The sequence below is a fragment of the Oncorhynchus nerka genome, linkage group LG18, assembly GCF_034236695.1.
Source record: "Oncorhynchus nerka isolate Pitt River linkage group LG18, Oner_Uvic_2.0, whole genome shotgun sequence".
Lineage (NCBI taxonomy): Eukaryota > Metazoa > Chordata > Actinopteri > Salmoniformes > Salmonidae > Oncorhynchus > Oncorhynchus nerka.
In genome coordinates, this window is record NC_088413.1 from 41,782,184 (window position 1) to 42,057,653 (window position 275,470).

The window sequence follows — 275,470 nt, forward strand, 5'->3', positions numbered from 1 at the left end:
GCATCCAATGGGTATGGATACAGCTTTATAACGAAGTTCTACAGTATTAGTAAAAATGTGATCAATGCATGTGGATGATCTTGTTCCTGTAGTGTTTGTAAACACCCTGGTAGGTTGATTAATAACCTGAACCAGATTACAGGAACTGGTTACAGTGAGAAGCCTCCTCTTGAGTGGACAGCTTGATGAAAACCAGTCAATATTCAGGTCCCCAAGAAAGAAGGCCTCTCTGTTTAGATCATATCCACTATCAAGCATTTCACACATACTATTTACATACTGACTGTTAGCACTTGGTGGCCTATAGCAACACCACAAAGGAAAATGCTTTAGATGAGCCAAGTGAACCTGCAAGTGCAACACTTCAATAACATTTGACATAAGATCTTCTCTAAGCATTACAGGGATATGGCTCTGAATATATACAGCAACACCTCCCCAATAAGCATCTATGTATCTTCTATAGATGTTATGTCCTTGTATTGCTACTGTTGTATCATCAAATTAATTATCTAAGTGTCACGATCGTCGTCCTCCTCGTCTGAGGACGAGTAGTTGGAAGGATCGGAGTACCAAAATGCAGCGTGGTATGTGCTCATCGTGAATTTAATGAACAGAGAACAAACTATACAAAACAATAAACGAATAATGACTGTGAAGTTATAATAAGAACTGTGCTGACACAAGCAACTAACATAGACAATCACCCACAACCCAGCAGTCCGTTCATTAATTGGTGTGTGTGTGTGCTGCATTGTTGAAGCTACGAACCCATAGGCTTGGATCTCCCATCCCTTCTTACCCCTGAACTTATTTAGGCTTGACATGAAAAAGGGGTTGAAAACTTATTGACTCAAGACATTTCATATTTTCATTTTTAAATGTAATTTGTAAGAATTTCTAAACATAATTCCACTTTGACATTATGGGGTGATTATTTAGGCCAGTGACAAAAAAATCTCAATTGAATCCATTTTAAATTCAGGTTGTAACACAACAAAATGTGGAAATATGTGAATACTTTCTAAGTATGTGAATACTTTCTTAAAGTACTGTATTTAGTCCTGTGAGTTTACATATAGTCAGTGCAAGATAGGGTCCATGCAGATACTCCGGGTAAGCATTTAATTAACTATTTAGTATTCTTATGGCTATTTAGCAGTATTTTGACTTGGGGGTAGAAGCTGTCTTGGAGCCTGTTGGTCCGAGAGCCAATGCTCCGGCAGCGGTTGCCGGATGGTATCAGAGTGAACAGTCTATGGCTTGTGTGGCTGGAGTTTTTGGCAATTTCTCAGGTCTTGATCTGACACGATAGAGGTCCTCTGGATGGCAGGGAGCTCGGCCCCAGTGATGCGCTGGGCTGTCCGCACCACCCTCTATAGTGCTTTGCGGTCGAGGGCGTTGCATTTGCCATACTAAATGTTGACGCAGCCAGTCAAGATGCTCTTGATGGTGCAGCTGTAGAACTTTTTGAGGATTCGAGGGCCCGTGCCAAATCTTCTCAGCCTCCTGAGGGGGAAGAGACGCTGTCATGCCCTCTTCACGACTGCGCGGGTGTGTGTGGACTATGTTAAGTTCTTAGTGATGTGGACGCTACTGGTGCAGGGGTCAGCTGTTTGTTCACCTGCCCGCCATTGCTAATAACCTATACACAACTGCCAGACTACAGTGAGGGTAAAACGTATTTGATCCCCTGCTGATTTTGTATGTTTGTCCACTGACAATGAAATGATCAGTCTATAATTTTAATGGTAGGTTTATTTGAACAGTGAGAGACAGAATAACAACAAAAAAATCCAGAAAAAAAGCATGTCAAAAATGTTATAAATTGATTTGCATTTTAATGAGGGAAAATAAGCAAAGACAAAAAAAAACCTTGCTCACCAGAATAATCGATAGTATGAATGCTGCAACCTAGTTGATATTGGTAAAGTTTGTTTTCTCTTTCCTCTCTGCTTCTCTCATGCAGCAAATACATTTAGGGACTGAGGAGAAAATGCAATAACATTTTGTTTTAACTGAAACTAACAGCTGTTAAAACGACCCAACATGCTTTTGATAAGATTTTAGTTGACTTGGATGGATATTTGATGTGGTTGAAATACTATCAGCTTTAATGTTGCTGATTACCTCAATTACCTCGACACCGGTGCCCCCGCACATTGACTCTGTACCCCCTGTATATAGCCTCACTATTGTTATTTTACTGTTGCTCTTTAGTTATTTACTTTTATTTCTTATTTTTTGTAGGTAGTTTTCGTAAAACTGCATTGTTGGTTAAGGGCTTTTAGGTAAGCAATTTCACTGTAAGCTGTTGTATTTGGCGCATGTAACAAATAAAATTGGATTTGATTTAATTTTATAAATATAGCAGCTTTATGTCTCAGAGGATAACATGTCTCACTAGAGGATAACATGTCTCACTAGAGGATACCATGTCTCAACAGAGGATAACATGTCTCACTAGAAGATAACATGTCTCAACAGAGGATAACATGTCTCAACAGAGGATAACATGTCTCACTAGAAGATAACATGTCTCAACAGAGGATAACATGTCTCAACAGAGGATAACATGTCTCACTAGAAGATAACATGTCTCAACAGAGGATAACATGTCTGAACAGAGGATAACATGTCTCAGAGGACAACATGTCTCAGCAGAGGATAACATGTCTCAACAGAGGATAACATGTCTCAACAGAGGATAACATATTTCACCAAAGGATAACATGTCTCAACAGAGGATAACATATCTCAACAGAGGATAACATGTATCAACAGAAGATAACATGTCTCACCAGTGGACTTTGATTTATAATGTTATATAGGGAATCTGTGTATGTGCAGATATGAAAGGAGAGTACTATTAATGAATGTGCTGTATGAATAGAACACTAGTGTAAATATTTAAGTTTGTTGGAACCTCTCCAGCTTATTCATTTAATATTGACTTCAGGCGTCTCTGGTGGTCATTTCCACGACATGTCTGTCAAATTTGTATAGCATCTCACAATCATCACACAACACTGCTATAATCCTTCTTTTACCACTCTTTCCAAAACGTTAATATACTGTTCTGGCCCTCCTTTCTATTTATTTTCAACTCTCCATTTCGCATATATTCTCCTATTGAATTAAACTCTGACATTGTCCTTTTTGCCTTAGTGGATCGACGTTAACTTTTTCTTCCGAAGTTCTCAAAACCGTTTGTCAATTTTAGGTCTGCTTGGTGCACTACAGTTAGGCCCTAAAGCTTAGGCTATGTACTACCAGCACATAAAGTACATTCCCGAAGTATTCAGAACCCCTGACTATTTCCACATTTTGTCACTTTACATCCTTATTCTAAAATTGATTAAATCATTTTCCCCCCTCAACAATCTTCACACTATACCCCCAAAATGGAGCTGCAGTCCAAACCGTTCAGACGCTACAGATGTTTTCCCGAGAAGACCGATTTTCAGGATGTCTCACAGTCTGACAAACACCGTTCTAGCTCTGCCACCTTTTACCGCAGATGTGGAAGGGCGATATCGGCGGGTGCGGTGGATTGAGACACAGCCCATGCAACAAAAAAAACATCTCTCTTGCTTAAACAGATGGATTTCACCTGGTCAGTCTGTCATGAAAAGAGAAGGTGTTCTTAATGTTTTGTACACAGTGTAGATATGATACATTAATGGATTTGTAATGCATTGTTTTCTCTTTATTCCCCTGCTCTCTCTCTCTTAAGGTTCAAGAGCACCGTTGATTTTCAAGGGCTGGTTCTACGCCTGGGGATCACAGGATACAATTTCTTCCTGAATGTATTTATCTCTGCAGCTGTGGAGCTGCTCACTGGTCTCATCTTCAACTGCTGGTGGACAGGGTGGGATGGAGACCCCTCATGGCTGTCTCTAACTTCATATGAGTCGCCGCCTGCCTCATAGTCCCCTTTGTTTCAGTAGGTGCATAGGTGCAAGTCTTTTTATTTGTTTAGTTGGAGAATCCTTTTCCCGTTTGATTTAGAACAGCTCCTAATGTAGATGTATGGGTACAGTAGCAGAATGGAGAACGTGGCTGGGGTTCCACTTTGCTCTCGGTGGTGGAAATTCAAACTGAATAGTGAGGTTAACCAATTTAAATCAGTTACCCATTTCCGACGATAACTGACATGGGAAAGCTGATAAGAATAGATTCATGTTGAAATGAGAGATGCTTTTTCCCCTTTTATGGATGATAATTTTTCACTCTTTCTTTTTGATCTTTTACTGTAATTCTGAGATTGTCTGTTGTAATCCCATCATAAAAATGCTGGGATGACCATTCTGCTTCATTTGACCATGAAAAATATATTATGTAGTTTACCACTCTGCATCCCATTGCTGGCTTGCTTCTGAAGCTAAGTAGGGTTGGGCCTGGTCAGTCCTTGGATGGGAGGCCAGATGCTGCTGGAAGTGGTGTTGGAGGGCCAGTAGGAGGCACTCTTTCTTCTAGTCTAAAGAAATGCCCCAGTGTAGTGATTGGGGACACTGCCCTGTGTAGAGTGTTGTCTTTTGGGTGGGATGTTAAATGGGTGTTCTGAGGTCATTAAATATCCCATAGCATTTATTGTAAGAGTAGGGGTGTTAACCCTGGTGTCCTGGCTAAATTTCCAAGCTATCCCTCATACCATCACGGTCACCTAATCATCCCCAGCTTACAATTGTCTCATTTCTCCCCTGTAACTATTCCCCAGGTTGTTGCTGTAAATGAGAATGTGTTCTCAGTCAACTTACATGGTTAAATAAAAATCTATTCAACCGTTTCCTTTCATCTTCCTACAGACTGTGTGGCTGATGAAAACCATAGCGATCATTGGTCAGGCTGTTGCCATTGGAATCGAGACTGAACTTTGCCAACTCTAAGCTGTATCCAACACCTCTCAGCAAATAATAAAATGAAACTCATTAATGCTGCTTAATTCTGTTTTCACAACCTGGATTATATACTGGTAGTAATACATGCAGTAACATACAATAATAAGGTATTATACTACATATATTGTGTAAACATATGATATGACGTAGTGTACTCTATATTGAGACTCATATTCAGTAATGTTTTTTTTTACACTGAGTATACCAGACATTAGGAACGCCTTCCTAATTTTGAGTTGCATGAACACTAAAAGTTGTCGAAACTGCATTCACCTGGTCAGTCTATGTCATGCAAAGAGCAGGTGTTCTTAATGTTTTGTATACTCAGTGTATATTCAGCTCATATTTCTGCATTTCAGAACTGTCGGCTACACTGCTTGATAATACTGTACCATGTGTATCTGTAGGTGTCATGTCTGTGCTGTATAATGGATTGACAATTTGCCTGAGACCATAGAAGACGTGGAGAACTTAAATGGTTGTGTTAGTTTGTCTTAGTCGCTTAATATGCCCATTCTGCATTACCAGGAGACACAAACAAAACACAAAAAGGAAAATACTTGAAAGGAAAAGACTCCAACAGAAAGGACTACATCATGTAAACTATTTCATGTATTTGTGTAAATTTCACACAGTATTACACCATTTTTTCTGTTACTCGGTGAGGCTTGGGAGGAAGAAAAGCAACATGTAGAGTAGGAGGAAGAGAATAACAAAAAATAAACACTTGTCTTTCAAACACTGTTTATAACATCATGAAATATTTGTTTCAAACCATAAGAATTGTGTTTAATGCACACTATTTTATGATGACAATAAACATTGAAAGTCATTTTTTACAGTAAAACTTTCTGAAAAATACTACTGATGGGATACAAAAGCATTTTCAACATCCAGACGACAATAGCATTTTTTTTAAAGAACATTTAATTGGTTGTTCATGTATATTAGGATCTTTGTTCCATTGTGAGTTGTCCTGTTAAGCTTCAAGAGCAGTAACAAAAGCTGCCCTACATTAATGATCTGGTTGAATGGGCTGGATTGATGACCTGTAAACATACATTCTAGTGGAAATCACAGACATGCATGAGAAGTGGAATCCACTCAAGCGTGATCACTTCCTGGACCCCACTAAAGGAGGGTGGAATGCACTCATACGTACTGTAGCAAGCTGGGGCAGAGTTCTAGGGTTCAGGGAATACCCATAGCCTATAAATCATGCAACTATCTTCATGATCAATCTCAATGATTTAACTCTGTACACTCCACCAGATGTCAGCCGTTTGAGTACAGTATGTGCACCACACCCACACACCTTGATGATAAGCCTTGTACAAGGGCATACCAGAAACCACAGGGCTGTAGGGGTGTTCCCACTTTTTATAGGCCGACACCCGATTACCCAGGACACCTTTACAGTAAAAACAACAGTTATGGGCCCCTAGACTTGATGTTGCTTTACACAGGAAATGCAATATGTATTATTATGGAATCAAGTCATCTGGGTTGCAGATACACTAGGATCATTTGATTAAGAGGCCAGTCTATTGCGGTCACTGCCACACATAAGGGTGTGATGACCTGTCACTAACAGGGGTGGGATCCCAGGGACCGCTGAAGACATTAACATTACCATGTATAGGCGTTCAGAGCACTCCTGTCATCGCTATAGGTTATGCAGAATAGTGCACTGGCTGAAGATTGTGGCCAAAAACAACGATCATTGTGAAGATATAAGACTGTTACTTTAGTATTTACTCGGTTGACTGGACATGGCAGGGAAGGAAGAGTGGCAGAGATTAGCTGACATCATCCAACATTGGAACAACACCCGACTGGACCTGTTTGAGATCAGTCTGCCATGCAAGGTGAGTGGACTTCAGAAATGTAATCAATCAAATCTACAGTGGAGTAGGAAATTATTGACTCCCTTGATAAAGATAGAGAAAAAAAACGACTAAATAATTCAAATACTGAGCTATATTATACGCTCCAAGAAAATTGGGAAATTATATTATTTTATACTAATACAATTGATCAGATAAAGATATTTAGTTTAATAAGTATATATTTTTTTCTCTCAAAAAGGTAGAGATTAAAATGATTGACACCCATGTTTTCAATATGTTTCAAAACCTCACCCTGAGAGGTTAACGGCACTGAGACTTTTTCTAAAATGTTTTATGAGTTGGAGAACACATTGGGAGGGATCTTTCTATTTCCATCACATACGATCATAGCACCTGGTTTCAATCCAAATGCCAATGCCGTTTAGCAAACTCCAGATTTTTACATTGGTTGCTCTCAATAAAGGCTTTTTTTCTGGCAACCCTATTGGCATGCGTCTATAGAGCCTGACTGCCAATATGTCCAACCTGAGACTCCCACCTCACTATTGTTACAACCCCCCTCAGTTAATTGTAAGTCTCAACTTTTCAAAACAGTACTGCATTTAAAATTGTATGTATTGGTTCACATGTAATAAACTAACCTGTCTCTGGCATGCCACCTTAGCTTTTTGAGAAGATAAACTGAGTGTGGTGTATAAGAAATAAAAGTCAACTGGTTTTAATAAAATCACAACTTAAACCATTTACATTTCATATACTTCCTACTGCCAGCCTATTGCTTATGTGTTGCATGTGAGTACCAATTACTTCAATAGTTAATATTTATTTTGAGAACTGTGACACATTAAAACGGTGATAATGTACAGTACCAGTCAAGTTTGGACACACCTACCCATTCAAGGAGTTTGTTATTTGAGCAATTTTCTACATTGTAGAATAATAGTGAAGACATCAAAACTATGAAATAACACATATGGATTCATGTAGTAACAAAAAAAAGTGTTAAACAAATCAAAATATATTTTAGATTTGAGATACTTCAAAGTAGCCATGCTTTGCCTTGATGACAGCTTTGCACACTCTTCACCTGGAAAGCATTTCAATTAACAGGTGGGCCATGTTAAAAGTTCATTTGTGGAATTTCTTTCCTTCTTAATATGTTTGAGCCAATCAGTTGTGTTGTGACTATGAGTGGTATACAGAAGATAGCCTTATTTGGTAAAACACCATGTCCATATTATGTCAAAAACAGCTCAAATAAGAAAATATAAACGACAGTCCATCATTACTTTAAGACATGAAGGTCAATCAATCTGGAAAATTAAAGGCGCAAATACCATCAAGCGCTATGATGAAACTGATTCTCATGAGGACCACCACAGAAAAGGAAGACCCAGAGTTACCTCTGCTGCAGAGGATAAGTTAATTAGAGTTAACTGCACCTCAGATAGCAGCCCAAATAAATCTTGGTCAAATTTTTGAAAATAAACCACTATTAAAAGGACACCAATAATAAGAAGAGACTTGCTTGGGCCAAGAAATACGAACAATGGACATTAGACCAGTGGAAATCTGTCCTTTGGTCTGATGAGTCCAAATTTGAGAGTATTGGTTCTAACTGCCGTGTCTTTATCAGACGCAGATTAGGTGAACGGATGATCTCCGCATGTGTGGTTCCCACCATGAAGTATGGAGGAGGAGGTGTGATGGTGTGGGGGTGCTTTGCTGATGACACTGTCTGATTTATTTAGAATTCAAGGCACACTTAAGGATTAGCCCCCTTTTTTTTCTTCACTTTTCGCCAAAAATGACATTCTCAAATCTAACTGCCTGTAGCTCAGGCCCTGAAGCAAGGATATGCATATTATTGGTACCATTTGAAAGGAAACTCTTTGAATTTGATGGAAATGTAAAAGGAATATAGTAGATCTGGTAAAAGATAATACAAAGAAAAAAACAACCGTTCTTTTGTATTTTTTCTTTGTACCATCATCTTTGAAATGCAAGAGAAAGGCCAAAATGTATTATTCCAGCCCAGGTGCAATTTAGATTTTGGCCAATAGATGGCATCAGTGTATATGCAGAGGTTTAGACTGATCCAATGAACCATTGCATTTATGTTCAAAATGTTGTATCAAGACTCCCCAAATGTGCCTAATTTGTTTATTAATAACTTTTCATTTTCAAAATTGTGCACTCTCCTCAATCAATAGCATGATATTCTTTCACTATAATAATAGCTACTGTAAATTGGACAGTGCAGTTAGATTATCAAAAATGTACGCTTTCTGCCAATATCAGATATGTCTATGTTCTGGGAAATATTCTTGTTACTTACAACCTCATGCTAATCGCATTAGCCTACGTTAGCTCATCCATCCCGTGGAAGGGACACTGATCCCGAAAAAGTTTTAAGCACGGCTACCACGGCATTCTGCAGCGATACGCCATCCCATCTGGTTTGAGATTAGTGGGACTATCATTTCTTTTTAAACAGTACCCAAAATACACCTTTGGGATGAGTTGGACCGCAGAGTGAAGGAAAAGTTGCCAACAAGTGCTCAGCATATGTGGGAACTCATTCAAGACTGTTGTAAAAGCATTCCTCATGAAGCTGGTTGAGAGAATACCAAGAGTGTGCAAAGCTGTCATCAAGGCATGTGGCTACTTTGAAGAATCTAAAACAGAAAATATATTTTGATTTATTCAACACTTTTTTGGTTACTACATGATTCCATATGTGTTATTTCATAATTCCGATGTCTTGACTAATATTTTACAATGTAGAAAACAGTAAAAATAAAGAAAAACCCTTGAGTTGAGTAGGTGTGTCCAAATGTAGGTGTGTCCAAACTTTTGACTGGTACTGTATGTGAGAAATGGCTTGACAGAAATTATATGCATAGAAATCTAGTCTGAATACTTTCCGAATGCATTGAATGTTGCATACAAAGAAGTTGTTGACTCCCAAGAGATGTGAAAGTTACAATAAACCCCCCCACACACACACACTATAATGCATGCTCCCGCTCATCCCCCCTGGAGCTCAAGGGCACCAGGCTGCCCTGTGTTGCGCACTCCTGCCACCATCATTTATGCAAACCCGCCTTCCTTCGTCACACGCTTTGCGATACCTGGACTCACTCAATCACCTGTTTATTACCTCCTCTATGTTTGTCAGTTCCCCAGCTCTGTTCCCCGCTGCTGTATTGATTGTAATATGTCCGTGTTACCCGTGTGCTGATGCTGTTTCTGCCTTGTTCTATATCTGTTCCCTATTAAATTTTTGACTCCCCATACCCGCTTCTCAACTCCTGTCCGGCGTCGGTCCTTACAGAATGCAGCAGCCATCACACGAAGCATTGGGGAGTTCTGGCGTTCCGGTTGGTGGTAACGTTTGTCCTGGGTCGCTGCTGATGGAACCGGGGGGTGCCTAGCCAGCTCGTTGGGCTTCCACGCCCTAGCTGGCTCGAGAGGTTTCCTTTCCCGGTTGGCTTGGAAGGCACCCATCCCACTTCGGGCCTCAGCCGGATCGTCAGGTCTTGTTCGCCCAGCCGGCCCATGGGTTTTGTCGGTGACGTCAGGCTTGTATTCCGCCAACGATGGAACCAGGGATGCCTAAGCCAGCTCGTCGGGTTTCCATGTTCTAGCTGGCTCGAGAGGTTTCCTTGCCTCGGTTGGCTCGGCAGGTTCCCATCCCACGTCATGCTCCGCCGGATCATCAGGCTTCCACGCCGCAGCGGGATCGACAGGCGTTCATGCCTCAGCCGGCTCGTCAGGCTCCTATGCCTCAGTCGGCTCTCCAGACTCCCACGCCCCTGCTTGTTCATGGGGAGTTTACCTCCAGCCGGCTTGCCCAGCGCCCATGTCTCGGCCGGCTCTCCCAGGTGGGATGCCGGGTGGCGCCCCTAGAGGGGGGCTGTCATGCCTACTCCCGCTCTTCCCCCCTGGCACTTGAGGGCGCCAGGCTGCCCTGCATTGCGCAGTCCTACCACCATAAGTTACGCACACCTGCCTTCCCTCGTCACGCGCTTCAGCAATATTGGACTCACTCAATCACCTGTTTATTACCTCCCCTATATTTGTCAGTTCCCCAGCTCTGTATTGATTGTAATATGTCCGTTACTTGTGTGCCGATGCTGTTTCTGTCTTGTTCCATGTCTGTTCCCTATCAAATGTTTGACTCCCCGTACCTGCTTCTCATCTCCTGCGTCGGTCCTTACATATATATAATGTAGAGATTTAAGGGGGTATTCCTGACGGGGACTCAAATCCAGGCCCAGCAACTGTCAAGTCAATACCTTAACCCTTACGCCAAGATGTCCAAGCCTCTTGACGAGGTTTCTAGGTATTGGGTTTAGGTCACTACATTACCCCCTTCCTTACATTTACATTTAAGTCATTTAGCAGACGCTCTTATCCAGAGCGACTTACAAATTGGTGCTTTCACCTTATGACATCCAGTGGAACAGCCACTTTACAATAGTGCATCTAGGTCTTTTAAGGGGGGAGGGGAGAAGGATTACTTTATCCTATCCTAGGTATTCCTTAAAGAGGTGGGGTTTCAGGTGTCTCCGGAAGGTGGTGATTGACTCCGCTGTCTTGGCGTCGTGAGGGAGTTTGTTCCACCATTGGGGGGCCAGAGCAGCGAACAGTTTTGACTGGGCTGAGCGGGAACTGTACTTCCTCAGTGGTAGGGAGGCGAGCAGGCCAGAGGTGGATGAACGCAGTGCCCTTGTTTGGGTGTAGGGCCTGATCAGAGCCTGGAGGTACTGAGGTGCCGTTCCCCTCACAGCTCCGTAGGCAAGCACCATGGTCTTGTAGCGGATGCGAGCTTCAACTGGAAGCCAGTGGAGAGAGCGGAGGAGCGGGGTGACGTGAGAGAACTTGGGAAGGTTGAACACCAGACGGGCTGCGGCGTTCTGGATGAGTTGTAGGGGTTTAATGGCACAGGCAGGGAGCCCAGCCAACAGCGAGTTGCAGTAATCCAGACGGGAGATGACAAGTGCCTGGATTAGGACCTGCGCCGCTTCCTGTGTGAGGCAGGGTCGTACTCTGCGGATGTTGTAGAGCATGAACCTACAGGAACGGGCCACCGCCTTGATGTTATTTGAGAACGACAGGGTGTTGTCCAGGATCACGCCAAGGTTCTTAGCGCTCTGGGACGAGGACACAATGGAGTTGTCAACCGTGATGGCGAGATCATGGAACGGGCAGTCCTTCCCGGGAGGAAGAGCAGCTCCGTCTTGCCGAGGTTCAGCTTGAGGTGATGATCCGTCATCCACACTGATATGTCTGCCAGACATGCAGAGATGCGATTCGCCACCTGGTCGTCAGAAGGGGAAAGGAGAAGATTAATTGTGTGTCGTCTGCATAGCAATGATAGGAGAGACCATGTGAGGTTATGACAGAGCCAAGTGACTTGGTGTATAGCGAGAATAGGAGAGGGCCTAGAACAGAGCCCTGGGGACACCAGTGGTGAGAGCACGTGGTGAGGAGACGGATTCTCGCCACGCCACCTGGTAGGAGCGACCTGTCAGGTAGGACGCAATCCAGCGTGGGCCGCGCCGGAGATGCCCAACTCGGAGAGGGTGGAGAGGAGGATCTGATGGTTCACAGTATCGAAGGCAGCCGATAGGTCTAGAAGGATGAGAGCAGAGGAGAGAGAGTTAGCTTTAGCAGTGCGGAGCGCCTCCGTGATACAGAGAAGAGCAGTCTCAGTTGAATGACTAGTCTTGAAACCTGACTGATTTGGATCAAGAAGGTCATTCTGAGAGAGATAGCGGGAGAGCTGGCCAAGGACGGCACGTTCAAGAGTTTTGGAGAGAAAAGAAAGAAGGGATACTGGTCTGTAGTTGTTGACATCGGAGGAATCGAGTGTAGGTTTTTTCAGAAGGGGTGCAACTCTCGCTCTCTTGAAGACGGGAGGGACGTAGCCAGCGGTCAGGGATGAGTTGATGAGCGAGGTGAGGTAAGGGAGAAGGTCACGGAGATGGTCTGGAGAAGAGAGGAGGGGATAGGGTCAAGCGGGCAGGTTGTTGGGCGGCCGGTCGTCACAAGACGCGAGATGTCATCTGGAGAGAGAGGGAGAAAGAGGTCAGAGCACAGGGTAGGGCAGTGTGAGCAGAACCAGCAGTGTCGTTTGACTTAGCAAACGAGGATCGGATGTCGTCGACCTTCTTTTCAAAATGGTTGACGAAGTCATCTGCAGAGAGGGAGGAGGGGGGAGGGGGAGGAGGATTCAAGAGGGAGGAGAAGGTGGCAAAGAGCTTCCTAGGGTTAGAGGCAGATGCTTGGAATTTAGAGTGGTAGAAAGTGGCTTTAGCAGCAGAGACAGAGGAGGAAAATGTAGAGAGGAGGGAGTGAAAGGATGCCAGGTCCGCAGGGAGGCGAGTTTTCCTCCATTTCCGCTCGGCTGCCCGGAGCCCTGTTCTGTGAGCTCGCAATGAGTCGTCGAGCCACGGAGCGGGAGGGGAGGACCGAGCCGGCCTGGAGGATAGGGGACATAGAGAGTCAAAGGATGCAGAAAGGGAGGAGAGGAGGGTTGAGGAGGCAGAATCAGGAGATAGGTTGGAGAAGGTTTGAGCAGAGGGAAGAGATGATAGGATGGAAGAGGAGAGAGTAGCGGGGAGAGAGAGCGAAGGTTGGGACGGCGCGATACCATCCGAGTAGGGGCAGTGTGGGAAGTGTTGGATGAGAGCGAGAGGGAAAAGGATACAAGGTAGTGGTCGGAGACTTGGAGGAGTTGCAATGAGGTTAGTGGAGGAACAGCATCTAGTAAAGATGAGGTCGAGCGTATTGCCTGCCTTGTGAGTAGGGGGAGGTGAGAGGGTGAGGTCAAAACAGGAGAGGAGTGGAAAGAAGGAGGCAGAGAGGAATGAGTCAAAGGTAGACGTGGGGAGGTTAAAGTCGCCCAGAACTGTGAGAGGTGAGCCGTCCTCAGGAAAGGAGCTTATCAAGGCATCAAGCTCATTGATGAACTCTCCGAGGGAACCTGGAGGGCGATAAATGATAAGGATGTTAAGCTTGAAAGGGTTGGTAACTGTGACAGCATGGAATTCAAAGGAGGCGATAGACAGATGGGTAAGGGAGAAAGAGAGAACGACCACTTGGGAGAGATGAGGATCCCGGTGCCACCACCCCGCTGACCATCTCTCGGGGTGTGCGAGAGCACGTGGGCGGACGAAGAGAGAGCAGTAGGAGTAGCGGTGTTGTCTGTGGTGATCCATGTTTCCGTCAGAGCCAAGAAGTCGAGGGACTGGAGGGAGGCATAGGCTGAGATGAACTCTGCCTTGTTGGCCGCAGATCGGCAGTTCCAGAGGCTACCGGAGACCTGGAACTCCACGTGGGTCGTGCGCGCTGGGACCACCAGATTAGGGTGGCTGCGGCCATGCGGTGTGGAGCGTTTGTATGGTCTGTGCAGAGAGGAGAGAACAGGGATAGACAGACACATAGTTGACAGGCTAGAGAAGAGGCTACGCTAATGCAGAGGAGATTGGAATGACAAGTGGACTACACGTCTCGAATGTTCAGAAAGTTAAGCTTACGTAGCAAGAATCTAATTGACTAAAATGATTAAAATGATAGAGTACTGCTGGGGTAGGCTAGCTGCGTTGTTGACCCTAATCAAGTTCCGTTGAGTGTGAAGTTTCTACAATGCTGCTTTTCGGGAGCTAGCTGGCTAGCTAGCAGTGTTGGTTACGTTACGTTGCGTTAGGAGAACGACAATAGCTGGCTAGCTAACCTAGAAAATCGCTCTAGACTACACAATTATCTTTGAAACAAAGACGGCTATGTAGCTAGCTATGTAGCTAGCTACGATCAAACAAATCACACCGTTGGGACTGTAATGAAATGAAATGAAAAAGTGATACTACCTGTGGAGCGACGCGGAATCGACCGGAATGCGAAAGTTCTATTCAGTAGACGTTGGCTGGCTATTGGCTAGCTAGGAGTGTCTCCTACGTTAAGGACGACAAAATAGCTGGCTAGCTAACCTCGGTGAATTAAGATAATCACTCTAAGACTACACACTCTAAACTACACAATTATCTTGGATACGAAGACAGCAAAGACAACTATGTAGCTATCTAATACTACACTAATCAAGTCGTTCGGTTGAGTGTGATAGTTACTACAGTGCTACGGTAGCTGGTGAACGTATGCTAGCTGGCTAGCTGCTAGGCAGATAGGAGGGCGACGAAATACGATAATAACGCAATTATCACTCTAAGACTCCACACTCTAAGCTACACAATTATCTTGGATACGAAGACTCTCCTTAAGAGTGAGTCCCCACGCCTTTCTATAGCAAGTACTTAATGGACACACACCTCCCCGATGGCCGCCCTTGCTCCATCCAGCAACTTTCAAGCCAACACTTTAACCAGTGTAGGACATCATTGTAAATAAGAATTTGTTCTTAACCGACTTGCCTAAAAAAGAACTTTTACCGGTACGCCAAGAGATCTCAACCTTTTGATGAGGTCGCTAGGTGTTGGGTTAAAGTACTGTTTGTACTGCAAGTCTCCTGGAAATACACAAAGACTGATCATGAGGATGTGTAAGACTTCACTGTATGCCTGAGATTGCCAGCTGTCATAATGAGCCATGTACGGAAGAGATTCAGTTTTTACCACAGTCAAGGAGTTTAACCATACAAGAACCACGTCCATCTGTAAATAGAAAAGGGTACAGTAGACTGGTATGCGTTTTGTTACACTCAGAGTAAATCATGGGGCATTGAGTTCGACTGTCAGCAAAGGTGTGAAAAATGTGTAAACAGTCTAGTCGTGTGTTGTTGTATATGAGCACCTACAGTTGTGCTGTTGAGAAGACAAGCACTGCCAACTACACTATGAATAGGCTCAAAGAGTGTACTAACAGCCCCTATATCCCCCATGACAAAGAACTGACTGCAAGGGTGTGAAAAGTATGAGGAGCTTGTGGATTGGTGATGTTGTTTTCTCAAGATGGGGTTATGCTTTCATAAATACCTTTGGCTGTCCTGGCTTTTTTGCATCCCACATTCTCATTATGCTCCGGGATAGCATGATGTGTCACGTTCGTCGTATGAATGAGACCAAGGCGCAGCGTGGTATGCATACATTCTTATTTATTTAAAAAATTAACACTGAACAAAATGAACCGTGACGCTATACAAACAAGTGCTGCCAGGCAACTACACATAGACAAGATCCCACAAACACCAAAGGGAAATGGCTACCTAAATATGATCCCCAATCAGAGACAACGATAAACAGCTGCCTCTGATTGGGAACCATATCAGGCCACCATAGACATACAAATCACCTAGACCTACAAAAACCCTAGACATACAAAAAAAAACTAGACAATACAAAAACTAGCATACCCACCCTAGTCACACCCTGACCTAACCAAAATATAAAGAAAACAGATATCTCAGGTCAGGGCGTGACATGATGTGTCAGCAGCAGGATTAGTCTGTAGGACACCCACTAGACAGTGATTAGCTAACATTTTACTACTTTGTCCCAAACAGGGTACTATATCCCCCCATGTCAATAGATCATGCATACTAACAACCTTCGCACACAATACCCACCACCAACAGACACCAATTAGTCACCCACATTATCCCTTCCTCTGCTTTTCTCCAATTTACATTTCAAGTTACAAATCTCATCACCAGATAGCAGCTGGCTAATTACATTGATTTGCTTTGGAATTTCTAGCCAGCAAATTATGGAAGCTATGTAGATTTTGGTTTAGATAAACAAATGAAGATTGCTAGCTAGTTAGATAAGTTAGCTATGTTACCTCTGCTCGACTTCGTTCATCCACTCTTTCCCCTCTAGAACTTAGAGTTCCATGGAGTAATGCGGTTCTACTTTGAGGACCACATTGCAGGGAACGTTGCCACCAAGTGCCTGCGTATCACCAGCACCACCACCACTGGAGAGGTTATTGAAACACTGTCAGAGAAGTTCAGACCGGACATGAAGATGTTGAATACTCCCTATTTCCTGTTTGAGGTCCATGCTAACAAGGGTAAGATGGATGGATGGATAGACAGACAGATGGCTGGATGGATTGATACATTAATTAAAGAGTACACTTAGGGGCAGGGCATTTGTGAACAATTCTATATTTTGAATAGATTGAGTGTATTATCCGGTAAATTTGTTCATGTTACTCTCCCACTCTTCTCCCCGTTAACCATGGCAGAAGAACGGCAGCTGGACCTGAGTGAAAAGCCTCTGGTTGTGCAGCTGAACTGGAACACACACAACAGGGAGGGCCGCTTCGTACTCAAGAAGGATAAGGACATTATTGTACATGTGACTGACTGCTTACTGTATTTATAATTGAGCAGAATTTGCTCAGTTAGAAATTACTTTTCATGCCCGACCTAGCTTGAATGTCAAGGCAAGGAAAGCAATTTAGCTGGCAAGAGTTAATGCTTTGATTTCCCACTGTAGTGTTGTGTCTCTCTGTGTGATTATGTGGCCTTTATCCATACAGGACAACAGCCCAGAGAAAAAGAAGGGAGGCATGATCCAGAACTTCAAGAGGACACTGTCGAGGAAAGAGAAGAAGAAGGAGAAGAAGAAGACGGGAGATGATGCTGTTAACCACTCGGCAAAGCCTAATGGGTCCACTATGAGGAAAGAGAATGGGTAGGTCTACGCCAATGAATTCATTAGCAAACAGAGAAGCATGACAATTTGAACTCCAAGCACCCCCACTCTGGTTCACAAAAGTTCATGTTCAATGTTAAGTCTGTCTCCTGTAAAAGTTCACTGCCTGTAGCGGATTCTCAAGTTATAGGTATAGTCTTCTCTCCACTGCAGGCAGATATCAACCTCTGTACCTGTGGAGAAGTCCTGGACCAACAAGGATATTGTTTCTAACCCTGACACAACAGAATGCAAGAAAAGTTCCACGTGGCGAGGCATGGTCCGGAAGCATAACCAGCAACAAGACTATGGAACAAGGAATGAAAGGTAAACATGACCCCAAGTAATGTAAACATTTACATTTATTGACATGACCTTGTCTTCTGTGTGTGACAAAAATTCACACGTTTCTGGCATCTCTTGAAGCTTAATAAAATGGCTACTGTGGCTTTTGTTTTTTCATGATTCCGGTTTTGAGATATTGTTGAAGTGACTACAGGCTGGACAACTAAAATTATTACATCTTGTCTTAACAGAGATCAGGACAACATGGACCAACTTGCACTTCCAGTTGGTATTAAATTCAGGGAAAATTGTAAGTAATTCAATTTGACCATTGTAGTAGCACTGTAGTAGCACATTGTAATAACACATAGTAATAACATAGCAATAGAACAATCAGTTTGTTGTCAGTATCACTATCATCCTGTATTAATCTGCTGTCCTCTACTGCTGTCCCTCATAACAGCTGAGGACCCCTTCCTCTCTGCAGTCATCAACTACACCAACAGTTCCACTGTCCACTTCAAGCTCTCCCCTGCCTACGTCCTGTACATGGCCGGACGCTTCGTCCTCCACCGCCATTATAGTCACAGTCAGGAGACATCACAGAGTCATCGCCCCTCAGAGCACGCACACAGAGTCACCGCTACTGTCAACAAGATGGTAGCCATGACTGAGATGGTCATCCAGGCAAGTGAGACCATGCATGCACCATCACACGTTTGACTGTGAATTATACATCTCAACTGGAAAGAGCATGCCTCTACTACTTCATGGGTTCATTATGGTTTTGGTAACACTTTAGCCTGAAGGTATACTTAAGCAATACGGTTCGAGTGGGTGTGGTGTATGCCAATATACTGTACCATGGCTATTGGCTGTTCTTATGCACAACGAAATGTGGAGTGCCTGGACACAGCCCTTAGCCGTGGTATATTTGCCATATATCACAAACCCCATACACAGTCAAATAGTATCTCACAAGCTACAATAATGAACTAAATGGGTTCATAAGCATAAGTCATCACCTCCCAGTCTTAAAAACAACATAACAAATAAAACGCGTCCAGCTTCTAGAATTGTCGTTTCTACCAGAGATTCTAGCAAGCATTTGTTCATAAGATGCTACTTCTAAAATTGATTCTATCCATTGTTTCATAGTAGGAGTGGCATGACCCTTCCAAATTCTAAGGATTACTCTAGCTGCTGTAACCATACAGTGATCAGTGCAAATTCCTCATTTGACACCCAAAAGTACTCATTACATTTTCAATTCTTAGCAGTACAGGAAAATGGTCAAATTCACACACTTATCAAGGGAACATCCCGGTCATCCCTACTGCCTCTGATCTAGTGGACTCACTAAGCACAATGCTTTGTTTGTAAATTATGTCTGGGTGTTGGAGTGTACCCCTGGCTATCCGTAAGTTTTAAAAACATGAAAATGATGCCATCTGGCTTGCTTGATATACGGAAGTTGAAATGATTTTTGATATTGATATTTTAGCAATTACATTTACTTTTGACACTTAAGTATATTTCAAACAAAATACTAATAGACTTTTACTCAAGTAGTATTTTACTAGGTGACTTTCACTTTTACTTTAGTCATTTTCTACTAAGGTATCTTTACTTTTACTAAAGTATGACAATTGGGTACTTTTTCCACCACTGGATATTTCAAAACATCCTTCCAGAAATGTAGTACTAATGTACACTCCCTTATGGACTACCGAAGTGCGCAGCGGTCTAAGGCACTACATTTCAGTGCAAGAGGTGTCCCTGGTTTGAATCCAGGTTGCATCCCATCCTGCCGTGATTGGGAGTCCCATAGGGCGGTGCACAGTTGTCTGGGTTTGGCTGGCGTAGGCTGTCATTGTAAATAAGAATTTGTTCTTAACTGACTTGCCTAGTTAAATAAAGGTATAATTAAAATTGTGTGAAAGAATTTCCCAGTGTCTTTTTGGCATTTCCAACACAGAGAATTGTTGGTCAGCCCCATCTCATAAAGCCTTGTTGGGGTCCAATACAATCTATGTAGTATCTTATACTGAGTAAGTTTCCCCCTGACTTCTCTTATGTTCCTCCTTGGACAAGATCTTCAACCAGGTATCATCCTCAATTTCACACTTAAGGTCAATTTGACAAATTGTTCTGAGGTTTTTACAGTCTTTACTCTGCAGATGACTAAATATATAAAAAATGGCTGCTTTATGTTTGGGTAATTCCAGTTACTCAGCTATTGGTTTCTTTCTAAATCTACCCTTTATATAAACATCTACCCTTTATATAAACATGTAACTTTAGTATAGCATGATCTGTGAGGGCAATGGGCCCAATCTTGCAATCAATCCCATTATTAACCATGAAATTAGATATCAAGAAGAAATCTATTCTGGAGTGTGTTATGACAGTGGGAGAAAAAAGTATATTCTCTATCATTAGGATGGACTAATCTCCATACGTCTGTAAGGCCCATATCTTCTGCTAATATGTACTAGCGGTCAAAAGTTTTAGAATACCTAACAGTACTGTCAGGGTTTACCAGAATTGGACCCAGAAGCAGACCAGGACAAGGTGAGTATAAAGATGGTGAATATTTATTAATCAATGAGAACGTGGAGGTAGATAGTTCCGGGTGGAGGAGCGGGCAGCGGAGGTGGGTTGATGGGAGTGGATAGGCAGATCCAATGGATAACAACACACTGGCGACGAGCAGACAGGGATGGGGTATGGGTTCCGGGTGAATGGCTGTAGACAAAACAAACGGCGGTAAGTTAAAGGCAAGCAAGACGTACAAAACAATAAAACAAAACAAACTCTATAAACTGGAGGCTGGTTCGTGGGCACAACATACTGTTCATGGCTAACGATCCGGCAGGGAATGGATGTCAGGCCAGAGCTTTTGAAGGGGAGAGGTGAGGATCAGGACAGGTGTGCAGATTACTGATGGGATACAGGTGCGGGTGAACATCGATCTCCCAACAAGCTAATTCGCCCGGCAACCAGACAGGGTGCGTTCCAGGACACCGGAAACACACTCCAGGACAGAAACACAGGCAAACACAGACTCAGGAAGCGGGATTCATGACAGTACCCCCCCTCCGACTAACGCCACCGGGCGGACTACCTGGAGCGCCAGGGTGGAGGCGGTAGAAGTCACGAAGCAGGTCGTCATCAAGGATCTGACGCCGAGGAATCCAACTCCTCTCCATATCCTTCCCAATCCACGAGATATTGGAAACCTCGACCCCGCCGTCTGGAATCCATTATGCGGCGCACCGTGTAGGCAGGACCACCTCCGATCATCCGAGGAGGAGGAGGATGAGGAGGAGGGGGCAACAGAGGACTGAGGAGAACCGGCTTGAGGCAGGAGACATGAAAGGTGGGGTGTACTCGAAGCGTTGCCGGGCTATTTGAGTCGGACCACAACAGGGTTAGTGATTCTCTCCACCACAAACGGACCAATGAACTTTGGTGACAGTTTCCTCGACTCAGTCCGTAGAGGAAGATCCCGTGTAGCCAACCAAACCTTATCTCCGATGGTATAAGCGGGAGCAGGAATACGGCGACGATTCGCCTGGATCTGATACCGGTCAGAAACTCTAAGGAGGACCTTCCTGGCCCGATGCCAGGTCCGGTGGCAACGACGAATGTGGGCCTGGACAGAAGGAACCGAAAGATCCCTCTCCTGAGAAGGAAACAAGGGAGGTTGGTATCCGTACAGGCATTGGAAGGGGGACATCCCAGTGGCAGATGAAGGAAGGGTATTATGGGCATACTCGACCCAGGGTAATTGAGATGACCAAGAGGTGGGATCAGAGGAGACAAGACAACGCAGCGTGGACTCCATCTTCTGGTTGGCTCTCTCCGCCTGACCATTAGATTGTGGGTGAAATCCAGAAGTGAGACTGACTGTAGCTCCAATGGCCAAACAGAAGGATCTCCAGACAGCAGAGGTAAACTGAGGACCACGGTCAGAAACAATGTCACTGGGCAATCCGTGGACCCTGAAAACCTCCCTAACCAGGATCTCGGACGTCTCCGTGGCAGATGGAAGCTTGGAGAGAGGGACAAAATTAGCAAACTTGCTGAATCTGTCCACAATGGTCAGAATGACTGTGTTCCCAACAGAAGGGGGCAATCCCGTGACAAAATCCAGGGCCAGATGCGACCAAGGTCGCCGAGGAATAGGTAGGGGGTGAAGAAGCCCAGAGCTGGGCCGATTGGTACTTTTGTTCTGAGCACAAACAGGACATGCGGCAACAAACCTCCGGGTATCTTCTCCCATGGCAGGCCACCAAAATCGTCTGCGCAGTAGCGCCATAGTCCGAGCAACGCCAGGGTGACAAGCTATCTTGCTGGCGTGGGACCACTGAAGAACAGCAGAACGGACCGACTCAGGCACGAACAACCGACCGGGTGGACCGTTAACGGTGCTGGGCTGCGTCTGAAGGGCCGCCATCACATCCTCCTCAATCCTCCATGTAACGGCTCCCACGACAAGGTTCTGGGGAAGAATCGTCTCAAGTCTTGGCCCCACTCTCATCCGTCTTGGAGAACATCCGGGACAAGGCACCCGCTTTGCCGTTCTTCGACCCAGGTCGGAACGTCAGGGAAAAATTGAAGCGTCCAAAAAATAAAGCCCACCTGGCCTGATGGGAGTTGAGACGTTTAGCCGATTGCACGTAAGCCAGATTCTTGTGGTCAGTCCAGACCCGGCAGGGAATGGATGTCAGGTCAGAGCTTTTGAAGGGGAGAGGTGATGATCAGGACAGGTGTGCAGATTACTGATGGGATACAGGTGCGGGTGAACATCGATCTCCCAACAAGCTAATTCGCCCGGCAACCAGACAGGGTGCGTTCCAGGACACCGGAAACACACTCCAGGACAGAAACACAGGCAAACACAGACTCAGGAAGCGGGATTCGTGACAAGTACTCATTCAAGGGTTTTCTTTATTTTTACCATTTTCTACATTGTAGAATAATAGGGAAGACATCAAAACTATGAAATAACACATGGAATCATGTAGTCAAATCAAATCAAATTTATTTATATAGCCCTTTTTACATCAGCTGATATTTCAAAGTGCTGTACAGAAACCCAGCCTTAAAACCCCAATCAGCAAGCAATGCAGGTGTAGAAGCACAGTGGCTAGGAAAAGCTCCCTAGAAAGGCCAAAACCTAGGAAGAAACCTAGAAAGGAACCAAGCTATGTGGGGTGGCCAGTCCTCTTCTGGCTGTGCCGGGTGGAGATTATAACAGAACATGGCCAAGATGTTCAAATGTTCATAAATGACCAGTATGGTCAAATAATAATAATCACAGGCAAAACAGTTGAAACTGGAGCAGCAGCACGGCCAAGTGGACTGGGGACAGCAAGGAGTCATCATGCCAGGTAGTCCTGAGGCATGGTCCTAGGGCTCAGGTCCTCCGAGAGAGAGAAAGAAAGAGAGAAAGAGAGAATTAGAGAGAGCATATTTAATTCACACAGGACACCGGATAGGACAGGAGAAGTACTCCAGATATAACAAACTGACCCTAGCCCCCCGACACATGAACTACTGCAGCATAAATAGTGGAGGCTGAGACAGGAGGGGTCAGGAGACACTGTGGCCCCATCCGATGACACCCCCGGACAGGGCCAAACAGGAAGGATATAACCCCACCCACTTTGCCAAAGCACAGCCCCCACACCACTAGAGCGATATCTTCAACCACCAACTTACCATCCTGAGACAAGGCCGAGTATAGCCTACAAAGATCTCCTCCACGGCACAACCCAAGGGGGGCGCCAACCCAGACAGGAAGATCACATCAGTGACTCAACCCACTCAAGTGACGCACACCTCCTAGGGACGGTATGAAAGAGCCCTAGTAAGCCAATGACTCAGCCCCTGTAATAGGGTTAGAGGCAGAGAATCCCAGTGGAAAGAGGGGAACCGGCCAGGCAGAGACAGCAAGGGCGGTTCGTTGCTCCAGAGCCTTTCCGGTCACCTTCACACTCCTGGGCCAGACTACACTCAATCATATGACCCACTGAAGAGATGATTCTTCAGTATAGACTTAAAGGTATAGATAGGAGAAAGCCCTGCCTCCATCTGTTTGCTTAGAAATTCTTGGGACAATTAGGAGGCCTGCATCTTGTGACCGCAGCGTACGTGTAGGTATGTACGGCAGGACCAAATCAGAGAGATAGGTAAAGCGAGCACATGTAATGCTTTGTAGGTTAGCAGTAAAAACCTTGAAATCAGCCCTTGCCTTGACAGGAAGCCAGCTAGCACTGGAGTAAGGCTAGCACTGGAGTAATACGATCACATTTTTTGGTTCTAGTCAGGATTCTAGCAGCCGTATTTAGCACTAACTGAAGTTTATTTAGTGGTTTATCCGGGTAGCCGGAAAGTAGAGCATTGCAGTAGTCTAACCTAGAAGTGACAAAAGCATGGATTAATTTTTCTGCATCATTTTTGGACAGAAAGTTTCTGATTTTTTCAATGTTACGTAGATGGAAAAAAGCTGTAACCAACAAAGTGTTAAACAAATCAAAATATATTTTATATTTGTGATTCTTCAAAGTAGCCACCCTTTGCCTTGATGACAGCTTTGCACACTCTTGGCATTCTCTCAATCAGCTTCATGAGGTCGCCACCTTGAATGCATTCAATTAACAGGTGTGCCTTGTTAAAAGTGAATTTGTGGATTTGTTTCCTTCTTAATGCGTTTAAGCCAATCAGTTGTGTTGTGACAAGGTAGGGGTGGTATACAGAAGATAGCCGCATTTGGTAAGACCAAGTCCATATTATGGCAAGGACAGCTCAAATAAGCAGAGAAATGACAGTCCATCATTCCTTTAAGACATTAAGGTCAGTCAGTCCGGAAAATCTCAAGAACTTTAAAAGTTTCTTCAAGCGCAGTCGCAAAACCATCAAGCGCTATGATGAAACTGGCTCTCATGAGGACCACCATTGGAAACGAAGACCCAGAGTTACCTCTGCTGCAGAGGATAAGTTTATTAGAGTTACCAGCCTCAGACATTTCAGTCAAAATAAATGCTTCACGGAGTTCAAGTAACAGACACATCTCAACATGAACTGTTCAGCAGAGACTGCATGAATCAGGCCTTCATGGTTGAATTGGTGCAAAGAAACCACTACTAAAGGACACCAGTAATAAGAAGAGACTTGCTTTGGCCAAGAAACACGAGCATTATACATTAGACCGGTGGAAATCTGTCCTTTGGTCTGATGAATCCAAATGTGAGTTTTTTGGTTCCAACCGCTGTGAGACGCAGAATAGGATGATCTCTGCATGTGTGGTTCCCACCGTGAACCACACATGCGTAAACCACACGTGAACCACACTGGTGACACTGTCTGCTATTTATTTAGAATTCAAGGCACACTTAAAAAGCATGGCTACCACAGCAATATGCAGCGATACTATGCATGCCAGTCTCTCTTAGCTAAGAGTTGCGTCACATCTTGTTTTTCTAAGAAACATTATTGTATTGGAAATTCCAAATTGTTTGCTAGTCAACTTACACACAGCACTGACACACACAACTACCCCACCAGATATGCAACCAGGAGTCTTTTCACAATCCCCAGGTCCAGAACAAATTCAAGGAAACATACAGTATTATACAGAGCCATGAGTGCATGGAACTCCCTTCCATCTTTTATAGGGCAAGTGAACAACAAAAAAACAAATAAATCAACACCTCGCAGGACAATGTCTCCCCATGTGACCTACTTGTTGTGTGTATGTACTAACATGTATGTGTAAGTGATAGATTCAAACACACACACACACACACACACACACACACTACATGTTCTTTTTTTTTAAATGTATGTAAATTGTAAAGTCTTTTGTCTGTAATTATTTTTCATTATGTGTCAGACCCCAGTAAGATTAGCTGTCGCCATTGTCATCGGCTAATGGGGATCCTAATAAATAAAATAAATATACCACGGCTGTTAGCTAATCAGCATTCAGGGCTCGAACCACCCAGTTTATAATGCTTGATAACTTGTTACAAGCATGCATGACACTTTATAATGTCTCATAATAAGGCTTATAAAATGTCCATATTTATTCCATCTTGGTCTTTCTCTCTCTCCCTTCCAGAAGCAGAAGTCCATAGGTGGTGCTGTAGCCTTCTGGATAGCCAATACCTCAGAGCTCCTGAACTTCCTAAAGCAGGACAGAGATCTAAGCCCCATCACTCTGCAGGCTCAGGAGAACCTGGCACACCTGGTGTACAAAGCTTTCAAGTAAGACATTACATATAGCACTTCTTATCTCTTCTAATCTATGTAATTTACTCTGACTTCAGTAAATAAGGAATTCAGTAAATAAGGATTGTAGCTGCTGTTCTACTGTGAACTGAGCACATAAGTGATCTTCCCTCATCAGTCCTGATGTTGTACAGTATTGATAAAGCCCCCTGCCCCCCTGTCTGTCTGTCTTTCTGTCTTTTGTTCCTCAAGGTGTTTGACTCAGTGTCTGCTGGCTGATCTGAGCAGACACTTGCCAGAGTTCCTTATTTATCCTGAGGGGAGTCAATCACCTGCAGGAATAGGTACACCATGAATGTTAACCACAACACAATCTAGTTATAACCTCTAACTTTTTTTGTTTTAACCCGCAGCTTCCATATGTTAGTTTTGATCCAGTAGATATAGAACCATCATATTAGCATGGAAATCAACACCAGTGTGCTTATTTTCAATGTTTTGTTTTGTTTCAAAACTTTTTGTCACTCGATCCTCCCTCCACCAGAGGGCGTACTGCAAACCTTGATGGGTGCCATGTCTCTGCTGCGTCGCTGTCGAGTCAACGCTGCCCTCACCATCCAGCTGTTCTCCCAACTCTTCCACTTCATCAGTGCCTGGCTCCTCAACAGGTGAGAGAGGCAGACATACAGTAGTTGAGGCTTTTAAATCACGTTTTGAAAACCCACCCTTTTAGCCTGGCCTTTAATCACCAATATTTTACTCATCTTTTTTGTTTCATGTTCTTTTATTAATCTCTTTTATTTCTTTGTCTTGTTTTAATCTCCTTGTTTTTCATGATTTTATTGTAAAGTGTGTCATTTTAAATGCACTTTAAATCATGTTTGATTTGATTCAACAGGCTGCTGAGCCCCAGCCCCCAGGGAGAGGCCTGCTCCCTGGGCCTTAGGTCCCACTACTGGGGGGCCACCCTCCGCCAGAGGCTTAGCCTGGTGGAGGACTGGGCAGAGAGGCAAGGTCTGGAGCTGGCCGCAGACTGCCACCTCAGCCGCATCATACAGGTGGGTGACTTTATTTTAGTTTATTTGACCAGGTTAGTCAAATGTGTCTAAATTCCTCAAGGTGGGCGTTTTTAAGCTAGTTCCTATGTCACAGTAGGGCTGTTTAAAGGTCCAATGCAGCTGTTTTTATCTCAATATGAAATAATTTCTGGGTAACAATTAAGTACTGTTTGTTTTAAATTCAAATGATCAAAAAGAAACAAAAATAGCAATTTCTCAAGCAAAAATGTAACTAAGACAAAGTTATTTGACAGAAAACAGACTTTCAGCATGCTTATAGGGAAGGGCACTCAACATGCTTGGCACTGACACAAATGACTGATGATTGGCTGAAAGAAGATTGTGGCAGCTGTTTTGTTAGACTTTAGTACAGCTTTTGATGTCATTGATCATAACCTATTGCTGAAAAACTTAAGTGTTATGGATTTGCATCCTCTGCCTTATTATGGATTGCGAGTTACCTACTGTATCTAATAGAACACAGAGGGTTTTCATTAATGGAATTATCTCTCATGCAAATTCAGTTGAATATGGTGTACCGCAGGGCAGCTGGCTAGGGCCATTATCGTTTTCTGTTTGTACAAATGACCTTTCACTGACCTTGAATAAAGTCTGTGTGTCTTTGTACACTGTCGGCTGCAACAGTAAAATAATTTAATAATAATTTAAATAATTTAATAATTTAACATAGAGATCCAGTCAGTTTTAGAATGGGTGACTAGCATTAGGCTGGTGCTAAATATCAAAAAAACTAAAAGCATAATTTTTCAGACAAATCACTCGCTCGATGCTAAACCTTGTTTAGATCTATTATTGAATAATATGGCTAATGAGCAAGTTGAAGGGACAAAACTGCTGGGTGTAACCCTAGATAGCGAGCTTTCATGGTCAAAACATATAGAATCAATGGTTGCTAAAATGGGAAGAGGTCTGTCCATGATAGGGTGTTGCTCTGCCTTCTTGACATCTTAGTTGAACAGACAGGTCCTACAGGCCCTAGTTTTGTCGCACCTGGACTACTGCCCAGCTGTGTGGTCATGTGTGGCAAAGAGGGACAGTTGGTCCAGAACAAAGCAGCACGTATCACACTTAGATGTACACAGAGGGAACGTTGAGGAAAGTTGAGGAGAGGTATTGATGTGTTGAAGTTACCGAACCCCGAACTCTGATGAGGGCAGCTTGTCTGTTGAAACGTTGGTTATTAAATTATTGCATCTGAGCTCCTAGAGTGTGCAGAAGCTGCAGCAGTGTTCAAGCAGTTGGCAAGCAGTTTGGACACACATCAGTACAACACAAGACATGCAACCAGAGGTCTCTTCACAGTCCCCAGGTCCTGAACAGATAATGGGAAACGCACAGTATGAAATAAAGCCATGACTACATGGAACTCTCTGCTACCCCAGGTAACTCAAACTAGCATTAAAACCAGTGTAAAATAACAGATAACACAAAGGGGACTGTGAAGAGACAGACATTTTATATACAGTTGAAGGCGGAAGTTTGATGTCTGAAAATGATGTCGTGTCTTTAGAAGCTTCTGATAGGCTAATTGACATAATTTGAGTGTCAAATGCTTGACATCATGGGAAAATCAAAGGAAATCAGCCAAGACTTCAGATTTTTTAAATATTTTTAGACCTCCACAAGTCTGGTTCATCCTTGGTAGCAATGTCCAAATGCCTGAAGGTATCATGTTCATCAGTACAAACAATAGCACGCAAGTACAGTATAAACACCATGGGACCACACAGCCGTCATACCGCTCAGGAAAGAAAGCATTCTGTGTCCTAGAGATGTACGTACTTTGGTGCGAAAAGTGCAAATCAATCCCAGAACAACAGCAAAAGACCCTGTGAAGATGCTGGAGGAAACAGGTACAAAAGTATCTATATCCACAGTAAAACGAGTCCTATATCAACATAACCTGAAAGGCCGTTGAGCAAGGAAGAAGCCACTGCTCCAAAACTGCCATAAAAAAACAGACTACGGTTTGCAACTGCACATGGGGACAAAGATCGTACTTTTTGGAGAAATGTCCTCTGGTCTGATGAAACAAAAATAGAACTGTTTGGCCATAATGACCATCGTTATGTTTGGAGGAAAAAAGGGGATGCTTGCAAGCCGAAGAACACCATCCCAACCGTGAAGCCCGGGGTAGCAGCATCATGTTGTGGGGGTGCTTTGCTGCAGGAGGGACTGGTGCACTTCACAAAATAGATGGCATCATGAGGATGGAAAATTATGTGGATATATTGAAGCAACATCTCAAGCCATCAGTCAGGAAGTTAAAGCTTGGTCGCAAATGGGTTTTCCAAATGGACAATGACCCCAAGCATACTTCCAAAGTTTTGGCAAAATGGCTTAAGGATAACAAAGTCAAGGTATTGGAGTGGCCATCACAAAGCCTTGACCTCAATCTGAAAATGAGTGGGCAGAACTGAAAAAGTGTGTGCGAGCAAGTGTGTGCGAGCCTGCAAACCTGACTCAGTTACACGAGCTCTGTCAGGGGGAATGGGCCAGAATTCACCCAACTTATTGTGGGAAATTTGTGGAAGGCTACCCAAAATGTTTGACCCAAGTTAAGCAATTTAAAGGCAATGCTACCAAATACTAATTGTGTGTATGTTAACTTCTGACCCACTGGGAATGTGATGAAAGGAAATACAAGCTGAAATAAATCCTTCTTTCTACTATCATTCTGACATTTCATATTCTTAAAATAAAGTGGTGATCCTAACTGACCTTAGACAGGGGAATTTTTACTATAATTAAATGTCAGGAATTGTGAAAAACTGAGTTTAGTTTTAAAATGTTTAGTTCACCTTTATTTAACCAGGTAGGCAAGTTGAGAACAAGTTCTCATTTACAATTGCGACCTGGCCAAGATAAAGCAAAGCAGTTCGACACATACAACAACACACAGTTACACATGGAGTAAAACAAACAAACAGTCAATAATACAGTAGAAAAATAAGTATATATACAATGTGAGCAAATTAGGTGAGATAAGGGAGGTAACGTAAAAAAAAAGGTCATGGTGGCGAAGTAAATACAATATAGCAAGTAAAACACTGGAATGGTAGATTTGCAGTGGAAGAATGTGCAAAGTAGAAATAGAAATAATGGGGTGCAAAGGAGCAAAATAAATAAATACAGTAGGGGGAGAGGTAGTTGTTTGGGCTAAATTATAGATGGGCTATGTACAGGTGCAGTAATCTGTGAGCTGCTCTAACAGTTGGTGCTTAAAGCTAGTGAGGGAGATAAGTATTTCCAGTTTTTTGCCAAAGTGTATTTAAAGTGTATTTTCCAAAGTGTATGTGAATTTACAACTTCAACTGTATCTTGTCTTGTTTTTTGCACTGTACTAGATATTGTGTGTATGTACTAATGTGTATATATTTTTTATTTAACCTTTATTTAACTAGGCAAGTCAGTTTTAAGAACAATTTTTTATTTACAATGGCAACCAGAGAACAGTGGGTTAACTGCCTTGTTCATGGGTAGAACGACAGATTTTTACCTTGTCACCTCAGGGATTTAATCCAGCAACATTTCAGTTACTGGTCCAACGCTCTAACCACTAGGCTACCTGCCGCCCCTGTATGCTATGTGTGACCTTTTAAATGTACTGTATGTATTTCAGTCCTTGACTAATAATGTTCTGTACTATGTATTATGTCATGCTTCATGTGGACCCCAGGAAAAGTATCTTCTACTTTTGCAGCGGATAATGGGAATCCTAATAAATACCAAATATCAAGATGAGTCCTAATTGGTCTGTCATGTCACAGGCTTCTGTCTATAACAGAATGGGGGCCTCCCTGGTCAGTACATTGTACACCATTTTTAAACCGCAGATTTTTTGGAAAGACATAGCTATGGAAAATGGCTACAGTGTTGCTACAACTCTCAACAACATTGCTGCCCCGAATTCAGCTGGTGCTATCGACAAAGCTCAGTGGGAGAAGACTCATTTCTGGAGGACAATGCCAAGCTGACTCACATGCGCTTACTTGTGAATTGTTAAAGAGATGTGAACAATGCTGAATGGGTGTAAACAAAGAAGAGCTCTCTAGCAAGTGTGAAAATCTCCTTATAAATCTTTCAAGGGCATTTTCTCCTACTTGTGTGTTTACAAGTTTATCAACTTTCAAAGCAGCATAACTTTCCCATGTTTCCCTGGTCAACTACAGTGTATGATTTACCATAAAGCCAACATTAGAGATGTGCAGGAAATGTACCTTTTCTAGTTGGCATTTAGAATCTTCTTTTCAAGACCTGTGTTTGCCCAACCACTTAACCCATGTCATTTATAAACATGTGTATCTTATCAGGTTCAAGGTAGTCAAGAGGTGATTTGATTGATGGATATTTTCTAGGTAACAATGCTGTTGACCATGAACAAGTATTCCATGCAAGATTCGGAGAACATCCAGAATACCTGCTTCAAGTTAAACTCCTTGCAGCTTCGAACACTGATGACAAGCTACCTCTACGATACCAACGAGCCCCGCATTGCCCCTGTGAGTACTAGCCAAGTCCTTAAATTTGTAATTAATTGTTCGTAAACATTTTTTTAAACATTTATGGGCATTTATAAACATTATATCCATTGTAATTCATACGGTGGGTATATGTATTGTTATATGTAGATGTATTTTATATGTATTTTTCTTAAATAAAATCAATCAACATCAAATAAATAAATTATAATGGCTTATAAAGTCGCCACCAAAAACACAATGTTTTTCAAATATCCTTCATGTCTTCTTCCTCTGCCCTTTCAGGGTGTAATTGACAGGGTGGTGGCGGCTGCAGAAGCCAGTACTGATGAGTTGTTGCGTAGTGAAGGGCAGGACCTCCAGCTGGAGGAGGGGCCAGACCTCCACCTGCCCTTCCTGCTCCCTGAGGAAGGCTACTCCTGTGACACGGTCAATGGCATCCCGCAGGGCTTCAGAGAGTTCCTGGAACCTATCTGCCGCAAAGGTACTGTAGCTACATGCTTTTTAAAAAGAGGTTTGCTGAACTGACTAATTACTTTCAATATAAAACAGAGAATGACTTTTGTCTAAACTGGTATACAACGTCTGCCTTGTAGAGGCATTATCCGGGATGGTAAAAAAGGCTATATTGTAAGTCAAATGCATGATACAAATGACACAAAACAATGCACTCACTGTACAACATGCGTTGTGTGTTGTGTCTGTGAACAGTTATCTAAATAGGCTGCGCTCTCTCTTCCTTTAGGCCTCTGCACTCTGATGTCTCACCCCCAGTCTGGTGGCACCTGGACCATCTTCTTCAACCGAGCAAACTGTTTCTTTGCACAGGACGCAAACCCGGTGCATTTAAAAAAACACATCCATATTTTTTACCATACCCTTTTCAAATGTTAATACCTCTTTCTCATTGAGATCTATTCTCTGTTTCTTTCATTTAGCCACTGCATAGAGAACTTGAGGTTGTGACTATTACACTGACGAAACCCTTGAACAGTGGAATAGGGGTCAGCATCGTGGCGGCCAAGGTACAAATTCATCCATCCATCCATTCATTCATTCATTCTCCCAACAATCAGTGACAATAGTCAATTTTTTTTGCCCCATCTACAGGGAGCAGGACAAGACAACCTTGGGATTTACGTCAAGTCTATCGTCAAAGGAGGACCAGCAGAAATGGTTAGAAAACTATAGTACAATTCAAATAATGCCTGTTGACTGGATGCAGTATGCAATAACATTTCACATCATTTGAATGAACAGCATTGGTATCTCATTACAAATCTTATGTTCCACATGTGTTTCTATGCTGTTGTGTTGGACAGGATTGCAGGTTAACTGCTGGGGATCAGTTGCTGTGTGTGGATGGACACAGTCTCGTGGGCCTCTCACAGGAAAGGTTAGATAACATTCTAACTTTCTACGTTCAGATCAGAGTTGAGCAGTTGGAAATCCCGCACATGATTTCCTTTCCGCTAAAACTGCTTGTTGCTCATAGGAAAAAGAACTGCTGCTACAAATTCGCTCCATTCATTAAAATCACAATTTAACCAACACCCATCTATATTTGTGACTACCTGTACCTACCATTTGGTTTTGAATTATTGAAACCAAACCATATGGATTTTAATAAACTGTAACGCGGTGCGTGCTGGTGGCAGGGAAGTCAGGCGCAGGAGAATGAACTTGGTAAAAAACAGAGCTGTTTAATAAACATACAAAAAAAACAAAGTATACAAAAATAACATAATTGGGTGCAAAACCCGTCGCACACCAGAACAAATAACACACCTACATACAACAAACAATCTCTGACAAGGACATGAGGGGAAACAGAGGGTTAAATACACAACATGTAATGAATGGAATTGGAACCAGGTGTGTAGGAAGACAAGACAAAACCAATGGAAAATGACAAATGGATCGATGGCTAGAAGGTCGGTGACGTCGACCGCCGAACACCGCCGGAACAAGGAGAGGGACCGACTTCGGCGGAAGTTGTGACATAAACATGAAAATGTGAATGTAATCATTATAGTCTATAAATTGCACATGTAGGCTATTACTTATAATTAAATACAAATGACATTTTAATAAATGACTTATTAGTGCATTTGAATACATTTTTTGAACACATTTTTAGAAACATGAGTTTGGTCAGTCTGTGGTTTCAGGCTCTTGTGATGGTGCCTGGACAGCAGGCCAGCAGTGGAGAATATCCTCTCCGCGCTTGCAGAGCCAATGGGAATGCTAAACACCCTTTTGGTCACTCGTGCCAGGCTGGGTAGAGATCTAGAGTTGTTTGTTTAGATAGGCCTAAATGTTTTTAGGCAAAATAACCCAATCAAAATGGAAAGGTCCTTGAACGCGGGGAATATGCCAGGCCTATTCGGCCAAAATGGCCTATTGTATAGATAATAGAACAAAAATGAACGAAAATTTTAAGAGGTCAGATTTTTAGCTTAGAAATACTTTGCTACAATGACAAAGCATGTGCACATAGTAAGTACACCATCAAGCTTTCGGGATAGGTGTCTTTTCAGAATGATTCTTTAGTTGTGGACACTACATTACCGCACTCCCTCTCTTGCTCTTGGTCCTTCTTTTTATAATTCATCTTAATTTAGCACCTGTGCTTTATCAGTTTCTTTATGGAAATATTTAGCGAACTCCATGACAGTAACTAAAGCAAGGGGCTAAAGCAGCACAGCACACAAGTAGACTACAAATGCATGCTGGGCCAGGCATGCCCCCCTGAGCTCGTAAAGTGAGCGCTACTGGAGCGAAATTGGAGGGTGAGAAGGCCGACACACCAGCCTTTGGGAATCGAACTCCACGCTCCAGTCAAATTGGAGCGATCTTTGCCGCGCTCCGCTCCAGCAACGCTCTGCTCACGTACTCTGGGTTCAGATAGTCTGGCTAACACCAGCCTCTCCACATCCTTGATTTGAGAGTCTGAAACGGGTGCTTTGATGTGTCAGCACGAAGCAACAATACTGAAGGGGCTGTGCCCTCAGACTTCAAGGCGGCACCCTACGCTGGTTGGATATCCCCGTTTCAAATTGAACAAATCATGATTTTTGCTTAACATAGGACCGCTCAAGCCCTTCCGTTTCCAGCCAGCCCTTTCGGGATAAACAAACACACGCAGTAGCTAGCTAGTAGTGACGGGCATTCCGGCTCTTTTCAGTGAGCCGGATCGTTGGGCTCAGCTCAGCAAAAAGAGCCGGCTCTTTTGGCTCCCAAACGGCTCTTTAAAAAAACCATGTTTTGTATTTTTTAAAGTCAAACAGTTTGCGATAGTTTGACTATGATTGGTGTTAAAACAATTCTAATTAAATTATTACATGAAATGATACTCTACCTTAACCACAATGTATTTAAAAATGCATCGGTTTGTTATGAAAAATAATGCTATTAAACATTTACATTTAAAGTATAACTTTTTAATGTATATAAACAAAGTGCATATAAATGTAACAATTCAAAACGAATACAATCTGAACAACATAATAATAGAAAATTGCACCATAATCAAAGAAAAATAAATAACAATGTGCAAAACTGCAGCATCCCACTTAAAACATTAAACTGGTCCTTCTTTTCTCTCTTCTTTATTGCCATGTTATAACCAGCAGCACACAACAATGCTGACCATATTTTGCTTTTATGAGAGATTTGCATTCAGAAACGCAAGCTGCCTCACTTGAGGGGCTGATGCGGTTCCTTCTCTCAGTAATTATTTGTACCGTTTTCGAGAAGACCCTCTCTGAGGGAACGGATGTGGCCACTATGCAAAGTATCCTTGTCATGATTTTAGTAAGCCGTGGGTAGACAGAGGCCTTGTTCTTCCACCAGCTCAGAGGATCTGCAGATCCTTGGAGGGGCTCCTCCAAATAGGATCGGACCTCCATTATGTCATCTACTGAGGGATTCCTTCATGCTGCATCCCCAGTTGCTCTCTCGTCAAACAGCATCCAAACAGCGGACGTTTGTGGCACTACTGCTGGTGCTTCTGCTCCATCTGATCCCTCTTCTTCTTGTTGCCCTGGTGCCTGAGCCAGCTGACTGCTGGGGCTGTCCCTCCCTGCTGCTGAGGTTATTCTTTGAAGAGCCTCATCAATCACTCTGGCATCACTGAAGGCTAACTTCTTAAACCTGGGGTCAAGTGCAGTGGTTTCTGATAGCACGTGATTATATTCCATTCTGTGGAGCTTTCTGTCCGTTGATGAACATAGGGTGTCACATGTCCTGTGTTTACCTCCCATTCCTCATGGGTCAGAGCATCAACAGGTGCATTGACAATGGCCAGAGTAGAGATGATGGCTTCCTTTGACTCAAGAAACAGCTTCAACATATAAAATGTTGAGTTCCACCTTGTAGTGCAGTCTTGTTTCGGCCTCAGCTCAGGCATCCCCATCTGGCGTTGTGTAGACTAGTTTTTCAGCACATGCTGTGCTCTGTGGAAGTATTTTACAGCTGATTTCACTTTGTCCACAGTGGGCTTCATCACCTTCAGAGCATCTCTTACAATCAGGTTGATTGTGTGGGCAAGACATGGTTGATTGGTCCATTTTAACAGTTTCATGGCTTTGTTTATGTTAGCTGCACTGTCGCTAACACAACAGACCTCTTTTCCATCTTCTTGCCATTCTCTGGCCACTCTCAACAGCTCCTCTGCCAAGTTCTCTGGGATGTGTCTGTCGCTGAACTCAAAGCAGTCCAGATGAGAGCTAGACATCAAAAAATATTCAATTAAGTGACATGTACTCTTTCCTCTGGTCTAAAAAATATTCCAATTCCCCAGGGCAGTGATTGGCACCTTACACACTGCCCTGTGTAAGGTGCCGTCTTTCGGATGGGACGTTAAACGGGTGTCCTGACTCTTCTGAGGTCATTAAAGATCCCATGGCACTTATCGTAAGAGTAGGGGTGTTAACCCCGGTGTCCTGGCTAAATTCACAATCTGGTCCTCAAGCCATCACGGTCACCTAATAATCCCCAATTTGCAATTGGCTCATTTATCCCCCTCCTCTCCCCTGCAACTATTCCCCAGGTCGTTGCTGTAAATGAGAACGTGTTCTCAGTCAACTTACCTGGTAAAATAACGAGAAAAAAAAAATGTAACCGGCATGTAAGAAGTGGTTACCCTTGATGTCCAACAGTCAGTGGTAAGGCAAACTGCAATAGCTTTTTGGACTCTTTCCCACACTGAAGCCTGTGTGCTCTCGTACAGTTGTGGAATAAGGGATTTTGAAAGGGTTTTCCTGCTTACATTGGATTTAGACTATTGCTATAATTTCTGAAACCTCTGTCCTCCACAATGGAAAATGGCTGGAAATCAGTGGCAATCATTTTAGCCAATGCAACATCAATTTGGCCTTGTTTTGCTACAGATATAGACTTGGGCATAAACTGGTCCATAGAAGATTTGACTGAGTGGATACGCTGACTTCACCACTATGTTGAGCCAACCTCCCCTTTTAAAAGCCAGAGATACTAGACCAGTGAGTCACAGCGAGCTGTCTAGTCACGTGGGTCGCTGTCAGCAAGGCTAACTTTCAGGTCCTTTTTTAGTATAACATTTATTTAGGTCTGACAGATAACTATTCGGTCATTAAACCTGATGTGAAAACAGTTTCTGTTGGAACAATCTGCAATAGTTACATCTGTTCAATGGTCATTTCAAATACGCTGAAAAACAAATAAAGGATTATGCTTTGAAAGCATAATGAATTGACAGTGATTGATGTGGTCTTGTCTTGATTGTAGGGCAGCAGGCATAATGATGCACACTGGGTCAGTTGTGACTTTACAGGTTGCCAAGCAGGGGGCAACATGCCATGGTCTGGCTGCCTTGCTAGATGAACCACCTTCAGTATCAACTACAGGTACGAGCAGAACAAAGGCATTATTCTCTCTGCATTGTTATCATTTTCCCCTGAACAGTCACTCAACAGAGGTCTAATGATCTAAGACCAAAACCAAATTCAGATCATTTAATTTCATGGCTTCCTGTTAGTAGTTGCTTTCCAAAATGAATGGTAAGAATAGTCTTTCTCAATTAATAGTAGACCTACACCTAGATGTTCTAGATCTAACCAACTTTTCTATGATTCTCCCAGCTTTGGATGGTAGTGGCCCCACCAGCAGCAGCCATGCTAAGCCGAACGGCAAGGCCCTGATCGTGTATGATGACATGGAGCAGAGCTCTGGGCCCTCAGGACTATGGGGTAATAACTCCCATGGAGGGAACAGGAGACAGAGAGAACAGACCCTGCTGAAGAACAGACAGCTATACCGCTCCAACCCTAACATGATCAGTGAGTCTAACAATAGTGTGATTTTTGAAAAGTTGACTTAACACCCTTTTCACACTATTGCGTCGATCCAAGCCAGTCAAACTGTGCTGTCTCTGATATTTTCGTTTCACATGGTATTTCTCAGCACAGTCCCAGCAACCATGGTAGGTATAAACCAAGCCAGCTCAGTACAGCTTGATTTGGCTTGGCTCAGTTCGGCTAGTATTTTGCAACCCACATTATAGTGACTTGCAAAGTGATTGGTAATTTATATTGGAATCCAACTCAACATACTGCTGCCACTATATACATTTAACATTTACATTTAAGTCATTTAGCAGACGCTCTTATCCAGAGCGACTTACAATATTACAATATACAATACAATAATATTACAATATAAGCCGTTGTCCTGCACAGTGGCATTTACCCCTGCTATAGCACACACAGACAAATGTTGAGAACCTTGCAGTGGTCAATTGAGTTTCAGACAGCCCTCTGGTGGCTGAAATGTGTTAGGACACTTTGAACCTGGCTCTATAAGCACAGAGCCTCCATTGCGTAATTAAAAGCAGGGTTGTCAAACTCATTCCACAAAGGGCCTAGTGTCTGTGGGTTTTTGGATTTTCCTTCCAATTAAGACCTAGACAACCAGGTGAGTGGAGTTCCTTACTAAATAGTGACTTTAAATAATCCATCAAGTTCAAGGTGGAGTGAAAACTCACATTTTATTGTACCTTTATTTAACTAGGCAAGTCAGTTAAAGAACAAATTCTTATTTTCAATGACAGCCTAGGAACAGTGGGTTAATTGCCTTGTTCATCTTGCAACCTTTCGGTTACTATTCCAACGCTCTGACCACTAGGCTACCTGCCATGCTTCAGACAAATGCATCCTTCCTCCCTCGTTTCCTGGAGGTAAGCACATATCTATAGGTGGGTAGGTTCAAGCAAAGTTCACCAATCCAACCAATTCAGATCTGTGATTACTTTGAGGAAAGTAAGAAGGGAGGAAGCATTTCTGAAGAATTCAAACAGGGTCAGGGTCTTGTTTGAATACTTATCGGCTCAAGGTTAAAATACTTCTAAGATGCACTCTTCCTCCATCCCTTCCGCTCAGTCAAATTTACATTTACATTTACATTTAAGTCATTTAGCAGACGCTCTTATCCAGAGCGACTTACAAATTGGTGCTTTCACCTTATGACATCCAGTGGAACAGCCACTTTACAATAGTGCATCTAGGTCTTTTAAGGGGGGGGGGGAGAAGGATTACTTTATCCTATCCTAGGTATTCCTTAAAGAAGTGGGGTTTCAGGTGTCTCCGGAAGGTGGTGATTGACTCCGCTGTCCTGGCGTCGTGAGGGAGTTTGTTCCACCATTGGGGGGCCAGAGCAGCGAACAGTTTTGACTGGGCTGAGCGGGAACTGTACTTCCTCAGTGGTAGGGAGGCGAGCAGGCCAGAGGTGGATGAACGCAGTGCCCTTGTTTGGGTGTAGTAATAATAATAATAATCACTGATCTGGCTAGATTCGAAATGTGAAAATAAGGGTTCCACCACACCGCTTCCACCAATCCACTTCATTACTTCAAGGAATGGAGAAGGAAAGGATGCTTTTTGAAAGTATTCAAACAGGGCACTTATTTGCATCCTTTCTTCCTTCCATCCTTGAGGTAATTACTGATCTTTAAAGACTAGATAGGTGCAGGCAAGGGTTCCATCCCACAGCTTTCACCTTTCCTGTCATGTCTGATCAGTGATCCCAAAGCCACTCCTGCGTTGTCTTGGCTGTGTGCAAAGGGTGGTTGTCCTGTTGGAAGGTGAACCTTTGCCCCAGTCTTGCCCCAGTCTGAGTGCGCTGGAGCAGGTTTTCATCAAGGATCTCTCTGTACTTTGCTCCGTCCATCTTTCCCTCAATCCTAGTTTCCCAGTCCCTGCCGCTGAAAAACTTCCCCACAGCATGATGCTGCCACCACCATGCTTCACCATAGGTATGGTATGAGGTTTCCTCCAGACGTGACACTTGGCCTTCAGGTCAAAGAGGTCAATCTTGGTTTCATCAGACCAAACAATCTTGTTTAGGTACCTTTTGGCAAACTCCAAGCGGCTGTCGTGCCTTTTACTGAGGAGTGGCCTCCGTCTGGCCACTCTACCATAAAGGCCTGATTGGTGGAGTGCTGCAGAGATGGTAGTCCTTCTGGAAGGTTTTCCCATCTCCACAGAGGAATTCTAGAGCTCTGTCAGAGTGACCATTGGGTTCTTGGTCACCTCCCTGACCAAACCCTTTTCCCCCGATTTCTCTAGGAAGACTCTTGTTGGTTCCAAACTTTTAAGAACGATGGAGGCCACTGTGTTCTTGGGGACCTTCAATGCTGCAGACATTTTTTGGTACCCTTCCACAAATCTGTGCCTCAGGGGCTCTACGGACAATTCCGTCGACCTCGTGGCTTGGTTTTTGGCTCTGATATGCTGTGGACCTTTATATAGACAGGTGTGTGCATTTACAAATCATGTTCAATCAATTGAATTTACCACAGGTGGACTCTAATCAAGTTGTAGAAACATCTCAAGAATGATCAATGGAAACAGTATGCACCTGAGCTCAATTTCGAGTCTCATAGCAAAGGGTCTGAATACTTATGTAAATAAGGTATTTCTGTTGTTTATTTTTAATAATTTAGAAAACATTTCTAAAAGCCTGTTTTCACTTTGTCATTATGGGGTATTGATGAGATTTTTTTATTTATTTAATCCATTTTTGATTAAGGCTGTAATGTAACAAAATATGGAAAAAGTCAAGGGGTCTGAATTCTTTCCGAATGCACTGTACCTCCTAATTTGTGATTGTGCTTGGCTTACTTTTCACATGGATTTTTGTTTTGTTTGTATGATATGCCTTTCTGATTATATATATTTGTTCCTGTAATATAAAACAGCACGGACACAAACAACGCAAGAATTATAAAATAAAAAAACAGGTACCAATAAAATATGAAATGTATAATAATAATTTTCTAAAATGTTTTCTCTCTTGCTTCAGGGAATGTGCTTTGGTTATGTTGCCCTTGTGCTTTTAATGTGGCATTCTATTTTGAATATTCACAAATACAGTAAGTTAACTTTTTGCCCACAATGCAATGTGTTTACGATAATCTACTGTATTCAGTTTATACAGTATGTTACTGTTTGAGTAAAAAAGTAATTTACTGTGACATTTACAGGATTTTTTTTTTGTACAGTGTACTGTAGAATACTATAGTAAATACTACAGTATTATCAGCAAAAAAAACACTGTGGTAAATACTGCAGTAATGTCTACAAAAACACTACAGTCCACAAAACAGTTTTTTTAACTACAGTAAATGCTAAAGTATTTCATTTACATATACCCTGCCCATCTCCCTCCCTCATATTCCAATTTGTGCCATCCATAAGTGAGAAACCTACATGCCGAGTATAGATCATATAATTTGTTTGCTAAAGGTTATAGAAAATAGTAGAACCTCTGGACTTTCTGTTCGGAACACAGTCCTAATGGAAAATGCTATTTTAGTATTTCTCCAGTAGGTTTCCATAAGGAAAAAGATTCCACTTCTATGTCAAAGATAATAAAACAAAAACAGTATAGTAAATATTACAGCAATGTCCGCAAAAACACTACAGTAAATACTACAATATACTACAGTCTGCAAAAACACTAAATGAATTACTATAGTATATAGTTTATACTATAGTTAACTGTAAATACTACACTATACTACAGTACATACTGCGGTGTTCACTGCAGTGCTTTGTGCAGACTTTAAGAGTGTATAGTATGTATACCATAATACGCTATAGTATTTTTTCATGTGGGAGTAGTGTGAAAAGCCCTTTTTAGAAATGTTTCATGGCAGTTCTGTCATTTTCTTTCTTTCCTTGCTTGTTCTAGGCCCAGAAGGAGAACCAGTTGACCCAGCCATCCCAACAGACAGTAAAATCACTGCAGTCTCCACCAGCAACCTTCTGTGCTCTGATGTAAGTAATTTAATAATAATACATGGGTTTTATATAGCGCTTTCAAGGACCCAAAGATGCTTAAACAGTGGGTCAATACTTGTAATCCGTGGCTTAGTGGGTTTGTCTACATTGAATCTGTAATGGTATAAAAACACAATCACCTTAATGTTCTCCCATCAGATGTACCAAAGGGAATACCTGACTCTACCAGCCCCTAGGTCTCAGGACAAGAAGACAGTAGCCTTTGAACTCCCACCTCAGGAGCCCAGAGTCTCGTTTAATCTAGATGGACAGATCTCCAACAAGAGGACCTTGATGGTATGAGTAGCTACATCTTATCCTTTATAAAGCAGTACGTCCCCCAATATCTTAAACCAACTATTTCAAGTATGGACCATTTCATATATGCAATTGTTACACTTACACTTAATCAACTTAAATGCCAAATGAAAAATAATTGAATATTTCCTTCCATAGCGGCAGGCCCTTTCACAGGAGAATTTGTGCATGGAGAATGATCGCCCCCTAGTGGACAATATACATAATGCATGGAACCAGAACCAGCAGGAAAGCTACTACACCTCTTTTCCTATGAAGCCTAGCATCTCTACCCACGACATACATTACAACCATACTGTCAGCCTCTCCACTAAGACCCAACCGAGCCGCCACAACACACTGTATGGCTACTGGAGAACTCCTACGTCACACGACCCTTCGTCTGCCATCCAGCCAATACACATAGACATCCCTGCTACACGGCTTTCCAACACCCAGCCGCGCAGTCCAATGACTACCTTCCAAAAAACTCCCACTCTACTGCCCGTGAAGATGAACCAAAACCCTGAGGGTAAAGGCCAGGGACAAGCCCTCCTCAGCAATCAAAAACAGCAGTCTCATTATCAACTGCCAGCCCAGCATCGCCAAGCTACATGTCCTCCTCCATCCTCTGTGTCCATGAGGCAACCTCAGCCCTCACTCTCATCCTCACAGAAGATCCAACAACAACAAGCCTTGAGGAGGGTGCAAACAGCGACGTCCCAACTGTTCCCGACCCAGTCAAAAGACACATCCCTCCAGAGACCTCCAGCTAAACCACAACCAGGGACCACCCCAGGACATCAGGTACTGTACATTTTTTTTTGTCATCAAAATCCAACTGTCTTAATACACACGACAGTGAAAACTCAAATGCATGTATGAATAAGGAATATACAAATAAATACACAAATACACTTCCAGTATAAAATACACAATTAATGCCGAATGTCGAAATCAGGACCAATACTTCAGCATGAATAAAGAGCCACCATCAGAAGGCAACAAAAGTCTGTCTCCAGACCCATGGAAGAGGGATGCATGGGAGAAGCAGCAGAAGCAGCAGAGACTACAGGTAACATAATAATAATTAAAATCTTTATTTGAAGTGTGTCTACTATATTATACTCTACAGTATTGTGTTGTGTTGTATTGTATTGATTTTGTGTATTTTGTGTTTTTGATGTGTTGCGGACCTCACAAGATGAACTTCCATGCAAATAGAGAATAGCGTAACGTATTGTCCATCAAAATCCAAATTTGCTTGTTGCTGGCTGTTCTTACATGGAAATGTGTATTTTTTTGCTGTCTGTTCCTTGATCTAGGTGGTCGACCTGTTGGAACAGGAGATCCAGGATCTGCAGGCTAAAGCCCAGCTCACACCAGAGGAGACCGACAGGCTCCGTAGGCTCAACCTGGAGTGGCAATTTCAACAGAGACTGCAGGAGTTCCAACAGAATGGAAACGATGATGATGATGATGATGAGGATGATGATGAAGAAGAAGATAGAGACACGTCAACAGGAGAAAATGTTCAAGAGTCGAATGAACTCAACGTAAACTTTGATGAGAAGTCCTCGAAAGAGTAAGTTTCAACTTCATTTGAATGTACATTTGTATCCCACAAAAACATTTTTTTCCCCCAACAATGTCCCTGGCTAAACCAAATGTTAAATTACATAATTTGTTCTGAAAGTAATGCATCATGATGTATAACAGACCATGATATACAGTATTGTTAACCTATAGGTATTGATCTTCTCAATTACATCCATATGTGTGGGTTATTGATTGGTTTCAGAGGCCAGAAAGAGAACAACTTCAAAGGTGACGCAACACCTGAGAATCTCACATTTAAGGAGCGCCAACGTCTCTTCTCCCTCGGATCAAACGCCTCCATCAAAGTCAAAGCCTTGTAAGATGAGGATCCTGAGAAGATGGCCTCAACATTCGATCAAGGCTCATCGATCAAGGCTCAACCTTTTTATAAGCTACAGTAGAAACCAATCAGAAAATATTAGAATTGATATTATAATCTATATTCTGTAGAAAAATGTGGACTATCTTTGTGATTTTTGCATATTTACTTCTCTTTTCTCCTAATTGATCTTTACACTTAGACTTTACACTGTCGAATGCACATTTTCATGTTTTTCTGTTATATGTTTACTTAAATGAAAACTTAGGTAGGTAGATGCTTTTTTACATACATGGATTTTTAAAAATAAATTAAGATTTGATTAATCTTTTTGGAAAATGTACAACAGCAGTCACGGTATACATTACGGATGTACCGTACATCACATGAGGCTGCCGAGGGGAGGACGGCTCATAATAATTATTGTAATGGAGAGAATGGAATGGCATCAAACACATGGAAACCGTGTGTTTTATGTGTTTGATTACCGTTCCACTTATTCAGCCTCAGCCTTTACCACGAGTATGTCCTCCCAAATTGAGGTGCCACCAACCTCCTATGCCGTACTCCTCCTTTACAACTCAGGACATCCTACTTGTATGAATAGTTCACTATGTTTAGGGGTGACTCCACAAGAGTCCACGTGTACAGTAATCTGAGCCCTTCTGATCTCATCGGTGCCTGAGATTTTCCTGGTCTTTGCCAGCATGGCTCCTGTCCTGCCATGGCCATGAATACAGTAGACAGCTACCCCCTACAGCAGAGAGAAGTACATATGGTTGAGTACATAAGTAAACATACAGAAGGCTATGCGTTTATACACATCATTGTTTGAGAATAATTAGCCTGTGTTTCACTGTCCAGACCTGTCACATTGAAATCAGTGGTTAATGTTAATTTAGCTTCATGTGTCAGAAATAAGAACCTCTTTGATGTATTGACTGAATAATGGGTTACTGAATACTTTTGAACTGAATCCTTATATAGCCCTTTGCATTTATTCCTCCACAATGGACATAAACCTCAGAATCTTCTCTGGAGTTGGTGAGGTTTAGGAGCTTTTCTCACACAAGCACACCAGGTGACGTATGCAATTGTCCAGTAGGTACAGGTAATAGGAAGTAATTTGAGGGAGTGCCAATCTGGCATATTTGCAGGGTTCGACCCAGGAAAAATTGGGGGGTGGACTACAGTCAATCTGAAAATAGTATGAAATGTAGATGTTGTTAAATATTCACAGCTACAGTGCCTTCAGGAAGTTTTCACACCCCTTGACTTTTTTCAAATATTGTTGTGTTACAGCCTCAATTTAAAATTGATTAAATTGGGATTTTGTGTCACTGGCCTACCAGAATACCCTATAATGTCAAAGGAATTCATTTTTTCGAAATGTTTACAAAATCATTAAAAGCGAAACGCGGAAATGTCTTAAGTCAATAAGTATTCAACCCCTTTGTTATGGCAAACCTAAATAAGTTCAGGAGTAAACATCTGCTTAACAAGTAACATAAGTCACTCTGTGTGCAATAATTGTCACGGCTGATTTGTAGCAGGGATCGGACCAAAATGCAGCGTGGTAAGTGTCCATAGTTGTTTTTAATGAAATAAACTGAAACACAACAATAACCGAACCGTAAATAACCTAAACAGTACCGTGTGGTGAAACAAACACAGACACGGAAACAATCACCCACAAAGTACCCACAGAATAAGGCTGCCTAAATGTGGTTCCCAATCAGAGACAACGATAGACAGCTGCCTCTAATTGAGAACCAATCTAGGCAACCATAGACATACAATATACCTAGAAAGGAACCAGCCCCATAAACATACAAAACCCCTAGACAAGACTAAAACACATACATCACCCATGTCACACAGCTTGGTTTGAAGAAATCAACTGTGGGAGCAATTATTAGGAAATGGAAGACATACAAGACCACTGATAATCTCCCTCGATCTAGGGCTCCACGCAAGATCTCACCCCGTGGGGTCAAAATGATCACAAGAACGGTGAGCAAAAATCCCAGAACCACACGGGGGAACCTAGTGAATGACCTGCAGAGAGCTGGGACCAAAGTAACAAAGCCTACCATCAGTAACACACTACGCCGCCAGGGACTCAAATCCTGCAGTGCCAGATGTGTCCCCCTGCTTAAGCCAGTACATGTCCAGGCCCGTCTGAAGTTTGCTAGAGAGCATTTGGATGATCCAGAAGAAGATTGGGAGAATTTCATATGGTCAGATGAAACCAAAATAGAACTTTTTGGTAAAAACTCAACTCGTCGTGTTTGGAGGACAAAGAATGCTGAGTTGCATCCAAAGAACACCATACCTACTGTTAGGATGGGGGTGGAAACATCATGCTTTGGGGCTGTTTTTCTGCAAAGGGACCAGGACAACTGATCCACGTAAAGGAAAGAAGGAATGGGGCCATGTATCGTGAGATTTTGAGTAAAAACCTCCTTCCATCAGCAAGGGCATTGAAGATGAAACGTGGCTGGGTCTTTCAGCATGACAATGATCCCAAACACACCGCCCGGGCAATGAAGGAGTGGCTTCATAAGAAGCATTTCAAGGTCCTGGAGTGCAAATAGTCATTTGATGAATTGATGAATTAACAGCATTCTCACATAGGTGTCCCTTTTGTCCAGGAGGATATGTTGGGGCGGTATGCGAAGTGGGTCTATGGGTTTCCGGGATGATGGTGTTGATGTGAGACATGACCAGCCTTTTTAAGCACTTCATGGCTACAGACGTGAGTGCTACAGGGCGATAGTTATTTAGGCAGGTTACCTTGGCATTTTTGGGCACAGGGACTATGGTGGTCTGCTTGAAACATGTAGATATTACAGACTTGGTCATGGAGAGGTTGATAATATCAGTGAAGACACTTGCCATGTTGACCTGTTTCAAGATCTTACTCACATCGGCTATGGAGAGCGTGATTCACTCAGTCTGGTGCTCTCATACATGCTTCAGTGTTGCTTGCCTCGAAGCGAGCATAAAAGGCATTTAGCCCGTCTGGTAGGCTCGCATCACTGGGCAGTTCACAGCTGGGTTTACCTTTGTAGTTCGTAATAGTTTGCAAGCTCTGCAACAAAAATGAGTGTCAGAGCCGGTGTAGTAGTCCTTTGTTGACGCTTTGCCTGTTTGATGGTTTATCTGAAGGCATAGCGGGATTTCTTATAAGCGTCCACATTAGTGTCCCACTCTTTGAAAGCGGCAGCTCTAGCCTTTAGCTCAGGGGGAGATGTTGCCATTGGCTTCTGGTTGGGATATGTATGTAGGGTCACTTTTGGGACGACATCCTCAATGTACTTATTGATGAAGCCAGTGACTGAGGTGGTATACTCCTCAATGCCATTGGAAGAATCCCGGAACATATTCCAGTCTGCGCTAGGAAAACAGTCCTGTAGCTTGGCATCCCCGTCATTCCCTGTTATGGTGAAGGAGACCGAGGTGGCAGGAGTGAGGGCTGTCCAGCATGTCTCCTATCCAGGGACGATGAGAAGAGTGGAAGTAGGGAGTAAAGTTGAAGATAACATTGTAGGTGGATTAGAGAGACCAGTAAATGTTACTCACCAACAGGATTCTGACACGTTGCATGTTAAAAAGGTGGACTGTATCGTTTATGCATTGCACACCGCAAACAAAGAGGAAATCTGAGAAAAAAGGCATTGTTTTGAGTGCGGCTGGATGTTTTTTGGGACTTTACAGTAGAGGCATTACAAGGAATCCTGTCGACAAATGTCTTCACAGGCACCTGAGCCAGTGTCGGGATGTGATTTGGACTATGACTGAAGGTGTGGGATGGGTTTTTAAATGTATTTTATTCTTGCATTGCTTATGTTTTTCTTCTTCTCCCTTTTCCGCAACCCGTACAGTAGGTGGCAGCATGCACCTTTAACTTTTGTCTGCTGATCGCCATAATTACCAGAGAAGAAGAAGTAACCAACAACATGACTGAAAAACAGGAACCAACTGCCGCAATTATGTATACAGTGGATATGTACAAATTAATGTGATATTAGGGTCTCTTTCAGTGTTTCACTCTCTCAATTGATTGTAGGCTACAATGTACACACGTGATTTCAGTTCGTGTGTGTCTGGTATGGGAGTTGGAGACATGTTTATTTCGACATTATAAAGAAACACTTTTATAAACAATGCCAACTCAGCCACATTGGTCTGAGTCTTGCTGTTGAAAAACCAATTTTAGTGTCCGACTTTCGGCTGTTGCAGATGCGTCTCCCCCGTCCTTCCTCTAACGTTACAGTAGGTTGCTTTAGCCTTACAACTCAAACGAGCCCCTTAGCTACGCCACAGCCACGTATAGAACAACGAGCTAGGTAGTTATAAACAAACAATGTGTTAATTATAACATCTTTGCCACAGCTGCTGGAGCTTCCTCCCGTTTTCTTTTGCTCGTTGCCAAAAGTCATCGGTTTCGAATTTGTCCGTTGCGGCAGAGAGATTGGGGTAAAATGAAAAAGCGTTAGCACCTGGTGTGATAAAAATCTAGCAGTTTCGAAATCATGCAAGTTTAATGAAACAAAACCATATAATGTTCACATTGCATGAACTTTCTTGTTTTGTTTTGTTTTGTTGTTTTTTAAATCTTGAAATATGGAGATGTACAGCTCAATAGCATGTGTCAGGATGGCCGAGCGGTCTAAGGCGCTGCGTTCAGGTCGCAGTCTCCCCTGGAGGCGTGGGTTCGAATCCCACTTCTGACAGTATTTTTTTTGTGACTGAATCAGTTTCAGATAAGAAATTTAACTATGTTTATAACCTTGGCTACAAGTAAGTTATTTTAAATGTGCATTTAATGCAATACTAAATAATTTGGTATAAAATTATGTTGGAACTGTTATCCACGTGAGGGCACTAAAGTGCAACAAATGGTAACTTTTCACATTTTAGGGGTGAAACTGACCTAGGTACAGATCTAGGATCAACTTTCCCTCCCTCTAATCCTAATTTTAACCATCAATGGGGGACATGCAAAACTGATCTAGAGGCAACTTCATCCTACTACTGCTTTAAGATGCATCTATCCATTTCAATGTATTGCTATTGTTCTTCACTTATGCCTAGTCTACATAGACTACACAGTCTACATAGACTAGGCCTACTGAGTCGTTTTTATGGTTGAATAACTCAAGATAGAAAATGTACCTGACATTTGTCGAGACTCTTTTCACTGCACTTCGATAAAAAGTGATTTTCGTTGCAGGTTAGGAGAGCATTTTCACGAACCCTAACCGTTTCCCTAACCTGAACCTCAGTCTCCTGACCTGCTACGCTACTTCTCCGAACCTTATGCGTAAGTTCTCCGAACCTGTTACGAAAAAGTAACTTCGGTATCAAAGTGCTGTGAAAGAGTTTCCCTACATTTGTCTTGTCTCCTGCCATTTTAGGCTGCACAATTAGTGAAAAAAATATAATTGGTCTTCCTGTCTGAAAGCAGCCTAAACAGAGCCTTCGGGGGACTACTAGTGTAACAGGGTAGAGGTGCATTTTCCAGTCACACCTTATTAGAGTAACTACAGTAGTAAATGTGTATGATTTGCTATTGGTCAGTTTGAATTAATTGTTTGTGTGCTCTGATTTGTTGCTGGTGTGACTCTGGAGAATGCACATCCATTCTTTCACACAATTAGTTATAACATCCGCAATGACATCTGCTAAATATGTGTATGTGACCAATACATTTTGATTGGATTTGATTCATTACACTGGTTGAACCAGACAAATGTGAACGATTGTGTTAGAATTCACGGACAGCAAATCTCCACTCCACAACGATCATCATTCTCCTTTTCTACCTTTCTCAGTTTGAGTATTTCGTAACACACAACAGGTTTCTGCAACACTGCAGTGAATCAAAAAAAAAAAAAGAATCACTTCTTATGTGCAACTTCATTCATTTATTTAGGCATATGGACAATTGGCAAGATTATAAATCTGAATGTACCCGATAATATGTGTCAGCCTACCTTTTGTTTTGTGATGAAGGGAACAGTTATTCAACCAAAACTATGGTTCAGCAATATCAATCACCTATTATAGATTCTGCACAGTCTGGGATTATCTACTGGATATCTGCTGGATTCCTCCTTTCAACTCGAAAGGGTGATTGATACATTTATATGGTTTTATGAATAGCCCTCACGATCTTGGGGCATGTGAATGGAAATGGTCATCGCTGTCTAATACTTCAACTAATAGCTTCATGTTCAAAGTGCTGTACATATCCCACCACCCAAAACACTAACCCTGACCCAAACCCCCAAAATACTAAACTTAAGGGACATTTCTGACCAGCATCCCATTAACTGCCCTAGTCAAAACCTAAAACTGACCCTATTTTAAACTCAAAAATGTAATCTAACCCTAACTTTAACCCTAAGCCTAACATTAGGGGTAAACCTTAATCTAATGTTAAGCAATTGTGAAATTCATCATCTGCTTGCAGCTCAGTTACGTCACTTTAGTTTTTCCCATGACAGAGATGTCTTTATGGAGTCCATGTTGAATCATTATTATCATTTTAATACAGTTGGCACTACCAGACGGAGGCTGCCTTGTTCATACAATCTCTACATTAAAACAAAAGAAAAAATTGTTGTTTGATAATTTCATGCAATTATTAATGATATCAACACAAACATTCAGAACGCACAGCACAACACAGTTTACTAGCTAGCATTTTTATACAAATAGTAAAAAGAGAGCTTGTATCTGAAGGAAACAAATACCGTATCACATTGCCAGATATATGTTTAGATACTGAAGAAAAAACTATTCTCAGAGGTTTAAAGAAACATGTCTGTAAAGAATATCACTAAATTGAATGTTCAAACTTTCCATTAAAAAGCTTTCACCAACTCGGATGTAAAAAAAGAAAAGTTTAAACAGCCGTTTCAGTAATCACATACAGTACCAGTCAAAAGATTGGACACACATACTCATTCTAGTTTTTCTTTATTTTGACTATTTTCTACATTGTAAAATAATAGTGAAGACATCTAAACTATGAAATAACACATATGGAATCACGTGGTAACATAAAAGGGTTAAACAAATCAAAATATATTTTATATTTGAGATTCTTCATAGTAGCCACACTTTGCCTTGATGACAGTTTTGCACACTTGGCATTCTCTCAACCAACATCATGAGGTAGTCAACTGGAATGCATTTCAATTGGCAGGTGTGCCTTGTTAAAAGTTAATTTGTGGAATTTCTTTCCTTCTTAAAGAGTTTGAGCCAATCAGTTGTGTTATAACAAGGTAGGTAGCCCTATTTGGTAAATGACCAAGTCCATATTATGGCAAGAACAGCTCAAATGAGCAAAAAGAAATGACAGTCCATCATTACTTTAAGACATGAAGGTCAGTCAATCCGGGACATTTTAAGAACTTTGAACGTTTCTTCAAGTGCAGTCGCAAAAACCATCAAGCGCTATGATGAAACTGGCTCCCATGAGGACCGCCACAGGAAAGGAAGACCCAGAGTTACCTCTGCTGCAGAGGATAAGTTCATTAGAGTTACCAGCCTCAGAAATTGGAGCCCTAATATATGCTTCACAGAGTTTAAGTAACAGACACATGTCAACATCAACTGTTCAGAGGAGACTACGTGAATCAGGCCTTCATGGTCAAATTGCTGCAAAGAAATCACTACTAAAGAACACCAATAAGAAGAAGAGACTTGCTTTGGGGAAGGAAAAGCAGCTCAGCATATTTGGGAACTCCTTCAAGACTGTTTGAAAAGCATTCCAGGTGAAGCTGGTTGAGAGAATGCCAAGCGTGTGCAAAGCTGTCATCAAGGCAAAGGGTGGCTACTTTGAAGAATCTCAAATATAAAATATATTTTGATTTGTTCAACCCTTTTTTTGGTTACTACATGATTCCATTTGTGTTATTTCATAGTTTTCATGTCTTCACTATTATTCTACAATGTAGAAAATATTAAAAATAAATACAAACCCTTGAATGAGTAGGTGTGTCCAAACCTTTGACTGGTACTGTACAATAATACAAAGATATCTAAGTGATATAGCCAAACCAATGAACCTCAGAATCAAAATCAACATGAAATAAACAACAAAAATAAAAACATTCAGATACACAGGTGGTAATATCTCGTGGTAAGCAGCTCAGTTAGCCAGCACACCTACCCTACCCAGCCCACCACAAACCATTGAACATAACACTTGGATTTCAAGTTCCAAAAGAACCACACAATATTTTGTTGTTGTTTTTTCCTTCATTTTTAAAAACCCAACACAACCTGAAGACTTGGTTGATTGGTTGTCCATCATGTTTTTGGGTGGATAACCACACTTATCTTCTGTTGTAATCTGACTACACAGATGGATCCATCAAACATGCTGCACACCCCTTAACCTCTGTAAATGGTAACGTGTTACTCTGTGGTTTTTAATTGCACTCTTTAGGTGCCATTGTAGAGAAAGGGGCACTAGTACTTCACCAAGCCCTCCTGTTAGAAGATGTCTACATATTGAACGTCCTCGTTCATGTCCCAAGATGAGCAGACCAAATAAACCACATCCTGTTTACAGGATGGCACAGAAGAACTTCTTCTCCCTAAAAGGGTTTTCGGATGCGGGCACCGGCGACAGGAGCGGGTCTTCTTTGGCATGGGCTTCGCAGTATGACATTAAGTCTGCTGCTGCTTTGGACACCTGTAATGAAAGAGAGCAGGACACACACACACACACACACACACAGTTTGAGTTAGATTCCACACAACAGATTGGTCGGTACTTTTACATTAACTCACAGACTGAAGTGCTAATAAAATGGTAATTATAACCTGTTGTTACTACATTATCACAATGTTACAATGTCTTCCATGCTGTAATGTAAAGGGCAAGTGATGCCTCCAATATCGGTAAGGTTGCTATATCTTTTTGGGCAGGGATGCTACAGATTTCTGCTATATCTGTTACGTCCGTTATCCTCTTAGCCAGGGATGTAGGCCTAATTTCTCACCTTTATCCTGTCGATGTTGGCCTCCATCTTCAGCTGCTCTACCAGCTTCCTGGCCTGGGCGATGCTTGCTGTGTTGTTGGACGCCATGATAGGGCTTCTGAGCTAGGCCTTGTGTAGTCTGTCTGTCTGTCTGTGGTGGGGAGAGAGAAGAAAGTTTTGGTTCCTAATGAATCCAAATACATACAGGCACTAGAGATAAAATCCTATTCAAGGGAGAAGATCTTAGTTGGCACGCTGACAATACAAAAGAGTATACTGAAGGAGAGATTCATCCACACACACACACACCGCAGACACACACAGACATATTATTTATGGTGGCAGTTGCTAGGCAGCACATGACAGTGAGGGGGTGGGACAAAAAGATAGTGTGAAGAGAGAGAGACCGAGGGGACATTGCTTTGTCCATTGTTAGGTTTGCAGCCAGTACGAATGTTATTTGGTGTGTGCTTCAAGGAACTGCAATTATGTGCTGACCATAGGGATGGCGTGTGTGTCATAGGGTCATAAAACAGGTTTACCCTCCAGTCTGCTTGGTGGTGCATGTGAGAGAATTTAGTAACAGCCATCCCTGCTCACTGTGTTGGTCGTATCATAAATCAATGTACAGTAGTCTGTCTCTGGTGTATGGTGTGTGTGTAGGATACACAAGTTGTCCTCTCAGTCAGCATTGCTAAGCAATAAATTAGTACTACTCCCCTGCTGTAGTAGTTTCAGGTAGCAGTCTGATTCCCTCTATCAGGCTGTGTCCCAATGGCACGTTACTACCCACACAGCGCACTACTTTTGACCATAAAGAGTAATGCGCTGTATAGGGAATAGGGAGCTGAATTTATGAAACATGAACAGGCTGCATTATTGCCACCATTGAACATCAATAGGAATCTGATGACAAAGCCACAGCTTGATCATCTCTATTTACAATATTCACAGTGATGATCATCCGACTCATCAGTTGACACAGTGCTGATCCCCTGACAGTGACCTTATTACACCAAAGGTTACATCCAGGATACTTTGAAGGTCAAATTCAAAAAGTGCCCCAATTACATGTTGCTGTGTGTGTACGGTGTGTGTGTGTGTCACTGACTGGCCTTCCCCAGTGCTTAATCCCATCAGGGTCTCCTACCACTCTGCCCCATGACGCAGCAGGGTAGGGCTCACCGTGGGATCAGATGAGTCAGTGTGTTGTTAAAGACTTATCTCAGATCTCTGCGTGGTGTTGGAACATCAATATTGATGTCCCACAGTGGCACACCACAGCGCCACACCTGTCCATCTCACTGTGGCACACCTGTCCATGTGGATGCCTTAGGGACAGCCCTGTAGGGGGGCCAGTTTCCACTGCTGATGCAGCATGGCCGCACCCTGTCCCTGATCTGCCTCAACCACAGGGTCCAGCCAAAACCAGTTACCACAGACTGTAGTGTTTTTGCTGACATTGCTGTAGTATTTACTAGTGTTTTTTTGCGGATAAGACTGTAGAATTTACAAAAGTATGATCAAGTATAATATAACATTCTATAGTAAGTACTACACATGATCGAGGGATACTAAAGTGTGTAGTATTGAATTCTACAGTATACTACAGTTTACTACAGAATTACATAGTAATTACTTTTGAGTAGAAATTCCAATTTCTTCTTCTCAGTCTCTGTTGGTAGCCAGTGTCACTGCTAGCTATTGAGACTCGGTTAGCCAATGCTGCAAGGCTACTTTACCTGCAACATAGTAGCATTGCTAGCTCCCTAGTCTCGTTCACCCGTTGTGTTAGCTAGACCAACCCTCTCTGCCTTCACGGCACCGTCGGTCATGGGAGCACTCTTTCTGAAGGCTAACTCGGTCACTCGGTTTCCTTCAGCCAGCACTGAGCTAGCCACGGCACACCTTCACCATGACCCTTACAAAAACAAGATTGCCATTTGGAAACTGCAGTAAAAGTGCAGTAACTGCAATCGACTGGTATTTTGGATGTATTATTTTGGACATATTTTGGATGCAGTAATTGCAGAATAACTGTAGTTAGACTTCACTTTAACTGCATTTATACTGCATTGTACTACAGTTAAACTGTACTCTGACTGCAATCTTTTTTCGTAAGGGGAAGCAGTTGCTAGCTAGAATACGCTAGGTGGGACTAGCTGGGACTCTTATGACTAAAGAGGCTTCATGCATAGCTTTCATTTTTACCCATAAGAGTACAGGTAAAATGTCTCTATTCTCAGCACTTATGACCAATTTTCTACTCTGAGGCATTTTGTGGATACAGCTTCAGGTCAGAAGAGGAAGCTGAAACGTGCATCTATCTCGATAGCCCTTCTTGCCCCAACAGCGACAGTTGAGGCTCAGCTCTCAGTAAACGAGCCCAGTTAGGGCAACGTCATGGATAGGCTTGACTAGTGTCAGTGGAAGGCGAGCTAGGGGATGAAGAGGACGACAATGGAATTAATCTCATGGAGTTCCTCGAGATAGTTCACAACTCCTGCGCTGACGACCCCATTCTCCCGCCCTCTCAGGCCCACACACCTGATGGCCCGAGAGCAGTGGAGCTGCCCCTCCTCCAGTGGAGTTTGGGCTCCTTCATGTCTGCAAGTGGATTGCTGCCTGACTCAACATCGAGTGGTCGTCTTCTGTAGGGGATCAGGTCTTTAAGTGACCTGAACGATGGGAAGCGACTCCATACCGTAAAGGAACTGCTTCCCGCAGTACCAGCTTGCCTCAGTGAAAATAAGAGCTTGTGGAATAACCCCTCACTCGCAGGATTCTTGCTAAGCGTACCCCGGAGCTGGACATGCACAATATAAAGGAATCCGGGTTAGGCAACACTCCCATGGTGGAGCTGCCACTGGCTCGACACTTCAGCCCCTTTCGTTGTTTTACTAACAACACCAGCGCTTCACTCCCTAGGAAAGCGGAGCACTTTACTGCTTCCGTTTTTCAGAGAACGTACAAGGCCCTCAACGTGACCTCTTTATTGTTGGCTTATTTTATGAGTTACTGGAAGAGGTGGGGAAGCAACTGAACTAGGAGACCCTAGACCCAGATGCTTTGGAAGAGATCTGTATGGTTACAGACCTGAGCCTCCATTCGTCCTGTAGTGCCATCCAAGGCTGTGGTTGTACCATGAGCCTAGTGGTGGTGGGAGAAAGGGCACTTTAGCTGAGGCTATCCAGCTTAACAGACAAAGGGAGAATTGATCTCCTGGATGCCCCAGTTGTTTAGGCCCACTGTCGCTTCTATGTGGAAGAAGTGTGCCATGTGCAAAAAGGAGTTGAAGCCTTCAATTTCTGCTTGCCCCACAGACTTGGGCACCGTGGCAGCCCATTGGCCTCTGCAGCTTGCGCCAGCCTCACAGCTGGGAAGGGGCAACAAGCTGGCCTTGGGGGACTGAGGTCCCTGGCGATGCTGCAGTCTGCCAAGACTCAGGCACTGAACCAGGCCAAACCTATAGGGAAGCAGTCTTACGCTGCAGCCACAGCAAGGATCTGCCCCTCTACCCCTCCTATGGGATGTATGAAGTGCAGCAAGGCCTACAGCTCTCTGCCCTACCCCCTCTCATCGGGATTCTGAGGGGCGTTTTCTTTTCTCCACTTGGGGAAGACGACTTAGCTCTGCTATGGAGAACACTCTCCATTGAGCTAGACATCAGTCAGTATTGTTGTTCCTTACTTTAGTTTCTGGGTCTCAGGGAAAAGACGGGGGGACCGCACCCTCACAGGCGTCAGAACCCTAGACAGCTATCTTTTGGTACTCCCGAGCCCACAATGCTTTGGCTTTTCCTCGTCATGTTTTTACAGCGATTGGTTCACGCCACTGGGCCGCTGCCTGCTCTACATCCCCATCGCACGTGTGGCTGAGTAAGCGTCTTTGCCCATGACAACCCTCCTCCATGGAACGGGGCCAAGATATACCAGTTATGTAACTGTCCTTCAGATATATTGCCCGACGTCATGCATCATGGCGCTGGTTGCTCTTTCCCAAGAAAGCCTGCTTCCCGTATCTTTCCAGATTGGCCTACTGTAGCCTGGTAGAAGCCACGATCCAATAGGGGAGACCCCATCCCATAACATGTCATCGAGCCCTCGATGACAAGTGATTTCCCGGTCAGCAGTTACAACCCTGCCTACGACTAGTCCTGGTAGCTATTGTCATGCAGGGCTTATATCCTAGAGAGAAAAAGCAATTCTCCATCCTCACCCAGATGCTTTAGCTTTCGTGGGCGCAGGCAGAAGAAAAAAATGAAAGACAGACCCGAGACTCTTGGAAAAGAGTGCCAGCTGCTTATGCACACTCTGGTTTTACAGTTGGTGCATTTTTGTCGTGGAGATGTTTTGTGACTATACAGATTGTTCCTCCCCACAATCAGTTGTCCACGTCCTGTGTCCTTTTGGACGGAGAGAAGGTTAATCTTGTTAAGGTCCCTTTGCCACGTTCTCAGCCTGTAAAGGTCCCGACAGTGATACAGATTATCCATAACTGTGGTGCAGTCTCTAAGTGGGGCATGTCGCTTACGCCCAGTCTCTAAGCTTTTAGCTCGTCCTGGGGTGTGACTATTGTGCTTACAATCTTTATCACGGCATCTATTAGCCTCTGAAAAGCTTGGTAATGTCATATTCCTCCTTTTTTTGCTTTACTACTGCCATAAGCATATGCGTGGACTATGTTCTACCAGCCACTGTTCGCACAGTCTGCCCAGGGGTTTTTCAGGTTAATGTTCCTAACCCCATCTTTGGCTAGGGATGACTTTTATCCATTGCCACACTTTGGAGCCTATGGCTTTTCGCCTGTAGCCTAATCGTTGTCCAGTACGTGCGGTTCGCATCTACTTGAATTATAAGAAAGCTAGGGCAAGGGTGTCATGCTCTTTGCTCATTGGGCAACCACCCTCAGAAGAGGGCCTTTTCGACTGTATCCTGCCTGATCCTTGGGACCATTATATTGATTAATAATGGCGAGGGAAGGGCTGTCTCCTACAGAGGAGTTGACCTCTTGGACAATGTGTTTGGGACATGTCTCATTATACTGATATTTATTAGGGTTTCCCTTACTTTGTTATATGTTTTTTCCCGATGGGCTTTCTGCAGCTTCTTGGTGTGAACTCCCTCTGAGGGTTACTGATGTTGGGACTTCCTTGGCTTCAGAGAGCATGTTTCTTGTGATATGGGAGTTGGCCATATCACCACATGTGATACATCAAAACGATTATTTGAAAGAGAACTCAAGGTTACGTAACCCTGGGTTGCGTAACCCTGGCTCTCTGATTTGTAGTCAATTTTGACAGAAGAGTAAATGTTTCTGACTAATACCAAGGCCACATAGGCTGTTTGAAAAGTCGTTTTTTTTAGGGGCAGTTGCTCTTTAATGTACATTGTCCTCAATCTGAGGAGACAAACTGCAGAGCAGGGATTCACTTTTGACAGGTTAAGATAATTCAGATATCCCTCAATTCTTTTAGCTACATATACAGTTGAAGTCGGAAGTTTAAATACACCTTAGCCAAATACATTTAAGCTCAGTTTTTCACAATTCCTGGCATTTAATCCTAGTAAAAGTTCCCTATTTTAGGTCAGTTAGGATTACCACATATTTTAAGAATGTGAAATGTCAGAATAATGTCAGAATCACATTCCCAGTGGGTCAGAAGCTTACATACACTCAATTGGTATTTGGTAGCGTTGCCTTTAAATTGTTTAACTTGGGTCAAATGTTTCAGATAGCCTTCTACAAGCTTCCCATATTAAGTTGGGTGAATTTTGGCCCATTCCTCCTGACAGAGCTGGTGTAACTGAGTCAGGATTGTAGGCCTCCTTGCTTGCACATGCTTTTTCAGTTCTGCCCACAAATGTTCTATATGATTGAGGTCAGGGCTTTGTGATGGCCACTCTAATACTTTGACTTTATTGTCCTTAAGCCAATTTGCCACAACTTTGGAAGTATGCTTGGGGTCATTGTCCATTTGGAAGACCCATTTGTGACCAAGCTTTAACTTCCTGACTGATGTCTTGAGATGTTGCTTCAATATATCCACATAATTGTCCATCCCCATGATGCCTGCTATTTTTGGAAATGCACCCGTCCCTCCTGCAGCAAAGCACCCCCACAACATGATGCTGCCACCCCCGTGCTTCACGGTTGGGATGGTGTTCTTTGGCTTGCAAGCCTCCCCCTTTTTCCTCCTTCGTCATTATGGCCAAACAGTTCTATTTTTGTTTCATCAGACCAGAGGACATTTCTCCAAAAAGTACGATCTTTGTCCCCATGTGCAGTTGCAAACCATAGTCTGGCTTTTTTATGGCAGTTTTGGAGCAGTGGCTTCTTCCTTGCTGAGCGGCCTTTCAGGTTACGTCAATATAGGACTTGTTTTACTGTGGATATACTGTAGATAATTTTGTACCTGTTTCCTCCAGCATCTTCACAGGGTCCTTTGTTGTTCTCCTGGGATTGATTTGCACTTTTCACACCAAAGTGCGTTCATCTCTAGGAGACAGAACGTGTCTCCTTCCTGAGCGGTATGACGGCTGCGTGGTGTTTATTCACAATTACTGCCACATCAAGGGAAGTACTGGATGTACTGGATGTGAGGTAGTCTATAGTTTTAGCAGGGGCTGTAACATTATTTTTTTTATTGTATTTGTAACAGAGTCCATGTGCCCCAAATGGCACCACATAAGGTTCTGGTCAAAAATAGTGCACTATAAAGGGAATAAGGTGCCATTTGGGAGGCAGCGCATGCACTGAAGTATGTCTGTGACAGGGACAAGGACCGGACTTCAGTATGTCTGCTGAGTAAGCTGCAGCCACAGCATGCTGAGGTGGTGCTGTGTGGCTCAGCTGGTCAGCTACCTCCCTATCATGCTTTATTCAGTCTGGTTCTACCACCGAACACAGTCTATCATGACATTTTCTGATGACATGATGTTGGTAGGCCTGATCACCGACAACGTTGAGACAGTCTATAGGGACGAGGTCAGAGACCTGGCAGTGTGGTGCCAGGAAAACAACCTCTCCCTCAATGTGAGCTAGACAAAAGAGCTGATGGTGGACTACAGGAAAAGGCGGGCTGAGCACGCCCCCATTCACATCAACGGGGCTGTAGTGGAGCGGGTCATGACCCAAACACACCAGGACAGTTGTGAAGAGTGCATGACAACACCTATTCCCCCAGGAGACTGAAAAGATTTGGCATGGGTCCCCAGATCTTCAAAAAGCTATACAGCTGCAACAACTGCTCGCCATCCGACCACAAGGTGCTACAGAGGGTAGGGCATATGGCCCAGTACATCACTGGGGCCAAGCTTCCTGCCATCCAAGACCTCTATACCAAAAAATTGCCAAAGACTCCAGCCACCCTAGTCATAGACTGTTCTATCTGCTACCGCACGGCAAGCTGTACTGGAGCTCTAAGTGTAGGTTTAAAAGGCTCCTTAACAGCTTCTACTCCCAAGCCATTAGACTGCTAAACAGTTAATCAAATGGCTACCCGGACTATTTGCATTGTCCCCCTTTTACGCTGCTGCTACTCACGGTTTATTATCTATGCATAGTCACTTTACCCCTACCTACATGTACATATTACCTCAATTACTTCGACTAACCTGTACCCCCGCAAATTGAAACGATACAAATTGGGGGAAACACACATTCTTTCCCAATGACCCTCGTTGTAAAAGAGCCAACCTCTTCAACAAACATGCCGGAAAGCTTCTGTGTTGTTCAATTTACATGTAACAAGGTCCAAAATCCCGACCGACGGTTCGCAATGCTCCCACATAGGGAAATAGAGCTTACGAGAAGAGCCCAGTGGCTTCAGGCTAATCGGCGTGGGAGAGTGGGAAATGTGGGGAACCGGTGTCCAAGTAGGCTACATGTAGCTATGTGTGTGGAAAACATTTCATCACAGGTAAGACATTTAACTTGTTTAGTAAAATCTGTTTGTTTGTGTTGCTGGTCTTGGCTAGCTTAATGTGCTGGTCTTGGCTAGCTTAATGTCCGGTTGGTACAGTACCTAGCTAGCACTCACTCACTCACATGGCTGCTAGCACTTTCATGAAAAGGGGCATGAGGGCAGCCCGACAATATTAAGTAGTGAAAATGCTCAGGAGTATGCAATGTTGAAAAGTAATCTTTGGACATGTTGTACTTTTCTTAAATGGAGTTTTGTAATTGATGAAAACAAGCAGACAAGAAGAAAATTGCACTTGAAAAAGGTTAAGCTTTTACTGTGGCCTACTGTAGGTATCCACAGGTTGTTTTCCCCACAGGCGGGCGGGGCTGCAACGTTTTTTCTAATGCCGACTGGGACTATACTATATTAAAAACGCTAGAATTAGTGAATACTACAACGATAATTATTTCAGAGAGGTAACACAGAGTAAGGCCCATTATATGTATTCATATTTGTGAGCAGGGTGTTATAATCTGTAACCTGGCTGGAACACTATATAATAATAATCTGTTCTCATCTGGGTCCCCTCTGTGGAGGCCATATGCCTGCCCTTCTCCATGTTGGCCCCTGATGGGTGTCAGGAAGACCAGCACTGTGAGGGTGATGTCCCCAGGGGCCACGTCATATGTTGGACCAACAGAAGGTTACTGATTAAGGGCTCTGTTCGAAAGTTCTGAGTTACAGCATGATGGAAATTTAATGGCAAATGTTAGTGGAGACTGCAGTCATGGTAAACTCTGCATTTGTCGGCTCAATTGGTAATTTCCGACAAATGCTACTATCGCGTAATGCTTCAGCAATACAGATTAAATAAAGCCCTCCAAGGTTTGTTTTAGAGAAGCGAGTCATTCTTGACTTTTAAAGGTAATATACACTTCAGCCAACATTTGCGACGTTTACTATGAATGTGATCTTCGTGAACATCGGGAATAATGCCTTTAAAAGGTGCATTTAAGACAGACCAATGCGCTTCCCTACAACTCGCCTTGGATTGAATCCCGGACTTAGTCTTCAAAATGAACATGAGAATGTAATTTAAGTTACCCCACTTATTGAAATAGGGCAGAAACTACATGACAAGGGCTTCATTGACAAAACTCTGAACAACTCTCAAATAATGCTATAATGCAAATAATGCTATAATGGGGCCACAATATCATAATGTGGGAGATGTCAAAACAGGCCATACTACCATCAGCCAGTTGATAGATACCCGAGTCACTTGTTGAAGGTTTCTGCAGTGTATCAGGGAATGTAGGTCTTATGGAAACAATTCAATTAGGAATGGCTGAACATTACAATATAGTTTAGTGTACAGTGCATTCGGAAAGTATTCAGACCCCTTGACTTTTTACACATTTTGTTACGTTACAGCCTTATTCAAAAATGTATTAAATAAAAATACATCTTCATCAATCTACACATAATAACTCATAATGACAAAGAGAAAACACGTTAGAAATTTGGGCAAATTTATGAAATAAATAAAAACAGAAATACCTTATAAACATAAGTATTCAGGCCCTTTGCTATGACAATCAAAATTGAGCTCAGGTGTATCCTGTTTCCATTGATCATACTTGAGATGTTTCTACAACTTGATTGGACTCCACCTGTGGTAAAATCAATTGATTGGACATGATTTGGAAAAACACACACCTGCCTATATAAGGTCCCACAGTTGACAGTGCATGTCAGAGAAAAAACTAAGCCATGAGGTCGAAGGAATTATCCGTAGAGCTCCAAGACAGGATTGTGTTGAGGCACAGCTCAGGGGAAGGTTACTAAAGAAATTCTGCAGTTTTGAAGGTCCCCAAGAACACAGGGGCCTCCATCATTCCATCAAGTTTGGAACCACCAAGACCCTTCCAAGAGCTGGCCGCCCAGCCAAACTGAGCAAACGTGAGCTCCAGAGTTCCTCTGTGGAGATAGGAGAACCTTCCAGAAGGACAACCATCTCTGCATCACTTCACCAATCAGGCCTTTATGGTAAAGGGGCCAGACGGAAGCCACTCCTCAGTAAAAGGAACATGACAGTCTGCTTGGAGTTTGCCAAAAGGCACCTAAAGACTCTGAGACCATGAGAAACAAGATTCTCTGGTCTGATGAAACCAAGATTGAACTCTTTGGCCTGAATGCCAAGCGTCACGTCTGGAGGAAACCGGGTACCATCCCTACGGTGAAGCATGGTGTTGGCAGCATCATGCTGTGCGGATGTTTTTCAGTGGCAAGGATTGAGAGACAGGATCGAGGGAAAGATGTACGGCGCAAAGTACAGAGAGATCCTTGATGAAAACCTGTTGCTGAGCGCTCAGGACCTCAGACTGGGGCAAAGGTTTATACTTTCCAACAGGACAACGACCCTAAGCACACAGCCAAGACAATGTTGGAGTGGCTTCGGGATGAGTCTCTGAATGTCCTTGAGTGGCCCAGCCAGAGCCCGGACCTGAACCCAATCGAACATCTCTGGAGAGATTTGAAAATATCTGTGCAGCGACGCTGACAGAGCTTGAGAGGATCTGCAGAGCAGAATGGGAGAAACTCTCCATGTATACAGGTTTGCCAAGATTGTAGCATCATACCCAGGAAGACTCTAGGCTGTAATTGCTTCCAAAGGTGCTTCAACAAAGTACTGAGTAGAGGGTCTGAATACTTATGTAAATGTGTTATTTCAAATTTGTATTTTTTTTTAGAAATGTGCAAAATCTTCTAAAAACCTATTTTTGCTTTGTCATTATGGGGTATTGTGTGTAGATTAATGAGGGGGAAATAATTTAATACATTTTAGAATAAGGCTGTAGCGTAACAAAGTTTTGAAAAAGTCAAGGGGCTGAATACTTTCCGAATGCGCCGTATAGCCTACTTGGTATTGAATTGTTTGAATAGACAACTGCCAGATTCTGAAATAATCATTTGTACCAGAGGACTCATGATCTTGTGCCATATGTATCAAGAGTCTTAGAGTAGGAGTATTGAACTAGGATCAGGAGCCCCCTGTTTGTGTATTCATTGTGATCTAAAAGGCCAAACTGATCCTAAATCAGCATTCCTACTCTGAGAAACTTGATACATATGTCCCTGAACCTAATCTTTTAATAGGACTAGATAGAGGATGAATGGATGGAGTCTTGGCTATCAGTGTCTAGACTGTTAACACTCTTGAACCCTGTCCTATCTGCTGTCCAAAATACCACTCTGAAATGTTACACATGGTGTCAACATGCTGATAACGATGACATTCTATTATACAGTGATAACGTGGGACATTCTTAATGGACAAAGACCTTAAGTGTGTCCCAAATTGTGTATAGTGCACTATTTCTGACTAAACCCTCCTACACCTTGGCTGTGCCCCAAATGGCACCATATGGCAAATGGCACCCTATTCCCTATAAAGCTCCCTATAGGGCAGCACTACTGCCTTAATGGTCCTGGTCAAAAGTAGTACACAATATAGGGAATAGGGTGCCATTTGCAACGCAGACCTTATCTCTCTCCTCTGACCCCTTTGTGAACAGCTCTCAAGTACTTATCATTGGCACAACTTTTAAAAACGTTCATAGTTGAGAACACAATAAGTATAAGTACAGAACAAAGTGTTAGTACAGTACAGTATGTGTAAGATGGGATCTCCCTCAGTTTCGCACTGTAACATTACAAGACTCACAGACACATTCATTCTTCATGCACACGTTCTAATATCCCGGGCTCGCCCATTTCTCAATGTGCATTGTGGCACAGACGCTCTCAGGCAGGCAGGCTCTACAGCCTGCTCTTTTCTGTGTTCTCCGTCTTACCTTGTCTGCTCACTCCGCCGCACACTGTCCCGGTGTCCTCCTGGCCTACAGTTCTGTCAGAACTCTGGTTCAGCCCTACTCTGTAGAGAGAGAGAGAGAGAGTACGAGAGAGCAGAGTACAGTCATTCAGAACAGCACAGCATAGAGAAAGTACAGAGATAGTAAAGTACAGACACTGACTGCATGCTTCTTCCTTGCATCAGAGGCCTGCTGTATCCCAGTTAAATTATATTGAGGCCTGTGTAGCTTCTCTTGTCTGGTCACTTACACCATATACAGTACTGAATGCCCCTCCTCCCCCTCTCTCTTGGTCCCTCCCTCCCTCCCCCCAGTGGATCCATTCTTCTTCATGCATCTGTGAGTTGGTTTTCTGCTGCCTCTGTTAAATGGGGCAATTACTCTACAAGAACAGATCTGCAGTGGAAGGGAATCCCACCACCGCAAATCATCTCCTCACACAATGTTAAAGGAACTAAACCTTGTTTGTACCTTCCACTAACATGCATCCTTTGTCCTGATCTTTTCCACATACTGATTGTGCCCACATTTTCAGAAATGTTTACACATGGTATTAAAGTGTGTCTCATATTTGTCCACTGTGTCCGCATTGTGACCACTTGTAAAGATATCCAGACACAATGCGTTCCTGACTACCTCCGGATGTGCTCAGAAAATATCTGATCAGAATCAGATCACAATTTGTATTTTAATCTTTTACACCTGTCTACAAATGTGGGCACAATCAGAAGATCAGGACAAATGACACATGTTAGAACCAGGCTTATGTGGTCCTAAGTGCATCATGTGTCCATGTCACTTCCTTCCAGTGTGGTTAAACTCCACTCATAACAAATGGGCTGGAAGATGCTGTCATCCATCATCCATTTCTATCACTGTCTATTTTGTCTTTACTCTCGCAATTACTCTCTTCTTTCCTCTCATGTCTCCCAGTCTCTTCTCATAAAATTACTTCTTGAAGAGCTACTGAACACGCCAATTGGCACGTGTGTTTTTCTGTTGCTTGTTAGAAAAATGACATTTCAGTCTTGGAGGTATGTTTGCTAACCAATTCTGCGGTTAGTGATGTTAATGATGTTTGTCCCCCATGAGACACTGTAGATGTGGAAGCCTATTTAACCTCTTCAACCTATGGGGGCGCTATGTCATTATTGGATAAAAAAACGTGCCCGTTTTAAACGCAATATTTTGTCACGAAAAGATGCTCGACTATGCATATAATTGGCAGCTTTGGAAAGAAAACACTCTGACGTTTTCAAAACTGCAAAGATATTATCTGTGAGTGCCCCAGAACTGATGCTACAGGCGAAACCAAGATGAAACATCAAACAGGAAATGAGCTGAATTTTTGAAGCTCTGTTTTACTATCGTCTCCTTATATGGCTGTGAATGTGCCGTGAACGAGCTTATGCTCTCTGCCGTTCGTCCAAGATGTCTGCAGCATTGTGACGTATTTGTAGGCATATCATTGGAAGATTGGCCATAAGAGACTACATTTGCCAGGTGTCCGCCCGGTGTCCTGTGTCGAAATTATTGCGTAATCTCTAGGTCCATGTGCGTTCCATTTCTTCAGAAGAGAAAGTCACCTGCCACGAAGGATTTATCATCGATAGATATGTGAAAAACACCTTGAGGATTGATTCTAAACATCGTTTGCCATGTTTCTGTCGATATTATGGAGTTAATTTGGAAAAAAGTTTGCGTTTTAATGACTTAATATTATTATTTTTTTTGTTCTTACCCAAACGTGATGAAGAAAACGGAGCGATTAGTCAACACAAATAATCTTTTTGTAAAAACTGAACATTTGCTATCTAACTGAGAGTCTCCTCATTGAAAACATCTGAAGTTCTTCAAAGTTCTTCAAAGGTAAATTATTTTATTTGAATGTTTTTCTGGTTTTTGTGAAAATGTTGCTTGCTGAATGTCAGGCATAATACTATGTAGGCTATCAATAGTGTTACACAAATGCTTTTTTTTCAATGGTTGAGAAGCATATTTTTTTTAATCTGATATGACAGTGTTGTTAACAAAAGGCTAAGCTTGAGAGCAAATAGATTTATTTCATTTCATTTGCGATTTTCATGAATAGTTAACGTTGCGTTATGCTAATGAGCTGGCGGATAGATTTACACAATCCTGGATACAGGTTTCTTTCTTAGCTAAACGTGACACAGAAAACGGAGCGATTTGTCCTAAACAAATAATATTTTTGTAAAAACTGAACATTTGCTATCTAACTGAGAGTCTCCTCATTGAAAACATCTGTTCTTCAAAGGTAAATGATTTTATTTGAATGTTTTTCTGTTTTTTGTGAAAATGTTGCCTGCTGAATGCTAACGCTAAATGCTACGCTAAATGCTACGCTAGCTATCAATAGTGTTACACAAATGCTTGTTTTGCAATGGTTGAGAAGCATATTTTGAAAATCTGAGATGACAGTGTTGTTAACAAAAATCTAAGCTTGAGAGCTAGCATATTGATTTAATTTCATTTGCGATTTTCATGAATAGTTAACGTTGCGTTATGGTAATGAGCTTGAGGCTGTATTCACGATCCCGGATCCGGGATGGCTCGTCGCAACAGGTTAACTTCCCAGAAGTTAAAATCTCCAGAATGAGCCAGAATAAGCCAACAAAAATCTGTAATTCATTTGGAGGTTTTTGCTGAGGATGTGTTTGTTGTGCAATCTTTCATCTATAAAGGTGTTTGGTGCAGTATTTCTCAAATAAAAAAAATGTGCGAAGTGTGTTGTCTGATATAAACAAAGTCGGAGCTGCAAGGCAGGTCTGTCTCACTACGCTATTGGATAGAGAGCAATCACCGCAGCTGTTCACACCATGTTAGTGGGCAAATGGACATTGTCAAATCAAAGCCCAACGTTCGAGACGCACAGATGTTCCAAACTTCGTTTTAGATGACACTGACTTTATGACCAAAATGATCCTATTTACACTTTGTAGTCAATGATCAAATCAAACTGTCACACGCGCCGAATACAACAGGTGTAGTAGACCTTACAGTGAAATGCTTACTTTACAAGCCCTTAACCAACAATGCAGTTTTAAGAAAAATGTTGACACTAGAATGACTGTTTCTGAATTATATCGATGCCACATATGCTGTTTTCAAAGGGATTAGTTGCTTTTTTAAAAGCCGTCGCTTTTTAAATCTGTGTTTCAATGAAGCTCCCCTGCCTGATTTCACACCCTGGGCTTCGCAGCATGGGGCAGAGGTGCGTGTGTGTGTGTGTGTGTGTGTGTGTGTGTGTGTGTGTGTGTGTGTGTGTGTGTGTGTGTGTGTGTGTGTGTGTGTGTGTGTGCAGAAGGCCTGGGACATTGGAAGGGATGGGAGGGAAAGAGAGGAGGCTGGGACACAGGAGAGCAGAGGAGCAGGAGAGGGAACTGGTTCACTAGTCATGATGCCCCTTGTACATCCATCTTAGTCCAGATTCTACTACTCTGCTCTGCCCCGGAGCATAACTCAACCATGATGACGACATGCACAAACAGTAACAGGAAAAATAGTGTGCTTGCTTCAGAATAATTACTATAAGTGAGAAGTATGTGGAATATTCAGAGTGGTCTTGCGCACCAAGAACAATAATAACAACAACATGATCAATTCTACTACCTCCACTAGTGCTGTATACAGTCTGTAGTGCTTGTGCTGTTCAGTATTAGTCACAGACATCACATTTCTGATTTCTACCCGGTCTTGTACACTCATGGGACAGGGTTGTGATGATGTTGATATGGGTGTGTTCCAATGACACCCTATTCCCTATATGGCCAAAACCCTATGGGCACTGTTGAAAAGTACATAAGGAAATAAGGTTCCATTTGAGACTCCATTTTAGTCTCTATGATGCTCCAGCTGAACATTAGTGCTAAATAGATCCTGTCCTATAGTGTATCCATCAAAGTCAGACTACCACCCCCCACCACCATTAGATTACCCCAGACATCTGTGCCCTCCCCTGGCCTCAGCAGGCACTGCTATGCCCAGCCTGACTACATGGGCTCCAAGGTTTAGGGGGGAGGGGAGAGGGCAGTGACCCAGGAAATGATGCCTTCCCTGGGATCCGAGGAGACAGCAGGCAGGGCCCTGCCTCCAGGGCATGGAGATACTGTGGTTATTTTAGGTTATTATTATCAACTGGTCTGGGGCCTGCCTCACGAATAGGATTGTAAATGGTGAAGGGACAGAGAGACAGAGGACTAATTCTAGATCAGGTGCTAGAGAAAGCATGAGAGTGACCAAGGAGGGTAGAGATGCAGATAGCTTTGAGTATGTGCACATTTGGATTATAATCTTTATTATAGATTCTATACTAATAGATTGACTGAAGTATTTTTTAAATGCATTAGTGTGGTGTAGTGTGTAGATGCGTTCCTTTGTCTCTGGATGGCACTGACTGATGGACTTCACATGAAGTGCACTACTTTTTGACCAGCGTCCTATGGGGAATAGGCTGCTATGGGCGCTGGTGCTATGGGCCCTGGTCAAAAGTAGTGCACTAAGTAGGGATTAGAGTGCCATTTGGGACACAACCCTGGTGCAGGGTTCTACAGGGGCCATGTGCCTTCTATCAGGGAGCAGTGTTGGGGATGATGCACATTGCACAATTATCAGGGCTCAGAGAGTTTTGAGTGAGAATTTCACCTGTTCCCTACACAGTGCACTACATTTGACCAGGGCCCATAGGGATCATATACCTTTATCCAAATGAATCCAGCCCTGCATGTTGCTGATAGCTAGTTTCCATTAGACAGATGTGTAGTTTCTTACCATCAAAATCACCTGCAAGCCTCTTTTTCAGTAGTTTAAATCTGTCTAAAGGCTTTTTTTGGGTTTTGTGTGTTGGTTGGCCAACTGGAAGTCACCCCCCCCCTTCCCAGATAGCATATGAACAGGTCATAAGCCAACAATGTGTAGAAGTACAGGAAATTAGCTGTAAAACTGCAACATTTTCTCTCAGCCTCATGGCAAAATATGTACACTAGTGAGTGGAATGTAGTGCTATGTTACGTTGCTCCGGTTGAGGAGGAATAAACATAGTTTCCTCTGGCATCAATCAGCCAGCCAACAATAACACTGTCTGACTCACTCTGCTAGACTGTTAACAATAATGTCTGAATCCCAAATGGCACCCTATTCCCTATACAGCACACTATTTATGGGTCCGGGTCAAAAGTAGTGCACTAAATAGGGAATAGGGTTCCATTTGGGACACAAGCATTCAGGCTTGTTTAGAGTGTGCAGGACTGGAGTATGCTCTTAATGTTTCAGTACATAAACTAACCATGCTGTCCAGATAGATATGGAGGCGCTACACAGAGGGAATCATAAAACTAGTACTAAAGCTTGTTAAAACTACGAGGCCTGACAAAAAGACTGCAAGGCACATACATACCATTGGCTGTTTGATAACTTGGAGAAAAAAAGATGGAAGGGAAGCGCTGCTATACAATATAGATCTTTGTAGTGTCATAAAAAAACAGCAGGACCAAGGCACATTGTTATGGCATGTTCAAGAAAAACTGGTTTGGCATGGCCTTTCTTTTCAAACATAGCCTTTGACCAAGATACAACTATAAAAGTGCAATATACTGTACAATTTTACTTGTGCAATGGTAAGTATGAGGTCAAATGTGTCCTTTAAAGGTTATAAAAGGGCTGTCCGTATACATTCCCGGTAACAGTTTGCTCACCACTTATTTATCATTACATTTTTGTATGCTAGTTATTCACAAATGTATGTTTATTTCCTTAAATATACTGTGTTGTGTGATTATTATTAAGCAAAAATAGCGCTCACTTTAGATTAGGGGCAGCAAAAATACTTTACTAATGATTAGTATCTAACTTCCCGGACAGGGAGTCTGATTGACTGCAGACCTCCAACCCTAATCAATAGGTACAGTATGTGAGGCTACAGTTATTATTATTATTTTTCACCTTTATTTAATCAGGAAAAGCCCATTGAGAAACAGGGTCTCTTTTGCAAGGGAGACCTGGCCAAGAAGGCTGCAGTTGGCAATACATTACAAAATGAAGCAATAACGCACGAGGGGGTGTGATATATGGCCAATATACCATGGCTAAGGGCTGTTCTTATCCACGACGCATCGTGGAGTCCCTGGATACAGCCCTTAGCCGTGGTATATTGGCCATATACCACAAACCCCCGAGGTGCCTTGTTGCTATTATAAACTGGTCACCAACATAATTAGAGCAGTAAAAATACATGTTTTGTCATACCCGTGGTATAAAGTCTAATATACCATGGCTGCCAGCCAATCAGAATTCAGAGTTCGAATCACCCAGTTTATAATGTAAAACATATTATACAATCATCCACACAATCCAGCCTATCGGAAACATTTCAAATCAAATCAAATGTTATTGGACACACACACATGGCTAGCAGATGTTAATGTGAGTGTAGCGAAATGCTTGTGCTTCTAGTTCCGACTGTGCAATAATATCTAACAAGTAATCTAACAATTCCCCAACAACTACCTAATACACACAAATCTCAAGGAGTGAATGAGAATATGTACATGTAAATATATGGCTGAGCGATGGAGGAGGGGCATAACCAAGGTGCAATAGATAGTATAAAATTCAGCATATACAAAAATGAGTAGTGTAAGATATGAAAACATTATTAAAGTGGCAATATTTAAAGTGACTAGTGAACCATTTATTAAAGTGGCCAGTGATTGGGTCTCAGTGTAGGCAGCAGCCTCTCTGAGTTATTGATTGCTATTTAGCAGTCTGATGGCCTTGAGATAGAATCTGTTTTTCAGTCTCTCGGTCCCAGCTTTTATGCACCTGTACTGACCTCGCCTTCTGGATGGTAGCGGTGTGAACAGGCAGTGGCTCGGGTGGTTGTTATCCTTGATGATCTTTTTTTGGCCTTCCTGTGACATCGGGTGCTGTAGGTGTCATGGAGGGCAGGTAGTCTGCCCCGGTGATGCGTTTTCCAGACCCCACCACCCTCGGGAGAGCCTTGCGGTTGAGGGCGGTGCAGTTCCCGTACCAGGCTGTGAACCCGACAGAAAGTTCTCAATTCTGTAAAAGTTTGGCGGGTTTTGGGTGACAAGCCAAAATTCTTCAGCCTCCTGAGGTTGAAGAGGCACTGTTGCGCCTTCTTCACCACACTGTCTGTGTGGGTGGATAATTTCAGTTTGTCTGTGATGTGTAGGAACTTAAAACTTTCCACCTTCTCCACTGCTGTCCCTTCAATGTGGATAGGGGTGCTCCCTCTGCTGTTTCCTGAAGTCCACAATCATATACTTTGTTTTGTTGATGTTGAGTGAGAGGTTGGTTTCCTGACACCACACTCCGAGTGCCCTCACCTCCTCCCTGTAGACTGTCTCGTCGTTGTTGGTAATCAAGCCACCTACTTTTGTGTCGTCTGCAAACTTGACGATATAGTTGGAGGCTATCCAGTTGTGGTTGAACAGGGAGTACAGGAGGGGGCTGAGCACGCACCCTTGTGGGGCCCCAGTGTTGAGGGTCAGCGAAGTGGAGATGTTGTTTCCTACTTTCACCACCTGGGGACGGCCCGTTAGAAAGTCCAGGACACAATTGCACAGGGCAGGGTTGAGACCCAGGGCCTCCAGCTTGATGAAGAGCTTGGAGGGTACTATGGTGTTGAATGTTGAGCTGTAGACAATGAACAGCATTCTGTAGGAGATGGGAGAGGGCAGTGTGCAGTGCGATGGCAATTGCATCATCTGTGAACCTGTTGGGGCGGTATGCAAACTGAAGTGGGTCTAGGGTGGCCGGTAAGGTTGAGGTGATATGATCCTTGACTAGTCTCTCAAAGCACTTCATAATGACAGAAGCGAGTGCTACGGGGTGGTAGTCAGTTAGTTAGGTTACCTTTGCCTTCTATGGTACAGGTTCAATGGTGGCCTTCTTGAAGCATGTGGGGACAGCAGACTGTAATAGGTAGTGATTGATATGTCCGTAAACACACCAGCCAGCTGGTCTGCGCATGCTCTGAGGACGCGGCTAGGGATGCCGTCTGGGCCAGCAGCGTTAACACGTTTAAATGTTTTACTCACGTCAGCCACGGAGAAGGGGGGGGGGGGGGGGGGGCTGCGACGGTGGCACTGTATTATCCTCAAAGCGGGCAAAGATGGTGTTTAGTTTGTCTGGAAGCGTGAAGTCCGTGTCCGTGACGAGGCTGGTTTTCTTTTTGTAGTCCGTGATTTCCTGTAGACCCTGCCACATACAGTGGGGCAAAAAAGTATTTAGTCAGCCACCAATTGTGCAAGTTCTCCCACTTAAAAATATGAGAGAGGCCTGTAATTTTCATCATAGGTACACTTCAATTATGACAGACAAAATGAGAAAAAAAATCCAGAAATCACATTGTGGGATTTTTAATGAATTTATTTGCAAATTATGGTGGAAAATAAGTAGGCCTCTCTCATCTTTTTAAGTGGGAGAACTTGCACAATTGGTGGCTGACTAAATACTTTTTTGCCCCACTGTACATCTTGTGTCTGAGCCGTTGAATTGCGATTTCATTTTGTCCCTGTAACGGCATTTCGTGGTCTGATTGCCTTGCAGAGGGAATAACTATACTGTTTATATTCAGCCATATTCCCAGACCTCTTTCCATGGTTAAATGCGGTGGCTCGCGCTTTCAGTTTTGAGCGAATGCCACCATCCGCGGTTTCTGGTTATGGTAAGTTTTAGTAGTCACAGTGGGTACAACATTTCCAATGCACTTCCTAATAAACTCACTCACCGAGTCAGCATATAGATCAATGTTGTTCTCTGAGGCTGACCAGAACATATCCCAGTCCGGGTGATCAGAACAATGTTGAAGCGTGGATTCCGATTGGTCAGACCAACGTTGAATGGTTCTAGTCAGTGGTACATCCTGTTTGAGGGTCTGCCTATAAAACGGGAGGAGCAAGATGGCATCATGGTCAGATTTGCCGAAGGGAGGGCGGGGGAGGGCTTTGTATGCATCGCGGAGGTTAGAGTAGCAGTGACCGAGTGTATTACCCCCGCGAGTACTACAATCAAGATGCTGATAGAATTTAGGTAGCCTTGTTCTCAAATTTGCTTTGTTAAAATCCCCAGCTACAATAAATGCAGCCAAAGGATATATGGTTCCCAGTTTACATAGAGTACAGTGATGTTCCTTGAGGGCCTTTCGTGGTGTCTGCTTGAGGGGGAATGTACACAGCTGTGACGATAACTGACGAGAATTCTCTTGGGAGGTAATATGGCCGGCATTTGATTGTAAGGAGTTCTAGGTTAGGTGAGCAGAAGGACTTGAGTTCCTGTACGTTGTTATGAGTCATTAATAATTTACACTCTACCTGAAGAGTATTTTGCACCAGAGTTTTAACCTAGGTGAGCAATACTTAGTAGACTAGACAATTCCTCTGCTGCACAAGAACCCTATGGGACACAGACAAAACAACAAAAGTGCAGTAATATAAAGTGTGACACTCAGTCTTGGCCTCTATACTGTACCATCTCCACTTGTTACTGTAACCAGAACTAGGCCACTGACTCAGTAGTCTTTTAGAAGGAGCCACTGGGAATGGAAGGCAACAATGAGCATTTCATGAAAAGAGAGAAAAAGTAACAAACTGAGAAATGATTAGTCTTTTGTCAAAGCCAAGGCCTTTTGTCTCCCTACATTTGTATTCTTTCACTCTATCTCTCTATCATGCACACAGAGTGTGAATTACGGGGGCCCAGGTGGGTTTCAGACCCCCTGAATGAGACATGAGAACCACTACATGCAACAAAGTCCAACTTTGGGGGGTGTCTAAATAATGGTAATTTGTTGTTTATAAAAACTTAATCCAAATCAAATGAACACTCCCACTTCTGTGTCATGGTTGAAACCATTTTTCCCCCATGTGGCTGCACAGTCATTGGTCTGCACTTATCATTCTGGGAAAGCCCCATATCTTAGACCCTTTTCAAGTGTCCCAATTTTTCTTTCTACAACAACGTCCTTTTGTCAGCAAGACACATCAATTACTTCAGGCTACAAGAGTCTAGACCCAATGACAATCATCAAATGTCATTACACTTTTTGGTGTTTTGTAACAGATGTCTCTTTCCATTTATCAGGTAGCCTACTTTTTGAAGTGATTTGTTCGACAAGAAGATTAAAACATCACGACTGGTTGTATTCATGCCAAATGAAAAGCTAACACACTTTTATTACAGTTAAATGACAGGTCTTTACTATTAGGGCTATAGGCGGCCACCTGAAAGATATTGAGAGCCCCCGAACTTCACTGTATAATTTGCACTCTGTGTATACACACTTACACACACAGTCCATTGTTGCCTTTTCTCATAGTGGGTAGCTATGGAGTCTGTTGACATTTAGTGTGCCATTGTTTCAGTCTCAACATGAATGTGAATCAAACAATATGTGGCCTTGCAGCCAGTCCAGCACTGCAAAACATGCCAGCTCGGCGCTCCCTCTCCCCCTCCCCCCACACACACACGCACACGCTCGCACACACACACGTCCCTTCTCCAACATGTCGGTTCTGTTCTGGTTCTCAACAAGAGCTGAGCACCCCGGAACGGAGTGGTAGCACAATTCTGGCCCTCGACTTATAGTGTGCCTCTATAATACGAGGACTGAAAACACCAATCTATCGTAGCAGTGGCGGTGAGACCATTTTCACATGCTCACCACACAGGGCTAACTGATACTGAGATACAGATGTATTAAGTGAGAGCCTTATAATGGAAGCACACTTAACATGGCTGACTGGGGATGTGAGAGTGTGAACGTGCACTGTGTGTGTTTTGTGTGTGTGTGTGGGCGCGTGCGTGTGCATCTATACATCTGAATGTGCGTGAATGTCTGTTTGTATCTGCATCTGTAGCTCATCAGTGTGTGCTTATATTTCCCAATAGTACTGAATGGCCACTGCCTTCTGAATAGGAACGACCAGAGAACCCACGGGAGGGTTGAGGGATTCCTCTTCCATTCTCAGCTGCCCCCCATCCTCTCTCGTTCTCTCTCTCTCAGCATCTCTCGTCCAGTCCTCTCCCTTCCCCCCAACCTCAACTCTCCCCATCTCTCACCCCCCACCTCATGCTAATTTTCCCCAAACCAGATGCTCCTAATTTCTCTCCCTCATACAACAGACCTGTCCAATGTGACAGGAGAAGGAGGAATAGGAAAAGAGGAAAGAATTCCATTCTCTCATTCCCTCACTCTCTCACATACACACAGAGATTAGAAATCCAAAGAGAGCAAATTATAAACACACCCCAGAGAGAGAAAGATACAGAGGCTTTAGCCTCCCTAATCTAGAAGGAGGAAGAGGAGGGGATTCCATGATGTAGAGACCAGGGAACAGAACACAGGCATCTTTCTCTCCCCTACAGCACTGACACAACCACTGACTGTAAATCAACACACGCACACAAACAGACCAACGTCTCCTCTAAAGCACACCCTCCCCTAATAAGCCTTTGTCTTACAACCAAACAAAGGGAAAGACATCAAGAAATGGTTAGAAAATGGTGGAAATGTGTCTTACCTCTGTAATGTGTGTGCTGCTCCCCTAGTGTCGCCAGAGACATGCAGTCTGGTGGAGTAGTATCCACACGCTTACTGACTCTCCCTCTCACACACACACACACACACTCACACAGTCAGGCAGGCTAGCAGGAAGGCAGGCAGGCGCGTTCATACACACACACTCTCTCACTGTGCTGTGCTGTGGCTCCCTCTCTCCTGCTCTGCTCTGGCTGCTCTCTCTTGCTGATCCAGCTGACATACGCCCTCTCCGCTGCTGCTCAGTCTCCACCCTTCAGCCAGCACCAACCCCACACTACACACGGCCTACAAGAAGCTACCAGGAGCCCTCCTCCCTCCCCCTCCCCCTCTCTCTTTCTCTCTCTGGTCGGCTATCAGACACAGTGCTTCTCTGAGGCCACAGGAAAAGGCTTGCCTGTCTTTTGTAAACACGGACTGTAAAACAAACACATACTGTAGGTGCAGCTGACAGTGACACCCATGACTTTTTCATCTTTGCATGTAGATTGTTCATGTATTATGGAATATATTCATCTTCCTTCTTCTTCTTCCCTGCTCTGACACTGTGCTGTTACCTGTCTGTCAGAAAATTGGAACGGAAATGGCAACACACCAAACTGGAAGTCTTCCGACTAGCTTGGAAAGACAGTACCGTGCAATATCGAAGAGCCCTTACTGCTGCTCGATCATCCTATTTTTCCAACTTAATTGAGGAAAATAAGAACAATCCAAAATGTATTTTTGATACTGTCGCAAGCTAACTAAAAAGCAGCATTCCCCAAGTGAGGATGGCTTTCACTTCAGCAGTAATAAATTAATGAACTTCTTTGAGGAAAAGATCATGATTATTAGAAAGCAAATTATGGACTCCTCTTTAAATCTGCGTATTCCTTCAAAGCTCAGTTGTCTGCACAACTCTGCCAGGACCTAGGATCAAGAGAGACACTCAAGTGTTTTAGTACTATATCTCTTGACACAATGATGAAAATAATCATGGCCTCTAAACCTTCAAGCTGCATACTGGACCCTATTCCAACTAAACTACTGAAAGAGCTGCTTCCTGTGCTTGGCCCTCCTATGTTGAACATAATAAACGGCTCTCTATCCACCGGATGTGTACCAAACTCACTAAAAGTGGCAGTAATAAAGCCTCTCTTGAAAAAGCCAAACCTTGACCCAGAAAATATAAAACACTATCGGCCTATATCGAATCTTCCATTCCTCTCAAAATTATTTGACAAAGCTGTTGCGCAGCAACTCACTGCCTTCCTAAAGACAAACAATGAATACGAAATGCTTCAGTCTGGTTTTAGACCCCATCATAGCACTGAGACTGCATTTGTGAAGGTGGTAAATGACCTTTTAATGGCATCAGACCGAGGCCTGCATTTGTCCTCGTGCTTCTAGACCTTAGTGCTGCTTTTGATACCATCGATCACCACATTCTTTTGGAGACATTGGATACCCAAATTGTTCTACACAGACAAATTCTGGCCTGGTTTAGATCTTATCTGTCGGAAAGATATAAGTTTGTCTCTGTGAATGATTTGTCCTCTCGCAAATCAACAAATCAACGGTGTTCCTCAAGGTTACGTTTTAGGACCACTATTGTTTTCACTATATATTTTACCTCTTGGGGATGTCATTGGAAAACATAATGTTAACTTTCACTGCTGTGCGGATGACACACAGCTGTACATTTCAATGAAACATGGTGAAGCCCCAAAATTGCCCTCGCTAGAAGCTTGTGTTTCAGACATAAGGAAGTCGATGGCTGCAAACTTTCTACTTTTAAACTCGGACAAAACAGAGATGCTTGTTTTAGGTCCCAAGAAACAAAGATATCTTCTGTTGAATCTGACGATTAATCTTAATTGCTGTACAGTCATCTCAAATAAAACTGTGAAGGACCTTGGCGTTACTCTGGACCCTGATCTCTCTTTTGATGAACATATCAAGACTGTTTCAAGGACATTTGTTTTTCCTACTTAACATTGAAAAACTCTGAAACTTTCTGTACAAAAATGATGCAGAAAAATTAATCCATGCTTTTGTTACTTCTGGGTTAGACTACTGCAATGCTCTACTTTCCAGCTACCCGGATAAAGCACTAAATAAACTTCAACTAGTGCTAAATACCGCTGCTAGAATCCTGTCTAGAACCAAAAGAATTGATCATATTACTCTAGTGCTAGCCTCCCTACACTGGCTTCCTGTCAAGGCAAGGGCTGATTTCAAGGTTTTACTGCTAACCTACAAAGCATTACATGGGCTTGCTCCTACCTATCTCTCTGATTTGGTCTTGCCGTATATACCTACACATACGCCATGGTCACAAGACGCAGGCCTCCTAATTGTCCCTAGAATTTCTAAGCAAACAGCTGGAGGCAGGGCTTTCTCCTATAGAGCTCCATTTTTATGGAATGGTCTGCCTACCCACGTGAGAGACGCAGACTCGGTCTCAACCTTTAAGTCTTTACTGAAGACTCATCTCTTCAGTGATTGAGTGTAGCCTGGCCCAGGAGTGTGAAGGTGAAAGGAAAGGCTCTGGAGCAATGAACCGCCCTTGCTGTCTCTGCCACTGGGATTCTCTGCCTCCAACTCTATTACAGGGGCTGAGTCACTGGCTTACTGGTGCTCTTTCATGCCGTCCCTAGGAGGGGTGTGTCACTTGAGTGGGTTGAGTCACTGATGTGATCTTCCTGTCTGGGTTGGCGCCCCCCTTGGGTTGTGCCGTGGCGGAGATCTTCGTGAGCTATACTTGGCCTTGTCTCAGGATGGTAAGTTGGTGGTTGAAGATATCCCTCTAGTGGTGTGGGGGCTGTGCTTTGGCAAAGTGGGTGGGGTTATATTCTGCCTGTTTGGCCCTGTCCGGGGGTATCATCGGATGGGGCCACAGTGTCTCCTGACCCCTCCTGTCTCAGCCTCCAGTATTTATGCTGCAGTAGTTTGTGTCGGGGGGCTAGGGTCAGTTTGTTATATCTGGAGTACTTCTCCTGTCTTATCAGGTGTCCTGTGTGAATTAAGTATGCTCTCTCTAATTCTCTCTTTCTCTCTTTCTCTCTCTCTCGGAGGACCTGAGCCCTAGGACCATGCCTCAGGACTACCTGGCATGATGACTCCTTGCTGTCCCCAGTCCACCTGGCCGTGCTGCTGCTCCAGTTTCAACTGTTCTGCCTGCGGCTATGGAATCCTGACCTGTTCACCGGACGTGCTACCTGTCCCAGACCTGCTGTTTTCAACTCTCTAGAGACAGCAGGAGTGGTAGAGATACTCTTAATGATCGGCTATGAAAAGCCAACTGACATTTACTCCTGAGGTGCTGACTTGCTACATCCTCGACAACTACGGTGATTATTATTAGTTGACCATGCTGGTCATTTATGAACATTTCAACATCTTGGCCATGTTCTGTTATAATCTCCACCCGGCACAGCCAGAAGAGGACTGGCCACCCCTAATACCTGGTTCCTCTCTAGGTTTCTTCCTAGGATTTGGCCTTTCTAGGGAGTTTTTCCTAGCCACCGTGCTTCTACACCTGCATTGCTTGCTGTTTGGCGTTTTAGGCTGGGTTTCTGTACAGCACTTTGAGATATCAGCTGATGTACGAAGAGCTATATAAATACATTTGATTTGATTTGATTTGTCACACACACACACACACACACACACACACACACACACACAGACAAGTGTGGGCTGAGCTCCTGTAATCAAAAGGCTTTCATCTTTAGACAACTGGAATATTAAATCCACAGAAGATTAAAGCAAAAAGAAATTCCAGACAGAAATTCAGAACAGAATCATCCTAACAAATACATGTGGACAAACAGAAACATGCACTAACAACCAAATACACACACAGTTTATGCAAAGGCTTTGTGTGTGTGTGTGTGTGCTCAAACCCCTAGAAGTGTTATCTTACACACGGTTATCATTTTTTAAATAAAATATGTGCCGTTCTGGCTCGGACAAGGCTCACTTACTTAGTTATTCTTCATTCCCCAGACCTTTTCTGTGAATCACCATTTCCTCAGCTCCATTCATGCTGATGTTATCCTGTGTGGACAGTTGCACATAGCACACACAGAGAGAGAAAGGGAGAGTTTTTTTTATTCAAGTGTAGGCTATTATTATTATATGTTTATAGGCTTAATTTAATTTAGCCTAGATGTGTGCATTTCTATTACATATTTGTATATCTATTATTCAAATATTGTTAAATTGTTAAACATTTTTAAAGCACTGTAGGTAATTTGAGCCGTTAATTTATATTACATCATTAAGTGGACGGTGTTGTTTTCGTTCTTATTGATGCACATGTGTAGCAGGTCACTGTTCCCTAGCCGCAGGCAGAACAGTTGAAACTGGAGCAGCAGCATGACTAGGCGAACGGGGGACAGCCCGGAGTTATCAGGCCAGGTAGTTCTGAGGCATGATCCTAGGGATCAGGTCCTCCAGGAGGGAAGGAAGAGAGGGAGAGAGAAATAGAGGGAGCATGCTTAAATTCACACAGGACACCGATAAGACAGGAGAATTACACCAGAAATAACAGACTGACCCTAGCCCCTCAGACAATTGCAGTATAGATACTGGAGATTGAGACAGTCCGACGATACCCCCAGACAGGGCCGACCAGGCAGGATATAACCCCACCCACTCTTCCAAAGCACAGCCGCCACACCACTAGAGGGATATCAACAGACCACCAACTTACTACCCTGAGACAAGGCTGAGTATAGCCAACGAAGATCTACTCCACCACACGAGCATACTACTCAATAAAAAAAACAATACACAATCGGAACCCCCTATCAAAATATAGCTAAAAATGTTTTACTCCATAATCCAACCAATCCTCCTTTATTTATATTTTTATACTTTTTTCATGGTATCCAATTGGTAGTAGTTACAGTCTTGTCTCATTGCTGCAACTCCCATACAGACTCAGGAGAGGCAAAGGTCAAGAGCCATGCATCCCCTGAAACACAACCCAACCAAGCCGCACTGCTTCTTGACACAATGCCCATCCAACCTGGAAGCCAGCCGCACCAATGTGTCAGAGGAAACACCATACACCTGGCGACCTGGTCAGCATGCATTGCACCCAGACCACCACAGGAGTCGCTAGTGCACGATGAGACAAGGATCTCCCTGCCGGTCAAACCCTCCCTAACCCGGTCAACACTGGGTCAATTGTGCGCCACCCCATGGCCTCCCGGTCGCGGCCAGCTGCAACAGAGCCTGAACCCAGAATCTCTGGTGGCACCACTAGCACTGCAATGCAGTGCCTTAGACCACTGCGCCACCCGGGAAGGCACCACATTAGCTAGGATAGGGAGAAGTCTGTCTATAATAAAGTGCTGATCTGCATTCTTAACAGCACTATCAACAAGGCAGGTCCTACAGGCCCAGTAGGCCCAGGCCCAGGCTACAGTATTGTTCAGTCGTGTGGTCAGGTGCCACAAAGAGGGACTTGCAATTGGCTCAGAACAGGGCAGCACTGCGGCCCTTGGATGTACACAGAGAGCTAACATTAATCATATGCATGTCAATCTCTCATGGCTCAAACTGGAGGAGAGATTGACTACTACATCACTACTTGTATTTGTGAGAGGTGTTGAATAAACCGAGCTGTCTGTTTGGCACACATCTCAGCTACTGGCACACAGCTCAGACACCCATGCATACCCCACAAGACATGCCACCAGAGGTCTCTTCACAGTCCCCAAGTCCAGAACAGACGATGGGAGGCGCACAATACTAAATAGAGCCCTGCCTACATGGAACTCTATTCCACATCAAGTAACTCATGCCAGCAGTAAGATTAGATTTAAAAAACAGATCAAAATACAGAGGTAGATGTGGTAGTAGAGTAGAGGCATGAAGGTACACACTTAATATGTTGTGAAATCTGTTATGAATGTATTACAATGTTTTTCAAATGTATAACTGCCTTAATTTTGCCTGAACCCCAGGAAGAGTAGCTGCCTTGGCAGCAGCTAATGGGAATCCATAATAAATCAAATACAAATCTTTTGTTATGGCAAATCTAAATAAGTTCACAATTAAAATTTTGCTTAACAAGTCACATAATAAGATGCAGGGACTCTGTGTGCAATAATAGTGTTTAACATTATTTTTTAATGACTACCTCATCTCTGTACCCCACACATATAATTATCTGTAAGGTCCCTCAGTCGAGCGGCGCATTTCAAACCACAAAGTCCAAATGAGTATGACATTGTTGCTGCCCGTAGCATTGAAGGCAAGAGAAGCCAGCGAGCATCTGGCCTCCCCTGACAAAAAAAAGTGTCAAACATTTTCCAATCAGCGTTGATCTAAACTGAGCGAGCTCTACTGTGAATGGTCGTGGTTAAGGGAAGCCAGCTTGGATTTGGTGTCACTCCTATCAAATCCCATTGAGAGCATACGTCATTGACAGAAACACTTGAATTGTTTCATCTTGTAGTGTTGTTTTCCTCCACTGGCTAGCTAGCTAAAATTAGCCCTCTCCTAAATTAGCCATGGATGGAGATAGTGATTTGGACTTGTGGTTTTCCTAATTCTTCATTATGGGCAATGATTATAATGGCGATTCTGATCCATTCATTAATTTGTACATTGTTGTGCCCCTGGCCTGAGAGGATGGAAGTTCAACATGTAGCTAGATGTAGAAGGTTATTGTTAACTAGCTAACGTTGCCCATGATTGGAAGTTAAGCTAGTGAGCAAGCATTTTAGCCAGGTAGCCTAGGACAACAAAAAAATAAGAGTGTATGACAGAGTGACAGATTGTTTCATCAAGGAGGATGGCATTGGCGTTTCTCTACAAGTAGGGAGAGTCAACATGTTTTTCTACTTGCGCGCGTGTACGCGCACACACACACACACACACACACACACACACACACACACACACACACACACACACACACACACACACACACACACACACACACACACACACACACACACACACACACACACACACACACACACACACACACAGAAATCAGAACCATAGACAGCCACATCATATTTAACTTACGTTGATTGGACTAAATAGTTTTTGGTATCTTTTAGTTGTCACCGTATTAGACTAAGTATAGGTGATTTGATAATGTTGGGATGTTAAAGTTGAAATGATGCTGGGATAGTGGAGGCAGCACCTGTTTTCTTTGCCTCATGTGGCGCAGCGGTCTAAGGCACCGCATCTCAGTGCAAGAGGCGTCACTACAGTCCCTGGTACGGATGCCAGGCTGTATCACATCCGGCCGTGATTGGGAGTCCCATAGGGTGGTGCACAATTGGCTCAGCACCGTCCGGGTTTGGCTGGAGTAGGCGGTCATTGTAAATAAGAATTTGTTCTTACTGTAACTAGTTCAATAAAGGCTAAACTAAAATATATGTATTTTTTTTTACAAAGAACTCTCTGTGGTTCTAAATCAATAGTTTAGATATAGGTCTGAAAATGTCAGAAAAATGTACTTGCATGACCATCATGTAGGTCATGCAACTGTTTGTTACTATACATGCAAAAGTCTTAGTGGACTTCGCTGGACAGAGGTTGCGATCTGGTTTTGTTATAAAACAAAGGTGTGGTTGAATTTATTCTGCCACTGTGTCTTCTTATTGTCTTGGCCTTTCGGCCTATATATCAAGGTCGCAATGCATATGAAATAACAGGTTTAGAGCAAGCAATGAGGTGTGGGGGGGGTGAATGACAAGGTCAATGTTGCCAAAGTGAAGTGATACAAATAAAATGATGAAAACAACAGCGACAACATAATCTTCATAATTGTTGTGTGTATCACTTCACTTTGGCAACATTGACCTTGTCATTCATGCCATTTAGAGAGACACACAGAAAGAGAGAGAGGAGAGAGAGATTTTTATCAAAGTGTAGGCAATTCTTTTTATATATTTATCAGACACATTTTATTTAGCCTAAATGTGTGTATTCTTATTACATATTTGCATATGCATTATTAAAATATTGCTCTTCCGGCAGCAGAAAAGACAGGAGTACTAGGGGAGTACTAGGGGAGTAATAGGGGAGACCAGAGAGTATTTTTGGTAGCTAGCAGGGTTGGAGTTGATTCCATTTTGATTCAGTCAATAAACTTAATATTTTCCTCAATGCTTTTCAGTGACAGAAACTGGAATCAGAATCAGAATCAACTTAATTGAAATGGACCTGACCCCAAACCGGGCGAGGTGGTGTGTAATTCACTCAGTAGTGGAGGGATGGTTTAAAGCCAGCGTGCATCCTATGCCTATTCTATATGTAGTGCACTGCTTTTAAAAAAAAGCCAAAAGTAGTACACTACAGAGAGAAATAGGGTGTCATAAGGGACACAACCCCAGGGAGAAACATCAAAATTTTAGGCCACAACCTCCACGGAATACAACAAGATAAAGAATGAGATTTGTAATCTGATTATCATGTTTTATTATCGGCTCATGGGATCATCTCTGAACCCTGTTTCGGTGTCACTGAGGATGTTTTAGTTAATGAGCTAGTTTAATAAGCACTGGATTACTAATCCCTCGGATAGAGGACTCTCTCTCAGATATGGCTACTACAATTATACATTGGTATAGTGAGGGTAGGCTAGTGTTTGTGACAGAGGAGGGAGAGGGGAGAAGCTGAGCAGAAACGGTTTTTCCTTCCCAGATATACTACAGGCTTCTGTTTTATTTTCATAATTATTAGGATACTACAATTATAAATTGGTATGGGGTGGTAGGCTAGTGTTTATGGCAGAGGAGTGAGAGGGGAGACAAGCAGCAGAAACAGACATTCCTGAAACATAAAAAACTCAAATAAGAAGAAGCTTTGACAGAAAAAAAAGCTATCCGAATTCTAAGAGATAATAAGAGGATGTGTGATTGAATGGGTCTCCCGATGAAGAGTGTGAGTGTGTGGGCAACAGGCCATGGGGTGGGGTTGGTTTGGTTGGCATCAGGGCGGGGGTAAAGAGGGTTGGGGGATTTCAAATCTGCTTCGTGACCATCTGGCCCCAGCAGCAGCTGTTGTCCAGGGCAGGGGAGAACGGTCCTGCCCTGATGCCCCATGGGATTAATGAGAGGTCAGTCAGCATGGTTGGACTGGAGACACTACTGTCACCTAAACACACAGACACGCACACGCACACACACACACACACACACACACACACACACACACACACACACACACACACACACACACACACACACACACACACACACACACACACACACACACACACACACACACACACGTCTCTAATGATCTGCCAGCAGCATTTGTGCATAATTTCGGAATCATCCTGCTTCGCGTAATAATATAAAAATAATATGCATGTTTAGTAAGAATTACATATTATTTGGTGAGACAAAAGACTGAGAAATTAAGAGAGCGAGAAAGTAATCGAGACATGGGGAGAGAGTGAAAGAGAGAGAGAAAAGGAAAGAGGCTGATAAAAATTGATTTCCCCGTCTGTGTTGCCGTGGCGACAGTGGTGGATGGTGGATGACTGATTTCCTGTACAGCTGTGTAGCTGGGGGGAAAAGGGGGGAGCGAAGGATGAGGAGGGGTGAAGAGAGAGAGAGGGACACTATTGACGTCATAGGCAGGGGGAGGAGTTTAGATGTCCATGTTTCCTGTAGATTTGAAACCACATCTGATCTCTCTACTCCTCTGTGTTTTTACATGAAAAGATTGGCTTCTTGAATTGACAGTTATTACAATTCACGACAGAATTTGTAGGGTACAATAGTAAATATACAAACGATTGGGAGATGAGGTTGAAGATGATGTTGAATGGAAGGTTATGATGTTCCAACCATCATACTGAGAGAGGTAGAGAGAGAGGGAGAGAGAGAGAGGAGGGGTGTCCCTATTGTGTACAATGTTATTAATGTTCTCTTTAACCTATCCACCCACACACAGCATCTCTCTCCATGAGAAACACTCATCCAAAGCACAACACAACTCTCCATCCCACTCAAGTACTGTAGTGTAGAGCAAAACTCAACAATTGGGAACACTTACTCATATACTCTTACGCACAAAGCGTACTATACACAGTTCCCTCATATACACATGCTTATAGCTTTAAGAAACCACTGTAACTTTTTGTCACACTCAAGTAAATAGTATACTGTACAGAAAAGCCAATCACTCTCGTACACTCACATATGTATACACTATTCCCTCTTGGGCTATACTAAAGTCATATAAGTAACAACTATGACTTATATCCTTGGAGCCAGAGCACATAGGGAGGGGCTAGAGAGAGACAGGCATGTTGCATCTATGTGCAATGTATGTGTGTGTGTGTGTGTGTGTGTGTGATGATGATGATGTTGCCTTATGATTCCTCATCTCTATTCGACCCTTCTGCAGACCGCACGGCTCTGGCTTGGTGTTGTAGGAACACAGCCAACATTGTCACCTGGTGGCTAACTAGGGTATGACGAGGTAGAAAAACTGCTGAGGTAAGATGTTCTCCGTGGGCAGCAGAGGGCAGCATGTCTTCATGGATACAGCATCTTGGCTCTCCCCAGTGTCCTCAGAATGTCGATCAGAGGACTCAGTTTGAATCCTTTAAAATTCATGATTCAAGTAATTAATGATCTAACATTATTTGGACAGGTGACTGACTCTACTACAGAGCTTTGCTTTGATAAACTAACTGTTAGATCCGTGAATACTTCACGGAAGGGTTAAAGTATTCACTCGTCTAACAGTTGGTTTACATTTGAGTCATTTGGCAGACACTCTTATCCAGAGCAACTTACAGTCATTGTACTCAACCAAGTTAATTAAGTAGGGGAAAACAACCGGAAATCACAGTCACTGTAAGTAGATCCATCTTCGAAATAGCCGCTATCGGAATTGGTTTCAGGAAGAAAATAAGTACAATGTTTTAAAGTATTCGAACAGGGCCAGTGTGTTTGACTGTCTGATGTTTTTATTGCTCTGTCTGTTATATAATAATGGCTTCCACAAGATTGACCAAACATCAGAGAGGACAGGACAGCTCGATTTTGGCAAATAAATGTACCTTTTTATTGAATATTGTTATGGGTATTATTACCAAGGCGGCACGCCCCAGACTTCATATTAACAAAACATTTTCACTACTACAGGGTTTGACCCAAAAAAATGTTTTTCCTGAAGGGAGATCCTTTCACAGAAAGGACTATGGATACTTAGTGCAGACATACAGACACTTACTCGGTGTCAGTATGGCCGTGTATATACAGTGCATATCATAAGCATTCACCCCCACCACACCCTTGGATTTTTTTTCACATTTTGTTGAGTTAACAAAGTGGGATTGAACTGGATATAATTGTGATTTGTTGGTACATTTTTATCACTACCCCACACACACAATTATGTGTAAGGTCTCTCAGTCGAGTAGTGTATTTCAAGCACAGATTCAAACACAAAGACAAGAGGGCTTTTCCAATGACTCACAAAGAATGACACAGATTGGTAGATGAGTAAAAGGTAGACACAGAATATCCCTTTGAGCATGGTAAAGTTATTAATTAAGCTTTAGATGGTGAACCAATACACCCAAGACACAGGTGTCCTTCCTAACGGAGTTGCCAGCAGAGGAAGGAAACAGCTCAGGGATTTCACCATGAGGCCATTTAAAAAAAAGTAACAACGTTTAAAGGCTGCGATGGGAGAAAACTGAAGCTAGATCAACAACATTGCAGTAACTCCACAATACTACCCTAAATGACAGAGTGAAAAGGCTCCAAACAATTCATACTGCAACAAATGTGCCAAAGGACTTTTTGTCCTGAATAAGTTTTATATTTGGGACAAATTCAACGCAACACATCGCCAAGTACTATGCTCCATATTTTCAAGCATGGTGGTGGCTGCATCATGTTATGGGTATTCTTGTCATTGGCAAGGATTAGGGAGTTTTCCAGGATAAAAATAAACAGAATGGAGTTAGCCACAGGCAAAATCCTAGAGAGGAACCTGGTTCAGTCTTCTTTCCACCAGACACTGAGAGACAAATTAATCTTTCAGCAGGAAAATAACCTAAAACACAAGGCCAAATCTACACTGCAGTTACTTACCAAGATTTTCCTGAGTGGCCTAGTTAGTTTTGACTTAAACCTGCTTGAAAAGCTAATGGCAAGACTTGAAAATGGCTGTCTAGCAATGATCAACAACCAACTTGACAGAGCTTGAAGAAGTTTGAAAGAATAATGTGAAAATATTGCACAATCCAGGTGTGCAAAGGTCTAAGAGACTTACCCAAAAAGTCTCACAGCTGCAATCGCTGCCAAAGGTGTTTCTAACATGTATTGACTCAGGGAAGTTACATATTTATCTAATCAAGACACACTGTCCATGACATAGTTGAAAACTATGATCCCTTATTGATGTTGCCTGGTAAACCCACCTCAATCAGTGTAGATGAAGGGGAGTAGACAGGTTAAAGAACGATCTGAGACAATTGAGTCATGGATTGTGAACGTGTGCAATTCAGAGAGTGAATGGGCAAGACAAAAGAGCCTTTGAATGGGGTATGGTAGTAGGTGCCAGGCGCACTGGTTTGAGTGTGTCATCATGAACTGCAACGCTGACGAGTTTTTCACACAACAGTTTCCCATGTGTCCACCACCCACCACACTCAAGAATGGTCCACCACCCAAAGGACATCCAGCCAACTTGACAGCACTATGGAAAGCATTGGAGTCAACATGGGCCAACATCCCTGTGGAACGCTTTTGACACCTTGTAGAGTCCATGCCCAACAAATTGAGGCTGTTCTGAAGGGGAAAAAACAGGGTGAAACTCAATATTAGGAAGGTGCTCTGTTTTGTACACTCAGCGTATATGTGTGTCCTATTTTCCGTTAATTCAAATGTACATGAGTATTTTGTGTAGATCATTGACAACAATCAATTTTGAAGAAATCCATGGGGGCTGAATACTTATGATATGCACTGTAGCCTAAGTCACCAGAGTAGAGAGTTTATCCGAATGCAAAAGTTTTCAGGTTGTGGTTCTGTTTTTATGGCTATGTACCTAGACACACTCTGGGTTAATATATCACCAATAATCTACCAGAAAACGATTCATTTCAACATGTGAACAACCTTCTTTCTGTTTCTCAGATACCCAATATTAATGAGTAGAAATAATAAGTAACATCTTGTTGGAAATAAACTGTTACAGCATTAATTTTTGCTTTGAAATCACACAATGATATCAAATTCGTAAGTGTATTAATTATTACACATTTCTTTCCAACAATTGTTTCTTGCTGCCTTGGCCTGATCTGTGTTTCTAGGCCAAGATGCTTTGCTCTGTGATTCTAGGCCAAGATGCCATGCTCAGTATTCTAGGCCAACGTGTCCAGCTGATGAGACCAGCTGTGAAGAGAAGTGAGTGAAAATGTCAGGTCTCTCCACTGTACCACAGCAGAGCTGCTTCTGAAACATTCTAAAGGTTCTAGAAGTTTTTTTTAGAGGGCGCTAGAATGTTCTAGAATAAAGATCTCTGGAGCAGCAATGGAAAAGCTCAGCTAGAATGTTGATCCACACTAACAAATTATTGCTTAACTGAGGCACACAGTAGTTTTGAATTCCAAGTACATAATGAAGTAGTAATTTGTTTTGTTCATTACTCTAGCGATATTAAACCATGTGAATGAGGTTTGGAATTCAACTGTACATGCCTACTGTACTATCACTACACATAAAATGAGGAGGTCACTGAAACGGTCTTCTCAATAAGGTTTACTGACTGGGGTAGAAATGCAAAAGTACTGAATGTAAAACAAATTTGGAAGACAAACGCTAGATTCAATTTACATTGAGTAGGTACGGTTCGGAGATTTAATAGTAAGAAATCTCTATGACGATAGCGAATAAAAGAGGCAAGAGAGGGCAGTCTTGTCTGTTTCCACACCTTAACGGAAAGTAATGTATAAGAAATCTAACTTTATATTTGTGAAGAGTTGGGTTTCACACCTTGCCTCTTGGCCAATTAAACGGATTGTTATCAATGTTCTTCAGCTACTGTACGTTGAAATCCCGACTACACCTGGGTAAAAAGTGGCCCAATATTGAAAATAAGTGAATTTGGTGTCACAGGGTTGTAAACACTGTCACATACACTCCTCGGACAGTTCATTAGGTACATCACAGCGTCTAGGGTTTACATCCAGTCAGCGGAGGTCCTGTGGGCGAAAACAGCTCGGTGACGACGGAGGTCAAAGGAGAATGGCAAGAATTGTGCAAGCTAACAGGCGGGCCACAGTACAACAACAGTGGTGTGCAGACCGGCACATCGGAATGCACAACTCGTCGATCCTTGTCACGGATGAGTTGGAACGGGCTGTTTGCAGCATAAATGTACCACCATCCGATCTGCAGCAACAGCCGTGATGCCATTGCGAGGACCAACATCCCTGTGGAATGTTTCCGACACCCAAAGTATTTGGGCTCTTCTGGAGGCAAAGGGGGGTCTGACCCGGTATTAGATGGGTGTACCTAATAAACTCTCCTGTGAGTGTACTTTGCTTATAATACTGACACACACCAACTACACACAAAGAATACCTTTTCAACATATACAACGAATCTCACTGTTCTAAAACACTCCATACTAAAAATATTACACTTTCTACTTCCAATCAGCTAAAATTATAAAATGAAAGAAACAAATGTAACAAGTTCCAATTTAAAATAATTATCGAGACAAAACAAACAAAAGACAGTTTTAAGGACTAACAAAGACAGCCGAGTGAAAAAAATTATAAACTACCAACATATAGAAAGAACAAAGTGAAAATGTCAGTTTCATAGCTGGCCTAAAGCCAACCCAGCTCCATTGTGTGTGTGTGTGTGTGTGTGTGTGTGTGTGTGTGTGTGTGTGTGTGTGTGTGTGTGTGTGTGTGTGTGTGTAGATTACATCTAAGCTTTCCTCAGCTCTGTACACAGACAGACAGGTGAGGGCATGTAGAAACTCATCCTGCCCCAAGCATCAGACCTGGCACAGCCAATGATGTAGTCGGGAAGTCTTGAACCAGCCCATGACGTCATCTGGGCTACATTTCACATGACAGGAACCTAACTACCACAGATTTAAATAAGTGACACGTTTAACATAAAGCTAGGCTAGGGATGGTAGATGACATTAGGGTAATCCCCTTCATTGATTATTGGTTAATCTGCTAAAACTGTTTGAATAACGATGTTTAAACTCTGAAGTCAATGATTAAAGGTCCAATGCAGCCATTTTTATATCAATATCAAATCATTTCTGGGTAACAGTTAAGTAGTTTACTGTTTTCAGTTAAAATGGTGAAAAATAAACAAAAATAGCTTCTTAGCAAAGAACAATAATTTTGCTAGGACTGTCTGTGAGTGTTCTGAGTGGGGAGGGGACAACTAACTGTTATTGGCAGAGGTTTGGTACTCTTTCTTATTGGTCTGTTAACTAATTTACCGCCTGGTGATGTCACCAGGCAGGCTAAAACTCCATCACACCAAAACAGGCTAAAATATCAGGCATTCATTTCAAACAGCTTACACTAAAAGGGCATTTTTCACAGTATTTCATCTGTATATCATCATGTGTGGCAATGTATAGAAAAACACAGAAAAATCATGTTTTTTTGACTGCACTGGGCCTTTAAATACCAATGTACTGCTGACCAAGAATAAAGTTACAGATGAAGAGCTTAAAATTGACCTTATGACTTAAAACTGATCTCTGTGACTCATGTGGGAGTGTTGCGTTGCTTAGTGAGAAGCTGTGATTGATTGTCAAGGCATGGTTGTGGTTCAGGGCCTGCATAGGTGATGAAGGCACGTTGGGTGTGTTCATAATATCAGTCTAGTCGCTACACTAGGACACAACTCTATAGGGGAACTGTTGACACATTGCACTTCCTTGTAAAGAGAGGAGCGGAGGCGCGTCACTTCTAATCTCTTGTGACAGACTAGCGCACGCTGGATTTGGTTCTGGGCTCCCAGATTATGTCACATCATACATACTTCATACTAGAGACAGAGGGATGGAAGGGAGACACGTGAGAACAAGGACATCATTAGCGTTCCTTGTTCTAAAATACTCTGAGACCAATCCAAATTCCCTCCTCTAGATCAACCTCTAGATTCTGAAACGATACAGAACCTGCGCATGGTGATGTCATATCCTGTCATGGATTCAGGAGGCTGTATCATTTCATTGTTTGGTTGGTTGCACACTAAAATAATAATCATGTGGACATGAGGGCTTGGAGCCAAGTGGCTTTTCTTTTCGTGCTTAGTGTAACTTGTCTTTGGTTCATAGCACATCTAGCTTGACTATCAATGAGAGTTCCCTTCTTTCTGTAGGGAAAGGAGAGTGGGATCTACTCTCCATGGCAGAATATTTTGATATCTTCACTGTGTGTGTGTTTGTTTGTTTTGCACTGCATTAGTAAAGTCGAAGTAGGCACACGCAAGTGTGTTAACATCAGAACGTTTGTTTTTGTTTTCTGTGCGAATGAAGTATTTATATTCGCAAGCACAAGAATCAGATCCAGAAAACATCTGGAGCGAGTACATGCTTTGGAAACGCAGACAGTCAGAGGTTGTTTGAATAAAAAAGTGATGGTGAGATATTTCGACATTCCCTTACTTTTCCTTTTACACTCCATTCCCAACCAGCATCGGTCCAATTAAAAGGCGCAGATGGGTTTTCTTGAAACCCAGCAAAGGTTGATCCTTTTTTATTTATTGCCATTTTGGCAAAAGAAATACCTCAAAGGGCTTTCACTGTCAGTTATTTGTCTCTGTAGTGTGTTATGTATGTCGTCTCAGGTGGTTACATGGTTATGTTGACTGGTGATGTCAGTCTGGTGGATTTTACAGTCCATCTGACTCTTCCCAAGTCTGGTGCTGACAGGTTATGGCTGACAGGTTATGGCTGACAGGTTATGGCTGACAGGTTAGGGCAATAGAAAGACAACCAAGTATCACCTCTCCAAACCCCCAACCCTCTTCTCTTGTCCCATTCAGTTTCCTGAGTCACCTCCAAATCTGAGATGTGGAGGCAGGGGAGCAGGGGTCTTGAGGTCACCCTTTCTGCCTCATCCATTCCTCCTCATCCCTGTCTCCCCCTGTTTGGCCATCACACCACGAACTCTGGGACCTCTTCGCTGGTCAGGTCCAGGGAAAAGTACTTGCTGGTCCTCTTGATGGGGAAGCAGTCAAGCTGGTCACCGCGGATACCAGCGCACTGCTCGGCCAGGTTGCCCTGGTAACCGCTGCTGTCGCTCAGCTCCTGGGCGCAGCCGAAGGTGTAGCTGTGGGCGGTGTCCTGGCATAGCTCCGCCCAATGGAGACAGCCCTTCTGGTAGAGACGCACGTCATCAAGGGATTGGCTGTGGCGGTCAGTTGACGTCTGAGGCTTCCTGCACATGGAGGTCTGGGGAATGGAACAGAAGCAGAACAATCAGTAAAAGTATTGACTTAAATTACGTAAAAACTGCTGTTCTGTTCTGCTGTACCTTTTCCTTTATTCTTACTAGCAAAGATTCTGCAGAGAGCAGGTACAGTTAAAGTCAGAAGTTTACATACACCTTAGCCAAATACATTTAAACTCAAGTTTTCCACAATTCCTGACATTTAATCGGAGTCAAAATTCACTGTCTTACGTCAGTTAGGATCACCACTTTATTTGAACAATGTGAAATGTCAGAATAATAGTAGAGAAAATTATTTATTTCAGCTTTCATTTCTTTCATCACATTCCCAGTGGGTCAGAAGTTTACATACATTGGATTAGTATTTGGTAGCATTGCCATTAAATTGTTGAACTTGGGTCAAACATTTCGGGTAGCCTTCCACAAGCTTCCCACAATAAGTTGGTTGAATTTTGGCCAATTCCTCCTGACAGAGCTGGTGCAACTGAGTCAGGTTTGGAGGCCTCCTTGCTCGCACACGCTTTTTCAGTTCTGCCCACTAATTTGCTATAGGATTGAGGTCAGGGCTTTGTGATGGCCACTCCAATACCTTGACCTTGTTGTCCTTAAGCCATTTTGCCACAACTTTGGAAGTATGCTTGGTGTCATTGTCCATTTGGAAGACCCATTTGCGACCAATCTTTAACTTCCTGACTGATGTCTTGAGATGTTGCTTCAATATATCCACATAATCTATTTTGCGAAGTGCACCAGTCCCTCCTGTAGCAAAGCTCCCCCACAACATGATGCTGCCACCCCCGTGCTTGACGTTTGGGATGGTGTTCTTCGGCTTGCAAGCCTCCCCCTTTTTCCTCCAAACATAATGGTCATTATGGCCAAACAGTTCTATTTTTGTTTCATCAGACCAGAGGACATTCCTCCCAAAAGTATGATCTTTGTCCCCATGTGCAGTTGCAAACCGTAGTCTGGCTTTTTTATGGGGGTTTTGGAGCAGTGGCTTCTTCCTTGCAGAGCAGACTTTCAGGTTATGTCAATATAGGACTCGTTTTTACTGTGGATATAGATACTTTTGTACCTGTTTCGTCCAGCATCTTCACAAGCTGTTGTTCTGGGATTGATTTGCACTTTCCTACACCAAAGTACATTGATCTCTAGGAGACAGAACGCGTCTCCTTCCTGAGCGGTATGACAGCTGCGTGGTCTCAAGGATGAACCAGACTTGTGGAGGTCTACAATTTCTTTTCTGAGGTCTTGGCTGATTTCTTTTGATTTTCCCATGATGTCAAGCAAAGAGGCACTGAGTTTGAAGGTAGACCTTGGAATACATCTACAGGTACACCTCCAATTGACTCAAATTATGTCAATTAGCCTATCAGAAGCTTCTAAAGCCATGACATAATTTTCTGGAATTTTCCAAGCTGTTTAAAGGCACAGTCAGTTTAGTGTATGTAAACTTCTGACCCACTAGGATTGTGATACAGTGAATTATAAGTGAAATAATCTGTCTGTAAACAATTGTTGGGAAAATGACTTGTGTCATTCACAAAGTAGATGTCCTAACCGACTTGCCAAAACTATAGTTTGTTAACAAGAAATTTGTGGAGTGGTTGAAAAACTAGTTTTAATGACTCCAACCTAAGTGTATGTAAACTTCTGACTTCAACTGTATGTTTTATGAAGGTTTTACTTGATGAATCAATGATCATGATTGTTTTATCTACTTTAGTTGAATGCACTCATTGTAAGTCGTTCTGGATAAGAGTATCTGCTAAATAACTCAAACATAAGTGCCAAACAGGAAATGCCATCACTGTCACTGACCTGAGGGAGAGACACAATGCTCTGGCCTCTCATCTTGACCACGGTCTCAGAGGAACTGGAGGTGGATGAGCCGACGTCCTTCACTATGAGCCCTACGGTACAGACAGAGAGGATGACATTTATTACTACTACTTCTTACTACTACTACTACTACTACTTCTTACTACTACTACTACTACTTCTTACTACTACTACTACTATTTACCACTACTACTACTTCTTACTACTACTTACTACTACTACTTCTTACTGCTACTACTACTACTTACCACTACTACTACTTCTTACTACTACTTCTTACTACTACCACTACTACTACTTACCACTACTACTACTTCTTACTACTACTTCTTACTACTACTACTACTTACCACTACTACTACTACTACTTCTTACTACCACTACTACTTCTTACTACCAGCCAAATTAAAATTCAACCAGTCTCAACGCACTGAGATAGGAGGCTATCCTAAGACAGGCGGAATGAATACAGTGAGGAAGTGACTGTATACCTGAGTATCCAGTGGTCTGGTCAGGGGTCATGGTCAGCATGTCCTCAGTGATGTGGATGCACAGGTCCTGGTTCAACTCTAGGGCCAGCTCATGGAGCTCCTCATAGTCTTTAGGGTCGTCCACTAACATCTCAATCTCTGGAGAGACAGACAGACAGACACTACTATTATTCTCTGGAGGGACAGACACCTAGAGGGTCAGTGATGACCACTAGTTGAGCAGGCGAGCAGGCATGACCAACAGAAGAACAATGCCATGCCACATTGAACAAGAGCAGAATATACTTTTCTAAGAGGGGGAGGTAGATTCAGTCTTGCTATCAGTGTGTGTCTGCATGTGTGTGTGTTCCATGTGTAATTGTGAAATAGTTTGCCTTACCATCATCGTCCAACATGCGCTCCTTTCCCCCACTCTCCACCCCTGAGGTGTGTGAGCTCCCATGGCTAATCGTTGAGGAGCTGCAAGTCCTTAGGGCTCGGTGTGGGGTCCCTCCGGGGGCCCGGAAACTGTCTGTCTCGATGCCCGAGGTGTGTGAGCTACCGTGGCTGGCGGTAGAGTGGCGAGACAGGTGTTTGAGGTGAGACACAGTGCTGCCGGCACTGCTACCGCTGGCCCGGGAACGCTTGTCCAGCCCGTCCATATCCAGCTCCAACGCATCGCTGATGTACGACTCACGGTACTGCTTCTTCTCTGGAGAGGAGGGATAGACACACACAGAGGGTTAGATACAGCAGTACCAAAGCTGTTGCTGGTCAGAGAGGCCCACACATAACACATACACCATTACAATCGGCAAAGTTGAGGTAAGCTGAAAAACACAGAGAAGCAGAGAGACAGGATATAAGAGCCAGTCTGATCTAGTATGGAAGCATGGCCATGTAGGTAGCCAGAATGCTCCAGTATGAAGGATGGCCAGGTAGGTAGGTACTAGGTACAGGTTATGCCCAGGTATGACGAGGCAGGTGAGTACCAGGTGTGTCCAGGTAGTTTACCTTCGTTTTCCTCCAGCCTGCGGACCTGTTTGAGGACAGGCTGCAGGTTCATGTAGAGGCGATGGCTGTTACTGAGCAGCTGCAGGAGGTGGCGGGAACGCAGGGGACAACCGGTGTAGTAGATCAGCTTACGGGCCGACGGAAGACCATCAGGCAGGATCTCAAACTTCTTCCCCTGAAACACAGACAGACAGACAGACAGACAGACAGACAGACAGACAGACAGACAGACAGACAGACAGACAGACATTATAGGATATCTTCATGCTATATGTCATCCAGATGACGTTCATCCAGATGTTTTAACAGATTGATTGCTTTATTTATTGAAATCATTGATTGATTGATGTTTAACTTTATGATTATAGAATATTTTTGAGCCTGAGAAACAACCCTGTCTGATTCCAGTGTGAGTGTTGCATCTTTGTTAATTTTCATAGTCTTTGTTCATTTGCAGAGGGGATGCATGAGAAGATTCAGACACTTTGCTAGAGTCCAGGATTGAGGACACAAACAAAACTGCATTATGATCCTCAATTATTGATGTCACCTATTAAATCTTCTTTAATCAATGTAGATGAAGGGGAGAAGGCAGGTTAAATAAGTATTGTTTACTTATGAGACAATTGAGACATGGATTGTGTATGTGTGCCTTTCAGAGAGTGAATGGGCAAGACAAGTGCCTTTGAACAAGGTATGGTAGTAGGTGCCAGGCGCACCGCTTTGAGTGTGTCAAGAACTGCCACGCTGCTGGGTTTCTCATGCTCAACAGTTTCCCGTGTGTATCAACAATGGTCCATCACCCAAAGGACATCCAGCCAACAGCAGGCCAGTGGTCGAAAACGGGTCATTGATGAAAGAGGATAAAGGAGGCTGACACAATTTGTGCAGCGCAACAGACGGGCTACAGTTAGTCAACTGACAGTCCAGTACAACATTGGTGCCCAAAGACCAATAAAATAATGCACAACTCGTCCTACCTTGACACGAATGGGGTCGATAACCTTACAGAGTTCCACTTCTTTCAGCAAAGAAATAAGAAACTGCAGTTGCAGTGGGCTAAGGAACGAAGACACTGGACACTGGAGAATTGGACAAACATTGCCTGGTCTGATGAATCCTGGTTCCTGCTGTTTCACTCTGATAGGACGACTAGGGTATGGAGAAAACCACATGAGTACATCCATCCATCATGCCTCATCTCAACATTGCAGGCTAGTGGTGATGGTGTGGGATGTGTTTTCCTTCCATACATTGCGTCTCTTGATAAAAGCGGAGTAATGTTTGCCACAGGATATCTGAACATCATTGACAATCAGGTGCATACCTTCATGGCAGTGTACCTATCTGCAAATTGAGTTTTTCAGCAGGATAATGTCCCATGCCACAAGGCTAGGATTGTCCAGGGATGGTTCCACGGACATGACAGTGAATTCAGCTTACTGCAGTGGCCTGCCCAGCCACCAGATCTCAATCTGATTGAGCATCTGTGGGATGAGACGGAACAGCCTATTTGGGGTAGAGATCCACTACCAGCCAACTTGTCACAACTGTGGGAAGCATTGGAGTCAACATAGGCCAGCATCCCTGTTGAACGCTTTTGACACCTTGTAGAGTTCGAATCCCCGAGCTGACAAGGTACAAATCTGTCGTTCTGCCCCTGAACAGGCAGTTAACCCACTGTTCCTAGGCCATCATTGAAAATAAGAATTTGTTCTTAACTGACTTGCCTAGTAAAATAAAGGTAAAAATAAAAAAATAAAAAAATAAAGAGTCCATGCCCTGATGAATTGAGGCTGTCCTGAGGGCAACAGTGGGCGCAACTCAATATTAGGAAGGTGTTCCTAATGTTTTGTGCACTCAGTGTATGGCGGTCTAGCTACCCATAGAGAGAAAAGGAAAAGCACAGTGGTTTCATAACCAAGCATGGAAAAGCTAAATTAGGACCTTCTGGATAGTAAACGGATGATGAAGATCCCACATGAATACACTCTGGGGCTGTACAGTCGAAGCCAGTATTTTGTGAAGTGCACCAGTCCCTCCTGCAGCAAAGTACACCCACAACATGATGCTGCCACCTCCGTGCTTCACGGTTGGGATGGTGTTCTTCAGCTTGCAAGCCTCCCCCTTTTCCAACAAACATAACGGTCATTATGGCTAAACAGTTCTATTTTTGTTTCATCAGACCAGAGGACATTTCTCCAGAAAGTACGATCTTTGTCCCCATGTGCAGTTGCAAACCGTAGTCTGGCTTTTTTATGGCGGTGTTGGTGCAGTGGCTTCTTCCTCGCTGAGCGGCCTTTCAGGTTATGTCAATATAGGACTCGTTTTACTGTGGATATAGATACTTTTGTACCTGTTCCCTCCAGCATCTTCACAAGGTCCTTTGCTGTTGTTCTGGGATTGATTCACACTTTTTGCACCAAAGTACGTTCATCTCTAGAAGACAGAACACGTCTCCTTCCTGAGCGGTATGAAGGCTGCGTAGTCCCATGGTGTTTATACTTGCGTACTATTGTTTGTACAGATGAACGGGGTACCTTCAGGCGTTTGGAAATTTCTCCCAAGGCTGAACCAGACTTGTGGAGGTCAATATTTTTTTTCTGAGGTCTTGACTGATTTCTTTTCATTTTCCCAAGATGCCAAGCAAAGAGGCACTGAGTTTGAAGGTAGGCCTTGAAATACACACACAGGTACACCTCCAATTTACTCAAATTATGTCAATTAGCCTATCAAGAGCTTCTACAGCCATGACATCATTTTCTGGAATTTTCCACCAAGCTGTTTAACGGCAAAGTCAACTTTGTGTATGTAACCTTCTGACCCACTGGAATTGTGATACAGTGAATTACAAGTGTATTTAAACAATTGTTGGAAAAATGACTTGTGTCATTCACAAAGTAGATGTCCTAACCGACTTGCAAAAACTGTAAACTTCCGACTTCAACTGTAGGCAGTTGGATGGGCTATTTACAGATGGGCTATGTACAGCTGCAGCGATCGGTAAGCTGCTCAGATAGCTGATGCATAAAGTTAGTGAGGGAGATATAAGTCTCCAAATTCAGCGATTTTTGCCATTTGTTCCAGTAATTGGCAGCAGAGAACTGTAAGGAAAGGCAACCAAAGGAGGTGTTGGCTTTGGGGATGACCAGTGCGATATACCTACTGGAGCACGTTGTTATCGTGACCAGTGAGCTGAGATAAGGTGGAGCTTTACCTAGCATAGACTTATAGATGACCTGGAGCCAGTGGGTCTGGCGATGAATATGTAGCAACGGCCAGCCAACGAGAGCATACAGGTCGCAGTGGTGGGTAGTATATGGGGCTTTGGTGACAAAACGGATAGCACTGTGATAGACTGCATCCAGTTTGCTGAGTAGTGTTGGAGGCTATTTTGTAAATGACATCGCCGAAATCGAGGATCGGTAGGATGGTCAGTTTTACGAGGGTATGTTTGGCAGCGTGAGTGAAGGAGGCTTTGTTGCGAAATAGGAAGCCGAATCTAGATTTAAATTTGGATTGGAGATGCTTAATATGAGTCTGTAAGGAGAGTTTACAGTCTAGCCAGACACGTAGGTGTTTGTAGTTGTCCACATATTTTAAGTCAGAACCGTCCAGAATAGTGATGCTAGTCGGGCGGGTGCGGGCAGCGATCGGTTGAAGAGCATGCATTTCATTTTACTAGCATTTAAGAGCAATTGGAGGCCACGTAAGGAGTGTTGTATGGCATTGAAGCTTGTTTGTAGGTTTGTCAACACAGTGTCCAAAGAAGGGCCAGATGTATACAGAACGATGTCGTCTGCTTAGAGGTGGATCAAGGAATCACCCGCAGCAAGAGCGACATCATTGATATATACAGAGAAAAGAGTCGGCCCGAGAATTTAACCCTGTGGTACCCCCATTGATCTATCATTCCGACCAGCTCATTTGAGATAAATAACTATAACAGTTCCCTGGTCCAAACCAAAAGCCACACAAAGAGTGGAGCAGTGTCAGATATCAGTTTATTAAAAGGTTAGCCTGGCACTCCTTAAGTGTCTCTCTCTCATGCTGTCCATCTGCACGATCAAGACCATTTGATCTCTCAAGAGTCTGACAGTTGTCAGAAGAAATGTCTTCCTCTCCCCTTTCTGGACCTCCCAGACTGAGCCCACACACAGTGGAGCAGGACATACCCTGCTAATGACTGTAGGGCCATACCCCCGAGGCTCTGCCCTAGCCTGAGCCTGTCCCGTCCTATTCTACTCGGACACCTTGTCCATCCAACCCTGGGATCTCCAGAGACCAGACTTGGGGCCAGGCCCAGAAACCTCCTCTCTGTCCATCAGATTTATACCCCCAACATTAGTGGATGTCCAGGAGGAGCCAAACTCCCCCCTGCCAATGGAACAAGCCCTGGCCCCCCTTAACCATCAAAACTCAGACCCTGCCAATAAAACAAAGCTTATCCACCCGCTAACCATGACAACATCTGGTGGTATTTATTGACACGTCCCTCCACCCTTCCCTCCCTCCGCTCCCGCCCACTGCTGCGCTGGGCCGGCTGACGTGCTCAGGGTGGAGCAGCAGTGGAGTGAGAGAGAGAGTCTGTTATTCAGAAGAAGGGTGTGACTGACGGTCCCCGCTGTAAGAGGCCCCTCTAGTCCCTATACAAACCACATCCACCACTACTCCATGCTTTCGTAAGTCTTACTATATGAATAGAAAGGCTATACAGGGACATAGACAGAACAAAACAGGGTCTCTTATCGTAAGTGGCAAAGCATTGCGGTGGCATTGATGACTGTACCACTAGATGAAATGATAGGGTATAATTCATAATTACACAAAGCTATACTAGAGGAACCAATTCACAGAGACATCCTGACATTTACGGTGGGATAGTTGTAAGAAGGGGGCTGTTACATTTTGGACACACCGCATCAACGAACAGTTCAAATATTATTATAATAACTTGGTGGGTGCGTATATTTGTCCTATTTCACACATGTACAAGTGTGTATTGGGAATGTGTTTTTTTGCATATCCCAACTCCCCCTGAGACACCCTCAGTGGCTGCGGTCAAGGCCAGGGTCTGCCATTATCAACGGTGATCCTGGAGCAATTAGGGTTAGGTACCTTGCTCAATTGCACTTTAACAAACTTTTCACCTTATCGGCTGGGGGATTCAAACTAGCAATCTTTCGATAACAGGCCCTACACTCTAATCACTACGCTACTTGTCACCACGGTAAAAGCAGCGGCTTGGTGGCTGTTTGCGCTGATTCAACATGTAGAATATCTGAAACATGTTGGCCAATATTCTGATCAGAGGCACTCAGTTGCACTCGGCTAGTTCCTCATTGTGGTGTGTGTTCTGCTTAATACTGAAATATGGAGACATGGTAAGCTGCTCTCTCTGATAACAGAGACCCTATGGTAAGAAGACTAACTAGCTTTCGCCAAGGAAAAATACACACACATAAATCTGGTCTGTTAATAACTTCTTTGGGATAGGGGGCAGCATTTTCACTTTTGGATGAAAAGCATGCCCAGGGTAAACCGCCTCCTACTCAGTCCCAGATGCTAATATATGCAGTATATTATTAGTACTGGATAGAAAACACTCTAGTTTCTAAAACTGTTTGAATGATGTCTGTGAGTATAACAGAACTCATATGGCAGGCAAAAACCTGAGAAAAAATCCAAACAGGAAGCGGGAAATCTGAGGTTTGTAGTTTTTGAACTCAGCCCCTATCGAATACACAGTAGGATATGGATAATTTTGCACATCCTAAGGCTTCCACTAGATGTCAACTGTCTTTAGAAACTTGTTTCAGGCTTCTACTATAAAGGAGGGGGGAATGAGGGCTATTTGAGTCAGTGGTCTGGCAGCAGCCTTAATCTCAGTCATGCGCATTTCACATGAGAGGTAGATCTCGTTCCATTGCTTTTCTATGTAATTCTCCGGTTGGAATATTATTGAACATTTATGATAAAAACATCCTAAAGATTGATTCTATACTTAGTTTGACAAGTTTCTACGACCTGTAATATAACTTTTTTAACTTTTCGTCCGACGTTCGGTTGGACCTGAACACGTGTTTGGATTTGTTTACCAAACGCCCCAACAAAAGAAGCTATTTGGACATAAATTATGGACTTTATCGAACAAATCAAACAGTTATTGTCAAACTGGGATTCCTGGGAGTGCATTCTGATGAAGATCATTAAAGGTAAGTGAATATTTATAATGCTATTTCTGACTAATGTTGACTGCGCAACATGGCGGATATTTCTTTTGGCTGTTTTGGGCTCTGAGCGCCGTACTCAGATGATGCTTTTTCCGTAAAGTTTAAAAACAATCTGACACAGCGGTTGCATTAAGGAGAGGTTTATCTATATTTCCATGTATAACACATGTATTTTCATCAACATTTATAATGGGTATTTCTGTAAATTGATGTGGCTCTCTGCAAAATCACTGCATGTTTTAGAACTACTGAACATAACACACCAATGTAAAATGAGATTTTTGGATATAAATATGAACTTTACCGAACAAAACATACATGTATGGTGTAACATGAAGTCCTATGAGTGTCATCTGATGAAGATCATTAAAGGTTAGTGATTCATTTTATCTCTATTTGTGCTTTTTGTGTCTCCTCTCTTTGGCTGGAAAAATGGCTGGGTTTTTCTTAACGAGAATTTTATCTTTAAAATGGTGCCTAATACTTGTATGTTTGAGAAATTTGATTTATGAGATTTCTGTTGATTTGTATTTGGCGCCCTGCAATTTCATTGGCTGTTGGCGAGGGATTCCCCGTTCCCAGACAGGTTAAGAATTAAACGGAGAAAAGAGAGAAGACTAAACGAGACAGAAATAGGAATTGAGATAATGCTACTGATTTTGTGTGTGTGTGTTTCCTGGCCAAGGGGAGTTTTCCTAAAGCCCTGATTAGTTCCAGAGGGCCATGGTAGCATGCCGAATGGCACCCTATACCCTTTGTAGTGCACTACTTTTGACCAGGGCCCATAGGGGAAGCATTCCTAGCTGTAGCAGGGGTAAGAAGACCCAACTGTAATATGGACAAGAGGAGATCTGCGTCACTATTTCCACAATTGTAGTCTGCGTAAGAGCTGAACTAACCACTGCCATAAGCCAGAACTGGCTCCAAGCTCCAAAGACGTCACCACCTCTGGAGTCACGAGTGAAAAAACAACAGATCTTCCAGAGAGAGGGATTCCCCTGAGCCTTCTAAGTGCCAAATGACATCCAACATCTGACATTTCTGAACAAGGGACACAGGGAATGAGATGTTCTACTCATAGAAAAATTATTAAAACACTACATATCAGTGTAGTAGGACTTGAACTCGAATCTGACTCAAGTCAAACATTTTCATGACTCATATATTCAATATGTATTATCTCTATGGCTCTACTCACCACAAATACCAGTTTGCCCACGTTGCTCCAGGGAAAATCATACAAGAGCTGTCTCACTGTCCCCATGTTCTAAAAGAAACACAGAAACATACAGTACGTGATATTAATCACCATCTAAACCATATACATGAACTGTGTATTCCAAGACACAAGCCATCACAACCACTTCATTCTTACTCTCGTACCTGGAATATTTGGATTCCACGCAGGGTCAGTCCTAAGGTAAGAGAAGCCTCCACTTCCTTTTTGTCCTGTGGAAGAGATAGAAGTTTTACTGGTAAGTGTATTGTGTGTGTGTGTGTGTGTGTGTGTGTGTGTGTGTGTGTGTGTGTGTGTGTGTGTGTGTGTGTGTGTGTGTGTGTGTGTGTGTGTGTGTGTGTGTTTGTGTGTGTCCAGGTTGACTGCTGACCTTATAGAGTCTGTAGTAGTGGACTGTGACATCATCCAGAAGGGAACACTCCTTGATGTATTTGAGATAAGCCTCGGAGGCGGTGAGGGCAAACTGGTCTTTGTGCATGTTGGGGATGTGTCTCAGGATGTAGTCCCGGCCTCGCTTGGCTATCACCTGGAAGAGAGCGACAGAGATAGAGGCTGAAAATAAATTCTCTCTTAAAAGCATCTCGGTGGAGTGTGATTACTGGCTAATGGCTCTAATTTCAGCTCAATGACAGAAGACAGGAAGGAAGGCTTGCCAGTGGGGTTAATGGAGGTAGATGAAGCCCCCCGCCCAGGGGAGCACAGATGTCTCACATACTGAGATGACGTCCCAAAAGGCATCATCCAGCTGGGCACGAAAGACGTCGTCCACCCTATTCCCTATATAGTGCACCACTTTTGACCCAAGCCCTATCGTCAAAATTGTGCACTATATAGAGAATGGGGTGCAATTAGGGAGGGGCCCGCAATCCCACTGGAATCTAGAAAGCGTACAGTGTCAGGTATGGATTTGGGGTGCTTCTCCTGAACCAGTCACTCACTCAGAACCAGTTAGAGAACATCCTAAGAGGAGGTATTTATGTACCATTCGTGATCGTACAACTATTTCCGTCCCTGTGGCTTCAAAATGGAGATTGGATGGCAACAGGCTAATCACAGGACGTGGTTGGTAAACAGAGGGGTGGACCACCGTTGTGTCTGGGAGGGGGGGGGGGTCAAGTCGAGTAGGAGAGTAGCCGGATCGCATTCAGATCCTTTCTCAAAAGAGTAAATCGTGCTGCGTGCCACTTCCAGGGACCAACATAAAACTAGTGTTCTAGATCCAGCTATCCCAGCATGCTCCAATGAGGGAGCGTGTCAAAGTGTTGGAGCACAGTGATTAATAAAACAGGCTACAGACCTACATTTGGGCTGTGTGTTAGACTACACTCAGTTTGTCCTAATTCGCACCCTACTCCTTCCTCTTGGCCCTAACCCTTCCATGTTTGCAGATCTGTAGCAATATGTTGGATACTTCACCACTACTCTGATTATACCTATCCAGCCAAGGGGAAGGGGAAGGGGGGAGAGTGAATTGGGACGGTCTGAATACTGCCTGGGAAACCACGTGGTACCAGTTAGGTTAGAACAGTGGTATTCAAACTTTTTCAGCGGGGGCCCCATTATTTCCAGTATAATTTATTGCGACCCCACCGCACCCCAAATCTAATGACACAACCTTAAATTCGGCACATTTCGATTTTTACATCAACAAATAACCGTAAAATTCTTTGCATTTTCATCTCATCAAAATAAAAAGAAACCAATAAACACACTTGATCAATAAAATTGAATTGTTCTAATTATCTTTCATTTTATTTTAGCGACAACACTGCAGTTCCCTCAGGGTCGTGACCCGACTACGAATACCACTGGGTTAAAAGGTTAGATCTACTCACCCATGGGGGGAAGTAGGCCTCAGGTTCAAAGTACTTCCCAAAGTGCTTGTTGCGTTTGAAGTTGCCCATATCGGCTTGGAGGGCGAAGGCTGCCAGCAGAAAGTAAGCCTCTTCTCTCTGGATACATTGAGACAGCAACACCTGCTTCCTCAGGTGCCAGTAGTAGTAGTACCTGGCCGAGCGGTCACTATGGGGGAGAGAGGAGAATAACCTTTAGACACATATGGCTATGTAGTAGTAGATCTACATAACTAACGTAGTAGTAGTACCAGGTGCCAGTAGTAGTACCTGGTAAACCTGGGACGATAAACCCGAAAATTATCGACACCGACTATACCGATCACTTATCGCAGGCATTTTGCTGATATACTAGAGAAAGGTAAAGTTTGAAACAAGATAAATGAGCTAATATGGATGAAGGGACAATTGATGGCTACAACCATCTAACTAGTAGTAGTAGTTTAAAGGATCATAAAATACATTTTTAAAAAGTAAAGCTGTGGCGCACATTCATGTTATAAACTTATTGTTCTATTTATTGTTATTGCATCAACTCAGGCAATTTATTGCAATGTGGATTTTCATCCATATTGCCCAGCTCTAGTACCTAGCAGAGGCTCTAGTACCTAGCAAAGGCTCTAGTACCTAGCAGAGGCTCTAGCACCTAGCAGAGGCTCTAGCACCTAGCAGAGGCTCTAGTTGTCACGGTTCATGAATCCACTGCCTCCATTTCTCTTTCTCTCTCTCTCTCTCTCTCCCGTGTTTGTGTGGGCGTGGTTCCCAATCTCGGCCTGATTGTCTGCGCCAGCTGGAACCACTTATCTTCCCTTTATATGTTCTGTAACCAGTGTTTCTTGTTGTCAGATCGTTGTTACTTCCCTGAGGTTGTGTCGTGTGTCCGTACTCATCTCTCGCAGCCCTTGTGTGAATTATCTGCTGTGCTCCTTCCTACCCATCCGGACACACTCCCCTGGATTTCTCAGCACGCTATCATCGGAAGATGCGCACTAGTCCCTGGGTCGGATTCCGTCTGAGTTCAACGAGTCTGACCGAATTCATTTCCCGCAGTATCACGAGAATGGATCAACAAGAGGAGAACATCTCCAGCACAGGTCGGGCAGTACAAGCCCTTGCGACGCAGGTATCCCAGCTGACCCAACAATTACAACATCTGAGGGGTTCCGCTGCGCCACCTACACCGGCAGTTCAACCCGCCCCGCCAGAGCCGGATTCCCAGCTAGAGCCACGGCTACCGACACCAGAGGGTTATTCAGGTGATCCTGACTATTGCAGAGCATTTCTTACGAGATGTTCCATGCATTTCTCGTTGCAGCCACGGACCTTCAACCGTGAACAGTCTAAGGTAGCCTTCGTACTCACACTGCTATCAGGCAAAGCGGCTCTTTGGGGAACGGCGGTGTGGGCGAACCAGGACCCATGCTGCACCTCTTTCCAGACACTCTCCGAGGAGATGAGAAGGGTCTTCGATCGGGCCGTGGCGGGTAGAGAGGCGGCCAGACTACTCGCTGACCTTCGCCAAGGAGACCGTTCAGTATCGGAATACTCCATCCAATTCCGCACTCTGGCCGCAGAGTGTCAGTGGAACGAGGAGGCGCAGTGGGACAGGTTCCTGCATGGGCTGGAGGACCGGATCCAGAAGGAGATTTATGTTCTGGACCTTCCCAGGAGTTTAAATGGACTAGTGGAACTAGCCTTGAGGGTCGACGCTCGTCTGAGTCGTATTGGCCGCCGAGCATGCCCTAACAGACCGTATGACGACATGGAGGGCTGGCATGCCAGCGGCGGGAACACGGACAGTTCAGCCTCCGCTCACGAACCCATGCAGCTGGGGAGAGCTCGCCTCTCCCGGGAAGAGAGGGAGAGGCGGAGATCCCAAGGACTCTGTCTCTACTGTGGTAGAGCGGGCCACTTTATCCACTCCTGCCCGGTAAAAGATCAGGCCCGGTAGTAAGCATGAGGCTACTATCGGGTGGTGTCACCACAGAGAAGACCTCATCATCTACTCTCCTCCCGGTAAGACTAAGATGGGCCACCCACACGCACGACACCCAAGCCTTACTGGACTCAGGAGCAGAGGGTAATTTCATGGACTTCAAGCTCGCTCACAAACTCCAGATTCCTATCACCTCACTCACGCACAAGATATCCGTCAACGCTCTCAATGGTCAAGAACTCCCCAACATTTCTCACACCACTGAACCTATCACACTCATCACTTCTGGCAATCACACTGAGACACTATCATTTCTACTCATGGACTCACCCCTGTCACCATTAGTTCTCGGCCACCCTTGGCTCACCCAACACAACCCCAGAGTTGACTGGGTTCATAACTCTATATCCATGTGGAGTAACAAGTGTCTTGAGTCCTGTTTAGTGTTTGCTTGTTCGTCTGTGTCTGATTCTGTGTTTCTAGAGGAGGCAGTGGATTTGTCTAACGTGCCCGTTGAATACCTCGACCTGAAGGAGGTGTTCAGTAAGTCCCGTGCTGCTTCTCTTCCTCCACATCGTCCCTATGACTGTGCAATAGAATTATTGCCAGGTGAGTCTCCGCCTAAAGGCAAGTTATATTCACTCTCTGGCATCTGGATTCATTCGTCCTTCCTGTTCTCCAGCGGGGGCGGGGTTCTTCTTTGTGGGGAAGAAGGACGGATCTCTGCGTCCTTGCATTGATTACCGTGGGTTGAATAACATCACAGTGAAGAATACCTATCCCTTACCGTTGATGTCCTCAGCCTTTGAAAGATTACAGGGAGCATCCGTGTTCACTAAGTTGGATTTACGTAATGCATATCATTTGGTTCGCATAAGGGGGGGGGACGAATGGAAGACCGCGTTTAACACCCCCAGAGGGCACTTCGAATATTTGGTCATGCCTTTTGGGCTATCCAACTCCCCAGCGGTTTTCCAGGCACTCGTCAATGACGTGCTGAGAGATATGATTGATCAGTTCATATATGTTTACCTGGATGACATACTGATTTTTTCTTCTTCTCTCCAGGAACACGTTCAGCACGTCAGACGAGTGCTTCAGAGGTTGTTGGAGAATGGACTTTTTGTCAAGGCGGAGAAATGCATTTTTCATGCACAATCCGTTCCATTCCTAGGTTACATCGTCTCGACTGAAGGTATTCGCATGGATCCTGACAAGGTTAAGGCTGTGGTGGATTGGCCAAGCCCAGATTCCCGTAAAGCCCTACAGAGGTTTCTGGGATTCGCCAATTTCTACCGGCGTTTCGTTCGCAACTTTAGTCAGATAGTTGCTCCTCTTACCGCCTTAACCTCCCCCAGAGTGACGTTCAGGTGGTCCGATACAGCCGAGGCTGCATTCGCCAAACTCAAGAGCCGCTTTGTTTCGGCTCCCATCCTCATAGCTCCCGATCCCTCGCGTCAGTTCGTGGTGGAGGTGGACGCTTCAGAGGTGGGGGTAGGTGCGGTACTTTCCCAACGTTCCTCTTCTGACGACAAGATGCACCCTTGCGCGTTTCTTTCCCATCGGTTATCACCTGCGGAACGCAACTACGACATTGGCAACAGAGAGTTGTTGGCAGTGAAGTTAGCACTGGAGGAGTGGCGCCATTGGTTAGAGGGTTCGGGGTACCTTTTATAGTTTGGACCGATCACAAAAATTTGGAATATATCAGAACCGCCAAGCGACTCAACTCCAGGCAGGCGCGGTGGGCACTCTTTTTCGGACGTTTTGACTTCTCTCTCTCGTATCGCCCGGGTTCCAAGAATGTCAAACCCGATTCCCTTTCTCGCATTTTTGACCATTCCGAATGCCCATCCACTCCCGAGTGCATCCTACCCGGGACCCTAGTGGTCTCCACACTCACATGGGAGGTTGAATCGAGGGTCAAAACGGCCTTAGAAGGGGTAACGCCTCCGCCCGGTTGCCCGCCTAATCGGTTGTTTGTGCCGGAGGGGTGTCGTTCCGATGTTATTCGGTGGGGGCATTGCTCCAACGTAGCGTGTCATCCAGGAGTCAGCCGCACTAGCTTTTTGGTTAAGCAACGCTTTTGGTGGCCACTGATGGCTCGTGACATTCACAGTTTTGTCTTGGCTTGCTCGGTTTGTGCCACTGGGAGGACTTCTAATCGACCCCCAGATGGGTTACTCCAACCGCTGTCGGTCCCTTCGAGACCCTGGTCCCACATCGCGCTAGATTTTGTTACCGCCCTTCCGCCCTCCCAGGGCAAGACGGTTGTTTTGATCGTGGTGGACCGGTTCTCGAAGGCGGCTCATTTTATTCCCTTGCCTAAATTACCATCTGCCAAGGAGACAGCGGTAACTGTCGTGGATCACGTCTTTCGCTTACATGGCCTGCCGATGGACGTAGTTTCTGACAGGGGGCCCCAATTTGTGTCCAAGTTTTGGCAAGAGTTTTGTAGGTTACTGGGAGCGAGTGTCAGCCTGTCTTCAGGGTTTCATCCCCAGAGCAACGGTCAAACGGAGAGGGCCAACCAAGATTTGGAGAGAGTGTTGCGATGTTTAAATGTTTCTAAGAATCCCTCTTCCTGGAGTCAACAACTCTCTATGGTTGAGTACGCTCACAATTCGTTGCCAGTGGCAGCCACGGGTCTCTCTCCGTTTGAGTGTAGTTTAGGTTACCAGCCACCTATCTTTCCCAGTACGGAGTCCGAGGTCACTGTTCCCTCCGCTCACGCTTTCATCCAGAGGTGCCGTCACGCATGGAGCAGAGCCCGTGAGACTCTTCTCCGGGTGGGGGCGCGCACCAAGGCTAAGGCCGATCGCCACCGGTCGAAGCCTCCGGTATACGTCGTTGGCCAAAGAGTGTGGCTTTCTACTAAGAACATTCCACTCCGATCCGTTTCGAACAAGCTTGCCCCCAAATTTATCGGCCCGTTCAAAGTCACCAGGATCATTAGTCCGGTGGCGGTCCGGCTCAAGCTTCCTCCGGCGTATAGGAGAATTCATCCTACCTTTCATGTGTCTAAAATAAAACCTGTGTTTCAGGCCCGCATTAACCCGCCGGTCCCGGTTCCCCCGCCGCCACGACTTGTTGATGGGGAACTCACCTTTTCTGTCAATCGTATTTTGGACTCTAGAAGGAGGGGACGCGGATTCCAGTACCTGGTGGACTGGGAGGGTTACGGCCCGGAGGAGAGAAGTTGGGTACCTGCTAGGGACATTCTGGATCACTCCCTTATCGACGATTTCAATCGACAGGTAAATTCGCCTGGGAACGCCAAGAGGCGTTCCTATGGGGGGGGTATTGTCACGGTTCATGAATCCACTGCCTCCCTTTCTCTTTCTCTCTCTCTCTCTCTCTCTCACCCGTGTTTGTGTGGGCGTGGTTCCCAATCTCGGCCTGATTGTCTGCGCCAGCTGGAACCACTTATCTTCCCTTTATATGTTCTGTAACCAGTGTTTCTTGTTGTCAGATCGTTGTTACTTCCCTGAGGTTGTGTCGTGTGTCCGTACTCATCTCTCGCCGCCCTTGTGTGAATTATCTGCTGTGCTCCTTCCTACCCATCCGGACACACTCCCCTGGATTTCTCAGCACGCTATCATCGGAAGATGCGCACTAGTCCCTGGGTCGGATTCCGTCTGAGTACAGTCTGTCTGTCCTGTTGCTGCTGTAAACTGTATTCATTAAACCATCGTTGCTTGCATCTTGCATCCGCCTCTGTATTGTTACACTAGTACCTAGCAGAGGCTCTAGTACCTAGCAGAGGCTCTAGTACCTAGCAGAGGCTCTAGTACCTAGCAGAGGCTCTAGCACCTAGCAGAGGCTCTAGCACCTAGCAGAGGCTCTAGCACCTAGCAGAGCAGTCACTAAAGGGGAGGAGAGAGAATATTATGTTACTGATCTTTATACTGTAGTAATACCTGGCGGAACAGTCACTGTGGGGTGCAACATAATGGACATTATATTAGTACTACTATTTATATACTACAGTAGTGGAGGTACTCGGTGCCAGTAGTACCTGGCTGAATGGTCACTGATAACAACCTTTAGAGACACAGCCCAGCATACTAGGGCTGGGATTCAATCCGTAGAGAGCTGTTTAAATGAGATGGCATTCACGGTGAACGCTGCAGATGTCGGCTCAATCGGAAATTACCTTTAAATGACAAGCCCTGCTACAGCAGTCTTGGATTGAATCCCGGCCTAGGTCTTCACTCTATTCGTGCTGTAGTCTCAGCATCTATCAGAATCAAATAGTACATTTCTATTGCTAATAGTAATTTCTAGGATCTCTGTGGGATTACTTGCCTTATTAATCTCCCATTCTCAACGTAATACTGAGCCCTGAAGTGGATAATCATGGGAGGCCCAAACTGGTCGATGCCCTGAAAACATCAAGATACCTTGGTTATTTTCGAGCAAATCAAACCATCAAGACAGTGTATTCATTCTATCAATATAATATCAAAACTATCATCCTGACAGTGAAATCAAAAGCAGTTGCTGACATCAAATTTAATTGTACTCTGTCTGTTGTGTTAATCTTGGAAACCTTGAAACCCTGATGAAGACAGCTGAGCTGTCAAAATGTTGGTTAAATCAATTATTGCATCGGAGCTCTTAGTGTGCGGCTTTTCCTTTTCTTTTCTAAAGGGCTAATCTTGCAAGCCATATTCCACGTCTCTAGAGAGATATTACTGTTGTCTTGTACTGTAGACCAGTGGTTTACAACCATATTTTGGTTACTGTACCACAAACTGATTTTTGCTCTGCCCGGAGTACCCCTGAAGTGTGCATTCTCAAGTCCAAGTATCCCCAGGGGTCCTAGTATCCCTGGTTGGGAACCACTGCTGTAGATTGACTCACCTTGCTTGCCTCTCTCTTCCACTCCTTGGGACAGTACTTGGACAGCTTCTGGCCCAGCTCCATGTAGATATGCTCATTGTCTGGAGGGGGAAACAAACAAACCAGAGTTACATACAGAAAGCAGCTGTGTTAGAGAGCATTAAATATGCGATGCATTGTGCGTAAATTGCGACTGACTAATCTATAAAAAATAATGAGTAGGGAGTATGATGCAAGGTAATTTGTAGATCAGTCCGTTGACAGTCGACTGTAACGTCTAACCATGGGTGCGTTCCTCTGCCCAGGTGTTGCTGACCCATGCCAGATCTTACAACACCTGGATAGATATTGTACGTATCGGCAAACCACATGTGGATCAAGCCCATGGACGCGTTCGACATTTAATGATCTACAAAATCACTTGGCATCATGAATAACTACTCAATATTATTTGTAGATTAGTCAGTCACAATCGACCCATAATACATCATGGTTTTGATGTTTTCGATCATGGCCCAAGATTAGTCTAAGTTGCTTTTGATGACACAGAGAAGGGTTAGATGGAGATATCACAGAGATAGATAAATAAGATTTACTTTATATATACGGTGTGGCAAAAAAGTATTTAGTCAGCCACCAATTGTGCAAGTTCTCCCACTTAAAAAGATGAGAGAGGCCTGTCATTTTCATCATAGGTACACTTCAATTATGACAGACAAAATGAGTAGAAAAAAATCCAGAAAATCACATTGTAGGATTTTTTATGAATTTATTTGCAAATTAGGGTGGAAAATAAGTATTTGGTCACCTACAAACAAGCAAGAATTCTGGCTCTCACAGACCTGTAACTTCTTCTTTAAGAGGCTCCTCTGTCCTCCACTCGTTACCTGTATTAATGGCACCTGTTTGAACTTGTTATCAGTATAAAAGACACCTGTCCACAACCTCAAACAGTCACACTCCAAACTCAGTTATTAGGAAATGGAAGACATACAAGACCACTGATAATCTCCCTCGATCTGGGGCTCCACGCAAGATATCACCCCGTGGGGTCAAAATGATCACAAGAACGGTGAGCAAAAATCCCAGAACCACACGGGGGGACCTAGTGAATGACCTGCAGAGAGCTGGGACCAAAGTAACAAAGCCTACCATCAGTAACACACTACGCCGCCAGGGACTCAAATCCTGCAGTGCCAGATGTGTCCCCCTGCTTAAGCCAGTACATGTCCAGGCCCATCTGAAGTTTGCTAGAGAGCATTTGGATGATCCAGAAGAAGATTGGGAGAATGTCATATGGTCAGATGAAACCAAAATATAACTTTTTGGTAAAAACTCAACTCGTCATGTTTGGAGAACAAAGAATGCTGAGTTGCATCCAAAGAAGACCATACCTACTGTGAAACATGGGGGTGGAAACATCATGCTTTGGGGCTATTTTTCTGCAAAGGGACCAGGACGACTGATCCGTGTAAAGGAAAGAATGAATGGGGCCATGTATCGTGATATTTTGAGTGAAAACCTCCTTCCATCAGCAAGGGTATTGAAGATGAAACGTGGCTGGGTCTTTCAGCATGACAATGATCCCAAACACACTGCTCGGGCAACAAAGGAGTGGCTTCGTAAGAAGCATTTCAAGGTCCTGGAGTGGCCTAGCCAGTCTCCAGATCTCAGCCCCATAGAAAATCTTTGGAGGGAGTTGAAAGTCCGTGTTGCCCAGCAACAGCCCCAAAACATCACTGCTCTAGAGGAGATCTGCATGGAAGAATGGGCCAAAATACCAGCAACAGTGTGTGAAAACCTTGTGAAGACTTACAGAAAACGTTTGACCTCTGTCATTGCCAAAAAAGGGTATATAACAAAGTATTGAGATAAACCTTTGTTATTGACTAAATACTTATTTTCCACCATATTTTGCAAATAAATTCATTAAAAATCTTACAATGTGATTTTCTGGATTTCTTTTTCTCATTTTGTCTGTCAAAGTGTACCTATGATGAAAATTACAGGCCTCTCTTATCTTTTTAAGTGACCATTGCACTGGTGATAATAATCTAATATAACAGCTGGCATTGAATCATGTATTTATTTTCAACAAATGTAGTTTATTTTTTTCAATTAAGAAAACTTAACTTATTTACTTGTAACCCTGCAATGGTTTTAGGTTGGTCCAAAGAGTAATATTTTTATAGTGTGGAAACAACTACAAAGGAAAGCACATTGCAACAGTGCCAGTCAGACAGATGGCCACCAGATGAGATGAGCCAATGTTAAGTCTACAGGACAGGTCTCTGAGCCAATGGCAGCCTGCAGGTCTTCAGTATGAGCCAATCACGTGCCCTGCAGGACAAGTCTATTGACCAGTCTAGTGGGGCTGATTTAGGGACATTCCTGAGCTGCTTGTCTGAACAGCATGAAATCACAAGGCAAACAGTGACTATCCACCCCCACTCTAACCCATACCCCGACCCCCAGCCATACCAACCACCCCCAGCCCCAACCCCTCAGCCTCTGTGTCCCTCGCACTGACCAATCATCACTCCGTCCCCATGCCTCTGTCACCCCACTCCACCTCTCTCCAGCACAACTAGGGAGCAGACCAGTCAGTTAGCTAAGCTCTGATTTACCAGTCATCATCATTCCTTTTTCTCCCTCCCTCTCTCTCTCTAGTCAGTCTGCCTGGTGAAATGTGCAGTTAATCATCTGTCATCTGTACTGCGGGGCATAGAGTCAGTAGAGTCTCTATACTGGAAGACTCGCCTGTCAAACCTTTTCCTCCTTTCTTTTCTGATCCTTGACTTTTCCACTCCAATGGCTTTTAAAGAAGAGCCAAACCTGTTGGTTCAGCAGGGAAACGCTCAGCTCATAACACGTACAACTAACAGAGAAGATTAAGATGACAGAGAGAGAGAGAGAGAGAGAGAGAGTGATAAAGAGAAAAAGAAAGAGACAGAGAGAGGCGCGCACCAGAGGGAATGTCTGACATAATGATTGCTCAAAGGCTGCCTCAGAGAGTCTAACTCTCTGTTCTAATTATCCATCCTTCTGTCCCAAGTGTGCACTTGTTCACTTGCCTTAATTGATTTATAAGGAAATGACTGGTATGAGACAGACGGAAACCACAGGAGGCTTCTGGGGGGAGGACGGCTCATAATAATGGATGGAATGGAGAGAATGGCATCAAACCCTTGGAAACCGTGGGTTTGATGTGTTTGATACCATTCCATTTATTCTGCTCCAGCTATTACTAAGAGCCCGTCTTCCCCAATTAAGGTGCCACCGGCGCCTGTGGTGGAAACTCCCACTAGCCCATGTATACACACCAATCCAATGCTTTTAAATGTGTGGGGTGAAGTACACAAGTGCATACCTCCGGAGAATTGAGGCGTAACTCATTGGGACCTTTCTGTACAGAGGAAGGCTCATGCCTTTCATATGACACACACTAAGCTATGCGGCTACTTTAAGACAAATGGGCTGATCTGGGCGAGATATGTCACATAGCCATGGACGATGGACACATGAAAACACACACACAGACAGACATGCACACAGCGACAACGGTAAACCATTCTTACTCTGAATGACACTGAGTCCAAACAGGTGACAGTCCTTCAGTCGGAGCAGGTCACACACCTGGATGAGCAGCTCCTGGCACAAAGTCTTCACCTGAGCAGAGAGAGAGAACACATAGCAAGAGGTTTAATGTCAGGATGTGCAGGGGGAAATCGGAGGTATTTAGACTAGGTCCGACCCCAATTATTCAACTGGTCAATTGTTTGGTCGTTAGGCTGTTGGCCGACCTAAATGGTTTTAGACAACATTTCTGTCCATTAAAATAACATCAAAGTGATCAGTGAAGAGGCGACTCTGGGATGCTGGCCTTCTAGGCAGAGTTCCTCTGTCCAGTGTCTGTGTTCTTTTGCCAATCTTAATATTTTATTTTTATTGGTCAGTCTGAGATATAGCTTTTTCTTTGCAACTCTGCTTAGAAGGCCATCATCCCGGAGTCGCCTCTTCAATGTTGACGTTGAGACTGGTGTTTTGTGTGTACTATTTAATGAAGCTGCAAGTTGAGGACTTTGTCTGTTTCTCAAACTAAACATTCTATGTCCTCTTGCTCAGTTGTGCACCGGGGCCTCCCACTCCTCTTTCTATTCTGATTAGAGCCAGTTTGCGCTGTTCTGTGAAGGGAGTAGTACACAGCGTTGTACGAGATCTTCAGTTTCTTGGCAATTTTTCGTATGGAATAGCCTTCATTTCTCAGAACAAGAATAGACTGACGAGTTTCAGAAGAAAGATATTTCTTTCTGGCCATTTTGAGCCTGTAATCGAACCCACAAATGCTGATGCTCCAGATACTCAACTAGTGTAAAGAAGGACAGTTTTATTGCTTCTTTAATCAGAACAACAGTTTTCAGCTGTGCTAACATAATTGCAAAATGGTTTTCTAATGATTAATTAGCCTTTTAAAATTATAAACTTGGATTAGCTAACCCCATGTGCCATTGGAACACAAGAGTGATGGTTGCTGATAATGGGCCTCTGTACGCCTATGTAGATATTCCATTCAAAATCCGCCATTTCCAGCTACAATAGTCATTTAAAAGATTAACAATATCTACACTGTATTTCTGATCAATTTTATGTTATTTTAATGGACAAAGTTTTTAGCTTTTCTTACAAAAACAAGGACATTTCTACGTGACCACAAACTTTTGAACGGTAGTGTGTAATATATATACGCATATATATATATGTAGACAGTGTAGACATATATATATATATATATATATATATATATATATATATATATATATATATACACTGCTCAAAAAAAGAAAGGGAACACTAAAATAACACATCCTAGATCTGAATGAATGAAATATTCTTATTAAATACTTTTTTCTTTACATAGTTGAATGTGCTGACAACAAAATCACACAAAAATGATCAATGGAAATCAAATTTATCAACCCACGGAGGTCTGGATTTGGAGTCACACTCAAAATTAAAGTGGAAACCACACTGCAGGCTGATCCAACTTTGATGTAATGTCCTTAAAACAAGTCAAAATGAGTCTCAGTAGTGTGTGTGGCCTCCACGTGCCTGTATGACCTCCCTACAACGCCTGGGCATGCTCCTGATGAGGTGTCGGATGGTCTCCTGAGGGATCTCCTCCCAGACCTGGACTAAAGCATCCGCCAACTCCTGGACAGTCTGTGGTGCAACGTGGCTTTGGTGGATGGAGAGAGACATGATGTCCCAGATGTGCTCAATTGGATGCAGGTCTGGGGAACGGGCGGGCCAGTCCATAGCATCAATGCCTTCCTCTTGCAGGAACTGCTGACACACTCGAGCCAAATGAGGTCTAGCATTGTCTTGCATTAGGAGGAACCCAGGGCCAACCAGCATATGGTCTCACAAGGGGTCTGAAGATCTCATCTCGGTACCTAATGGCAGTCAGGCTACCTCTGGCGAGCACATGGAGGGCTGTGCGGCCCCCCAAAGAAATGCCACCCCACACCATGACTGTCCCACCGCCAAACCGGTCATGCTGGAGGATGTTGCAGGCAGCATAATGTTCTCCACGGCGTCTCCAGACTTTGTCGCGTCTGTCACGTGCTCAGTGTGAACCTGCTTTCATCTGTGAAGAGCACAGGGCGCCAGTGGCAAATTTGCCAATCTTGGTGTTCTCTGGCAAATGCCAAACGTCCTGCACGGTGTTGGCCTGTAAGCACAACCCCCACCTGTGGACGTTGGGCCCTCATACCACCCTCATGGAGTCTGTTTTTGACCGTTTGAGCAGACACATGCACATTTGTGGCCTGCTGGAGGTCATTTTGCAGGGCTCTGGCAGTGCTCCTCCAGCTCCTCGTTGCACAAAGGTGGAGGTAGCGGTCCTGCCGCTGGGTTGTTGCCCTCCTACGGCCTCCTCCACATCTCCTGATGTATTGGCCTGTCTCCTGGTAGCGCCTCCATGCTCTGGACACTACGCTGACAGACACTGCAAACCTTCTTGCCACAGCTCGCATTGAATTGCCATCCCGGATGAGCTGCACTACCTGAGCCACTTGTGTGGGTTGTAGACTCCGTCTCATGCAACCACTAGAGCGAAAGCACCGCCAGCATTCAAAAGTGACCAAAACATCAGCCAGGAAGCATAGGAATTGAGAAGTGGTCTGTGGTCACCACCACTCCTTTATTGGGGGTGTCTTGCCAATTGCCTATAATTTCCACCTGTTGCCTATTCCATTTGCACAACAGCATGTGAAATGTATTGTCAATCAGTGTTGCTTCCTAAGTGGACAGTTTGATTTCACAGAAGTGTGATTGACTTGGAGTTACATTGTGTTGTTTAAGTGTTCCCCTTTTTTTTAGCAGTATATATATATATATATAAATGTGGGAGAGGCTCCATATGGAGGGTGTGCCTCCAGAGGCCAAATCAAGCTCTGTACCGCATCGCCATGCGCCTCCCAAATGTTTTAACAATGCGGAGGGCTCTGTATAGCTCCTCATTGACATGATCGTTGACGGTAGTTGGGGGCAGTGCATCCTGTATAAACACAAATTCACTTCCTTGACAACAGCTCTACACTGCTCTGTGAAGCATGAATGCCCTGACTTCTGAGGGCATATCCCCGTAAATGCTGCATGGCCAATGCAGCTGTCGGATTGACCATTCACAAAGATGCACAATGCACTTTCTCCCGCCAATTCGTGCACATTCATTGTTTCTTAACTTCATTGTGTGAATTGTTTGCGTTTGATTGTTAGTATATCAATCCCAATTACATATATCACCAGTACTACATTTACCGTTCAGTCTTTCCGTTGTCATTGTCTTGTCACAACTTCCGCCGAAGTCAGCTCGTGTCCCTTGTTCGGGCGGCGCTCGGCGGTCAACGTCACCGGCTTTCTAGCCATCGCCGCTTCATTTTTCATTGTTCCATTTGTTTTGTCTTGTTCCCTGCACACCTGGTTTACATTCCCTAATCACACTGCATGTATTTATTCCTCTGTTCCCCCCATGTCTTTGTGTGGAATTGTTTTTGTTACGTGTTTCGTGTTACGCGCCAGGCTGGTTTTTCCCCTGTATTCCGTGGTATTTCACGAGGGATGTTTAATTGTTAATCGTTTGCTTATTATTGTGACTGTTTCGCGCCTTGCACTTTTACCTTTGGCTGGTTTTTACGCAGTGGCGTCTGTCTGTTTTATTTGCCTCTGCCTAAATAAAGTGTGCGCCTGTTCACAACTCTCTGCTCTCCTGCACCTGACTTCTCCACCAGTAGCGCACAACCCTGACATGTCTGAGTGGACACATTGTTTGCAGAGTGCACAACCTATGCTACACTTGTGACAAACACATTTTGGTTAATTTCATTCCTTTTACAAGTTGTAAATGTAGTCATTGTCTTTTGTTTGGAGCGCTCCAGTCAATGTTGAGTAAGGATGCACACACACAGAAGTAGGCCTATAGGCTACCTGAAAAAATCTTCCATCTCTCTCCCTTTCTATAACCACTCAGTGTGAAAGAAAAAAATGTCATGCTTTGATCCAGTGGAAACGCCAAAAAATAGGCCTACCTGATTACTGCTTATTACTGCTGACTTGGACGGAAATAGGTACTCATTTTTGGGTGGTGGTACTGTTTATATTTAGCTGCAGGAGCTCCACAATACTTTTGAGCTAATATTCTATAAGAAGAACAGGAGCTCAAGCAGTAGAATATTTGAGGAGCCAGTAGCTTTGTTGCCGGTACTTCGCTCCAGTGAGCTCCTGCCCAAGTCATACACCGGCTTCTTTCTCCTTTTTTCGCAAATAGCCCACAGCTGTGTCTGTCCCGAGCTCACTGGCTAAACTCTGAGGGCCTAGAATATTTTCGCTAGCACTAACTTTTGGGCTGGACCCAACTTAATAGTTGATACAACAATGTTTTAAATTCGTTGCAGACAGGCTATGTGTAGCCCAATGGGATTTTTTTTAAATCAGGATATTTTCGACTTCCTGGCTGCAATGTTTTTTATTTGTTAGCTTTATGTAGGATATTTGTACATAGTTGGCAATGGCAATAGAAGTTCATTTTTAGGTTTGTATCATTTTCATCTAGATTTGGATAGAATTTTTTGATTAACCACATGACAATGATTTTGAGATACGAAGACGTTATTATAAATGAAATGAAACTGTTCCACGAAAATGTGCAAATGAAACCCATGACTGGCATGCAGATCGGTAGAAATGTTAAGATAAATTGGCATTCGACATGAGAAAGGTTGCCGACTCCTTGTGTAGCCTATTACCAGCAACTTCAGGAGAGTAATGGCAGAATCTGCGAAAGCCAGCGAGAGCGGGAGGAGGATGGCCGGGTCAGGTAAAAAAAAAAAGAAGCTCTGGTTATCTTGATCTCTGGCGCTCTCGTGAGGCATTTGTCTTATTTCATCGAAGCTTTAAGCATCAGACAAGCGCAATGCATACAGTTTATTTGATTAAAACACATAGGGTGTGTCTATATATGGAAAGATACACGCTTAACATTTTCGAGCAATCGATTTGTCGAAAGAACAGATGACTTTCGGTCAGCGACAGCCCTAAATAAGATACACTGTGATACAAGGATGAATGGAATTGCCAGTTTGGAAAGTAAAATACAACAATTACTGCAATTCCTGACCTTTGCTTTTGGATAATACACTTTGTCTTAATCACAAATATAATCCCAACTTAGTGAGAACAGTTCCACTACACTCTTGATACCAGTGGTCTCACCTTATATACACCTGAATAGTACTGAGATACTATATACATGTATATTTATATTATAATCATTCATCAGATGCTCTTATCCAGAGCAACTTACAGTTAGAGCATTCATTTTAAGGTAGCTAGGTGAGACGCAGTACTCACATTGACGATGACGTTAAGCGTGTCGTCATTGGGGAGAAAGACACAGACACAGCGGCGGTCCTGCATAGCTTTGTTATTGTGGAAGCCGGTCAGTTTGTTCATCTTCGTGTGGCTGGGAGGTCGACAGGGCTCCTCCGGGCCCCCGGGTTGGGACACCCACCACCACCAGTACAAGTAGCGGTACCAGTACCAGCAGCAGTAGTACCAGCAGCGGCCCTGGTTCAGCTATTGCCCAGGCCCAGTGAGGAGACACGAGGCTTAGCAGGCCAGGACATGGGAGGCACCAGAACACAGTGCGGGGCCACACACTGTAGAGGACAGATAGAGGAAGGGACATCACATTAGCACTGTTGCATGGACACACTGTAGAGGACAGATAGACAGAGGAGGGGACATAATATTAGAGCTGCTGCATGGAAATACTGTAGACGACAGACTGGAGTGATCTTCGTTGGCTATACCCAGCCTCGTCTCAGGGTAGTAAATTGGTGGTGTGTTGATATCCCTGTAGTGGTGTGGGGGCTGTGCTTTGGCAAAGTTAGTGGGGTTATATCCTCCCTGTTTGGCCTCGTCGGACGGGGCCACAGTGTCCCCCCGTCTCAGTCTTCAGTATCTATGCTGCAATAGTCTATGTGCCTGGGGGCTAGGGTCAGTTTGTCCTATCTGGTGTAATACTTCTGTCTTCTCTGGTGTCCTGTGTGCCCCCCCCCCCCCCCCACACTGTTCTGCCTGTGGCTATGGAACCATGACCTGTTCACTGGATGTCCTACCTTTTCCCATATCTGCTGTTTGACCTGCTCTCTCTCTCACTCTCACCCGCACCTGCTGTCTCGACCTCTGAATGCTCAGCTATAAAAAGACAACTGACATTTACTCCTGAGGTCCTGAGCTGTTGCACCCTCGACAACCACTGTGATTATTTGTTGATCCTGCTGGTCATCTGTGAATGTTTGAACATCTTGAAGAACGATCTGGCCTTAATGGCCATGTACTCTCTACCCGGCACAGCCAGAAGAGGACTAGCCAGCCCTCAGAGTCTGGTTCCTCTCTAGGTTTCTTCCTAGGTTCCTGCCTTTCTAGGGACTTTTTCCTAGCCACTGTGCTTCTACACCTGAATTGCTTGCTGTTTGGGGTTTTAGGCTGAGTTTCTGTATAAGCACTTTGTGACATCTTCTGATGTAAAAAGGGCTTTATAAATACATTTGATTGATTGAACTGAAGGCAACTGAAGACAGACTTAAAAATATGCGATCTCACGTCAGGAGAATGTCATCATGTTGCCATAGTAGTCCCTGGGTGATTTCTGGGTAACATCTGAACATCTGTTTGCCTGTTTCTGTCTGGAGAGGTACTGAAGGAATGTGGTGGTGTTGATTGTGTGACTGAGAGGGAGTGAGATGGGCGTGTAACTAACTAACTGATTCCCCTTCTCAGCGCAACGATGCAGCGATAACACAACGGTGCTTGGTGATCTATTTCATGTGCATGCACGCACACCTAACACCTAACACCACACACCTAACAGCTCTCTGCTGTATCAGGCTCTCATCACAACAAGACGGGAAAGCAAGGATTAGTATCACACAAAACAAAGTTGGATGATTGATAACATTTTACAATGAGGGGGGAAACTCCTGAGAGCGAGTGAATAACAACAGTGTTAAAACACAAGATTGATTATCCATCATGTCTTTCCTCTTCTCTTCCTACTCTTATGATTAAGATTATGCCTCTCTCTTCCTACTCGTATGATTACGATTATGCCCCTCTCTTCCTACTCTTATGATTAAGATTATGCCTCTCTCTTCCTACTCGTATGATTACGATTATGCCCCTCTCTTCCTACTCTTATGATTAAGATTATGCCTCTCTCTTCCTACTCTTATGATTAAGATTATGCCTCTCTCTTCCTACTCTTATGATTACGATTATGCCTCTCTCTTCCTACTCGTATGATTACGATTATGCCCCTCTCTTCCTACTCTTATGATTAAGATTATGCCTCTCTCTTCATACTCTTATGATTAAGATTATGCCTCTCTCTTCCTACTCTTATGATTAAGATTATGCCTCTATTGCATGACATAATTAAGTTAACTAAAATCAATGGCTTATTTAATCAAATATTTTTCTTTATGCCCAACTGTGTATATAAATGTATCTGTATCATTAGAAATTATCTTAGGTCTTAAGATGTTTCTCTGTTTTGTTCTCTATTGAAATCATATCCCATTACACTTTCAGGCAGGAATATAATCCTCACTCCCAAATTAGTAATAACACTGCTCAGCACACTTGAACTAAATGGTGAAAGAGGATGCCTGTGTTGGGCGGGGTGAGGAGGGATAGGGGAGAGAGGGACAAGGTGAGCCATTTTTTGCATTCAGCATCACTGTTTCAAGGGAAATATAGTATTCTTTCTAACAAAGACATTTACATATATTTCAGGATGTTGTGTATCCCTGGAAATAATCAGAATTCATGTAAAAATGACAGTTTTGAAAATATAGCTCGTCTCCCAAAAAAGTGGCATCTTGGCACAACTTACGTATGGGGTAAGTGAAGCTGCCTACAAATGTTTGTACTGAATTAAATATCACTACCTTTTTAAAACCATATATATCTTTATTTTCCCAAACACAATTCAACACAATCACAATCATTTAGTCTTTTAAGAATTTTAAGCAGATGCTTAACACTGTAGCCTAGCAGTTAAGTGTTGGGCCAGTAACCAAAAGTTCGCTGGTTCGAATCCCCAAGCCCCATGGCCATTGGCTCAACTTACCCAAGGGAAAACATGTTGACTATAATAGCCCACACAGCTACAAGGATGCACTTTCATGCTAGGTTAAGGACTTAATTTTAAAGCTTAAAGAGACCCCAACTGATGGCAATTTGTCTAAATAATCTTAAAATGGTTTACTTTGATTTAAATACAAGCATCATGAAAACTCTAACACAAATTAATTTGACTTGGTGAAAATCTTTTTTTTTTTTACTGAACTTCCTTACCTAATTTTCCACGTGGTTTCTTCCTTCACAGACTCCATGAAATAATGACCTCTTCCTAAATATTTGGTCAAAGGATTCATTTGGTGTATGGTGGCTCAACCTACTCCTTTGGTTCACCTTACCCCACCTCTCCCCTACTGTAATTTAGCAGTCAGACTGAGTGAGAGAGTAGTCATCAGATCACTAATGGTTTAGACCCTATAGTGTCATGTCTAGTGAGACATCATGACTACTATACGAGACATCAATGTTCCATAGACTATTCTAGCTCTTGACAGATACCCCTCTCTTCTTCCATCTAGCCTGGGATCCACAGTGATATGCTCCTTTTTTCCATGGCTTCAACTTGGCTTCCAGGCTGGGGATCGTCCATCCCCGGTATGAAGGCTTTGTGTGAGGGAGAGGCCTGGATAATAACATTACTGCTGCCTTCCATCCCCTATTCATCCACAGCCCAGTAGAATAGTGATGCAACACCAAAGCTGTGTCCACAGCAGTCCAACCGCCAGACAGAGATAGACCCACTTCCTGCCTTCAGCCCGGGATAGTGGCAGGAACGGAGAAATTCTGTCAACGTGGCAAGCTAGCCTCAGAGGCAGGCAGTCTCATGACACAGAAAAACCACCCGAAATACAAACAGAAAGAAAGACAGAAAGTGAGAGAGAGAATTAGAGAATGCCTCTGAGTCTGTATGTCTCTCTGTCTCTCCCTCCCATCTAATGTAACACCACAGGGGTGGGGTGCTCCTATGTGAACCTTTCCAGAACTAAAGACAGAGGCTGCACCAGACCAAAAACTCCCCTGGAACACGTAGAGAGAGAGAGACTGGAATCAGGGGGAGGTGAGAGATGGGGGGTGGGAAAGACATTATGGGAGAGTGGGGTAAGTTGAGCCACCCCTTGTTTCGAGAAAACCATACACTATATTAACCATTTGACAAGATATTTACGCTGTCATTTCATGGAGTCTGTGAAGGACTAACCACATGGAAACAGTGGTAAACAAATTATGTCCCAAAAACTGATTTTCACCAAGTCAAAATCATTTAATGTGTTAGAGGTTTCATGATGCTTGTATCTATACCAAAGTAAATCATTTAAAGATAGTTCAATACATCAGTTGGGGTCTCTATAAGCTTCAAGATGAGGTCCTAAACCTGGCATGAAAGTGCATCCGTGTAGTTGTGTGGGCTAATATAAAATAAAATAAATAATAAAAATGTCCCTTTTTCAGGACCCTGTCTTTCAAAGATAATCCGTAAAAATCCAAATAACTTCATTTTCATTGTAAAGGGTTTTAACACTGTTTCCCATACTATAGTTCAATGAACCATAAACAATTAATGAACATGCACATGTGGAACGGTCGTTAAAACAGTAACAGCTTACAGATGGTAGGCAATTATGGTCACAGTTATGAAAGCTTAGGACACGAAAGAGACCTTTCTACTGACTCTGAAAAACACCAAAAGAAAGATGCCCAGGGTCCCTGCTCATCTGTGTGAAAGTGCCTTCGGCATAATGCAAGGAGGCATGAGGACTGCAGATGTGGCCAGGGCAATAAATTGCAATGTCCGTACCGTGAAAAGCCTAAGACAGAACAACAGGGAGACTGGACAGACAGCTGATCATCCTCGCAGTGGCAGACCACATGTAACAACACCTGCACAGGATCGGTACATCCGAACATCACACCTGTCGGACAGGTACAGGATGGCAACAACAACTGCCATCAATAATCCCTCCATCAGTGCTCAGACTGTCCTCAATAGGCTAAGAGATGCTGGACTGAGGGCTTGTAGGCCTGTTGTAAGGCAGGTCCTCACCAGACATCACAGGCAACAACGTCGCCTATGGGCACAAACCCAACGTCGCTGGACCAGACAGGAATGGCAAAAAGTGCTCTTCATTGACGAGTCATGGTTTTGTCTCACCAGAAGTGATGGTCGGATTCGCGTTTATAGTCGAAGGAATGAGCGTTACACTGAGGCCTGTACTCTGGAGTGGGATTGATTTGGGGGCGGAGGGTCCGTCATGGTCTGGGGCGGTGTGTCACAGCATCATCGGACTGAGCTTGTTGTCAGGGAAGACATCCTCCTCCCTCATGTGGTACCCTTCCTGCAGGCTCATTCTGACATGACCCTCCAGCATGACAATGCCACCAGCCATACTGCTCGTTCTGTGCGTGATTTCCTGCAAAACAGGAATGTCAGTGTTCTGCCATGACCAGCAAAGAGCCCGTATTTCAATCCCATTGAGCACGTCTGGGACCTGTTGGATCGGAGGGTGAGGGCTAGGGCCATCCGGGAACTTGCAGGTGCCTTGGTGGAAGAGTGGGGTAACATCTCACAGCAAGAACTTGCAAATCAGGTGTAGTCCATGAGGAGGAGATGCACTACAGTACTTACTGCAGCTGGTGGCCACACCAGATACTGCCTGTTACTTTTGATTTTGACCCCCCCTTAGTTCAGGAACACATTATTAAATTTCTGTTAGTCACATGTCTGTGGAACTTGTTCAGTTCATGTCTCAGTTGTTGAATCTTCATACAAATATTTACACATGTTAAGTTTGCTAAAAGGTGCTTAAATGCAAGTGATTGTGTTGAATTGTCTTTTGTGAATTAAAAATAGACATGGTTTTAAAAAGGTAGTGGTAATATTTCATTCAGTACACAAATGCGTAGGCTCCTCAACTTGTACCCTGCCCCTATGAATAACTTACCCCATCTACGGGGTAAGTTGTGCCAAAAGAGCACTTTTTTTGGACAAGCTATGATTTCAAAACTGTGATGTTTATATGAATTCTGATTATATTCAGGGATACACAACATTCTGAAATATATGTAGATATGTTTGTTAGAAATAATAATATATTTCCTTTGACGGAGTGATGCTGAATGTAAGAAATGGCCCCATTCAACCCCAATCTCCCCTAAAATATTAGAGAGAGGAAAAGAGAATGACTCACAACAGGCCAGACTGGAGAAATAGAAACATTTCAGATTAAATACATTTATAGAATGAGAATGAGATGGAGAATGAGAGAGAGAGTGAGAGAGCAAGAAAGCGAGGGAGCACTCAAAGCACAGCCGTTTAAAAAACTGCTGCAGTCAGGAGAATTCCACACTAACATCTGCTTCTCATTCCAACAATGGAGGCCTTTGATTCCTGGCTCACACACACACACACACACACACACACACACACAAACACACACACACGGTTGGAGAGAAACGTACTACCACAAAAAATTAAGTTTAATCTGTTACGTTATCAGCAAAAAATATTGTAGTCAGATTACAGATACTTTTGAAGAACTAGATTACTTCTAGGATTACTTTTAAATTCAGAAAGGATGTTCGTGAAAAAAAATCGGACACCTTTCTGTTTCTCAATGACATTCAGTAATGTCATCGAGGTCGCAAGTTTAAGTTTGTTCCGCCTGAGCGAGTCTGACCACAAGTCAGAGACCCCTATGATGACACATCAAATGTGTTTGATGGATCGCGGGAAAAGAGCAGGAATATGCTTTTGTAGGCTACAGTCCAAGCTATGTCTTCCAATGGTGCGACTGCTGTCGGCATCCAAAGATTATCTACCTTGAATAAACGCTTGTTACAATTACCGTAAAAAGATTACAGTGATATTATTGGTACTGTAAAAATGATTACAGTAACATGCTTTATAGGCTTACTGTAAATGTACAGCATTATACTGACAGCGGTTGCCAGCACATTACTGTCATTATATAACATAGCTGTATTGCTGTAATGATTACAGTAGGCTCATTTACAGTATAATGATTTATTGCATAATACTGCATTGTTTTTCTTACTGTAAACACTTACAGCATCCCTGCTGTAAAGCAAAAAAAAAATATATACTGTAGCTTGAAACTCTGCTGCCAGTATAATGCTGTAAATGTACAGCGAAAAGTTTTACAGTTCATCATATGAGCCATTGTGATGCAACACTTTGTATTAAGGGAACTAGGGTGGGAGAATAATGTCAAGCTTTGTCTTATCGTGATTACGTACCCATAAAACATTGATATACGACGGTATCAGTCCCTATTTGCCAATCCAAATAGGGGGCTATGGCGTGAAATCGAATGCTACAACTGGACTAATTATAACGAAAGATAATGTTGTTGAAAGCCTGGGCAGAAGCTACAGTAAGTGAAATTTCAGCATGGAACAAGTTACTTTTGAAAAACTTTATGATTACTTCGAGGATTACTTTTAAATGCAGAAAGGATGTTTGTGAAAAACTTTCTGTTTTCTCAACGACATTCAAATCAGCATTGAAAAAAGGCGCAAGCTGAAGTTTGTTCTGCCTGAGCGAGTCTGACCAAGTCAAAGACCACTATGATGACTCACCAAATGCGTTTGATGGATCGCGGGAAGAAAAGCAGGAATATGCTTTTGTAGGCTACAGTCCAAGCTATGTCTTCCAATGGTGCGACTGCTGATTATCCAACATGAATAAACGCTTTGAGGTAAGGAAGACAGCAGTGGTGTAGCCTACGAGCGATCCGGATATAACTTATTATTGATATCTACATAGCGCATTGATGTGAATTACACTGCTGCTCTCTCATTTAGCTGTTTGCGCCTTACGGATTGTGGTTGTTGTGGATGGCTGTTCACAAATGTATATGAGTATTTTTATCAAATAATGCTTGAATTGAAGTTTAAGCTTCCTAGCAATCATTGTTTATGTGACCAGTGGATAGCCAAAGAAAAATGCACTCTTGCAACAGCTGCATAGTAGTGTGGATCCCAGCCTATGGAATAGAAAATCTAGACTCCTCTCTGGTATTGTGCTCCACACGGTCAAAAACAAGTACATTTTTTACGAGTTTATTTCACAATCTAATTTGTACTGCTTCAAAAAAATATATCCATAGGGCTAACAGACACATGCTCAAACTCGCCCACTTTTGATAGACTTACTGTAAACAGCTGCAAATCATCGAGATATCAGTTATCAGTGACACCAACAAAAACTTTAAACAATAGGCCTATAAGAAATGCAGCATATGGCATACATTTTTCACATGCAAATAGCATTTTTCAGTAGTTCTCCAAAGCATGCCATTGCATTTATGTTTCAACCATGTTTTGAAGCAATGAGCCCAATCAGTCCCCCATGACAACTAAATCATCATTCATGAATTCATAAACAGAGTAGGCTAATAAATCCTTAGTTTTGTGGTTATGCTCGGGTTAAACAATTTGGCTAATCTATATTTCCGAGTCATATTCTTGCAGATCAAGGGGTATTAAATTAATTGGAATGACTGAATCTGACAGACGTTTTGGTTTTTAATTCAAAGATATAGCCTAATCTTGTCATTATCTGTAGTAGAAAGCAATGGGTTAGAATAAGCCTACATAACCAACCCATAAAGTAAAATGCAATATCCATTTATGGCCAGCTATGTAAACTCTAACATTGATTTATCTTGTAATAGATGTCGTTCAATTCGTAATATTCATTTTTGTCTTCTTCTAATGTCTCTTAAGGGGAAAGTACCCATAAAAGCAACTGAAAGTAATCAGATTACATTACTGAGTTTGGGTAACCCAACAATGGTGTATTGATTACAATTTTGGACAGGTAACCAACCCTACACACACACACACACACACACACACACACACACACACACACACACACACGTCCATCTCCATACCTCCAACTCCAGCACACAAAGGCTACTTGCTAGAATTCCTTACAGCTCCACGCGATAGAGAATGGTATACTAGGACTCAAACAGCAATGTTAGGGATCTAAAGGCAAACGAACACTGGGGGGGAGCTAGCTAGCGGGAAAGGCAGACCAGAATGTGGGCAATGATGGATGCACATCATGTTTCTACTATCCCTCGTCAGTGCATTCAGAAAATTTTACATATTTTGTTACATTGCAGCCTTATTCTAAAATTGATTAAATTGTTTTTTTTCCCCTCATCAATCTACACACAATACCCAATTTACTGACAAAGCAAAACAGGTTTTTAGAACATTTTGCTAATTTATTAAAAATAAAAAAACTTAAATATCACATTTACATAGGTATTCAGACCCTTTACTCAGTACTTTATTGAAGAATTTTGGCAGCGATTACAGCCTCTGCCTCTAGTCTTCTTTGGTATGACGCTGCAAGCTTGGCACATCTTAAAATTTGGGGAGTTTCTCCCATTCTTCTCTGCAAATCCTTTTATCCTCTGTCAGGTTAGATGGGGAGCCTCGCTGCACAGCTATTTTCAGGTCTCTCTAGAGATGTTTGATGGGGTTCAAGTCCGGGCTCTGGCTGGGCCACTCGAGGACATTCAGAGACTAGTCCCGAAGCCACTCCTGCGTTGTATTGGCTGTGTGCTTCGGGTCGTTGTCCTGTCGGAAGGTGAACAGTCATCCCAGTCTGAGGTCCTGACCTGTCTGGAGGTGGTTTTCATCAAGGATCTCTGTACTTTTCTCTGTTCATCTTTCCCTCGATCCTGACTAGTATCCCAGTCCCTGCCACGGAAATAAATCCCCACAGCATGATGCTGCCACCACCATGCTTCACCATAGGGATGGTGCCAGGTTTCCTCCAGAAGTGACGTCTGACATTCAAGCCAACGGGTTCAATCTTGGTTTCATCAGACCAGAGAATCTTGTTTCTAATGGTTTGAGTCTTTAGGTGCAACTCCAAGTGGGCTGTCATGTGCCTTTTACTGAGGAATGGCCTCTGTCTGGCCACTCTATCATAAAGGCCTCCACAGAGGAACTTTGGAGCTCTGTCAGAGTGACCATCGTGTTCTTGGTAACCTCCCGACGAAGGCCCTTCTCCCCCGATTGCTCAGTTTGGCCAGGCGGCCAGCTCTAGGAAGAGTCTTGGTTGTTCCAAACTTTTTCCATTTAAGACGATGGAGGCCACTGTGCTCTTGGGAACCTTCAATGCTGTAGACATTTTTTTGGTACCCTTCCCAGATCTCTGCCTCGACACAATCCAGTCTCGAGTTTCTTTACGGACAATTTCTTCAACCTCATGGCTTGGTTTTTGCTCTGACATCAAATCAAATTTTTATTGGTCACATACACATGGTTAGCAGATGTTACTGTGAGTGTAGTGAAATTCTTGTGCTTCTAGTTCAGACAGTGCAGCAACATCTAACAAGTAATCTAACAATTCCACAACAACTACCTAATATACACAAATCTAAGTAAAGGAATGGAATATATACATATAAATATATGGATGAGCAATGACAGAGTGGCATAGGTAAGATGCAATAGATGGTATAAAATATATGTAAACATGATTAAAGTGGCATTATTAAAGTGACTAGTGATCCATTTATTAAAGTGGGCTATAATTTCAAGTCTGTATGTAGGTAGCCGCCTCTCTGTGTTAGTGATGGCTGTTTAACAGTCTGATGGCCTTCAGATATAAAGTGTTTTTCAGTCTCTTGATCCCAGCTTTGATGCGGGCTGAACAGTCAGTGGCTCGGTGGTTGTTGTCCTTGATGATCTTATTGGCCTTCCTGTGACATCGGGTGCTGTAGGTGTCCTGGAGGGCAGGTAGTTTGCCCCCGGTGATGTGTTGTGCAGACCGCACCACCCTCTGGAGAGCCTTGCAGTTGTGGGCGGTGCAGTTGCGTACCAGGCAGTGATACAGCCTGACAGGATGCTCTCAATTGTGCATCTGTAAAAGTTTGTTAGGGTTTTAGGTGACAAGCCAAATTTCTTCAGCCTCCTGAGGTTGAAGAGGCGCTGTTGCACCTTCTTCACCATACTGTCTGTGTGGGTGGGCCATTTCAGTTTGTCCGTGATGTGTACGCCGAGGAACTTTAAACTTTCCACCTTCTCCATGCACTGTCAACTGTGGGACCTTATATTGATAGGTGTGTGCCTTTCCAAATCATGTCCAATAAATTGATTTTACCACAGGTGGACTCCAATCAAGTTGTAGAAACGTCTCAAGGATGATCAATGGAAACAGGATGCACCTCAGCTCAATTTCGTGTCTCATAGCAAAGGGTCGGAATACTTATGTAAATAATGTATCTGTTTTTTATTTTTAATACATTTGCAAAAAATTCTACAACCCTGTTTTCGCCTAGATTAAATTTCAACAATTTATTTTTAGAATACGGCTGTAACATACCAAAATGTGGAGTCTGAATACTTTCCAAATGCACTAAATACTGTAGGTCAATGGTAACAGAGGTTTATAGCAATACAGTTCACAGACATCTCTGACAGGAAAAGTACGTCTGGACAGAAATAGCTTCTGGACCCCCAAAACCACTTCCTACTCCTTCCTAGTTTCTATCTTAAAATATATATTTATATTTTTTTAAACAACTGGCAGAAGTGGAAATGATCTTTGTGTCCCAAATGGCACACTATTCCCTACATAGTGCCCTATGGACCCTGGTCAAAACAGTGCACTACATAGGGCAGGGTTACCCAACTGGCAGCCTGTAGACCGAGTTTGACCTGCTGGTGGTTGTATTTGGCACCCCATGTTTTCTGAGGAAAAATAATAATAATTAACACATTTGGGGGAATTTTCATTGTTAGACATAAAAAAAAGAAGCTAAAAACACCATGAAATCAGCTCCAAGTGATTTTAATTTGGGAAATCTGTTCACAAGTATTTCCATGCATAATACAGAGACCTGTGATCATATACAAATGTAAGCAAGGTTTGAAAGTGTAATGTTTTAGTCAAATATTATATCTGTTTGGGCTTCTTGCGGTCCATTTTCAGTCTACAAATGATTTGCAATTATGCCATTTGAAAAATACTTTATGACTTTGCTATTTATTTACTGCTGTCTTCTAGCCCACTCTGGTTAATCAACTGAATACAGTCTGAAGTAGGTCTGGTTGGCTGGCAGGGCTCCACTGAAACAGGGGGAGAAGGAGAGCGAGAGAGTACTTGAGAATGAGAGACAAATAGATATAACAATGAAATAGATTGTAGTATATGTGATCTGCATCTGTCTATATTAGTTACTATGCTGTTAGTTCATTTGAGTTGCTTCTTCATTAATTATCCTAAAAAAGTAGATTTTCAGCCCATGCCTAATATTCTAAGAGTTGATTTGGGTTGTGCGGCACAGGTTTATGGTTTGCACAACATTGCAACCTATGTTTGAGAACAACCCGTGGCCGTGGCTGTGTAAGAAGCGCGCCAGTATCTCACATAACTATAATGAGATTCACTTTCTAGGATCTCTCTCCCTCTCCGCTCTGATAGACATGAGCCTGCAACTCTCATCTCTCCAGTATTGCACTTCATCATTTATTTCCTTATAGAATCATAGCCGCACAAAGGGTTCTGAAGGAAATGCAGCACCCCTGATACATTTGCCAAAGTTCTAGAATTACTGCTGTCTGTTCAGAAACAAATTAAATCATTCAGAATAGCCTACTACAACACGAGAGGGCCTATAATTTAGTCACAGGGGATCAATAGCTTCTTTTAGCAGTGAATTGTTGCCCAATAACAAGAAATAGCCAACACTCGGGTGGCAAATCTGTCAGTGAAAAAAACTGCATGCAGACAAAACAGGCCTTTCGCAATATTTCAAATACAAATCGAGGAGAAACACAGCATGGAAAGCAAATGGCTCCTACTGAAAAGAGAAGACTATGCTATAGGCTACCAAAATATTTGATCAACTACCAAATATTGTTTTACAAAAGAGAGAGAGAGAGAGATAGGCTTTTGGTACGAGTGCATCGGCCATCACCAGCTGGTGAGTTGTGCATCATTGGGTGAGTCAGTGAAACTGGAGAGGATATGTAGGACCATCATTTCCTCCTCATATTGTAGCCTACAATATGTCTCCACACACCTAGGCCTAGGATATTGATGGACTCAAGACAAGGTCGTTTTTATTGATCTCTGATTCTCAGTTTGTCAGTGTCAAAGTAGCCTGACATTATTAAAAAATATTCTGCCAAAAGTAGAATTGCATGAAATGCATTTATAAAAAGGCCACATTTTCCCGGACCATAGGCTATTAAAAATGTGCAGCTACTGTAAGTGCCTCTACTCTTATGCCCTATGCCACTACTCAAATGTGATGATATGAATGAATGCAATGCTTTATTATAAAAGGGATTTTCAGAACTCTATTTTTTCTCCATTTCCGCCTGACTTACGTGCCCAAAGTAAACTGCCTGTTACTTAGGCCCAGAAGCCAGGATATACATATAATTGGTAGCATTGGATAGAAAACACTTTGATGTTTGTAGAAATGTTAAAAATAATGTATGAGACAAAAACATAATTGGTATGGCAGGCGAATATCCAAAGAAAAACCAACAGGATTTTTTGTTGTTGTTGAGCTCCCTGGTTCTTATAATGGAAAGCTATGGGTTCTATGTAATTCCAGCTCCCAGATTGCAATTCCTATAGCTTGCACTAGATGTCAATAGTCTTTGTTCATTGTTTCAGGCTTGTTTCTTCAAAAACGAGCAAGAATTTGGAGTCTGTTGTCACACGAGGAAGAGAATGCGCGCTTACTCATTTTATTTTTCTATTGAACATACTTCTTTCCATATGAAATATTATAGTTTATTTACATTTTAGGATACCTGTGTATTAAATAAAAATGTAGTTTGACTTGTTCGAACAAAGTTTAGCGGTAGCTTTTTGGACTCCTTCGTCTGCATGTTGAACAAGTGGATTATTGAAATCGATGGCGCCAACTAAACTGACTTTTTGGGATCTAAAGAAGGATTGTATTTAACAAAACGACCATTCCTGTTGTAGCTGGGACCCTTGGGATTGCAAACAGAGGAAGATCTTCAAAAGCAAGTGATTTATTTAATTGCTATTTGTGATTTTATGAAGCCTGTGCTGGTTGAAAAATATGTTGATGTGGGGCGCTGTCCTCAAACAATCGCATGGTATACTTTCGCTGTTAAGCCTGTAAATCGGGCAATGCAGTTAGATTAACAAGAATTTACGCTTTTAAACGATATAAGATACTGTATGTTCATAAATATTTAATATTACGATTATTTATTTGAATTGCGCGCCCTCCAATTTCACCAGATGTTGTCGACAGGTGTCCCGCTATCGGGACACTTAGCCGTAAGAAATAGATTTAAAAGGAATAGTGCTGAGACTGGTGCAGAAAATATGGTAGAAGGAAACTCTCTCGCCCATGTTTACATCAATACAATGCTTTTTAACTTTAGTAGTACATGTAAGATACCCCAGCAGATACTGATCACATACAGAGATGATAATCATGTCTTTCGCAAACTAAGTACCAATAACTGCAGATTACCCTATGCATGCTGTAATGAATACTAATAGAAAACCCAGCCTCATTTGAATGCTCATTGTGGTCTATCGCCCTCCTAAACCAAATTCCTGCTTTTTGAGTGACCTTGCAGAACTACTCACTCAGCTAAGCTCTGTATCTACTTCTATTCTTCTCATGGGGGATTTTAACATACGCATTGATTACTCCCGTAGCAAAATTGCAGATTACTTTTTGTCTGTACTGGACTGTTGTGCTTTTCCAACATTATCGGGTGCACATTATGGATCTAGTATGCTGTTCTGGAGTGGGAACTGGGCATCAGCAATCTGACCTCAAGGGCAAGGGCTGATCTGATCGCAAGGCCATTATCATGACTGCCTCCATCTCAATACCAGGACCTTGTAAAAACAGACAGATAATCTTCCGGAATCTGAAATCTTTCACCCCCAGAAACATTATTTGATGTGCAATTACTCAATCTCACTTGAAATGGAAGTTGAACAATATAAAACCAGGGACTATGCCCAGTTCTTAACAATATTGCCCCTTTAAAAACCTGGGAGATCTCATTCAAACACTCTGCACCATGGTTTAACACGTACAGTATGTACGTTCTATGAAAACTGCTGGGCGCAAACCGGAGAGAAGATGGAGGAAAACAAACCTAACGGTGCATGCCCAGGCCCTGGCATATCCTCAGACTGCTTACAAAAAGGCACTGAACACTGCACGTAAGGAACCCAGGATGCTATTTTCTGTTGTATCGAAATTTGTTCAACCCCCAGATAAATCCCCCTTTACCCCCTCTGTTGAGCAATTTAACAATTTTTCCAATCCAAAATCAAGGGCATCTACTGCACTATACAATCTAGACCTTGCTTTGGATCCACCCCTCTGCTTTATACAGAGCCTCCCAGCTGCAGTTTCACCAAATTTTAAATTGACAACCTCAACATCTGTCAACTACTTGCCCCTTGGACTCTATTCCCTCAGGACTCATAAAATCCAGCCTCATTCTCAGGCCAACCAACTATAACCAAGATCATAAATGACTCTCTTAATTCAGGCACTGTGCCTTATTCCCTGAAAACTGCCTCCATTACACCGACCTTAATTGCCCTAAGCAATTACAGACCCATTTCCAACCTGCCCTTTCTATCAAAGGTCCTTGAACGTGTGGGCTCAACACAGCTACAGAAATGATTTGATTTACCTCTCAAACAACAATCTGCATGAACCCTTCCACTAGGGCTGGGCGATATGACGATATATATCGTGTGACGATAGAAAAACGTCTATCGTTTCATATTATGCTCTATTGTTTATTTCGTTGTGTTGCAAATCACACTCTTTACGGAAATACCTTTTGTCATTTGGACGACACTTTGCATTCTTCATTGAATTTACAGAAAATGTGCTATATCGTGATATGTATCGTTATCGGGATATGAAATTACCTATAATTGGGATATGAAATGACCTATAAATCGGGATATGAGATTTTGGCCATATCACCCAGCCCTACCTTCCACCAGTCTGACTTCTGTGCACGCTACAGAATAGAAACAGCCCTGGGCCCGGTATCCGGAAAGCATCTTAAGGCTAAGTTCATCATTAGAACCTTCGTATGAGCATCGTTAATTCTCTGAGTCGTTTCCAAAAGCATTGTTATTAATATTGCACTTGAAAACGCTTGTATTCTAACTCCTGTCTCAGACCACTCGTAGAACAGCAAAGTGTGTTGTTAGATACTTTTTTGCCCTCCCGCGTCACTTTATACACAGATCTCTGCTAAACATAAGATCACATGGTTAATCGTCTCTCTGTGAACGCTGATAACTTCAGAACAAAGTTGAAAACAAACACAATGTTTCCAATGTCTTGCCAATTGACACTAACAAGCAACGTATAAAAATATGCTTCTAATTAAAGCAGAGATAAATTCATTAAAATATAAATACAGTAAGCTATAGGTCTATTTCAATCATATTGAAATACATGTTCAACAAACTGAGTTCTAGTTTGCTACTTGTAGGCGACGGTCTGTAATTTGTCTGATGTGTGCACAGTAATGTGCCAAATCTGTGATTTAGGCCATTTTTATTGGGTAAGCGTTAGAATAAGCCGCCTCAATATTTGCAGCCGTACGTGGCAATATCTCTCTAGGAGCTGATCCGTCGTCAGTATTGTAAAATAATTATAATGTAAAGGTAAAATTTTATTTGCGAAAGCTGACCCGAGAGCAGCGTTGCCTTTCTTTTGACCGCATCAGGAACCGGTTTAGGGAACAGAACGGAAAACTGGAAAATAACAAAATGATTTGAGGAACAGAACCCGAAACTAAAGTGATCTATACTGTTCCGGAACCGTTATTTCAAAAACATGGGAACCGGTTAATAATGTTATTTTATACAACGGGTGGGTTTAATCCTGAATGCTGATTGGTTAAGACCACATTCCAGCCAGTGTCTATTCCACAAGTTACCACTGGCTAAATCTGTTCCATCTGACTGTGCAATTCACTGTCTAATCAGCCCAGCCAGGCAATTTATAAACTTGATCTTCACTATAAAAATTATCTAGACATTATTTCACATTTAATTTAGACTAACATTTAGTTTTCAACAGCGGAGATATGTATAAACCTTCATGTCTGTCTCTCTGACATTTGCAACATTGTTTAAATTTTCAAATTCGATCTCCAGCTGTCCCATAGTAAGGAACTTGTCGGGAGTCGAGACAGACAGGCAGGCAGCGTTTCTCAGCCAGTCGAAATCATGAATCAGCTGGCATAAATTTTATGGATATATAAAAGTGCAGCGAGTTTGCAGTCTTTCTAACTTCAATTTGAAGTGATTGTGTTCACTCTATTGTTGACTAGCTCCTCTGACCAACAGTGTCCTGGCGCGTGAGCACATTCTCTATGACAGGCGAAATCACACCTCATTAGCTCATTGTTAAGGATGTATCCAAATAAATGTCACTAGAAAACAGCTTAAACAAATGAAAATGCGCCTGTTTTGCTGTTATTCTGGTTGCACTTTTTGATGTGACTAAGTCAGCCGTAGTTGGCTAGCTAGCAAGCAAGGGATAAGAACGTTGCCAGCCACTATGGCAATGGAACAATTAGAACGAACGACTGGGTCGCGTCAATAGATACAGAACAAAAAGACTGAGTGACTGGGTCACATCTCTAGCAACCGATAGCAACCCTAGATTTGTGTCCATCTTGTGGATGGATGAAATAGTATGAATAGTATGTTTGGAGGATATATTGGCACGGTTTGACGACCCTCGACTTCTTCCCGGAGCTAACAACACCTGTGCCAATATATCCTCCAAACACAGGCTTCTCTGGCATTATCACTTAATTACGTTCCAGGCATTTTTTTTCAAGTCCCACAAAAATCGCAACAAAGCGTTGCTTTGCAAAGCTCTCACTGTCATTCAGAAACGTATTCCATTGTCTGCATGCCAGCTGGAAATCTTTTCCAGTGGGTGTGCATGTGTGTAGGTTATCCGCACCTTCCCTCTGAAGTATAGGTTATTGTAGCCTACTGTGGTTCATAAATTAGGGAGAGATGTTTAATTAGAGAAGAATGGATTTGTTTTTCAATGCTTGTTAAGGATACTATAGTTAACACGTTTCACATTGGATTTATTCAACTACAAAAAACAGTAAGACGTTTTTAATTCTAGTGCTGCTCTGCACACACAAGCTTGTTAGTTTTCTTGTTTGCTCCATAGAAGCCGCTCCTCTGTCGGTATAATTTAGATAAAGCATGTCATAAGATGCCCAGAGCATCAAGGCAAGCTTCTTCTATCCTCTCTCACACTCTCCTCAACCGCAAAATTTCAGTTGCATCTCACGCCCTACACTGTGACTGGCAGCACAGCGTGTGTATTTGTCTTTCATTATGATTAAACCATGCTGTTACGGCAAAATACAACTTGCTCTTAACGACTTTCCTATGCAGATTAAATTGCTTACCCGCTCCATAGCAAGCTGCTCTACCCGCACTGATTGGTGAGGTCATTTAATGTTGAGCTAAACGTTTTTTTTTTTTAAAATGTGGTTTCAGAGGTTTAAAAACAAACAGCAAGGAACAATATAAACCGCTACTTATTTTGGGTTCGAACCGGTTCAGAACTTTATTTTGTTGATCGGAACAGTGGAACGGAACAAAAAAAAAATGGTTCTATTCAGAACAAACGATAGGAAAATAATTTTGTTTCCAACCCCTAGCTAACGCACTCGTAAGCCTAAGTTCCATGGCTACCGGGAAACCAGGTCCAGGTAAGAGTAATAAATGACATGTTGATGGCAGCAGATGAAGGTGACACCAGCATCTTTTCACTATTAGACATGTTAGCAGCGTTTGGCACAGTGGATCATGAGACTCTCATCAGCAGACTGAAGTACTTGCATGGATTCTCTGGCAAAGTATCTCCAGTGGTTTTGCTCCTTTCTGACTGACAGACAAGAATTTTTGAAACTTGGCTATTACAAATCCAACCCTGCCACAGGCACTCAAGGGTTGCCACAGGGCTGTTTTTCCCTGGGACCACTCCTGTTTTCTATATACATGCTGCCACTTGGTATACTAACCCGAAGATTTGGACTAAACTTTCATTTTGATGCTGATGACACAGAAATATATGTGAGGACAAAGGGGGACTCAGACTGTAACAACCAAACTGACAGACTGTCTAGATGCATTCAAGAGATTGATGCAGTTGATCTTCCTTAGACTTCATTGTAACAAAACAGAGCGTGTGCTTAGATGAACACTTTCTCCCTTTCTCTGGATGATGACAGCATCAAAGCTTCCCCCACAGCCAATAACCTTGGTCGCCTTTTTTACTCTAGCTTCTCATTTGAAGCACACATCCGCAACATCAAGAAAGTGTCATTTTTCCACCTGGGTAACGTCGCTCGAATCAAGTCGTTCTTGTCCCCTGGATGCAGAGAAGCTTGTGAATGCCCTGGTAACATCTCGACAAACCATCAAACAGGCAAAGCGTCAATATTGGACTGAAACAAGCATGAGAGCATCAGCTGTTCTGGATGACTGCGTGATCACGCTCTCCGTAGCCGATGTGAGTAAGATCTTTAAACAGGTCAACATTCACAAGGCCACAGGGCCACACGGATTACCAGGATGTGCACTCCGAGCTGCGCTGACCAACTGGCAAGTGTCTTCACTGACATTTTCAACCTCCCTCTGTCTGAGTCTGTAATACCAACATGTTTCAAGCAGACCACCATAGTCCCTGTGCCCAAGAACACTAAGGTAACCTGCCTAAAAGACTACCGACCCGTAGCACTCACGTCTGTAGCCATGAAGTGCTTTGAAAGGCGGGTCATGGCTCACATCAACACCATTATCCCAGAAACCCTAGACCCACTCCAATTTGCATACCACCCCAACCGATCCACAGATGATGCGATCTCTATTGCACTCCACACTGCCTTTTCACACCTGGACAAAAGGAACACCTATGTGAGAATGCTGTTAATTTGACTACAGCTCAGCGTTCAACACCATAGTGCCCTCAAAGCTCATCACTAAGCTAAGGACACTGGGACTAAACACCTCCCTCTGCAACTGGATCCTGGACTTCCTGATGGGCCATCCCCAGGTGGCAAGTGTAGGTAACAACACATCCGCCATGCTGATCCTCAACAAGGGGCCCCTTAGGGGTGCGTGCTCAGTCCCATCCTGTACTCCCTGTTCACTCATGACTGCCTGGCCAGGCACGACTCCAACAACATCATCAATATTGCCGATGACACAACAGTGGTAGGCCTGATCACCGACAACGACGAGACAGCCTATAGGGAGGTCAGAGACCTGGCCGTGTGGTGGCAGGACAACAACCTCTCCCTCAACATGATCAAGGCAAAGGAGATGATTGTGGATTACATGAAAAAGAGGACCGAGCACGCCTCCATTCTCATCGATGGGACTGTAATGGAGCAGGATGAGAGCTTCAAGTTCCTTGGTTTCCACATCACCAACAAACTAACATGGTCCAAGCACACCAAGACAGTCGTGAAGAGGGCACGACAAAACCTATTCCCCCTCAGGAGACTGAAAAGATTTGTCATGGGTCCTCAGATCCTCAAAAGGATCTGTACATCACTGGGGCCAAACTTCCTGCTATCCAGGACCTCTATACCAGGCGGTGTCAGAGGAAGGCAAGTGGTACCGGAGCGCCAAGTCTAGGTTCAAGAGGCTTCTAAACAGCTTCTACCCCCCAAGCCATAAGACTCTTGAACATCTAATCAAATGGCTACCCAGACTATTTGCATTGCCCCCCCCCTCCCCTCTCTTTTACGCTGCTGCTACTCTGTTTATTATCTATGCATAGTCACTCTAATTCTACCTACATGTACATATTACCTCAATTACCTCGACCAACCGATGCCCCAGCACATTGACTCTGTACCGGTACACCCTGTATATAGCCTCACTATTGTTATTTTACTGCTGCTATTAAATTATTTGTTACTTTTTTTTCTTAAAACTGCATTGTTGGTTACGGGCTTGTAAGTAAGCGTTTCACTTTAAGGTCTACCTACACCTGTTGCATTCGGCGCATGTGACAAATCCAATTAGATTTTGATTTGACTTGACTATTGTAATGCACTGCTGATAGGCATAACAGTAAAGCTCGTCTGAACTTCAACTCTCACAAGATTCACACAAAACCCACATTAACCCTGTTCTATTCAACCTCCATTGGCTTCCTGTTCAATACAGGATAAAATGTAAGATTCTGCTGCTCACCTATAGAGAGGCTCTCCAGGGTAATGCACCAATATAAATATTCCAACTTCTAGAGAACTGCTGGCTTGCCTCTAAAGCTAAGCACGGTCAATCCCTGGATGGGAGACCAGATGCTGCAGGGAAGTGGTATTGGGGGGCAATTGGAGGCATTCTTTCCTCTGGTCTAAAAAAATATCCCAATGCCCCATGTTAGTGATTGGGGAAATTGCCCTGTATTGGGTGCCATCTTTTGTTGTTGTAAATGAGAAATGTGTTCTCAGTCAACTTACCTTGTTAAATAAAATAACTACTCCCCAAGGATGTACACCTATGATTGTCAGACTTAAAACAGCCTGGTCACAACAGTCACAAACCTGTGCAACATGGGCGACATGACCATCTCACATGTGGCCCCTGAGCTCTGGAATACTCTACCTGCACATGTCAAGGAGGCAGCTTCAATTTCCTTGTTTAAAAAAACAAAAACATATTCAAGCTAGCGTTTGATGGCTTAATCTGCTTACAGTCTATCTTTTGCATTAGTAGGTTGTTTTGTCGACTGTGATAGTTATGTATTGTTGCCGTTTTGTTTTGTTTCCTACCTTGTGCGCATTAAGAGTGGGATTCAATATTATTATTTTAAGAAATAAGTTAGCTACCTAGATGAAAACTAAACAGAATTGATGATGGATTTTATTTTTTGTTTATTTTGGAGTCAAAGATAGTGTCAGTATAGTTTTAGTTTTTCAAACTAATTTGTGAATTATTTTATTTCAGTTTACTGAATTGTTTTTTCATGATTAGTTTTCATTTTAGTTTCAGTTTCATTTACTATAATAACCTTCGTAGGCAGGGCATTGGGCAGGCTGTATCATACACTAATACTTTTCTGTACCTTCAACAGTAAAACACTTAAATGTGTTTAACAGAATCAATGCTGTAGATTTTATGGGTAAAAGGCAGAACAATTATTTTATTAACTGTAATTTTGAGACTCCTGTAAAAATAACTAACATACAGTATTTCTTTACAGTAATAGCGTATGCCTACTGTAGATTAAAACCTCCAGTTTCAGGCGCCAACCATGCTGTCGGATGAGACCCGACGCTCAGACTATTTAAGTTTTAAAAAATTGTATCAAAACATCTCCCAAATAATAACTGTTGTAATGATTAGGCTTAGCTGTACCGCAGCCTCTGGGTGCCATAATGAATAAACTGAGTGCCGTTATGTTTGCACCATTACCACAGAGAAAACTAGCCCAAACAGTTCAAAAGATACACTACATGACCAAATGTATGTGGACACCTGCTTGTCTGATTTTGGGCGTTTAAGCCTGGTGTCACGCCTCGGTCATTATATTTTGTGTTTTTGGTATATGTTTGGCTAAGCCAGGGTGTGACATGGGTTTATATGTTGTGTTTCGTATTGGGGTTTGTAGTAATTGGGATTGTGTTGATTAGGGGTGTGTCTAGTTAGGCTTGGCTGCCTGAGGCGATTCTCAATTGGAGTCAGCTGCTTATCGTTGTCTCTGATTGGGAACTGTATTTAGGTAGCCTGAGTTCGCGTTGTATTTTGTGGGTGTTTGTCCTGTCTCTGTGTTGTAGTCACCAGATAGGCTGTATTAGTTTCACGTTCCGTTTGTTGTTTTGCTTTGTATGTTATTGAGTTATTTCATGTACGCATTCTTTCATTAAAGTCATGAGTAACCTACACGCTGCATTTCGGTCCGACTCTCTTTCTACAAACGAAGAACGCCGTTACAGAAACACCCACCACTCACGGACCGAGCAGCGTGTGAACTGGCAGGATCTGAAGGAGGACGTTATGGACAGCAGAAGCATGGAGTATACTACGTGGGAAGAAATCGACAGGTGGGCGGCCGATCCAGAGCGAGTGCAGGAGCCCGCCTGGGATTCCCTACAGCAATGCGAGGAGGGCTATAGACGTATGGTTTCGAGAAGGAAAGCACGGCTATACAGAGCGAAAATGGAAAGTAACGGGGGAAAGCGCAGAGAGAGAGTGGCTGAGTCAGTAGTCAGACCTGAGCCTACTCTCCCTGTTAATCGGGAAGAACAGTTGCAGTGGGAGAGACTGCACCATTTGGAGATTTGGACATGGGAGGAGGAATTAGACGGTAAAGGACCCTGGGCGCAGACGGGAGAATATCGCCGTCCCAAGCGCAGGTATGAGGAAGCAGCACGGCGACGCGGTTGGAAACCGGAAAGTCACCCCCAAAAAATTATTGGCGGGGGGCTAGAAGGGAGAATAGTTATGCCAGGTAGGAAACCTGCGCATACTCCCTGTGCTCACCGTTGGGCTAGAGAGACCGGGCAGGCACCGTGTTATGCTATGGAGCGCACGGTGTTTCCAGTGCGGGTGCAGAGCCAGCTGCAACATATACCAGCTCTTCCTATTGGCCGGGCTAGAGTGGGCATCGAGCCAGGTAAGCTTGGGCAGGCTCGGTGCTCAAGAGCTCCAGTGCGCCTGCACGGTCCGGTCTATCCAGAGCCACCTCTACACACGAGTCCTCTGGTAGCAGCTCCCCGCACCAGGCTTCCTGTGCGTGTCCTCGCGCCAGTACCACCAGTTCCAGCACCACGCACCAGGCCTTCAGTGCGCCTCGCCTGTTCAGCGCAGCCAGAGCCTGTCTCCTCTCCTGCGCTGCCGGAGCCTCCCGTCTGTTCAGCGCAGCCAGCGCTTTTCTCCTCTCCTACGCTGTTGGAGTCTCCCGCCTGTTCAGCGCAGCCGGAGCCTCCTGCCTGTTCGGAGCAGCCTGAGCTGCCAGTCTGCAGAGATCTATCAGTCTGCATGAAGCAGTCAGAGCTGTCAGTCTGCCCAGCGCCGCCAGTGCTCCCCGTCTGCCCAGCGCTGCCAGTGCTCCCAGTCTGCCCAGCGTCGCCAGTCTGTCCAGCGTCGCCAGTCTGCCCAGCGTCGCCAGTCTGCCAGGATCCGCCAGAAGTGCCAGTCTGCCAGGATCCGCCAGAGGTGCCAGTCTGCCAGGATCCGCCAGAAGTGCCAGTCTGCCAGGATCCGCCAGAAGTGCCAGTCTGCCAGGATCCGCCAGAAGTGCCAGTCTGCCAGGATCCGCCAGAGGTGCCAGTCTGCCAGGATCCGCCAGAAGTGCCAGTCAGCCAGGATCTGCCAGTCTGCAGAGAGCTGTCAGCCTGCATGGAGCAGTCAGAGCTGTCAGTCTGCATAGAGCAGCTAGATCCGCCAGCCAGCCAGGAGTTACCGGAGCCTACTACCTGTCTGAGCTTCATCTAAGTACTGGGCGTCCTCTCAGTACTGGGCGTCCTCTCAGTACTGGGCATCCTCTCAGTACTGGGCTTCCCCTCAGTCCCGGGCTGCCGCTCAGTCCCGGGCTGCCTCTGTCCCGAGATGCCCCTCTGTCCCGAGATGCCCCTCTGTCCTGAGCTGCCCCTCTGTCCTGAGCTGCCCCTCTGTCCCGAGCTGCCCCTCAGTCCCGAGCTGCCCCTCAGTCCCGGGCTGCCCCTCTGTCCTGAGATGCCCTTCTGTCCCGAGCTGCCCCTCAGTCCCGAGATGCCCTTCTGTCCCGAGCTGCCCTTCTGTCCCGAGCTGCCCCTCTGTCCCGAGCTGCCCCTCTGTCCCGAGCTGCCCCTCAGTTATGTGGGGATCAGGGTGAGGACTATTAGGCCATGGTCGGCGGAGAAGGTGGATTATCCCAGGACGCAAAGGGGAGGAACTAGGACATTCATGGAGTGGGGTCCACGTCCCGAGCCAGAACCGCCACCATGGACAGACGCCCACCCGGACCCTCCCTATGCTCTTGAGGTGCGTCCCGGGGTCCGCACCTTAGGGGGGGGGGGTTCTGTCACGCCTTGGTCATTATATATTGTGTTTTTGGTATATGTTTGGGTAAGCCAGGGTGTGACATGGGTTTATATGTTGTGTTTCGTATTGGGGTTTGTAGTAATTGGGATTGTGTTGATTAGGGGTGTGTCTAGTTAGGTTTGGCTGCCTGAGGCGATTCCCAATCAGAGTCAGGTGCTTGTCGTTGTCTCTGATTGGGAACCGTATTTAGACAGCCTCAGTTTCGCTTTGTATTTCGTGGGTGTTTGTCCTGTCTCTGTGTTATAGTCACCAGATAGGCTGTAATTAGTTTCACGTTCCGTTTGTTATTTTGTATTGTATAGTTATTTCATGTATCACGTTTTTCTTCATTAAAGTAACATGAGTAACCTACACGCTGCATTTCGGTCCGACTCTCTTTCTACAAACGAAGAACGCCGTTACACCTGGTTCGCAGTCGGCGTTCCAATTCATCCCAAAGGTGTCTGATAGGGTTGAGGTCAAGGCTCTTTGCAGGCCAGCCAAGTTTGTCCACACCAATCTCGACAAACCATTTCTGTATGGACCTTGCTTTGTGCACAGGGGCATTATCAGGCTGAAACAGGAAAGAGCCTTCCCCAAACTGTTGCCACAAAGTTGGAAGCACCGAATAGTATAGAATGTCATTGTATGCTGTAGAGTTGAGATTTCCCATCACCGGAACTAGCCAAGCCATGAAAAACAGCTTTACAGTTGGCAATATGCATTTGGGCAGGTAGCGTTCTTTTGGCATCCGCCAAACCCAGATTCGTCTGTTGAACTGCCAGATGGTGAAGCTTGATTCATCACTCCAGAGAACGTGTTTCCACTGCTCCAGAGTCCAATGGTGGCGAGCTTTACACCACTGCAACCGATGCTTCGCATTGCGCATGGTGATTTTAGGCTTGTGTGCAGCTGCTCGGCCATGGAAACCCATTTCATAAAGCTCCCGACGAACCGTTCTTGTGGAACTCGGTAGTGAGTGTTGCAACCGTAGTCCTGTTCTGTGAGCTTGTGTGGCCTACAACTTCTCATCTGAGTTGTTGTTGCTTCTAGACGGTTCCACTTCACAATAACAGCACTTACAGTTGACCAGGACAGCTCAAGCAGGGCAGAGATGTGACACACTTACGTACTTGTTGAACGGTTGCATCCTATGACGGTGCCATGTTTAAAGTCACTGAGCTATACAATACAGGCCATTATACTGACATTGTTTGTCTATGGAGATTGCATGGCTGTGTGCTCGATGTTATACACCTGTCAGTAACAGATCCACTCATTTGAAGGAGTGTCCACATACTATTGGCAATTTTATGACCCATATTATCGGCACAGGTTTTTTTTCTATCTACAAAATCTTAAATTGCCATAAATTGCGATGCACTCTGGATGATTTTAGGTATAACTGGCGAATTGTACTGTAAATGCCACTGAAAAGTTGGTTTAACAGTAAAAAAAAAAAAAAAAAACCTTTTATTTAACTAGGCAAGTCAGTTAAGAACAAATTCTCTAACTGCCTTGTTCAGGGACAGAACGAAAGATTTGTACCTTGTCTGCTCAGGGATTTGATCTTGTGCAACCTTTCAGTTCAATGCTCTAACCACTAGGCTACCTGCCGCCCCAGAAGGACTCTATTTCAAATGTTAATGTAATGCCACTCCACAATACAGTACCCCCACCATATTTTGAGTGCAAGGTATTGTTGTCTCTGGTTCATTAACATAAACCTTTTTCAGGACCCTGTCTTTCAAAGATAATTCGTAAAAATCCAAATAACTTCACAGATCTTCATTGTAAAGGGTTTAAACACTGTTTCCCATGCTTGTTCAATGAACTATTTACAATTAATGAACATGCACATGTGGAACAGTCGTTAAGACACTAACAGCTTACAGACGGTAGGCAATTAAGGTCACAGTTATGAAAACTTAGGACATTAAAGAGGCCTTTCTACTGACTCTGAAAAACACCAAAAGAAAGATGACCTGGGTCTCTGCTCATCTGCGTGAACGTGCCTTAGGCATGCTGCAAGGAGGCATGAGGACTGCAGATATGGCCAGGGCAATAAGTTGCAATGTTCGTGCTGTGAGACGCCTAAGACAGCGCTACCGGGAGGACAAGACGGGCAGCTGATCGTCCTCGCAGTGGCAGTCCACGTGTAACAACACCTGCACAGGATCGGTAAATCCAAACATCACACCTGCGGGACAGGTACAGGATGGCAACAACTGCCCAAGTTACACCAGGAATACATAATCCCTCCATCAGTGCTCAGACTGTCCGCAATAGGCTGAGAGAGGCTGAACTGAGAGCTTGTAAGCCTGTTGTAAGGCAGGTCCTCACCAGACATCACGTTACACCGAGGCCTGTACTCTGGAGCGGGATCGATTTGGAGGTGGAGGGTCCGTCATGGTCTGGGGCGGTGTGTCACAGCATCATCGGACTGAGCTTGTTGTCATTGCAGGCAATCTCAATGCGGTCTGTTACATGGAAGACATCCTCCTCCCTCATGTGGTACACTTCCTGCAGACACATTGATAATGCCACCAGCCATACTGCTCGTTCTGTGAGTGATTTCCTGCAAGACAGGAATGTAAGTGTTCTGCCATGGCCAGCGAAGAGCCCGGATCTCAATCCCATTGAGCACGTCTGGGACCTGTTGGATCGGAGGGTGAGGGCTAGGGCCATTCCCCCCAGTAATGTCTGGGAACTTGCAGGTGCCTTGGTGGAAGAGTGGGGTAACATCTCACAGCAAGAACTGGCAAATCTGGTGCAGTCCATGAGGAGGAGATGCACTGCAGTACTTAATGCAGCTGGTGGCCACACCAGATTCTGACTGTTAGTTTTGATTTTGTGACCCCCCCTTTGTTCAGGGACACACTATTCCATTTCTGTTAGTCACATGTCTGTGGAACTTGTTCAGTTTATGTCTCAGTTGTTGAATCTTGTTATGTTCATACAAATATTTACACATGTTAAGTTTGCTGAAAACAAACACAGTTGACAGTGAGAGGACCTTTCTTTTTTTGCTGAGTTTATTTTGAGATGTGCCTTGTAAGAGGCTACATCTGTTTCACCCGTGAATGAGAGTGCTGTACCAATTTAACTGGTATGTGGTAATAGTGCCCCAAGCCTTTGTTTAGGCTTCTATATACAAATACATACTATACACACACACACACACACACACACACACACACACACACACACACACACACACACACACACACACACACGCACACACACACGGCATGCACTAATCCCATGCAATTACAGTACAATACAAACTCTGCCTCCCCTTAATACATGTAATAAATTAATTCATTAATTTATTACAAGTACTGTAAAAAGATTACAGTAAAAGTATTAGTACCATAAAACTGATTACGTTAACATGCTGTAGGCCTACAATAAATTTACAGCATTATACTAGCAGCAGAGATGTCAGCAAATTAGTGTAATTATATAATACTCCCGAGTGGGTCAGCGGTCTAAGGCACTGCATCTCAGTGGTAGAGGCGCCACTACAGGCCTTGGCTCAATTCCAGGCTGTATCACAACCGGCCGTGATTGGGAGTCCCAATCACACAATTGGCCCAGCGTCATCCGGGTTAGGGTTTGGCCGTAACTGTAAATAAGAATTTGTTCTTAACTGACTTGCCTAGTTAAATAAAAGGTTAAATAAATAAATAAAATACAGCTGTGTTGCTGTAATGATTACAGTAGGCTCATTTAGAGTATAATACTGTATTGCAGTGGTTCCCAAACATGTACCCCTTCAAACATTCAACCTCCAGCTGCGTACTCTCAAATTTTGTTTTTTGCCATTATTGTAAGCCTGCCACACACCATATGATACATTTATTAAACATAAGAATGAGTGTGAGTTGCCACAACCCGGCTTGTGGGAAGTGACAAAGAGCCCTAAATCAATCATTTTATTCATTTTATTTTATCACTTTATTTAGCCATCTTATATATAGAACCTTATTTGTTATTCGAAAGATGTGAATAACTCACCACAGGATAATGGGAAGGGTGTGCTTGAAAGGAAGCACATGACTCTGCAATGTTTGGTTGTATTGGAGAGAGTCTCAGTCTTAAATCATTTTCCACACACAGTCTGTGCCTGTATTTAGTTTTCATGCTAGTGAGGGCCAAGAATCCACTCTCACATAGGTACGTGGTTGCAAAGGGCACCCGTGTCTTAACAGCGAGATTTGCCAAGGCAGGATACTCTGAGCGCAGCTCAATCCAGAAATTTGGCAGTGGCTTCTGATTAAATTCAATTTTCACAGAATCGCTTGTTGCAATGTTGATGAGGCTCTCTTCAGATATCGGTAAGTGGACTGGAGGCAGGGCATGAAAGGGATACTGAATCCAGCTGTTTGTGTCATCCATTTCGGGAAAGTACCTGCGTAATTGCGCACCCAACTCACTCAGGTACTTCGCTATATCATATTTGACATTGTCCGTAAGATTGAGTTCAATTGCACCCAAAATAATCATACAATGATGTGTTGTCCTTCTTAATGCAGACAGAGAGGAGCTCCAACCTTTTAATCAAAGCCTCAATTTTATCCCGCACATTGATATATAGTTGGGGAGAGTCTCTGTAATCCTAGATTCTGATTATTCAGGCGAGAAAAAACATCACCTAGATCGGCCAGTTGTGTGAGAAACTTGTCATCATGCAAGAAGACAAGTGAAAATTATGGTCAGTAAAGAGAACTTTAAGCTCGTCTCTCAATTTAAAAAAACGTGTCAATACTTTGCCCCTTGATAACCAGCACACTTCTTTCTGTATGTTGTAAAAGCGTTACATGGTCGCTGCCCATATCATTCCATAATGCAGAAAATACACGAGAGTTCAGGGGCCTTGCTTTTACAAAGTTATCCATTTTCATTGTAGTATCCAAAACGTCTTTCAAGCTGTCAGGCATTCCTTTGGCAGCAAGAGCCTCTCGGTGGATGCTGCAGTGTACCCAAGTGGCATCGGGAGCAACTGCTTGCACGCGCATTACCACTCCCCTATGTCTCCCTTTTGTTTCATGGCTTTTGCGCCATAAGTACAGATACCAACACATCTTTACCACCAAAGTCCATTTGATGTCACAAAGCTGTCCAAAACATTAAAAATATCCTCTCCTGTTGTCCTGGTTTCCAGTGGTTTGCAAAAGAGGGTGTCTTCCTTAATTGACCCCCCATAAACATAACGGACATATACCAGGAGCTGTGCCAGACCTGCCACATTTGTTGACTCATCCAGCTGTAGCGTATAGAATTCACTGGCTTGTATGCAAAGCAGTAATTGTTTCAAAACATCTCCTGCCATGTCACTGATGCGTCATGAAACAGTGTTGTTTGATGAAGGCATTGTCTGTATAGTTTTTTGGGCCTTTTCCCCCAGCATTGTACCAGCCATATCCGCAACAGACTCTTCTAGCCTCTTCTTATTAATGGTATCTGTTGCTTTTATACGTCTTACTACTCGAAAGTAGTCTTAATTCTCGCTCAAAAAACTGCCGTGGCTTATTTTTCAAAATGGCATGTTTTGTTGCTAAATGTATCAATTTTCAAGCAAACGGAATGAGCAGCAGCTACGTTTGGCTACATACGTAGTGGAATTCCCGCGAGAGAGTAACGGTTAATGTGATTGGATGTTAATTATTTGACTAGGCTACCTGTATTTGACATTGTGTTATTTCGCTAACCACTACATGGTTTCATTTTATTTTTGGCAGTGAAAACAGGCTACTCAGTCAAGAAAAAAGCCTCACCCAAATGTATAGCCCCGTTGGAAAATATAAATGGACTGTTTGAAAATGTGAGGAATTAAACGTTTTATTTCTTAAGATAAAATAATAAATGTGAATCACATTTTTATTTGGCGTACCCCTGACGGCATTGCACGTACCCCCAGTACCCCAGTTTGGGAATACCTGCTGCATTGTATAATACCGCACAGTTTTTCTTACCATAAAAGCTCTTACAGCATCCCTGCTGTAAAGCAAAAAATAGTTTTTAGCTCTGAAACCCTGCTTCCAGTATAATGCTGTAAATGCACAGGGGAACGTTTTTGCATGCATCAATTCATCCAACGTGATGCCACACTTTGTAACAAGGGAACTAGGGTGGGACAATTTCAACCTTTGTCCTATCGTGATTACGTATCCATAGAACATTGTGATATATGACGTTATCAGTCCCAATTGGCCAACCCAAATAGGGGGCTATGGCGCGAAATCGAATGCTACAACTGGATTATGAGGAAAGATAACGTTGTTGAAAGCCTGGGTGGAGGTTAAGTGCAGGCAAATCCTTTCTAATATCCATTTCTGGTGGAAGAGCTTTAGCATGGAACAGGTTTGTGTGTGTGTGCGCATGATGAAGCAGTGACAGAGTTAGGTTATAGAGCATGGTCTGGATTGAAGCACTCTACCATCTTGAGAACTGGGTAATAATTACTTTATTTGCGACATAAAACAATAGTAAATAAATCATATTGTTTGTTACTTCTCTAATACAGTTGTGATTGAGAATAGCTTAGGCTATAGCTTAGGCTATAGACGTTCATTCTTATTTTTGAAAGTGGCAACTTTAGGACAACCCCTTCTTAGACTAGAATTTTTGGGAAATAAGCTAATGTTCATAACTTTAACTTGTCTTAAAACATTTATGATAGGCCTAGTACGGTGATAGGTTATTGGCCATTTGGCATTCAACTTTGCATGGAGAGATTTTCCAGGCCTACAATGATAATTTTTCTTAATAAGCTTAAACTTGATTAAACTTGTCATTTGATCTTTCTATAGGCTATTTTGTTCTCTTATTATTAGTCCTCTGGCTACTTTTTAGGCAACTTTTTGAGATGGAACTCAGTTACATTCATTGTTTGATCAGGAGAAAGCCATGCATAAAAAAATGAAAGGGTAGCTTATAGCCCAAAGTCATATTCATAGCCTATTGAATGGAGAGAAATGTGCATTCCTCTCTTGCTATAGCGAATAGGAATAGGCAAATTATTCAGAATATCACTTGTGTGCCCTCCTGCTGTGCGCTGCGAGACTCCCTTTACTGCGCGGGACCAGTCAAGTTCAAATAAGCTAAACCATCGTCTGTCACATCACAATGTCATCACCATTTGACGATGGATGTCAATCAGTGTCGATAAGACAACGCTATTGTAATATCACCCAACCCTAAAGGGAACAATACATTACTCATTCCCTATGCCAGCCTGCAGGCATGGTCATGAGAGTATGCACTTCAGGTTGTCCTCTCCTCTTCTTGTCTTACTCATATTGATCTTCTACACCTCAGACAATCAAGATAGACACTGTATCTTATAAGCCTCAGACAAATAATTGTAGACATGAAAAGAGTTGTTATAGGGCTCCCGAGTGGTGCAGAGGTCTATGGTACTGCACTGCAGTGCTAGAGGCGTTACTACAGACCCGGGTTCATTCCCGGGCTGTGCCACAACCAGCTGTGGCCGGGAGTCCCATAGGACAGTGCACAATTGGTTCAGCGTTGTCCGGGGTAGGGGAGGGTTTGGCTGGTGGGGCTTTACTTGGCTCATCATGCTCTAGCGACTTCTTGTGGTGGGCCAGGTGCCTGCAGGCTGACACCGGTCGCCAGTTGAACGGTGTTTCCTCCTACACATTGGTGCGGCTGGTAAAGCTGTTAAGGAGAGCGGTTTGACGGGTCATGTTCCGGAGGAAGCATGACTCCACCTTCGCCTCTCCCGAGCCTGTTGGGGAGTTGCAGTGATGAGATCAAACATTTTAGAAAACGGAGGTAAAATAAAATAAAAATTAAAAAGTTGTTAAAAATGTTGATAGAAAGTTAGTTGGTAATCAAATAGGGCTGACCCCAATTAGTCGACTCGTCGATAGGCTGTCGGTTGCCCAAGATTTTTTTATATATATACACACACACACGAGACACCTGTCTGATCCATTGCGGAGGCCGAGACTAATCCATTGCGGAGGCCGAGACTAATCCATTGCGGAGGCCGAGACTAATCCATTGCGGAGGTCGAGACTAATCCATTGCGGAGGTCGAGACTAATCCATTGCGGAGGCCGAGACTAATCCATTGCGGAGGCCGAGACTAATCCATTGCGGAGGCCGCGGGGATGGCACAGTCCAAGAAGAAGGGGAGTGTGGATAAGATGCACATCTCTCCAGAATACGCTCTCTCCCAACAATTTGTGCACATTCATTGTTTCATAACTGCATTGTGTGAATTGTTTCCATTTGATTGTTAGTGTATATCAATTCCCCAGTACATATATCACCAGTAATACATTTACCATTAATTCCTATCATTTCTAATCTACAATGTTTGTGTGGTTATAGTCATTTCTTACCGTTTTCATTGTCGGAGTGGACAAGTTGTTTGCAGAGTGCACAACCTATGCTACACTTGTGAGAAAAAGTTTTGGTTTACAATTTTGTCATTGTCTTTTGTTTGGAGCGCTCCTATCAATGTTGAGTAAGGACGTGCACCTGATTTACGCCTAGAAGTAGGCCTCTAGGCTATCTGGCCTGTGCACAAATGTAGGCATGTAAATGTGCCCATTTGGGGATCTGATAGCATTTCTGATTGGCTAAGCATACCACCACTAATGAGCTGAAGAGCTTCTCAAAGTAATGTCTTCTTCACCTCAAACTGCAAGCAAATGAAGTCTGTTTTTCATCCATTGGGAATGACAATGGTTCCTCAATGTATTTGAAAAATCTTTCAAACTCGATAACTACTCAGGGTGAAAGGGAAAAATGTCATGCTCTGATCCAGTGGAAACATCATAAAATAGGCCTACCTGTATGGAGCTCTTATCCCTTGTGCAAAATAGCCTACAGCTGTGTCTGTCCCGAGTTCACTGGTGCTGGAAACTCCGAGGGCCCAGAATATTTTATACAATGTTGCAAGTTCAGACTCAAGATGATAATTGATAAAAATGATTCAAGTTCATTGCAGACAGGCCATGCGTAGCCAATGTGATTTCTAGGATATTTATTTTTAGCAGGATATGTTCTACCTGTAGGCTGCAATGTTCTTATTTGTTATGTAGGCAATTTTTGTACATAGTTGGCAATGAAGTCATTTTTTAGGTTTGTATCGTTTAGATTTTGATAGAAATTTGATTAACCACGGGACAATGATGTCCCGTAAAAACCATAACTGGCACGCAGATTGGTAGAAATGTTAAAGATAAATTGGCATTTAACATGAGAAAGGTTACCGACTCCTCGTGTAGCCTATTACCAGCAACTTCAGGAGAGTAATGGCAGAATCTGCGAAAGCCAGCGAGAGCGGTAGGAGGATGGCCGGGTCAGGTTAAGTTGTTCTTCTTCTGGTTATCTTGATCTCTGGTCATTTGTGTATTATTTCATCAAACAGTGCACTCAAAGCATCAGACTGCATATAGCTAATTTATTAAAACACATAGGGTGTGTCTATATATGGAAAAATACACATTTTAACATTTTAACCAATCAATTGGTCAAAAGAACAGCCGAATTTCAGTCGGTCAAGATTATTTTTATTTGGGGGACAGCCCTATAATCAAATATCATTATCTTCAACACCTAACAATCTGCTCAATCTTCCATGATTCAGAGTGGAGGTGGAGGGGCATCTCTGCCTTTGCAAAGCATGTTTTGAATTATGTTCAATATAACACTTTGTAACTGTACTATTACCATGTTAATACCACTTTATTTTGTGCTGTAATATAAAGTGCTAGCCTTCTGATATAAAGACATTCAGGTCAACATAAGAGTAAAATGCCATTACATTCCACATCCCACTCCATAATATCAGCCTCCAGAAATTTCCATGTTGACTGTTACATATCCTCCTCCACTTAAACTATGCTCAGACAGGAGAGAGTCAACAGTCTGTTCTGCACTGAATCAGACTGGAAAATAAAAGCCTCAGGCTGTATCCCAAATAGTCCCTATAATAGTGCACTACTTTTGACCAAGTTGCAGTCTGTTTTGGAATGGGTGGCCAACAATAAACTGGTCCTGAACATCTTTAAAACTAAGAGCATTTTATTTGGTACAAATCATTCCCTAAGTTATAGACCTCAGCTGAGTCTGGTAATGAATGGTGTGGCTGTTGAACAAGTTGAGGAGACTAAATTACTTGGTGCTACCTTAGATTGTTAACTGTCATGGTCAAAACATATATATTTAATGGTTGTAAAGATGGAGAGAGGTTTGTCTGTATTAAAAGAGATGCTCTGCTTTTTTAACACCAAATTCCAAAAAGCATGTCCTGCAGGCTCTAGTTTTGTCTCATTTTGATTATTGTCCAGTCGTGGGGTCCAGTGCTGCAAGGAAATACCTAGTTAAGCTGCAGCCCAGAACAGAGTGGCACGTCTTGTTCTTCATTGTAATCAGAGGGCTGATATAAATACTATGCATGCCAGTCTCTCTTGGCTAAGAGTTGAGGAGAGACTGACTGCATCACTTTTTTTATAAGAAACATTAATGTGATGAAAATCCCAAATTGTTTGCAAAGTCAACTTACACACAGCTCTGACACACACACACTTACACCATCAGACATGCCACCAGGGGTCTTTTCAGAGTCCCCAAATACAGAACAATTTCAATAAAGCATACAGTATTTTATATAGTCGTGGCCAAACGTTTTGAGAATGACACAAATATTAATTTTCAAAGTCTGCTGCCTCAGTTTGTATGATGGCAATTTGCATATACTCCAGAATGTCATGAAGAGTGATTAGATGAATTGCAATTAATTGCAAAGTCCCTCTTTGCCATTCAAATGAACTGAATCCTGAAAAAAACATTTCCACTGCATTTCAGCCCTGCCACAAAAGGACCAGCTGACATCATGTCAGTGATTCTCTCTTTAACACAGGTGTGAGTGTTGACGAGGACAAGGCTGGAGACCACTCTGTCATGCTCATTGAGTTCGAATAACAGACTGGAAGCTTCAAAAGGAGGGTGGTGCTTAGAATCATTGTTCTTCCTCTGTCAAACATGGTTACCTGCAAGGAAACACGTGCCGTCATCATTGCTTTGCACAAAAAGGGCTTCACAGGCAAGTATCCTGCTGCCAGTAAGATTGCACCTCAATCAACCATTTATCAGATCATCAAGAACTCAAGGAGAGTGGTTCAAATGTTGTGAAGAAAGCTTCAGGGCGCCCAAGAAAGTCCAGCAAGCGCCAGGACCGTCTCCTAAAGTTGATTCAGCTGTGGGACCGGGGCACCACCAGTACAGAGCTTGCTCAGGAATGGCAGCAGGCAGGTGTGAGTGCATCTGCACGCACAGTGAAGCGAAGACTTTTTGAGGAGGGCCTGGTGTCAAGAAGGGCAGCAAAGAAGCCACTTCTCTCCAGGAAAAACATCAGGGACAGACTGATATTCTGCAAAAGGTACAGGGACTGGACTGCTGAAGACTGGGGTAAAGTCATTTTCTCTGATGAATCCCCTTTTCGATTGTTTGGGGCATCCGGAGAAGACAAGGTGAGCTCTACCATCAGTCCTGTGTCATGCCAACAGTAAAGCATCCTGAGACCATTCATGTGTGGGGTTGCTTCTCAGCCGAGGGAGTGGGCTCACTCACAATTTTGCCTAATAACACATCCATGAATAAAGGATGGTACCAACACATCCTCTGAGAGCAACTTCGAACAGTTTGGTGACGAACAATGCCTTTTCCAGCATGATGGAGCACCTTGCCATAAGGCAAAAGTGATAACTAAATGGCTCGGGGAACAAAACATCAATATTTTGGGTCCATGGCCAGGAAACTCCCCAGACCTTAATCCAATTGAGAACTTGTGGTCAATCCTCAAGAGGCGGGTGGACAAACAAAACCCCACAAATTCTGACAAACTCCAAGCATTGATTATGCAAGAATGGGCTGCCATCAGTCAGGATGTGGCCCAGAAGTTAATTGACAGCATGCCAGGTCGGATTGCACAGGTCTTGAAAAATAAGGGTCAACACTGCAAATATTGACTCTTTGCATCAACTTCATGTAATTGTCAATAAAAGCCTTTGACACTCATGAAATGCTTGTAAATATACTTCATTATTCCATAGTAACATCTGACAAAAAATATCTAAAGACACTGAAGCAGCAAACTTTATGGAAATTAATATTTGTGTCATTCTCAAAACTTTTGGCCACGACTGTAGAGCCATTATTGCATGGAACTCCGTTGCTTAAACCTAAAGCAAAGCTCTGTGGTTCAGTCCCTATGAACGTTCTCTCCAAGCTGCCCAGTTCCTCCAGGACTGCCACGCAGAAGAAATACCATGCCGCGCAGAGACGCAAGAGATTGAGGACTTCACGGAGTTCGCCCCATTAGTTTGCAGTATATAGATCAACGTTTTTTCTGTGATCGAATCAACATTATATCAGCCCCTTTCCAATGCAACAAACCAAAACAAATCTAACTTTGCAAGATTGAGTCTGTGATTTTGTTGTAAGCAGAGCCAGAGCGCAATGGAGTAGAATTCTATTGGCGGTATAGCCCAAGTGGGGTCTTTCAATCACACGCAAGTGAATATGCTTTTCAGATCTGACGATCAGAGCGCAGAGAAACACACGTGTGCACATTTGTTGATATTATTTGCTAGTTAGCGAGTTATTAGCCCAGTGATAGATAAGCATAGGTCATCAATGTGAAGTTACTGCTTCCTACAACAGCACAAAATGTGTAGGATACATTTCACACTGTCTTTGAAAAGCCAGGCAGCTGAAAAGCTTAAATCTTAAATAAAGGGGCATTTTGTATTTTGAGACAGGCATGAATATGCAAATAAACAAATAAGGAGAGGGGTAGTCTACATTGTCTAATTCTCTATGGTAATAATAATTCATGTTATGTTGTAAAGTGGTTTCTTGCATCATACAACCCAATACAATGCAATTTGCAGTCATCTATTTGGCCCATGGTGTTACAGACCAAGTACAAAATCCTTAATACTTGTTAAGCCCTTCATAATGTAAAATCATTGTTTTTTTAAAGTCTCATGCAATGTAGGCCTGCATTGAACACCACATATAGGCTACCGTAAGATATATCATATAAACCTAAATGTTATGGGATTCGGTGCATCGGTTTTGTTGGTAGGCCTACATTATGCTCAAATAGCTACGATAGCCTATTGGCTACAGTCTAAAACTGTAATGTCACGGCTTCCGTGTTTACTGTAAACATTCGCACAATGTTCAAGTGTCCGCTTACAAAGCCAGTGCCCCCGAAAATGTGAGGGAACACTGGTCCCTATGCAGCATTAGCGACAGTGGGGCTCAGACAGAGCTGCTTTGTCTCCACAATACTGATCTGAGAAGATTGAAAGCGTAAACGCTTAGCTACGAGTCTTATTGGATCAAATGTCATGTCCCATTACAAAAGCGCAAGTCTGTACACGACAAAGCCACAACATCATTGCTGTAGTACGACCACATCTGCGACAACATGCACATCTGCGATAAGCAGTTGGCGGAATGGTTAAAAACAACAACTAACACTTATATTAAATCATAGGCCTAAACTAATCCAGTGTAGCGTTAGCCTATAGGCAACACAAAATTTCAAGTGTCTGACAACATCATAAGCCAACAGGTATTTTAATCTCATCTGGATATTCATGGTGGTGTCACTATGCTTGATATACTTGATAACGATGTGTGTTATTCAAATACATAGCCAGTTAAACAGGTTAAGGAAACCGGCCAGGGAATCGACAGTCAAACGTCTGTGGCAGCACCTGGGTTGTGTCCCATATGACACCCTATCCCCTATATAAATGCACAGCAAGGTTTACTTTCAGATTTATTTTTAAAGTACTGACTAGCGCGCACACACACAAATTACTATACACACACAGCTCAAAGTACTATACACACACACCTCAAAAAACTATACACACCTCAAAACACACCTCAAACCGCCAGTCGCCAGACATGTTTGAACCGTCAGCAGCAGTCTCTCTCTCTCTCTCCTCTCGCTCCCTCCCCTTCCCCCTCTCTCCTCCCTTACTCCAGGCCCAAGGAGCTCTGCACTCAGCCCTGTGACATGCATGAGTAATCCGCTCAACTATCACTGGTAGCTCTGAGGGAAAAAACCCACAGCCACCCTGACCATTATATATGCTCAAAACAGAAGAGGATGTGGCTGCAAAGAAAATGGCTGGGAAAAACAGACTAGTGTTATTCATACACACCCAATGCCTGACGTTTTAAATGAGGCTAATCCTGTTAAAAACAACTCGAGATATTTTAGAACACAACAGAATATGCAGAGGCATATCAATAGCAACACTAAACTGGGATACTCCCCTGGTTATAAAGATCATGTTCACAGCTACAGCGAGTTGCACGTGACGTGAGACACGTCCCAAATTGCACCCTCTACCCTCTGGGGTACTGTGCTAAATACGGAATAGGAAGTGTCCGATTTTTCTTCTTCTCCTTCTGTAGTCCCGGTGATATATTTTTCACAAATGAGGATAAGTCTAACCACAGTGCTGGATAAAGAATAGACTAGTTACTGTTACTGTTGGTGAAATGGGAGCCAGCCAGCAGCATCTTTCTGCAATACAACTTTACAGTGAGAGGGAGGTTGGAGTGTGTGGGTGAGTGTGTGTTGGAACCCAACACAGACAGGCAGAAGGGGAAAGATAGTATTTCTCCATGACAATAACAGTAACCCCATCCTTTCTCATGGTTGCTGTGCAATATTGTCCTCAGACACTAATATGATTCCCTCAGACACTTTATACTCCAATAACACAGTTCACTGATATGATTTGTACATAAAGGGTAAAGTAGACTCATGGGGCTGTGTTCCAAATTATACCCTATTCCCTATATATTGCAGTGGGCCCTGATCAAAATTAGTGCACTACATAGGGAATGTACTGGCATTTGGCATGCAACTATGGTCATGGAACTGGTCCCAGATCAAAATACCTTTACATACAGTTGAAGTTGGAAGTTTACATACACTTAGGTCATTAAAACTCGTTTTTCAACCACTCCACAAATTTCTTGTTAATAACAAACTATAGTTTTGGCAAGTCGGTTAGAACATCTACTTTGTGCATGACACAAGTCATTTTTCCAACAATTATTAACAGACAGATCAGGGAGTCAGAAGTTTACATACACTAAGTTGACTGGGCCGTTAAACAGCTTGGAAAATTCCAGAAAATGATGTCATGGCTTTAGAAGTTTCTGATAGGCTAATTGACATCATTTAAGTCAATTGGAGGTGTACCTGTGGATGTATTTCAAGGCCCACCTTAAAATTCAGTGCCTCTTTGCATGACATCATGGGAAAAACAAAAGAAGTCAGCAAAGACCTCAGAAAAAAAACTGTAGACCTCCACAAGTCTGTTTCATCCTTGGGAGCAATTTCCAAACGCCTGAAGGTAACACGTTCATCTGTACAAACAATAGTACGCAAGTATAAACACCATGGGACCACGCAGTCGTCATACCGCTTAGGAAGGAGACGCGTTCTGTCTCCTAGAGATGAACGTACTTTGGTGCGAAATATGCAAATCAATCCTAGAACAACAGCAAAGGACCTTGTGAAGATGCTGGAGGAAACAGGTACAAAAGCATCTATATCCACAGTAAAACGAGTCCTATATTGACATAACCTGAAAGGCTGCTCAGCAAGGAAGAAGCCACTACTTCAAAACCGCCATTAAAAAGCCAGACTACGGTTTGCAACAGCACATGGGGATAAAGATCATACTTTTTGGAGAAATGTCATCTGATCTGATGAAACAAAAATAGAACTGTCTGGCCATAATGACCATCGTTATGTTTGGAGGAAAAAGGGGGAAGCTTGCAAGCCGAAGAACACCATCCCAACCGTGAAGCACAGGGGTGGCAGCATCATGTTGTGGGGATGCTTTGCTGTAGGAGGGACCAGTCCCTGCACTTCACAAAATAGATGGCATAATGAGGATGGAAAATTATGTGGATATATTGAAGAAACATCTCAAGACATCAGTCAGGAAGTTAAAGCTTGGTCGCAAATGGGTCTTCCAAATGGACAATGACCCCAAGCATACTTCCAAAGTTGTGGCAAAATGGCTTAAGGACAACAAAGTCAAGGTATTGGAGAGGCCATTACAAGGCCCTGACCTAAATCCTATAGAAATTTAGTGGGCAGAACTGAAAAAGTGCGAGCAAAGAGGCCTACAAACCTGACTCAGTTACACCAGCTCTGTTAGGAGGAATGGGCCAAATTCACCCAACTTATTGTGGGAAGCTTGTGGAAGGCTACCCAACACGTTTGACCCAGGTTAAACAATTTAAAGGCAATGCCACCAAATACTAATTGAGTGTATGTAAACTTCTGACCCACTGGGAATGTGATGAAAGAAAGAAAAGCTGAAATAAATCATTCTCTCTACTATTATTCTGACATTTCACATTCTTAAAATAAAGTGGTGATCCTAACTGACCTAAAACAGGGAATTTTTACTAGGATTAAATGTCAGGAATTGTGAAAAACTGAGTTTAAATGTATTTGGCTAAGGTGTATGTAAACCTCCGACTTCAACTGTGAATATGAGATGGCAGTAATTGATAATAAGACAGTTCTGGGCCTATCTGTCGTTAAATTGTGCATCATTCAAAACCAGCTGATGCTTCGAGTCAGTCTAAATGATGACATTGTTTTATCTGAGATTACATAATTAATAAACCATTTTAAAACAGGTTATTCCTCAAGGGGGGACACTACTTGTCATTGTATAAACATCTATGCACTGTCTGTGTCACATGGATGGAACTAAAGATAACACAGAGTTAGAGAGATGAGGGAGAGGTACAAAACAAAAACAAAAAGACTTGAGGGGGAGGTCGAGAGATAGAGAGAGGGGGACAGCGAGAAAGGAGAGAGAATAAAGAAGAGATAAGAGAAGACAAGAGAGTGACATAGTGTGAAAGAGGAGAGAAAGAGAGAGGGAACAGAGGTGTGAGGGAGAGAGAGAGAGACACTCCATAACACATTGCAAGAGTCTGTCGGTCAGGCAGCTTAGCTAGCTACAGAAGCAGCATACAGAACTATTTGTCTACGGTAATCACTGCAGAATGGATTATGACAACAGTAGTGGAAGAGAGAGGGCCCTGGGGCTATGGTCTTTGGGTGAGGCAGTAGAGGTGAGGAGGTGATCAGTGAATCAGTCAGGTTTTACACACAAAACCAAACAACAAGAGTAAGTCTGGACTGAAGATCCTCAAGAGGACATTAGAGAGAAAGCCAGAGACAAGACTTAGGAGAAGAACAAATATAATAAAATCACAAGGCAGGTAGGTTGCTTCCTCCCACAGATCGTCACCAAACTAGGTAGGATGACATGGGCATGGCAAAAAACAAATTGGTTCTCAAGTGAAACAGCACAAACAGCTGCTCAGAGGAAAAAAAGGTCTGTCCCAGAAAGACCTACTTAATAGTTTTACCAGCTTGACTGACGGTGATGTTTTGTTTTGTTTCCTGCTCAGGCAGGGGACACTTCCTTCCTGTCCAGACAGAGACAGCACCTGCATCATTTACTTTTCTGTGTGTTTCCTGTGTGTCTGAGTCTCTACACACTGTGTCTACTCCCTACACTAACTCTACTGTGTCTCTGTGTCTACTTTCTATACTCTTAGAAAAAAGGGTTCCAAAAGGGTTCTTCAGCTGTCCACATAGGAGAACCCTTTTTGGTTCCATGTAGAACTCTCTGTGGAAAGGGTTCTACATGGAACACAAATGGGTTCTTCAAAGGGTTCTCCTATGGGGACAACCGAAGAACCCTTTTAGGTTCTAGATTGCATTTTTTTTCTAAGAGAGTGTGTCTCTAGTCTTACCAGAAGACATCAGTTTGGAGCACGGAAGCTGCTCTATTTCCTCAATCAACTGGACAAATAAGCACAAAAACAGGCATTGTTTTTATTCCGCTTTCTTCCGACAGCTGGAGAAGCTAAAGAGGAAAACAAGCATGTACAGTGGCTTGGAAAGTATCCACCCCCTAGGCATTTTCCTATTTTGTTGCCTTTTGGGGGTTTTGTATCATTTGATTTACACAACATGCACACTTTGAAGATGCAAAATATTTTGTATTGTGAAGAAAACAAGAAATAAGACACAAAAAAACAGAACTTGAGCATGCATAACTATTCACACTTTTTCTGGCCACTCTTCCGTAAAGCCCAGCTCTGTGGAGTGTACGGCTTAAAGTGGTCCTATGGACAGATTTTCCAATCTCCGCTGTGGAGCTTTGCGGCTCCTTCAGTTGGTCTCTTTGTTGCCTCTCTGATTAATGCCCTCCTTTCCTGGTCCGTGAGTTTTGGTTGGCGGTCCCCCTGGTGCCATATTGTTTCCATTATTTAATAATGGATTTAATGGTGCTCTGTGGGATGTTCAAATTTATAACCTAACCCTGATCTGTACTTCTCCCCAACTTTGTCCCTGACCTGTTTGGAGAGCTCCTTGGTCTTTATGGTTCTGCTTGCTTGGTGGTGCCCCTTGCTTAGTGGTGTTACAGACTCTGGGGCCTTTCAGAACAGATCAGATCATGTGACAGATCATGTGACACAGATTGCACACAGGTGGACTTTATTTAACAAATTATGCGACTTCTGAAGGTAATGGGTTGCACCAGATCTTATTTAGGGGCTTCATAGCAAAGGTGTGAATACATATGCACGCACCACTTTTCCGGTTTTTATTTTGGGGAATCTGGACTATTTTGTGTATGTCTATTACATGAAATCTAAATAAAAATCCATTTAAATTACAGGTTGTAATGCAACAAAATAGGAAAAACGCCAAGGGGGATGAATAGTTTTGCAAAGCACTGTGGTACATCCGTTAGCAGAGGTAGCTGATTGGATGGCCATGTATTAGGAGGGAGACTGCCTAACCACCAAGCTGCCAGATCCTTGTTATTCTGTAGCATTGCTGTTAAACAAAATACAGCAACCAATGCAAAATAGAGCAACCAATGCAAAATCTATAGTACTCCTCAATCTGTTAGGAATAATTGTGTGGAGAAAAACGAACATTCTGTTATTGGGAAAACTTGCCCATGTAATTCAACGACACAGTTATTATACAGTAAGTAAGAACTATGGAAATTAGTTATGTTAAATTGAGTTATATAACATAATGACAATAATATCAGAGCGGGTAACAGGTGCATTCTCGCTTACTTGCTGGGTGCTCTGCCATATATGAAAATGACTTGAAATGAAATCCCACGTTCAAGAACATTGGGAAACAGCGGCACTCCAAAATGTTTTTGTTTTTTAAAAGACGTCACCTCATTTCATCTTTTTACTTTCAGCCGGGCAGGCTAACGCGTTTCAGCAATTATGCCTTCATCAGAGCATCAGGAGATGTGCTAAAGCCATTGTTTTTATGCAAGTGCTTAGGTGTACAGGGCAATGCATAGTGGTATTCAAAACATTAGTCAACCAACAATTGTTACAATATACAGTAACAGTCAAAAGTTTCGACACACCTACTCATTCAAGGGTTTTTCTTTATTTTTTACTATTTTCTACATTGTTGAATAAAAATTAAGATTATCAAAACTATGAAATAACACATATGGAATCATGAAGTAACCAAAAATAGTGTTAAACAAATCAAAATATACCCTCTGCCTTGATGACAGCTTTGCACACTCTTGGCATTCTCTCAACCAGCTTCATGAGGTAGCCACCTCGAATGCATTTCAATTAACATGTGTGCCTTGTTATTAAAAGTTAATTCGTGGAATTTCTTTCCGTCTAAATGCGTTTGAGCCAATCAGTTGTGTTGTGACAAGGTAGTGGTGGTACATCCGTTCTGCCAGTCACATTCTGTTAAAGTTCCCCAAAGCACACACATCCTTGGGTCGCTCGTCTTTTCTTTTCTGTGATGTATTGTTGTCTCTACCTTCTTGCCCTTTGTGCTGTTGTCTGTGCCCAATAATGTTTGTACCCTGTTTTGTGCTGCTGCCATGTTGGGTTGCTACCATGTTGCTGTCGTCATGTGTTGCCGCCATGCTGTTGTTGTCTTAGGTCTCTCTTTATGTAGTGTTGTGTTGTCTCTCTTGTTGTGATGTGTGTTAAGTCCTATATTTTTATTTCATTTTTTTATTATTATTTAAAAAATGTAATCCCCATGTCCCCGCAGGAGGCCTTTTGCCTTTTGGTAGGCCGTCATTGTAAATAAGAAATTGTTCTTTAACTGACTTGCCTAGTTAAATAAATGTTAAATAACAAATTAAATAAATACAGAAGATAGCCCTATTTGGTAAAATACCAAGTCCATATTATGGCAAGAACAGCTCAAATAAGCAGAGAAATGAGAGTCCATCATTACTTTAAGACATGAAGGTCAGTCAATGCGGAAAATTAAGAACTAAAAATTAAGAAAGTTTCTTCAAGTGCAGTCGCAAAAACCATCCAGCGCTATGATTAAACTGGCTCTTATGAGAACCGCCACAGGAAAGGAAGACCCAGAGTTAGAATTGCAGCCCAAATAAATGCTTCACAGAGTTCAAGTAACAGACATCTCAACATCAAAGAAACCACTACTAAAGGACACAAATAATAAGAAGAGACTTGCTTGGGCCAAGAAACACGAGCAATGAACATTAGACTGGTGGAAATCTGTCCATTGGTCTGATGAGTCCAAATTTGAGATTTTTGGTTCCAGCCACTGTGTCTTTGTGAGACGCAGAGTAGGTGAACAGATTATCTCTGCATGTGTGGTTCCCAATGTGAAGCATGGAGGAGGAGGTGTTATGGTGTGAGGGTGCTTTGCTAGTGACACTGTCAGTGATTTATTTAGAATTCAAGGCACACTTAACCAGCCTGGCTACAACAGCATTCTGATGCGATATACCATCCCATCTGGTTTGCGCTAAGTGGGACTATCATTTGTTTTTCAACAGGACAATGACCCAACACACCTCCAGGCTGTGTAAGGGCTATTTGACCAAGAAGGAGAGGGGTGGAGTGCTGCATCAGATGACCTGGCCTCCACAGTCACCTGACCTCAACCCAATTGAGATGGTTTAGGATGAGTTGGACCGAAGAGTGAAAGAAAAGCAGCCAACAAGTGCTCAGTATATGTGGGAACTCCTTCAAGACTGTTGGAAAAGCATTCCAGGGTGAAGCTGGTTGAGAGAATGTCAAGAGTGTGCAAAGCTGTCATCAAGGCAAAGGGTGGCTACTTTGAAGAATCTCAAATATATTTTGATTAGTTTAAAAACTTTTTGGGTTACTACATGATTGCATATGTGTTATTTCATAGTTTTGATGTCTTCACTATTCTACAATGTAGAAAATAGTAAAAAATTAAGGAAAACCCTTGAATGAGTAGGTGTGCAAACTTTTGACTGGTACTGTATATTTGACCGACTGCCTTGATTCAGTCTTATGTATCGACATTTTAAATGGTGTGTTTTACATTGGATAAAACCAGAGACACAGAGCTACAAAATGGAATATCATAAACTGCATTTGAGGAACAATAGGAAAGTTATTCTGCTTTGAAATTTGAACAACTTGTAACCTGCTGGAGTGCTCTTCTTTGTCTACACCCATTCAGCATCATTCACACCCTCTTAAGCTTTAGCCCCACCCAAACTCTGACCATTTTACTCGCCCTAGCAAAGCTGGTTAGGCTGTTTTCATGTTATCCAGAGCGTTGGTGACTACCTGTGCTGCTGGCAACAATTTAATTGCGTTTTTTTGCCGACGTTTTACTGACACCGGCCATATTCAATAACTGTTGAGCGTTCGTAAATTCATCAGTTATTCTGCACTCTGGCACACTCAGATGAGAGTGCTCTGAAATCAGAGTAGATGGCCAGACTGAATTTACGAATGCACCCGAAATGGTTACTTGTAGTCTTTTGTTAAAACATATAGCTAATTATCTAAACAATTAACCATATTCCCAACTCATGACGTTACTACCCTGCATGAATCTGCAGGTAGCTAACCAACCAGGTTCAATGTAAGCTAGCCAAGCAAATGGCTCTGAGATACGAATAATAAGACCATACACGTAATGTTAGCTAGCGATCGAGCCAGCTAATGTTAGCTAGCGAACAGTACACTTTAACTTGAAATGAAAAGACTGTCAAAATTAGAAATGTTTAATATCTGAAAATGTAGCTAGCTAGACTATCTTACCCGTGGCTTGAAACCTGAGTAGATAGCCAGAGCGAATTTACCAGCTACATCTATCAACAGTTGTTGCAGTGACATTCTATTGAAACGGACACTTGCATAGTGGAGTCTTTTGTTAAGACATGTAACTAGCTAGCTAGCTAAAGAATGAACCATAAACCAACTCATGACGTTCCTACCCTGCATGAATCTGCAGGTAGCTAACCAACCAGGTTTAATGTTTGCTAGCTAATATTAAGCTAGAACTAGCCAAGCAAAAGCCTCTGAGATACGAATAAGAAGATCATACATGTAACATTAGTGAACCAGCCAGCTAACTTTAGCTATCTAACAGTACACTTTAACATAAAAAAACAACACTTTCTGGCAAAATTAGATATGTGTAATATCTGAAAATGTAGCTAACTAGCTATCTGACCCATATACATCATGGATGGATGCGTCTCCTGTCACAGATGCCATGGTTGCCATTAGTTTGAAGATGTAATCTGGAGATATGTGTTTTCTCCATCTCCTTAACTATCATACTTGAAATCCACTGATTTCAAAACTCGGTCCTCCAGAAAGTGGAGAGCAACACGTATGCAGTTTTACTATGCAATATATATATTTTTTAAGCTGCGTTAGACATGATTACCTACACATACTGACCAGCTCAAATAGATAGAAGCGTGCTCTATGGCACACTAATCCAAACTCATCTCTCGGCATGTCCAACCCACTCATTATCTCAGCCAATCACGGCTTTTTTTGTGGCTAAACCAACTAGACTCGTAATTTAACCATTTTATTCGTATCTACACATGGCATACAAGTTTGTTATCAAGGCACATGAAAGATCACATGTTCCAGAAGGCATTTCTGCCAAAAAAACACATTTTGATTTAAAAAAAAATCTAATATAGTGACCCGCGACATACGCCTAGTTTCCTGAAACGGGTCACATATACAAATACCCAGATCAGCAGAATAAACTCAAATAACATTAAGGTATCAATTTTTTTGAAATGGCCTGAACAAGAAATCATAATTTCAGACCTCGAGGGTGCATGGTATTTAATCTATCAGTCCAAAGCATTTTAGAGTGGTTCTGATGGATGTGACCTGTTCCAGAAAGGGATTTTCCACCAGAGGCTGGAGCATCAGCTCTGTTTGTAGAATTGGCCAGTGTTTTAGGATTTCACTTTTGATTTTGTTTGAACAATGATTGTTACAAAGCACAGTCATGACGTGCTGTCCTTTTGGGGCTTCTGAGCTAGGAGGTGGGAGCGCTGAATGACAGGTCTATAACATCATCTGTTAGCAAACTTGTGTGTCATTTCCTTTGCCAGAGCGTCAGACTCTTTCAGTGTAGAGCAGTTGCGTCTCAGGTATAGAAACTGGCCAGTCGGGATAGTGGTTTTGAGATGTCTCGGATGATAACTGTTGAAGTGGAGGACAGTATTCCTCTGTTGGTTTCCAATAGATCGTAGTTTGGATTTTGTTAGCATCATCCTTGAATATTTTGAGATCTAGGAAGTTGATACTGTTGGGGCCACTTTCAACAGTGAATTGAAGGAAAGTCGTTGTGTTGATCAGATAACGGACAAAGTAAGATTCTCTTTAGATGAACCCCAAAATAAAATTGTAGTCAATGTAGCGCTTCCAAAACTTAATATGGGGAAGAAAAGGTTTGGTCTTTATTTTTAACATACACTGCCTCCCAATTTCAAGAGCTCCAACAGAAAGTAATCAGGGGGATTTACAGTCGTCACGTGACTTTAGGAATTTGGCAATCGATTGTAGGCCTTCAGCATGGGGAATAAAAGTGTACAGACTGGCCACATCTAATGTCACAAGTAGTACATCGGAATCAATTTGACAGTCATTTAAGTAGTTGAGTAGATCTTTTGTGTCTTTTAAAAATGATGGCAACTTGAAAACCATAACTTTCAGAAGAAAAAAAAATCTATGAATTTTGAAAGAGGCTCTGTGACTGATCCTGTCGCTGATAATAGGTATGGGTGAAGGCTGAGTCAGGTTCTTATGTACTTTCAGAAGGGAATAGATAACTGGGGTGACTGGATAGGTGACATTTAGGAACTCGTATTCACGCTTGGTGATCCAGCTTTGGTGAGACGCATGTTGTAACATGCCATCAATTTCGGATTTTAAAGAAGCAATAAGGTCACTTCGCAAGGGTTGATAGGAACCAAACAGTTTCAGGTGCTTTCTATTTTCAGAATTATAATAGCTCATGTCCATAACAACTATTGCGTCACCTTTGTCCTCGGGTTTTATGACCATGTCCTTATTCTCCTGGAGATTTTTTAGTGCTTGTCTTTCGGGCTGGAGGAAGATCGTGACATTTTTTTATATACAGTTTCTCATTCATTTTCAACCAGTCTGCCAAACAAGGTGACAAGTGGGCTTGTATGGGTAGGGAATACAAACGATGAGGGTTTTGAGAAAGAACGAGGAATAGGGGAGGGACCGCTGTGTTGGGGTTCCCCTTTCTTAGTAGGGTCTTTCGATATGTAGCTTGTACTGGATCTGTTCAGAGGGGAAAATAAAAATTTCAGGTGCAGTTGTTGCATGAATTTGTAGGTATTTGAAGGCTTTCATGTTTTGATTAGTGGATAAAGACTGTCCCTTACTTAACATAGACTCCTGCGTCAGTGTCAAGGATGTTTTGTAGAGGTTCAGGACAGGAACTTGCCTGTCCTGGGTGACCACCTTAGGGGACCCCGTGCCCCATCTGCCCCTCCTGGTCTTCTTCTTCTTGGTGGTTGGTGTCTGGCTGGGTGGGTGGATAGCTCGGTCTTCCGCAAAAGGGGGTGCATGGTCTCATTGTCTGTGTCACTTGGAGTGCTCATCTGGTGATCGGTTGAGAAGAGATTGCCACCTGCCTGTCTGCAGGTGTATCTTGTGTTTGTTCCCTGGCTACAAAGACTTTGTTGTCTTTGTAGCCCTTTTAAGTCCCTAATTTTATCCCCCAAGACTGCTGTAATTGTTTTTTTAGCATCTCAATGGAGGTGGTCATTTCTCAAGCAAATTCAGCTGCGTCATCTGATTTAGGGAGTTCTTTGATTTTTCTCTATACCATTTGTATAGCTCTCGAAAGGTTTAAGCGGCATTCTGCCTTTTACATACAGTTTTCAGGCATTAGTTTTCAGCCATGAACTACAATCCCGACGCTGGGTTTTAACCTTTAGAAACTTAACTAATCGTTGCAGTAAGATGCACTTACTGTAGCAGTTTTGCATAGATCCATATAGCTATGGGTGCCTCCGTCCGAAAAAACTACACTTCCCAAGTTATGCATTCACACAGGTGTTCAGATCATGCTAGATACACTACATAACCAAAAGTATGTGGACACCTGCTCGTTGAACATTTAATTCCAAATTCATGCGCATTAATATGGAGTTGGTCACCCCTTTGCTGATATAACAGCCTCCACTCTTCTGAGAAGGCTTGTCAATACAACATTGCTGCAGGGACTTGTTTCCGTTCAGCCAGAAAAACATTTGTGAGGTCGAGCACTATTGTTGGGCGATTAGGCATGGCTCGCAGTCGGCGTTCCAATTCATCCCAAAAGTGTTCGATAGAGTTGAGGTCAGGGCTCTGTGCAGGCCAGTCAAGATCTTCTACACCAATCTCGAAAAACCATTTCTGTATGGACCTCGCATTGTCATGCTGAAACAGGAAAGAGCCTTCCCTAAACTGTTGCCAGGAAGTTGGAAGTACAGAATCATCTAGAATGCCATTGTATGCTGTAGCATTAAGATTTCCCTTCACTGGAACTAAGGGGCCTAACCCGAACCATGAAAAACAGCCCCAGCCTTATTCCTCCTCCACCAAACTTTACAGTTGGCACTATGCAGTTAGGCAGGTAGCGTTCTCCTGGCATCTGCCAAACCGAGATTTGTCCATCGGACTGCCAGATGATGAAGCGTGACTCATCACTCCAGAAAATGCATTTCCACTGCCCCAGAGTCCAATGTCTTTACACCACTCCAGCTGATGCTTGACATTGCGCATGGTGATCTTAGACTTTTGTGTGGCTGCTTGGCCATGGAAACCCATTTCAGAAATCTCCCGACGAACAGTTATTGTGCTGATGCTGCTTCCAGAGGCAGTTTGGAACTCGGTAGTGAGTGTTGCAACCGAGGATATACGTTTTTTTAGCCCTCACCTGTCCCGTTCTGTGAGCTTGCGTGGCCTACCACTTCGCGGCTGACACGTTGTTGGCCCAAGACATTTCCACTTCACAATAACAGTACTTACAGTTAACCAGGGCAGCTCTTGCAGAGAAGAAATTTTACGAATGGAATTATTGGAAAGGTGGCATCCTATGACCATGGCACCTTGAGAATCACTGAGCTCTTCAGTAAGGCCATTCTACTGCCAGTGTTTGTCTATGGAGATTGCATGGCTGTGTGCTCGATTTTATACACCTGTCACCAACGGGTTTGGCTGAAATAGCCGAATCCACTAATTTGAAGTGGTGTCCACATACTTTTGTATATATAGTGTAGCTAATTAGCGCAGGTGGACGCCTCGTCTTCCGTCTGTTTTCTTTAAACAAGCACTGTAACATGGAGATAAGGCTGTGTGGGAACACTAGCCCTAACAAGGTGTGTATCAATTTAACCTTCTGTTTTTGAAAATTATTTATTGTTGATATGAAAGATAAGGTCCTTATGCTTCCAAAACAGTACCGCAAGTGACGGGTGTTGATGTTCAGCTTGAGCGTTGGGGCTCTTAACAAAACCCCCCCTGTACAGAAGAAGCCTTCGTCCAATGACTCTTATGTGTAATTGGTTTAATCAATAATGAGAACCTCAAGGTTAAAAGTGCACTTGTTAGTATCTGCTCCCATCTGGTATGCCAATAATACCATCAGCATATTTTCAATGTCATCTTAAGTTTCTATAGTTCAGTTCCTATAGTTCAGAATAGAACGTGCACAGATTTCATCTGTCTCTTGTCGATGATAGAATGCTGGCCAGTCTAATAGTAAAAATACTTTTGGGCTATCTGTTCTTCACTATACATTTTTTTGGACAACTTTTACTTCACTACATTTCTAAAGAAAATAATGTACTTTTTACATTACATTACATTTAAGTCATTTAGCAGACGCTCTTATCCAGAGCGACTTACAAATTGGTGCGTTCACCTTAAGACATCCAGTGGAACAGCCACTTTACAATAGTGCATCTAAATCTTTTAAGGGGGGTGAGAAGGATTACTTTATCCTATCCTAGGTATTCCTGAAAGAGGTGGGGTTTCAGGTGTCTCCGGAAGGTGGTGATTGACTCTGCTGTCCTGGCGTCGTGAGGGAGTTTGTTCCACCATTGAGGGGCCAGAGCAGCGAACAGTTTTGACTGGGCTGCGCGGGAACTGTACTTCCTCAGTGGTAGGGAGGCGAGCAGGCCAGAGGTGGATGAACGCAGTGCCCTTGTTTGGGTGTAGGGCCTGATCAGAGCCTGGAGGTACTGAGGTGCCGTTCCCCTCACAGCTCCGTAGGCAAGCACCATGGTCTTGTAGCGGATGCGAGCTTCAACTGGAAGCCAGTGGCTTCATACATTTTCCTGACACCCAAAAGTACATTGTGAATACTTAGAAAGACAGGAAATTGTCGAATTCACATACATCAAGAGAACATCCCTGGTCATCCCTACTGCCTCTGACCTGGAGGACTGACTAAACACACATGCTTAATTTGTAAATGATATCTGAGTTTTGGAGTGTGCCCCTGGCTATCTGTAAATTTAAAACAAAAACAAGAAAATGGTGCCATCTGGTTTGCTTAATATGAAGAATTTGAAATTATTTTGATACTTAAGTATATTAAAAACGAAATACTTTGACTCCCCTAGTATTTTAATGGGTGACTTTTACTTGAGTCATTTTCTATTAAGGTATCTTTACTTTTTCTCAAGTATGACAATTGGTTACTTTTTCCACCACTGACCATAGGGAGGAAATTGTTGGCATTCCTCAATACTGAAGCAAACATAGCAGTTTGTCCATAGTGACACAAGAGGGGGGAAAGTCCCCAACAAGCAAACACATACCCCCCCCCACACACACGATTCACGGGCTATCCTCTTCCACCGCCTAGTTATACTATGCTAGTTCTATCTCTCTATATTACTTCTATACAGTCTACCATCCAATAACCTACTCCGTGCAGAGTCGTTTCATTACAGAGCAGTGATAATAGTATGCCAGATTCCATTCAATAGGAGAAGAAGACTAAAATAATTAGTCCAAAATAAAGGAGTAAGTGACCCGTTTCAAAATGGAACAGCGATAATGTTATAGGGAAGACATTTAGTAATGCGCAACTTCATCCAAAGTTTTGCATGCCAGCTGATGTTCTTACGTTGATTTGCAAGACATCCACATACTAGCCTACTTCCAGATGCCATCTGATTTGACACGACCATACTATACCACAGGCAGACAGTGACAACATCCTACAGGACACTTGGTGTCAGTCTTTTTTTAAATGAAGAGAGCACGACTATAGCCAACTATAACAACAACAATACAGTAGGTACTAGAAGGCGTATATCATTGCTTAGAACCAAACTGGAAGGGGAGAGACGTAAAACAAAAACCATACGTCGATTTTAATAGATGAGCATTAAATAACATACGAACATATGGATAAAGGGGTGGTCACAATGTGCAGAATAAACATCACCCATAGTGAGAACGGAAGATCGATATATTGTCGCAACAAAATGCATCCCGCCTCAAGTATCAGGTCTATAACGTAGCCTAAAGGATAGCAGCAACATTCTGACAGCATCGCTACATTGTAGACACGATACTTATTCGGGTCCGTGTTGTTATGAACAAACAACCAACCGTTGACCAAACATTGAAATGTTTCAATAACTGTTTGAAAACATATTATAACCGTGGAACAAGTGAATACATGTTATAACACTCATGTAAAATACTTGATCAATGAAAAATAACTTCGTACGTACGCCCAGAGGAGGTGGATCAGTTCAAGGAATTATTAAAGGAATTAGCAGCGAGGGAAATTACAAAAAAGAGAGAGATGTGAAATGTACACTTTTTTAATATAACGTACCTTTCATGTGAAAAACAAATCCTAATTCCTTTTCAAAAACAATGAATCCGATCAAGTTGCATCAAAACGCTATAGTACATCCAATTTTGTCGTCAGCAAATGCAGACTAAAGTTTTACATTTAAACGGGGATTACACGCGTGTGTCGAGCGCCAGACTTCTATCCCTTTGGAACAGTAATAAGTAGGAATACATGTGGAAGGTGGAAGGGTGGCCTCAAACCATGGATAGGGGGGTTAGTACAGATTTGATATACTTTAGTAGTTGTTTTAATACCGATTGTTATTCCGTGAAAATATCTGTAAATGCATGTCTATTTTAATAGTCCAAGTATTCTCCTAGAGATATTTCGTTGCTCTTTTGATATCTATAAAGACTATGTAGATCGTAGGCAACTGCTCCCCCCTCAACGACTACCAGTTGGTATCGCCCACGGCTGCCTGTCATTCCATTCCTCCAGTCCCATGATTCCACACTGTAGCAGTGCAGTAGTATTTTGGAAGCCTGGTGGCATGGAGTGGGTAATACTGTATTTAGTAGTCTATTCTTGAAGGGAATTTCCACTCAAAAACTATATTTTGTTATTTTTTTCATTAGTACACTGTTGATAGTCCCTAAATGTTTTGTATGTCAGCAGTCAAGTTTTCAAGATGTTTGACTTTCAAGAAGCAAAGTGTCATAGGCCACATCAACACGATGATACAAAATGACATGTATAGGTATAGAGTTTGAAACAGTCAACGTTTCTGCTTGATTTTAGATGTATAAGTCATAGGCTACTGGAATCATAATATGGATGGGGAGAAGATAATAAATACACCACATTTTTAAAGTAAGGATCATCCAAGAATGTCATCAGCATTTAGACTACTACAGTAGACTATAGGATAGTAGATTATAGGCTGCACATTGCAGAACTGGTTTGGTTTTAGAGAGAAGCTGCTTGTCTGTATTTTCCCATTGTGAAGAAATTACATGTGGTATGACCCTAAAAAGCTCCTGTTACAATGGACTCTGGAGGACCATAAGACTTTATCCTGCTAGTCCAGAGCACCTCCCCTTACAAATGGCCCTGGTTACCTTATGTGTCCAGGTTAAAGTTAGTGCAGTAAATAGGGAATATTGGGTGCCATTTGGGACACAGCCAGAGTTTAGGAAATGTATAGTGGGCAAGGACCTAGTTTGAGAAAAGTGCTCCAAAATCCTGCTAATGCACACAGTATATGCTGTAAATGGGACAGCATTTTTATGTGTCCTAGACTAAGTTTAGTCTTGCGGACCAGACTTTCTCCCCAAGCTCTATGCAACAGCCTCTGGACGGGGTTAGACTGAATTTTATGAAAAGGAACCCTCAAGGAATACATTCACGAAAATGGTTCGCTCCTCCAGACAGTGGGTCACGTTTGCAGTAGCTTGCTATATGAAGCAGGCAGACAGGCATCGAGGCATTCAGTTGCTGTTCGATTTAATGTTAGAATGGGCAAAATGAGTGACCTATGCGACTTTGAGCGTTGTATCATCGTCAGTGCCAGGTGCGCTGGTTCCAGTATCTCAGAAACGGCCGGCCTCCTAGGCTTCTCACGCACGACAGTGTCTAGGGTTTACCGAGAATGATATGACAAACAAAAAACATTGTCAGTGGCAGTCCTGTGAGCGAAAACAGCTCATTGATGAGAGGTTGAAGGAGAATGGCAAGAATCATGCAAGCTAACAGGCGGGCCACAAACAGGCAAATTACGAAGCAGTACAAACAGCAGTGAGCAGAACGGCATCTCAGAACGCACAACTTGTCGGTCCTTGTCACGGATGGGCTATTGCAGCAGATGACCACACACGGGTTACACTCCTGTCAGCTAAAAAACAGAAGACGCAGCTCCAGTGGGCACGCCACCAACACTGGGAAATTGAGTAGTGAAAAACCATCGCCTGGTCCGACGAATCCCGGGTCCTGTTGCGATATGCTGATGACAGAGTCAGGATTTGGCGTAAGCAGTATGAGTCCATGACCCCATCCTGCCTGGTGTCAACGGTACAGGCTGGTGGCGGTGGTGTAGTGGTGTGGGGAATGTTTTCCTTTTACACATTAGGTCCCTTGATACCAATTGAGAAACATTTGCATGCCCCAAGGAATTCAGGCTGTTCTGGAGGGTGGTCTGACCTGGCACTAGATGTGTGAACCTAATAAATTGGCCACTGAGTGTATGTCAACGTATGTTTAATACTTCCATCAAAATATGTTTTATTATTTTATGAATCATCTCACAGCCCTGCAACTAGGGCTGTTGCGGTGACCATATTACTGCCACACCAGGAGTCATGAGTCATGACCGCGGTAAAATTCCACCTGACTCTGACTCTGGACATGTGTTGGTAAAACCCAACTCGCTAAATACCTGAGTTAATGGCCTGGTACTTAGTGCTCTGTTGTCCCTCTAACAACTCAATCAACTCAATCAATGCAAATGCAATCAAAATTCACATCATAAAAACAGCATCAATTTTTTTAAACTCACCTCACTGTGATGATCAATTTGAAGAGATACTTAACATGTGAGACTGGCAGTTTTGACCGGCTGACAAAATGTCATGACCGCCACAGCCCTACCTGCAACACCTTCGTAAGAGAGAGAATGTCTAGTTGTACAACCCTCAACCAATCACAAGGCTGGAATACTTTCCTTGGAAGTTTCCTTCCTCGTCTTGCCTTTTCCTGTATAATGTCATCGTCAGTAGTGGCAATATGGTCAACTTGGAGTAGGCTTCATCCCAAATGGCACCCTATTCCCTATATAGTGTACTACTTTTGACCAGGGCCCATAGTGCAGTAAATAGTGCACTACAGGGGATAGGGTGCCATTTGGAATGTACAGGTGATCTCTGATCAGCCCCTCTTTGTTGCTCTGTTGACATGTAATTAGGGCAACCATAGAAATATAATTACTAGAGAAGAAAAAGCCCCTCAGACAACAATTAATTTATACTTGAATGGGAGTGCTCATTCTAGTCATTTGATTTATATGGACCCAACCCAGTGCAGACTGCCTGCCTGTCAGTGTAGAGAAATGGAGTGGCCAACATGAAAAGGGGCATGGTCGGAAGTGTGCCTACTCAGGCCATGCTAAACCCCCTTGGCCCTGCTCGTAGTGCTTTGATGTGACTGTAGAAAAGCTGGGCCCTGTGAACTACAAAGCCACCGAGACCATTCACCCCAGGACCCATAGACCACAAATCCCCATTCCCTGTCCTGTCTGTCTCCACCGCAGAGCTACTCAGGTTACATTTACATTACATTTACATTTAAGTCATTTAGCAGACGCTCTTATCCAGAGCGACTTACAAATTGGTGCATTCACCTTATGACATCCAGTGGAACAGTAGTGCATCTAAATCTTTTAAGGGGGAGGGTGAGAGGGATTACTTTATCCTATCCTAGGTATTCCTTAACCTGTTGCCTCTACTTGGGACGCTTGCGTCCCAACTAGAGCTCTGGAAATGCAAATGCGCTACGCTAAATGCTAATAGTATTAGTTAAAACTCAAAAGTTCATTAAAATACACATGCAGGGTATCAAATTAAAGCTACACTCGTTGTGAATCCAGGCAACAAGTCCGATTTTTAAAATGCTTTTCGGCGACAGCATGAGAAGCTATTATCTGATAGCATGCACCAATACACTACAACAGAAAAGCACAGCAGGGGACGTAAACAAAATAATTAGCATTTCGGCGTTACACAAACCGCACAATAAAATAGAAAACAGTCATTACCTTTCACCATCTTCTTTGTTGGCACTCCTAGATGTCCCATAAACACTATTGGGTCTTTATTTCGATTAAATCGGGCCATATAAAGCCAAGATATCGTTATATGTAGACTGTGTGATAAACGAAAAAAAACAGCGATTTCACAACGTAACGTCATTTTTAAAATTCAAAAAGTAGACGATAAACTTTCACAAAACACTTCGAAATACGTTTGTAATGCTACTTTAGGTATTAGTAAACGTTAATAAGCGATAAAAATCATCCGTAGGCGATGTAAATATCATTAGCTGTCGTCTTGGAAAAAATTTCAGGAGAGAGCTCTTCCGGAATGATCTGGGCGGAGACCGGAGGTAAGTCGTGCCCCTCTTTCGGTTCAACCAAGAATCAAAGAGGATTCAATTCACAAGACTCTAGACAACATGGGGATGCTGTGGGAGTTGAATGCTCGGTCTTGTCTAATTCGGCTCACTGTTAACAATTGCTGGAAGTGGCGCAAGGATATTTATTTCCATTTTCTGTGATCAGGTTTTCCTGCGCTTTCTGATGTAACGCACGTTATGTAATAGCCACAGTCGTGATTTAACCAGTTTTAAAAACGTCCGAGGGTTTCCTATCCACACATTCTAACCATATGAACGTACTATATTCCTGGCATGAGTAGCAGGGCGCTGAAATGTTGCGCGATTTTTAACAAAATGTTCAAAAAAGTAGAGGGTCGACTGAAGAGGTTAAAGAGGTGGGGTTTCAGGTGTCTCCGGAAGGTGGTGATTGACTCCGCTGTCCTGGCGTCATGAGGGAGTTTGTTCCACCATTGGGGGGCCAGAGCAGCGAACAGTTTTGACTGGGCTGAGCGGGAACTGTACTTCCTCAGTGGTAGGGAGGCGAGCAGGCCAGAGGTGGATGAACGCAGTGCCCTTGTTTGGGTGTAGGGCCTGATCAGAGCCTGGAGGTACTGAGGTGCCGTTCCCCTCACAGCTCCGTAGGCAAGCACCATGGTCTTGTAGCGGATGCGAGCTTCAACTGGAAGCCAGTGGAGAGAGCGGAGGAGCGGGGTGACGTGAGAGAACTTGGGAAGGTTGAACACCAGACGGGCTGCGGCGTTCTGGATGAGTTGTAGGGGTTTAATGGCACAGGCAGGGAGCCCAGCCAACAGCGAGTTGCAGTAATCCAGACGGGAGATGACAAGTGCCTGGATTAGGACCTGCGCCGCTTCCTGTGTGAGGCCTGGTCGTACTCTGCGGATGTTGTAGAGCATGAACCTACAGGAACGGGCCACCGCCTTGATGTTAGTTGAGAACGACAGGGTGTTGTCCAGGATCACGCCAAGGTTCTTAGCGCTCTGGGAGGAGGACACAATGGAGTTGTCAACCGTGATGGCGAGATCATGGAACGGGCAGTCCTTCCCCGGGAGGAAGAGCAGCTCCGTCTTGCCGAGGTTCAGCTTGAGGTGGTGATCCGTCATCCACACTGATATGTCTGCCAGACATGCAGAGATGCAATTCGCCACCTGGTCATCAGAAGGGGGAAAGGAGAAGATTAATTGTGTGTCGTCTGCATAGCAATGATAGGAGAGACCATGTGAGGTTATGACAGAGCCAAGTGACTTGGTGTATAGCGAGAATAGGAGAGGGCCTAGAACAGAGCCCTGGGGGACACCAGTGGTGAGAGCACGTGGTGTGGAGACGGATTCTCGCCACGCCACCTGGTAGGAGCGACCTGTCAGGTAGGGACGCAATCCAAGCGTGGGCCGCGCCGGAGATGCCCAACTCGGAGAGGGTGGAGAGGAGGATCTGATGGTTCACAGTATCGAAGGCAGCCGATAGGTCTAGAAGGATGAGAGCAGAGGAGAGAGAGTTAGCTTTAGCAGTGCGGAGCGCCTCCGTGATACAGAGAAGAGCAGTCTCAGTTGAATGACTAGTCTTGAAACCTGACTGATATGGATCAAGAAGGTCATTCTGAGAGAGATAGCGGGAGAGCTGGCCAAGGACGGCACGTTCAAGAGTTTTGGAGAGAAAAGAAAGAAGGGACACTGGTCTGTAGTTGTTGACATCGGAGGGATCGAGTGTAGGTTTTTTCAGAAGGGGTGCAACTCTCGCTCTCTTGAAGACGGAAGGGACGTAGCCAGCGGTCAGGGATGAGTTGATGAGCGAGGTGAGGTAAGGGAGAAGGTCTCCGGAAATGGTCTGGAGAAGAGAGGAGGGGATAGGGTCAAGCGGGCAGGTTGTTGGGCGGCCGGCCGTCACAAGACGCGAGATTTCATCTGGAGAGAGAGGGGAGAAAGAGGTCAGAGCACAGGGTAGGGCAGTGTGAGCAGAACCAGCGGTGTCGTTTGACTTAGCAAACGAGGATCGGATGTCGTCGACCTTCTTTTCAAAATGGTTGACGAAGTCATCTGCAGAGAGGGAGGAGGGGGGGGGGGAGGAGGATTCAGGAGGGAGGAGAAGGTTGCAAAGAGCTTCCTAGGGTTAGAGGCAGATGCTTGGAATTTAGAGTGGTAGAAAGTGGCTTTAGCAGCAGAGAGAGAAGAGGAAAATGTAGAGAGGAGGGAGTGAAAGGATGCCAGGTCCGCAGGGAGGCGAGTTTTCCTCCATTTCCGCTCGGCTGCCCGGAGCCCTGTTCTGTGAGCTCGCAATGAGTCAATGAGAATGGGGTTACCAGGCCTACTCTGAGACATAGAAGTAGGGATCGTAGCAATCGAGGAAACACAAGCTAATTCATTAGGACAGGATCCAGTGGAAAGCTGAGTCACCTGTCATTACGGTTGTTTATACCATATTCAACAGACTATTACAACAGGTAGCCTGGCTTATTGTACATCGCAGGTGTTGACTGCAATGCATGCACGCACACACACGCACACACACACACACACACACACACACACACACACACACACACACACACACACACACACACACATACTATATACCTGGGCATCACTTATCTTGTTACCTTGTGAGTGATTAAACTCTGTTACTAAACCCATTCTCTCCCTGAGCCTCCACTAGTGTGATAGTCCTAATGTGTTACAGTCATCACACATCTCCCCCTCACCACCCTACTCCAACCCACCCCTCCTGTCCACCTCCCCCACCCTCCTGCCCGTGTCTGAAAGATTTGTCTTGATTTGATTAGTTGTTCCAAGCCAGAGTGTGTGGAGGGAGAGGAGAGAGAGGTGGGCTTTTTGTTGGGGCATAATCACACTAATTGAAATGACTCCCCCCTGCGTCTCTCTCCGGTCCCTTCCCCTTGCCCCCCCACCTGTCTGCTTTCCCCTTCTCTACTTTTCCTCCAGCTTTACTCCTTTGTCTCTTCCAGTCTCAGGTTAGGTTGAGTAGACCAGAGGTTCCGTCATTATGGAAAGCCCTTGAAGTGAGCTCTGCCTTTCGCATTGAAATGTGTCCCTAGCCAGTAATGAAACGTCTGTACACATGTATCATTTAGTATTTTGGAAATTATGCGACATACGTGTGTGCGTGTCTGTTTGTTTGTTTGTGAGAGAGAGAGAGAGCGCTCATAGTTGGGTGATATGATCTGAATAATTTCACTTGTGGTAAGGCGTTGGTTATATGTCTTTTATTATCTTCCCTTATTTTAGCTCTTCTCCAAAGATCTAAATACAAGTGCTGTCCATCGCAACACATTCAAAATTCTCAGTACCACAGTTATTATGTGTTCAATATCACATCCTATTCAGTCTTTCCTTTAGAATAACACCATTGTCACCAAGCTACCTGCTTAAAGTCATTCTTCTTTTACGTAACATTTTGTGTCATTGCCTTGAGTGAGATGCTTTAGAGAATTCTTCTTTCCTACTTCGACAACAACGGGCATCTGTTTTTCCAAACCCTTGGAGCCTGCTTTGAAATCAGAGAAGGCAAGCAGTATACAAATGAAAGCCGAGCAGATGTTCTCTAATTGCTGGTCTTTGGGGCTGAGTCTTATGTAAGAACGATGTGGATGCTACCATGATTACGGATAATCCACTATAAATGAATGGTAAATAATGTTTTGTGTCATGTTGGAGTCACTTTTATTGTTAATAAGAATAAAATGTGTTTCTAAACACCTATACATTAATGTGAATGCAAACATGATTATGGATCATTCTGAAAGAATCGTGAATAATGATGAGTGAGAAAGTTACAGAGGGTCAAAGATCATAACCCCAAGACATGTTAACCTCTCACCGTTACAATAACAGGGGAGGTTAGCATGTCTTGGGGGTATGATATTATTGACGATTCATTCAAGATTATCCGTAATCATGGTAGCATCCACATTAATGTACAAGTGTTTAGAAACATATTCTATTCTTCTTCCTAATATTGAGTTGCACCCCCTTTTGACCTCGAAACAGCCTCAATTCATCGGGGAATGGACTCCACAAGGTTCGAAAGCGTTCCACAAGGATGCTGGTCCATGTTGACTCAAATGCTTCCCACAGTTGTGTCAAGTTGGCTGGATGTCCTTTGGGTGGTGGACCATTCTTGATACACACTGGAAACTGCTGAGAGTGAAAAACCCAGCAGTGTTGCAGTTCTTGACACATTCAAACCGGGGCACCTGGCACCTACTACCAAACCTTGTTCAAAGGCACTTAAATCTTTCGTCTTGATCATTCACCATCTGATTGGCACACATACACAATCCAATAAAGTCTCAATTGTCGATAGGCTTAAAAATCCTTCTTTGACCTGTCTCCTCCCCTTCATCTACACTGATTGAAGTGGATTTAACAGGTGACATCAATAAGGATTATAGCTTTCACCTGGACTCACCTGGTCAATCTGTCATGGAAAGAGCAGATGTTCCTAACGTTTTGTACACATTCTGTAATATATGTTGGAATGTATTTCAAATGTATTAAATATAAATATTTTTAAATGCATTATTTTGCCAATCCTAAAATGTTTTATCAAAAAATATATTTTACATTCAAAAAAATCCATATGGGTACCACCAGAACTTTTATGGGCCTCTTGTGATCTAGATCTTAAAGTAGTCTCTGAGCTCCAAAAACAAGCCCAATAAAAATTGTCCTTGTTTTGGTTGGGGTTTGCTAATAGATTTCAAAGCTATTTTTTTCTGTGTGTTCCACAACAAGGTCCCCCTGTACTCCAGCCTGCTTTCAAATGGAATGGTTTCATTTTCACTACACAATATTGTGAAGGGAAACAGAACAATTATGTCTCAAATCTAAGCTACTTGTACTCACCAAGTAAGTAACAGTCCAACCATTCCAAGTATCTTCTAAAATGGCATCCCTGCATGACCCCAATATAGGATGTAATATTGGGATATAATAGGATATAATACAATATAATATTGTGGCAGCAGTACCCATCTATACTCATCAGGCAAACAAGGGGCAGATGGTCGGTCAGAGAATTCAATCTACCCCATCATCAAAAAAAGGGAGGAGGGAGGGGAGGATAGAAGGAGAGGATAAACAGTGTTCAGGGGTGAAAAAAGGGTAATTCAGCTGATTGAATACAACTCCACACTAACTGATCTGCTGTTATTGGGTTTCTTACATGATTATGACATGGTAATGGTTTAGCCATCTGACTGAATTGATCAAAAATGTGTCAAACTGACTGGTGGCCATAAGGTGCTTAGAGAGATATGCACTCATGGAGAAGCAGTGTCACTAGGTGATCGAAAGCAGTAGTAGGAGCAATGTAGCGACTTCAAATCTACTCACAATAGTATCTTGTTAAGTTTAGCCTTAGTTGTGTATGAAAATCCCCATCTGATGGAGATAAGAAAAGATGGTGATGATATCTGTGTGTGCAGAGGCCCCGGCGCATTGTAACAGTCTGTCTTACAGAGACACACAGAAGTGGATCCCTGCAGAAAGAAAGAAAGAAAGCAGGGATGAGGAGACATTGATTTTAGTCATTGTGCCAAAGCCTTTTTCCTTCCACTGCTGTCGGCAGAATCCATATGTCATTAGTCTTCCTCCACAGCACTGATGCCATAATAATGCTGTAAGTCATTAGGCATACGTTATCTAGCCTAATGATATCTAGCCTCACAAATACAGCCTGTTTTTACTGTGGTTATATTAAATGTTTATACCGGTATTTATATTATTATTTGTAAATGTGTGTGCTATTAACATTATGTATATAATACTACACTCTTTTTTGAGTAAGCCCTTTGCCTTAAAAACTGCATCATCACTGGTACAGTGACAAAAAAAAAGCAAAATAATTTTTTGATAGGATGTTCTCTGTGATTCTTAATGTAAACATTTAGGGCAGTAGTGTATCTGTACATGTCAGTGCCAGGGACATTGGGCAGAAAAACCAATACATTACTTAAGTGTAGAATAAAACATTTGAGCTGAAAGACGATTGTTCACCAATAAAAGCCTAATTCAGAAAAAACAATAACTACCTTGATGGTGTTATTGTTAGGTTTAGACAATTCCCTCTGTATCGCCAAGACAAAGAGGTCAGGCATCGCTAGTGGAAGCAATGCCATACACACACACACACACGCACACACACACAGACTGTCCTCAACATCATTCTATCTCTCCTCTCTGGAGAATGGCACCACAAAGAGCCAGAAAGCCCAGCACCAGACGGTACATCAACACTGAGGAGAGAATGGACAATGGGCACCTCTGAACCAGTCCTTTCACCACCATCAGTGCCCATGTACGAAGGCCTGAGTCTGTGTCCCAAATGGCACCATATGCCCTATAGTGTACTGCTTTTGACCAGGACCCATAGGGCACGATATAGGGGTATAGGGTGCCATTTGGAATGCACACTGAGTCAGCTCAGACCCTATACAGTACAGAATGTAGCGTTTTATTGCATCATGAACCAGTCCTTTCTCTTCTCATCAAGCCTAGGAGCAGATGAAGAAGGCCCGGATAGAGATGATGCCACTGTCTTGTCCTTCTTTATGTCATCCTTGCCTGTGACCATGCACGAATAGGCCCGAGTCAGCCCAGACCCACTGACAAAGAATATAGTTCTAGGCTCCTTGTCATTGCACTGTTATCTGTGGCAGTGACGTCACACCTTTCATCACTTGGTTAATTAGTCAAACAAAAAATATAGTTCATCTGTGTGTGAGACAGAGTGGCAGGACCAGGAAGGCGACCTTAAGGATAGGAACAGTCACGAATCGGACGCATTCCAGCTAAAATAAAATATAACATCATCAAAACCCGGAAACCCCAACCTCCTTTCTCCTTGAATCGTTGATATATACTTTCTAAGGCTGTCAGAGGTATGATGTGAAACACATTCTCCAAAGATTTGTCATCTACACGGAACAATAATATTAACACAACATGTAAAGTGTTGGTCCCATGTTTCAGGAGCTGAAACAAAAGATCCCAGACGTACTCGCAAAAATCTCTCAAATGTTGTGCACAAATTTATTTACATCCCTGTTAGTGAGCATTTCTCTTTTGCCAAGATAATACATTCACTTGACAGGTGTGGCATATCAAGAAGCTGATTAAACAGCATTGCCATTACACAGGTGCACCTTGTGCCGGGGAAAATAAAAGGCCACTCTAAAACGTGCCGTTTTGTCACACAACACAATGCCACAGATGTCTCAAGTTTTGAAGGAGCGTGCAACTGGCATGCTGACTGCAGGAATGTCCACCAAAGCTGTTGCCAGAGAATTTAATATTCATTACTCTACCATAAGCCACCTACAACATCATAACCACAGACCAGGTGTTTGGCGTTGTATGGGCAAGTGGCTTGCTGATGTCAACATTGTGAACAGATCGCCTCATGGTGGTGGTGGGGTTATGGTATGGGCAGGCATAAGCTACGGACAATGAACACAATTGCATTTTATCGATGGTAATTTGAATGCACAGAGTACTGTGACGAGATCCTGAGGCCCATTGTGAGGCCCATTTGTTTTTAAAGGTATCTGTGACCATATCTGTATTTCCAGTCATGTGAAATCCATAGATTAGGGCCTAATTCATTTCTTTCAGTTGACTGATTTCCTCATGTGATTTTGTTTATATTTTTGTTCAGTGTATAAAGGAATGGAGAGATGGAAACAGAGTCACACTCTTGAAGACCTGAGTGAATAGGTCATCAGATACCGTAAGTCCTCCACATGAAGGTGTTCTAATGCTACTAGCCTAAAATGTGCATTTTATCAGTATTTACAGTATGTTGACTTTGTGTTCTAAAACTGGATAAAGAATCAAGTGTCAAATATGCCCCTCAAGACTCGGTTCCAGGACCTTGATTGTTCTTAACATTTTATGTTACCTTGTGTATAAAAACCCCTACAACCCTTATCCTCCAACTCTACTAGTATTACCCTCTCATGTTAATCACGCTCCCCGCCCCGTCTCCTTCCTCTCACAGGCACAGGTCCTATCTCAGCCTGTGGAGACACAACACAAGTTGTGAGGAAGCAGGGGGGAAGCTGGGAAACACAGGGGGGTGAAGACAGTGGGAGGAATGTGAGCTTGTTTCTCTCTATGATGACACTGAGAAGACAGGAGAGATTTGCCAGCCATCCCAGCCATTGCCAAACGTGCCAACGTGACTATTAAGCCTAAGCACAGAGAGACAGAAAGGGGGAAGAAAGGGAGAAAGGGAGGGAAGGAGAGAAACATAGAGCCAGAGAAGGAGAGAAAACATGAGAGAGAGAGCATCTTATCTGTCATCATCCCGTCAGTAGAGATGACATCACACCTGCGGGAATCCAGGTCACAACAACACCTGCAAGAACACTTTTGTCTTGGGAATACTGACCTTGACACACACACACACACACACACACACACACGTGCATGCACACATGCGCACAAGCACAGACGCACAAATTCACAATCACGTGTGTGCGCAGCCACTCACACACAAACACACACGTGAAGTCAAGCAGGGAGTGAAATACAGTGCATGTTTTCGTTTGTGGTCACTGACATCGTCTATGAAATGTCTGATATAGGGAGGCCAGGCAGTGTGGTGGCAGGACAACAAACTCTCCCTCAAGCTGATCGTGGACTACAGGAAAATGAGGTCAGAACAGGCCCCCATTAACATCGACATGGCTGTAGTGGAGAGGGTCGAGAGTTTCAAGTTCCTTGGTGTCCACATCACCAACAAACTATCATGGTCCAAACACACCAAGACAATCATGACGAGGGCACGACAACACCTTTTCACCCTCAGAAGACTGAAAAGATTTGGCATGGGTCCCCAGATCCTCAAAAAGTTCTACAGCTGCACCATCGAGAGCATCCTGACTGGCTGCATCACCACCTGGTATGGCAACTGTTCGGCATCCGACCGTAAGGTGCTACAGAGGGTAGTGCATACGGCCCAGTCCATCACTGTGGCCAAGCTTCCTGACATCCAGGACCTACAAACTAGGCATTGTCAGAGGAAGGCCCAAAAAATGGTCATAGACTCCAGTCACCTAAGTCATATACTGTTCTCTCTGCTACCACACAGAAAGCAGTACCGGAGCGCCAAGTCTAGGTCCAAAAGGCTCCTTAACAGCTTCTACCCCATGCTATAAAACTGCTTACATTGACCCCCCCACCCCTTTGTCTTTACACTGCTGCTTCTCGCTGTTTATTGTCTATGCATAGTCGTTTTACCCCTACCTACATGTACAAATTACCTCGACTAACCTGTACCCCCGCACATTGACTCGATACCGGTACCCCCGTATATCGCCTCGTTATTGTATTGTTTTTATTTTTAAAAATATTTTACTTTAGTTTATTTAGTAAATATTTTCTTAACTCTATTTCTTGAACTGCATTGTTGGTTAATGGCTTGAACGTAAGCTATCCAAGGTAAGGTCTACTACACCTGTTGTATTCGGCTCGTGTGACAAATACAATTTGATTTGATTTGATATACCTTAGAAGAGATCAGAGAAGGGTTCGACCAGTTTCAAACCTGCTCTTTTCATTCTCGTGAGTCCCGTTTGGGCTTCATCGAACTTTGGACTACAGATGCAGCCGAAACCCAAACACTTGTACAGCAAAAAGGCAAATATTTACTTTAACCTTTCTTTTCTATTTCCTTTCTCTACATATAACAGTCACCTCTATAGCCTAAATCTATTTCAGATATAACCTTCCCTTCCCCCTGTATCCTGTCTCCTCTACTGTTAAGGTCATGTGTGTGAATTGTGTTGGTTATGTTTTTAGATTTAGTTGACAGAATCAGTGCAGTAAGCCTGTGTGTGTGTGTGTGTGTGTGTGTGTGTGTGTGTGTGTGTGTGTGTGTGTGTGTGTGTGTGTGTGTGTGTGTGTGTGTGTGTGTGTGTGTGTATTACTATCCTTGTGGGTACCGGAAATCCCCATGTACATGTAGTCCCCACATGGATAGTAAAACAAGGAACGTTTTCCCTTGCGGCGTCATGTCCAAGGTGCCCACGAGGACAAAGATTATTTTAGGGTGACATTAAGGGTTACAATTAGGGTTAGGGGCTAGGGTTAGGGTTAGGTTAAAGGGTTAAGGTTAGAGTTAGGGAAGGGGAAGGGTTCGCTAACATGCTAAGTAGTTGCAAAGTATCTAAGAAGTAGTAAGTAGTTATCCACCCACCCATCCATTTCAACCAACTACCCTCCTTGGTTGGTTGAGTAACATTCTGCCTTATATAACCACACCAATCATAACATATCATACTGATCTGAGTGTCCCGGATTTTAATTTACTATGTTACATCTAGTCTATAAGAGCAGACTGGAGTGTGTGTGTGTGTGTGTGTGTCCGTGTGTCTGTCTGTGTGTGTCTAAGAGTGTGTGCGTGTGCCTTGTGCTGCACACTACGTTCCCCGAGTGAAGCCCTTTCATAGTGATCACACAGCAGGACCAATGGTGCCCCTCTCTTTCAACCTTGAAGGGCTGAAAACTTTTCATCCATGCTGCTATATTTGGCATCTCCTTTGTTAGTGTGAAACGCATTAGAGGAATGCATAAGATGATGAGATTCGAGCTCTCTTTGTAGAGAGACCTAATGGGCTTTACAGAGCAAGCGGAACAGAACAGAACAGGACATACCCGGTATTACCCACAATGCCCTGCAGTGACCAGAGTTCTGACCTCCACTACTACACCAAAAGTTGCTTTCATCCATTTGAAGCAAAGACTTACAGTACAGTGAGTGTATACGTTTTTAGTATGTGTATGTGATCCCTGTGGGAACTGAACCCACAGGGTTGGCCTTAGAGTGGCCTTAGAGTTGCAATCCCACACTAACAACTGAGCAACTAAGCAACACACAAAAGGTCCAACTAGTACCAGTCCCCCGTGCCCTACCTTAGGGAACCAAAAACTCACACTATCTGTGTGTAGTGTATAGTGAAATATGCCATGTGAGGCTTCATTCCTTCACATCCACAGAAACCATATGCTGTGTGTATGTGAAATGGGCAACAGAGAGTAGAGTGTTTGTGTGTGTGTGTTTGTGTGTGTGTGTGTGTGTGTGTGTGTGTGTGTGTGTGTGTGTGTGTGTGTGTGTGTGTGTGTGTGTGGTGTGGGTGGGTGGGTGGGTGGGTGTGTGTGTGTTTTTGGAAATTGAAAGGAAGTGTAAAAGAACCATCTGTTTTGGCAACAGACAGTTGAGATGTGTTGTTTTGATAACATGTTAGCGTACAGGCTAATGTAACAACCTGGGGTCACACCATGCTGGTCTGGTGACAGCCTGACTCAGAAATGGACTGGACGATTCTGTCCGTGTGTGTGTGTGTGTGTGTGTGTGTGTGTGTGTGTGTGTGTGTGTGTGTGTGTGTGTGTGTTTATCATACCAAGTGAGATCACACCAGATTGACTTCAGTATTCAACGTTTGTCCAAGACCCCAGGACGTCGCGAGATACCTTCAGTACTTTCCACTAGGGGCAACTTAAGCACGTATTACCATGTGCGCTCACGGCTTGCTATGGTGTTGTGAATGGAGTTAGAGGATGAGCTTAAACCGTACGCTTTGGCTCTGGGAATTGTGGGTTCAGTCCAAGTGTTTTAACCTTATCCCAAACCTTAACCAGTCGGAGTTAATGCCTAAACTTAACAATCAAGTTTGACCTGTTTTATCAACCTAAACTTCACCCATAGACATGTTTCCCCTTGGACAAAGGTTGAATACTGAAGTGAGACCATGAGGTCATACTTAACCTGGCCTTGTCCCCATTCCTCAGATCTAATATTAGTAATAATTTGGTGGGTGCTTATATTTGTCCTTCACATACAGTCCCAGTCAAAGGTTTGGACACACGTACTCATTCCAGGGTTTTTCATTACTTTTACTATTTTCTACAATGTAGAATAATAGTGAAGACATTAAAACTATGAAATAGCACACATGGAATCATGTAGTAACTGAAAAAGTGTTCAAGGAATCAAAATATATTTTCTATTGAGATTATTGAAAGTAGCCACCCTTTTCCTTGAAGATAGCTTTGCACTCTCTTGGCATTCAATCAACCAGCTTCATGAGGTAGTCACCTGGAATGCACTTCAATTGACAGGTGTGCCTTGTTAAAAGTTCATTTGTGGAATTTATTTCCTTCTTAATGTGTTTGAGCCAATCAGTTATGTTGTGACAAGGTAGGGGTGGTATACAGAAGATAGCCCTATATGGTAAAATACCAAATAGAGCTTGCTTGGGCCATGAAACTTGAGCAATGGACAAATTTGAGATGTTTGGTTCCAACCTCTGTATCTTTGTGAGACGCAGAGTAGGTGAACGGATGACCTCTGCATGTATGGTTCTCCCCGTGAAGCATGGAGGAGGAGGTGTGATGGTGTGGGGGTGCTTTGTTGGTGACACTGACAGTGATTTATTTAGAATTCAAGGCACACTTAACCTATCACAGCATTCTGATGTGATACGCCATCCCATCTAGTTTGCACTTAGTGGGACTATCATTTGATTTCAAAAGGACAAAACACACGTCCAGGATGTTTAAGGACTATTTGACCAAGACATAGAGTGATGGAGTGCTGAATCAGATGACCTGGCCTCCACAATCACCGAACCTCAACCCAATTGAGATTATGTGGGTTGAGTTGGACCGCAGAGTGAAGGAAAAGCAGCCAACAAGTGCTCAGAATATGTGGGAAGTCCTTAAGACTGTTGGAAAATCATTCCTCATGAAGCTGGTTGAGAGAATTACAAGAGTGTGCAAAGCTGTCATCAAAGCAAAGGGTGGCTACTTTGAGGAATATAAAATATAAAATACACTTTTTTGGTCACTACATGATTCCATATGTGTTATTTCATAGTTTTGATGTATGCACTATTATTCTACAATGTAGAAAATAGTGATAATAATGAAAACTCTAAAACTTTTGACCGGTCGTGTAACTTTGCTCTGCGATTCTACAAGCATACACTTCATAGCCTATAGACTATAGACTATGGGTCATTTGATTGAGACCACATTAAATAGTCTATAGGAGCACTTGATATTGCGTGCCCAGCGGAGAATCAGAGATGAGAGGCGGCATCCGGCACACATTGATATATAACCTAATGAGCAACTAATTCTAAAACACTGAGAAATATTGAAATTTCATCAATTTCATGACCCTCCCCTGGATTAGATTAACAAATAAACTCAGCAAAAAAAGAAACGTCCCTTTTGTGCCGGCTCAGCGCTCCTGGTCTCCAGTACGCCTCCTCGGACCAGGATACCCTGCGCCGGCTCTACGCACTGTGTTTCCAGTGCGCCTTCACAGCCCAGTGCGTCCTGTACCAGCGTCCGCACTTGTCGGGCTAAAGTGAGCATCCAGCCAGGACGGGTTGTGCCAGCTCTACTCTCCAGACTTCCAGTGCGCCTCCACGGCCCAGTATATCCTGTGCCAGCTCCACACACCCGGCCTCCAGTGCGTCTCCCCAGCCTGGTACGCCCTGTGCCGGCTCCACGCACCAGGCCTCCAGTGCGCCTCCGCAGTCCGGAGCCTCCTGTGAGGGTTCCCAGTCCGAAGCCTCCAGTGATGATCCATGGCCCGAAGCCTCCAGTGATGATCCATGGCCCGAAGCATCCAGTGATGATCCATGGCCCAAAGCCTCCAGGGATGATCCATGGCAAGAAGCCTGCAGTGATGATCCAGGGACTCCGGACCGTAGATCGTCGCCGGGGACTCCGGACCGTAGATTGTCGCCGGGGACTGGGAACCCCCACTGGAGGCTCCGGAATGGGGACTGTCGCCAGACTGGAAACCGACGCTGGAGGCTCCGGACCAGAGTGATGTCTCCAACGAGGGTTCCCAGTCCGGAGCCTCCAGCGTCGGTTTCCAGTCCGGAGTCCCCGGCGACGATCCATAGTTCGATTCCTCCAGCGATGATTCACGGTCCGGAGCTTCTGGCGACGAGCTTCCGGCGACGATCTCCACACCAGAGGCGCCACCGAAGTTGGCGGTGCAATGAGCGGAGCGGCGTCTGCGTCCCGCACCGGAGCCGCCACCGAGGGTAGATGCCCACCCGGACTCCCCCTATAGGTTCAGGTTTGCGGCCAGAGTCCGCACCTTTGTCCTTTTAATTCTCTATTTTGGTTAGGTCAGGGTGTGACTAGGGTGGGCAATCTAGTTTTCCTATTTTTTTGTTTGGCCTGGTATGGTTCCCAATCAGAGGCAGCTGTCTATTGTTGTCTCTGATTGAGGATCATACTTAAGTCAGCCTTTTTCCCACCTTAGTTTGTGGGATCTTGATTTTGTATAGTTGCTGTGTAGCCAGCAGAACTTTACGTTCGTTTTGCATTTTGTTGTTTTTCGGTGTTCTTTTTAATAAGAGTAAGATGTTCGCCTACCACACTGCACCTTGGTCTCCTCATTCAAACAACAAGCGTAACACTTGCTCAATGACCCATAAACAATTCATGAACATGCACCTGTGGAACGGTCTTTAAGACACTAACAGCTTACAGACGGTAGGCAATTAAGGTCACAGTTATGAAAACTTAGGACACAAAAGAGGCCTTTCTACTGACTCTGAAAAACACCAAAAGAAAGATGCCCAGGGTCCCTGCTCATCTGCGTGAACATTCCTTCGGCATGCTGCAAGGAGGCATGAGGACTGCAGATGTGGCCAGGGCAATAAATTACAATGTCCGTACTGTGAGACGCCGAAAACAGCGCTACAGGGAGACAGGACGGACCCCGTGTAACAACACCTGCACAGGATTGGTACATCCGAACATCGCACCTGCGGGACAGGTACAGGATGGCAACAACTGCCCGAGTTACACCAGGAACGCACAATCTCTCCATCAGTGCTCAGACTGTCCACAATAGGCTGAGAGAGGCTGGACTGAGGTCTTGTAGGCCTGTTGTAAGGCAGGTCCTCACCAGACATCACCGGCAACAACGTCGCCTATGAGCACAAACCCACCATTGCTGGACCAGACAGGACTGGCAAAAAGTGCTCTTCACTGACTAGTCACGTTTTTGTCTCATCAGGGGTGATGGTCGGATTCACGTTTATCGTCGAAGGAATGAGTGTTACAACGAGGCCTGTACTCTGGAGCGGGATCGATTTGGAGGTGGAGGGTCCATCATGGTCTTGGGTGGTGTGTCACAGCATCATCGGACTGAGCTTGTTGTCATTGCAGGCAATCTCAACACGGTGTGTTACAGGGAAGACATCCTCCTCCCTTCCTGCAGGCTCATCCTGACATGACCCTCCAGCATGACAATGCCACCAGCCATACTGCTCGTTTTGTCACTGATTTCCTGCAAGACAGTGTTCTGCCACTGACAATATCAGTGTTCTGCCTTGGCCATCGAAGAGCCCAGATCTCAGACCCATTGAGCACGTCTGGGACCTGTTGGATCGGAGGATCAGGGCTAGGGCAATTCCCCCCAGAAATGTCCGGGAACTTGCAGGTGCCTTGGTGGAAGAGTGGGGTAACATCTCACAGCAAGAACTGGCAAATCTGGTGCAGTCGATGAGGAGGAGAAGCACTGCAGTACTTAATGCAGCTGGTGGCCACACCAGATACTGACTGTTACTTTGGATTTTTAGACCCCCCCTTTGTTCAGGGACACATTATCCAATTTCTTATAGTCACATGTCTGTGGAACTTGTTCAGTTTATGTCTCAGTTGTTGAATCTTGTTATGTTCATACAAATATCTACACATGTTAAGTTTGCTGAAAACAAACACAGTTGAGGACGTTTCTTTTTTTGCTGAGTTTACTAAGCCCTCCCCTTGACTGAAATTGAAATAGCATGACCCTCCCCCATTTCCCTCCAGGTAACCATTCTGTAACATTTCAATCCATCCCTTATAGTGTCTTGTCTACCCATATGAGCTGGGCACTTAATAAATGAAATAAAACAATCAATCAAATGTAACCACAAAACAACCCAAACCTGGTTCACTGAGGTGGTGCCAGCAGCATGAGTCAGAGCCAGGGTTTAAAAGGTCACACAGAGGTCAGATTGGTCCTGGCAGCTGCCTGGTGCCTGCCCTACTCTGCCTGTTGGCAGCAAGGCTGATGAGAAGGAACGGATGACAGTACAGTAGCCTGGTTAACCATTAAACGCTACATTTAATGATTATTCTCAATGGCTCCAGGCTAGGATAACAGAACAGGCGTCCTTGTACCAAATTCAACCCACAACCTCACAACCCCACTATCCAATATATTCACTACTAGATAACAGTATGTCCTTTCTCTGATGAATGTACAGGCATTATAAGAGAGATTGAAAACACATCGAGATATGTATTGATATCAGTATAACAGTTATTTGCCATGAAGAACAGGAAGTCCTACCTCAGGTATCCTAAAGTTAACCTCACTGTCCACTAGTAATGGTCTCATTATGGGTAATGTACCTCCCTCTGAATGGCCAGGGTTGAAGGATTTATTGTCACTCACTTCCCAGTAGCAGGTTCAGGAGTAAGTCCATCAGCAGGACTAAAGTGAATGGGTTTACTCTGGGTGAGACCTATATAGCACAACTCAGTCACCAGGTTATTGTGTGTCCTGATAACATGTCACCACTAGTACAACACAGTTACTAGGTTATTGTATGTCCTGATACAGGTCACTGCTAGTTTCTCACTGAGTCATAAATCAAGAGCATTATGGAACTCTCAAAAGGGACTGTTGATGCACAAGCTCTCTGTAACTTTCATAGGAAACTGAAAACAATGTCAATGTAGCCAGATGCCATGAAGAGAAAGGCTACAGGCTGTCTGCCTTAAAACAACAAACCCAAACACCCCCGTACATTTTCTCCAGTCCCCAAACAAGCACACGCACATGCACATCCATACACACACATATACACACACGCACACGCAAGCATACATTTCCTCCAGCCCCCACCCGCAACCATGGAATGTGCCTGTTTGTTTCTTCTAGCCTGCATTGTTAGCCATCAACATGTGTCCATGGCTGCCTGTCCTCTCTGCCACCAATACCACAAAGACCAACATGCTTCTGCAAGGCTTCAAACTCTCTCAAACTCACTCCTGTACATGCATCTTTATATACTCTGAATAGTTGCTCAGTATACTGTATTCATGGAACACTGAGAAGTGAATACTGAGTAATTTGGTAGAGAAGAGGTAGAGCAGGAAGGTAGAGAGGTGGGTCTACCATTGCTCCCTCCCCCATCCCTCCTGCAGTAAAAAACCTTCCCAGCAGTAATGTAAGGGGGGTGAAGGAGGGAGGAAAGGAAAAGGGGATTTTAAAGAAGGCAAATCCTGATAGATAGAAGTAGGTTTCAGAGTAAATTCGAGCTTTACTTTTCCAGTAAATGGCTCAGTGATTTTCTCTCTGCTGTGAAAAGTAAGGTAGTGTTATACATCAATTCCCCGGGTTTGATCACCGGAATCCCACCCAATATGTAAACCTTCCAACCTCCAGGGAGAATGTGTGTGTAAGGGTTTTCCTGTGGTGAAGGAGAAGCGGACCAAAAAGCAGCGTGGTGGTTAATCATGTTCTTTTTAATAAAGGAACTAGACATGAAATAACAAAACAATAAATGTATGAAAACCTAAACAGTCCTATCTGGTGCAAACACAGAGACAGGAACAATCACCCACAAACACACAGTGAAACCCAGGCTACCTAAGTATGATTCTCAATCAGAGACAACTAATGACACCTGCCTCTGATTGAGAACCATACTAGGCCGAAACATAGAAATACCCAAAACCTAGAAAAACAAACATAGACTGCCCACCCAACTCACGCCCTGACCATACTAACTAAATACAAAACACAGGAAATAAAGGTCAGAACGTGACAGTGTGGCGACGACACACCCATTTCTAGGTAACAACCTACTCTATATCACGTATTATACTCTATATCATGAGTTACAGAGGTGTATCTCAATTTCAGAACATACTTGCTTGCATAAGTTGTGCTCACGGTTATTCTAGTTTTGTGTTTTATATTAGTCTGCTTAGTTTCAGTTAGTGGTCAGATCAGATTTACTAGTTTTTACTTAGTTTAAGTTTTTATATTATTTAATTCAGTGGAGGCTCCTCAGAGGAGGAAGGGGACAACCATCCTCCTCAAGTGAATTTAATTTAAAAAATAAAAACAGACAAACATACAAAAAGTCATAATTTAGATTAAACTATACTAAAAATATTCACGTCACCAAATAATTGATTAAAACACATTATTTTACAATGAAGGTCTACATTAGCTTCAAAAGCACTCTTTAGGGTAGCACCATAGTGTAGCTGGAGGAAAGCTAGCTACCATCCTCCTCTGGGTACTTTGACTTCAAAAAAACACCTTGGAGGAGCATGGTTCTCAACCCCTTCCTTAGACTTGCACGGTAATTATGACAACTTCCGGAGGACGTCCTCCAACCTATCAGAGCTCTTGCAGCATGAACTGACATGCTGCCCACTGAATCAAAGGATCAGAGAATGAATCTAGAACTGAAAGCATAAGCTACAGTTAGCTAGCACCCCAACTGATGTAAAGCACAATCTTAACATTATTATTGTGTTAGAGGTTTCAAGCATCATGAACATCATGAAACCTCTAACAAATTCATTTGACATGGGAAGAAAGTCCATTTTTTGGGGACCTACTCTAACTTGCTTACCACTTTTTCCATGCGGTTTCTTCCTTCAGACTCCATGAAATGATGACCCCATCCTAAATATTGCTAGATATTTGGTGGCATAGCCGGCTGAGGTGTTGCCAAACGTGTTGTTACGCGTGTTTTCAAAACAGAGGAGGTGAGATCAAGCCCAAGATATAGGGGAGAGTGGGATTGATTTGGGAAACCATACACAAAATGAATCATTTGAACAGTTCAAATTACTAATTTTGTGTATGGTTTCCTAGAAACAATCCCACTCTCCCCTATATATTGGGATTCATCTCCCCTCTGTTTTGCAAACAGAGGTGCTGATTGAAAAAACAATTATTTGTGATTTGTCTCTGGTAATTACAGCTAATGGCAGTTTAAAATAATTGCATGTGTCCCAAATGGCACGCTATTTACTATATTTTGCACGACTTTCGACCAGAGCCCTGTCGACCCTGATAAAAGGTAGTGCAGTAAATGGCGAATAGTGTGCCATTTCAGTCATGCGGGAGGGACACTGCATTCAACTGAACATTTCAGACTTTCATGGTCAAAAGTAAAAAGTAAAAAATCTGAACTTTCTTAATGACTAAGTGTTTCGTTCACTTAAGTCTTTATTTCACTAATGTCACGGCCGTCTTCCTGGAAGGAATAAGTGGACCAAAGTGCAACGTGGTGAGCGTACATTACTTTAATTTATATAAAATGTTGCCAACAAAACAAAGGCACGACCGTGAAGCTTAACAGGGCTATAGTGCCACTAACAAAGATAACTTCCCACAATCACATCAGGGAAAAAGGCTGCCTAAGTATGATTCCCAATCAGAGACAACGATAGACTGCTGTCCCTGATTGAGAACCATACCCGGCCAAACACAAAGAAATAGAAAACATAGAAATCGGAAATTAGAATGCCCACCCAAGTCACACCCTGGCCAAACCAAATAGAGACATAAAAAGGCTCTCTCATGTCAGGGCGTGACAACTAAAGTGTTTATTCTCTTTGTTTGCTTGTTTGTTTTCATCCAAAAAAGGACTGGACTAACTTGAACAATCAAACACACAGTATATTGTTTAAAACTCTTCTTAATGGCCATTCGAGACAGATAATGGTCCTTGTACCTCTAATCTATGATTTTTGATTAACCATGTGCATGAATGGAATCATCATCTTTTTTCAATGGAACCTTTGGCGAGTCTTCTAACATCACCAGGAACTGCTCATAATTATTCAGATTGTCATGCATTGTCGTGTTGCCAGGAAGAGTATGTGGTAAGGACTTTCCAATATTTTGGAAAAATCCAAGTTACAAATTCCAGATGACTGGATGGAAAACATTCCAAACCATGAATTAACAACATTCTGATTGACTAGGAGTATGAAATAGTTTCAGACTTGAATGTGCTTGTGAGGCATTTATTAGTCAGCTGGATTTCTAGGCACACACACACACACACACACACACACACACACACACACAGCCTACAGTGTGTGCCAGTCAGACATCCTAAAGGAGCATCACTCTGTTCGACCTCTCTGAACAGGACAGGATATGACACGACAGGGAGAGACAACGTTCTCTGTCAGCCTGTAATTTCCCCAGAATAATGTGTGTGATTTAGAAATTAAGTTATGATTTTCTTTCTGTAAATCTTGCCCTTGAATCGGTTTCACCTGTACTATTTGGATGGTATTTTAAATCTTCTGGAAAGTGGAATACAACTAACGTTACAGTACAGTACAAAACATGTGTGTTATTCCTACTGGTCTCTGAAATCCCAACACACCATATCATAAACCTAGACTCGGGTTACAATATTTTTGTTTATGGCACCCTGTGCCATGGTTGACAGATTTATGACATGTCACCAGCTGATAAGCATTCACCATTCATCATTTAAAACATTTCCAAAAGTAGAACTTAACTTTAACCATTCACAATCAGTGACAGGGCATAATTAGGGCATGGTTACTATTTACCGTTTTTATTTTTTATTTTACAGATCGACTCCTCTCATTGCCACTTTATGGCACCTGGCTGGGTAGTCAATGGTGGAGGGAAAGTGCAACAAAGGGAGTTTTGTGGGCTATGAATCTCCTAGAGGTTGGACTGCTTTTGTCATCTCTTTATAATGGGCTAATTAAGGAGAACAGTAGCCTGTGGGAACACCACCCACCTTGTGCTGCTTAAAGGCCCACTCCCTAATTCGTAAAATAACAAAGTAGCAACCCCCCCCCCCCCCCCCTTAGTTTGCTATAAAGCTGAAGGATGGGACTGGAGAAGTAACCCATAGGAACACCACCCGTCTTGTACTCCGTAGTGTTGTAAAATAAGACCAGAAACAGATACAATTCTCCTCTACCAAACCTCACAGCACACTCCATTCATAACACTGAACTAGGGAAAGGAATCATGACACTGCATTCACCAATGAAGACACACTGGGTTATTGGAATATTACAAAAGCAGTATTACAAAATGTTTGGGGATGATGACACATTTTAGATTTTTGGGTCATTCGTTATCCTCTTATTTTTGGAAACGTCAAACGAAACCAAAGACCTGTTGAAGTTACTCCTGTTAAAGCACATTGGGGAATGATTAACCAGAGTAGCCTATAACTGGCTCCTCTCTGTGAACAACTAGACCCTCAGCTCTGCATTGTCTGGTCTCCCACTGTGCTGCTCTGTTCAGACCCCAGCCAGCTTAATTACAAATTGACCCCTAGCCCTAAAGGCACTCCTGTTGACTAAAATCCCCCAGCCAGTCCCAGCCCCTGGCCTCTGTCCCAAACGCTAGCCCCAGCCAAATTCTATCCCCAACCCCATCCTGCTAGTCAGACCTCAGCCCCAACCTTATCCGGCCCCCAGCCCCAGCCAGTCAGACCCTAGCCCCAGCCAGATCAAGCCCCCATCCCCAGCCAGCCCCATTCAAGTTAGCGCCAGAACTAATCAGGAAGTCTGCTTTAAAGTACCTGTGGCACAACTACCTTCCCTGCTCAGTCCTCACGTCCATGCTACAGTGGGTGCGCTCTCTTCCTTTCAAAACACTTACCCTTTGTGGTTGCCATATTTGTTCCAGCACGCTGATGATGTTCATCTGTTAATGATATCCTTTGATGTTGAATGAAACACACTATGGTGCAGAGCCACCTGGGGTTTGAGGCTAGACTAGCTACTGTACCTAGAGGGCTAAGTGCAAACGCACCTCCTTGAAATAAAAATCTGGGAGGTGTTCCTCTTTTTTCCCCCCACAACGATAGGACAGAGAGTGCTCAACATTTAGTCTGATGAAATACATGCTTTGCTGTTGATGACAGGTATAAGAAACTACAGCCATAATCTGTAACTTCTAAGTACTGAAATGCTGTGTCAAATGAGCCTTACTGTATGTTTGGTTTACTGTCACAAAATCTATGCTTCAATTAGAGTTTCCACTTTCACTTTTCAGTTTCAGTTTCAGATGGAGATTAACATGGCAAGTCTGAATTTAGTTGCTTGCTGTAGGTACCGCTGTATACCTACATGCAAATGCTCATAATCTGACATAAAAAGGTTTAGAATTTCTTCTTTCTACCTAAAAAATGTGATGCATAAAGTTGAGCTCTGATAATCTAACTGTCAGTGTGAATCGGACTCCTACTCACAGAACTGAATGGAAATCAATATGTCAGCTATAGGACTGCATCTTGGTGCCAGTACACTATAATATTATAAAGATTACTTTTGTTCTGGGTGAAGGTTTAACACTATTCCTAACAGTGACGTAACTGCCATTTATCTTGTGTTTACCAAGGCTTTGCCTCAATTCCTGTCTATGACTTTCCCGTTCAGTATGGGAAGTGGAGCATTGTTTTTCCGTCTGTTTTTTTAAACTTTGCCATTGAAGACCACTAGTCTGGGTGCCAGTGCGTATCTTCATCAACTAACTTATCAAACTAATACAGAAGCAGACAGGCACCCAGGCCAGATGACCCAAGACTTCCACAAACAATCATTTCAGTCTGTGCAGCTAAAGATATCTGATATGTTTACATGCTTTTCCTGTAAAACATGGGTGATTGTGTCCCTGCAGCGCCTGATACCACAAGCAGCAGGTCACAGTGTCTGGTAAACAACATGCGGTCAGGAGCCAGGGACCCACAGCATGCCAAGGCTGGCTGAAGATACTTCCTGCTACTGATAGTCAGGAGGATTGGTGAGAAAATCCTGATAAAAGAGGATCAGGAACTGGGTGAGAGTGGACTCCACTGGAGTTGACGCTGGTACTGAAGCTAGGGCGTGGACCAGGGTTGACGCTGGGGCTGGTGTTGGAGTTGTTAGTTTGGGCTATGGAAGGTAAGTCAGAATTTACCTCAGGACAATGTGGTGAGCAACAGAGAGTAGAAGTGTGTGTCTTCCCACTTTCTAATTCAGAAGTTAACCTGTGTAATTTCCCCCCCACATAAAACAAATGCCTGTGTTTAAATGACTGCGGATACTCGTAGCCTGTGCCAGGCAGTTTCTGTTCTCTTGCCAACCCCTTATGGAATTGCCATGCAATGTTTGGCTTGCCAATGACAATAGAGTAGGCAAAAGCTGATCTGGAACCAGGCTAGTATGCGTGGGTGAAAGCAACAGATTTCTGTAAATACAGTCAGGGTTTTTTTCTAGGCAAATCAGGGACCCAATACAATGAGACATGAGCAGAAAGATCCAGTTTTATGGTTAAGGATAAAAAACACGAGAGCAGTTTTTTTTTAAATAATTCAGAGGATGAGAAGAGCTTTAGACTGACTGTCTCAAGGATGGCTCCTGGCCCTGTGATAATAAAAAACTATCATAGCAGGAGTGCTGATCTAGGATCATTTCTGCCTTTTAGATCATAAGGAATAACATAACATGGACAGGGTGGACCTGATCCTAGATCAGCACTCCTACTTTGAGAAGCTTTTTGAGTACAGCCCCTGGCCTGTAATTTTCTTGTCTCTGCAGAGGCAGGGGGAACCAAACGTATTATAGCTAGTCCCTGGAACAGAGTGGAATAAACACACTGGGACTAACTAGAACCACATGTTCCTCGAACTCCAGCCATGAACTGGGCTCCGTCCCGAATGACACCCTATTCCTTATATAGTGCAAATTCAAAAGTAGTGCACTATATAGGGAATAGAATAGGGTACCATTTTTGGACACAAACCTTGGAGTGCTGAGTGCACTGTGATCCGTCCCTCTCAGGGTTGGGCTGGCTGATCACCATGAACCGTCTCCAAGGCCTACAACAATCCCTGCTTTAAGGCCTTGGCTAAACAACAGTCTTCCTGAAATGATCGGAAATTATCAATGAACAGTGCCTCTTCCTCTGTGGTGTGGTGTTACAACGCCCACTGTGTATTCATACAGCTACATTTATTTCGTAAGGAACTTTAACATATAAAATGATCCAAACGGAAATGATCAATATGCCGAGCAGTTTACTCTGATGTTGTTCTGGAGTAGTATAATGAGGCCTGTTTCCTGGAGGAAGGGTTCTTAGTAGTGTAATTCAGTCTGATTCAAACCCTCATGGGGTGTACTCATCCAGGGTGTGAACTCAGTCCATGTGGCATCGCCAGGGTTGTGGGTTCGATTCCCATGGTCATTTCTGCCTTTTAGATCATAAGGAATAACATAACATGGACAGGGTGGACCTGATCCTAGATGAACACTCCTACTTTGAGAAGCTTTTTGAGTACAGTTGTTCTGGGGCAGTATAATGAGGCCTGTTTCCTGGAGGGACCAGTATGAAAATGTCACTACTCACTACTGTAAGTCGCTCTTTTTATAAGTGATGTAAATGTAAACTCTCCATTCAGAGAGTTGGACTCGCTGACACACCCACACACACATATTCCAACCGCTGTCCAGAGAGAGTGGGGTAACCATAGAAACAGAAAACCAAAACAGAAAGGTGGAGACAGCAGAGTTTTCTCTCTCATTATATAGGGGCCCAGCCCCCCTCACTTACCTTTGTTGGTTTTAATTGAAAGTGTTGGTGCCAGCGGACGTGGATGTTGCTCTTGGGCATAAGCTCCCATTCTGGAAAAGAATCTAGTGGAAACACTGGAAGACAATAGATGCAATAGGTGAGAGAGTCAGACAGGAAGAGATTAAGAAAGAGAAAGGGATAGATTAGTTTAGGATCCCCATTAGCTATTGCACATTGGCTATTGCTATATGCAGCAGCTAATCTTCCTGGGGTCCATATAATATGTACACATACATGACAAAGTACAGTACAATGATAGACAAGAACAACAAGACATTACATTACATTTTAAATTTTAAATAAAATAAGAGTTATATATTGGAAAGACACCAAGAGACAACAAAAACACTATTTAAACATTATTCAAATATTCATATTCATATCTACAGTACAGTTCAATTAGATCTTTAGAAAGAGGAAAGGTGCTGTGATACAGTATGTTTTTTATAATCCGTTTTTTAAGGGTAAACTTGCTTTTTGCCTGAGTAACCTCTGGTGGCAGAGCATTCCATGATGACATTGCTCTACACAAAACTGAGCAATGCATTAAATCTGTTTTTGGTTTGGGTACAGTGAAGAAACCCATAGTGGCGTGTCTGGTGGGGCATGTATATCTGTTTTGAAGTGTATGCAAATAAATTATACAAGTGGTTAGACATTTTCAACACACAACTGTTTCTTAAAAAGACTAGAACAGAAGTAGTCCATTTCTCCTCAACCCTCAACCTTGAAAGATTATCAAGCATGTTGGTGTTAGTTCTGTGTGTGCAGTTAGGGGCAAGATGTGATGCTTTGTTTCCAGCCAGCTGCAGCTTTACTAGGTCTTCCTTTGCTACACCTGACGATTTTACCGGACAGTAATCAAGATGGGACAAGATCAAAGCCTGAACAACTAGTACAGTTGATCTTTGTGTCAAAAACACAGAACATCTTTTATAACAGACATACCTCTCCCCATCTTCACAACAACTTAGTCAATACGATATGACCATGATAACTGACCATCCAATGTTACTCCTAGGATTTCAACTTCTTCATATTGTTTAATGGTCACACGCTCTATGCACAAGATGCTGAACTCCAGTTAAGGTTTTGGTGGAAAAGAATGCTTTGACAAAATACAATGCTTTTTTTTTGTTGATTTATTTAAGACCAGTGTATTGTTAATTACCCATTCTGACACTGACTATAACTCCTTGCTAAGAGTCTCAGTGAGATCACTGGCTGTAGGTGCTAATGTGTAGAGTGTGCAATCATAAGCATACATAGTTATGGGTTAGGGTTAGGGTTAGAGAAAGAGAGAACTTCTTGTAAGACAAGTGGCAAATCATTTGTAGAAATAGAGAAGAGTATCGGCCCAAGGCAACTGCCCTGAGGGATACCGTACTGAAAATATCTGATGTTAGAGAAGCTTCCACTGATGAACATTCTCTGGGTTGTATTGTATAAGTAACTCTCCAACCATGGCAGGTGATATAAACCATGGCAGGTGATATAAAGCCACAACAAGTGAGTTTTTTCAATAACAAATTATGGTAAATAACATCAAAGGCTGCACTGAAATCGAACAATACAGCTCTAACTATTATCTTATTATCCATTTATTTTAGCCAATAATCAATCATCTGAGCCAGTGCAGTACAAGTTGAGTGCCCTTCCCTAAGTCAGTTGTGATCTTGTTCTCTGACAAACACAATTTTCTCTATCAGTTTACTAAGAACAGGAAGCAAACTGATTGGTCGGCTGTTAGAGCCAGCAAAGGGTGCGTTACTATTTTTAGGTAGTGGAATTACTTTTAGCTTCCTTCCACGCCTATGGACACGCAAACTCCTTTAGGTTTGGTTATAGACAGAGGAATAGGGGTGCTACCATTCTCAATAGTTTCCCATCTAGGTGGTCTATACCTGGTGGCTCATCATTGTTGATGCATAACAATCGTCTTACACCTCTTCCACACAAACTTGACCAAATTCAAAACATCAATTCTTCTATATTATTACTAGATCTTCAATACACAAATATGATGGTTCACTGTTCAATGTTGTCATTTCACTTTTCAGTTGGTTGACTTTACCAGTGAGATAGTTATTGAAATGATTGTCTATATCAAAAGGTTTTGTTATAAATGACCCATCAAATTCGACGAACGATGGAGATTAAATTAGTTTTCTGCACAGAATATCATTTAAGGTGCTCCAAAGTCTTTCACCATGGTTTTTTATGTCATTTATACTTATGGTAATATAATTCCTCATTGTTTTGTTAAGTTCAGTCACAAAATGTCTCAATTGACAGTACATTAACCAATCAGCTGAGCAGCCTGACTTGTTTGCCACCTTTTTTGCATCATTTATTTGAACCATATAATATTTCCATTCATCGATCCAGGGGGCTCTAACAATTCTCACTTTCTTAACATGTGCATGTTTTATAATAATTTTACAAATCCTCCAAGTACTGCATCTGAAATCTCCTCCTTATATACTGTATATCAGGCCAACATACATGTTTTACATCCTCAACAAAAGAGTCCTGAGAAAGCATTTTGTATGATCTCTTATTGTCACACCCTGATCTGTTTCACATGTCTTTGTGCTTGTCTCGACCCCTTTCCAAGTGTCACCCATCTTCCCCATTATCCCCAGTGTACTTATACCTGTGCACTCTGTTTGTCTGTTGCCAGTTCGTTTTGTTCGTCAAGCCTACAAGCGTTGTTTCTTCCCGTGCTCCTGTTTTTCTCTAGTTCTTGTTTTCTAGTTTTCCCTGTTGTGACCATTCTGCCTGCCCTGGCCCTGAGCCTGCTTGCTGTTCTGTACCTTGTCACACCAGGGTTCTTCTTTGTGGGTTCTTCTTTGTGGAGAAGAAGGACAAAACCCTCCGCCCGTGCATAGACTACCGGGACCTCAATGACATCACGGTGAAGAACCGCTACCTGCTACCACTCACCGCCTTGGCCTTCGAGCCACTCCAGGGGGCCACCGTTTTCTCCAAGTTCCGCCTACCACCTGGTGCGGATACGGGAAGGGGATGAGTGGAAAACTGCCTTCAACATGGCCAGCGGTCGCTATGAATACCTGGTCATGCCATTTGGTCTTACCAATGCCCCAGTTGTGTTCCAAACCCTGGTCAATGGCGTTCTCCATGACATGTTGAATCAAATCAAATCAAATGTATTTATATAGCTCTTCGTACATCAGCTGATATCTCAAAGTGCTGTACAGAAACCCAGCCTAAAACCCCAAACAGCAAGCAATGCAGGTGTAGAAGCACGGTGGCTAGGAAAAACTCCCCAGAAAGGCCAAAACCTAGGAAGAAACCTAGAGAGGAACCAGGCTATGTGGGGTGGCCAGTCCTCTTCTGGCTGTGCCGGGTGGAGATTATAACAGAACATGGCCAAGAAGTTCAAATGTTCATAAATGACCAGCATGGTCGAATAATAATAAGGCAGAACAGTTGAAACTGGAGCAGCAGCACGGCCAGGTGGACTGGGGACAGCAAGGAGTCATCATGTCAGGTAGTCCTGGGGCATGGTCCTAGGGCTCAGGTCCTCCGAGAGAGAGAAAGAAAGAGAGAATTAGAGAGAGCACATGTGGGGTGGCCAGTCCTCTTCTGGCTGTGCCGGGTGGAGATTATAACAGAACATGGCCAAGATGTTCAAATGTTCATAAATGACCAGCATGGTCGAATAATAATAAGGCAGAACAGTTGAAACTGGAGCAGCAGCACGGCCAGGTGGACTGGGGACAGCAAGGAGTCATCATGTCAGGTAGTCCTGGGGCATGGTCCTAGGGCTCAGGTCCTCCGAGAGAGAGAAAGAAAGAGAGAAGGAGAGAATTAGAGAACGCACATTTAGATTCACACAGGACACCGAATAGGACAGGAGAAGTACTCCAGATATAACAAACTGACCCTAGCTACTGCAGCATAAATACTAGAGGCTGAGACAGGAGGGGTCAGGAGACACTGTGGCCCCATCCGAGGACACCCCCGGACAGGGCCAAACAGGAAGGATATAACCCCACCCACTTTGCCAAAGCACAGCCCCCACACCACTAGAGGGATATCTTCAACCACCAATTTACCATCCGGAGACAAGGCTGAGTATAGCCCACAAAGATCTCCGCCATGGCACAACCCAAGGAGGGGGCGCCAACCCAGACAGGATGACCACTCAGAGAATTAACCCACTCAGGTGACGCACCCCTTCCAGGGACGGCATGAGAGAGCCCCAGTAAGCCAGTGACTCAGCCCCTGTAATCGGGTTAGAGGCAGAGAATCCCAGTGGAAAGAGGGGAACCGGCCAGGCAGAGACAGCAAGGGCGGTTCGTTGCTCCAGAGCCTTTCCGTTCACCTTCCCACTCCTGGGCCAGACTACACTCAATCATATGACCCACTGAAGAGATGAGTCTTCAGTAAAGACTTATAGGTTGAGACTGAGTTTGCGTCTCTGACATGGGTAGGCAGACCGTTCCATAAAAATGGAGCTCTATAGGAGAAAGCCCTGCCTCCAGCTGTTTGCTTAGAAATTATAGGGACAATTAGGAGGCCTGTGTCTTGTGACCGTAGCGTACATGTAGGTATGTACGGCAGGACCAAATCAGAGAGATAGGAAGGAGCAAGCCCATGTAATGCTTTGTAGGTTAGCAGTAAACCCTTGAAATCAGCCCTTGCTTTGACAGGAAGCCAGTGTAGGGAGGCTAGCACTGGAGTAATATGATCAATTCTTTTGGTTCTAGTCAGGATTCTAGCAGCCGTATTTAGCACTAACTGAAGTTTATTTAGTGCTTTATCCGGGTAGCCGGAAAGTAGAGCATTGCAGTAGTCTAACCTAGAAGTGACAAAAGCATGGATTAATTTTTCTGCATCATTATTGGACAGAAAGTTTCTGATTTTTGCAATGTTACGTAGATGGAAAAAAGCTGTCCTTGAAATGGTCTTGATATGTTCTTCAAAAGAGAGATCAGGGTCCAGAGTAACGCCGTGGTCCTTCACAGTTTTATTTGAGATGACTGTACAGCAATTAAGATTAATCGTCAGCTTCAACAGAAGATCTCTTTGTTTCTTGGGACCTAGAACAAGCATCTCTGTTTTGTCCAAATTTAAAAGTAGAAAGTTTGCAGCCATCCACCTCCTTATGTCTGAAACACATGCTTCTAGCAAGGGCAATTTTGGGGCTTCACCATGTTTCATTGAAATGTACAGCTGTGTGTCATCCGCATAGCAGTGAAAGTTAACATTATGTTTTCGAATAACATCCCCAAGAGGTCAAATATATAGTGAAAACAATAGTGGTCCTAAAACGGAACCTTGAGGAACACCAAAATTTACAGTTGATTTGTCAGAGGACAAACCATTCACAGAGACAAACTGATATCTTTCCGACAGATAAGATCTAAACCAGGCCAGAACTTGTCCGTGTAGACCAATTTGGGTTTCCAATCTCTCCAAAAGAATGTGGTGATCGATGGTATCAAAAGCAGCACTAAGGTCTAGGAGCACGAGGACAGATGCAGAGCCTCAGTCCGATGCCATTAAAATGTCATTTACCACCTTCACAAGTGCAGTCTCAGTGCTATGATGGGGTCTAAAACCAGACTGAAGCATTTCGTATACATTGTTTGTCTTCAGGAAGGCAGTGAGTTGCTGCGCAACAGCCTTTTCTAAAATTTTAGAGAGGAATGGAAGATTCGATATAGGCCGATAGTTTTTTATATTTTCTGGGTCAAGGTTTGGCTTTTTCAAGAGAGGCTTTATTATTGCCACTTTTAGTGAGTTTGGTACACATCCGGTGGATAGAGAGCAGTTTATTATGTTCAACATAGGAGGGCCAAGCACAGGAAGCAGCTCTTTCAGTAGTTTAGTTGGAATAGGGTCCAGTATGCAGCTTGAAGGTTTAGAGGCCATGATTATTTTCATCATTGTGTCAAGAGATATAGTACTAAAACACTTGAGCATCTCTCTTGATCCTAGGTCCTGGCAGAGTTGTGCAGACTCAGGACAACTGAGCTTTGAAGGAATACGCAGATTTAAAGAGGAGTCTGTAATTTGCTTTCTAATAATCATAATCTTTTCCTCAAAGAAGTTCATGAATTTATCACTGCTAAAGTGAAAGCCATCCTCTCTTGGGGAATGCTGCTTTTTAGTTAGCTTTGCGACAGTATCAAAAGGAATTTCGGATTGTTCTTATTTTCCTCAATTAAGTTACATAAATAGGATGATCGAGCAGCAGTAAGGGCTCTTCGGTACTGCACGGTACTGTCTTTCCAAGCTAGTCGGAAGACTTCCAGTTTGGTGTGGCGCCATTTCCGTTCCAATTTTCTGGAAGCTTGCTTCAGAGCTCGGGTATTTTCTGTGTACCAGGGAGCTAGTTTCTTATGAGAAATGTTTTTAGTTTTTAGGGGTGCAACTGCATCTAGGGTATTGCGCAAGGTTAAATTGAGTTCCTCAGTTAGGTGGTTAACTGATTTTTGTCCTCTGGCATCCTTGGATAGACAGAGGGAATCTGGAAGGACATCAAGGAATCTTTGTGTTGTCTGTGAATTTATAGCACGACTTTTGATGTTCCTTGGTTGGGGTCTGAGCAGATTATTTGTTGCAATTGCAAACGTAATAAAATTGTGGTCCGATAGTCCAGGATTATGAGGAAAAACATTAAGATCCACAACATTTATTCCATGGGACAAAACTAGCTCCAGAGTATGACTGTGACAGTGAGTGGGTCCAGAGACATGTTGGACAAAACCCACTGAGTCGATGATGGCTCCGAAAGCCTTTTGGAGTGGGTCTGTGGACTTTTCCATGTGAATATTAAAGTCACCAAAGATTAGAATATTATCTGCTATGACTACAAGGTCCGATAGGAATTCAGGGAACTCAATGGGGAACGCTGTATATGGCCCAGGAGGCCTGTAAACAGTAGCTATAAAAAGTGATTGAGTAGGCTGCATAGATTTCATGACTAGAAGCAAATTGAAATTTGCTATCGTAAATGTTAGCAACACCTGAAGCGGTTCGTCTTCGTCTACCTCGATGACATCCTCGTTTTCTCCCAATCAGCCCAAGAGTGTGTGTGTGGGGGGGGTCACATGTCTTTGTGCATGTCTCGACCCCTTTCCAAGTGTCACCCATCTTCCCCATTATCCCCAGTGTACTTATACCTATGTTCTCTGTTTTGTCTGTTGCCAGTTTGTTTTGTTTCGTCAAGCCTACAAGCGTTGTTTCTTCCCGTGCTCCTGTCTTTCTCTAGTACCTGTTTTCTAGGTTTCCTGGTTGTGACCATTCTGCAAGCCCTGACCCTGAGCCTGCCTGCCGTTCTGTACCTTGTCACACTACTCTGGATTACTGACCTCTGCCTGCCCTGACCCTGAGCCTGCCTGATATTCTGTACCTTTCGGACTCTGCTCTGGATTACTGACCTCTGCTGCCCTTGACCAGGCATTTGCCTGCCCCACTGTTTTGTAATAAACGTTTGTTATTTCGAAACTGTCTGCATCTGGGTCTTCTGCTGAGCCTTGACACTTATAAATCACTTTAGGCCCTGCCTTTGGTACTTTGGCTTTCCTTGTTATTGCCACAATGTTATGATCACTACATGCAATTGGAATTTATATTTCTTTGGAGCAAAGCTCTGCAGCGTTAGTGAAGATATGATCAATACAAGTGGATTTCACAAATCAAACACTATTGGTATACACTCTACCTGGTTGATAGCCTGGGTCATGTTACAGGCATTAGTCACAGTATGAAGCTTCCTCTCGAGAGGACAACTATACTGAACAAAAATATAAAGGCAACATGCAACAATTTCTAAGTTACAGATAATTTAAGGAAATCAGTCAATTGAAATTGAATTAGGCCCTAATCTATGGATTTCACATGACTGGGCATGGGCGCTGCCCACTGGGGATCCAAGCCCAGCCAATCAGAATGAGTTTTTCCCCTCAAAAGGACTTTATTACAGACAGAAATACTCCTCAACACCCCCCTCCCCCTCAGACAATCCCGCAGGTGAAGAAGCCAGATGTCGAGGTCCTGGGCTGGCGTGGTTACACGTGATCTGCAGTTGTGAGGCCGGTCGGATGTACTGCCAAATTCTCTAAAACGATGTTGGACATGGCTTATGGTAGAGAAATTAACATTAAATTCTCTGACAACAGCTCTGTTGGATATTCCTGCAGTCAGCATGCCATTGCACGCTCCCTCAAAGATTGGGACATCTGTCGCATTGTGCTGTATGACAAAACTGCACATTTTAGAGTGGCCTTATATTGTGTAAGGGGTATTGTGTAATGATCATACTGTTTACAGTTTTTTACGATTGTTTACACACTAAAATGTAACTTTTCCCACAATTAGCAAAACCTTACACTCAAGGAGCAAAACACAAGGCTAGATTTGCACAACTGTAAGCACATTGTCAGCTTCACACTATTTGCAAAACATTACACACAGTGATTTGCAAAACACTAAACACACTTGTACACATCAGACACAGAAGTATATCATGATGTCACTTCCTTGCAATTCCAAAGCACTGACTGTGAAATTACCACACCTATGAGCCAATCTGTTAAACACAGCCATCAGGTACACAAACACATGATTGCTAAATTGTAGACACACCAATCAGGTTTAAGCACTATAAAAATGCAGCAGGTAGGTTCACCTGCCTTCAACCAAAATGGAAGAAGTCAGAAGAAGAGTGAGGGTGAGACGAGGAGTACACAGAGGAGGAGGAGGAGGAGGAGGAGGAGGAGGAGAAGGAGGTAAAGGAAGTAGAGGAGGTAGAGGAAGAGGCAGAGGCCAAGCCAGAGGTCGAGGAAGACCTGAAGCAGGAGGAGAACGTGTACAAAGAAGAAGAGGACCAAACTTATCAAATGACATTTGTGCAACACGAGTGGACCATGTTGTGAACCACGGATTGACGCTGAGGGAGGCTGAACTGAGAGTTCAGCCAAATCTTAACAGATATACAGCGGCATCTGGCATAAGGACTTTTCGACAGGAAAACAGGTAAAAGATCTGTCTACAGTTACAGTAATGCATGTCTGCACCATATCAGCACTTGTGATACCCCTTCCTGTGACATTGTACAGTAAGTTACATGTGTTATTCTCTACATAGGATTGAGGGTCGGGAACGACAAGGAGGAAGGGGGCCCATATTCAAGCAAGAACAAGTGAGGGAGATAATAAACATGGTTTTGGCCAATAATGCTATCAGGCTCAGAGAACTACAAGCCAACATTATCGGTGACCATGCCATTTTCAATAATGTCCATCAGGTCTCTCAGTCAACACTGGCACGCATCCTGAAAAGACATCAGGTTCAAATGAAACAACTTTATCGAGTGCCTTTTGAGTGGAATTCAGAGAGGGTCAAACGGCTGCGGCATGAGTATGTGGAGGTTTGTAGTATTGTTCACTTTAGCACTGTGATGTTGCATACTGCACACATTACTTTTTTACATTGACTGTATACTAGTTCTATCCTGAACTACACAATCTTGTCTTTCACTGTATTTCAGGGAGTTTTGCAGATGGATGCTGAGGAAATCCTGCATGAATTCATATATATTGATGAGGCAGGGTTCAACCTCACAAAAGCAAGAAGGAGAGGCAGAAATATCATTGGCCACAGGGCTATAATCAATGTCCCAGGGCAACGTGGGGGTAACATCACCCTTTGCGCTGCCATTTCATAGCATGGGGTTGTCCTCCGTCATGCCAAAATGGGCCCTTACAACATACCTCACATTCTCACATTTTTGGACCGATTGCACCACATCGTCACAGCAGGTAATGAAATGCACCAGATGCAATACACGGTCATCTGGGACAATGTGTCATTCCACCGCTCTGCTTTGGTCCAGAACTGGTTTCAACACCATCCACAGTTGACAGTACTATACCTTCCACCGTACTCTCTGTTTCTAAACCCTATCGAAGAGTTTTTCTCTGCATGGCGGTGGAAGGTTTACGATCTCCAGCTCCAGGCTCAGGTAGCCCTCATTCAGGCCAGGAAGGTTTACGATCTCCAGCCCCAGGCTCAGGTACCCCTCATTCAGGCCAGGAAGGTTTACGATCTCCAGCCCCAGGCTCAGGTAGCCCTCATTCAGGCCACGGAGGTTTACGATCTCCAGCTCCAGGCTCAGGTACCCCTCATTCAGGCCAGGAAGGTTTACAATCTCCAGCCCCAGGCTCAGGTACCCCTCATTCAGGCCAGGAAGGTTTACGATCTCCAGCCCCAGGCTCAGGTACCCCTCATTCAGGCCAGGAAGGTTTACGATCTCCAGCTCCAGGCTCAGGTACCCCTCATTCAGGCCAGGAAGGTTTACGATCTCCAGCCCCAGGCTCAGGTACCCCTCATTCAGGCCATGGAGGACGCCTGTGACCAAGTCGACGCCGCAGCTGTGCAAGGATGGATTCGTCATTCAAGACGGTTCTTCCCACGTTTTCTTGCTAATGACGATATTACTTGTGATGTTGATGAAATTCTCTGGCCAGATCCAGCAAGGCGATGAGATAATGTATAGTATGTTTACTGTAGTATTTTCTGTACAATATTGTCCGTTTTTTTTCAGATCATTTTTTTTTTTTTTTTGTTGTTATATACTGTGATTGTAACCTGTACTGGATAGAGTATTTTACGTTTGTCTGTTTGCTGAGCTAACAGTGTTATGCACACTACTGTAGTAGCATGAAAACTGACATGTTTTGTTGTGATTCTCCATGTTGACTGATTTGGGTATATGGAGAGAAATAAATGATATTTTCCTCATTCTGCAGCATTGGTCTTGTACAGTGTTTTGTATAGTTGCACTTTCTCTGTGTACTTCATTTACAGTATTCTAATCACTGACAATTAGACTTGCTAAAAGTGTTTTAGGTTAGCAACAGCAGTGTGTAACTGGTTCAAAAAGATTGAAGTCATATGAAATGTGTGTGTTTTGTTTGGTAACAAAATATGATTTTTATGAAGTCGTGTATAGTTTTGACAAGTGTTCCGTTTTGCAAATGATCTGAAGTGGTGTGCTACTTTGGTGTAGGGTTGTGCTAATTGTGTGTAGTGTTTTGACAAACCGGGCCCTGTTTTCAAAAATGTAAACAATTGAAAAAAACGAATCAGCTTCTTGATATGCCACACCTGTCAGGTGGATGGATTATCTTGGCAAAGGAGAAATGCTCACTAACAGGGATGTAAACAAATTTGTGCACAAAATTTGAGAGAAATAATGGAAAATGCTAACATCACACACATATTCTCCAGAAACTAAAAGAAGAGGTTGGTTGGCTGTGGAAACATACTTATGTTGTAACTGAACCCTAAGTTTGGAGGAGCAGCAGTGCTGTGGGAGCAATCTCTATGGTCCGTGTGTATTTACACAGAAAAACAACATATTTAGTCTCCCTCCCAAATTGCACCATATTCGTTATATAGTGCACAGCTTTTAACCAGAGACCTATGGGCCCTGGTCAAAGTAGTGCACTAAATAGGGAATGTGGAGTCATTTTGGACATATTTCTCACATTCCGCTGCAGCACTTATTCATCTGACTAGCATTATGGTTAAAATGACTTGCATTGTTGGATGATGAAACAGACGCCATGTCCCTCTATCTCATTGGGTGGAATGTGTTGTGTTCCTGTCGTGTGTGTGTATGTTTTCCTGTGTGTGTGTGTGTCTGCGCCTGTGTGCATGTGTGCATGTGTCCCTCTGTGTGTGTGTGTGTGTGTGTGTGTGTGTGTGTGTGTGTGTATATGTGTGTGTGTGTGTGTGTGTGTGTGTGTGTGTGTGTGTGTGTGTGTGTGTGTGTGTGTGTGTGTGTGTGTGTGTGTGTGTGTGTGTGTGTGTGTGTGTGTGTGTGTGTGTGTGTGTGTGTGTGTGTGTGTGTGTATGCCTGTGGTGTGTATGGAAATAAACAGAACATTCATATCATGAGGACTTAGACTCAACCCTTCCTCTCTCCCCTCAGAGGAACCACATCCATTTCATCCCAGCAGAGACTCTGGACCACAACTCTGGTCTGGCCTGGGCCAACAAAGTTGTTGCATAACTCAGTGGGTTGGAGATAGAGCATTAGCTAGCCTGGATTTAAATGGTATTGTGAAGTGAAACGTAACAATTCACTTTAGATCAAGGCTATTGTGATGCAGCCTTCTCCTGCTGCCATACAGAGCACATTTAACCTGGTCCCAGATCTGTCAAGGAGTTGGCTATACAGCAAAACAGATCTGCTCCACAGCCACAGACAAGCTATGGCAGTCACTCCCTGGTCTCTAGGTCTGCGACCCAAATGGCACCCTATTCCCTACACAGCACTACTTTTGACCAGAGCCCTATGAGACATGGTCAACAGTAGTGGGCTATATAGGGAATAGGGTGCTTTTTGGGACACAGTTTAGCATTCTTACAGCACAGGCAGTATGGTGCTGGGTGGTGCTTATTACAAAGGAGTGGGCACCGTGCTATGCTGGGCTGAACCACTCTGCCTTGCCATCATGGTGGCCCCAGTCACAGGGAATGGACTATATGTACTTTTCTGACGCGCAAACCAATAAATCATTACAGAATTTGTTAAAATTAGGTTAGGGTTAAGGTTAGTAGTCAGTTTGCAAGTCAGAAAAGCCTGTATAGCCCTTCCCCATTTACAGAGCCAGCCCTCTCACCTTAGAATTAAAGCGACAATCTGGGATTCAAACAACAACAAAGAAGACACCCAACACTTGTTGGATGTACCAATCCCAGATTGCCCCTTTAACTGCTTTTGGGATGTTTGTTCAGTACATACTGTAGTGTACTGATGTATATTTTGATTGGGAAGAAAAACAATTCAATGACTTTCTAAATGTCCTGTGTACCAAACAATCTTTGAAAAAGAAAAAAGGAGAGTGAGTAAGAGAGAGTTGGAGAGACATATTGAAGAAAGTTAGAAAAAGAGCGAGAGTGTGTTTTGTAGCATAAACATGAAAGGGAAAATGTCATTCAATTGATGAGTGCCATGCTCTCTCTCTTTCTCTCTCTCTCTCTCTCTCTTTCACTTTCGCTCTCTCTCTATCAAACACAACTGTGAAGTTAATGCCGAGTAATTAGGCCACATGTAGGCCTTTACAGGCCAGCATTATACTCAATGCATTGTCAATTGGCATTCATCAAAAGTGCATTACAGTGGTTTGGAAAAACAGATACATTTCTAAAGGGGGCAGATAATTAGTAGGAAAACCTTTTGTCATCATTGTGATGTTGTCCAACTGAATTTAGATGGAGTATAATGTTAGCTAGATTGATGGGAGACCGCCAGGTTTTAGCTAGCTTACGTTAGCATTGCTAAAAAAAACACTTTTCTAGTTAATGACAACATTACCATATGTCTAAAGTACATTTGATGGAAAAGTTGTTTCCTGCGAAATCTTTACCTACATTAGCAATGTGATCTTATTTCCAGGCCACTATAGTGTAATTTAGATGAAACAGTCATTATCCCCCGTTCAGAATGACTGGGCATTAGTCAACTTTTGGCCTGACGCGACAGAGTTACGGACGTGCAATCCATGAATAAAGCAAGCCAAAACCCCATGACTGGACTGGCAGACACGCAAGCTTGGGCTACATCCCAAATGATACCCTATTGCCTTTATAGTGCACTACTTTATAGGGAATTGGGTTCCATTTGGGACGTACCCTTGGAATAATACACCGTTCATCATTCCACAGTGTTGGCATGTACCACAACGCAACAAAAATAACAACAAAAACAATTAGGCTGAGACGTCTCATGCATCGTTCCAAGCTGTGACTCTAATAGCATTTGGACCTCTCACAGAGAAAACACACAATCCATTTGTTTAAATAGCTGGATGTAAAAATATATGATCTGTTTAAAAGCCTTGTTTTTAAACTCTTTTGTGGAATGAAAAGTGGGACTTTCCCCAACTGTGTGGAACTTGGCCACATTGGAACAAACGGTAACAATCAAACTAATGTAACGGAACACATAGTGAATATTAACCCCTCACAACACCGCTCAACCAATGCTCTGGGCGCATCAGATCACTAGGCCACATTTTTTCAGGAGTTAATAGATCAGCAATTGAATCCTAAACGGATGACCTCATCGAGGCCCAGCAGCATGGAGTAAACACTTATTTTCTTACTGTGGTGTAGAGTTAGGATATATGTATTTCTCATACATGCTGTATGTTGTACTGTAATGGATTGTTAAGTCTGTTTTATATCTTGTTTTATTATTACTGAGCTCAGATGTGCAAGTCAAATCCCCTTCAGCCCAGTAAAGGTTTCAACACACACACACAGTGTAGCTATTCCCTCCGCAAGGTAATGAAACAGACAAAGTAGAATCGCAATTCAACGGCTCAGACACAAGAGGTATGTGGCAGGGTCTACAGTCAATTACGGATTACAAAAAGAAAACCAGCCCCGTCACGGACCAGGATGTCTTGCTCCCAGGCAGACTAAATAACTTTTTTGCCCGCTTTGAGGACAATACAGTGCCACTGACACGGCCCGCAATCAAAACATGCAGACTCTCCTTCACTGCAGCCTACGTGAGGAAAACATTTAAACGTGTTAACCCTGCAAGGCTGCAGGCCCAGACGGCATCCCCAGCCGCGCCCTCAGAGCATGCGCAGACCAGCTGGCTGGTGTGTTTACGGACATATTCAATCAATCCCTATCCCAGTCTGCTGTTCCCACATGCTTCAAGAGGGCCACCATTGTTCCTGTTCCCAAGAAAGCTAAGGTAACTGAGCTAAACGACTACCGCCCCGTAGCACTCACTTCCATCATCATGAAGTGCTTTGAGAGTCAAGGACCATATCAAATGCACCCTACCTGACACCCTAGACCCACTCCAATTTGCTTACCGCCCGAATAGGTCCACAGACGATGCAATCTCAACCACACTGCACACTGCCCTAACCCATCTGGACAAGAGGAATACCTATGTGAGAATGCTGTTCATCGACTACAGCTCGGCATTTAACACCATAGTACCCTCCAAGCTCGTCATCAAGCTCGAGACCCTGGGTCTCGACCCCGCCCTGTGCAACTGGGTACTGGACTTCCTGACGGGCCGCCCCCAGGTGGTGAGTGTAGGCAACAACATCTCCACCCCGCTGATCCTCAACACTGGGGCCCCACAAGGGTGCGTTCTGAGCCCTCTCCTGTACTCCCTGTTCACCCACGACTGCGTGGCCACGCACGCCTCCAACTCAATCATCAAGTTTGCGGACGACACAACAGTGGTAGGCTTGATTACCAACAACGACGAGACGGCCTACAGGGAGGAGGTTGAGGGCCCTCGGAGTGTGGTGTCAGGAAAATAACCTCACACTCAACGTCAACAAAACTAAGGAGATGATTGTGGACTTCAGGAAACAGCAGAGGGAACACCCCCCTATCCACATCGATGGAACAGTAGTGGAGAGGGTAGTAAGTTTTAAGTTCCTCGGCGTACACATCAAAGACAAACTGAATTGGTCCACCCACACAGACAGCATCGTGAAGAAGGCGCAGCAGTGCCTCGTCAAACTCAGGAGGCTGAAGAAATTCGGCTTGTCACCAAAAGCACTCACAAACTTCTACAGATGCACAATCGAGAGCATCCTGGCGGGCTGTATCACCGCCTGGTACGGCAACTGCTCCGCCCACAACCGTAAGGCTCTCCAGAGGGTAGTGAGGTCTGCACAACGCATCACCGGGGGCAAACTACCTGCCCTCCAGGACACCTACACCACCCGATGTCACAGGAAGGCCACAAAGATCATCAAGGACATCAACCACCCAAACCACTGCCTGTTCACCCCGCTATCATCCAGAAGGCGAAGTCAGTACAGGTGCATCAAAGCTGGGACCGAGAGACTGAAAAACAGCTTCTATCTCAAGGCCATCAGACTGTTAAACAGCCACCACTAACATTGAGTGGCTGCTGCCAACACACTGACTCAACTCCAGCCACTTTAATAATGGGAATTGATGGGAAATGATGTAAAATATATCACTAGCCACTTTAAACAATGCTACCTAATATAATGTTTAAATACCTTACATTATTCATCTCATATGTATATGTATATACTGTACTCTATATCATCTACTGCATCTTTATGTAATACATGTATCTCTAGCCACTTTAACTATGCCACTTTGTTCACATACTCATCTCATATGTATATACTGTACTCGATACCATCTACTGTATCTTGCCTATGCCGCTCTGTACCATCACTCATTCATATATCTTTATGTACATATTCTTTATCCCCTTACACTTGTGTATATAAGGTAGTAGTTTTGGAATTGTTAGTTACTTGTTGGTTATTACTGCATTGTCAGAACTAGAAGCACAAGCATTTCGCTACACTCGCATTAACATCTGCTAACCATGTGTATGTGACAAATATAAATTTGATTTGATTTGACACACACACACACACTATTCCCTTTCCTTGAGCCCTAAACCCTTTTATTTTTTATTTGGTATTGTTATTGTTTTTGTTTTATACAATGATAAAGTGCTTTTGGGTCCTTGAAAAGTGCTTTATAATACCATATATTATTAATTTATTCAGGATTAAGGTATGGGGATTGACAAGACCATGACAATGCAGTGCTGCTGAGTTCATCTCTCTCCACCCCTCTCCCTTCTATGTGTGCTGGCTCTGCATGTCTATACCTGCCCTGGACGCTTCCCAAAGACATAAACACTATGGTCCCATCCCAAATGGTACTCTATTCCCTATATAATGCACTACTTTTGACCAGATCCCATAGGTAGTACACTAAATAGGAAATAGGGTGCCATTTGGGATGCAAGCGACACCTCCTCTAGCTCCCTCCACAGACAGTTAGTTTAGCCACTTTCAAGTACATTCTTAAAAGTGAAAACAGGGAGAAAAAAGGAAATGGTACCAGGGTGTCAAAATAAAGGACTTCTTGTATACTGTACATGCCCGGCTGTGGCTTTTTGTGGAACAAAGCAACGTTAAAGTGTGTCAAAGAAAAAAAGAAAAAATCATCGCTGCCTGGTTGGATTACGAGGGAGGGAGGGAGGGAGGGAGGGAGGGAGGGAGGGAGGGAGGGAGGGAAAAGTGGGAGAGCAAGTTAAGACCTGTCCTCTCCTGTTGTAATCTGATGGGTAGGAATGTGGCCATATATAGTACATGAAATCTCTGCCTCATCTGCCTCATCAGAAACACTGTGCACTCAAAAAGCATGGTCAATATTCATAGCAGAGTGCATGTGTTGTACTGAAACATATTCAAATGTTTTTTTCATTTTCAATGTAATTTACCTTAACATAACATTTATCTTAAAATGAAAAAACTATTGATTTTATTAATAAATTATCCTGTGTCCAAGTTGCAATCGGCAGTAGTCAATGACTGGCTGTACAGTGCACAAGCCTAGCTCAGTCTACAGAGAAGTGCAAGGGTAAGGGGAGAAAAACGGTGGTATTCCTTAAGCCTTTGGACTGACCCAGGGTGTCCCTGAGTGGCTGTGGTACATAACCTCTGACCTCTCTCTACCCTGTTGCCTTTTACTGCTCAGTTCTCTGGTCCGGAACTGGTCGGGTCCTGGGCTGCTCGTATACTAAATCATCTGGTCGTCTGGGGTCCACGGGAGCAAAAGTGGGGTTTTCAGAGCTGCCTGTTCTCCATTTCAGACGTAATGTCCTCCTCCTCCTCTACCGCCAGTGTCGCTCCTGAGTTGGTCCATACACGTGATCTCCGGCTTGCCTCTTCTGCAGGTAACATGCTGTAGTTGCCAGAAGATCAGTTCAGTAGCAGGGGTGTCCTTCTGCCTATAGAAATGACCGGGGTTGGTGTGGAATTCATTGCAAGATCAGAGGGGTGATCAGTGGGGTGAAAGTTGAGGGGTGAGCCCCTTTAGTCCTGGGACATGAATCTTCCATATGCGGCCGAGGAGGAATCTTAGAATCCCTGCAGCAGACACTCCGGAGTTCCATTCTGGGAGTTCTGGAATGCCAGAATCCCCTCTGATTTTCCTCTTCTTTTTAGTGGGAGCTGTAATCCTTGAACAGCACTGAGACTGAGGTGCGTTGAAGGAAATGGGTGAAAATATTGTATGTTAACAACACTTGGGTTACAGGGTTACAGTCATGTATTTCTAAACACAATCCGCATTCCACACTGCCTGACTAACTGCTGTTGAGAGCAAAGCTTGATGTTTGTTGGCTTTGCGTTTATAGCCACATTGTCCTCCATGCTCTGCCTGCTCGAAAGCAGGATGAATCTCATTTGGGATTGTAGGAGTTATGTGAATAAGATCTGCCTTCATGGACTGCAGCCTTGAGTGTCTGCTTGGTGAGCCGTGTTGCCACCACAAATAAGTCATGTTAGCACACAGAAAGCTTTAGATTGGAGTTGGAATTCAGTGGTATGCACCTCTGAAACACTGAAAAGAGTTTCATGCATGTAGATGAAGAGAATTGCATGTGTTCCATATGAGAGAAGATGAAAGGAGCGGATCCCATAAAGCTGTTCCTGAATTGCACACAATGGATCTTCCCAGACATAACCCTCACCAGGGAGGGATAACACCGCTGTTCTACCCCCTGAACACCAGGCCTGCGTCCAAAATGGCACCCTATTCCCTTTATAATGCACTACTTTTGACCAGGGCCCATTTGGGCTCTAGTCAAAAGTAGTACACAATATATTGTGAATAGGGTGCCATTTGGAACGCATACCCGGCTTTAACTGAAACCAGAGGCTGTGAAACCTTGGAGAGTCTGAGGACTACGGAGACAGAGAGGACTCCTGCTTTTGATATAGCGCACACAGACACGCCAATGTCAACAGTCAGAGCCTGCAGCCCAGACTCTGCAGCATCAGGTTCACATGTAATTGTATGTTCTCTCTGTAGGTTGAACCTTTGAATGAGCGGGAATGTGGTTTACGAATGTCAACAGGGAAGAAAAGGTTGAAGTTCTGTCGGGGATGGAGACCAGAAGTCACTATGACAGTCAGTCTGGTGAGTCAGTTCTACAGCATGACTGCATGACTGCATCGTGACTACCCTTTCTTCACACTGACGACATTAAAAAGTCAAGGGCTGAAGCATGCATGTTTTTGCCCTTCACAAGAATATCATGCATGAATCTAAATATGTCAGATTTTCTGGTTCACACCTTATTAATAGTGGAGATGTGATATTGAACCATTAGGTGACAGCATGTCTGAGATAAGTGACATCTGTGTGAACGTGCCTATGTGACATAAGCAGAATAAGTCTCAATTAAATTACAAATTCAATTCAAATTAGCTTTGATGGCATGAATGGGAGTACAGATTTTGCCAAAGCAATGCAATTATAGCAGTATAACAATTCAATGATTAAATTAGGTTCATACATTCAATTCAATGATTAAATTGGGTTCATACATTCAATTCAATGATTAAATTGGGTTCATACATTCAATTCAATGATTAAATTAGGTTCATACATTCAATTCAATGATTAAATTAGGTTCATACATTCAATTCAATGATTAAATTAGGTTCATACATTCAATTCAATGATTAAATTAGGTTTATTCATACATTCAATTCCCTCTACCTCTGACTATCTATCTATTCTGTACACACTGATTTGATGTATCAAGTTTGTGCTGCCTGCCAGTCACCTTACATGATCTATGCTCTCGTTGCTCTCACATGCATTTCCCTCTCTGCAGACTGAGGTGAAGTCAATGTGAATACGTCCCAAATGGAACCCTATTCCTTACATGGTGCATTACATTTAACAAGGGAATAGGGTGCCATTTTTGGAGGTGCAATTGTGACTGTACAGGACAGGCCAAAATGCATAACAACCTGTCACTATCACACAATTCATTATTGTATGGAGAGAAATAATGAGCGGGTTAAAAGTAGTACAATGTATGCAGCATCTGATCATTTCCATATCGGTCTGAATGATGTCAGATGCTGTGTTCCAAATAGCATCCTATTCCCTATGGTCCTGGTTAAAATGGGCCCTGGTCATACCAGTGTACTATATAGGGAATAGCATGCCATTTGAGATGCAAAGACGCTGGAGGCAGCAGCAGGAGGGTGGGAGGCAGTGTTAATAGAAGTAATGGGATGAAGAGAGCATGATACATGAGCACAGTCTATCTGATGAGTCCATTACTGCAGTGAATTATCCGACGTGTCCTCTTCTGCAGTTTAATCAGCAGAGGCGTAAAATCTCCCTCCCCGGCGTCACCTTTTCCTCAGGACATTTGCATACTGCATATCTTCACATTGTTAATTTAATTATTTTCTCAAATGTGTTTGTTTTGTTCCACTGATGGCCTGGGAGACACATTCCCGACCGAATGCAACTGACAAGCATGTAGAGACAAAGAGGATACAGAAAAAGAATGTCCCCATGAGTCTATCCGTACTCCCATATTATTCTAAAGCCATACCCCCAAAATACATGTTGATTAACGCCACAGACCTGCAATTAAAAGGACAGGCACTGCCTGGGACACAGAGGAACACAGATCGATGCTGGTGACACAGAGGCAGTAAGTGTCCCTTAGTTATCTAAACCTTGTAATTAACCCTTGCTATAGTAATCATGGCATCTTCTTCCCGCTCAGATGTCAGGTTAGTACTGAAATAGGCCAAACTCTCTCCCTCCTTCCCCTCTCCCTGACAAGGCCACAGAGATTATGCCCTGAGAGAGAGAGAGAGAGAGAGAGAGAGAGAGAGAGACAACTGGAAGTGGGGACTGTGGCAGGACATTTTAAGATTGTGACAGAACATCTGTTTCAAATAGCAGGGAAGTATAGCGTTGGGATTCTACAAAGTGTGTGGAGTTTGGCTTGTATCCAATACAACTTTCATATTATATATTATTATTATAATACATTATTAATAGTGGAGATGTGATATTGAACCATTAGGTGACAGCATGTCTGAGATACGTGACATCAGTGTGAAAGTGCCTATGTGACAAGTCTCAATTAAATCACAAATTCAATTCAAATGAGCTATGATGGCATGAATGGGAGTACAGATTTCACCAAAGCAATGCAATTTTAGTAGTATAACAATTCAATGATTAAATTAGGTTCATACATTCAATTCCCTCTACCTCTGACTATCTATCTATTCTGTACACACTGATTTGATGTATCAAGTTTGTGCTGCCTGCCAGTCACCTTACATGATCTATGCTCTCGTTGCTCTCACATGCATTTCCCTCTCTGCAGACTGAGGTGAAGTCAATGTGAATACGTCCCAAATGGAACCCTATTCCTTACATGGTGCATTACATTTAACAAGGGAATAGGGTGTCATTTGGGAGGTGCAATTGTGACTGCACAGGACAGGCCAAAAGGCATAAGGGAGCACAAAAGGTTATAGGGAGCACTTTGATGCCACATCTCACTGAGGGTGCGTCCCATTATTGGAACCGTAATACAGTATATTCCCTATATAGTGCACTACTTTTGAAAAGAGCCCTATGGCTCGCCCTATGGGCCCAAGTCAATTGTCGTGCACTATAATTGGAATAGGGTGTCACCTGGGACGCAAATAGAGCACTAGGCGAACCATAATAACAGCAATAGAAATAACAACAGAGTGCTGCGAGGCATCTATCGTGTCACCACTGTTATCTGGTTACATAACATAACCACACAGCATCAACTGGAAACACACCTTACTGTCGCTGAAAGATGCACATGACATGAATATAGTATACCATTTAGAGATTCATTTTTACATTGTGCTCGTCACAATTTATTCAAGGGTCCAAGATTGGGGTGATATGCACATGGGTGGTCGTTATAGGTTTAATATATTTTTTTAGAGATACAGTCCCCTATGTATTTATTTGGACAGTGAAGCTAAAACTTGAAATTTGGCTCTATACTCCAGCATTTTGGATTTGAGAGCAGAAATGAAAGCACTTTATGTATCTAGTCCCCCCATTTGATGTTGTCATAAGTATTTGGACAAATTCACGTGTACATTTTGTCAAAAGTTTATTACTAGCTCCCATATGCCTAGCGCTCAATGACTACATCACGCTTGCATTTGCAGTTTGTTTTGGTTGTGTTTTCTATTACGTTGTGCAAATTGAAATGAATGGTAAATAATGTATTGTGTCATTTTGGAGTCACTTTGTTGTGGATAAGAAAAAAATAAGTTTCTGAACACAACATTGATTTGGACGCTAATCATGATTACGGATAATCATTCATTAATTGTGAATAATGATGATTGAGAGACGGAGGCATAAATACAGACGAAAAACCTGTTGGAACCTGCACTCGCCATTTCCATGGCAGTAGGTAGATGCGGAAGGGGGATGAGTCGGCACATCTTGGAGAACCGGTCCACTACAACTAAAATAGTTGTGAAGCCCGTAGAGTCCAGCAGATCATTGAGGAAATCCATGGCGATGTGGGACTGTGTGGTGTAGGTAAAGGCTTGAGCTTACCTGTAGGTAGTTGACGAGGGCTCTTTGCTCAAGCACAGACGGGACAGGAAAGAACGTCATCTCGGACGTCGGCTTTTAGGGATGACCAACAGAACTTGCGTGTCAGTAGCTCCGTGGTCCAGGTGATGGCCAGAACTCAGCGAGGTATGGCACCACTGCATTAGTTGGGTTCTGACGGATCCAGGAACGTAGGTCTTGCCTGCAGGGTTGTCGGGAGGTGCTGGGTCTGGGCGTAGGGCCTCTTGGACAGCTGATTGGATTTCCCACTGTATGAGTCGACTCATACAGGGTTTTTTGACCGGTGAGAGCTGAGAGAGGAGCGGTTGTGCTGCTGCAGTTTCGGATGAACCGACGGTAGTAGTTGGAGAATTCTAGGAAATGTTGTAGTTCCTTTACGGTGGTAGGTTTGGGCCAGTTAAGCACAGACGTGACTTTGCCTTCGTCCATGTTGACCCCTCCTGGTGTCAGCACGAACCCTAGGAAGTTACCGTAGTAATGTGAAAAGTGATCTTCTCAGCCTTGACATAAACATGGTGGTCCTGTAGCCGTTGGAGGACCTGTTGCACATGCGTACGTGTTCTGCAAGGGAGTGAGAGTAAATCAAGATATCGTCAATGTACACGATGAGGAACTGGTTGATCATGTCCCGGAAAACTTAATGAAGGACTGGAAGACTGCGTGAGCATTGGTGAGACCATAGAGCATAACCAGGTATTCGTAGTAACCCCTAGCGGTGATGAACGGCGTCTTCCACTCATCCCCACTTCGGATACGGACCAGGATGTAGCATTACGTAGGTCCAGTTTGGAGTAGATGGTAGCCTGTCCAACTTGTTCTAGTGTGGCCAGAATCAGAGGAGAGGGAAGCGATTCTTGATGGTAAAGGTCATTGAGAGGTCGGAAATCTAGGCAGGGACAGAGACTACCATCCTTTTTGTTTTACAAAAAAATAAACTGAATGCAGCCGGAGACGTGTACGGATGAATTCCATGTCGAGAGCCTCTTCTATATAGGTGTCCATAGCCTCATTATCTGGGATGGATAAGGGGTAGATCCGACCCTTAGGGGGATGATGCCCCAGGAAGGAGGTCGATCACGCAGTCCTCCGGGCGATGAGGGGGCAGAATGGACGCCTTTTTCTTGCTGAAGACACCCAGGAACTGGGCATATACAGGTGGGATGTGGACTGGAATGGCAGACTCCGGTCCTTCTATAGAAGTGGCTCGACAGGGTAGACTGAAGCAGTTCTTAAAACAGGCGTGAGAGCATGACAGCAGTTCCCTTGCCACCAGGAGATGGCAGGGTTGTGAAGGCTTAGCCAGGGTGACCAAGGATGAGGGGTTCTTCAGGTGAAGACAACACCAATTTCAGTCATGGGAGTCACAAGACCAGTTCCGAGAGGTTGTCTGTCCAGTGCATTAATTCTAAAGGGAGGATTAACTGGGATTAACTTGACCCTAAACTGTTGTCCCAATTGTTCATCGATGAAATTCCCTGCAGCCCCTGAGTCCACTAGTCCCTCCACAAACTGAGTGACCCCATTAGCAGAAAGAAGAGCCGGGATCCCAAACTGCCTTTAGGTAATGTTCAAAAACACAGAGGTGCTGACCCGGGCGGAAGTGGAGGGGTTGTGTTCACCCATTCGTGTGGGGCAAATCGGACAGCTATTGAGTAGGTGGTCACTCTCTCCATAATAGAGGCACAGGTTTTCACGTAACCTCCAGCAGGCGTGAGAGGGGCGTGGCCGAGTTGCATGGGTTCGGGGCTATTGGACCATTTTGGACGAGAGAATGGTGTGGAAGACTCGCAGGCCACGGGCGACTGTATAGGTCTGTGGTCCACCAGTAGCTTGCCATTGGATATGGACATCCGGATGTATTGGTTTAGGTCCGTTAAATCTCCTCTGCAGGCCAGTTCGGTCTGTAACTCCCGATTAAGACCCATCCGGTAGACTGTAAGGAGAGCTGGTTCACTCCATCCACTGCCGGCAGCCATGATACGGAACTCAAGGGCATACTCAGTGGTGGAGAGATGGTCCTGTCGCAGCTCACATAACAGGTCCCCGGTGTGACCACCTGAAACTTAATGGTTGATCACCTCTTTGAAGAGAGCGTGGAAACGTGATTCAGAGGACAGATCAGAACTTTGAGCAGCCCACAGGGCTGTGACCCAATCTAAAGCTTTGCCTGTGAGTAGGGAAATGACAAAGTCCACCCTGTCTTTGTCAGAGGTGAAGTCAGCGGTATGATGGTCTATGTACAGGTTACCTTGCATGAGAAATCCTTGACATTTCCCTGGGGAGCCGTCGTATTTATTAGTCATGGATATGGGGGAGATGAACGAGAGGAGGCTCCTGATATGGGTGAAGCAGGAATGGACTGGCGAAAGAGGTCACAGAGTTCATCGATTCGTTCATCCTGTCGGGCCAGACGTAGCTGCAGCTCCACTGAATCCATCTGTCGTTGTAATCCCCAAAAGGAGACAACGATAGACAGCTGCCTCTGATTGGGAACCACACTCGGCCAAAAACAAAGAAAGAGAAAACATAGACTTTCCCACCCGAGTCACACCCTGACCTAACCAAACATAGAGAATAATAAGGACCTCTAAGGTCAGGGCGTGACAGTCGTTTTTTTGGTGAGGTATTCTGTAATGAACATGAGGGGAGAAAGAACGTTGGTTTCAAGTGCAGGGCACAGGTGTTTTTGGAAAAAAAACACAGGAGGAGGCAGGTAGCTGGGTCCAGGGGCAGGCGGAAGGTTATACACAGGGGCTCCAAAAGGGCAACAGTACAGGCAGGTAGAAGGCTAGTAACATAGTCCGGGAGATCAGGCAATAGGTAGATAACAGGAAATCCGATTAAAGTACGGCTAAAGTACAGACAGGGAATAGGCAAAAGACATCGTTAGTGAGGCAGGCAAAAACTATCACACACGGGAGCAGTAAATCACGGGAAAACCAATGCTCTGAAAGATGTGTGTCACAAAACAAACAATACCTCACAGTGATGGGAGCAAAGAACTGAACTAAATAGTGTGTGATAATGATATACAGGTGTGTGAACAGGTGATTAGAATTCAGGTGATTGGGATCTGGAGAGTGAGCTGTGTTCAGGGGATCTGTCACGTTCTGACCTTAGTTCTTTTATTATGTCTTTGTTTTAGTGTGGTCAGGGCGTGAGTTGGGTGGGTTGTCTATGTTCCTTTTTCTATGTTTTGGGATTTCTGTGTTTGGCCTGGTATGGTTCTCAATCAGAGGCAGCTGTTGATCGTCGTCCCTAATTGAGAACCATATTTAGATAGCCTGGTTTCACTTTTGAGTTGTGGGGGATTATTTTCCGTGTTAGTGTTTGTTACCATACGGGACCGTTTCGTTTGTTTCACTTTGTTATTTTGTCTTTTTTTTGTGTTCAGTTTGTCTTGTTAAAATGGACACTTACCACGCGGCAAATTGGTCCGACCTCTCTTACTCCTCATCAGAGGAAGACGACAAATGTTACAGGATCTAGATGTTTAAGAGTGTGAGCTGGAAAGTCGGCTGGAAAGTGAGCTGCGTTCAGGGGATCTACGTGTTTGAGGGTGTGAGTTGGAAGCAGACGTTACACTCAGCTTCCCTTAGCCCATCCCACCTATCTCTGCTGGCCACCATCTTCGGATTTCTACGCAACATACAGTTGAAATCAGAAGATTACATACACTTTGGTTGGAGTCATTAAAACTCGTTTTTCAACCACTCCACAAATATCTTGTTAACAAACTATAGAATTAGTAAGTTGGTTAGGACATCTACTTTGTGCATGACACAAGTAATTTTATAATTCACTGTATCACAATTCCAGTGGGTCAGAAGTTTACATACACTAAGTTGACTGTTCCTTTAAACAGCTTTGAAAATCCCAGAAAATTATGTCATGGCTTTGGATGCTTCTGATAGGCTAATTGACATAATTTGAGTCAATTGGAGGTGTACCTGTGGATGTATTTCAAGGCCTACCTTCAAACTCAGTGCCTCTTTCCTTGATATCATGGGAAAATCACAAGAAATCAGCCAAGACCTCAGAAAACATATTGTAGACCTCCGCAAGTCTGGTTCATCCTTGGGAGCAATTTCCAAACGCCTGAAGGTACCACATTCATCTGTACAAGCAATAGTACGCAAGTATTAACACCATGGGACAATGCAGCCGTCATAGGGCTTAGGAAGGAGACGCGTTCTGTCTCCTAGAGACGAATGTACTTTGGTGCGAAAAGAGCAAATCAATTCCAGAACAACAGCAAAGGGCCTTGTGAAGATGCTGGAGGAAACAGGTACAAAAGTATCTATATCCACAGTAAAACGAGTCCTATATCGACATAACCTGAAAGGCCGCTCAGCAAGGAAGAAGCCACTGCTCCAAAACGTCCATAAAAAAGACAGACTACGGTTTGCAACTGCACATGGGGACAAAGATGGTACTTTCTGGAGAAATGTCCTCTGGTCTGATGAAACAAAAATAGAACTGTTTGCCCATAATGACCATCGTTTTGTTTGTAGGAAAAAGGGGAGGCTTGCAAGCCGAAGAACACCATCCCAACTGTGAAGCAGCATCATGTTGTGGGGGTGCTTTGCTGCAGGAGGGACGGGTGCACTTCACAAAATAGATAGCTTCATCAGGAAAGAAAATGATGTGGATATATTGAAGCAACATCTCAAGACATCAGTCAGGAAGTTAAAGCTTCGTCGCAAATGGGTCTTCCAAATGGACAATGACCCCAAGCATATTTCCAAAGTTGTGGCAAAATGGCTTAAGGACAACAAAGTCAAGGTATTGGAGTAGCCATCACAAAGCCCTGACCTCAATCCTATAGAAAATTTGTGGGCAGAACTGAAAAAGCGTGTGCGAGCAAGGAGGCCGACAAACCTGACTTAGTTACACCAGCTCTGTCAGGAGGAATGGGCAAAAATTCATCCAACTTATTGTGGGAAGCTTGTGGAAGGCTACCCGAAACGTTTGACCCAAGTTAAACAATTTAAAGGCAATGCTACCAAGTACTAATTGAGTGTATGTAAACTTCTGACCCACTGGAAAAGTGATGAAAGAAATGAAAGCTGAAATAAACCATTCTCTCTACTATTATTCTGACATTTCACATTCTTAAAATAAAGTGGTGATCCTAACTGACCTAAGACAGGGAATTATTACTAGGATTAAATGTCAGGAATTGTGAAAAACTGAGTTTAAATGTATTTGGCTAAGGTGTATGTAAACTTCCAACTTCAACTGTATATCTTTCAACTATGCTGTGATGTTTAACATACAATTTCAATCTATCTCATCAAATCCACAGATTGCGAGTTAAAGATAAATACTTTTACTAAGAGTATTAGTATATTAGTAATTAATTAACAAGGTCTCTCCAGATCTCACAACAGTACTTTTTCTAGGGTCAATTTTAGATCAATGTTATGCATTTTCAGCCATTGCTGAACCTGAGACCAGAAACAGGCTACCTGAGGCCAATACCAAAATAAATGGTCTATTGATTCTGTATCATCACAACCAAATCTGCAGAGCTTCGATGATTTTATGCCCCAAATATTCAACATTTTGTTGGTGGCAAGAAATCTATATAATAATTTTAGCTGAAAAGCACAAAGTCTTGAATCTTGCATCGTTTTATATATCAAGTCACACCCTGTACCATGGAATCGGTACATCAAAAATCTCTTCACAACTATTTTGCAATCTGTGTGGCACAGTTGTCAGCATCCTGGTCCTCAAATGAAACTGGTATACTTTCCTATTCATGCTATTTTTATCCTTTATATTTGGCAGACAGACCAGTTCCCTACCTCCTCCCACTGCCACCTGCCTCCTCCATTTTTGGGGTAATGTTGTAATCAGTTGGTTGTATTCTTGAATTGAGCAGACCTTCCTGTACAATTCTGATAACTCCATGAAAGACATAACTCTACCATTCCAGTTTCCAGTAACGTTTAAGAACAAAATACCCTTTTCAAACATCTTTCCCATAAATACATGTATTTTATCAAACAGCACATTTGAGTTCAGCCATAATATTTGTTCTATCTTTTTAGGGGGATGAAATGGAAATTGTAGACAGCTCTGCAATGTTTGTTTGAAAAAGAGAGATACTTTGAAAATGAGACATGGCAATCTGCGCAAAGGCAAAAAGGCAATTTTTAAACAATGGATGAGCTTTTCTTAATAATCTACTTGAGAATCATTTAGGGTTCAAGTAAACCTTTTTAATAAGTGAAGCTTTTAGGGAGAGATTTAGTGCTTTTATATTTAATCATCTCAAACCAATTGCGAAAGACTTGGCAATTATTTTTACATAATGTCCTGAATATAAAGTGTTATGTTTGGGGCAAATCCAACACAACACATCACTGAGTACCACTCTTCATATTTTAAAGCATGGTGGTGGCCTCATCATGTTATGGGTATGCTTGTCATCGACAAGGACTAGGGAGTTTATGATCAGAAGAAATGGAATAAAGCTAAGCACAGGCAGAATCCTAGAGGAAAACCTAGTTCAGTCTGCTTTCCAACAGACAATAGGAGACAAATTCACCTTTCAGCAGGACAATAACCTAAAACACAAGGCCAAATATACACTGGAGTTGCTTACCAAAACGACAATGAATGTTCCTGAGTGTTCCTCACTTAAATCGGCTTGAAAATCTATGGAAAGACTTGAAAATGGCTTTCTAGCAATGATCAACAACCAAGTTGACAGCGCTTGAAGGATTTTAAATAGAAAAATGTGCAAATACTGTGCAATCCATCTGTGCAGAGCTCTTAGAGACATAGGCAGAAAGACTCACAGCTATAATCGCTGCCAAGGGGATTCGAACATGGGGGTTGAATACTTATCCAATCAAGATGTGATTTTTTTCGTAATTTATTTACTAATGTTAGAATTTTCTTCCACTTTGACAGAGTATTTTGTGTAGATCGTGGAAAAAAAAAACAAAGAAATGTGGAAAAAGTAAAGGGGTGTGAATACTTTTTGAAAGCACTGTAAGCTTGTATTCACAGTGAAGCACACAGAAAACGTTTCAAACTCTTCAGGTAAGGATTGATCATGGCTACCAAGGGAGTAGAGCTCTAGAGCATGCTTGAAATCTAGAGCTACAGCTTCAATAGCTTTGTCTTCATAGCCATTTCACCTTTTTAAATAAAAAGTGGGGGTAGAATTTACAAATAAAGGGTGAAGGGAATGTTTTCTGCTTCAGAAGAGATGAAATGGCTGCAATTACCCTGTCTCTTCCCAAAATGTCATCCTATTCCCTTTATAGTACACTACTTTTGAGTGTCAGATTCCACCAGTGAACTGTCTAGTCAACCAAGTAACTAACCATCTTGAATCATGAGGTTACCCCCAAAAAATGTTTTTAAAATAATGAGTGGTTTGGAAGGAATCAGTGGTTAACTACAAGCATTGCAAATCTTTTTTTTTGGGGGGGGGGGGGGGGGGTTCCTGTTTTGCATGTTATTTTGGCATTAATATGCGTCACAGTTTGCCAACAATGTAAAAAATGTATATATAATTGAGTTAATAAAGCTGCATACAAACATGGTCTCTTTTTTGTTTCCAGGAGTAAGGCAGCTCCAAAATGCAGGCGTTTCAGCCTAGCTCAGTGCTTTCTGTGGTGGTGGGCCAGCAGAAAATACGGAGCATTGTGTTCTGTCACTCATGGGGACACTACTTCACAGCCAAGTCTAAGGGTAGAGCTAGAAAATTCAAGCCCCTTGGGTGCTGCCATAGAGTTATGTTAGAATTGCCCATCCAAGAAGGCTCAAGGTCATTGGCCACAGATAAGATGACGTCAAATCACATTATATCTACAGTAGCTTTGAATGGACTGATCAAGTCGACAATCTACTGGCAAATACTTTTTAATCCTTGTCATTTGAAGAGAAATAATGAAGAGAAATTATAGATAAAACGTATCGGTGCTCATCAACCATTCGACATAAACATTACACAACAAGATGTAAATCGCAAATTCAACAATGAGTGGTTTGGAAGGAATCAGTGGCTAACTGCAAGCATTGCAAAGCAATCATTAGCCTGCTATTCAGTGGAGTGCCTGTGTGGTCCCAAGTCTAAGATTAAGGGTTTCTTTTCCTAGGTTAAAATGATAAACATTCAACATTGGCCATGCTGTCCATGAAGCATGATTTGTGCCGCGCTCAAAACAACTTGACTTGGAAATGCAAAATCTGACTTTAGTGAGTTCAAGACAACTGGGAATTCATGAAAAACAAGCTCTGAATTGTACATTCGGAACACGGCCTCTTTCTAGAGCTACGACCTGAAGATCACTGACATCATCATGATTCAAACTTTTTTGTTGTTGTTCCAAGTTGTCTTGAAAAGCACCGTAATTCCAGAGAATGTCAGACTTTGATGACGAAGTTCGATGACAAATTTGCTCACAAGGACCGCCACACCACCTTCCTGTTCAAGTGAGCACAGCACAACAAGGTGAGTCCAAAAATGTATTGTATGCTGCTGCATAAATGATGGAATATGCCAGGGAGATATGTATACTGTAGCTAAGAGAGTAATACTAAGTGTGTTGTGTAGTAAGCTGTTAGTAGCCCATGTGCTTCACCCTAGTAATTTGGTCTATTTTGACCTCTTCATTTCACCTACTGTTCTGACTTAGTGGTGCACATGTAGCCTATAACGTGTTTTTGAGAAATGTAATCATAGAATATTGTAAGAGCTTTCATTGTCTGCTTATATGCCCCCTTTATATATCCTACGGTTCTGACTTGGTGTACAGGGAGAACACTGTAAGAGCGGCCCATCATCTGAATTATGTTGCTGTACATTTCAAAAGTGCTGAACAAATAGTTCTATTGACTACGTCCGTCCTAGCTCGCTCATTAATGTCTTAATCAAAATTTACCGATTGCCTCTTATCCTCTTGTCGTCCCCTTATGCCATAGTTTGTACATCTCAATTGTCAGTAGAAACCACATTTGTTTAAGCAAGTCAGCCATATCAGCTATGTTTTTTTAAAGGCAGTAAATGAGGCTGAATGAACTGTTTTGCTGCCGGACAAGGCTCCGCTGAGAGCCAGGTGTAGCAGGGGTAAGGTGTTGGGACTGCTGTTGGAACTCTGCTGATGGTACAGCTTTATATAGGCCCTTTTTGTGCACCTTTTGTCACCATTATAGAGACTCTGTTGCGCCCTCTTGACAAGAGTGGTGGTGGTGTTGGTCCATGACAAGTCCTCGGTGATGTGGACGCAGAGGAACTTAAAACTTGTGATGCTCTCTACTATGGTCCCATTGATGTGGATCGGGGCATGTTCCCTCCTCTGCTTCCTGAAGTCAACAATCAACTCCTTTGTTTTGCTGAGGTTGAGGGTAGAGGTTGTTGTCACGGCACCACAATGCCAGTTCACTTACCTCCTACCTACAGGCTGACTCGTGATTGTTGGTTATCAGGCCTACAACCAAGTTGTCATCAGCAAACTGGATGATGGAGCTGGTGTCGTGCAAAGCCACACAGTCGTGTGTGAACAGCGAGTACAGCAGAGGACTGGGGACACCCCCTGGGTGGCCCCGGTGTTAAAACTTCTTCAAGATTGGTGGGTCCCCTGCGGGACGGTTGAGCTAACGTAGGCTAATGCGATTAGCATGAGGTTGTAAGTAAACATGAACATTTCCCAAGACATTGAAATATCTGATATTGGCAGAAAGCTTAAATTCTTGTTAATCTAACTGCACTGTCCAATCTACAGTAACCATTACAATGAAAGAATACCATGCTATTGTTTGAGGAGAGTGCACAGTTTTGAACATGAAAAGTTAGGCACATTTGGGCAGTCTTGATACAAAATATTTAACAGAAATTCAATGGATCATCAGTTTGAAACTTTGCACATACGCCAAAATGTCATGCCTATGTTTGCTAATCTTGCCAATTACTGGGTTTTGATGAATGAGCCATCTGATTCAATGAAGGAGCTGAGTTCACCTTTTGCCCTAAATTTAATGTAAGGTGCACCAAAGTGTAATACCATCCTTTATCTTTGTTTCATAGTACAATTTCTTCTTCTTTTTGTTAAGTTTAGCCACATGATTTCTCAATTTACAGTACATTTGCCAATCAGCTGTGCAGCCAGACATACTGTATTTGTCATTCCTTTTGCCCTTGTCACTCTCAACCATACAATTTTTCAATTACTCATCCATCCATGGGGATTTAACCGTTTTTAGTAATTTTATTCAAGGGGCTCATGCTTATTAGTAATTAAAATAAGCAATTGCATGAATGATTCAAGTGCAGCGTCTGGTTGCTCCTCGTTACACACCACAGACCAGCAAATATTCTTTACATCATCAACATAGGGATCACTACAAAACCTCTAGTATGACCTCAGGTACACTATTTTTGGCCAGGCTTTTGAAACGTTGGTTTTCTTAGATATGGTGAAGCTCCCTTCAGTAACCACGAGCACAACCGTTCCTGGATTTTAACTGGCGGCTTTATTCTGTAGTTTTAGTCAGAATTATCACCTTCCGTGAGAACTATAAAGTAAATGAAAAATACAGTTAAGCACACTCTTACAACCTTATCTTACAAGTGACTTATTAGCTTGGTATAACTCCGAAGTGCTTACATACATAACAGTTTAACCAGTGTTATAACAATATCAGATTAAACACATGAATAAAGGAAAAATACCTCATTGGCTGCTTATTACAGAAGGGAGGAAATCAAACTTCACAATTATTATTCCTGGCATGAATTCACACTTCATCCTAACATACACGCTTCAACCTTTACGAACTACACCCGATGACATGAAAATTTAGCTAACACAGCGCTGGATTGCCTTCCCTCCAAAAGTGTGTTGCTACAATAAGGATCCCCGTTACAACAGTATTAGCTACGTAGTTCCGCTTGGCTTAGCATTTCCCCAGCACAGCGGACACGTAAAACAATTCAAACAAAAGACAACGACATAACCTGTAAGTCTAACTGTCAGTTACATATGGCTACTATGTACATGTATCTTATGATCACTACATCCAATGGATGTGGATACTGCTTTAGAGCAACATTTCTGCAGCATTAGTAAAAATGTGATCCATACATGTGAGTGATTTTGTATGTACCCTGGTAGGTTGACTGTTAACTTCCACCAGGTTGCAGGCACTAGTTGCAGTTTGAAGCTTTTTCTTGAGTGTGACAGCTTGATGAAAGCCAATCAATTTTTTTGGTCACACAGAAAATATACCTCTCTGTTGTATCACATACATTATCAAGCGTTTCACACATATTATCCAGATACTGACTGTTAGCACTTGGTGGTCTATAGCAACTTCCCACAATAATAGGCTTTGGGTGAGATACATTGTACAGTTGAATGCATTCACCAGAAATGTGTCTTCCACACTTAACCCCTCTGAATCAGAGAGGTGCGGAGGGATGCCTTGATCGACATCCACGGCGCCGGGGGAACAGCAGTTTAACTGCCTTGCTCAGCGGGCAGAACGACAGATTTTTACCTTGTCAGCTCAGGGTTTGGATCCAGCAACGATCGATCCAGCAACCAACATTCATATACTGGCTATCTGTTACTAGCAAGTTATCGATTTCATGAACCTTATTTCTTGGGCTACATAGGTTAATGTGGGCTATTTTTTGCACTTTTCTGGGATGCTTGATTGTTTTTATTGCTTCACCGGGAGGCTTTTCAGAGGTAGACATGACAGTGATATTTATATTTGATCGTGCTGAGAATGCAGGGTAAACTGCCCACAGTGGCGGAATAAAGAGTGGCATTTTGGAAGCAGTGCAGTGCTTATTCTTACGGCAGCCCCTGCTGCTATTGTTGTCCAGTGTGTACACACAGAGAGACAGACACATGGATGGTTTTCTCCCTAAAAATTCTTTGGATTTTTTACTGCGCACAACGGTAGAGAGAAGACCTGTTAGCAGAGCCCCTTTCTCAACATATGGCAAACATACACTCAGTAACAGTCATGGGTTTTGAGGCATTTTATACTAGAGGCATGAGCCGAAAAACAGACACTGAAGGGAAACACCAGTCCAGACTCCAAGAACAAATGATGCCTTGTTGCCCGTGGCGTGCACCGGCGCACACACACACAGGCAGATGTAATAAGCATAAAATACACCCTATATACTGATGTCATCCAGTTCTTTAACAACAAAGTAAGTGTAGCAGGAAAAAGGGAGGCGAGCTGTAATGGGGAACCATAGCTCCTATGGCCTGTACCACATGAAGCCTGGGGCTCTGTGTATGGCTTTCCTGCTCCCTCTATGGAACCCCCCTGAAAGCACAGTGTTATTACAGTACACAATGATCGTGTTGCTGGATGAGGTTTAGAGCCAAGGGGAAGGGGTAGGTAGCAAATTGGGACTGGCCCATCTTGTTCCTAGATTAACTGCGCGTCCCTATCCTGGGGTGTGGAGGAGGACCTCCCTAAAACCACCCTGCATGGGTAGGGAGGGAGCGGAGTGCCCTAACCTGAGTCACGGTTTCCACCTCAGTGGTGCTGGGTGCAATAGACCACTAAAGAAAACAGCTTTTCCCACACTGGGATATGTTCCTTTCTGGGCTGCGTTTCAGAATTCAACACATGAACTTAATAAACCATTTCATTGTTTATTTCAGCAACTGTGTTTTTTCCTGTGAATCTGATTCTGTACTACCCAACAAGCATGGGATAACTCTGGGAGTTCATTTGAATTGCTTTACATCCATACAGCACAGCACACATCTATTTAAAGCCCCAGTGCAGTCAAAATGTGATTTCCCTGTATTTATATGTATTATATGTATTTCCACACTAGTGAGGTTGGAATACTGTGAAATTGTGCAAATTGCGATAATGTGCTTTAAGTATAAGAACTGTTTGAAAAGACTGCTTGACATTTCAGCCTGTTTTGATGGGATGGAGTTTTGGTAAATAGACAATAGACAAATAAGAAAGAGAGTTCCAGAACCTCTCTGCCAATAACAGCTAGTTTTCAGTTTTCCTCCTCCCAACTCAGACCACTCCCAGACAGTCCTAGCAGAATTAATGCTTGAGAAATTGCTCTTGCCAAGAAACTATTTTAGTTTCTTTTTTGACCATTTTAATTGAAAACAATCACAGAAAGGTACTTAACTGTTACCCAGAAATAATTTGATATTGGCTTATTGTGCCTTTCAGTAATTAGTGGGAAAGAGGGGTATTTTTGTGTTGAGGCCTGCCTGTTTGACTTGAAGCCCCTGGTCCAGAGACCAGAAGGGGTTTGCTGCCTCAAACCACAAACATCCAGCTGAAAAACAACCATATGACAAGCATTTCACTACACCCGCAATCAATTCTGCTAAATATGTGACCAATAAAATTTGACTTGAAGCTATATGATCCTGCCTCTCTCACTGGTTGACTGAACCATAGAGAGATGCAAAGATAGATGTTTATGTGTGTGTATGTGTGTGTGTGTGTGTGTGTGTGTGTGTTTGCCCTTCTTCTGCCTGCTGTGTGATTAATACGGAGAGTGAGTGTAGTGCTGTGTGATTAAGGAGTGACCCAACACCACACTGCAACTCAGCACTACACATCTACTGTGACATGACAGCACTAAACTCACTCACTCTCTTTACAGCCAATAAGCGGGATGGACAGAGACACTTGTGTATACAATATATATATACAGTGCGTGTGATACAGCGCGTGTATCACGATGGAATCCTCCAGAGCGCATACCAGGAATCCTCCAGAGCAGAGCATACTCCTCAGTCATTGTCTTTTTCTCATTTGTGCAAAAGTCCATCCTCCTTCCTCTCTACTCCATGACCGGGAAATCGATAAGTGGTAGAGTGGACGAGGAGCGTGTCAATGCATTAGTAGGCAAATAGAAGGTCCACCCCTCCTCAATAGCCTCCTTTTGGCAAGGAAGCACAAGTGTATCCTACCGTGGAAGAGATTTGATATATGCCACCCCCAGCTGTTGTATTGTAGGAGGTAAAAAGCATGCACATATTTAAAATTGATACGCTACTTATCATTTTATCTACACTAAACAAAAATAACTTCAACATGTAAAGTGTTGGTCCCAAGTTTCATGAACAGACATTTTCCATCTGTACAAAAAGCTGATTTCTCTCAAATGTTGTGCACAAATTTGTTTATATCCCTGTTTGTGAGCATTTCTCCTTTGCCAAAATAATCCATCCACCTGACAGGCGTGGCATATCAAGAAGCTGATTAAACAGCATGATCATTACACAGGTGCACCTTGTGTTGGGGACAATAAAAGGCCACTTTCAAATGTGCAGTTTTGTGACACAACACAACGCCACAGATGTCTCAAGTTTTGAGGGAGGCTCACCCATGGCTGCACCACTGCCCAGTCATGTGAAATCCATAGGTTAGGGCCTAATGATTTATTTCAATTGACTGATTTCCATATATGAACTGCAACTCAGTAAAATCTTTGAAATTGTTGCATGTTGCATTTATATCTAAGTTCAGTATATAAAACATCTTGCACAACGAACTTAATTTTTTTTTTTTTATCACTTTTCACATTTATTTCTGGATACATCCAGTAAACGTAACTTGCCTGATGATAAGTAAGTGGAGAAGGAGCTTCTCATTGCATACAAGCGCATTTTCGTCCAGGTTCACTCTCCTCGATTACCTTTGACCTTTTTCCAAAGGAGGCGAGAGAAGATGGAGGAGAGAGAAAAATAAAATTGCTCCCATGATAGCACATTTGAAAATGTTGATTTTCTGCTGTGGAAAATAAGTGAAAGACTGCCACCCACTGGACAATATTGGTTTTACAAGCTCAAATCCTGTCACAAAAAAAAATGTATGTACTAAAAGCTTGGGCTGAAAACGAGAGTAAATGCTAAAAATGAAACTTCTAGACATCATTGTAAGACTTCACAGTATTTTACCGATTGTGAGTAAGCTAATAAATGTAGATTTCCGTCAAGGTACTGGAGTGACAAGAAAAGTTGGATTCAAACATCAGTTGATTCTTTATTTATAGAAAACAGTAAAAAAGCACATGGAATCAGATATTTCAAGCCACATTTCAAGGCACCCTCATAGTTGGTTTGAAGTCAGATACAAATCTGATTCCTGGCCATGTCGCTTAGCTAGTGTCTGAATGGTAAAATCTTATTTATTTGCCCTCAATAGTTTTTTGGTATATTTGTTATACACTATATATACAAAAGTATGTGGATACCCCTTCAAATGAGTGGATTCGGCAATTTCAGCCACACCCGTTGCTGACAGGTGTATAAACTTGAGCACACAGCCATGCAATCTCCATAGTATTAACTTACTGAAGAGCTTAGTGACTTTCAACATGGCACTGTCATAGGATGCCACCTTTCCAACAAGTCAGTTCATCACATTTCTGCCCTGCTAAAGCTGCTCCGGTCAACTGTAAGTGCTGTGATTGTGAAGTGGAAACGTCTAGGAGCAACAACGGCTCAGCCATGAAGTGTTAGGCCACACAAGCTCACAGAACGGGACCGCTGAGTGCTGAAGCGCGTAAAAAACGTATGTCCTCGGTTGTAATACTCACCACCGAGTTCCAAACAGTCTCTGGAAGCAACTTTAGCACAAGAACTGTTCCTCGGGAGCTTCATGAAATTGGTTTCCATGGCCGAGCAGCAGCACACAAGCCTTAAATCACCATGCGCAATGCCAAGCAACAGCCTGAATGGTGTAAAGCTCACCGCCATGAGGAGCAGTGGAAACGGGTTCTCTGGATAGATGAATCATGCTTCAGCATCTGGCAGTCCGACGGACAAATCTGGGTTTGGCGGATGCCAGGCGAACACCTATCCGAATGCATAGCGCCAACTGTAGAGTTTGGTGGAGGAGTACTAATGGTCTGGTGCCGTTTTCATGGTTCGGGCAAGGCCCCTTAGTTCCAGTGAAGGGAAATCTCAACGCTAGAGCATACAATGACATTCTAGAGACGATTCTGTGCTTCCAACTTTGTGGCAACAGTTTGGGGAAGGCCTTTTCCTGTTTCAGCATGACAATGCCCCCGTGCACAAAGTGAGGTACAAACAGAAATTATTTATCAAGATCAGTGTGGAAGGCCTTCACAGAGCCCTGACCTCAACCCCATCGAACACCTTTGGGATGAATTCGAACACCGACTGCGAGCTAGGCGTAATCACCCAACATCAGTGCCCGACCTCACCAATGCTCTTGTGGCTGAATGTAAGCAAGTCCCCTCAGCAATGTCCCAACATCTAGCGGAAAGCATTCCCAGAAGAATGGAGACTGTTATAGCAGCAAAGGGGGGACCAATTCCATATTAATGCCCATGATTTTGGAATGAGATGTTCAATGAGCAGGTGTTCACATACTTTGATGGTGTATCTGTGATCAACAGAACCGAATTGGATCTGTATTCCCAGTCATTTGAAAACCCATAGATTAGGGCCTAATTAATTTATTTCAATTGGCTCACTTCCTTAATGAACTGTAACTCTGTAAAATCTTTGAATTGTTGCATTTATATTTTTGATCAGTGTATAATTTAGGTCACCTGCTAAAATAATCTATTATAGCAATCTAAAAACACCAAATTTTGCCCTTGGTGGGATGAATATACAATGAAATCCATGTAAGGTACAATTCAACATTAGAAAACGGCCTTCTTGGTCCATGTGCTGAGATATAAGGGACAATTCTGTATTCTTATTCATCAGGATGACTACATATCTTACTTACTGACTTTGTCCCCATGGGGACATTTTGTTGCAGTACCATGTACACGTTTAAAATGGCGTTTAAATACAGTATAAAACAAATTGACAATACAACATTCATAACAGTTACATACCAATAAAAAGAGACTAGCCTGCTGGCCTTACTGGGTCGATAGGACCATTAGCCCGAGCTGTTTAGGAGGTATATCACACCTGGCACAAATGATTCAATCAAATGTTTTTATAAAGCCCTTCTTCACATCCGCCAATGTCACAAAGTGCTATACAGAAACACAGCCTAAAGCGCCAAACAGCAAGCAATGCAGATGTAGAAGCAAGGTGGCTAGGATCACCATGCGCAATGCTGTCTAGTTCTGTCTTTTCTGCCAGGGGGCACCCTATACCTGCACTACACCGCTGCTGTTACGACAGTGGGCGGCAGCATCGGCCTCTCCAACCCAGCTCTTTAAATTAAATGTAACTCTTGCAATAAAACTTCTGACAATCTCTTTTAAGTGTTTGAGAACCATATGCTTTTTTTCTTCTTCTTCTCTCCTCCTCATGGAGCCCATGCACATGCCATGTGATAAGTTGGATTTTGTTGGTCTTTACTTCCAAATGTCTATGTAGCTAAATAATACAAAACACAAAACAGATTAAAAAGTCTCAATTGCTTTACTGACAATAATGCAATATTAAACTAAATCTGATGTTCAGATCTACAAATGTTTTGACATATTACATGTTATCAAGGGTAGTTGTGATCCAGGAAAGTCCAGCATACTGTAGATGAGCAGCCGACATGTTGATGACACAATTTACTGTAAACGGCCAAAAGGTAATGCAGTAGCGCGGGAGTGTGCAGCGCTTCTCAAATGTAAAACGTATGCGTTTCCACACTCTCGTCCTAATAAATGTCACACTCAAGAGAATGCCCTAAAAGACTGCACTTAGGAGCATGGGAGTGAGGAGCGCAGTAGTATTGAGAAACACCCATAGTTTGTCCAAAAATAGAAGAGCCAGAGTGACCATAGGAGTTGGCAAGGCAGCACAAACAGATCTGGGACCAGGCTATTAAAGAACTCCCTTAATAATTGTAGCTGTAACGACGGGCATGCATTGTGTCTGACGGCTGACTGACATGACAGCCCATTACCAATCAATAATCATAAACGGTTCTGATTAATATGGAAGAACATCACACACACAGGTGAACACAACATAAGCTACAAATCCAAAATACAGTCCACTGCCAGCTTTACAAAGGGGTGGATATTAGCTTTACAGTGGAGATTGACAAAACAAGGTTATTTACATTTTACAGCACAATATCTTTGTAACAGGTTGGTGTTGTGAACGCGCCCCAGTATGGCCCTGTTAGGAGAAATCCGCTTGAACACCTCTCCAACTGCTAATTACTAGTGGGAAACTTGTCTATCATCCCTGAGCTCCGACTTCTCCCACATGCTGACCTCTGACGTCACCTACTAAGAATATGACCTCGATAACATACAATTTCAGCACTTAAACGCAAAAAAACATTATGTAAATAAATCTGTTTTTTGAACATTACAACTTGTTCACAAGCATGACAGCTGTACTTTTTGTTTATGGTTGACACCGCTTGTTGGCTATTAGCCAATCAGCGTTTCTCAACAAGTTCAAAACACTTGAACGCATCCAACTGGTATTTACGACTTCCCAACTGCTAATTACCACTTTTCTAGTTGGTTATGAACTCAGTATTAAAGTGGAGCTGAACTTCCTGATTTAGCCTCGGTTTCAATTCTCATCATTCAGTAAATGCAACTGAGAACAACATCTGGGTTATGGAGGCATGTTTTGATGTGGGTGTCTCTTGTGTGTGTTCGAATGAGGGAAGTGTTTGTACTTTCACTCTGACAAAACAGTACACAGTTACTCAACCTTCTAGATCACTTGAAACCATCAAACCAGAACTTGTATCTGGAAGTAGCCTAGACTAGCAAGCAAACTAGCTAGCAAGCTTCAGCTGGCTCAAAATTGGTTTGACTTTGTATATCCTATTGTTGGTGCTATTTTTCTTTTCAGTTGTTTTAAATGTACCCTTTTATTTAACTAGACAAGTCAGTTAAGAACAAATTCTTATTTACAATGACGGCCTACTCTGGCTAAACCTGGACGAAAAATGGTACATAATTTTAATATTGCGCACATTTTAGTTGCCTCAAATGCTTTCTATATATATATATATTAATTTCTACAATTTCAAAAATTGACATTAAGTAATTGAAATCTGGCAGTATTGATATTTTAAAATATTGTCCCATGTACCTTAAGTAATTCTAACTAGCCCCATAAAGATAGTCAAACCAAATTGACCATGACACTGTGCTCCAAATTGATGATTACTTGGGGGCAGGATAAAAAAATAAACCCTTCATTCCATGACACACCATTTTTTCCTAATCATCTCATAAACCTGTTATGGACGAGACTGACTTCAGGAGCGAAATGATCCCATTTCCACTTCATAGTCAATTTTGACACTAGAATAAAATGTTTGACTCATACCGATGCAACACCAGCCGTTTTTTTTAAGGATAAATTCCTTATTACGTTCAGTTGCTCTTTAATAATCCATACTGAACAACATTCACCAGGGAGGTTTAGCACCACAAGCCTTCATACATTGGTGTGAAACTTAATAAAAACCAGGCAGGCAACAAGAGATTAAACCGTCCAGTCTTGTAGAGCCAGAGCAGAGCATCATAACTCAAGTCAACATCTTTGTGCCATTGCTGATTAAAGTCCAAATGGAAACGGAGAGTCCCTGCCCCGAAGAGATTTGATCACAAGTTCCTGTATAAAAGCTTGCCAACTGCACTCATTATGAAGGTGGAAAAGAGGTTCCAGATGTACTTCTGCACAATATTTAACCATTCTAAACCATTATGGAGTAGCACGGTGGGTGGATGCACGTTCTGTCAAGGAAGACTTGGATGAAAATAAATGCGATTTCTGAGATACAAAAACAGTGAAAAGGAGATAAAACACAAGTACATATTAGATTATATGGAATATATCATACAATGAAATGCACAAAACACAAGCTGTATATAATTTGTTAAAACATGGATTAACGCACAAAGAGATTCAATAAACACTAAAGAAATGCATAGCATAAAAGTGGCAAAAAATGTGCCATTTCTACTGCACTCCATACCTAAACCACACCCAATTTAATTGGTTCATTAGGGAACGCAATGGAAAATGAGCATTTTAGATTGGACAAATTTGGATAAACCCTGCCTGTTTCAGTCTGTTCTCTTCAAAGGATAGATAATGAACACAACCCTAGTCTTGGGAGTGTACAGTAGCACCTCCAGTTCAGGAGTGCTGGTGGTGAAAGCAGAGCACTCCCGGTGAAGCAGAGGGAGAATACAGGAAGTACGACGTCGCCGGGGCGTCGCTAGGGCTCTCTGTAAGCGGCCTGCTGTAAACTCTACTGCTGCCAGGTCTAATATTCATAAAGCATGAAAGAGTAAGAGTGGTGATCTAGGATCAGTTACCCCTGCTCATGTAATCTTATTTATTATGATCTAGAAGGCAAAACTGATCGTAGATCAATACTCCTATTCTGAGGCGCTTTATAAATATGAGCTCGGGCCCCGAACCGGGCTGCTTCCCCAGCCCCGCCGCATCTCCCACGGGCGTTAGGCGGCATCTGCAGTTCCCCTCCAGCCCTCTAGGAGTCCTCCTCCTCCTCACGGTTGCCAACCACCCTCTTTCGCAAGACCTCCTCTGGGTAACCCGGCCCTCTGGCTTCGGGACGGCCCACTGGAGACGCTCTCCTCCAGACCTCCTCCTGTTCTCCATCTTCATCGTCCTCCTCATCATCCTCCTCTCCATCGGCCTCCTGCTCTTCCTCCAGCTGCTGAATAAGCCTGGCTTGTTCCATCGTCTGTTTCTCTGGAACAGGAAAGTGACAAAAGCAATGTGAATAACAGAACATGACAATAACAAATATGTTACATTATATACTCCATGCCATTGCTCCTAAATTAAAACATGTATGCACGCATGATTATGAAGCTGGGTCACAACTTAGGAAGAATACAAAAAATGTCTGTTCTCGAAAGAAATGTTTATGATAAATGATTACATGTATTCTTCCTCTATAACTTCTCTAAGAGTTCTTGCTTAATGTCGGCACATAAACAGTGCTACATACTTCGCAAAGTTGCATTTGCATGAACATGGATTCGCTGTCATCTCATACTCACTCTGGTAGTAGTTTGGAGAGTTAAATCGTCGTGATGGGAAGACAAAATCAGCTATGAACACCAGTATCTGGGAAGAGAAGGCACAAGGGAGGCTGGTGAGGTTATTGAGGAGAGCAGACTTGATGTTACTGTAAGATATTAATCTCTTGTGCCCGTTGCCTCCAATAACATCCAAAGTCATACATGTTTCCTACATTGCTCACATTTTGTATAGGTGGCCCACTATGGAGGGTATGCACATACTACTAAATAATACTTTGTCAGATGCCTTTCAGGACACCTTACATTATAAGTACATTCAAATCAAAGTGCAAGTAAAATCCATCAAACAAAGACAGAATACATAGGGATCACATATCAAGGGGTATGACTTCAACGTACCAGTCCCAGGGCTAGGCCAGAGAAGAGAGTGGCTAGTCCAAAGATGATGTACGAGCCCCACACTGGAATACCCAACTGCTCCGTCAGGTAGTTATGGCAACGCTGGATGGGAAAGGACAACAGGAACGCAATAAAAAAGGTAAGTTAAAGTCAAACCACCCTGACCATGTTTAAGAATAACATTCTCCTAAAATTGTTCACAAATCATGTGAAAATGTGTCCCAAATGGCAGCTATTCCCTATACGGGTGCCTTCAGACAGTATTCACACCCCTCAACTTTTTCCACATTTAGTTGTTATAGCCAATATGTCAAATGGATTCAATTTAGATTTTTAGTCACTGTCCTACTCAATACCCCAAAATGTCAGTGGATTTTTCTAGAGTCTATACATGAGGGTGATGGAGAGAACCCGCAGGTTGTGGAAATTCAAAATACTGCATTTTAGATAAGCCGGGGAGAACAAATACAGCCTATAGCTCAAGTGTCAAACTCAATTCAAATGGATTAAATTCACAACACCCAATAATGTCAAAGTGGAATTATGTTTTTAGAAATATGTATAAATGAAATAGAAATGAAAAGCTGAAATGTCCTTAGTCAATAAGTATTCAACCCCTAAATAAGTTCAGGAGTAAAAAAGGTGCTTAACAAGTCAAATAAGTTGCATGGAATCACTGTGTGCATTAGTGTTTAACATGATTTTTGAATGACTACCTCGTCTCTGTACCCCACACAAAATATATTATATGTAAGGTCCCTCAGTGAATTTCAAACACAGATTCAACCACAAAGACCAGGGAGGTTTTCCAATGCCACGCAAAGGGCACCTATTGGTAGAATGGTAAAAAGAAATTATAGCAGACACTGAATAGTTCCTTGAGCATGGTGAAGTTTTTAATTACACTTTGGATGGAGTATGAATACACCCCGTCACTACAAAGATACAGGCGTCCTTAACTCAGTTGCCAGAGATGAAGGAAACCGCTCAGGGATTCCACAATGGGGCCAATGTGGTGACTTTAAAAACAGTTAGAGTTTAATGGATGTGATAAGAGAAAACTGAGGATAGATCAACAACATTGTAGCTACTCCAAAATACTAACCTAATTAACAGAGTTAAAATGAAACCTGCCCAGAATACAAATATTCCAAAATATGCATCCGGTTTGCAACAAGGCCCTAAAAATAATGCTGGGAGAGAAAAAAAAAAAAAAAAAGGGGGGGAAAAAAGTGGCAGTTGAATTGGTCATGAATACTAAGTGTTATGTTTGGGGCAAATCTAATACAACATATTATGGAGTACAACTCTCCATATTTAAGCATAGTGGTGGCTGCATCATGTTATGAGTATGCTTGTAATGATAAGGACTGGAGAGTTTTTACAGGATAAAAAAAATAAACAGAATGGATCTAGGTACAGGCAAAATCCAAGAGGATAGCCTGGTTCAGTCTGTTTTCCACCAGACACTGGGTGATGAACTCACCTTTCAACAGGACAATAACCTAAAACACAAGGCCAAATCTACACTAAAGTTGCTTACCAATATCACTGAGAATGTTCTTAAGTGGCCGAGTTACAGTTCTGAATTCAATCTGCTTGAAAATCTATGGCACGACATGAAAATGTTTGTCTAGCAATGATCAACAACCAAATGGACAAATATTGTACAATCCAGGCGTGCAAAGCTCTTAAGAGATTTAACTAGAAACACTCAGAGCTGTAATCACTGCCAAAGGTTATTCTAACATGTAAATGAGATATTTCTAGATTTCATTTTCAATACATTTGTTAACATTTCTAAATACATGTTTTCACTTTGTCATTATGGGGCAGTAGGTGTAGATTGGTGAGAATTACATTTTGAATTCAGGCTGTAACACATCAAAATGTGGAACAAGTCAAGTGTTATGAATATTTTCAGACCAGAACCCTAAAGGCCTTGTTCCAAAGTGTGGTACAAATGGGTTCTAACAGCACGCAGGGAGAAGGCAACAGCAGGACTCACCCTAATGAACATTGACAACTTGAAGAGAGCTGACATTGTGTTCATCCTGCAGAGGAAGAAAAGGAATAAAATACCTTTTAGACTTTTTTAATGAGAATCTAATAATCAACAGCTAAAATAATCAACAGCTAAAAACAAAAAACTTTAACCAGGTTAAAGTGTCAGTGGCTGACAGAGGGAGAAATAAGCATGGTTTGCATCCCAAATGGCACCCCATTTCCTATATAGTGCTCTACTTTTGACCAGGGCTATGGTCAAACGTAGTGAACTATATAGGGAGTAGGGTGCCATTTGGGTCTGTTGGTTGCATGTCTAAACCTAAAACTAAGTGGCAAGTAACTACCAGGAGAGGTTGGAGTGTAGTATTTGATATTTCCTGTGGTTCTGAAGTGTAGTGTGTGTCACTGACGAGAAGAACAATGTGGTTAAGAATGAGTAAAAATAAGATGCTGTCTTCATGAGATAGCTACCATACATTTCCATGTAGTCATCTACCCCTATATCACATACTGGGTACAGGTCACTCATGTTATAGCCTTAAATATCTCAACAAACCTTTTAGACCGAAACTATAAATAGGTATGAAACATCCTTCCTCTAAAAGCAGTCACCAACCTCTGAGTCAAGAAGCAGTCAAAAAGCAATTCTTTTTTTATTTGTTATTTTACATTTTAAACATGGCTTAGAAAAAAATGTAAGCCTATTAACATAATAAAAACAGCAGCCCTTTGCTGTATTCTTTGTCAGTGCACTTGATTTAGCCACAGCTCTCGTGGTCCGGTCCGCTGTGTAGGCGGGCAAATTAAAATGGTTCAAAGGGGAACACTTTTCCAAAGCCCTTCGCACCTAGTAGGAATCAATTGCACTACCGCCAAGAACACAAGATGGAGAAAAAAAAAAAAAAAAAAAAAGTACACTAGGTTAGGCAGAAACTGCTTCTCCAATAGAAATCCCCAATCACACTTGTAGGCGATGTCATGGCGACGGATAGCTATGCTCAGAAACACGTCATCGGGTCTAACGGTCATCTCGCGCCGAACTGCACAGGCTGTCAAACCAAAAGGCACTCCTTTGATATAAAGTCGTTTAAAACCAATTCTAAAGGCCAAAAGCAGTTCGCAAGGTAGGGTCGCCACTAAAGTTAGTTATCACAGCCACAAAGTCGTAATCCCTGCCTGTTTCTAAAATGTTGCTTCTTAAAATCTGATTTTAAAACCTAACCACACCGTTAGCCTTATGACTAACCTTATATTAAGACCAAACATGATTTTACACGATAGAGCCAATTTTTACTTTGTGGCTGTGGTAACTAGTGACAACCGGAAAATAGCCTAAGCAGAAAATGACGCAATTATTCCAAAACTGCAGCTCATTGTTGGAACACAAATCACGACTTCAGCCAACCAGTCCATTTTGAATTTGTGATAAAACTATCATTTGGCAAGGAATGTAGCTTGTGTATCTCGTCAGTTAGATACGTTTTTATAACTAGGCGTTTACCTCTGTAGGCGCAGAAGTAGAGGGAGGGTGTGAGACACGGAGGGAAAGGGAATTTAGGAAACATAACTCTGATGCTTGGCTTATATACTTTTTGGTCCCTCAAATGCATATGTACAAATGGAACACTAGAGTCAAAGCAAATTAACTTGGTCTCCAAGACAAACTTTCAACCAAATAGTTACACAGTATTAGATTATTATTATTATATATATTTTTTAAAATCTCTGGTTAAAGATTGAGTTGACGTCAGTTTGAGTACTCGAGTTCTCAATTACTCATGCCCATCCCCATCTCGAGTTGACCTTTTCATTACATTTCAGAAAGATCCAAAAAGGATTTTGTTTAAGTTTCACACAGAACGACCCAGTATGGAGAAGAGACTGACGATCAAACCATCCACTCACATGAAGGAAGATGGTCCAAACCAGGAAGAAACCGGTTCAATGCCCTGCCACTTCTTCTCATCAATAAAGCTTAGGAAGTCATCTTTGGTGCGAGCCCCCTGGTACCTCCTGAACACACCATCCTTACAGCTGATTCACACACACACACAGTTATCATAGAAATCTAGCACACAATTGAAAACAGGTTAACAAGCCAATAGTGGCATTAACCACAATAAGGACAGATGTAGTTTATTTGCCTATTGCACCACTCAGCGATATGGTTATATATTTACAGTTCTACCATTGAAAATCATTTACTTTTTTATAGCAACATAGGAAGCTAGTGTCTAAACTGGGCGTAGGATCACAACAGTGGCAAAAAAAAGAGACATGAGAAAGAAACACTAACATTTTAGCTTCAGACTTTGTCTGGGAAGACATCTAACAGCCTCTCACATTCCAGTGAGGGTTATAAACTGAAATGATCACATTTACTGGTGAGGGCAGTCTACATAGTGGTTAGTTGGCATGCATCTGTGAGAAGAACAGGATATGAGACATACAGCAACTTCACGAAACGGAGAGAAAACTTACTGGTAGATGGTCGGAAGTGAAGTGATAATGAATCGTCCACTCAAACCTAAGTTGCGGGTGGGGGAAGGAGAGCAGAATGTTAGTGAATAGGACTTAATATATATAATATGACTTTCTCTGAATGACACCAACATTTTGTTCTTGACTAATATTACAGGTATACAAAAACCTGGTAATAATGGACTATAGCTAGATAGAATGACATGCATTGTCTACACTACAAAACATAGTGGGTGTTGTGGGAAACAGCCAGGGCCTTAATACAAAGCTCTCTGACCCCTCCCCGCCTAATTTATCTGTGAAAGGAGTAGGGTGCAGTTACCCATAGACAGTGATCTTGGGTCAGTTTAGCATTTTCCCTACTAATAGTTAAGGTTAGGATTGGGGGGTGGAGAGCTGATCGCAGATCTGTACCTAGGGGAAACTTAATCACGGAGCTCTGTGAAACCTGAAAAGGGAAGTAATTGACAAGCAGACGGTCGGGCAGGCAGTCAGCCAGGGAAGGAGAGTATACATACCAGGCTGTTCAGTAACATCCACTTTCGCTATGTTGACACCCATGTCCTCCCCCCAGTCGGCAAACTCATTCCACATGGGCTGGAGCTGCTGGCACGCCGGACACCAGGGGGCAAAGCTGCCGGGGAAGAGTGAATTGAGGCCAAACATTGGCATGACAATAACATTAGCTAGACCGTTTTCAAACAAAATAAGCTGACACAACTACCCAAGATTCAATGGTAGCAGTTGTCAACATGTTATGCATGATCAACATTAGCCATATCTATGATTGTAAAAAGATTTAAAAATCAGAGTTCTTCATATGGACACTGAAGCATACCTTAGCTAGGTCAACACAACCTACCCCATTCATTGAAGCTAACCACCTTTAGCTCCCATGGAGGATAGTATCTTCTGGCTGGGGAGTTTTGTTAAGAGCCCCAACGCTCGTAATGAACGTTAAAATGCATCGCTTGCGGTTCGGTTTTGGAAACATACGAAACGCATCTTTCATATTAGCGAGAAATAATTACTTCATACACACCTTTATAGGGTTCCCACATGGACACATCTCCATGTTACAGTGCTTGTTTACGAAAAACAGAGGCGGCCACCTGTGCTAATTAGCGGGCTCCAAACACCTGTGTGTAAGTAACTGGTGAAGAAGTGTAGTCCATCAACTGGAGGCACACATAGCATATGGATCTGTGCAAAACTGCTACAGTAAGGATATCTTTTTTAATTTGAAAGATTATTTTGGGCTGATATGAAAGCATAAACCTTTGAACGGTAGTGGGCTCACTTAGAAACGTCCTTGTTTTTGAAGGAAAAGCACTTTTTGTACATTAAAATAACATCAAATTGATCAGAAACAGTGTAGACATTGTTGATGTGCACCGGGGCCTCCCACTCTTTCTATTCTGGTTAGAGACAGTTTGCGCTGTTCTGTGAAGGGAGTACACAGCATTGTACGAGATCTTCAGTTTCTTGGCAATTTCTCGCAAGGAATAGCCTTTATTTCTCAGAACAAGAATAGACTGACGAGTTTCAGAAGAAAGGTATTTGTTTCTGGCCATTTTGAGACAGTAATCAAACTCACAAATGCTGATGCTCCAGATACTCAACTAGTCTAAAGAAGGCCAGTTTTATTGCTTCTTTAAATCTGCACAACAGTTTTCAGCTGTGCTAACATAATTGCAAAATGGTTTTCTAATGATCAATTAGCCTTTTAAAATTATAAACTTGGATTAGCTAACACAACGTGCCATTGGAATACAGAAGTGATGGTTTCTGATAATGGGCATCTGTATACCTATGTAGATATTTCATTCAAAATCAGCCATTTCCAGCTACAGTAGTCATTTACAACATGAACAATGTCTACATTGTACTTCTGATCAATTTGATGTTATTTTAAATGGACAAAAAAAAAAGTGATTTTCTTTCAAAAACAAGGACATTTCTAAGTGACCCCAAACTTTTGAACGATAGTGTGTTAAAAAAAATTATGTTTTGCTAGCGATGATTATTATTGATGTTTCTAAACGTTAAAATACAGTGTCGGATTTGTAGATCACATGCAGCCAACCGTGGGAGAAAGTAACAGCTGAAAATCCTACGGAGAAGGCTTTTCGAGAGCTATACATTTGAACTGTAACCTCTGCATTTCAAATAAGTCACATTTTTCAGTAAACAGAACAGCTAAAAGCAAGCTATACAGTGTTGGTTTACAATTGTATTGTTTACAAACAATGAAGTAAAACAAGCATATATATTTTAGATTTTAATGGCGTTAGCCAATTGAACTAAAGTTATATTCTTCAAGAGTCAATGGCTATATAGCTACCATTAACTTAAGTTTAAAAAAAAATTGATGTAGCAACCTCAGATTTTCTCTCAGAATTTGCTGCTTCAAGTTATAGTATACATCTCATCTCATATTTGGGAGTGTAAAAATCAAGTGTGAATAGTATGTGTGGTCTCAATGAAAAATGCAGACCGTGCTGCAATCTCTGTTGGAAATTCCAAAAATGTCATGGCATGGGGCCCCATAGATTGTTATAATGTTTGAGTCACTCAGATAGCATAACACAGCATAAGCCATAGCAAAATGTGTAGAAATGCAAGAAAATGGCTTTAAAACTGCACATTTCTCTCTGCCCCATGACAAAATTACAGGAAATTAGCTTGAAAACAGCAATTGTCTCAGTGGCCAAGAGGGGGTCTACATTTTTTTGTATGGTGCCCCCCACCCCCACTAAGTTTGCCACCTCTGCTTAAAGAAATCCTAGTGGAAACACTGCTAATTCTATGTAGACGCCTAACAACAATACTCAGTATCCAGCAGCCGAACGCGAGCTTTCCACCTCATTGGACCTGATTATCGTGTGTTACTTGAAAGCATTTCATTTAGATTCCTAGCTGCAAGCCTATGCAACAATGTCGCCAAGGCTACGATAGTTTATCAAGATCAGAACTAGGTGATTAGGTGTGGTCTGAAAATCAACACGTGCCGATTCAAGACTACAAAAAACGGGACTATTGCCGAACAACGTAGCTATATGACTAGCTAAGCAGTTAGCTTAGCATGCTTGCTAGCTGTACTTACAATTCAATCATCCATTCCCCTGCCAAGATGTCTTCCCAGTTTCCGTCAGTGATCTCTTTGAGGCTACTCGGTTTGGCCAAAGCTGGCTGCGACGTCAAGTAAATAACCAAAATTAGTGAACATGTTAGGAGAATCGATTTTGATCGCAAAGGTAAAGAAGACAACATAGCATCGCCGATTTTATAATCCAGCAAGGGCGCCATGTTTAGGTCAACTCTTCGTCGGTCGTTGCTAGTTACCACAGTCACAAAGTCATAATTATGGCTAAACCCAGCCTATTTATACAATTTATCTTCTTAAAATCAGATTTGATCCTAACCTTAACCACACTGCTAACATTATGTCTAACGCTAAACTAAAAATTTAAAAAAATTGTTCACGATATTTTGACTTTGTGGCTGTGGTAACTAGTGGCAACCCTCTACTTTTTATTTTTTTGCATTACACGAATATTGTACAAACCAATTTAGAAACCGGGTGGTTCGAGCCCTGAATGCTGATTGGCTGACAGCCGTGGTATAGCAGATCGTATACCACGGGTATGACAAAACATTTATTTTTACTGCTCTAATTACATTGACAACCAGTTTATAATAGCAATAGCCATGGTATATTGGCCATATAACACAACCCCTCAGACCTTATTGCTTAAATATGTCACACATAACAACAAAAAAAGCCAACATAAAAACATTCTACATAAAACAAGAGACAAAAAATCCACATATATTACGCTATGGACAAGTCACATTTTGACAAATACTGTAGGCACATCTTTGATCATTTGATATTTATATATGTTAGGGATGTTATATAATATTGTAAATCAATTAGATAAATATATATATTTTAAATTACCCATGAACTTACCCATGAACATGTTTCCCAATAAAATGTTAAAATGTACAATATATTGGCAGTCACTGTGCGTGTATGTACAATAAACAACAATATCACATTTGGTAATGCTTATAGGTTTACTCGACTTATCACTAATATATATGTTAATATCTGTCCAAAATATTTCACTATGCAAACAATCAAAAAATAAATGCTCTATTGTCTCGTTTTCTAACTCATAAAAGCTACATTCACTTTCTACATGAATACATATTTAGAAATAAGACAATTACAAAGATAACATCTGTGAAGGATCTTGTAAGAGACGTATCTTACTTTATCAGTTATCAAATATTTATGTGGATTAGTCCACGCTCGCTGCCATTTCACATCAAATGAAGATGTGCATTGGAAAATTCCAGCAAGGGTAAACGTCCTGTTAATAATTTCTCTGACTAAATTGTTATTACATTTCTTATCTAATATATTGATTGCCATTCATTTCTACACTATCACTTTAACATTGACAATTCTTTAATGTCACATTAAAATTCACGATGGGTGGGTTTTTAATTTCGTAGTTTAGAACTGTTTTCCAATGCTAAATATTTGAGTTTGTTGCATAGTCCGCTGCCACTTTTGGTCACGCGGCAAGCAAATAACGTGTTGCCTTCAAGACCTCAACGTCGTAAAATCATCCGTCCATGCTTTATCTATACCACTAGCAGGTGGCACTGTCCGTCTTTGAGCGTGAAATCACAAGCTCTGCTGGCCAGCTTCTGCGTAGCAACCTAGCTGTGCCAAAAGCCCTGGTCAATTCAATTCAAAATGTATTTGTCACATGCGCCGAATACAACAGGTGTGGACCTTAAAATGCTTACTTTACAAGCCCTTAACCAACAATGCACTTTTAAGAAAAATACCCCCAAAAATAGGAAATACAAGTAACAAATGATTAAAGAGCAGCAGTAAAATAACAATAGCGAGGCTATATACAGGGGGTACCGGTACAGAGTCAATGTGCGGGGACACTGGTTAGTCAAGGTAATTGAGGTAATATGTACATGTAGGTAGAATTATTAAAGTGACTATTCATAGATAATAACAAAGAGTAGTAGCAACATAAAAGGGGGGACAATGCAAATAGTCTGGGTAGCCATTTTATTAGATGTTCAGGAATCTTATGGCTTGGGGGTAGAAGCTGTTTAGAAGCCTCTTGGACCTAGACTTTGTGCTCCAGTACCACTTGCAGTGCCGTAGCAGAGAGAATAGTCTATGACTAGGGTGGCTGGAGTGTGACCATTTTTAGGGCCTTCCTCTGACACCGTCTGGTATAGAGGTCCTGGATGGCAGGAAGCTTCGCCCCAGCGATGTACTGGGCCGTACGCACTACACTCTGTACTGCCATACCAGGCAGTGATGCAACCTGCAACCCATCAGGACGCTCTCGATGGTGCAGCTGTAGAACCTTTTGAGGATCTGAGGACCCATGCTATATCTTTTCAGTCTCCTGAGGGGAATAGGTTTTGTTGTGCCCTCTTCACGACTGTCTTGGTGTGCTTGGACCATGTTAGTTTGTTGGTGATGTGGAAACCAAGGAACTTGAAGCTCTCAACCTGCTCCAATACAGCCCTGCCAATGAAAATGGGGGCGTGCTCGTTCCTCCTTTTCCTGTACTCCACAATCCTCTCCTTTGTCTTGATCACGTTGAGGGAGAGGTTGTTGTCCTGGCACCACACCGTCAGGTCTCTGACCTCCTCCTTATAGGCTGTCTCATAATTTTGGTGATCAGGCCTACCACTGTTGTGTCATCGGCAAACTTAATGATGGTGTTGGAGTCGTGCCTGACCGTGCAGTCATGTGTGAACAGGGAGTACAGGAAGGAACTGAGCACGCACCCCTGAGGGGCCCCCGTGGTGAGGATCAGCTTGGCAAATGTGTTGTTACCTACCCTTAATACCTGGGGCCTGGCCCGTCAGGAAGTCCTGGATCCAGTTGCAGAGGGAGGTGTTTAGTCCCAGGGTCCTTAGCTTAGTGATGAGCTTTGAGGGTACTATGGCGTTGAACGCTGAGCTGTAGTCAATGAATAGCATTCTCACATAGGTGTTCCTTTTGTCCAGGTGTGAAAGGGCAGTGTGGAGTGCAATAGAGATTGCATCATCTGTGGATCTGTTGGGGCGGTATGTGAATTGGAGTGGGTCTAGGGTTTCTGGGATAATGGTGTTGATGTGAGCCATGATCAAAGCACTTCATGGCACTTCATGGCTACAGACGTGAGTGCTACGGGTCGGTAGTCACTTAGGCAGGTTACCTTAGTATTCTTTGGCACAGGGACTTTGGTGGTCTGCTTGAAACATGTTGGTATTACAGACTCAGACAGGGAGAGGTTGAAAATGTCAGTAAAGACACTTGCCAGTTGGTCAGCACATGCTCGGAGTACATGTCCTGGTAATCCGTCTGGCCCTGCGCCCTTGTGAGTGTTGACTTGTTTAAAGGTCTTACTCACATCTGCTCCGGAGAGCATGATCACACAGGCGTCCGGAATGCATGTTTCAGTGTTACTTGCCTTGAAGCGAGCATAGAAGTTATTTAGCTAGTTTGGTAGGCTCGTGTCATTGGGCAGCTCTCGGTTGTGCTTCCCTTTGTAGTGTGTAATAGTTTGCCAGCCCTGACACATCCAAAAAGTGTCGGAGCCGGTGTAGTACGATTCGATCTTAGTCCTGTATTGATGCTTTGCCTGTTTTATGGTTTGTCGTAGGGCATAGCGGGATTTCTTGTAAGCTTCCGGGTTAGAGTCCCACTCCTTGAAACCGGCAGCTCTACCCTTTAGCTCAGTGCAAATGTTGCCTGTAATCCATGGCTTCTGGTTGGGTATATACAGTACGTACAGTCACTGTGGGGACGACTTCATCGATGCACTCATTGATGAAGCCAGTGACTGAAGTGATGAACTACTTAATGCCATCGGAAGAATCCCAGATCATATTCCAGCCGGTGCTAGCAAAACATTCCTGTAGCTTAGCATCTGCTTCATCTGACCACTTTTTAAATTGACCTAGTCACTGGTGCTTCCTGCATTAATTTTAGTTTGTAAGCAGGTATCAGGAAAGCCTAGAACGGCCCCCAAAATTATAATTGGACGGCCCTTTTTGGGCTCTATAATGTGTTTATTTGATAATTTGAACATCTTGGCCATGTTCTGTTATAATCTCCACCCGGCACAGCCAGAAGAGGACTGTGGCCACCCCTCATAGCCTGCTTCCTCTCTAGGTTTCTTCCTAGGTTTTGGCCTTTCTAGGGAGTTTTCCCTAGCCACCGTGCTTCTACACCTGTATTGCTTGCTGTTTGGGGTTTTAGGCATGGTTTCTGTACAGCACTTTGATATATCAGCTGATGTAAGAAGGGCTATATAAATGGATTTGATTTTGATTTGATTTATTATGATCATATTCGTTCACCAGTGTGAATTATTGAAAACTTTCGATACAAATCAAGATATTTCTTTAAATAATGATCCATTCTTACTACTACACTTTTCATCACACAGGATCACGTGCTGACAAAGACCAATCACGAGCCAGCACTACGAGGAGGCTCGCACCCTCATGCACGATCTTTGCACGTGCAGCAAAGTGGGTGTGGTGTGCTATCCAGAATCTGATGACAGAGCTGAGTGAATGATTCTGTAAAATCGAGATTGAGGGGCTGACCGGTTTCTAAGGGGCTAACAGAATGACAGAGCTGAGAACAGAGGATGGAGATGGAGGATAGCTCTAATACTATGTTTGAAATATCCATTTAGTATGCAATTATAATTGAATACTTTTTGAATTCCAAATTACATTGTATGTCTGAGGTTATTTTTTATGACGACAAAATGATTGCATAAATGATAAAGATAGTCTACAATCATATAAAAATACAGAATCGAGAGAAAATAATTGTATAATTTATATATAATTGATATATGTTTTCATCATGGGGTAAACTGAATTGTGATCAGTTGTCTTGATGGTAGCCCATTAACTTTTATTTTCAGGTGGAAGGATCATGGTCATATGATATCTAGACTACATAGCCTACTCGTGCACTTAACTTTGTGACAATTTGAGTTCGCTTTTACAAAGAGAGTCACCATGCCAGCATGTTCTGTATTTAACTGTACTAATCATCACTCAAAAGAGTCTGATCTTATTTAGTTTTTTGGTTAATTAGTTGCAATTCTGATTATCGTAGATAATATTTGCTGTCTGTTTTGTGTTCCAATGGTAATGCTGAGCTTTCAAATTAACCTTCTGCTGCAAAGGAGTAACAGTAGGCTAGCATCAGGTCCATAGACATTAAAAACCAGGTTGACTCTCACATGCTGTCCAGACCGGACACGTCGCGTGCGTGTCGCAAAATAAATTTAGAAATCAATGTTATTCAATTATTGCACCCACACTGCTCGCGCGCGCCAATGAGCGTCTGCGACACCAAGGGCTAAAATAGAACTCCTTTCTATTTCTGACGCAGATCTTGAGGCAAGTCCTGCCTCTCCCATCTCCTCATTGGTTTATAGAAGCAGGAACCGACGTGCCATCTCCTCATTGGTTATACTCATGTGGGTGATTGAAAGACGAACTGTTTTGCCGGTTGTTGTGGTAAAACTATGAAAGTTTAGATGCGATCACCATATAAGTTCAAAGATGAAAAAGCCTGGAAGGAGGAGAGATGACTAGAAACGATTCGGTTGGCCATTTTATGTGTGGATTAATTGTCGGAGTAGAGGACCTTGTGCAGTTCAGGTAAAATAACAACCCAATGTTTATATCCCAGGACAAATTAGCTAACAAGTGCAAGCTAACTAGCTAAATTGTCATACATGTTTAATGCTTTTCGACCTGTCCCCAAATTAATGTAATTGGTTCAGAGTTTGTTTTGATATTTTAACCTGCATGTCGTGATCGGGTTTGGTGTAGGGGGACAAAATACATTTATGCAAGATAGCGCACGATGGAACACGGGCGCAGCAGGTTTAGGTTCCGTCTCAGGCAGGATGAAAACAAGATTTGTCATCACTGTTGTTTCCAATGTGAGCAAACAAAGCACAGCAAACAAACAGGTGTTTCATCGATGAGAAAGTGAGCAGAACGTCAGCCAAGTCTCATCTTGCTCCATCGTTTCCAACTTCTCACCACTGGACTTCCTCTCATCACCATCCACTGAGTGTACAAAGCATTAGCATTCCTTCTATTTTTTTTAACCAGGCAAGTCAGTTAAGAACAAATTCTTATTTTCAATGACAGCCTAGGAACAGTGGGTTAACTGCCTGTTTAGGGGCAGAACGACAGATTTGTACCTTGTCAGCTCGGGGGTTTTGAACTCACAACCTTCCGATTATTAGTCCAACGCTCTAACCACTAGGCTACCCTGCCGCCCCATTCAGTTGGGGCGTGGACTCTACAAGCTGTCGAAAGCGTTCCACAGGGATCCTGGCCCATGTTGACTCCAATGCTTCCCACAGTTGTGTCAAATTGGGGTGGCAGGTAGCCTAGTGGTTAGAGCGTTGGGCCAGTAACCGAAAGGTTGCTGGATTGAATCCCTGAGCCGGCAAGGTAAACATCTGTCGTTCTTCCCCTGAACAAAGCAGTTAACAGAGAAAAATGTCCTCCTGTGTGCTACCTATATCCTCACACTAGAATTGCCATTTTCTTTAATGAAAACAGCTTCTCCATCCTGGAGGGGGAAGTCAATCATTTCCAGGCCCAGGGACATGTACTAGTCTGTGGCGAACTAAATGCCAGAACTGGACAATAAGCTGACACCCTCAGCAAACAGGGGGACAAACACTTACCTGGAGGTGACAGCATTCTCTCCCCCATATGCCCTCCTAGGCACAAATATGACAACATAAGCAACAAAAACAGATACACTTCGAGGGGACTCCTATGGTAGGTATACCTATAGCTAATTTATTGGTAGTAGTACTGTAGACTTCTTTATCACTGACCTCAACCAAGAGTATCTCAGAGTGATCACAGTCAGCCCACTGACAACCCTAGCAGATCACAGCAAAATCATAGTCTACTTGAACAGAGCATACTCAATCATGAGGCATCAAAGCCAAAGGAACTGAATAATATTAAGAAATGCTATAGATGGAAGGAAAGTAGTGTGGAAACCTACCAAAAAAAACATTATGCAACAACAAATTTAGACAAATTTTTCCCTTTTAGACAACTTCCTGGACAAAATGTTTCATTGTAATAGTTGTGGTATCCCAGGAGGTCTACCCTGGGGATGGTAATAGAGGGGAGGTACGTGATGCGACGTTGGCTCCCTCTGCTGGGAGTACATGAGCTGGGCACCCCGACACGGATAGCTCCAAGTGGAGGTAATTAGGGGAGTTAGTGCCAACCAGCCGTGGAGGCCAAATATAAGGAGTACTGCGGCACACCGCGAAGGAAGAAGGACCGAGTCAAACTTACATGATTTTCTTTGTTATGTTTATTTAATGTCCTAGTGAAGTTGTGTTTATGGACTAAAACCTCCGTGTTTCTGTTAATCTCTGCACGCTCAACCCAACACCCCACGGTTTACCACATAGTACAGGTGTAAACTTGGCATTAGAAAACCTACGGTATATTTGACATCTCAGCTTCCCTATCAAATCTAAACATTTCTAGCAGATAACCTAAGAAAATTAACAACAATGACAAATGGTTTGATGAAGAATGCAAAAACCTAAGAAATTGAGAATTCTATCCAACCAAAAACATAGAGACCCAGAAAACCTGAGCCTACGCCTTCACTATGGTGAATCACTGAAACAATACAGAAATACACTATGGAAAAAGAAGGAACAGCACTTCAGAAATCAGCTCAATGTCATGGAAGAATCCATAGACTCTAGCCACTTCTTGGAAAACACTAAACAAACAACACGAAGAGTTATCTATCCAAAACGGAGATGGATAAACCACTTCTCCAATCTTTTTGGCCCTATAATAAAGACCAAACAGCAAAACATATACATGATCAAATACACATCTTAGACTCAACTATTAAAGGCTACCAGGACCCACAGGATTTTCCATTTACTATGAATGAACTACAGGACAAAATACAAACCCTCCAACCCAAAAAGGCCTGTGGTGTTGATAGTATCCTAAATTAAATTATAAAATATACAGACCACAAATTCCAATTGGCTATACTTAAACTCTTTAACTTCATCCTTAGTTCTGGCATCTTCCCCAATATTTGGAACCGTGGATTGACCACCCCAATCCACAATAGTGGAGACAAATTTGACCCCAATAACTACTGTGGATATGTGTCAATAGCAACCATGGGAAAATCCTTTGCATTATCCTTAACAGCAGACTCGTACATGTCCTCAGTGAAAACAATGTACTGAGTAAATGTCAAATTACCGTACAACAGACCACATATTCACCCTAACTGACAAACAAATAACCTCAAATAAAGGCAAAGTCTTCTCATACTTTGTTGATTTCAAAAAAGCTTTTGACTCCTTTTGGCATGAGGGTCTGCTATACAAATTGATGGATTGTGGTGTTGGGGGAAAAACATACATAAAATCCATGTACACAAACAAATGTGCAGTTAAAATTGGCAAAAAACACACATTTCTCTCCACAGGGTCATGGGGTGAGACAGTGATGCAGCTTCAGCTCCACCCTCTTTAACCCACTGTTCCCCGGTTGGCTGTCATTGTATATAATAATTTGTTCTTAACTGACTTGCCTAGTTAAATAAAGTTTTATTTTATTTTTTTAAGTTACCTGGAAGTCCTTTGGGTGGCGGACCATTCTTGATACACACAAGAAACTGTTGAGTGTGGAAAACCCAGCAGCATTGCAGTTGTTGACACCCTCAAACCAGTGAGCCTGGCACCTACTACCATACCCCACTCAAAGGAACTTAAATCTTTAGTCTTGCCCATTCACCCTCTAAATGGCACTACATACACAATCCATGTCTCAATTGTCTCAGGGCTTAAAAATCATTCTTTAACCTGTCTCCTACCCTTCATCTACACTGATTGAAGTGGATTTAACAAGTGACATCAATAAGGGATCATAGGTTTCACCTGGATTCACCTGGTCATTTCATATCATGGAAAGAACAGATGTTAATAATGTTTAGTACACTCAGTGTATTTGTCTGGGTTTCCCCTTTTGACTGTACTTCCAGACCAGAATCCTGGGCCTTTGTGCTGCTTTCATAACCAAGTGGGAAGGTGGTATTTACAACATACTGTATGACTGGGAAAAATCCACTTGAATGCCCCTCAACGTGGTAATTACTAGGGGGAAACTCCAAATGAAATTACCTTGATAACAGCATTTTTGGCAGTTAAATGGACCAACAAAACATTTTTTTATAAAAGGCAATCTTGTAATATGGTTTTTGAGCACGACAATTTGTTTACAAGGTGTAGCTATACTTAGTTCATGGGGGACACAGCTTGTTGACCATTGGCCAATCTGCGTTTCTCAACGAGTTCAAAGCATGTGAATGTATCCAACTCGTGTTCAGTATTTACTTCACAACTGGTAATTACCGCCTTCCCACTTGGTTTTTTATTGCAAAATTGATCACAGCTCCACTAATGCCAGAGAAGCAGACTAAGTGGGGATTTTTTTGTATGGAGGTCAATGAGAGTGACGAATTTGGTCAACATAAAATGTAATTGCTAATTTGCTAAGGCTTATTTGATCGAATAGAAGTTTCGTAATATTTAGGTAGTTACGAATGTGCAGTTATACGTGGCATCCTGGCAACTTTGAGAAAAAAACGTTTATATTGTAGTTGTGCCTGTTGTTCACACATGCGTATCTGCCCTCTCATTGGCTAGAATGTTCCCGTCTCCTCTCGCCTGCCTTCCGCCTTTTCCGAACATGTATCCTCATTGTTAGAGCAGACAGTCCAATCTTGTCAAAACTGTATATAGATCATCTTTCCTGAAGCAGCCACGAGCCTCGCAAGCCACACTGATCTCATAATCGTACACAAGGGGCAGCCGTATCATCACTGTAACAAACTAATAACAGCGCCATGTTCAGGCTCCTGAGTCCTGGATGATGAGTGGAGAGTGAGTGGTGCAGTGTGGGAGTCAGTTGGAGTGTGGAACCAGAGAGTGGGAGCTGTAGTAGTTATTACTGTATGTGCTTTGCTCTCATAGACTACTAGAGCCTCTTATTGGTGGCTAGGAAAAAAAGATGACCCAGTGTTCCAGAAGGTAACATCAATCTATCTATCTCTCTCTCTCTCTCTCTCTCTCTCTCCATCCATCTCTTAATGTATCTGTAAATTAGGCAGGCCTACACATTTCCCTGCTAAATACTGGTCAGTTGTAAGGTTGTGTTAACTGTGGTAAGGTTGTGTTAACTGTGGTAAGGTTGTGTTAACTGTGAGCTGTGGCGACCTGTCATACAGGGCAGGTGGTGCAGAGCTACCTGTTTAGCTAAAAAATATATATACAATACCAATCAAAAGACACACCAACTCATTCCAGGGTTTTCTAAATTGTAGAATAATAGTGAAGACATCAAAACTATGAAATAACACATATGGAATTAATGTAGTAACCAAAAAAGTGAAAAACAAATCAAAATACATTTTATGTTTTAGATTCTTCAAAGCAGCCACTCTTTGCCTTGACAGCTTTGCACACTCTTGACATTCTCTCGGCCAGCTTCACCTGGAATGCTTTTCCAACAGTCTTGAAGGAGTTCCCACATATACTGAGCTCTTGGCTGCTTTTCTTTCACTTTTCGGTCCAACTCACCCTCAACCATCTCAATTGGCTTGAGGTCAGGTGACTGAGGAGGTCAGATCATCTGATGCAGCACTCCATCACTCTCCTTCTTGGTAAAATAGCCCTTACACAGCCTGGAGGGGTGTTGGGTCATTGTCCTGTTGAAAAACAAATTATGGTCCCACTCAGCGCAAACCAGATGGGATGGCGTGTTGCTACAGAATGCTGTAGTAGCTATGCTGCTTAAGTGTGCCTTGAATTCTAAATAAATCACTGACAGTGTCATCAGCAAAGCACCCCCACACCATCACACCTCCTCCTCTATGCTTCATGGTGGGAACCACACATGCAGAGATCATCTGTTCACCTATTCTGCATCTCACAAAGACACAGTGGTTGGAACCAAAAATCTCAAATTTGGACTCATCATACCAAAGGACAGATTGCTTGTGTTTCTTAGCCCAAGCAAGTCTCTTCTTATTATTGGTGTCCTTTAGTAGTGGTTTCTTAGCAGCAATTCGACCATGAAGGTCTGATTCACGCAGTCTCCTCTGAACATCAGTTGATGTTGAGATGTGTCTGTTACTTGAACTCTGTGAAACATTTATTTGGGCTGCCATTTCTGAGGTGCAGTTAACTCTAATGAACTTATCCTCTGCAGCAGAGGTAACTCTGGGTCTTCCTTTCCTGTGGCGGTCCTCATGAGAGCCAGTTTCATCATAGCGTTTGATGCTTTTTGCGACTGCACGTGAAGAAACTTTCAGTCATTTGTCAGCTCCCACGGCAGACTATGAGAACACGGCTCCTGCAGGTCAGGGGCCGTTGGGGAAGAGGGGTTGTGGTGCAATTAGCAGCTAGCGACTACAGCAGCACTCCATTTAAAGCCCAGGAGGCCCTGCTGAATGCTGCTAAAAGGATCAAAGCCACGGCAACCATGCCGAAACCAGGAAGTGAACAGGAAGTGGAGGAGTTTAGGCCAGAGGGACTTCCTGAGCTGATGCAAAGAGGAGACTGGAAGAAATAGTGTATGGATAATGGGTTACAACAGCTTTCTCCTTTTTTAGGTCTAATAGCTTAAGCAACTACTTGCTATTAGCCTCATGTTCTTTTTCTGTCTCTCTCTCTCTCTGGGTTTGCTGATATCCCGCTAGGGGAGGCCAGTCCCTTCATCATGAGGATAACCACATTTCAGCGCTTTAGCCCACGTCAGGCCGCCGCATGACACAGTGCCACCACCACCTCTGCAACCCCCCAACACACGGTTAGTTTTACACACACACAAAACACAAGACAGAACACCTTTAGATTTAGCCACATGCACCCAGCAGCCAGAAACACAGCCCCACACTGCACATGAGACACACACACAAACACACACTCACAATATTGTACAGCTAACCTTGTGGGGACTCACAATTCAGTCTCATTCAAAATACGATTTTCCTTAACCCCTAACCCTAACCCGTTCTCTTTCCCTATTCTTAATCCTAACCTTAACCCCAAAACCTAACCTTAACCCTAACACTAAACCTAACCCAGGCTCCTAACCCTACCTCCTAACACTAAACCCCTTTTGAAATAGCATTTCACCTTGTGGGTGCCAACAAAATGTCCCCAGTTGGTCAATTTTTGTTTGTTTACTATTCTTGTGGACAAGAATAGTTAAACACATCCACACATAGGTGGGCAACAGAGTCCAGAAGGTGAGCCACACACAGCATATAAATTACATTTGAGTCTCATTAGCCAGCAGAGGGTAGTAGAAGCCAAGATAAACAATGTGCCACGATGGAGCTGGAGAGAAGGGAGGGAGAATAAGAATGGGGAGGAGACAGACAGAGGGAGCGTGAAAGCGTTCTTTCTGACCATGTCATGTCACCCAAGAGAGAGTGGGAGGGTATGAAAGTTTATTCTGAGTGTGTCACTAAAAGAAAGTTGTGAAAGATGATGGCGAGAGAGATGGCTGTATTCAGTGGTTGTATTCAGTCATCCTATCCTGGGCCGCCTTGTCTGCAATGTGGTCCGTTTCTCTCCTCCTCTCAGCTTAGAAATGTCCTGCCTACGGCTGGGGACCGGACTACACACACATTCACTGACACACACTCACATCATTGTCACATGCCCGACTAGCATCACCACCCTGGATGGTTCCGACCTTGAATATGTGGACATCTATAAGTACTTAGGTGTCTGGCTAGACTGCAAACTCTCCTTCCAGAATCATATCAAACATCTCCAATCGAAAATCAAATCAAGAGTCGGCTTTCTATTCCGCAACAAAGCCTCCTTCACTCACGCCGCCAAGCTTACCCTAGTAAAACTGACTATCCTACCGATCCTCGACTTCGGCGATGTCATCTAAAAAATGGCTTCCAACACTCTACTCAGCAAACTGGATGCAGTCTATCACAGTGCCATCCGTTTTGTCACTAAAGCACCTTATACCACCCACCACTGCGACTTGTATGCTCTAGTCGGCTGGCCCTCGCTACATATTCGTCGCCAGACCCACTGGCTCCAGGTCATCTACAAGTCCATGCTAGGTAAAGCTCCGCCTTATCTCAGTTCACTGGTCACGATGGCAACACCCATCCGTAGCACGCGCTCCAGCAGGTGTATCTCATTGATCATCCCTAAAGCCAACACCTCATTCGGCCGCCTTTCGTTCCAGTACTCTGCTGCCTGTGACTGGAACGAATTGCAAAATCGCTGAAGTTGGAGACTTTTATCTCCCTCACCAACTTCAAACATCAGCTATCTGAGCAGCTAACCGATCGCTGCAGCTGTACATAGTCTATTGGTAAATAGCCCACCCATTTTTACCTACCTCATCCCCATACTGTTTTTATTTATTTACTTTTCTGCTCTTTTGCACACCAATATCTCTACCTGTACATGACCATCTGATCATTTATCACTCCAGTGTTAATCTGCAAAATTGTAATTATTCGCCTACCTCATGCCTTTTGCACACATTGTATATAGACTCCCCCCTTTTTTTTCTACTGTGTTATTGACTTGTTAATTGTTTACTCCATGTGTAACTCTGTGTTGTCTGTTCACACTGCTATGCTTTATCTTGGCCAGGTCGCAGTTGCAAATGAGAACTTGTTCTCAACTAGCCTACCTGGTTAAATAAAGGTGAAATAAATAAATAAAAATAAAACACTCACACACATCTGCTTTCTGGTCAAGTAGATTTTCACCCAAGACATTCAGGAGTAAACGCTGAAAGAACACCCTCTCCATAACTTCAGTTTAACAGAAGATAACAGATCTCCATATTGGGGGCATATTCACTTGTGGTGAAACATCCTAAAGCATCTCTGTGGTAGTTGCAGAGGAACTTTGTTGTAATTAGCTCATCGTACCAGGTACCTTAGAAGCTGGAGTGATACCCCTTAAATCTAGAAAGAGGGGGAGAGTTTGTGCGTGTCTCTGTACATAACATGACCATTGACCTTTTTCTCTTCCTTCTTTCCTATCCCTGCAGGTGCTGAAGCCCATTTCCCTCCAGGGCCCTGTCGGCTAACAACCCTGGTGACAAAGGCCTGTGTGTTAGTCCAGCCCCCAGCGGCGAGGAGAGGTGTTTGTTTTTCTCTGAACCTTGTCTATATTTTCTATCCCATTAATGGCACGAGAGACTTCTGTATATTTGATTTGAATGAGTTTTAATCTCTTATAGGGAAGGTTTCCCAGACCCAAATTAACTCCACTGGACAAAAAAAAGCCTGCTTAATGTAGAATCCATTCCATTTAAAGTTCTTTTAAATCCAGGAATAAGCTTAAATCTGTGTCTGAGAAACCAGCCCATTACTAAATGTTCTGATCACATTTGCATCAACCTCCCATTCTCTCTTTTAACCCATGGTCTCACATTGGTGTACATTTTGATTGAATTCTTGCCAGCTGTATTCAGTCAGGCAGCAACTAGTGTGTCGACACACACACACATCTCGGCTCTGTCACACACACACACACACACACACACACCCACAGCTAAGGAAATCAATATATCTGCTCCAGAGTGTCTCAGAGAGGAATACTGCCTTTTGAAGCCAGCTGCAGAAAGATTTGTAGTGAGAGAAAGTCGGGATTGTTGAATGTTGATTGGAGGAGGAACATGTGCGTGTATAGCCGTGTGTATAGCCGTGGGCTGAGTTTCATTATTCTGATCCCAGTGCTTCTTCCTTCTGACACATACATCGCTTCTCTCTTTTTCGCTCTCTCTCCTACAGCAAGACTCTTAGGTCCCTCTCAGAACAAACACTCATTATACCATTCCGACAGGAGACCCCAGTTTGTGTGTTTCTCTTTTCGCAAATAATTACACATTCAAAGACTGAAATGTGTTTATAATATTCCATAAGGAACAATAAGCTCTCAGGAAAACGTGTATTTTGTGTACACTACACATAGGCCTATAATGCATACAGTGTGCTATGACTTCACAGCATGCACTCACAATCTATTGGTTGGTCTTTCTACAACTGATTTAACCAATCACGTCATGTTTTTATTTGCATACACATTGTCAGACGTATAAAAGCCTCTTTCTGTTTTACTTCTCTAAAAACTCTTGAAGGCCAAAAGCCGAAACCCATTGGTTCTACTTTGAACAAATAAGCCTTTTATTTAATTGAGTTGTCCTCCAAAAGTTGCTGAATCTCCTCTACTATAGCTTCACAGTTTCACAGTCCCATATGTAGTTTCTCTCAGGCAGAGTTTCCATTAGTTTGACCTAAAGGACCTTTGCAAGAAGCTGTTCCCTTGGGGATAGAGCTGACTCTGAGAGGAATAAAGCTTATAATGGTTTAATTACGGTCCCAGAGACTGCACCTTAAACATGTTACTTTGACTCCTACTACCCCCCACCATTCCAACATTTTATTATCTCTTCAATAAAGCAAAACAAAAATGAGGAAAGGTGTGGGACTGCACCACTCCTCACAAAATACAGTGTGGCTCTACCGTTATAACGAGCCTCAGGAGAAGAGAGAGGCATATTAATAAACCCTTTTAAATAAAAACATTAACCTCCTATAGTTTTCAGGTTTTAAGCTTCATCTTCCATTCGAAGGGAAACTTGTTGAAATGAGATTGTTTTGTAGCCTAGTGTAACGGTTTTCTAATGGTGAAGGAGAGTCGGACCAAACTGCAGCGTGTAGATTTCGATCCATGTTTAATAAAACAACGTAACACGAATCAAAACACAAACTCAACAAAACAATAAACGTAATGAAAACCGAAACAGCCTAAACTGGTGCAAACTAACACAGAATCAAGACACTAAGGACAATCACCCACAATATAACCAAAGAATATGGCTGCCTAAATATGGTTCCCAATCAGAGACAACGATAAACACCTGCCTCTGATTGAGAACCACTCCAGACAGCCATAGACTTTCCTAGAACACCCTACTAAGCTACAATCCCACTAACATACACACCAAAACCCTCAGACAAAACACACCACAATACAAAAACTCCATGCCACACCCTGGCCTGACCCAATACATAAAGATAAACACAAAATACTTAGACCAGGGCGTGACACCTAGACTGGTGGACCTCCCTCCTCAACTGCAGGAGGAATAATGCAATGTAAAGAATTGAATGTAGCTAAATATAATAGAAAGTGGAAATATATTTAATGTTGCCAAATTGTAGAAAAGGGATATTTTTGTGAATGTGAAGGAGCGTCTTTATTAATATGATATTATCTGTGGTGTACGTTGCGTATGATTGGGTATTATATATGGAAGATTCTTACTTCCGGACATAGATACAGTGCATTCCAAAAGTATTTAGACCCTTTCACTTTTTCCACATTTTGTTAAGTTACAGCCTTATTCTTAAATTGATTCAATCGTTTTTTCCCCTCATCAATCTACACACAATACCCAATAATGACAAAGACGAAACAGTTTTTTTGAAATGTTTGCAAATTTATTTCAAAGAACGTACTGAAATATCACATTTAAATAAGTATACAGACTATTTGCTCAGTACTTTGTTGAAGCACCTTTGGCAGCGATTACAACCTCGAGTTTTCTTGGGTATGACACTATAAGCTTGGAACACCTGTATTTGGGGAGTTTCTCCCATTCTTCTCTGCAAATCTTCACAGGCTTAGGTTGGATGGGGAGCGTAGCTGCACAACTATTTTCAGGTCTCTCCAGAGATGTTAGATTGGTTTCCATGTCCAGGCTCTGGCTGGGCCACTCAAGGACATTCAGACACTTGTCTCGAAGCCACTCCTGCATTGTCTTGGCTGTATGCTTAATGTCATTGTCCTGTTGGAAGGTGAACCTTCACCCCATTCTGAGGTTCTGAGCACTCTGGAGCAGGTTTTCATCAAGGATCTCTGTACTTTTCTCTGTTCATCTTTCCCTCGATCCTGACTAGTCTCCCAGTCCCTGTTGCTGAAAAAAATCCCCACAGCATGATGCTGCCAGCAGCATGCTTTACCGTAGGGATGGTGCCAGGTTTCCTCCAGACGTGACTGTCATGGTTCCTGGCACCAGAGGGCGGCTAGGAGACTTCACCCTAGAGACTTTTATTGGACTCAGGTGTGTCTTATTATTTCATGGTTGTGTCCCTGTTAAAATAGGTGTGTTTTCTGTGGTCCTTTGCAGAAGCTTGAATTGTTTACCGTGTGCGTTCGTTTCCTGATTGAGTTTTCAAGACTTAGTGTTTGCTGTTTTTTCAAGTATACTGTGACCCTACGGCTACCGTTTCGCAGTAAAGTATTATGTTTAACCTTAACCACTGACTCCTCATCTGGTCTCTTCTCTGCACCTGGGTCCTACCTTACCACATCACAGTGACGCTTGGCATTCAGGCCAAATAGTTCAATCCTGGTTTCATCAGACAAGAGAATCTTGTTTCTCACGGTCTGAGAGTCTTTAGGTTCCTTTTGGCAAACTGTCATGTGCCTATTGCTGAGGAGTGGCTTCCGTCTGCCCACAAGCTAAAGGCTTGGTTGGTGGAGCGCTGAGAGATGTTTGTCCTTCCGGAAGGTTCTCCCATCTCCACAGAGAAACTCTGGCGCTCTGTCAGAGTGACCATCGGGTTCTTGGTCACCTCCCTGACCAAGGCCCTTCTCCCCCGATTGCTGTTTGGCCGGACAGTTAGCTCTAGAAAGAGGCTTGGTGGTTCCAAACTTCTTCAATTTAAGAATGATGGAGCACACTGTGTTCTTGGGGGCCTTCAATGCTGCAGACATTTGTTGGTACCCTTCCCCAGATCTGTGCCTCCCTCGACACAATACTGTCTCTTAGCTCTGCTGATAATTCCTTCGACCTCATGGCTTGACTTTTGCTTTTACATGCACTGTCAACTGTGGGACCTTATATAGACAGGTGTAAGCCTTTCTAAATCATGTTCAATCAATTGAATTTACCACAGGTGGACTCCAAGTTCTAGAAACATCTCAAGGATGATCAAAGGAAACAGGACGCACCTGAGCTCAATTTCGAGTCTCATAGCAAAGGGTCTGAATACTTATGTAAATAAGGTATTTCTGTTTTAAAATTTTAATAAATAAATAACATTTCTAAAAACCTTTGTCATTATGGGGTATTGTGTGTAGATTGATGAGATAATTTTTTTAAAGTACATTTTAGAATAAGGCTGTAATGTAACAAAATGTGGAAAAATAGGTGTCTGAATACTTTCTGAATGCACTGTATAAAATCCTCGATAGGCTGTTGTCATAGAGCCCCTTCACATCAACATTTGTCTGCCATTTTTAACTGGGTCCTGCTCTGATTGGGGTGTCAAATATAATTAGGATTCCTGTCTAATGTCTATGCTTCTGCGGGAGTCACCTGAATTCTCCTTTTCAACTGTGAAATGCAGTGTCTTGGGAAATATGTTGACCAGATTGTGTGTGCACATAGGCTTTATATTGCATGTGTGAGAACAAAGAGACAGAAGATGAAGACAGTTTAGCCCAAAATGCCCTTTTCAGAATCAGTTTCAAAGGTCACCACCATTTATAAACAGAAATGCTGTCCAGTGAAATGTACAGTAGTTACACACAGTAGGGGATGGGACTTCATCTTCAGATCCAGTGGCGGATTTAGGCATAGGCGACATGGGCGGCCACCCAGGGCGGCATCTCAAAAAATGAAAAAAGAAATGGTGACATTTACATGATCGGTTTTCTATCTCTTTTTTGCAAGTCACGTCAATGATATCATGTCA

At 43.1% G+C, this 275,470-nt stretch overlaps 4 protein-coding genes, 1 long non-coding RNA gene and 1 other non-coding gene across 8 annotated transcripts; 2 read left to right on the forward strand and 4 right to left on the reverse strand.

Annotated features, from left to right (window-relative positions):
- The first annotated feature begins 6,673 nt into the window (after positions 1–6,673).
- LOC115146758 (afadin-like) lies at positions 6,674–44,235 on the forward strand. Its single transcript, XM_065003344.1, is given in 25 exon segments — positions 6,674–6,769; positions 16,591–16,783; positions 16,964–17,067; positions 17,258–17,412; positions 17,587–17,739; positions 17,949–18,007; positions 18,161–18,384; positions 25,829–25,974; positions 26,191–26,282; positions 26,483–26,606; positions 26,837–26,996; positions 31,376–31,519; positions 31,784–31,982; positions 32,244–32,312; positions 32,411–32,523; positions 32,609–32,674; positions 32,821–32,894; positions 37,268–37,386; positions 37,621–37,818; positions 41,729–41,814; positions 41,977–42,114; positions 42,274–42,921; positions 43,076–43,189; positions 43,440–43,699; positions 43,916–44,235. Coding segments are annotated over 25 exon segments (3,852 nt in total). The 3' UTR covers positions 44,034–44,235.
- A 4,453-nt stretch (positions 44,236–48,688) lies between these two features.
- Positions 48,689–48,771, forward strand: trnal-cag (transfer RNA leucine (anticodon CAG)). The gene has a single exon. It is a non-coding gene; the product is annotated as a tRNA-Leu (tRNA).
- A 1,798-nt stretch (positions 48,772–50,569) lies between these two features.
- LOC115145899 (guanine nucleotide-binding protein G(I)/G(S)/G(O) subunit gamma-2) lies at positions 50,570–76,650 on the reverse strand. Of its 3 annotated transcripts, XM_065004109.1 has the most exons (5): positions 76,383–76,650; positions 73,592–73,742; positions 64,801–64,880; positions 53,059–53,188; positions 50,570–52,748 (listed from the first exon to the last, which is right to left on the reverse strand). In XM_065004109.1, the coding sequence occupies exons 4-5, from the start codon at positions 53,143–53,145 to the stop codon at positions 52,620–52,622; spliced, it is 216 nt and encodes a 71-aa protein (XP_064860181.1). In that variant the 5' UTR covers positions 53,146–53,188; positions 64,801–64,880; positions 73,592–73,742; positions 76,383–76,650; the 3' UTR covers positions 50,570–52,619. The 3 variants fall into 3 exon arrangements, with proteins under 3 accessions (XP_064860181.1, XP_029543392.1, XP_029543394.1); XM_029687532.2 differs by lacking the exon at positions 73,592–73,742; XM_029687534.2 differs by lacking the exons at positions 73,592–73,742; positions 76,383–76,650 and adding an exon at positions 72,900–72,926.
- Positions 76,651–87,414: 10,764 nt separating this feature from the next.
- Positions 87,415–176,529, reverse strand: LOC115145898 (FERM domain-containing protein 6-like). Its single transcript, XM_029687531.2, has 14 exons — positions 176,370–176,529; positions 122,171–122,478; positions 116,839–116,929; positions 113,282–113,361; positions 112,724–112,800; positions 106,462–106,648; positions 104,997–105,152; positions 104,773–104,838; positions 104,588–104,656; positions 97,157–97,331; positions 96,543–96,854; positions 96,164–96,301; positions 95,652–95,743; positions 87,415–93,832 (listed from the first exon to the last, which is right to left on the reverse strand). The coding sequence occupies exons 2-14, from the start codon at positions 122,270–122,272 to the stop codon at positions 93,536–93,538; spliced, it is 1,842 nt and encodes a 613-aa protein (XP_029543391.2). The 5' UTR covers positions 122,273–122,478; positions 176,370–176,529; the 3' UTR covers positions 87,415–93,535.
- Positions 176,530–238,162: 61,633 nt separating this feature from the next.
- LOC135561559 (uncharacterized) lies at positions 238,163–238,535 on the reverse strand. Its single transcript, XR_010459558.1, has 2 exons — positions 238,381–238,535; positions 238,163–238,223 (listed from the first exon to the last, which is right to left on the reverse strand). It is a non-coding gene; the product is annotated as an uncharacterized LOC135561559 (long non-coding RNA).
- A 6,529-nt stretch (positions 238,536–245,064) lies between these two features.
- Positions 245,065–256,903, reverse strand: LOC115145896 (thioredoxin-related transmembrane protein 1-like). Its single transcript, XM_029687530.2, has 8 exons — positions 256,649–256,903; positions 254,061–254,176; positions 253,543–253,588; positions 252,967–253,095; positions 251,063–251,108; positions 249,055–249,156; positions 248,674–248,740; positions 245,065–248,359 (listed from the first exon to the last, which is right to left on the reverse strand). The coding sequence occupies exons 1-8, from the start codon at positions 256,849–256,851 to the stop codon at positions 248,136–248,138; spliced, it is 933 nt and encodes a 310-aa protein (XP_029543390.1). The 5' UTR covers positions 256,852–256,903; the 3' UTR covers positions 245,065–248,135.
- Between the last annotated feature and the right edge of the window lie 18,567 nt (positions 256,904–275,470).

Coding starts and splice junctions, on each gene's coding strand:
- LOC115145899 (XM_029687532.2), bottom strand. CDS start 53,145: ATGGCGTCCAACAACACAGCAAGCATCGCCCAGGCCAGGAAGCTGGTA. Junction 52,749..53,058: donor CCAACATCGACAGGATAAAG/GTGAGAAATTAG, acceptor CTTTCATTACAG/GTGTCCAAAGCAGCAGCAGA.
- LOC115145898 (XM_029687531.2), bottom strand. CDS start 122,272: ATGAACAAACTGACCGGCTTCCACAATAACAAAGCTATGCAGGACCGC. Junction 104,839..104,996: donor ACTACTACAGACTCTATAAG/GTCAGCAGTCAA, acceptor TCTCTTCCACAG/GACAAAAAGGAAGTGGAGGC. Junction 104,657..104,772: donor GTGGAATCCAAATATTCCAG/GTACGAGAGTAA, acceptor TGTTTCTTTTAG/AACATGGGGACAGTGAGACA.
- LOC115145896 (XM_029687530.2), bottom strand. CDS start 256,851: ATGGCGCCCTTGCTGGATTATAAAATCGGCGATGCTATGTTGTCTTCT. Junction 248,741..249,054: donor CTGGCCTAGCCCTGGGACTG/GTACGTTGAAGT, acceptor TTCTCTTCCCAG/ATACTGGTGTTCATAGCTGA. Junction 248,360..248,673: donor CTCTCCAAACTACTACCAGA/GTGAGTATGAGA, acceptor TTCCTGTTCCAG/AGAAACAGACGATGGAACAA.